Source organism: Onychostoma macrolepis, chromosome 25 (genome assembly GCF_012432095.1).
Source record: "Onychostoma macrolepis isolate SWU-2019 chromosome 25, ASM1243209v1, whole genome shotgun sequence".
In the NCBI taxonomy this organism is placed as follows: domain Eukaryota; kingdom Metazoa; phylum Chordata; class Actinopteri; order Cypriniformes; family Cyprinidae; genus Onychostoma; species Onychostoma macrolepis.
The window spans coordinates 22372934-22586119 of NC_081179.1; the positions used below are offsets into that span (position 1 = coordinate 22372934).

The 213186-nt window shown below is 37.3% G+C and overlaps 9 protein-coding genes and 2 long non-coding RNA genes across 20 annotated transcripts; 6 read left to right on the top strand and 5 right to left on the bottom strand.

Moving 5' to 3' along the window:
• Positions 1-4868: 4868 nt before the first annotated feature.
• LOC131534291 (NACHT, LRR and PYD domains-containing protein 12-like) lies at positions 4869-22242 on the bottom strand. 4 transcript variants are annotated; one of them, XM_058767099.1, is made up of 15 exons: positions 21228-21243; positions 20477-20571; positions 20250-20357; positions 20050-20166; positions 18925-19023; positions 18760-18831; positions 18388-18425; positions 16503-18294; positions 16212-16376; positions 15640-15813; positions 6915-7088; positions 6597-6770; positions 6299-6472; positions 5890-6063; positions 4869-5008 (listed from the first exon to the last, which is right to left on the bottom strand). In XM_058767099.1, exons 4-15 carry the CDS (start codon positions 20115-20117, stop codon positions 4882-4884), a joined length of 3231 nt encoding a protein of 1076 aa, XP_058623082.1. In that variant the 5' UTR covers positions 20118-20166; positions 20250-20357; positions 20477-20571; positions 21228-21243; the 3' UTR covers positions 4869-4881. The 4 variants fall into 4 exon arrangements, with proteins under 4 accessions (XP_058623082.1, XP_058623084.1, XP_058623085.1 ...); XM_058767101.1 differs by lacking the exons at positions 20050-20166; positions 20250-20357 and adding an exon at positions 22166-22242 and having other exon boundaries at positions 21228-21449; XM_058767102.1 differs by lacking the exon at positions 20050-20166.
• Positions 22243-40789: 18547 nt separating this feature from the next.
• Positions 40790-56704, top strand: lsm14aa (LSM14A mRNA processing body assembly factor a). Its single transcript, XM_058767142.1, has 9 exons — positions 40790-41050; positions 42558-42721; positions 44600-44741; positions 47796-47975; positions 50433-50612; positions 52068-52230; positions 52324-52356; positions 52453-52684; positions 54431-56704. The coding sequence occupies exons 1-9, from the start codon at positions 40930-40932 to the stop codon at positions 54452-54454; spliced, it is 1239 nt and encodes a 412-aa protein (XP_058623125.1). The 5' UTR covers positions 40790-40929; the 3' UTR covers positions 54455-56704.
• Positions 56705-58171: 1467 nt separating this feature from the next.
• gpia (glucose-6-phosphate isomerase a) lies at positions 58172-72525 on the top strand. The gene is made up of 18 exons (XM_058767134.1): positions 58172-58397; positions 62207-62297; positions 63208-63276; positions 63653-63772; positions 64889-64972; positions 65237-65383; positions 65524-65595; positions 65700-65744; positions 65844-65897; positions 66088-66148; positions 67872-67915; positions 68035-68187; positions 70283-70412; positions 70515-70591; positions 70719-70847; positions 71697-71772; positions 71868-71934; positions 72111-72525. Exons 1-18 carry the CDS (start codon positions 58279-58281, stop codon positions 72232-72234), a joined length of 1662 nt encoding a protein of 553 aa, XP_058623117.1. The 5' UTR covers positions 58172-58278; the 3' UTR covers positions 72235-72525.
• Positions 72526-73864: 1339 nt separating this feature from the next.
• hsd17b2 (hydroxysteroid (17-beta) dehydrogenase 2) lies at positions 73865-83942 on the top strand. Of its 2 annotated transcripts, XM_058767144.1 has the most exons (5): positions 73865-74209; positions 75211-75414; positions 77619-77804; positions 78365-78502; positions 83500-83942. In XM_058767144.1, the coding sequence occupies exons 1-5, from the start codon at positions 73945-73947 to the stop codon at positions 83838-83840; spliced, it is 1134 nt and encodes a 377-aa protein (XP_058623127.1). In that variant the 5' UTR covers positions 73865-73944; the 3' UTR covers positions 83841-83942. The 2 variants fall into 2 exon arrangements, with proteins under 2 accessions (XP_058623127.1, XP_058623128.1); XM_058767145.1 differs by lacking the exon at positions 75211-75414.
• Positions 83943-84095: 153 nt separating this feature from the next.
• On the bottom strand, positions 84096-86426 carry mphosph6 (M-phase phosphoprotein 6). Its single transcript, XM_058767167.1, has 5 exons — positions 86223-86426; positions 85899-86011; positions 85017-85107; positions 84599-84705; positions 84096-84519 (listed from the first exon to the last, which is right to left on the bottom strand). The coding sequence occupies exons 1-5, from the start codon at positions 86271-86273 to the stop codon at positions 84378-84380; spliced, it is 504 nt and encodes a 167-aa protein (XP_058623150.1). The 5' UTR covers positions 86274-86426; the 3' UTR covers positions 84096-84377.
• A 3651-nt stretch (positions 86427-90077) lies between these two features.
• snx20 (sorting nexin 20) lies at positions 90078-94034 on the bottom strand. 2 transcript variants are annotated; one of them, XM_058767151.1, is made up of 4 exons: positions 93820-94034; positions 92983-93115; positions 92717-92871; positions 90078-90897 (listed from the first exon to the last, which is right to left on the bottom strand). In XM_058767151.1, the coding sequence occupies exons 2-4, from the start codon at positions 93089-93091 to the stop codon at positions 90229-90231; spliced, it is 933 nt and encodes a 310-aa protein (XP_058623134.1). In that variant the 5' UTR covers positions 93092-93115; positions 93820-94034; the 3' UTR covers positions 90078-90228. The 2 variants fall into 2 exon arrangements, with proteins under 2 accessions (XP_058623134.1, XP_058623133.1); XM_058767150.1 differs by having other exon boundaries at positions 92983-93197; positions 93820-94033.
• A 22023-nt stretch (positions 94035-116057) lies between these two features.
• Positions 116058-120658, top strand: LOC131534388 (uncharacterized). The gene is made up of 3 exons (XR_009269343.1): positions 116058-116309; positions 116446-117427; positions 120150-120658. It is a non-coding gene; the product is annotated as an uncharacterized LOC131534388 (long non-coding RNA).
• Positions 120659-120850: 192 nt separating this feature from the next.
• Positions 120851-127723, bottom strand: sall1b (spalt-like transcription factor 1b). 2 transcript variants are annotated; one of them, XM_058767095.1, is made up of 4 exons: positions 127353-127723; positions 127077-127263; positions 122477-125799; positions 120851-122354 (listed from the first exon to the last, which is right to left on the bottom strand). In XM_058767095.1, exons 2-4 carry the CDS (start codon positions 127117-127119, stop codon positions 121965-121967), a joined length of 3756 nt encoding a protein of 1251 aa, XP_058623078.1. In that variant the 5' UTR covers positions 127120-127263; positions 127353-127723; the 3' UTR covers positions 120851-121964. The 2 variants fall into 2 exon arrangements, with proteins under 2 accessions (XP_058623078.1, XP_058623077.1); XM_058767094.1 differs by having other exon boundaries at positions 127077-127723.
• Positions 127724-127743: 20 nt separating this feature from the next.
• Positions 127744-142445, top strand: LOC131534389 (uncharacterized). Its single transcript, XR_009269344.1, has 3 exons — positions 127744-128525; positions 131871-131976; positions 142125-142445. It is a non-coding gene; the product is annotated as an uncharacterized LOC131534389 (long non-coding RNA).
• On the bottom strand, positions 137419-160393 carry rbl2 (retinoblastoma-like 2 (p130)). Of its 3 annotated transcripts, XM_058767096.1 has the most exons (22): positions 160056-160393; positions 158305-158435; positions 156530-156730; positions 156239-156303; positions 150941-151069; positions 150669-150829; positions 147937-148001; positions 147668-147839; positions 147417-147580; positions 145531-145643; positions 145314-145417; positions 144476-144613; positions 144227-144391; positions 143979-144075; positions 143632-143862; positions 142900-143156; positions 142455-142631; positions 142142-142213; positions 141961-142063; positions 140919-141133; positions 140495-140659; positions 137419-139815 (listed from the first exon to the last, which is right to left on the bottom strand). In XM_058767096.1, the coding sequence occupies exons 1-22, from the start codon at positions 160191-160193 to the stop codon at positions 139642-139644; spliced, it is 3237 nt and encodes a 1078-aa protein (XP_058623079.1). In that variant the 5' UTR covers positions 160194-160393; the 3' UTR covers positions 137419-139641. The 3 variants fall into 3 exon arrangements, with proteins under 3 accessions (XP_058623079.1, XP_058623081.1, XP_058623080.1); XM_058767098.1 differs by lacking the exons at positions 156239-156303; positions 156530-156730; positions 158305-158435; positions 160056-160393 and adding an exon at positions 153164-153419; XM_058767097.1 differs by lacking the exons at positions 156239-156303; positions 156530-156730; positions 158305-158435; positions 160056-160393 and adding an exon at positions 151209-151238.
• Positions 160394-160544: 151 nt separating this feature from the next.
• rpgrip1l (RPGRIP1 like) lies at positions 160545-180379 on the top strand. Of its 2 annotated transcripts, XM_058767092.1 has the most exons (26): positions 160549-160990; positions 161449-161541; positions 161635-161779; positions 161900-162186; positions 163505-163610; positions 163695-163838; positions 163959-164064; positions 164887-165033; positions 165418-165491; positions 165937-166076; positions 166153-166259; positions 166390-166440; positions 166969-167148; positions 167771-167888; positions 167974-168426; positions 170746-170885; positions 170972-171338; positions 171651-171886; positions 172004-172093; positions 172253-172315; positions 172410-172560; positions 173918-173988; positions 175770-175956; positions 177418-177502; positions 177636-177772; positions 178846-180379. In XM_058767092.1, exons 2-26 carry the CDS (start codon positions 161454-161456, stop codon positions 178968-178970), a joined length of 3798 nt encoding a protein of 1265 aa, XP_058623075.1. In that variant the 5' UTR covers positions 160549-160990; positions 161449-161453; the 3' UTR covers positions 178971-180379. The 2 variants fall into 2 exon arrangements, with proteins under 2 accessions (XP_058623076.1, XP_058623075.1); XM_058767093.1 differs by lacking the exons at positions 175770-175956; positions 177418-177502; positions 177636-177772; positions 178846-180379 and adding an exon at positions 175401-175763 and having other exon boundaries at positions 160545-160990.
• The last annotated feature ends 32807 nt before the right edge of the window (positions 180380-213186 follow it).

The following is a 213186-nucleotide window of genomic DNA, read 5'->3' on the forward strand; positions in this document are numbered from 1 at the left end:
TTACTCTCCGTTAAAGGAACAGTTCACCCAAAATGAAAACCTCAAGAAATTCCAAACACGTCTGATTCATATTTTTAAGCTGTTATTATTACATGTTTTGACAGTAATCTTAAAATCTAAATTTGATTAAGTGCTATATTACACAAATGTCAGTCATTGAGAAATTCCCCTAAATTAAGTTTATGATTATGAAAAGAGAAACATTTAACAGACTTTATACTTCTAAAATAAAAAGAAGCATTAGAGAATGCTCAGAATAACCATTAGGGAATGTTCTGTATAAATTGGTTTTATTAAAAAACTCTCTGCAATGCTGTGGGAACATTATGTTATGTATAAAAAAAAAAGAAAGTGAGGAAGGAGATTAAAAATGTTTGAGAACATTTTGTGTTAGTTTTGTTAGATTGGCACAAAAATTCTCTGGATGTTCTAGAACTATGTTTACTGTTATTAAATATAAACCTATGCTCTTAGAATATTAGGAATGATTTGCCAAATAAGGGAATTCATACACTAACATTAGGGGATATGATAGACATACATTGTGTCTTTTCCTCTCACAAAGTTCAGAAGATTGTGATTAAACTTGAGTACATTTATGGTGTTTCTTTGTAATTTTTGTAGCTTGGCAACTACAGTCCCCATTCACTTTCCTTGTATGGAAAAGAGCAGCATGAACCTTTTGATAAATAAATACCTTTTTTTCCACTGAAAAAAGAACAAATGGGTTTGGCATGATATGAGAATTTTCATTTTTTAGGTGAACTGTTCCTGTAATGACAGAACTGTAGCTGCTCTCAGTATCTATATCCAAGCACAGAAATGCAAGCACAGCCTCATACAGAAATAGCATTTGCGTTCAAGCATGCACCACACAAATGGCGTGTTTTGTTTGCGTTTGTAATCATTAGTCTTAATTGCATGCAGTTTTGAGGCATGTTCTTTGGGGAGATTTGTTCTTTGGGTCATTCTACAATTGTTTTTCGCCAACCAAGTCAAACTGCAATATACACTATTATTTAGAAAGCCATTTTTTGAAAATTATAGAAAATGTATAGAGCTAATAGAAACTGTAACTCGTGTATAAATGATATTGAAAAATCTGTTAGGCATCTTAAAAAACACATAAAATACAATTTTAACATGTCACATGGTATTACTCTGTTGTGCATTTTAGATATGTTTTTAATATTTATTTTGATATATTGATAATTAGCAATTAAATCAATGCTAGCATTTTTTTGTAATGCGTCTTGTAATTAATCCTGAACTTTGTAAGTGCCCTCAGGCCATCCAAGATGTAAATGAGTTTGTTTCTTCATCAGATTTGGAGAAATGTGTCATTCCATCACTTGTTCACCAACGGATGCTCTGCAATGAATGGGTGCCGTCAGAATGAGAATCCAAACAGCTGCTAAAAATATCCACAAGTAATCCACACCGCGCCTCCAGTCCATCAGTTAACATCTTGAGAAGAGAAAAGCTGTGGGTATGTAATAAACAAACTCATCATTAAGGAGACATTTTAATTTTAAACTGTTGCTTCTGGCCATTATCCATAATAACGCTTCCTCCAGTGAAAAGTCCTTCTCCTGTTGTCTCTCACATTAAAATCCACCCACATATTTGTTTAGAGCTGTTTTGGACTGTTAACGGTTCTTGATCTGTGAATATTCAGGCGAGACCACTTTTTTCACGGTAGAAAGAAAGTATATAAACTCAAATTTAAGCCAGAAGCAGCAGTTTAAATTTAAAAACATCTTGATGATGGATTTGTTTCCTAGAAACGTGCATTGTTTTTGCTTCTCAAGATGTTAACTGATGGACTGGAGTGGTGTGAGTTACTTGTGGTGTTATTGTGATGTTTTTTATCAGCTGTTTGGACTCTAATTCTGACGGCACCCATTCACTGCAGAGAATGTAATGCTTAATTTCTCCAATTCTGTTCAGATAATGAAATACTCCTCAAACTCATCTGGCCTAAGGGTGAGAAAATTCTCAGCAAATTTTACATTTTGGGTGCACTATTATTTTGTAAAACCGTTGACAGAAGAGCAAGTCAGTCAATGGTAAAATTTTATTTTTTTATTATTAAAATAAAATAAATATTTAATATCACCCTGACATGACAAAGAAGACAAAATAAGATTGTGTGATATGTTTAATTTAGAACTTATGAGCTGGAAATAACATCACAATTGTAGACTGACCTATCAGATTCTCTTCAAAATAGCACATGGATCATCAAGAACAAAATCTATAAAAATGGTCAATTTTTCAATTCAATCCATCAGAAGTTCTCAAGCAAACAATGCTCAGTGACACCTGGTTAAACTGCCTTTAACAAAAATAAAAAGCTACCGACAGCACTTAACGTGTCTCTTGAGATCGCTCCAGTCAGTGTCAAGAGCTCAGATGTGCTCCTTCTGCTCCAAACCCTTCACATTTCAGCAAGAAAATACACGAGCGAGCCTTTACCCCAGCAACCCCGGGAAAAAATAACTCAAACACAGAGCACAGAGCTAAGACTTCATTTATTTAACATGACAGTGTGTCAACGTCGAGCTCACACCCACTCACACTGCATCTATGCTGTATTATCTCTATAAATCATGCAGAAAACATGCATCAAAATTTAACCGAGTATGGGATGGGGTTTTTTCATATGGATTCAGGCATTGTCACTGCAGTCTTCCTCATTTATGGTCACATTAAACTGAACCTCTTCTGTAGATTATTTGTACATTGACTTTAATAACTCATGAATGAGAAATCTGCAGCTAAGTAACTTAGAACTTCTTGATGGTTTTAAAACAAAGTACTTTGACTGCATGGCTAATTAATTGTTTACAAGTAACAGATATTGTGCATTTAATCTCAGGTGTGATGACCCTTATTTGTGAAAGTGGTGACAGGTGCCAGTTTGCTTAGTTAGGATCAGTTTACCTGCTCATTACACCTCAAAGGGTTAGAGGTCGTGTTAGTCGGCTGTAGGTTGTTTAATGTTATTTTTTTTTTCTTTAGTACAGCACTGGCTGACCGGCATGAATTTTAGTCCTGGGTCATTTTGGTGAGAATTTGTTTAAGATGAACTTAGGTGGGCTAATAGAAGTCCCGTCTCATATAAACACAGATATTGTTTACCTTTGTTAACTATGAATTCACAGCTTAATATTGCCTGCATCATGTTTGCATGAGCAGTATTTTAAATGAAATACTTATTTTGTAGATTGTTTGTTTTAGAAATGAAGTTTGCCTTAATTGAGCATTTATTTGTGTTATGCCAAATTTACTATATTCTATTGTTGCATTTTTTATTTATTTCTTTTACAAACACTTTCCTTGTGCAGTTACGCTAGTATAAAAAAGTTTTGTGAATGAGATGCATGCAGGAGCTGTTAAACCAGTGTAGTTTGGCATTAAATGCACTCACAAATAAAGTGTAGCACTTATCAATGCAAGAACGGATTTATTTAAAAATGTTGATTATTATCAAGATACCCCTCAAATTTGGGCCAAAGTCCAGTTTTATAATTATAGTTTCCATATTAGAAACTGTGTGGAGAACGGTTTGTTATGACCAACCAGAGAAAGACTTGATAAACTCTGAATATCAATACGATGTGAAGATATGCTGTAATAATTATAATATCTATTAATGATGCCCCATTCTTATTTTATAAATAAACATTCAAATGAAACACTTGATGATGCTGGGTCATTTTTCTGTGTATGGACTCCAATAAGTTACATTCTTCATTAGACAAATGTCAACATTAGGAAAAAAATTTAAAAATCTATGTGCGAGAAACAAAATCATGTACTGCCCTCTACTGTTCATACAGAGACTTACATCATTTTTATGAGTTTGATTATTTTGTAAACTTAATCAGTCTACAATTATCATTATTTTGATGAATACGTTGACAGTTATTGATACAACTACAAAAGGACTGTATATGAAGACAAACTTTGATGGTGACTTGACAAATCATTGCCTGATAACATTTTAGTGTTAGATTGGTTTAATATTAGATCGATATATGAACTCTTATATATTTTATGCAGCTCTAATACTTTTGTTGACTGATGAGTGACTGAATTTAACGTTTTAAAGACACATTTTTTAATAGTTTGAACATATATAGAGCTTACTTGGTGGTTATTAAGGTGTTTTGGGTCTTTGCAAGGAATTTAGACTTAACTTTGCTAGGCTGTTACTAGATGGTTTCTAGGGTATTGTGGCTGGTTTCTATGTGATTACTGGACAGAGATATGGAAAGATAGATGATAAATGTTCTCAGAAGAGGTAGTAGTTCACAGTAAATACTGTATAAATATTCACATTTTGCCAAGTCAACATTTAGCAGCTGTCAATACCAAAATATTGGAACTATAATAATATCAATTAAATCTACTATAAATTTGTCTATATACAACATATGTACAATAAGGTTTTAACAAAATGTTTTTAAAAAGCAGCAGATTTGGATCTATATTTACATTACACCTCTGCTAACTAACCCAGCAAACCTGCCATTCCTCATAGTTTCCTCTGAATATTTTTTTAAATACTGTTCCTGCTCAAGAACGAAACTATGTATGATTCATTCTGTACCCATGATGCCATGTCACGCACATGCTGCATATTCCATACAGATGTTCCAGGCCATTTTCCAAGTAGTAGTTTCCATGATGCCCTTTCTTTGTTGGTTTGAATAATTCAGATGATGAACAACACTGAGACCTGATGTCACACTTTGTCATGATGTCACATAGCTCTCTTTCAGGTCTGCTTGACTGGATTGGTGTAACACAGCTGGGAGCAAACTTTTCCGACTCAAGGCACTAAATGAACTAATAATGTGGTCACATATTTTCTTAAAAGCATACGCACATGTCTTTTGCATTTGTTTTTTTCGATTTTCTTTGATTTTCAGGTAGAGCATCCTGTTTGTGGGAATCATCCATAGGTGCCTGATTTCCAGATATTATTCCATCCATAAATCTGTGAAATGGACATTTACATTAGCCATTTGTACCGGGACAAATGTATTGTAATACAAACATTAAAGATCTCAAAAATCTCAAGAACGTGTTTGGATCAAATTTCAAGATGATAAAATCTATATTTAACTCTGGAGCACAAAACCAGTCATAAGAAGCACAGATATATTTGTAGCAATAGCCAACAATATACATGGTATGGGTCAAAATTATCGATTTTTCTTTTATGCCAAAAATCATTAGGATATTAAGTAAAGATCATGTTCCATGAAGATATTTTGTAAATTTCCTACCATAAATATATTAAAACTTAATTTTTGAGTAGTAATATGCATTGCTAAGAACTTTATTTGGACAATTTTAAAGGCGATTTTCTCAATATTTTGATTTTTTTTCACCCTCAGATTCCAGATTTTCAAATAGTTGTATCTCAGCCAAATATTGTCCTATCCTAATAAACCATACATCAATGGAAAGCCTATGTATTCAGCTTTCAGATGATTTATACATCAGCATTTCAAAACATTGACCCTTATGACTGGTTATGTGGACCTGGGTCACATATTAGGCTTTTTATTTCAGTATTTTGCATTGTGCAATTATTTCCATGACAATTAAGCACATTCTACCCATTTCCCATTACTATAATGCAATGATATTCAATTCTTAAATGTCTTTTTGTTTTGGGGTGAAATATGGCCCAAACATTTACTTAAGATTCACCTGAATTTTGTGGCAAACAGACAAAATATATACAATAATCCAATCCTGGCTTATTAAATAATAATACCTAATTTTAAAACAAGGTGTTAATTACCATATGATGTCTTATGGCATAGCACAAGGAGTATACTGTATGTATACTAAGTTTCAAACACTTACTCAAGTTCTTCTAATTTACTTTGTGGATCCTCCAGCAGATCTGAGAGCGGCTTCACTCCTGAATCCGTCAGTTTATTTCCTCTGATATCCAGTGCTTTTAGCTGTGTCTGGTTAGAGCTTAGAGCTGATGCCAGAACAGCACACCCATCTGCCGTAAGCCCACAGTATGTTACACTGCAAAGGGTTGTGCAATTATAACAAGATTACTTTAAATGACATATATTTTGTGCAAGTAAAAAGGTCAAGTGTTCTGTAGTGTACAGACTCATACCTTTCAATATGTAATTCAATTTTAAATGCAAGTTACAGTTCACAATAAAAAAAAAGTTTCTCACAATATAAATTCTCTCTTCATTTAGTTTGAATTGAAATGACTAATTACTGAACATATTTAGGAAATCTTTATTACCTCAGTGACTGCAGTCCTGACAGAAGATGGCATAGTGCCACTGAAAGCTGCTTCAAACCTGAATTCAGAATTGCATTAGCACTGAGGTTCAGCTCTCTCAGACCTGAGTGTTCTGATTCGTTTACATGACCCATCATACGACAGCTTTCTTGTGTGAGATTGCAATTATTCAGCCTGAGAAAAGCACAAAAACAATGAAAAAAAATGAAAAAAAAAATCTCCAAATGCCCATCCAGTCTCATTTGTTAATTGTGAGATGTACATTACATGATTAACAAACAAACTGGAGGCCTATTACCATAATCTCTCGAGATGCACACGTGGGTCTTCTAACACAGGGAACAGATGCTTCACTCCTGAGTCTGTGAGGTTATTAATGCTGAGGTCCAACTCTCTCATGTGTGATGGGTTTGACTTTATAGCAGGTGACAATGCAGAACATCCATTGGCTGTAATTTTACAGTCTGATAGACTGTAAATAGTAGAGTGGCAAATGATCATGAACTAGTGTCAATGTGATACACAACATGTGACATTATTTAATCAGATCAGTCATCTATCACCATCACGTTATTACCCTGCACATTAATACTGTCTACTTGTCTGATTGTAATACCTCAGTGTCTCAAGCTTGCAAGAAGGGCTCTTTAGACCAACGCAGAGCAGTTCCATTCCTGAATCCTGGAGGTCATTCAAACTTAAGTCTAAATGTTTCAGGCTTGTAGAAGTGGATTGAAGCGCTTGAGCCAGTGCAGCACAACTTTTCCTGGTAAGTTCACAGGCCATCAACCTAAAAAACAATACCCCTAATTTAAAATCGTTGATTGTTCATTTTTTGTGCAAAAAAACTTTCATATTTTCATATTTGTTACTGGACATGGTCGGCGCAAATCAATGTGAAATTCTACAACTGCGGTGACATTTGTTCAAAAATGAAACTCATTCCCACAGAAATTCATGAGGGATTATCACTGAATGTCCAAATGCAAACACTACCAAATATATATATATATATATATATATATATATATATATAATAACAGATTGTACAGTATATATTATCACATACAGTGGTGGCCAACATTATTAGAACACTAGTATTTTCAGCAGCTAAAAAAAGCTGCTGTAGTGTATCAATATTAATTTACATATCCAAACATTCATTTTGCCATTAATTGTAATAATCCAGTGAGAATTTTGTCTGGCAACAGCCAGTGCTTCACACAGAGATCTGATCTGATCATCATCCAGTCTGTCTGGAATGACATGAAGAAACAGAACAAACTGAGACAGACTAAATCCAAAAGAACTGTGGCAATGTCTCCAAGATGCTTCAAGAAACCTACCTGCAAAGCTACAGTACTGTTAAAAGTTTTAGGTACTTGTTTAAAATGCTGTAAAATGAGGATGCTGTCAAAAATAATGTCATAAATAGATTTTCATTATCAAGTGACTTCTATTAACTAAATTAAACCAACATTTGGTGTGAGCATCCTTTGTGTTTAAAGCAGCTTTGCCCTCTGTGCACTTGAGCAGAGTTTTTCAGGTAGCTTTGCAGGTAGGTCTCTTGAAGCATCTTGGAGATGTTGCCATAGAACAAACTGAGACAAACTAAATCCAGATGAACTGTTTCTTCGTGTCATTCCAGACAGATTGGATGATGATCAGATCAGATCTCTGTGTGGAGCACTGGCTGTTGTCAGACAAAAAGCTCACTGGATTATTACAATTAATGGCAAAATGAATGTTTGGAAATGTAAACTAATATTTCCTATTGACACACTACAGCAAAAGATAGAAATAACTGACTTCTAGTGTTCTACTAATTTTGGCCACCACTGTAAATTACTTGATGCTCATGCCAAATGCTCAAATAACTTCTATGATGACTTTTCTGACTTTTTCAGTCCAAGTTATGAGCGGTGAGGTACAAAGATGTGTGCACATACACATAAGGAGAGTGCGCGATTGTGTCTCTCACACACACACACACACACATACACACACACATACGGTCTCTCTCCGTATAACACTCAAACAGTGGCAAAGACACCTGAGCCAGCAGTTTGTTTCTTTTTTAAATGACGTGATTTTGAACAGATGTAAACAATGGCAGGAGGCTTAAAATTATAGACGTGATACCAGCTAAATTTATTGTACCAAATCGCAGAAACGTAGTACTTTAGTCTGCTATTTCCTGCTCTGTGAAGTAATGTGAGGGAGGAAACTAGTTGACATTAGCTAGTTAATTAGGTATGTTATCTGCCTCGGTAGCAAGCAAAATAGTATTTATTTCAACACTGAAACAACTGGCGAATGGGTCTCTGTCTTGATTGAGGGTGAAAAAGGGAGAAATGAAGACGACACAGATATATCATTTGTGTACGACCTGGAAGTATTTATTTAGCGTTTCGGTGTAGCGAACATCATTGTGTACGGAACATGATTGGTCTACGTTACCCGAGAAATTCCCATACAGCAGACTTCGCCTTTTTCGACGGGGAAAAAAGTTCCAGGGATTCACCTCATGCGGCCATCATCCTACACACAGGTTATTCTCACTGACCGCTATCCGGAGGAGGAGTCGTGTGACTTATTACGCTCTTCACTGCTCACAACTGAGGGAGTCCGGCACTTTCCGTCTTTGACGACACGTAAAAAAACTGTGCATACCGCAGGAACGGTATAACGGAAAATTTTAGTGGTTTTGAAACTGTGAATTTTCCAAACCGCGGTATACCTTGAAACCGGTTATCGTCCCATGCCTAATTGAGATGCACCTGTAGATATTGTACCTCAAAGTGATGATGTTACTGATCACTACCTTGTGTTGTGCATGCTGCGTAATACTGATATGATCTATATGGCCCGCGTTATCTTCCGGGTAGAACTTATGTTCCAACCACCAAAGATAGATTCACAGATAACCTGCCTGATTTGTCTCAAATGCTCTGAGTACCCATAAATACACATGAACTAGATGAAATGACAATACAATATGGGCACTATCTTCTTTAATACATTAGAAGCTGTTGCCCCCATTAAAATTAAAAAAGATTAGAGAAAAAAAATGTACTTGTGCCATGGAACAGTGATACCCATTCTCTCAAGAAAGAAACTTGTATCCTTGAACAGAAATGGAGAAAAACTAAATTGAAAGTTTGGTAACACTTTATTTTAGGGTCTCTTAACTAGTTGCTAATTAGCATGCATATTAATATAATATTAGCCATTTATTATTAGCAATTAAGCACATATTAATGCCTTATTCTACATGACCTTATTCTACATCCCTAATCCTACCCAATACCTAAACTTAACAACTACCTTACCAACTATTAATAAGCAGCAAATTAGGAGTTTATTGAGGGAAAAGTCGTATTTAATAGTTAATAAGTGTTCCCTATTCTAAAGTGTTACCGAAAGTTTTAAGAATTGCGTGGAAAAACAGTATGTACAGCTATAGACAGGCTCTAAAAGCTGCCAGGGCTGAGCATATCCGAAAACTACCAAAATAACCAAAATAATCCAAATTTTTTTTATTTAGCACAGTGGCTAGATTAACAAATTATCAGACGTCACCTGAACTAAATATTTCCTCACATTTTAGTAGTAATGACTTTATGCATTTCTTCTCTAATAAAATAGATAACATCAGAAATACAATAACAAATGTAGAATCGACAACGTCTTGTAATTCAGCTTCATTTATTGCACCCAAATAAAAACTGCAGTGCTTTACAACTATAGGACAGGAAGAGCTAAATAAACTTATAAAATAAAATTAGATCCTGTACACACTAAATTACTAAAAGAGTTGTTACCTGTAGCAGAAGAACCGCTTCTCAATATTATTAACTCATCGTTATCTTTAGGTCACATCCCAAAACCTTTCAAGCTAGCGGTTATTAAGCCTCTTATTAAGAAACCACAACTAGATCCTAGTAAACTGGCAAATTACAGACCAATTTCAAATCTTCGGTTTATCTCAAAAACGTTCTGTCTACTCAATTATGCTCTTTCCTGCAAAAAATGATATCAATGAAGAATTTAAGTTGGGTTTCAGGCCCCATCATAGCACAGAAACTACACTTGTTAAAATTACAAATGACTTGCTTCTTGCGTCAGAGCAAGGCTGCTTCTCATTGCTAGTTTTACTTGATCTTAGTGCTGCGTTCGACACTATAGATCATGACATACTCATAGATCGATTACAAAACTATACGGGTATTCAAGGGCAGGCTTTAAGATGGTTTATATCCTATCTGTCAGATCGCTACCTCTTTTTTTATTTAAACGGGGAGTCATCTCAATTATCAACTGTAAAGTATGCCGAGTGCTGCAAGGATCTGTCTTAGGCCCTCTGCTATTTTCAATGTACATGTTTCCCCTTGGTAATATTATTAGAGAATACGGGATTAGTTTCCATAGTTATGCTGATGATACTCAACTATATATTTCAACAAGACAAGATGAAACTTCTAAATTATCTAAGCTAACAGAGTGTGTTAAAAATGTAAAAGATTGGATGACCAATAATTTTCTCCTATCAAATTTGGATAAGACAGAGATATTACATATTGGACCAAAAAACAGTACACAGAATCTGTTAGATTACAATTTACATCTAAACAGATGTACTGCTATTTCCTCTATAGTCAAAAATTTGGGAGTTATATTAGACAGCAACTTGTTTTTTGAAAATCATGTTTCACGTGTTACAAAAGCAGCATTCTTCCATCTTAGAAGCATTGCTGAACTACGGAACATGTTACCTGTTTCCGATGCAGAAAAGCTAGTTCATGCATTCATGACCTCTAGACTGGTCTATTGTAAAGCACTGCTAGCTGGTTGTCCTGCATCTTCAATAAACAAGCTACAGGTAGTCCAAAATCCAGCTGTTAAGAGTTCTTACCAGATCAAGAAAATATGATCATATTATCCCAATTTTACAGTCTCTTCACTGGCTACCTATTAAGTTCCGTATCAATTACAAAATATTACTACTTACTTTTAAGGCCCTTAATGGTTTAGCTCCTGCGTACCTAATTAGTTTTCTACCACACTACAATCCAACCCGCTACCTAAGGTTGCAAAACTCTGGACTCTTGGTAGTACCTAGGATAGCAAAGTCCACTAAAGGAGGTAGAGCTTTTTCACATTTGGCTCCCAAACTCTGGAATAGCTTTCCTGATAACGTTTGGGGTTCAGACACACTCTCTCTGTTTAAATCTAGATTAAAGATTAAATCTCTTTAGCCAAGCATTCTTATAATGTACAGTGAGGAAAATAAGTATTTGAACACCCTGCTACTTTGCAAGTTCTCCCACTTAGAAATCATGGAGGGGTCTGAAATTGTCATCGTAGGTGCATGTCCACTGTGAGAGACATAATCTAAAAAAAAAAATCCAGAAATCACAATGTATGATTTTTTAACTATTTATTTGTATGATACAGCTGCAAATAAGTATTTGAACACCTGTCTATCAGCTAGAATTCTGACCCTCAAAGACCTGTTAGTCTGCCATTAAAATGTCCACCTCCACTCCATTTATTATCCTAAATTAGATGCACCTGTTTGAGGTCGTTAGCTGCATAAAGACACCTGTCCACCCCATACAATCAGTAAGAATCCAACTACTAACATGGCCAAGACCAAAGAGCTGTCCAAAGACACTAGAGACAAAATTGTACACCTCCACAAGGCTGGAAAGGGCTACGGGGAAATTGCCAAGCAGCTTGGTGAAAAAAGGTCCACCGTTGGAGCGATCATTAGAAAATGGAAGAAGCTAAACATGACTGTCAATCTCCCTCGGACTGGGGTTCCATGCAAGATCTCACCTCGTGGGGTCTCAATGATCCTAAGAAAGGTGAGAAATCAGCCCAGAACTACACGGGAGGAGCTGGTCAATGACCTGAAAAGAGCTGGGACCACCGTTTCCAAGGTTACTGTTGGTAATACACTAAGACGTCATGGTTTGAAATCATGCATGGCACGGAAGGTTCCCCTGCTTAAACCAGCACATGTCCAGGCCCGACTTAAGTTTGCCAATGACCATTTGGATGATCCAGAGGAGTCATGGGAGAAAGTCATGTGGTCAGATGAGACCAAAATAGAACTTTTGGTCATAATTCCACTAAACGTGTTTGGAGGAAGAAGAATGATGAGTACCATCCCAAGAACACCATCCCTACTGTGAAGCATGGGGTGGTAGCATCATGCTTTGGGGTGTTTTTCTGCACATGGGACAGGGCGACTGCAATGTATTAAGGAGAGGATGACCGGGGCCATGTATTGCGAGATTTTGGGGAACAACCTCCTTCCCTCAGTTAGAGCATTGAAGATGGGTCGAGGCTGGGTCTTCCAACATGACAATGACGCGAAGCACACAGCCAGGATAACCAAGGAGTGGCTCTGTAAGAAGCATATCAAGGTTCTGGCGTGGCCTAGCCAGTCTCCAGACCTAAACCCAATAGAGAATCTTTGGAGGGAGCTCAAACTCCGTGTTTCTCAGTGACAGGCCAGAAACCTGACTGATCTAGAGAAGATCTGTATGGAGGAGTGGGCCAAAATCCCTCCTGCAGTGTGTGCAAACCTGGTGAAAAACTACAGGAAACGTTTGACCTCTGTAATTGCAAACAAAGGCTACTGTACCAAATATTAACATTGATTTTCTCAGGTGTTCAAATACTTATTTGCAGCTGTATCATACAAATAAATAGTTAAAAAATCATACATTGTGATTTCTGGATTTTTTTTTTTAGATTATGTCTCTCACAGTGGACATGCACCTACGATGACAATTTCAGACCCCTCCATGATTTCTAAGTGGGAGAACTTGCAAATAGCAGGGTGTTCAAATACTTATTTTCCTCACTGTATCTCATAACCTTGTACTTCAGTTATATCTGATCAGATGCACATTATCATTCTTTTGCTTGGGTTGAACACATCATTTTTTGCTTGAACAGCAGCTACACTAATTTTTCTCTATTTGCTTCTCTGTTTCTGCCACGGAATTGGCATTCCAAGGTAATTACAGAAGCTTCAGTCTGGATCCAGCCCTTACAAAGATCTGAGATGACAGAACACCTGAGAAGAGATGATGCCAACCCCTCATAGGACCTCAGATGATGCCAACCCTGAACCAACATACAAAACAACCAAACGTATTATCATTGCTATTGATAGTGTTTACCATCCATTTGAATACAAACCCGATTCCAAAAAAGTTGGGACACTGTACAAATTGTGAATAAAAAAGGAATGCAATAATTTACAAATCTCATAAACTTATATTTTATTCACAATAGAATATAGATAACATATCAAATGTTGAAAGTGAGACATTTTGAAATGTCATGCCAAATATTGGCTCATTTTGGATTTCATGAGAGCTACACATTCCAAAAAAGTTGGGACAGGTAGCAATAAGAGGCCGGAAAAGTTAAATGTACATATAAGGAACAGCTGGAGGACCAATTTGCAACTTATTAGGTCAAATGGCAACATGATTGGGTATAAAAAGAGCCTCTCAGAGTGGCAGTGTCTCTCAGAAGTCAAGATGGGAAGAGAGGATCACCAATTCCCCCAATGCTGCAGCGAAAAATAGTGGAGCAATATCAGAAAGGAGTTTCTCAGAGAAAAATTGCAAAGAGTTTGAAGTTATCATCATCTACAGTGCATAATATCATCCAAAGATTCAGAGAATCTGGAACAATCTCTGCGCGTAAGGGTCAAGGCCGGAAAACCATACTGGATGCCCGTGATCTTCGGGCCCTTAGACGGCACTGCATCACATACAGGAATGCTACTGTAATGGAAATCACAACATGGGCTCAGGAATACTTCCAGAAAACATTGTCGGTGAACACAATCCACCGTGCCATTCGCCGTTGCCGGCTAAAACTCTATAGGTCAAAAAAGAAGCCATATCTAAACATGATCCAGAAGCGCAGGCGTTTTCTCTGGGCCAAGGCTCATTTAAAATGGACTGTGGCAAAGTGGAAAACTGTTCTGTGGTCAGACGAATCAAAATTTGAAGTTCTCTTTGGAAAACTGGGACGCCATGCCATCCGGACTAAAGAGGACAAGGACAACCCAAGTTGTTATCAGCGCTCAGTTCAGAAGCTTGCATCTCTGATGGTATGGGGTTGCATGAGTGCATGTGGCATGGGCAGCTTACACATCTGGAAAGGCACCATCAATGCTGAAAGGTATATCCAAGTTCTAGAACAACATATGCTCCCATCCAGACGTCGTCTCTTTCAGGGAAGACCTTGCATTTTCCAACATGACAATGCCAGACCACATACTGCATCAATTACAACATCATGGCTGCGTAGAAGAAGGATCCGGGTACTGAAATGGCCAGCCTGCAGTCCAGATCTTTCACCCATAGAAAACATTTGGCGCATCATAAAGAGGAAGATGCGACAAAGAAGACCTAAGACAGTTGAGCAACTAGAAGCCTGTATTAGACAAGAATGGGACAACATTCCTATTCCTAAACTTGAGCAACTTGTCTCCTCAGTCCCCAGACGTTTGCAGACTGTTATAAAAAGAAGAGGGGATGCCACTCAGTGGTAAACATGGCCTTGTCCCAACTTTTTTGAGATTTGTTGATGCCATGAAATTTAAAATCAACTTATTTTTCCCTTAAAATGATACATTTTCTCAGTTTAAACATTTGATATGTCATCTATGTTGTATTCTGAATAAAATATTGAAATTTGAAACTTCCACATCATTGCATTCTGTTTTTAATCACAATTTGTAAAGTGTCCCAACTTTTTTGGAATCGGGTTTGTACATATCATTAATTAACTGCATGATTTTACTGTTCATTTCTGCCATATGGACATCACCTTGACATAATCACCATAATCATAAAATAAGCTATTCCTAAATATAATGTAGAAACTTTAAATTTCTGTGAAGCTGCTTTGCAACGATTTGAATTGCAAAAAAAGCACTGTACAAATAAACGTTAACTGAATTGAATAAGTTATCAACACCAAATAAACAAAATTATTTTAAATAACTATTTGACATAAAAAGACATTGAGATGTCAATTAAATGCAAATATTATATTTTAATGGGGAGTTATTTTCTGGCATTGCTTCTTCGCATTATTAAATAATTGCATTAAATTCTTAATAAATTATAAATTCTTAATTGATCTGTAGTTACATTACATGATTAAGAACCTACTATTTGATTATCCACAAAAAACAGGACCCAAGCAGTTTTAAAATGTATAACAGCACTGTAGAATAAACCCAGTAGGAAGTGTAAGTTATATATTTTAGTGCTCACTAATTAAATATTAGAACCCACCTTAGTGTTTCCAGTTTACAGCTCTTATCTGTTAGCACATCAGAAAGCATTTTCACACCTGTATCATGCGGCATGTTGTGTGTCAAATCAAGCTCAATTAAGTGAGCTGGGTTTGACCTCAAAGCTGAGGCCAAAGAAGCACAGCCGTTTTCACCGATTCTGCAATTGAAAAGTCTACAACCACAAGAAAGAAAAGAAAAATCACAAATGAAATATTTGTGTTGTTTCTTCTAAACAGTTATTTGATTCATTGTAGAGCAAATGGGAACTCTGAGAAAAAGGAAAGAGTAATCTTAGAGTAAGTCTTCTAGTGGTCTCAAAAATGTCTCAAAAACTGTTCTACAGCCAATAGTCTATTTCAGCATATCTTGGGATAAACCACAATGGACAGGTAGCCAGTCTAAGGCCGAATTATCTGAGCTATTGTATTGTATAACTCTAAACTGTATGTCACAATTGTCCCATTTGTATTCATTTTTTATGTTTGTAATTTGGCAGTTAACAATAGCAATTGACAATTTTTGTAAGTCTTTTTGACATTACATACCAAGGAATCACAGTCTACTTCCTACCTCAGAGTCTTTAGTTTACACTGAGGATTCCCCAGTCCGGCAGCAAGTTGTTTTATTCCTGAATCCTGAAGATTGTTGGAATTCAAATCCAGTTCTCTCAGACTTGAACTAAGAACAGATGCCAGGCCTGAACAGCCTTTATCTGTCACATTACAACACCTCAAACTAAAAGGAAAAACAAAAGCTGGTTAGGTAAGTACTGTATTCTTGGAATATGCTGACTAAGCATTCGCATCAGCGTTTGCATACATGGGTAGAGTACATTCCTGGCATAACCAGTGAGATACCTACATAACTGATCGGGATGTTTTGATGACTGGCAGCAATCTCAACAGTCCCTCATTTGAGGTCATGCTCGGATGAATGAGCTTTGACAAGTCAAACACATCCAGTTCTTCAGCAGATGTCAGCAGTATGTAAGCCAAAGCAGAAAAGCGTGAAGGAGACAGCTTTCCACCACTAAAACCATGTGAATTTATGAAGTCCTGCACTTCCTCAACCAGAGAATTATCTTTCAGCTCACTTAGGCAATGGAAAAGACTTATTGCCTTCTCCGCTGAAGGGTGGTCCCTGATTTTTTCCTTGACATATTGAATTGTTTTCATGTTGTTTTCAGTATCACTTAACACCTCAGTCAGAAGTCCCTGAAGAGTCTGTTTGGACTCAAAGGACAGTCCCAACAAGAAGCGAAGGAAAAGGTCCAAATGTCCATTGTCGCTTGCTAAAGCATTATCCACAGCACACTTCAGAAATTCATGCATTGAGGTTTTTTTGAAAGTACTTATGATTTTAGCATTTGTCGTCTGACAGAGGACATTTCGTTTATGGTTGACAAACATAAGAAATGCATACAACGCAGCCAGAAACTCCTGTATACTTGCGTGTATGAAGCTGAAGACCCTCTTCTGAAGCAGTCCTGCCTCTTCTCGGAAGATTTGGGTACAAACTCCTGAATACACAGATGCAACGTTGAGGTCAATGCCACATTCCCTCAAATCTTCTTCATAGAACACTAAATTACCCATTTCAAGCTGTTGAAATGCCAGCTTTCCAAGCAACAATGTGGTCTGGTTATCCCACTTCAATCTGGCTTCGGAATTCTCATCGTATTTGTGACTCCCGTGCTTGATCTGGAACATCAGGAAGTGTGTGTACATTTGCGTGAGGGTCTTGGGAATTTCACCACTCTCGGAATCACGAAACATTCTTTCGAGAACTGTAGCTGATATCCAACAGAACACTGGGATGTGGCACATGATGTGAAGGACCTTCGAAGACTTCAAGTGTGAGATTATCCTGGAGGACAAGTCTGGATCACTTATTTTCTTCTTGAAGTATTCTTCCTTGTGGGAGTCACTGAAACCTCGTACCTCGGTCACGCGGTCAATGAGGTCAGGCGGTATTTGACCTGCTGCAGCTGGTCGTGAGGTTATCCAGACTAACGCAGAAGGAAGCAAGTTCTTGCAGATGAGGTTGGTCAGCAGGACACTGACTGAAACGGATTCTGTCACGCTGGAGCAACTCCTGTTGTTTTGGAAATCCAAAGAAAACCGACATTCATCAAGTCCATCGAAGATAAAGACTACTTTGTATTTATCTGAGTGTAACACTTCTGGATCTATTTTTAGATTGAAGAAGCACTCGAGAAAGTGTATCAGACTAATTTTCTTTTCTTTAATTCCATTCATTTCACGAAAAGGGAGTGGAAATACCATGCAGACGTCCTGGTTGGCTCTGTCCTGAACCCAGTCCAGTGTGAACTTTTGCACAGATACTGTTTTCCCAATCCCAGCGATTCCTTTGGTTAGCACAGTTCGGATTTGTTTAGCAGATTTGGGAGAAGCTTTAAAGATATCATTAGCCTTGATTGGTGTGTCCCATGTGGCTGGATGTTTAGATGCTGTCTCGATCTGTCTGATTTCATGTTCACTGGTGTGCTCAGTGCTTCCAACGTCAGTGATATAGAGCTCCGTATAGATGTTGTTAAGCAGAGAGGGGCCACTGTGCTCTTCATTCCCTTCAAATATACACTGACACCTGTTCCTCAACATCCTCCTACAACGACGTGTCCCGATTAGATCCTCTGTGTAGTTTGACATAGAATAAAAAGTTAGAATAAAAAATGAATGGAACTTGCGAAATATAAAAATTTATATGACACTATTGAAATTAATACCATTTAGAACATTTGACTTTGATTCCTTCTGCTGAATTCTGAAAAACAAAATACATATGTAAATACAAACTATGCATTTAATGTTTAATTTAATGTTGCAATATTAGGTTTTGTTGACGTTAAACAAATTTTTGTTAAAGGTAAAGTGTGTGTTATTTATATGTGCACAATGAACAAGCAGCAGAAAGAAAGAAAGAAGCCCTGTACATTAGATTTTTCTAATATGGGTGTGTATGACTTCTGAAGAATTTGCGAATTTTCTGAAGGCAGATTTAAATATGTAAATGCATTAAAAGCATTTGTATGTATCTCATGGTAGCAAACCTTTATGCATATAATTGCTTATAATTGTTTAACAAATTGCTAACATACTTCAGTTCTGTATGGACTGATTCTCTGCTGAAGTCGGCAGGGTAATCCATCGACTGCTTTAGCTCAACCAACCTGAAATAAAGAAATATCCCAAAATAAGTGAGTTTTTATAACATACTTGTTTGAGGCAGAATCGGTATGTTTATAAGAGGTCTGTGAGCTCACTTGTGTTCAGGGTTTTCTTCCTTAAAGGATAACGGGGAAGACATAGATGGATTCCCCAGAGACACATGACTTGGTCCTGGTAAAACTGGCTTGTTCAAGCTATAAATAAATAAATACATACATTCAAATGTTTCTGTCAAAGCAAATTGTGTTGTGGGCTGAATAAAGTGCATATGCAATCATGATTTAAACATAAATAAATAAAAACAGCCCAAACCTTATTCTTGCTTTTGGGAAATGCAAAAGTACCTTAAGCCTAAGTACACTGTAGAAACCAGTGGAACAAAGCCATTGGTCTCTACAGTCAGCTTAGGCTCAAGATGGTTTTGAGAAATGCTGTAAGCACACAGTAAGCGACACTTGAAAAAAAATGCAGAAATAACCTGGTTACCCCAATACACAAACCAGGGCTGCGCGATTTTCCATTTATGACAAGGTCAAAATAAGTAATATCTGCAGCGGCTCTGGGCACATGAGTCAATTTTTTTTGGTGGGTCAGTTTTCTTCTCAGTGCTTGAAATCCCTTGCCTCCTATCAACATTCTCATATTCGTAACTTCTTTTTTCAAATTGGTAGCAAAATTGTATGAGCTCATTCAAACATTTTTTTGTATGATCTGCTTACACCCCACTACTGAGTGTTAGGTTTATGAGTGGATCTTCATGTTTATTTTTATTTTATTTTTAAATAATACATATTTTTATGAATCAAGTTATACAGACTGATACAAAAAGACTTGCAGTTTAAACATTCTTCAGAATGTCTTCTTTGGTGTTCCACAGAATAAAATAAATAAATAAACATTCTACGGGTTTGGGACGACATAGCAAATATAATTTTAAAACATTATTCATATTTGCTGATAAGGTTAAACTCTATTGTTCGAAATCTTCATGAAACTAATTCATTTCTGTGCATCTCAAGCAATTTGTATGGTAGTCAGATGTGTATATGTTAGGCCAATAGGTTTCTTGTGATGCAAAACTCTTCCCCAACACATTTTGCTGAGCGAGTGAGCTAGACACATTTGTTTAAGGACTAAAATTAATATTTGAATGCATCAAATGCTGTTACATTCTTGATGTTAGCAGAAACAGACTGTTGCTGAACACACTGCCAACATACTTCAGTTCTTTAGGGATTGGTTCTCCGCTGATGTTGGGAAGAAAACTCATTGACTGATCACTTTTCATTGACAAACCGCTGGGCAGAGAGAAGTCAGAGTCCTCATGATTAATCAACCTAAAATGAAGAAATGTTTTAATGCGGACGAGATTTCATTGTTTGTGGAAATATCCACCAGTTTATCAGCCCTATGATCTCACCTGTGTTGACAGGTTTTCTCTTTCAGGGTTTACTGAGGACACATGGACTCATTCCCCAAAGACATGTAACTCTGACCCAGTGAAGCGGATTCATTTGGCTTGTTCAGGCTTTAAAATAATAATCATTTTAAAAATCTAATAGACAGCTGGCATAATGTATTTTATATTTATGCTGAGTTGAATCGAGTGCAAATACAATCAAAGGGATAATCAGGAAACGTACAAACCTTAAATCAGCCAGTTCTATAGCAGGGTGTCTGTCCACACTCATTTTAGTGTTTGAATGACTTGTCTACATTAGTTCAACCAAACATTGTTCAACCTGCAACAATAGATTTAAACTGCTGTAAATCACCACTGAAAGTAAAATGATCAGTGACATAATTCTTACACGAAGAGGCTTTTTTTGCATGACAACAAATGATATGAAGACTTTAAGAACTGATTGTTTTAACATGACGGATTCTAAGAGGTTCCATTCAGCAAATGGGTCATTACTTCAAATTAATTGTTTTGGACTTTGAAACATTTGTAAAATGGCACATTGCCTTGTAAATGCATTCAAAACTTATTATATACTGTAAGAAAAGTTACTTGTACAGGTCAAATTCAAGGACTTTCACAACATTTCTACTCTGACATTTAAGTGACATTTTAGTCAATGACTGATTGGACGATAAATGTATAATATATGAATCTACCTATTTTCTGAAAAAAAAGGGAAAAATCATACAAAATTATTCAACCCCTTTGACCTACAAGACATTATGTTACTGTTTAAGGCATGAGTAAATACAATGTTTAATAATACACAATTGAATGACAAAGTTGTTAAAAAATAAATCAAATTGGCTCTCAACATTCATGTGCAAAAGTATTCAAAAGTGACATTTTGTGGAGAGTTTTGAACTCCTTATAACCTCCAGTATTGTTGCTTACAAGTGTTCACACGCTTTCTACTGGAATCTTGGCACATACCTCTTGTGTAAAAGTTTCCAGATCACTGATAATCTAAACTGTTTCTCCACTCAAGAACATTGTATGGCTGATCCCCGAACCATGCCTCACTGATGTATACTGTATGGTAAAGTGCAATGATCATCAAGCGTCGGTCTGAGCATGGAAGGCATCACTATTTTGCATGATAACAGCCACTTCACACGTCCATGATGTCCTTCATACAGGCAGGATTTCCACTTCCTGCAACAGCAAAGCACCCCCATAACAAGACTGATCAACCTCGATGCTTGACCATGGCAATGGTGTTCATGACTCTTATAGACATGTTTTTTTCCTTCTTTCATCAAGTCTCACAATTCTTCAGCAGTATATCGAGTTTTTTTTTTTTTTTTCTTAGTCAAACATTTTAACGGTAATAATTTAGTAGCAATATTGTGCATTTTCTTCAACGCCCTTTAAAGTGTTTTTCTGGTGCAAAACATTTTAAACATGCAGGGCTGTTATTATTTCCTGTTCAACTTTAGCACATCATAGGCTAAATTAATGTATGTATGAATGTGTGTGAGCTAATTAAGTTTTGTTATAGACGTTTCAAAGGATTTCCAACTGTGTTTTAACACGATTTTGTGCCCTACCATAGAAATCAGTGACTTAAAAACAGCAATGTTGAGCAGAGGTTGAATAATTAAGACATAGCAGTATTTAAAAAAATCCTGTAACTCCAAAATATTACATTTTGACATTATCAATTTCAATATGCCACTAAGCTGTTATAAACGCAAAAAAAAAAAAAAAAAAAAAAAACACGGATAGAGAAAATATAATCAAATAATAAATATTCTCTGGAGGCTTGAATAATTTCACATTTATAACATAACTACAGTACATAACTAGTCTAGAGTATGTTACATAAATTGCATAAATGTTTCAAAAGTCAATCATATTTTATTACTTACCTCACAGTATAGATCTCTGCTTACTAATGAAAATAAAAACATTTTTGCTCCAGGTAGGTCAACATTTCTCTGCTTTCCAACTGTTTGTGAGTATTATTTTTCATTTCCCTTTCTTAAATAAAATGGAATGCGGCTCTGCCACATCAGGCAACATGAACCGTAAAGAACAACAGGTTCTTTTAAAGGAACAGCACACAATAAAAACAACGCATTCTCACTGACAGTGATGCTTGGTCAGGACCCTTTGGTGTCACTTTTCACTTTCTTTTTAATTCAAACCCTTTACAATTCCTCTTCTTCTTCTTCTTCTTCTTCTTTTAGGGTCCTACTCCATTGCTTTCAATACACAGACACAAGTGGCATGAAAATTTTACCAACATGATGATGGTGATGATGTGTGTGTAATTAAAAAAACAAATAGGCCTACTACAACGTGGCTTCCATCAATAATAATAATAATAATAACTCAATAACTATTAGAATATTTTCCCTTCTAAATTATAAACTCAGTCGGTCCAATGGCAATAATGATGGTAGAGAATTGAAATAATTTACCCATATTCAAGTCAATTCAATTTTATTTGTATAGCGCTTTTCACGATGCAAATCTTGAAATCTTGAGATTTGCTTTATACAATATTAGGAAGATCAGGCCTTTTCTTTAGGAACATGCTTCACAACTCCTTGTTCAAGCTCTTGTTCTGTCCAGGCTGGACTATTGCAATGCTCTCTTCCAGCCAGTTATATCAAACCTTTACAATTAATCCAGAACGCAGCTGCAAGATTAATCTTTAATGAGCTGAAAAAGAACGCACGTCACACCTCTGTTCATCAATTTGCAGTGGCTAATAGCTGCCCGTATAAAATTTAAAGCATTAATGTTTGCCTACAAAACCACCTCTGGCTCTGCACCCCTTTATGTGCCTCTAGAAGCTTGCATTCTGCAAGTGAACGACACATTATTGTTCATCCCAAAGAGGCACAAAATCACTTTCACAGACTTTTTCATTAACTGTTCCCTCCTGGTGGAATGACCTGCCCAACTCAATCCTTAGCCATCTTCAAGAAACGGCTAAAAAACACATCTCTTCCATCTTTATTTGACCCTCTAACTCTAGCACTCTCTATTCTAATTCTATTTCATTTATCTGTCTTCTTTTTATTAAAATAACAAAACAAAAAACACACACACTCGACCCTCTATCAATTGCATATTTATTCTCTAACTGCAAGCTTTTCTTGAAAAATTAACAATAGCTTTCTTTTTTCTATTCTATCTACTTGTTTTCTTTAAAAAACAAACAAAACAAAAAAAAACCTTGCTACGTGTACTGGGTTAGGCTAACTGAGATTAGTTTTGATTGTTTCTATTGTCCTCATTTGTAAGTCGCTTTGGATAAAAGCGTCTGCTAAATGACTAAATGTAATGTAAATGTAAATCGTTGCAAAGTAGCTTTACAGAAAATTAAAGTTTCTACATAATAATAATTATAACTTGTATTCATATTTTATTGCTTGTCTTATTCCTCATTTTGGATAAAAGCGTCTGCTAAATTTTGTTTAGACAGGGGCCACTTGTGCTTTTAGGGGGCACAATTTTAAAATTCATCCTAACCTACTTTAAATATTATTAATTCAGTCATTTTTCACCATGTCATGTATCATTGCAATCTCTAGAAGTAATCTATAACAATTTCAACTAAAATGAATATTTCGTCATGTTTCATTTATTTTGACAAATAATTTTGTATGTCAGGGGCATCATTTTGGAGGGGGCACGACTGGGGGCTCTCATGCTTGTCATATGACACACAGCAGCCACAATACCACTGTATAACTGATATAAGCTTATGTGTTATTATTTTTTATTCAAAATATTCCCAAAATATATCATGAAATATCTCGATTCTCAAATATGTGTCAGTAAATGCATTTTGCACCTTTATAGATTATGTTAGTTGATCTATAATGGGCGATGGGCAAAGTAGCCTAATAGTGTAATATTAACTTTGCATTTGCTTTTTACTTAAGTACCAGATGTCATACCATAAAATGAGTGTCATACCATAAACACATAATACCACTGACTTCGTATTTCATGTAGATTTAATAAAAACATTGTAAGTTACTAATTAGCCCATAACACTTTCATTGTACAAAAAGAGCAAAGAAAGTTTACATTATCAAAGAACATTTTCACTTCAGTCCAGCGGGTTCAAGCACTCTCAAAAACTCCCATAATAGTCTCTAAAGCTGTTTACACTGTGAAATTAATATCTTACTTACATTCGTACTTCTTCACTTTGTTATTTCTGAGGAGAGAATTCAGTCAGTGAGCGCGCACGGTGACGAAATAGCGGTGCTTCTGCGATGACTCATCTGAACGCTTCTGATTGGTCCTTGCATGCATAAACTCAAACAGAATATGTGATTGGTTTTAATTAGGGTTGGGTATCGTTTGGGTTTCTTTCGATACCGGTGCCAAATCGATACTTTTAAAACGGTACCGGTGCCTAAACGGTGCCTGAACCGATACTTAAAAATAATAAAAAATAAATAAAAATGACCAATTAATAATTGGATTGGCCATTAGCACTAAACACATTATGACTTTTTCATTCATACTGGATGCCAGAGGGCGCCCTCGCACAAAAAAATCCACATATTCACAGAAGTAGCGGAACTCATGAAGCTCTAGGAAATCCGCAATATGGACAAAGGCACTGCTATGGCTGTAACTGAGTAAACAAGATATAAACGTTTTGAATGATAAAACAAATACAATAAACACTCAACTACGACAATGTATAGTTTATCTGTGTTATTCAAGCCATCTCTGGTATTTTTATAATAATTAAGTATATTTATAATCCATTGCCAATCGATGTATTAGTAGCCTATGGAGCATATTTTCTGCCTCATTCTGTGACAAGAAGCTACGTCAGATCACAAAAGGAAGCATATAACTTGTGTTGTGGACTAAAAAGGTTATAATGTTTTCTTTTGTTGGACAACCGGTTTAAAAACATGAATACAAGAGAATTTAGCTTTAGGCATTTTGATATAAGAATGTTTAGGTTAGCTAGTTAATGGAGGGTTGCTGCCGTCAGAGCAAGTGTAATTACTGCATTCACGCGCTCCTCGGATGCTCTCATTTCCAGAGTGCTTTTAAGTCGGAATGTGAAAACAGCACGCTCGTGTTACTACAAAGATTTGTTGGACTTGTATTATTAGAGCTTTCCGACTTGAGTTCACGTGCATTTTCTTAGTCAGGAAATAATTTTTCACATGAGGTGCCGGTGATGCTTATGTTCGTTTTGGAGAAACAAAGGACAAATATTTCAATCGATCGCTCAGGCACGGCACCGAAATCTGCGTTCTGATTCGGTTCTAGTACATACCGGTTACATAGGTACCGGTGTTATGGATCAACTGGGGATCGTGTTAACTGGGGACGTGCGCGTGCACAAAACATGTTTACCTGAATTTCTGGCAAATGTTGAACGGCGACAGATCGTCACATGCCATATTCCACGCGGATCATAGTACAAAAAACACGTGTCACCAGTTGTGTACATTGCTATGCACAATAAAGCGCTTTGAACTCGAAGTGTCTGTTCCTGCATATTTGACTCAATTTCAAGAAAGTTTACGGTGTTGTCATGTCGTGCTCACAAAACACGCCCACATTAACATGGGACATTCGTTTCAATGAGCGATCAAACTTGTCAGCATGCTGAAGTAAATATGTAAGTATTTTCTTTTCAGCCTTAGGGCATCATATTGTTTCTGTAATAAACAACAGACCTATATAAAGTTAAAATTAGCAGTAGACTACCTAAAGAAGACATGAAGTGCAAAGTCCGATCCGTTTTAACGTCATATGGATTTATTTTAATTGTAGCCTGATTTATTGTGTGTGATCAAGTTATTTTCAATTGATGTCATAATAAAGAGAGAGAGAGAGAGAGAGAGAGGATACTTTGCCTTGAGTTTGTTCAAAGTGATTTACTCTGCTGATTTTAGATCTTGCTTTTACAACCAGCTCTGATGCATCCTCTTCCTTGGACATAACCCCTTGGACACAAAATGCCTATAGATTCATGAAGGTATCTAACACATGCACTGTTAACATCTGCAACTGACTTATCAAAAATCATTTATGGCACGTACTATGTGTAAAAGGATTATTCAATAATCTTGTCTTTCAACAAAGGTTTTTCTGGGCACTTGAAAAATCAACCTTGATGAGGCAAAATGCTTGTTCTTTTAATGTTGTGATTGCAGGGCTTGTTTATGCCAATGAACTCCAGGAATCTTCATCCTGGATTTATGTCTGATCTGAAATCTACACTTTGGCTTACAAATAATAACAGAAGATTATTTCATTTTTTCCCTAAATTATTTAAATGACAGAACTCAATGTTTAGAACAAATTTGATCTAATATTGCAGTTTGTTAGAATCATAATCAATTAAATTAACTGAATTTTCTGTTTGTTTATATATTAATAGTGTCTCTTTATTGTACATTATGCTCAGTTAGGTGCTTGAATTTGAATGTTGTGAATCAGATGTCTTTTATTGGACATGTAGAGAACATTTTGTCTTTTGTCTGAGTTCATGATTCCTGCTTTTTTCCCCCCATCCTACATTCTGGTCTCTCGCCAGAACACAGTAGAAAACACATATCCAACAGTGCCAAACACTTTGATATGTGTTATAAACCAGGAAGGTATTTTTTCAATTGTATGTCACATCTATGCCATGTTTACTTTTTGAAGATGACAAAATAAAGTGCTTAACAACTGTTTAACAATTAAAACTGAACCATGCTATGAGATATTTTTTTTACCGACTGGTTCTTTTTCCAGATTCCATTTTGTCTTGTATTGTATTTTGTAAGTCCTGTGACAACCACTAGTGGCAACCCCAACTTTTCATGACATAAGTAAAATATATGATATGATGATGATTTTATTATTTTTTTATTTTTTTCAAATATGGCTGATACTCTACAAGACATCACTAACCTCATAATCATTTACAATCATTTATCACATGAAAACCATGCTTCTCTACCAAACATCAATTAGAACAAGAAAAGCTTTATTATTTACTTATTTGCAGACTTGTTAAACTAAAAATATGACACAATAGTCTGTCAGATTTATAAATACAGTTTATTGAGTGGGGGTCTGTTTATATGAACTATAACTTTGGATTGTGTCAGTAATATCTTCTGAGTGGTATCATCAACCTAGTGGTAATAACATATTCTCTCTCCTAATTAATCACATCATGTGCTTTCAGTGTTCTCGTCTATTAATAATTAGGAACAGATGAAAAGGTCTATAAATACAGTGTCTTTATGTTAATTGGCACCATTGTTACTAGGCCATATACAGGCCAGACAAATGGAGCCAAGTAAGGTTCAAGAGATCAAAAGATTTTTGCAGGATAACCAGTATCCAGATAGTTGCTCAAGTAAGGAGCGCTATCATATAAATAGACGATGTGAAAATTTCACACTGAAGCGTAAGGGTGTTTTAAGTTGGTCTCACCCCATACAGGTAATATAACTGGTACTTTTATTCAATATTTTATTTAATATCAGATGGTGAGCTGCATTACATATGCAGAAGAAAAAAAGACAAGAGCCAACATTTGGCTAAAGTTGTGCTTTCACCCGAGGAGGCACACAACATCTTTGTGGAGTTCCATTCAGGCCCTCTTGGTGGTCATTGTGGGGTGGAGAAAACCCATAATGCCATAATCCTTAGATTTTACTGGCCTGGCATGGAGCAGGACATCCGCAAGTGGGTAAGTTATTTGTTAGAAATGACACATTAGATGTTGTCGATTACATTAAAGCAATATTACATTAAAATGGTTATGACCCACCTCTGTTTCAGATAGCTCAGTGTCCGCAGTGTCAGACCAGGAGAAAGTCAATAAAGGAGAAGGCGGCATACAATCCTATAGCTGTGAGTATGATACATTTAAGAAAGTAGCTTTTATTCTGAGTGTTTATAAAACTGATTTCCATTTCAGGTCACAGAAGCTCTGGAATTAGTTGGGATGGACCTTATTGGCAAATTGACTCCCACTGAATATGGCCACCGGTACATATGTGTTATGGTGGACTATTTTACCAAGTGGTCCGAAGACTATCCTCTCAAGACAAAAAAATGCAAAAGAGGTCACACAGTGCATTATTGATTTTATTTCAACCAAAAGCGAATTTTAACTGATCATGGGAGAGAGTTTGTAAACAAGGTTGGTTTAACACCAATCAATTCAAAATGTATTGATATGACCATAAACAATATATATAAAAGTATTATGATTGTTTTGTTTTTTTCAAAGCTCAATTTTAGCCTGTGTGACAAACTGGGCATTACCAGGAGTCTTTGTTCACCCTACCATCCCCAGACAAATGGCCTTGTTGAGAGACTGAATGGAACAATTCAAAGGTGTTTTAAAGATTAAAAGACAAGTTGAGTAATTTTTGAGCGTTTCATGATTTTCTTTTTAATTCTTCATGTTCAGAAGTCTGACAAAAATGGTTGGGGAAAATCCTTCAACTTGGCACATACACCTAAGTGCTACAGTGTTTGCACTAAGAACAAAAAAAACAAATCACAACAAAGTTTTCCCCATACTATTTAATGTTTGGGAGAGAGGCACGGTATCCATGTGAGGTACCGAAGGATTATGAGGTTAGTGATTTGTTTACTTTGTTTTTGTAACAAAACGATCTAGAAAGAAGTGAATAATTATTGTGAATGTTTACTTAGATCTGTCATGGAAAAGTGGAAGCCATGGTTGCCACTGAGCAACTTTCTGAGGGGTTGACTGATAGGAGGGAGACCATGGAAGCTGTAAAACTGAACATCTCAAAGAGCCAGGACAAAGTGCGGAAGAGGAAAATGGAAAGAGGGCAGGAGGACAACTTTGTGGTTGGAGACAAGGTATTGGTGAGGAATGTGCGACAAGAGAACAGAAAGGGTGGAAAAATGGACCCAGACATGCTTGGTCCATTTACTGAAAAAATCGTTGATGTAGTTTCAAAGAAAGGAAAAAAAAACAATGACATTTAATACAGATCACTTGATAAAGTATGTTGAGCCAGAGCCCCAAATTCCCAAAAAATGGATTCCATCAAACTCTGCCAGTCTTCCTAGTTCCACTAAAGGTCTGTCAGCCCCAAACAGCACCTCCACCAATCCACGTTTAAAGGTACTTTCCTCACCTCGGCATACCGCTACTCAGTTGATGGCTCCAATGCACAGACTCAAGTGAACCCATCAGGCCCATCAACCCACTCTTGCTCCCCAGACACCTTTCATGCATCAGCAAATTCAGAAGAAAATGGTAGATATTAAGTGGTTTGATATTTGACCGTGCCATAACTCAGTATTTTACTTTGTGATATCATGTTTCTTTTAGTGATAAATGATATATGGGAGGGCAAAAAACAGCAAGTGTTGTGGAGCAAAATGGGCCCTTACTAGTTGTTCACAAACAACATGATGGATCTGGCACCGGGCAAACAGTTAGAAAGTGAGGTAGGATTTAAGTATGCATTCTCAATTTTTGCATGGTTACCTCTGTTATGGTTCTTTGTGCTAGTAATCTAATCATTACTTTTCATTCTTTTTGTAAATAGGTTGTCAATGCTTATCATAGATTAAATATGTCAGGGGAGAAAAAGGCCTATTTAATAGATGCATACCAGATGACTGCAATCTGGAAAGGAAGCCTAAAAGGCTTGAAAAAGGTTTTTGCAGTTAAACATAAGCCCCAAAGTATTTCTGTATATTGACAGAATACATTTTAAACTGCTGTTGCGCTGTGTTTTTTTTTTTTTTTAGCTTGATTCATCCAGTTATGATGTGCTTTTTGGGGCTGTATGTGACACCAACCATTGGACGCTCATAGTAAGTGTCTGCAAGTTTCTTAATATACTGTGACGAGCGTCCCGATTACCCATCAGCGTCGTCCTGGAAACGGATCAGGATCACCTGCACTCCCTCGTTACCGGCCGCTCGGTCACAGCTGAGACTCATCAGCAGCCGCCACTTAAAGCCACGCCGAACCATGCCACAAGTGAGTTCACTCTCCATGAGCCAGGAGCTAATGCCTTTCTCTGGTTGTTCCCTCAGACAGCAGCGTGTGACCGAGCGGCACCCACTTGAGCACAGGATTTTGCACCGAGCACGAACCCACGAGCAAGGAAGAGGAAGAGAGTCGGCACGCACAGCACAGAGGCACCACCGCACTTGACACCCACCTGCTTGTTCACAATAAATCCACCCTCCGGGCATTTATTTTGCACTCCTTGTCGTGTGATTCTTCACCCGTGACAAGTGGTGGAGAATGCGGCAGAATAGTGAAGGATCACCGACAAGCGGACTCATTTGCCTGACTGCTCACCGAATTTTCTCTCTTTTTTTTCTCTCTCCACAGAGGTGCGCGCTCCCTCCCCGGCTCACACCCCAGACATGGATGAACTCCTAAAACACCTCACTGAGGTCAGCATCCGCCAACAACAAATCGCCGAACATCTCGCCACTCGGCAGGGCCAGACGGAGCAGGAGCTTGCGACCCTCCGAGCCGCCACCCACCGCGCCACCACCAGATGCCCGTGTGCAAGCTGTGAGGCTGCTTCCGAGTTGACTCCGCACGACGACATCGAAGCGTATCTCCAGACGTTCGAGACGACCGCGACTCTGGAAGGTTGGCCGCCCGCGGACTGGGCCCGGGCGCTGGCACCTCTTTTAACCGGAGAAGCTCAACGAGCCTATTTCAGCCTCCCCGCATCTACCGCCGACCAGTATGAAGAGGTCAGACGCGAAATCCTAGCGCTGTTGGGCCTTTCAGCCGCCTGTGCAGCGCAACGCTTTCCATGAGTGGGAATACAAAGCCCGACTGCCAGCCCGGGCCCAGGTCGCCGAACTGACACGACTAGCGCGCCACTGGCTGCTGGAAGAAGCCCCACAGCGACGCAGGTGATGCAGCGTCGTCATCGACCGGTTCCTCCGGGCCCTTCCTCGTTCACACCGACAGGCGGTCGGCATGAGGAACCCGACCTCAACTTTGGAGCTGGTCGAAGCAGTAGAGCTGGCGGATGCTGCCCAACAGCGAGAGGCCGGGGAGAGAGTGCCACTGTTCCCCGGAGGGTGGGCCAGGAACGACGCGCCGGAGGGCACCCGCGACACCCGAGTAGGCCGGCGGCCCCTCCGCCGAGACGAGCCCATGCCCACAGAGCCTCCCACACCCCGCCGGACCTGGCTGGCAGGCTGTATCGTACACCGGGACCTTCCGCTGGGGCACCCGAGGCCAAGGTGAAGGTGAATGGAAGGCCATTCCGGGCCCTACTAGACTCAGGGAGCGCCGTAAGTCTAGTCCAGACGCACGCCTTGGCTCCTCGCACCGAATGCAAAACGCGTCTCTGCCCATAACTTGCGTCCACGGCGACACCCGACAGGTCCCCACCCGCCGTGTGACCATCTCGACTGCTTTGGGCTCCTGGCCCGTTGAAGTGGGCATAATGAAGGATCTCCCATACCCGTCCTGATCGGCCGGGACTGGCCGGGATTTGACCGTCTCCTGTCGACCCTCACTCAGCCTGCCAGCCCGGGAGGGGCCGCCAAGGCAACCGGCCCCGAAAAGGCCACGACGACGACCCGTCCTTTTGACAACGGACAGCGGGAGAGATGGTGAGTCCCCTCTCAAAACCCTAATCTATTTTATGATATATTCCAACAGGTGACGGGAAGACGACCGCCTGAAGCACTGTTGGACCCAAGTCCGGGTGATGGACGGAAAAGAGCTTCAGCCGGGCCCCATCCTCTCCCGCACTTCGCCGAAAATGGCCTACTCTATTGTGTTGCACAGCGGAGGGGAGGAAAAAAACTACTGGTGGTACCCGCTCAAAAACAGAAACGGTCCTGACTCTGGCACACTCCCATCCTATGGCGGGGCACCTCGGGCCGGTCAACACGGCCCAGCGGATCAAAGACCGGTTCCATTGGCCAGGCTTAGACGCCGAGGTGAAACGGTTCTGTCAGGCCTGCCCCAACTGCCAGATAACAGCGCCCAGGAAGCCTCCCCCCAGTCCGCTGATTCCGCTCCCCATCATTGAGGTGCCCTTCGAGCGCATCGGGATGGATCTGGTAGGGCCGCTGCCGAGGTCTGCCCGGGGGCACGAGCACGTACTGGTGATTGTCAACTATGCCACCCGGTACCCAGAAGCGATTCCCCTGCGGAAGGCCACAGCCAAGACGATCGCCCAGGAGCTCTTCCTTCTGTTCAGCCGAGTCGGCATCCCAGTAGAGATCCTGACCGATCAGGGGACCCCATTCATGTCCCGGCTAATGGCTGACCTCTGCCGGCTGCTGAGGGTGAAGCAGTTGAGGACCACAGTCTACCACCCCCAGACAGATGGACTCGTCGAACGCTTTAACAACACCCTGAAACAAATGCTGAGAAGAGTGGCGGCAGAGGACAAGCGCGACTGGGACCTCATGGTTTCATATGTCCTATTCGGCATCCGCGAGGTTCCCCAGGCCTCAACTGGCTTCACCCCCTTTGAGCTCCTCTTCGGACGCCAACCCCGAGGTCTCCTAGATGTGGCGAAGGAGGCCTGGGAGCAGCAGCCGCCCCCAACGCTCAGTCATCGAACACGTTAACGAGATGAGGGAGAGGATTGACCGGGTGATGCCGTTAGTCCGGGAACACTTGAGCCACGCGCAGCAGGCCCAACAACGCCACTATAACCGGGCGGCCCAACCACGGGAATTCCAACCCGGAGATCGGGTAATGGTCCTCGCCCCACCGCCGCCTGCAAGTTTCGCCACGTGGCAGGGCCCGTACACAGTACTGGAAAAGATTGGGCGGTGACCTATCGCCTCCGGCAACCCGCCGCCGAAAAACGGAACAATTGTACCACATCAATCTGTTGAAGAAGTGGGTGGGGACGAGGGACCAACTCGCAGCCCTCGCCACCGGAGCCCGTGGTTGTAGACATCAACCCCACCTGTCGGCCGCCCAGAAAACGGAGCTGCAGCACCTGATCGGTCAGTTCTCGGATGTGTTCTCCCCTCCTGGGCGGACTAATGTCATCCAGCATGACATCCGAACCCCTCCTGGAGTCATCGTCCGCAGCGACCTTATCGGGTCCCTGAGGCTCGCCGGCAGGCTATTGAGGCAGAGATCCAACAAATGTTGAAGTTAGGGGTGATCGAACCATCCCGCAGCCCATGGTCCAGCCCCATCGTCTTGGTCCCGAAACCGGACGGCACCCTCCGTTTCTGTAACGACTACCGCCGCCTGAACGAGGTTTCGCAGTTCGATGGGTATCCCATGCCCAGAGTAGACGAGTTGCTGGATCGGCTGGGGAGGGCCCGGTACATCTCCACCCTAGATCTCACCAAGGGCTATTGGCAGGTGCCGCTGTCAGAGGACGCCAAACAGAAAACCGCTTTTTCCACCCCTAGCGGCCACTGGCAGTACCGGACCCTTCCCTTCGGCCTTCACGGGGCACCCGCAACCTTCCAAAGGATGATGGATATCATCTTGCGGCCCCACCAGTTATACGCCGCCGCCTATTTGGACGACGTCGTAATCCACTCTGAAAACTGGGAAGACCATGTAGAACGGCTACGGAGGGTGCTGTCAGAGCTCCGGAGGGCTGGACTTACCGCCAACCCCCGCAAATGTCATCTGGCACTTTCGGAAGTGAAGTACCTGGGATTCCAAGTCGGGCGGGGTCTGATTCGGCCACAGGAGAAGAAGGTCGAGGCCGTACGCTCCGCACCCAGGCCGAAGACCAAGACCCAGGTACGAGCCTTTTTGGGGTTGGCAGGTTATTATCGCTGCTTCATCCCTAACTTCTCCTCTTTAGCCGCCCCTCTGACAGACCTGACCAGGAAGGGGCAGCCGGAGAAAGTACAGTGGACATCAGCAGCCGAAGAAGCTTTCCGGGCCGTTAAAGTGGCCCTGACCTCCGAGCCCATCCTTCGAGCCCCGGACTTTAGCTGCCCCTTCCTGCTACAGACGGATGCCTCTGATACAGGACTCGGGGCCGTCCTGTCACAGGTTCAAGCAGGTGAAGAGCATCCGATCTTGTATATCAGCCAGCTGTCCCCGCCGAGAAAAACTACGCCGCAGTGGAAAAGGAGGCCCTGGCGTCAAGTGGGCAGTCCTGGAGCTGCGGTATTATCTCCTGGGCCGAAAATTCACCCTCGTCACCGACCACGCGCCTACAGTGGATGGCACGTGCCAAGGACACCAATGCCAGGGTAACTCGCTGGTTCCTCGCGCCCAGGACTTCCACTTGACGTGCGTCATCGGGCGGGCGCGAATGCCAGCGCCGATGGGCTCTCCCGGATGTGGACAGCTTTCTCAGGTCTGTCAGGGGTCACTCCCACCCACCCCTATTTCTCCCTACTAACTCAGATCTTTGACAGGACCAGGTCGACGCTTAGGGGGTGTGACGAGCGTCGATTACCCATCAGCGTCGTCCTGGAAACGGATCAGGATCACCTGCACTCCCTCGTTACCGGCCGCTCGGTCACAGCTGAGACTCATCAGCAGCCGCCACTTAAAGCCACGCCGAACCATGCCACAAGTGAGTTCACTCTCCATGAGCCAGGAGCTAATGCCTTTCTCTGGTTGTTCCCTCAGACAGCAGCGTGTGACCGAGCGGCACCCACTTGAGCACAGGATTTTGCACCGAGCACAAACCCACGAGCAAGGAAGAGGAAGAGAGTCGGCACGCACAGCACAGAGGCACCACCGCACTTGACACCCACCTGCTTGTTCACAAATAAATCCACCCTCCGGGGCATTTATTTTGCACTCCCTTGTCGTGTGATTCTTCACCCCGTGACAATACACAGAAGTAGACGCATTAATAAATTACAATGAAAAGTTGAAGCAATTATCTAATGACAGTTGGTGTTTGTTTTAGGCAATGTTCCCAAAACTATCAAAGTCTATATACAGTATATAGACCCTTTCGGTGCTAAACAAGTAGCAATTATTAAATGCAAGGATGTGTCAAGGCAATTAAGTAGACAACGTTTCTTAAAATGAGAGGAAAGTAGCCTATCTGTTATACTGTATATAATTTTTGCCTGTTAATGAGTACACTTTCTATTGAATAGATCTTTCATGAGGATGAGAGGTCTTAACATTTCGAGGTGGCGTTCTGATAGGTTCTTTATTATTACGCTGTAACATGCACTCCTCTCACTGAACGTCTCACTGACGTCTTGAATTTAAGACGCAGATGAGGCGTAGACGTCACGTAGACGTCACGCAGATGTCACGCAGATGTCACGTAAATCACGTGTAGCAGTGAAGTGTCGAGCCAGTCTGTCTTTTCCCTGGCTAACTTGTACAATATACATTAATCGTGTGCATATTAAATATAAATATATTAATATAATAATAATAATAATTTAGACATATTTTTAGACATTTATTTTTATTACACTATTTGTAAAAGTATAAAGTGCAAGTGATCTATTCTGTAAGGCAAGAGTACAGTACAGTCATTCCCTGCATTAATGAGAAATTTGATGTATAAATTTGTCGGCTGGATGACTCGCATAATATTATAATGTTGTTGTCAATCTAGGCTTACCAATGTGCGATATCAGTCCTCTATGAGGACGTATTGGTATAACTGTCTTTTTTAATGTGTATTGTTTTGGGTTGTGTGTTTCTTGCTAATGGACCTTGAGTCTGGAAATAAAGTTGAAATAAATATAAAGGTAACATAAAACGTCTATAACGTATAAATAACAAATGTCTCCGAAAGGAATCCTTTAGTGAAGTTTGTGTTGCTTATAGGTATATTCATGTCGTTTTTTTCGTTTTTATGAAATCCTTTTTGATTTTTTTTTTTTTTTTTTTTACATTTGGGATTTATTGTGTTTTATCTTTTACATTTTTAATGTAGCCAACAGCACATCAGTGATTGATCGCAATCATCTGTTAGATCTGAGACTGTTGCTGTGAAATAATAATAAAATAATAGACAAATACATAGAAGAATACATTATACCTGATTAATGTTCAATTTTTAAAGCGCCTCTCTTCTATGCTTTATTTTACGTTTAAGATTCTTTGAAGAATAAAAGGACAGCACTTATTAATTTTCCTTTCGTTTTGAATAATAATAAAAAAAAGCCTACTTTTATTTAGCAATAATGTTAAATTGATACAATTTTTAATAATAATCTGCCAGGATTTTGTCAATCAATCCAGTAAAAATATCACAGAAAAACTTTAAGCAGCATAATTGTTTCCGTTGACAGTATACATTGAAGGATCATGTGACACAGAAGACTGCAGTAATGATGCTGAAAATTCATATTTGCATCACATAAATAAGTATATTAAAATAGAAAACCATTATTTTAAATTGTAATGATATTTCACAATATAACCAGCCTCTTCAATTAATAAATAGCCTAAATAAATACAATTTTATTTAAATATGATTCACCTATTTTTTTGTCCTGTCCTCATTGTCGTTGAGAAAACCTATTTCTAAGATAAAAGCTTATTTTACGATGATAAGTGAATTATGTGTACCAAACAAGCAAAGAAGAATTAAATATAGGGGTGTGCGATATAGACAAAAATGATATCTCGGATTTTATCCATAACGATAATCAAACTATATTTTTCTGAGTGCGTTGCCCTGCAGGGCTGCCGTTGACAGCTGACTCCAAAAGTTTTTGATATTATTCTTCATGTTCTGCGTGGTCAGTTCACAGCAGTGATCAAAATGAAAATTTTCCAACAAAAGTTATTTTTACCCTTTATGGGCATTTTTACTTTTATAAAGCATTTTTCTAGAAGTGTGCATTATCTTTTGCGTCAAATTCTTATATTTAATCAATTAATTGAATTAGAATAATAAGACATTTGGGGCTGTTACCAAACCAATAAAATCTTTATAAACAAAATTCAAATCCTTTACATTTTAAGGTATTCAGGACAGCTCAACATAAAAATCAGAAAATATAAGCAGCTATAGTAGGACAAAGTTGTACATAGGCTATGCCATTATTTTTGTGTTTTATTCTTTAATTGTACACAATTAGCCTATAAAATGTAAATTATAATCAGGCCTGTTTTAGGCTTTACCTTATTTTTATATCGTATTTTAGACTGTGATGAAAAATGACTAGCCATCTCCTCATTAGATGGGCCTTTAGAGAGAAATGCATCTTTTAGGATTACTAATGAAAGAGGTTTTGCTTTCGATTTTAATTATTTCGTTTAAAAATAGTAATTCAAAGCTTTCTGTGAGTCAATTCGCTGAGTTTTGGTTCATCGTTGTGAAGTGCTCCAGCAGAAAGCACATCCTCTGTTTTCCTATTTATTTTATAAAAGCAAAAGGTTTTGTTGATATTGTGAATGCATACAAATAAAAGTAGACAGTTCCGAATTATGTATTACTCTTACCTTTACGAGCAAAAAGTATGGCATATTTTAAGCTGTTTCTACTGTTAGAAAAAAAATGCAAGTGATCCTGCTGGCGCCTCCATGTCCTGCAGAGCGCGCTTCAGCTTCCACTCTCAGTGCAAACTGTCAGATTGCGTCTAACAGCGCACATTTATATAGGTTAAACAAGTAACATTGTGATATGCTTGAACTGTTTTATAGATTTTATTTTAGGCTAGTTGTGGTGATTTGAGAAGGCTAAATTTATCAAACATAGGCTTTTATCATCTTACTGTCTGCCGCTGGCGTTTTCTAAACATAATTATTTTTTCATTAAAACAGTTCTGTTTTGTAAGTAATAACAGCTGTATAAGCTGTGTTGGGAGAAGGGGAAATACAGAGGCTAATATAGATCTCTTCGATAGTAAGTGTGTATTAACAAATTAATTTATAAAGAATTTAAACGTATGGAGATTATCAGTGCTATTTTCTGAGAGATGTTGAACCCTCAGTAAGAGATAAATCTTTTACCTTTTATCTTACAGTTGCTCCAAAGGTTAAGGAGACACATTACATAATTATGTTTAGGATTTACCCTGTTAGTGATTTTATACAGAAAATATTTACATTTTAAGTGGACCCATGTGTTTATTTTTTATTTTTATTTTTTTAATTCTTTTCCTGAAACACTTGATCATCTATTCTTTTACTGAGATGTTACTTCTAAATTCTGGTTTGATATTCATAGTTGGTTATCAGTAAAAATGTAAACAATTCTGCCATTTGTTTTGCAGGATATATTTTCTGTAATGTGATTTAAATTCTCTTTTTTAAATGTTGTCAACTTTGTTTTATTTTTGGATAAAATATCATATTCATACATGCAAATGGTTAAAAAAAAAAAAGTATGCCGTCCTTTGTTTCAGAGCTTTAAGTACTTAAAAATAAATAAATAAATAAACAGAAAGTCTGAAACTCTTTGCCACTTTGCAACTCTTTAATGTATTTTTATTTGATGTCTTTTTGTACAATGGCATACAGAAATTTTAATATCATTTGTACAAATTAGTATTTACAATTTGGAATAAGCTATAGAATACATAAGAAAGGTAAATAGCACTTAATAGCTACACTGTAAAATCTGTTTTGTACCTTTAACATACTGACAACCACCATAATAAAAAGAGGTGATAAAAGAGAAAGCCACATGAAGAATTAGGTAGCTTCGCCACAAGCAGAAGTATATACTAATATATAGAAGGTGCACAGAGTCATTCATGCAAACACAAAACACCATCACGGTAACACACATGATACTTAAATAATGCAATAAACTTTCATTAAACAACAGAAGATGTAACATAAAGCCCAAATGTACATAACTGATAACAAAAACTATTAAAAAAAACATAATTATTTAAACAAAATACTTTCAAATGTGGAGTGTCACGCAGGGAATTCTGGGAATATCAGTTTACAATTTTTGACTGTAAATTATACATTGATTTGTTATTTTTACTTCTAAAAACTGTACAATTAACATCATTTTACTGTAAAATTGCATGCAATGTCTGGTTAGATATTTTACAGTTTTTCCCTGTATATAGTACAGGAACTCACTGTTAACATATTAACAGTTTTTTTTTCAGTAGCGTTTTTACAAAATTTTACAGTTAAAAATACATTTATTTTTTACAGTGTAACTATACAAAATTGAGGAGGAGTAAAACAATAAAAGAGAATGAATATAAATAATAAAGCATGAATAAGTGTATGGAAAGTGCTGGAAACCCTTGGAGCAGACGCAGACATCACTTTCAGGCGGAGTAATTTTGATGTGGCAGACGCAGACGTCACGTTCAGTGAGAGGAGTGCATGTAATATTAATGGGATATTAATGGACCCGGCCGTACGCCATATAGTTATAATGCGCAGTGCTTTAAAAACGTGTGTCAAACGCTGATTTGAATTTAACAGCTGTTTTTTGGACAAACGACCCAAATGGCCAGAGGTGTCGTTTCCTGACACTTTTTGTTACCTGAATAAGTCTCCAGGCAAGAGACAGCTTACTACAAACCTATAGCCTAAGGCTTGTGAAAGTAAACATTTGTCGTTTTGTTTTGCTTCATTTTAATAAAGTGATAAAGACTAGAGTAAAAGCCTGTCATACTTTTTGAAATGCACAGCATTATGTGGTGTGTGCTAAACGTATAGCCTAATCATTTTCACAAATACACGCCGTAAAATAAAAAGATATAAAATAACATGAAAATATCCCTTACGAAAATTAACCGTGGTTACAACCAAAAAAAAAAAAAAAAAAAAAACATTGTTACTATAGGTAAACCATGGTAAAAACAGATGAAACATGTTTTGCTAAACTAACCATGGTTTAACCATGGTATTTGAAGTAAAAATGTGGCTACAACTGGTAATAAAAACGCCCAAAAAACACGGTTAGCCAGCTACATTTACTATATTAATACCATTGTTAATTTTCGTAAGGGATTGTGTAGCCTATAATAATATGAAATAAATGTTTTAATAGATTACGACATTTAACCTTTAACCTGACATTTATTTGATGTGAAGGAGGGTTGCTGTAAAGCCCATCAGAACTGGACTAATGACAGGTCACTGAAGGGTAAGTCTAGCCTATCTGGAGTGCATATAAATATGAATATTAAGCTTGTTATGTTCCATACGTTGTATATCAATAACTGCTGTCGGAGTTCTGATGTTGTGTGCTAGGTTACCTCCGTCTGTTTATTCGGCAGTATATAAATCTTCAGATCGGTTAAAAAAAACTAAAAAAAATACTTATTAGAGGTACAGAACGCCACACAGCAACTTTTCGGCACTGCACCAAGCAAAAATCAATCGAAATCATAACAAAAAGTAAAGATCAATCGTCTAACAAGGTCTCCGCGCATTAATTCGAATGGTTTGTTTTCCCCCACGGCACTAACGGATATGACGTTTTTGTGAGCAATGCCGACAATTAATCTTTAAAAATAACAAAGTATAGCTTCAGTTTTCGAAGCGAAGAATGTAGATAGATCAAACCAAAATTATTTTATTCGTTTTCAAAAAATAAAAAAAGGAAAAAGTTGGGAAACCCTGATACTGACGAAACGAAGGCGGTCAAACGTCACTTCCGCCTGATGGCCTGAAATGCAGGCGGCCATATTACATTAGCAAACACTCTCACGCGCAGCAGCGGTTTGTTGATCCTGTGAAGTGCAGCTGTATTTTTACGCAAGCTTTCTCGGTTTAGCGCAGGTTCGTGAGACGATGAGCGGCGGCACGCCGTATATCGGGAGTAAGATCAGTCTGATCAGTAAAGCGGAGATCCGGTATGAAGGCATTCTCTACACCATCGACACGGAGAACTCCACCGTCGCGCTCGCCAAAGGTCAGAAACACTCCTCAGACACAACACGCACTCCTCGCGGGCTTCGCTTCGTGTTAAGAGTTAGTATTTCGCGTTATACCCGTTAGTGTTTAGCAACGAGGCTCTGTCTCAAATGTAGTGAGCTGCCCTACATAGACAGCAGTGTCGAGCGCTGTAGCCTCGCGGCAGGTTTGTGCTTCGTGCGCGTATGTTTCGATCCTGTTGACCTGCGAGATTATCGCGTCTGTCATGTCTCTAGGATTTCAGCACGTTAGTGTGTTTAATGTAGGATTTGCTCCCTTTGTTCAGCTGGTAGTTGTTGTCTAAGGGCGACGCGTACTATTGAAAACCATGTTAACCAGAGTTTCTGACAAAATATCACTGTTATTGTTACTGCTGTAAAATCATAGTATACATGTGGGATACCTTTGAAACGGTGTAAGCACACTATTGTTTTTTTGTTTTATATATATATATATATATATATAATATGTATATGTGTATATATGTATATAAATCTTCAGATCGTTTTAAAGAAATAAATGTGGTAATGCAAAGTTTCCACAGTTTTATTGTATTAGTAGTAACTATGATAGTTTGATTGAAACTGTGGTCACTGTTAAATCTCTGGACTAATTGAGCAATTTTATTCATTTAATTTGTATTTATTTGAGTATAATAAGCAGTACACTGAACTTTTTGTTGCTTTAAATAATTAAATTAAATTTCCTTGATATATATATATATATATATATATCAAGGAAATTTAATTTATTTAGCAACAACTGTGAAAAATATTTTATATATATATATATATATATATATATATATATATATATATATATATATATATATATATATATATATATATATATATATAAATAAATAATATTTTTCACAGTAAAATGGAAATAAAACAATTAAATAAAATTATTTAAAGCATTTTTTTCTAGAGAGAGATTTTTATATTTTAGAATTTCTAGAGAGATAAATCAAATTAATACAATTCTGTATGGGGAAAATAGTGATGAAACACTGTGACTTAGCTTAAAACTTACTATCAACTAAATGGTAACTAAACTGTTAGTGATGTTTCATTTGAGAATACCGTCTCAACTGCTTTTTATGAGCACTATTCATTTATAGCAAACAATAAAGATTAAATATTATATAAAGATTATATTATAAATTCAGTGTACTCCAGACTCACAGTGTCCCAGACACACGTTTAATTGATTCATAAAGAGAAATCACTGTCTGTCCTCCTGAGATTTTGGTATCTGTTATAAACGTTAGGAACTTGACTTTCGGTTGCATTACGGTGCACTGTGAGGATATATTAGCACTGTTTGTTGCTTGGAAGTGGAGGTCAGACTTAACAACTGGATTACTTACTGTGCAAAAGCTGTCTGATTTTAAGAAGATTAGAGTCAATTACCTTTATTACATTTAAATCTCAGAGGAAGACGAATTACTTGTATGTAAGCTCATTTAAAACTCATGATTTGCTCTTTAATTCTTGTTTCAGTGCGCTCTTTTGGCACCGAGGACCGCCCCACGGACCGCCCCATCGCACCCAGGGATGAAATATTTGAGTATATTATATTCAGAGGAAGTGACATCAAAGACCTGACGGTGTGTGAACCTCCCAAACCGACATGCTCTCTGCCTCAGGACCCCGCCATTGTTCAGGTATACACAAGGACACACTCAGGGCTAATGAGTGGCCTGTACAAACAAAAACATGAAGATTTATAATAAGTTAAACTTATTACAACTAAGTAGTGTATTTTAAGCACATGTAGGCCAAAGTCTGGTGAGCTGCCTATTGTTAGATCCTTTCAACACATCAGGAAAGCCAAGAATTTGGATCCACTCTGTTTTACCAGATCCTTACAGAAGTCTGGATATGTATTTTTTTCTGGTATCCAAAACTGTTATTAACGGTCTTCTATTAGACAAAGAAGCAGACGGAGGCAGTATAAAAGAGTGGGAAGCAGGAGACTTCTGTAAAACATGAGCAGTGTTTATTGAATAATCGTACACAATCTTAGTTGTGTCTGTTTTAGTGCTTAGTCTGGCTTTGTTGTTGGAAAATTAATGCTTCACTGCATCAACCAGTGACGTTAAAAACCTTGAAACGGAGACGTTATCGTGAAGAAAAATATCTCATGGAACCACGTAGTCATGAGATTAAACAAAAACAAGCACAGGAAGAGTGAAGAAGATGGATGTTTAAGTCTAAATGCTTAATGCTAAATATATATTTTTTAACTATATCATGTACTGATTCAGGCAAGATTGGGGTTTCTGTAATATCTGCTAAACCTGTTCTCTGGATTTGGCCAGAGATTAAAATATTTCAACCGCATACATTAATTTGTTGCAATAATTACTAGGGCTGTCAGTCAATTAACATTTTTAATCTAATTAATTACAGAGTGCTGCGATTACTTAATCGCAAACTAAATTTGGCTGTGAAAATACCCCCAAAAGATAATTTAAAGCTAATATTGTGTTAAATGTAAAACGTAAAAATTAAATTCTCAGTATCTTGTTTTCTGTTTGAAATAAGATTATTTTGCTTGTTTCACACAAAAACTCACTTAATTTAAATTCACTTTAAAAAAAAAAAGACAATTTTTACTTGTCTAGAAAATCTTTCTTGATTTAAAGGGATAGTTCACCCAAAAATGAAAATTTGATGTTTATCTGCTTACCCCCAGGGCTTCCAAGATGGAGGTGACTTTTCTTCAGTAGAACACAAACGAAGATTTTTAACTCAATCCGTTGCAGTCTGTCAGTATATAATGGCAGTCAATGGGACTCGCGGATTTGAGAGACAAAAAAACATACACAGACAAAACCAAATTAAACCCTGCAGCTTGTGACGATACATTGAGGTCTTAAGACATGAAACAATCGGTCTGTGCAAGACACTGAACAGTATTTATATCATTTTTTTACCTCTGATCCACCACACGGTCCAACTGTCCTGAGCGCGTTCACAACATCTGGCATGTGACGCATCAACGTGCTCTTGCATAGTAGACGCATGCGCGGAAGCGATCTAAACAGTTGGGACAGTTGGACATTGCAGTGGATTTGGTTTTGTCTGTGTATGTTTTTTTTTTTGACTCTCAAAGCCGTTGAGCCCATTTACTGCAGTTATGATTGACAGACTGCAATGGTTTGAGTTAAAAATCTTTGTTTGTGTTCTACTGAAGAAACAAAGTCACCTACATCTTGGATGCCCTGGGGGTAAGCAGATAAATATGAAATTTTCATTTTTGGGTGAACTATCCCTTTAAGAATTTTTAGATGTTTTGGCTGGAAACAAGACCAAAAAAAATCTAAGAAAAGCATTTTTTGCAGTGTAGTTCCCTCAGAAAAGAACTTGTACTAAAAATGCAGTCTAGGTAGGCAGCTCATTGGCTTTCAAATAATGAAATTAGCAAAAATCTGTACTAAGAAATTAAATCTTGTTTGATAGTTCTTAGATTGCATGGTGTTGGCTTTCAGTCTGTCATTGTTCTTGAGCAGTGACCTCATGCTTTATTCGTCTGTTAGTCCTCTTTGGGATCTTCCTCTGCCCCTCCATCCTTCCAGTCTGGGAACTCCTACGGGCTGTTCAACCGTCCACAAGCCACGCCATACACCCAGTTCAACCCCACCCCACTGGTCTCACCGCAGTTTGGCACTGTTGGAGTCGGTAAGTCCCCTTCACAGCTTTATAATGGAGAAGATGAGGAACATTTTATTATAACACACAGCTGCGAAATACTGCAACACCTCTGTTGATTTGTTACAATGTTCTGAGCAGAAGTGACACAACAGGATATTTAAGTCCGCATTTGATGATCCTGTGGCACCTCTGATGTGTGTGCTTGCTCTTCCTTTCCTCGCAGGAAGGACAGTGGGATTGTTTGGTAGTGACACTGGCATAACTGCAGCACTGTCTCAGATAGGGTTGTTTCCGATTCCGATACTAGTATCGGAAATTCCACCGATACCACAAAAAATTCTGGCATCGGTATCGGCGAGTACTTGAACCCATGTACCGATCCGATACCATTTTTAAACAAGACCTATAGTTATGCGCGCTAGCTTTGCTTAACGCTGCAAATCGGAAATCAATTCTTCTTCGCTGCTCAGAATGCAAAGACAGGAAGTTGTGCTGTGTTGCCACACAAGCAACCACTATTTAGAGCAGAGAAGAAGAAATACAAACGTGCTAGCACATTGCCAGTAAGTTAAATCACTCGCATACGCCGACTAAATCTTCACCCTGGGCGACTATATGATGTCTAATATTAGCCACTGGCTAATAAATGATCAGATTTTACTGGTAGGCTATGTATAAGTTTAGCACAGATATATTGTCACCGCTGAACACTCTGAGCGCTTCAGAGTTTCTCTCTCCGTCAAGCGATATATTTTTCAGTTCATCTGAATGAATGCGCAGCGCAGCTGTATTTGACGCATCGTAAGCTCTAGTGTGAAGCGCACGACTCGCCGTCGCTTTGCTTTTTCCTCACACGCAGAGAGAGAGAGGAGAGGGAGCGAGGGAGTCTTACATGTAGCCTGTCAATTCTGCATGGTATGTAAACGTTATTCTTTGTTGTATTTTTCTGTCAAAATAACGGAGTTCCTTTGGAATTCTTCAGCTTAACTGCCGGGTTCTCCGGGAGTAGGCGGAGCTAATGCGCAAACGACAATCTCATTGGCTGGCTCACCTATTATCGTCCCTGTTTTGATTTCAGCAAATCCGTTCGAGCCAATGCAGACAACGTGATTAATATTCATGAATCCAGCAGCTCGTTAATCCTTAGTGCGTTTATATTGTTCTTAGTAGAATTCATAGTATGATTATTATTTTATCAGTATTATTGACAGTTTTTCCCCATTTTTACAGAAACATTGAATGACCAAAAAAGCACCACCACCGGTCTTAAATTCAGTTAAAATTACTCGCCAGACTATCTATCTATCTATCTATCTATCTATCTAATCTATCTATGGTGAAGCACACCCTAAAATAATTGTATCAATTCATACAGGGCTAGTAGTACATACAACTGTATAACCAGATACACACCCGGGTATCGGATCAGTACTCGGTATCGGCCGATACCCTGAGCCTAGGTATCGGAATCGGTATCGGGAAGGGAAAAAGGGTATCGGAACATCTCTAGTCTCAGAGCAGTACTGTTGCCTCTGCTTTCAACAGTGACACTTTGAGTGCATTTGTTGCAGAAGGTAAACCTCTCCCTGGGGGCCAAAATCAAACTATTCATAAGCCAAATGATTTGGGGCTCAACTAACTGCCAAATCAAAGTTTTACTTTCAGTTTATCAGTGTGAAATTTAGTATTCAGCAAGATCCTAACAGTTTGGTGGTCTCAGTTGTCTCTTGAAAGTTTCATGCGTAACAGTTTCACTTCTCACTATCGGGGGAAGTTTTAAGGCACCTGCATGTAGAGGAAAAATGAGGGGATTTAATAGCTTTCTGATAACCTAAATATCTTGCAGGCCACATACACACTGCAGACATTTGGGAATAATCGCATTAAATGGGATATACAGGAGTTGACAATGTAACTGGGAAAATGGATACGATCTGTTTAACCCATTTACTTGACCAGACTAACTTTAATGAACAGAGACGTTATTGTCCGACAATAAACATTAATTCTCATCTTTTTGAACTTCTCAATGGACTCAAGAAATTTCATCATTCTTGTCACGAGTCAATATCACAAAAAAACTAATACTTGCCCAAATTAAAAACAAAACAAAAAAAGCTCAGCAAAGACAAGTAAACAGTCGGCGATAAAGTAATCAAATGTATAAAAACAATACACATTCTTCACTCATATATATTATATACATACATACATACATACATCACACACACACACACACACACACACACACACACACATACACACATATATATATATATATATAAATGAGGAAAGGAGGCTGCATTAACATTTTAATAATTCATTGATAAACTAGTGCTTTGTTTTCGGTTTAAGAGATGAAGTCGGCGACACGGACTCGTCATCTCCGCAGTGGTGGATGCGCCTGTGCGTGTTTCATACGGATAACATAATTGCAGAATTTTTTTCCATTTGAATTGGTTTATTTGAAAGTTGACATTTTGCTCTCAATAGATGTATTTTTCATTTCTGTAAGACAAATGTACACAGTTTTGCAGTTTCGCGCTCAAGTTCAGAGAGACTGAGATGCCAGAAAGCGCATCCTGATTGCTTTCATTATTTTACAAAAGCGCGTTTTGTTTGTTATTGTGAGTGCACACAAATAAACGTAGAGTCTTTACAGATTTGACAGCTGTATTATGAGCAAAAAATGAGGAAGTATTTTAAGAACCGCGCCTCCATCTGTCCTGCAGTGAGCTACTGTTCAGCTTCCACGCTCCGCACACATGAACAGCGCTCATTTTTCCACGTTAACATCCACGTCACATTTTTTGTGATTTAAGCAATTAATAAAAATTTGTTGACCAAACCTCTTCTGGTCGACTAACTATTAGGGGGCAGCCCTAGTTGAGTGTGTGTCTGGATTGTGGTGACCTCTGTTTAATCAATAAATGACTTCATTAAGGGAATTCACCAGATTTCGTCTTCTAACCAGCACTGATATCCTCACATCAGGGTGGCTGCAGTTCTTAACCTTTTAACGAACCTCTAAATGATAGATTAAGTCAGAGTCTTTTAACTTTCACCATTGTTTTTATACAGATCACGCCAATCTGGCTCTGGACCCTCTGAGAAAGAGCCCCTCAGCGGAACATGCGGCCTCATCAGCACCTAAGGTCACCGCCGCTGCTCCCACCGCTGTGGCTCGCAAGAGCCCCGTGGAAACTCGTGCAGCCTCCACCAATACACAGACATCTGCGGACCTCACAGAACAGACTAGGGGTGAGAATAAATCCAGATGCCACGAACTTGCTGCTCAAGACCAAAGCGTTGCAGTTCAGTGTCACCACTTTTCCAAATGATGCTTAAAGGGATAGTTCACCCTTAAATGAAAATTGTCTTTAATTACTCGCCCTCATGTCATTCCAAACCCATAAGATCTTCGGAACACAAATTAAGATATTTTTGATGAAATCCGAGAGCTCTCTAACCCTGCATAGAGAGTACCACGATGCATGTGTGTGCTTTCTCCAGAACGGAATCAGCGCTGTTTATGCCAAGGAGAAAACGCGCACATGCTGAACATAAACAACGCTGATTATGTTCTGGGGAAAGCACACACATGCGTCGTGGTAAAATTGGTGGAAGATGGTAACTCGGGGAGAAGAATTGTTGAATAAATTAGTTTTGCTTCCTTTTGTTTTTCACAAAAAGTATTCTTGTAGCTTCGCAAAATTGAAGTTGAGCCACCGATGCCACATGGACTGTTTTACTGATGTCTTTGCTACGTTTCTGCACCTGGGATCATTGCAGTTGCGTTGCTGTCTATGCAGTGTTCGAGAGCTCTCGGATTTCATAAATATCTTAATATGTGTTCCGAAGATGAACAAAGGTCTTACGTGTTTGGAACGACATGAGAGCGAGTAATTACAGAATTTTCATTTTGGGGTGAACTATCCCTTTAAGGGGCCAGGCCGTTCACACAGAAAGCGTCTTAGTGTCTTGGCGTCTAAAAATGTGAGACAGCACTTAAGTATGCTAAAAAAAGAAAAAAAAGAAAAGCGCAGCACAGAATGGGAGACGTGATGCAATAACGAAACATAATCGTTTGAAGAAATGTTATATCATTGTTATATATAGCGTATTATACATATATGTGTATATATATAACATATGTATATATATGTGTGTTAAATATTATATAATATAATCATGTGCGAGATGCTGCAAAAGGTGCGAGCACAATGGTCATACACATCCAACTAGCATTTGTTCACGTAGAAAAACAAAGGAAAAACGGGCTCTGTGTGAACGGCCCCTAACAGGATTTGCTCTTGTTGGCTTGTGAACTGCCCCCAGAATTTGAACTCCGTCTCTTCATGCGACCATGATGTGTGATGACGAACACAATGGGAAGTCAGTTTGGGTATTCCCATGTCTGACTTCACCTGAAATGTGGCAATAGTGAATCACGTATTTTTAAGAGTCTTACTCATAGCTTTTGGAGAACGTGTTTTAACATCCATGGCCATTTAATTTGTCATTCTAGTTGTTTTAAAAGCTGAATGAGAACGTTAGTCCTTCAGTAGTACTACAGTAATGTTTGGACCTCTCATGGCCAAGTTTGCTCTCCAGGTAGGTAGTTATTAGATGCAGCCTATGACTCGGACTATGGGTCACTTGACAAATGTAATGGATTCTGTGTAGTCTTTAAGGAATTACAGATCTTTTATTGGGGCTTCTCAGAAAAGGGCCAATATTAAGAATAGAGAAACATGACACCGTATGAACAACACTATTGTTAAAACAGGTTCTGCTACAAGGATTTGGTACAGCTTAATGTGTCTTAAAGAGTTATACTCTCCCAGGCACAGATGTCCCGAAACCAAGCGTACCAGAGTCCAGTCAGTCCAGAGGAGGACACGGGGACACTTCTAAACGGCTTGCAGGTTATAACACGTCTGCTGAAAAGCCTTTCACCGCAGTCATGTTGTGCTGTTGGATGCTAAAACTGCATGATTCTTATAAGAGCTTTATCCATCTGTATTTCTCACGCATCCACACCGTGGCTTTTAGCAAGCTCCTTTCTTATAGAGGAACATCTGAATGGTGAATCTCATGCAACCTGATGAGTGTTTCACCCTACGATTCAAAAGAACAAATGCATTTAAGAAACCTGTTTTTTTTGGACCAGTAGGCTTCACGTGTGACATTAATTTCACTAAAGAAAGTTTTATTTAAAAGGTCTCATTGTAATTGAAATAGTTGTACTTGTACTTTACCAGTCTGCTGATGTTATTAATTAAAGCTGTAACGGGGGCACCTAATTGTCTTGAAAATGTGCACATGTCTGCATATTGTTTTTTATTTTGGTGGAATGGTGAGCTGAGTATGTTTTCATGAGATTCACTCAGTATGCTGAATTTGCTCATATCTCCTCTGTGTGAAAAGGCCTGTGTGTTTTTATGATTCTTGCGTGACTTCAAGTTATAGCCTACCTTTATTTTAATTTAGCTTGATTACTTCTCAATAGACAATGACTTTTTTTCTGCACACCATCAACTAAACCTAACTAAAGTCTGTGAGAATGGACTTTTTACATTTATTTTATTAGCAACTGAATGTCAGCATGCTTATTAATTTTATTTATTTTTTATTGTAATGTTTATAAAAAGGTATATTTTATCTATGACAGTGTATTTGTATATAGAGCTATAATCGTGTGTTTGTTCTGCTCAGTTGGTGGTCCTCCTGCTGCCCGCCGTGGTCGCGCCGGAGGTCATCGCGGTAGAGGACGGTTCCCTGTGCGAAGGGAAGGACCCATGAAGTTTGAGAAAGACTTTGACTTTGAGAGCGCCAACGCTCAGTTCAACAAAGATGAGATTGACAAAGAGTTCCAGAGCAAACTCAAACTGAAAGGTACAAACAGGTTACCAAACTTTTAAAAAGAGTACTTGTAATGAAAATAGGGATGAAATGGTAATAAAATTTCTTATCACGATTATAGTGACCAAAATGATCACGGTTATCAGTATTATCACGGTACTGTTAAAATGTGCTGGAGATGTAGCACTGACACATAAATCACTTCAAGTTTTGTGTTTAAAAATCAACAAATAAAATGATTTTTGTTTGCATAATCACTAAAACAATAACGTTACCAATGATGTTCGGATTTTAAATGACAATTTGACTGACAACAATTTAATAGCATGTTCAAATATCTAATGTAAATGTTAAAAATAATTTCATTAAAAGGTAAACCTCACATTTCAGCCTTTAAATAAAGAAAAGGGTTAAGTCAAAATGATAATTGATTAATAAATAGTTGTGTATTTTATCTGCTCCATAAATAATTCTAGATAACGTATCTGAATTTTTTTTTAAATGTGTAGAATCCACATAAGCTTGTTTTTCATCAACCGGTCAAAATTTACAGCAGGGCATAGAAATTCAGTCCTTTTTGTCCAGACAGAAACTGCACGCAGGCTGAATGTGAATATAAGTCTCTGTAAATCCACTCTCTGACACTAGGTGGCGCTTATGGAAAAGCTGAATTACAGCTGGTTTACCGTAAAGTCCATGGACAAAGCAGTATTGCGACTTAAGAACAGTTCCTTTAGGTATTACATGGAGCGAAGATGAAAACAAAATGCCATCGAATCGTTTCTGAAGACAGTCAGAACCTTCAGAGATGCATTCATATAATTAATTCATTCATATATTCATTTGTATAATTCCCTCAGCACTCTTTTAAAACCTCCCAGCTTTTCCGCCCTATTTTCACTCCAAACGAAACTAAGTTACTCTGCTGCTGTGCGCACGTGAGACTGTTACTGAAAACTGTGCTTAATGCTGGACAGTAGTGCTGTCAAAAGTACCGACCGCGATACGATTCGGTACTGAAACTTTAAATTTGAACAGCGCTCAAATCTTAGAGGGAAATGGACGTTTTTAAAATTTCAATACCGAATGGCATCACGGTCGGTACTTTTGACAACATTACTGGACAGTATTTATTTATCGTGAGTTGTTCAAATCGCTGTAATAGAATACGCTTTTAATGATAATTAAAATATGAAACGGTAATACTAACCGTGGGGAATTTTATCTCAATTTATCGTCAAACCGGTAATCATTACATCCCTAAATGAAAATAATATACGGTAACACTTTATTTTAAGGTGTTCTTGTGTTATTTCATATTAGATTTACAGTTAATAGCAACAAGTTAAAATTGTAAAAAAAGTGTACTCTTTATTATTATCTTTTCTGCAAGTGCAGGTACAGTACACGCATTCAGTATAGAGCTCACTTTGACAATGTGCAAAATGCAGGTGTATTTCTGTGTATTAACTGTATATGTTTGTTCAGATGAGAAGTTGGACAAGGCTTTGAATGGCGAGGATAAGGGTGATTCAGGGGTCGACACTCAGAACAGTGAAGGAAATGCTGAGGAGGAAGATCCTCTCGTACCAAAGTGCTACTACGATAAATCCAAATCCTTTTTTGACAACATCTCCTGTGACGACATGAGGTTACATCACATCCAGCACACCTTTAATATGAGCCTAAACCTTTGATATGAACAAATTTGTAAATCTTGTCATTGTACCTGACTTTTCAACAGGAAGGAGAGGTCTGCAGTGTCTGGTTTCCCCCGGTGAGTACTTCAGAAATAGCCTCGGTTTGTGTAGAAATGTGCAACAAAAGATTTGTAAAATGTATTTGAACTTGTTTTCATCATGTCATTGTTAAGAGAGAGGAGGCAGACCTGGGCGGAGGAGCGTAGGATGAACGCAGAGACGTTTGGCATCCCGTTACGGCGGGGCCGCGGAGGATTCAGAGGTCGTGGTGGCATGGGCTTCAGAGGGGGCCGGGGCCGTGGAGCCGGACGGGGGTCGTTTGGATCTTACCCTGGTGGAAGTGGCTTCAGAGGAGCATTCAGAGGAAGTCAAGGAGGAAGAGAGTTCTCTGATTTTGAATACAGGGTAATGAACGAGTCAAAAATTATTCTTCGGATATACATCCACATTTTATATAAATGTGCTTTATAATATAATTTTATGACGCTTTCCTCTAATAGGGTACAAATTGTTGACCTGTTGTTATTTTTATCTAACACAAGATGGCAGGAATGCGCTAAAAATGATTTTAATTAAACGTTTTATTTATATAGTGTTTTTCCAGTGCTCAAGGACACTTTACAGTAAAGATACAATTAATATCTTTATAATAAGCAGGAATGACATTAGTACAAGTGGGGAAAAAAACAATGAAACGCAATGAGAAAATGGGACACAATAAGAATGATGACATTCATTAAATAAATAGATGTAGGACATTTAAAAATGATAACATTAAGAGAACAGATGAGTTTTAAGAAGTGATATAAATTCTGTAATGTTGAAGCAAGTGAGACCGAGGGATGCTGAGAAGACCAGCATCAGAGAAGCGTAATGAGTGAGTTGGGTTGTTCAGGAGGAGCAGTTTACAGAGATACCGGGGGGCCAGGTTGTAGGGCTGCAACAATTAGTCGACATTATCGACAACAAAAAAATTGTCGACACTTTTGTTGTGGAGTAGTCATTTGATCTCATATGACCTAATGTAAGAGCCTGCAATACTGCGGTTTGACCAGTATGGCGCTGTAGCGCCAGACTGTAGTTCAGCTGTCCGTTTATAACCCTGAATAAAAAAATAACATGTCTGTTCCGCACGTAACCCTTGTTCCCTGATGTAACGATGATACCTGTGTGCACAGGGAGTGGCTCAGCATGCAAAATCCACTAGCCAAATTTCATTGGCGTTTTCTCTTAATCAGAGAGGATTCGGGCTCCCAAGTAAGACCCCATAATGTTGAGTCATGACATAATTCGTAATGACCGACAGATTGGGAACACCTATATTTGTAACAGTACAAGATGGTCTAATAAGAGTACCAGCTATCTTACAAGAAGAGTCATTAGGAATGCTTCTAGTGAGTGACTGGGTTCCAGCAATAACAATGTTTAATTAAAAAAAAAAAACTGTTAAAGTAGAGGTTAGCCAATTTTTGGCAGAGATTTTGTCAATTTGAGTGGATAAGAGCGGGTTTACGGAGTATATTTGAATGTCATTAGCATGTAAATGTAATAAAAGCCATGTCAGTACAAGATTTGATGCAAGGGTAGTATGTAAATTAATAATAGTGGGCCAAGAACAGATCCCTGGGGGACACCATCCTTCAAATGGGCAGTAGGGGATTGAAAATTGAGTTTGGATTTTTGGTAACTTGAGCACCTCGAGTGTATCCAACTAATAAAACCATACAACAATGTAATTTTTCCCACAATTAACTGAATTTACATTCCACAGATTAACTCGCTCTTAAAAGTGTGCAACCCTGTTATCGCTTGATTCTCCCACTGTTTAACAATGGGGCGTTTCTTTAAATTGATATCAAAGATGTGAAATTGTTTAGTCACTTTCTGCAGAGTGGTGCACAGAAAAAAAAAATATATATATTTTTTTTTTTTACCCATTGTTGGGATGATAGCATTTATGTAACACAGCCATTCAACCCTGTGACCAAATTTATAAGAAAATGTTCTAGTACAATAGCTATAAACCAAACAATCAGCCGTTAAAATAGTTTTTTTTTTAATCTTTGGAAAAAACAAATTATACACTATCAATTACTTGTTTTTTTTGTTTTTTTAGCTATTCACTTTTTCTCTCTTCATTTGTTTCTCTAGAAGGATAACAAAATCTCTGCATAGTGATGAGAGGAAGTGGATCCAGAAGACTTGATTTCTGTGGGAATTTCGGGTCACATGTTTTGCTGAGAACGAGGAGATTAACGTACGTGTTGTAAATCTGTCACCAGCACTGGGGTTCGACTGCTTGAAACCTGGATATTAATGAAACGCCTACTCCATTTCTTCCTGAGGAGTGGAACATATACTATTTTTTTGAATTGTTAATTTGAGAATATCATCTCCAGATGGTTTCAAATATATTATGATTTCAGAGGGACTTTTCCTTAGTTTGTTGACCTTCAATGCTCAACCTGAATTTGATATATTGCTGCTTACAGCTAACAGATTATTATAATCTAGAACAATGTATCGTGATGATTTTGATCACTGAACGAGCTTTATTTTTGACTTGTTTGCTATAAAGTATCTTACAGTGTATTTAGCACCAAAATAGACTGCCTGGAACTCAGTTATACATTGTCATATTTTTCTACCGTAATTTCATTCTTCAACCCCCAACATCACTCTTCCTGTAGTAAGTAGAATTTTTTTTTTTTTTTAAATGTATATAAACTAGTACGTTGAACTTAGATTTCTTTGGATGTAAGAGGTCTGTAGTTTCTAGAGAGGTTCCTCATCAGGGCAAGCGCTTCAAGACGTGTCAGTATTGATAGAGTTTCACTTAAAGACATTTTAGATATAATGGAGAAAATCACAGAAATGCTGTCTTTAGGGGAACGATTCCTTACGAATATGAAATGGCACAACTTTAAATGACACAATATGGTCAACCAGTGCAAAGCGACCTCAGTTATGTTTATATATTCTGTGGGTTTGATTTATTTTTGATGAGGTCCACTTTGCAGTGTGTAGCACTCTGTAGCAGACATTTACTGATAAGTGAACGTCCATCTTTACTAAGGAAATAATGCTACTCTGTGAGTCTACAGAAACCTATGCTGCAGTTACTTTGACGATGCATTCTTGCCACTTTTGAGCTTCTACCACTAACAATTATATGCCTTTCATTCAACATATGTTCTTCACCTCGTAAAACATCGGGTGACGCTGAGCCTAGAGCTGGCTGGAGATTTGAGTACTTATGATTATTTGAGATTATTCAATAGCACTGCTTCCCAGTGGATGGTTTCTTCTGCTTTCTGTCTTTAATGTGAGCGAAAGCTGGACCGTTGAAAAGCCAGAATGTGTTGTGTACTGTAATGCAGACGCTGTTTCTTTTCCCGTCTCTCCTCGTTCAGCTGCTGTGTTGTATAGTCACTGACTGCACTAGCATGATGTCATAAGGTCATGTGACCTCGTGCACATTGTGATGTCATAGCCACACCTACGCGTTGCTCAAGATTCAGCCGCATTTTGATTGGATACAGTTCATTTTGTAACCAAATTTACGATTAGAATAAAGTTTTTTTTTTTTTTTAATTTATGACTTTAGTTGAAGGTTTGATATTTTAACTGGCCAGTTTTTCGAGACTCTGTTCACTTCAGATTTGATTGTGTAGCGTATGGCTGTGACTTCACAATGTTTTTTTGTTTTGTTTTTTCTTTCCGTTTTGTTAAATGTTTGTTTAAACTGTTGGGTTAGTTGATAATGAAATAAACTCTTTTCAGATTATAGCGTATATTAAAGTCCAAGTCTGTAAGACGTAAAACATTTTGGATCTTGTGTGAATATCCTTTTGCACTTTTCAAGCTCTTAAATTCAGAGATGTTTTGTTCCAATAATACACGTTCATTTGAATCTGACTAAAGTGAATCTTCATCTAAAGCACATGGACATGATTTTATTAGGGCTTCATAATGGAGCCATTTATAGTTAACTGGTCAATATGAAAAAAAAACGAGATATTTCCTTTACCCAGGAATAATAAACATCCATGTCCTAAATTATCACTTTTTTTATATACACGTATGATTATTAGGAATGTTACGGTATTATTAGTCTGTTGACTTAATTCCAGAGTTTTCTTTAGAGACGGTGTATTACAGAGTAAATTCCAGCTGTGTGTTTGTTCAATGTTGGAACAGAGATGCTCGCGTATAAACGGGACGTTGCTGCATGCAGGTCTAGTCTCAAACCATCGATCTTGGAGATGTTTGTGAGGCAAATACTGTTCTGGAAATGTCTTGTGATGAACACCATATCTTTCCATCAAGGTCGACATGCTTTCCTTGTGAACCCCGGCATGGTATCTCTTCACAACTACATGTAAAGAGGTTTTTACTAGATGCAAGAATAAACTGTTTACTATCTGTTGTGTGATTTGTTAAATTTTTTGGGTTGAGTGTTTATGCTCCATCCATTAGTGTGAACGGAGGTTTTTTTTTTTTTTTTTTTTTTCCCAGACATGAAAATGTAGTTTACATTAAATGCAATTAGTTGAACGTAAGAGGACTTAAGGAAACGTAAGAATTTTTATTTTATTTTTTTTACTCCATCAAATTGTTCCAAACCTTCTTTCATCTTTTAGGAACTTAAAGGAAGAGGTCACTATGTAATATTTTTCAAAGTATCGTCTTTTGTGTACAAAATTATGACATTTTCATTTCTGGGTTGATTATCCCTTTAAGTGCATATTTACACGTAATATTGTAATTGCTTATTTATTTTTATTTATGTAGTGAATGTGTACTTCTGAATGTACTGACAAGGATTTATAAGTATTTCTTCTAATTACATATTTGTAATGATAAAGTTGAAATTTAGTATATTTAAAATCTAACTTTAACCCCCAGTTTCACAGACAAGGCTTAAGCCTAGTCCTAGACTAAAATCTAAGTCTGAGCTGTTTTAACTGAAAGAAGCTTGCACTGACTGATCTTAAAACATATCAGTGCCTTTGTTTTGTCTCAAGATGCACACCAGTAATGTTTTTTTTTTTTTTTTCTAAGCACATTCATAAAAATTGCTTAAATGTCCTAATTGAACTTTGATCTAATCCTGGCTTAGTCTAAGCCCTGTCTGTGAAACTGGGCTTGTATGTAATATTGAATTGAAGTAAATTATAAAAAAAAGTATTTTACAAGTGCCTGTAAAAGTGTATTTAAAATGTTAAGAAATGGTCATTAAAGTTTGTACTCTAAAATGTACTTAAGTGAACTTTTATGTCAGTAATATAATTTCTGCAAGTGCATTTTTATAAGTATATGAAGTATACTAAAAGTGCACGTGCAATACAATTAAGTGCACTGTTTTTTTTTGTTTTTTTCTCAAAATGGCTAGTCTTCTAAAGTTATTCTAAAATCTAAAAATTGTAATTAATGAATTAATACGCCATTTTAAGTAAACTCCAATTACACTCTCAGGAAATAAATAAAAAGGTACAAAAGTTGCATATTTGTTCCTAAATGGTAATATCATCACCTATCACCCCCCTGAAAGTGTACAAAAATATTTTTGTGATTGTTTGGTTCCATCTAGTGGTGACATCAAATCCCTAAACCAGAAACATCCATTCATAATAGAAAGAAAAAGGGTAAATAATAAAGAAGCACGCCATATTACGTTTAAAATAAGTCAAGTGATCAATATCAACCGTCACATAAAGTATCAAAAATGTCTAATGTATTTCAAACAATCAAAATAATTAATTTTATAATTAAAAACATGTCAGCCTTCTGGCCACCTCAGTGCCTTGTCACGGTGGGCGGGGCTACGCAGGTTTCGCTGCCGTCATTGTGGGCGTGTCGCAGTCGTGACGGGCGTGGCTAAAAGGATTTTGACATTGGACTTCCGCCTCACGCTTCTGTGTGCTCTGAATGAGTGCTGAACACTTGTAATTCACATCAGCAGCTTTGGGCCGAAGAACAGCGAGGTTTATATCATCATGGCACTCACCAACGATCCGAACTACCGCAAACTGGAGCAATGGTACAAATCCAGCGCCGGAAACCTCAACATGAGGCAGATGTTCGACGCAGATCAGGACAGATTCAACAAGTTCAGGTGAAACACGCATCAGACGCGCTTCCGCTGAGCGTGTGAGCTGTTACACAATTACACTGCCGCCAGCATCACATTTACCGCGCATCAGCTGTTTCTAGGACTTGTATCTTGGTCATAAGGCCTATATGAGCTAATCTCTTGTGTATGACACAATTTATGCATTGTTTTTGTAAGATAGCATCTTCATTTAATATCCGGTCACATCTGAGTGTATGTGCATGTCGTTACACTTAGCGTTACATGTCAGCCTTGATTTCCACGTTGATGTTGCAAGGTTATTGCCACATCAGGCCAATAGTCTCGAGCTCCCGGTTCCGCCCTCTGCGCTTTTGCAACTACTTTATATCTTCATTTAAACTCATATAAACACACTGATAGTATGTTTAACTGTTCAGCTTTGCTTTAAAACAGTAAATACTACCATATTAGCAGCTAGGCACATAACAAGGTCATCGATCATCGATCATGTGTGTTTGAGCTCTGCATGCACTTTAACACTGCTCTTATGTGGCAGCATACTAATATGAGTTTCTTTTATGACAGTTTCATTAAATGCACGTTATCAGGCATTTCTCAAGTGCGCTCACTGCTTATGTAATCTCTTAAGGGTGTATCACATCCTCTACTGCGATTCTTGTGTATTTATAAGTTGCATATTTACAATAGTCTATTCGTATGAGAGTGCATTAGCTGTTGTGGGTTACATTCTGATGTAGTGCGTGTTCATAAAAGTCTAGAATGCGTTTATTCTCAGCGTAGTGTTGGCCAACAGAGGGCGCTATAGCAGCATGTTCTACGTGCACTTTTGCACACACGCGCTCTCTCTCTCTCTCTCTCTCTCACACACCCACCGCAGAGCTGAATAAGTGCGTGAATTATATTAACACATTTTATATTCATTCACGATATTTGTGTAATATATTTCAGATTAATTTGATTTAAACGTTGGGGACACTTAATTTCTATCAATTATCGTCGATTTGGTTGCATAGTTACTGTTTAAACTAAACTGAGCTAGACAATGACATCTCTGAATTCAATAATGAAATGCCTTTAACTGAAAATTGAGTGTTTAATCTTATCATTATACATTACTGACACTATCCTCCAATTTGATACTGTTAAGTGCTTTGACAATCTGTATTGTTAAAAGCGCTATATAAATAAAGGTGACTTGACTTAAGTTTTTATAATGTCTGTAATAGATTCAACTCAAATGTAATTGTAATATATAATTGTACCGAAAACAAAACCTCATTGGAATGAGCACGTGTTTGAAGACGTCTGGGCATCGAGGTTATGAGTTTTGGTGTTGGAATTCGGTCCCATTCTTGCCTGATATAGGTTTCCAGCTGCTGAAGAGTTTGTGGTCATCTTTGATGTATTTTTCGTTTAATGATGCGCCAAATGTTCTCTATAGGTGAAAGATCTGGACTGCAGGCAGGTCAATTCAGCACCTGGACTCTTCTACTACGAAGCCATGCTGTTGTAATAGCTGCAGTATGTGGTTTTGCATTGTCCTGCTGAAATACACGTTGTCTGGAGGGGAGCATATGTTGCTCTAAAATCTTTATATACCTTTCAGCATTCATGGTGCCTTCAAAACATGCAAGCTGCCCTTATCGTATGCACTTATGCACCCCCATACCATCAGAGATGCTGGCTTTTGAACTGAACGCTGATAACATGCTGGAAGGTCTCCCTCCTCTTTAGCCCGGAGGACATGGCATCCGTGATTTCCAACAAGAATGTCAAATTTGGACTCGTCTGACCAGAGAACACTTTTCCACTTTAAAACACTCCATTTTAAATGAGCCTTGGCCCACAGGACACAACGGTGCTTCTGGACCATGTTCACATATGGCTTCCTTTTTGTATGATCGAGCTTTAGTTGTCATCTGCAGATGGCACGGCAGATTGTGTTTACTGACAGTGGTTTCTGGAAGTATTCTTGGGCCCATTTAGTAATGTCAATGACAGAATCATGTCGATGAGTGATGCAGTGCCGTCTGATGGCCTGAAGACCACGGGCATCCAACAAAGGTCTTCTGCCTTGTCCCTTACACAGAGATTTATCCAGTTTCTCTGAATCTTTTGATGTTATGCACTGTAGGTGGTGAGATTTGCATTAGAAATTTGACATTGAGGAACGTTGTTTTTAAAGTATTCCACAATCTTTTTATGCACTTTCACATATTTGAGAGCCTCTGCCCATCTTTACTTCTGAGAGACTCTGCCTCTCTAATGCCGAGTTCACACTGCACGATTTTAGCCCGATTTTTCACTCGCCGACAGGTTTTGATAAATCGCCGACAAATGCCCGACATCGGAGGCAAATCGGAGCTCGTTCACGCGAGTGACAATCGCGCAGTGAATTACCAAAGACGCGATCTGAGAGAATCGCAGAGGTCACAATCACGCTGTGTACAATGATTTCTGAACTACATCACGATGACCTTCAGCCAATGAGAGACAAAGATACAGGGCAGAGGGAAGTTCGGTGAGGAGTTATAGACCATATCAGTATTTTAATATGTAGGCTACAATTATATCATACAGAAACAAGCACAAACGCTTGACCAGCCGCAACATCAGCATAACAGTTACTGCAAATTATTATTTACCAGAACACAATCCCTGCATCTCCCTCCTGCATAATCTGTTTTTGTTTTTGTAGCTGGAAATCAGCGCACAGACCATTTGCAGGCTATATTTTTTAATACTTCCAGTCTCGCTCAAGAACAACGGGCTGACGCACGCAGGTTCTCGCGTTATTTCCTTATCACTTCTCGCGTGTGTTTTGTTGTGAAACGTAGTTTGCGGATCAGACAGAGTTGTCGGCGACTCTTCCTATTGTGAAATCGTGCAATGTGAAAGCCCCTGTCGCCGATCCATCGTGCAATGTGAACACAGCAGCGACTGAATGCTACCCCAGATAGTCACGCAGTGTGAAAACAACAGCGATCCGACGAGTTTGAAAATCGTGCAGTGTGAACTCGACATAAGACATCCCTTTTATAGCTAATCATGTTACAGATCTGATGTCAATTAACTTAATTAGTTGCTAGATGTTCTCCCAGCTGAATTTTTTTTAAATGTCTTTTTCAGCCCTTTGTTGCCCCCGTGCCAACTTTTTTGAGACCTGTAGCATGCATCAAATTTGAAATGAGCTCATTTAGTGGATAAAAGTGTAAAACTTCTGTTTAAACATTTGTTCTCTGCTCTATTGTGAATAAAATATTGGCTCATGTGATTTGAAAGTGTCTTAGTTTTCATTTTATTCAAATAAAAAAAAAATGTCCCAACATTTCCGGAATTCGGGTTGTATTATGGTCTCTAATAAGTTATTCCGTTAACTTGGTATTAGTAATATTTAGCTACGTTAAAATACAATAACAAAGGTTTTGAAAGCTTCTGTGGAAAGTAACTAGTATTTTGGATGAAAGCTTTTTTGCCATTACATTTTTGTAAGGGATAGATCAGGAATTTGAATTGTGGGGGTAATTTAATAATATTTGAAAAGTGTAATTCAGTTTTGAGAGTAATGTGGCATTGCTGCAATCTGAGCGTCACTGCTTAATATAACAGTGCTGTGATGGGCCTAATATATTTTCTCAAATGGCTCATTTAGCTTTCCTCATCTGTTTAATTCATTTTTCCAGTCTAAACATCATTAACGTCCTTTCACTTGTGTATATACTAGGCTTGAATGATGTTCCTGGATTATCCATGTTGTACATGAAGCAAAATTAAACACATCCAGCTTTTGCATATCCTAATGATGTGTGCGGTTTTTGTCTTCTGAGCAGTTTACAGCTGACGACAGATGATGGAGACGTTCTGCTGGATTACTCGAAGAATCTCATTAATGAAGAAGTCCTGAGCATGCTCTTCGACATGGTACGGTCCACCATCTTCAGATCAGAATTATTTCTTCATAAAGTCAGAGTAGAGAGTTTTATTGGGCAGGAGCGGAGCTGTTACTGTTATCTCTCAGCTAAGCATCTTTAAACCCCTCGTCAGAAGCACATGTGCATGTGTCCATCTCCAGATGTTAATTGGCTTAATGTTTGTGTCCTTAAAGCTGCTACTGCTGAGAATAGAATGCTTGTATCAGGTTAACCGTATCACTGGGACACACGAGGCCTGTGTGTGGTTGAATGTTTAATTGGTTTGAGCTTAAGTTCAAAGTATACTTCAGTTTTGATGCAATTTCTAGCACTTGTCTGCTGCAAATAGTATAATTATATACATAATTTTGACAGTGCAAACATAGGAGCATGGAATAAAAATAAAGGTAATTGCAACACTTTATCTCATAATTTGGATTCAGTTTATCGCAGTTCTGAGAAAAATGTTAGAATTGCAGTTCATGGCAAAATTCTCAATTTATCTCAATTCTGAATTCTTTCTCAGAATTCTGACTTTGCATCTCGCAATTCCAACTTTACGTTGCACAATTTTGACTTTCCGTCTCATAATTTTAACTTTACATCTTGTAGTTCCAACATTACGTCTCGCAATTCCAACTCGAATACATCTTTTTTGCAGAATTGCAAGTTAATTCTGTATTGAGCTCTAGTTGTCATTACAGCTCATATTTAACCTGACTTCACTTCAGTACTCTCTTTAGCCAATCAAAGTAGAGATTGTGAAACTGTATCACTCTGATGCAGCACATTTCTTACAGTAATCACAGCAGCACACAAAACGCAATTGGTGTTTGCATAGTTCTTTATGTATGTTTACACAAGTTCTGAGTCACGTTAACCTTTTTTTTTTTTTTTTTTCTTCGTCTCATCATGATTAGGCACGATCGGTGGGTGTTGAAGCTGCCAGAGAGAAGATGTTTGGTGGAGAAAAGATCAACTTCACTGAGGTAATGATATCTCAGTAAAACATTTTACTGGGAATTAACTTGAGCTTGAGTTTAGGTTGAAATTGTAAGACCTGTTGTAATGCACTTCTAGAATTTTGTAAGTTCCACTTCCATCTTCTCTAAATTTCTATTGGCACATTGCAGAAATTTCTGTTAAAACCCTCAGTTTCCTCTAACTCACTGGCTGTCCTGAAACTACAGCATGTTACATCTCTTTTGTGGCTCATGGTGAATAATATTTTAACACCCCAGGAAGGCATAAGTTGCATGAAATGGTTACAAATTAAACATGTCGATTAAAAAAAAGAGAACATAGTTGCTATTATGTCTCTTTAGTGTAGAGCTGAGCTGTGTGTATGTGTGTGTTGGTTTGTAGGGTCGTGCTGTTCTCCACACCGCCCTGAGGAACCGCTCTAACGCCCCCATCATGGTGGAGGGTAAAGATGTGATGCCGGATGTGAACAGAGTCCTGGAGCAGATGAAGGGTTTTTGCCATGTGAGTGAGCATGCGTGTAACGACCCTCTTGTTTATAGAAGACTTGGTCCCACTTTATATTAAGTGGCCTTAACTACTATGTACTTGCATTTAAATTAATCATTTGGTACAATGCACTTATTGTGTACATGTTTACATTGTAATTATTAAAAAAATACTTGCATGTAATTGCGTTTACAATTACGCTGTTGACACGTCCCTTACACCCACCCATACCACCAAACCTGTCCCCACGTTACCCGTATCCCACCTCAATAGCAGCAGAAGTGTTTTGCAATACAATACAAACACAATAAGTGGATTTATTTTTTTTATGCAAGTTCATTGTAGTTAAGTTGACTAATATAAAGTGGAATCAAACTTTTTTTTTTTTTTTTTTTTTTTTAAATGGAGGTTCACTTATTAACTAAAATGTAAATATAAAATGAGTCTGTAATAATTTAACAGTCTCCCCGTGTCATTCCAATTCCCAATCGCCAATCATAAAGCTAGGAGAGCATGCAAATCTCACTGTAACTGACTTCTGTAGTGGTATGATATACACTGTACTCAAAGTACAACTCAAAGTCAAAAGTAATACCCACACAATAGGGTTTTATTGTGGAGAATTTCGGTTATGGAACAATCTGCCGCTTGAGAGTAGTGGCACCTTCCCTATCCATTTTCAAGTCACTTTTAAAAACGCACTTGTTCGATCTGGCCTACTAATATCCCATTCTTATTACGTTGTATTATGGTCTTGATTGTTACTCTGTCTTCAGAATGTTTATCTGACATTCCTTTTGGTTTTTAAATTCATATGTTTTATTATTTCTGTTTTGTGTTTATGGTTTGATTTTAATGTACAGCACTTTGTTCAGTCTTGTGGCTGTTTTTAAATTTGCTTTATAAATAAATGAACTATTTTCTCATGTAAATCCAAATTAAATATTAAAATATGGTTGAATGAGCATTTATTACATGGAAAATACCAGTACTCATTCTTAAGTATGTTTTTATGTTTACGTGAGCTAAGTGCACTTGGTACTTCTCTACTTGTGTTTTAAAGTAATATAATTTATGACTAATTGATTGTTAATTTCAGTGACGGCTGACATTATGTGTGTTATTTTGCAGAGAGTGCGCAGTGGCGAGTGGAAAGGCTTCAGTGGTAAAGCCATCACTGATGTTGTGAACATTGGCATTGGTGGTTCTGACTTGGTGAGATTACCATGAGTTTCCTGAGATCCACGTCATAATCGACCAATAAAAGAGATTTGGCTATTGCTTGGGCTGATCCAAGAGTAACTGAAGTGGGATAAATAGTTATCTGATTCTGTACTGAAGTGTCAGTCACTTCTGTTTGATCTCTCTTTTGTGTAAAATTTTATTTTTTTATCCTGACGGCTAGGACTTGTCAAGTCTAGTAATCATTAACAATACTTGTGTAATGTTTGGAAAAGCATTCATTGTTTTGTTCTTCAGGGTCCTCTGATGGTGACTGAAGCTCTGAAGCCATACTCTAAAGGAGGACCCAACGTCTGGTTTGTCTCTAATATTGATGGCACGCACATGGCCAAGACCCTCGCTAAGCTCAATGCTGAGACCACCCTCTTCATCATCGCATCCAAGGTAAAGAACAGTATTTACAGAAAACAGGCTTGTACAGTACCGTAGTGTTCACTTATACTTATATTAAACACAAACTGGCAATACAAAGTGAACAAGTTACTGTAAATACTTCATTTCTTAATGTATTTTGTTTTTTTTAGACCTTCACCACCCAAGAGACCATCACTAATGCTGAAACAGCCAAAGAATGGTTCCTCCAGACCGCTAAAGATGTTAGTAACTTTACTGCTTTAACTGTCTTAAAAAAAGATTAAATTGTGCGCTACATTATAGATGGTTGCCTGTTAGTCTCATTCAGCATTTTGTGTATTTTCAGAAATCTGCTGTGGCCAAACATTTTGTGGCTCTTTCCACAAATGCAGTAAGTACAGGGTTATGTCAGCTGTATGATATTTTGTTGATGTTTTAAGTAAATTGTATCTTTAAAAAAAGTAACATGAGTTTCCTGTCTCCTCACCAGCCAAAAGTCAAGGACTTCGGTATTGACACCAACAACATGTTTGAGTTTTGGGATGTAAGTATTCCTTACATTTAAAATCCATTATTGCATGAGAATGGAAATCTTAATTTTGATTGGCTGAAAGTGTAAATGACTGAATGCATGGTTGCCAGTAATATTTGACTACTCTGCCATGTTACTGAATTAGCATATAGCTTCTCAAAGCCCAGACTGTTTTTTCTGATCCTGAATGCTCATGTTTTAGTGGGTCGGCGGGCGCTACTCGCTGTGGTCGGCTATCGGTTTGTCCATTGCACTGCACATAGGTACGTCTGCTGTATGAACCATCCCATAAGGCCTGAAACATGCTGTATGTGAACGCAAATGCTTCTAGCTATGCAACTTTGATTGGGTGTGTTTTGGTTGTTGTACATAAAATCAGAATGCAGTTCAAGTATGTTTTGCATTCTCAGCATTGCCAGAGGGGGCGCTATAACAGGTATTAGCTAGGGGTGTGCGATTTTATATATCGTCTGTGATAATATCGTAATTGTTGTTTTAACACGTGATTTGACATTGGTGTTTTGAATGGTTTTTGCAAAATGCTCAGTGCATGCATTACGTGAAATCTAGACTATTGCGCGTATTTAGAGTGCGTTCTTTCAATACATGATTCAGTCTATTACTGTACATTTAGAATGATCACAAATTCAAGACATGGTTATAGTTTATCAATTTCACATGAGACTTTTTTTTTTTTTTTCCTCCAAAGCTTACCATGAACGCAAATATGATATTTAATTTTTTACAACAGTTCAATAAACAAGTTAATTAAAAGACTTACGTTTTAGACACCATATTTCCTGTTTTACTCGACAACAAAATTAATTCCAAACATGGCCATAGCACTGTTTTGCATCTCTGAGCAACATGACGGTGTTTTGTTCGTGAATGATTCGGTTAAATCGCAATGACTCCCTTATTAACAGTGACTTGCTGCCACCTACTGGTGGGTTTAATTTGACATTTAATGTATCTATTTAAATCATTTCAAATAAGTATTCAACGATTTGTTTAATATATCAAAATATTTATGCATTTGTAACTTCAGGTTAATGCGTGCGTGTCCTGCATTAAACGGTGTAATGCATCTAAATGCAGCTTCTGTTTCCTCTGCATTGCAAAGATGAATTTTGTTAATATAGATTTAATTTGCTTGGTAACAGCCCAAATGTCTTATTCTAATTCACTATTAGTCAAATTTTTTACATAATGTAAAAATCTATTTAAACTTAATGAAAGATTAATTTCTATCAGTGTGAACTGATCACCACGCAGAATATGAAGAATATAAAAAACTTTAGGAGTCAGGTGTCCACGGCAGTCCTTAAAATATCGGCACAATAACACGCACAGAAAAATATTGTCTATCCTTATTGATAAAATCCCTGAAAATGTTGATTTGGTCAATATCGCACACCCCTAGTAATAGCATAACCAGGGGGCTATTTCACAAACAAGTTTACCAAATAAGCCAGGTTTATTTCAGTTGATCTGACTTGATGTCATTTGATTTGTTTCAAAATGAGCTAGACTAACTGAAATAAGCCTGGCTTATTTGGTAAATTTGTTTTATGAAACAGCCCCAAGATTTTCAATTTGTTCTTCCAGCTCAACTAGTATCATTAGGAACCACAGAGAGAACTGGAGTTAACTAGTTAAATTGGTTTAAATTCAACATTAAATCATGATGGTCTTTGTTCTTAATCTATGTTCCTGGTCCTACTTTGAATGATTTATCAATGTTATTCCCAAAAATATGGTTTGTTTTGGTAATTAGGTTCTGATTTAAGTTTATTTGGTAATCAAGCTCTACATAAGTAAATAAATGCGACTGTTTGGCCAGAGTATGTTTCTGGCCTAAATTCTGCCTGAACCAAATTTGAAAGACCGCTAATGCATCATCTTAGACTATTAGCACTGTTAGACTGTTTACACACTTTTTGTCTGTAAATGTTCCAGTAACTTTATTCATTGTCGTCTTTATAGGTTTCGACAATTTCGAGCAGCTGTTAGCTGGTGCTCACTGGATGGTAAGCACAACTGTAGTATACCTGTATACAAGATAAGCATTACTGTACATTGCACACTCCAAACTCAGGAGCGTCTGAGAGTTTGTGTTTCTGGGAGTAACTACTCTGTACTCTATCAGGATAACCACTTCCGCTCGGCCCCTCTGGAGCAGAATGCTCCGGTCATCCTGGCCCTGCTCGGCATCTGGTACGTCAACTTCTTCCAGGCTGAGACGCATGCCCTGCTGCCCTACGACCAGTACATGCACCGCTTCGCTGCGTACTTCCAACAGGTCGGTCTGATGAGGTTTCAGGAAAGGACCTCATAAACTTCATTAGCTGCATTTCCATTACCCTTCAAATTGTGCAAATTGTGACTTGAAAATAGGCCTAATGGAAAGCGTCAATTTTGCAAAAAGCCCAAATATCACAAAAATGCTTTTACACTTGCACAAGGTGTTTTTTTTCAGGCAATTTGAAAAAGGAATATTTGGCAAAACCTCAATGGGAAATTTTTTTTTTTTTTTTTTTTTTTGGCATTTACAGGTCACATGGCATATGTAAAGTCATATGATCATTCTACAACACACTATTTATTTATTTTTTCGCACCCATGTTAACACATTAGAGCATTCTCACTGCATGCGGTTGCAGTCCGGCAGTGCGTTCCAGGACCGGCGCGTCTGCAGCAGTCATTCAGTGATCGTTTCCGCACCAAGGCCCAGTTTTACTAACCACTTGCGCCAGCGCAAACCGTCTTTTTGCATGTTGGTACTGTCGGGTTTTTACTAAAGACACGCAGTGATGAATTAGCGCTGAGAAGACATGGACAGTTATTTTTGCACCTGACCTTATTGAACATGCATTTCTAGGAGTTTCCCGTTCGGACGCAATATTTATGGGAGGAGAGTATTCAAATGAATCACGCAACAAGATTTACTAACGTTTGCACTCGTCAAATTACTGGCATTCGTGCCATTATTTAATGCCCAAATAAAGCATGTCTTAAACTGTTGCACTTGAAATGGCTGCAATTATTGTTGCTAGGAGAGGCGCCGCAGAGAACAGAGAGAAGGGTAGAAGGGGGCGAGTTTTTCCACACGTATTTATTTATTTGGAATGGGCACGTTATCCGAACATATCATTTGCCAAGCCATGTTAATTTTAATTTGCTCCACGAAATAAAAGACGACTTGGAACCCTCAACTAGGAGTCACACAATACCAGCTCTATCAAAACTTCTAGCAAACCTTCATTTTTGGCCCCCGGTTCTTTTCAACATACTGTGGCTTATTTATTTCTTTATTCTTTATTTGCAACTGCTCTAATTTGCGCTACACTTGATATATTGCATTGGTCGATATGTATATGATCTGTTGTGTCTGTGTTCTTTAATTTGCGTGTTGTTCGTAAATCACCTGCAGAGAGTTCCACGGCCATCAGCGCTCTTTTGGAATTACGCTCTTGCGCTAATTTGCCCTGTTTAGTAAAACTGGCCCCAAGTTGGCTTTTGCTGTGCTGCACGCACTGAATTAAAGTGACAGCGCATTGTTCGTGGTAAAAATGAAAACGCAGTTCTTTAAGACCTGCTGGATTGCTTGTTATAAAGATTTAAATGCAAAAGAAAAGGCACGAGAGCGAACTGTTTCCGTCCAAGTTTGAATTTAAAATATTTTGGATAGCCTACATTTAACGTAAGAAAAGTAGGCTATATGCTGTTTAAATGTGTTGCCACTTGCTTGAGCAACTTAATATACAAATCTAGAAGTCAAATGCCTTGAATTAATGCAGATTCACGTTTAAACTTAAATTTAAATATCTATAAAATATTGTATTACTGTACTGTGATTTAAAAGAGGATCACAATGCTGAAAAAGCATTTTCAGGAACAACGTTTGGATTTGAAATCAAAATAATGGATAAATGTTGTGTTTGTGGTAAACCGCTACAGATCAGCAGCGAACTGCAAACGCATCCTTTATGAAAGCAAAAAGAGCTGTGCTGCTTCTGCACCGCATCCGTAACGGACATGGACTGCATGCGCACTGCATATGGAATATGTCAGACATGGCCACCAGAGTTGATCGTGGCTACTCTAGTCAATGCTTGTTTATACCAGCCTCGCCACGGCACGTTTCAGAAGCGGCCCAGAAGTGGCTCTCCGTGCTACTTCTTTAAAGGATGCACACCTACGCCTCCTTTGATTAAATATAATGGCTAGTGCAGTGGCTGCAAAATATCTAATCCTATCAAAATCTTTTGCCATGACTCAATACCTTTTCATTGACATTTGTAAAATATCACTACAGTTTTGCACAAATCTGTAATGGAGACGCAGCTATTGTTTCTGATAGTAGGACACTTGTTGAGTTGTTGATGATCTTTCAGGGAGACATGGAGTCCAACGGGAAGTATATCACCACGTCTGGCGCTCGTGTGAATTACCACACTGGACCCATCGTATGGGGGGAACCGGGAACCAACGGACAGCATGCCTTCTACCAGCTCATTCACCAGGGTCTGTAAACCTAACCCTCCACTGTGGACTAGTTCCTAGTGTAATTGACAAGTTAATGCCCATTTGTGATGTGTTTATCACAACAGATCATCTTCTCCACAGGCACTCGCTTGATTCCGTCTGACTTCCTCATTCCTGCTCAGAGTCAGCATCCTATCAGAGATAATCTGCATCATAAGGTTCGCTGAGGGTCTACGTTCTTCAGGACACGTCTTTGTTTTCTGGTTCTCTTGGGCATCTGATGCCCCAGATGTTATTTGAGCCATGTTTGTCTAAGCGTTACGTCTCATTTCATAAATCCGGTAGATCCTGATGGCGAACTTCCTGGCGCAGACGGAGGCTCTTATGAGGGGAAAGACCTCTGAAGAGGCCAAGAAGGAGCTCCAGGGTGCTGGGATGTCTGGAGATGCACTGGAGAAACTCTTGCCCCATAAAGTGAGTGGTTCATTACTTGAAAACCAAGTGTCAAAACCCAATCCTTTGTATCTAAATTGGAACAGTACTTCCATCTGTGTGTTATGGTCATGCAGGGATTTTTATTTGAATATACAAAAGCATTGCCAAGATTGCCTAAAGCAGGGGGTAGCCAACCCTGCTCCTGGAGAGCAGCCATCCTGCAGAGTTTTTGGAAATTACAGGCAGGTGTGTTGAAGCAGGCTTGGGATTGCAGGAAAGTAGCTTTCTTCAGGAGCAGCGTTTTCTACCCCTGACAAAAGTGTTTCCCAACCCTGTTCCTGGTGGCACTCCAAACCGTGCATATTTTCAAACTCACCAAAATCACATGCTCCCATAGTAGGTGCTTCTTTTGAATAAGTGTTTTATTTGCCACCATTACGCAAGCATGTTTTATTTAGTATGAGTGTGCATGGGATGAATGCAATCTGAGCATAACAAACCCTTTGTGAGGGTTCAGTTGCTCCCTGGGTGCCGAGGACAAATTCTGTATGGGTTACCATACCTGGCCTTTGACGTCACTTGACGCGAGTTGCGTGGCTTATCTACTATTTGCTAATCTTCTTCCACGGCCTAATAGGATGGTATTGTGTCCATTGGATGCATGCTTTAGAATCCCACTGGAAGTAGTAGGTCATCCGGGTACTTCTCACCTACTGTTTTGTGATGCTATCAATTTGGACAGTACTGCAGTATAGTCGGGAAGTTGGAATATTTAAACAGTTTGAATCGTTTACTTCATGTGGCATGTTCCTCTGGTGTGTAATATTTGTACTTTTTTTTTTTTTTTTGGTAATGTATAATGACACTATTTTTACTTATTTTTTGTAGGTTTTTGAAGGTAACAAGCCAAGCAACTCTATCATCTTCAAGAAACTTACCCCGTTCATGCTTGGTGCACTTGTTGGTGAGTATCAAACATGTTTTACCGCTACTTCCTTTTGTAGATGTGCATTGGTTTTGTTGACCCCCCACACTCATGGACAATACGATGTATTTCAGCCATGTATGAACACAAGATCTTTGTGCAAGGTGTGATGTGGGATATCAACAGCTATGACCAATGGGGGTGAGTCCAGATCAGTCTCTTCAGCTTTGAATGGGTCCAGTTCAAAAGTTGCTATGAAACTGAAGTAGCAACATTTTTTCCTCCATATTGTGACCTTGTGAGAAATTGTTTGCTTTGAGAAATCTGAAGTTTCAGGCATGCGTACATTTACAGAGGATTTTTATCTGTCCCATCAGTGTGGAGCTTGGTAAGCAGCTGGCCAAGAAGATCGAACCCGAGCTGCAGGACGACGCAGACATTGATTCTCACGACTCCTCCACCAATGGACTCATCAGCTTCTTCAAGAAGAACCGTTCTTAAATGTTTCCTCCCCCTTAACCCTACCTCTGCTGGCCCCCTCATCCAATGAGATTAGTGAATTATGTATTAATGCTTGGCATAGTTCAGACGGTAAGCCTAGACAAGGAGGATGAGCACTTTGTCTGTCATCATCTATAAGCCATGAGATTGTGTGTTGTGTAAGACTTGACTCTATCATGTATCTGTGGACCTGTATGGATGACTGTATCTGTTTGCACTGCACCTTCTAGATAGATTTCATGTTCTCCTTTGGACCAAGGAACCACAATAAATGTTTTATTTGTCACCTTCCTTGCCTGGCTGCATATTCTTTTTGTCCAGCAAAATTTCCTCAAAGATGATGAATTAAGTGTCCATTAATGACCAGCACATGTTCCAGATCCATAATTGGTTGCACAAGCTGTTTTAATGGATTCCCCCTTTTACCACTTCCTTTCTCTTCAATTGCAAGATATTCATGCTATGCCCTGTACGTTTCTGGTACATTTAATGAAAATCAGGTTGCTCACTACCATAGGAGAGGATGTGACGGGTGGCGAATTTACTCTGCATTTAATGTACACGTACAGACAAGTAGTTCTTCCCGGGGAGCAGTTGGGGGTTCGTTTCTTGCTCAAGGGTCTCACCTCAGTCACGGTATTGAGGGTGGAGAGAACGCTGGACATTCCTGCCGGACCTGAGACAGGTTACCTGGTTTGTCTCTCACAACCTTCAGGTTACAAGACCGACTCTCTAACCATTATGCTACGACTGCCCCATTTGGCAATTTTATGCCCACACAATGAATAAAACGCTTGTCATTTTTTAAAATAAATGTTCCATAACCTGGCCTGATTCGACACCACTTCTGGGACCTCATCTATATCAAACATATTACTTGGGCTCAATATTTTGAGTGAATTGGCAAACGTACTTACTGTACAACTATTGTATGCAAACCATGTGTTGTCAAGTAGGACGTTTTCCTTGTTCAACAACCTTTTTAGTAATGGAATGACATTACTATCAACATTAGGGTTTAGGACTGGAATGTGTGATTGAACAATGTTAACATTATATTGGCATAACTTTATATTAAGTTATTGATTAGGCTAAGTATTATGGATATGGTTAGGGCTGTATTTGTTTGACATGAATGTTGTTCCAGGCAAAAGATACTGATCTAGAAACAAAGTCACAGTTATCTGAAATGAATGTATTACCAAATCATGCCCAAATCAGCTTGCCTGGAAAATTGAGTTTTATTTCTGCCCAAAATTCATCTAGAATTGCATGAACTTGATATTAAATTAAATTGATATTAACTTGATATGGTTATGAAAGTAGATACAAATGTTTCTTTTAAATGCTGTCCGGCTAGAAGACGATACATTTTATTATCCGTATCGTATTATTGTATAGTTTCCGTTTGTTTCAATTAAGATGAAACATGAATTAGACTTTTGTATAAAATTATATAGTTCACCTTCAGCCCAATTTTTCTACAGCCATAGGCACGTTTACACATGCCTAAACATACAACATATGATATGCACTGGTTGAGGGCGGGATTAATTTCTGTGTGCAGTGTGAAGCATAAAACCTGAAAGATTTACAAGATTCACACACTCATCAAACCAGCTGAGCACAATAGACAGGTTGTAATCTCACAGGCGCCTTTTTAGATCTCCTGATAGCATTGGCTGCTTCATTCCTGTGCGTGGTGTAAAAATGGAGGGGATTGTAGAAGGCTGTCTGGGGTTTCTATACGATCTGCTGGTGGTAGTGTGTGTTGGGCTGCTGCTTCTGCGGGTTGCTGAGGGCCGGTCGGTGAGGTGGTTGGTGCTGCTCGTGGTTTCTGGAGTGACTTTGACCTGTTTGGTCCATTCAAGCGCTCTTAAAGCTGGCCTTGTGAGTGTGCTGTGTAGTGTTATCCACTATGTAGGGCGAGAAGGGGTCATGTTGCCTACCCAAAACAAGGCTGTACTGATCACAGGTAAGACACTGTCCTGTTTGCTCTCGCCAGACTCTCGCATAATTGGCTAAATTCAGTTTGTGCATTTGTGTATATTCTGAATTTTGGCATATATATTAATTGTCTTTCACTGATTTTATTTATTCACAGCATGTTGTAGTAGGGTAGGGTGAATCTTAATAAACCTCTAAAGAACAAGGTCATATTTCACCACTAAATCAACAGTTAGAAATAAGAAATTGCCACTTGTATTAAGGAATTAAGCCTATTTTCTAGAACATCGTGACATTGTTTTTATGACATTTGAGCATATTTCCTCTTGAATTCCCAGAACCGTAATAAATAAATCTCATTCTCATGATGTATTTAGATGTTTTACTTTTTTGATGATTTTTTATTATTATTATCATTATCATTATTCATTATGGTGATTCAGATTTATGATTTGTTAATAGCAATATATGTATATATATATATATATATATATATATATATATGTGTGTGTATGCATGCATGTATATACTGTATACTCACATACACAAAGATTATAAAAATAAATAAAGCGAATAATATAGCAAAGGTATATTACAATAGTAAGAATATGATTTTTGCATTGCAGTAATGAGAATTTGGGCTAAATGTTCTTAATAGTCATTCAAATAATGTTACTGTACATACAATATTAATGGTCCTAAAATTCTCTTTATGCAATGAAATGTGACCTTGTTTGACCCAGTAAATCAATATTTCTCTGCCACGCAATTAAACTTTGAACTTTGAACTTTTCTCAGTAAGGTTAACTGCACTGTTTCCATAAGACCATAAATCACTGCTGCATTCTTGTGATGACACTTGACACAGACTGGCTTCTGTACAGATTAAAATGAGAAACAAATATGAACTGCTGCATTATTATATAGATGCTATCAATAACGTTAGACTGCAACTGCTACCCAGTACTACCCATAATGCATTGGAATTGTGGAATATGTGGCGGAACTGAACTTGTGTTTGTCTCACAGGTTGTGATTCGGGTTTTGGTCATGATCTGGCCAAGTTTTTAGACAGCGCAGGGATGAGGGTGTTTGCAGGGGTTCTGGATGAACACAGTCCTGGAGCTCTGGAGCTTAAGAAAGCTGCATCTCCAAACCTTACCGTCCTACAGTTAGACATTACCAACAGCAGCCAGATCACACAGGCACACCAGTACATCCAGAGCCAAACAGGTGAGAAAACCTCACTGACTTAAACTGAAGAAGAGATCTGAACCATATCTAGAGACTACAATCTCATAAAGATTTGAGTCTTTTGATTTAAAATGAATGAATGAATACCATTAAAACCACCAATGGTGCCTTAGCAACTGCACAGCAATTACCCAGGGCCAGAACACCCACTTAGCAATGTCCTAGCAACTATAGACCTTTTTCTGAACGCGGAAGTCTCCCCCGATTAGAACGGTGCTTTATATTTCCGGTTTCTAGTCACATTTACATATTTTCAGAGCCAATAATATAATGTGAAACCTATGAAAGTCATTTAAAAAAATCATGTGGCGCCATTGTTTCATCACTTTACAGTGTCACAATGACCGTCTTTTTGCAATAAAGGACCAGTCATAGTTCAGTGAGTGGGAAGATGACATGAAGTAACGTGAGGTTAAGCTGCATTGAAAACAGATGAGTGCACATACAGCTCCCGATCGGGGTGAAGTTCATGGGATTTTGTACACAATGATAAGAGCAATTATTTTAACCTATATTATTATTTCACACTCAGTATTTTAACTTAAGCACTGCAAGCCATGTATACAGTGCCTGACAAGACTGATACGCAAAACAAGTACTTTAAAGGAATTCCTTAGCTTACTGCCGTCACTGTGGCAGCCAACAACAGCACAGCAGCAACCCTCCGCACATTTTTATATGTAGTTATATTGAAAAAGTTTCAATTCAGTCTATCTTTTTTACCCTGTCTTAATGGATTTCTATGGAGACTGGAACACGAGAGCACCCAAACGGAAGTTAGAATCCATCATGGCACCGCTCATCGGTTATTCAGGAAAAAGGTCTACAGAACACTTAAGCAACAGCATAGCATCTACTTAGAAAGCCCTAGCAACCAAACAAAATACTTTAGTTACCACTTAGCAACATCTTAGAAATAATACAGAACATTCTAGCAACCACATAGCAACTTCCCAGAACACCCACTTAGTAATATCCTAGCAATCACCCAGAATACCCTAGTTGCCACTTAACAGCAACACCTTAAATGGGTCATGATCTGAGAAATCAAAATTCACTTGATCTTTTGACATTATAAGAGGTCAGTGTACTATAAAAACATTATGTAAGTTTCAGGACTCAAAACTTTCTCATTAGTCTATAAACAGCTTATATTTAAGCCAGTCTGTCAAAAAAAAAAAAAAACAGCTTGTGGAATGTTCTACTCTATGATGTAATAGTATGGAAGCACTGCCTCCACAGAAGATGATCAATGCCTGCTTCTACATCACTGCCTGTTTGGCCCCGCCCACCGATTTTACATCACTGCCTGTTTAGCTCTGCCTACCGATTCTACATCACTGTCTGTTTAGCCCCGCCCACTGATTTTACATCACTGTCTGTTTAACTCCGCCTACTGATTCTACATCACTGTTTGTTTAGCCCTGCCCACCGATTCGCGCATGTAGTGTAAATAACAAGAGAGCTGAACACAGGTCTACGCAGAAACCAAATGATGAAGGTGCTCCAAAGACAAGACAACGCTTAGAATCTACATAGCAATCACATGGAAATGCTAAAAAACCACCAAGAACACCCTAACGACTGCATAGCAACCCCCAGAACACTCAAACAGCCTAGCAACATCCTAGCAGTTACACAGAACACCACCTTAGCAAATAACCACTTAAACACTTTACTACACCCCAGTAACTTTTCTGAACACCCTAGAAACCTAGAAAAAACTAGCAATAACCTTAAGAACACTTGTAACCATTTCACAATGACCCAATAACACCTAGACACCCTAATAACTGCACATAACAATCACACCCTAAAAACCCTAGTGAATGCATAGCGAGCACAAAGAGCACCCTAGTGATTGCAAAGCAACACCCCAGAGCACTCAAGCGACCTTTTAGAAACACATTCTAGAAACTATCCAGAAAACACCTTAGCAACCGCATAGTAGATCAGAATGCTAAAGAAACTGCATAACCCAAAATATCCCAGCAAGGCCTTATAACAACCCAGGACAGCAAAGAAACCGCTTAGCAACAGGCTACAAACCACTCAGAACACTGTAGCAACCACATAGCAATGCCCTGGCAACCTCTCACATAGTGGCAATAAGCTTTACCAACAATCATGAGGAAATGTTACTGTTGAATTCATGTCATTTTTCATGTCTTGTCTCTGGGCAGGGCTCTGGGCACTAGTGAACAATGCTGGAGTGCTGGGCTACATGTGCGATGGAGAAATTCTGCCAATTAAAATGTATAAAAAATGCTTAGATGTGAATTTTATTGGTAGTGTGGAGATTACACAAGTCTTTCTGCCTCTGATACGGCAATCAAAAGGACGGCTCATCAGTATATCAAGTATGGCAGGTAAACTTTTTTGTTTTGTAGACCTCAGGTACTGAATAGTCTCTTACAAAGCATATGTGAGCCTGGACCACAAAACCAGTCTTAAGTCGCTGTGGTATATTTGTAGCAATAGCCAAAAATACATTGTAAGGGGCAAAATTAAAAAAAATTATTTTATGTCAAATATCATTAGGATATTAAGTAAAGATCATGTTCCATGAAGATATTTTGTAAATTTCTTACTGTGAATGTATAAAAACTTTTATACATTCATTTATACATTTTATTAACTATTTGGACAACTTTAAAGGCAATTTTCTCAATATTTTGATTTTTTTGCACCCTCAGATTCCAGATTTTCAAATAGTTGTATCTCAGCCAAATATTGTCCGATCCAACAAACCATACATCAATGGAAAGATTATTTGTTCAGCTTTCAGATGATGTATAAATCTCAATTTCCAAAAAATTGACACTTAAGACTGGTTTTGTGGTCCAATGTGTATATCCTAATTCCATCAAGGAGTATAAAATACCAATATGCACTAACAGCTTTGAAATCAATCATTGGTTTCCTTCAGGAGAAGTTCCACTTCCTGGATTCGCAGGATATGGGGCATCTAAAGCAGCGCTGATCTCATTCAGTGGAGCGATTAGACAGGAACTCTCACGCTGGGGTGTCAAAGTCATCATCATTCTACCTGGAGCTTTCAAAACAAGTGAGAATAAAGACCCTTTCACACCAATAACTATAATGATAACTATATCAGCACCAACACCAACAGACATTATGTAGTTTACTGTAAGCATGCTGTAGTTAATAATTGCTCAAACTCCTAAAACCAGGTTCTGATTGGCCATCAATGTTTTTATCATTCAATGGCTGGAAAAAAATCATTCTGAAAGTTATTCCAACAATATCGTTCACAGGTCATTATTGCTATAGCTGTCATTAGACTTCCCGATTCACGCAGAATTACAACGATTATTAAAACTTTGTGGTTATTGTTATATGATATCAATATGATGTCAAAAGCCCATAAGAAAGCAAGCCAATGAACAAGAAAACATTTTTTTTAACAAAATTATTTTTTTGTGTGAAGTGCAACCCTATTTCTGAAAAAGTTGGGACAGTATGGAACATGCAAAAAACAAACAAAAAGATTCATCTGAAAATTCAGTTCATCCTGTACTTGAAAACACATTATTAACACAATAGTTGATGTTTACTTCGTGAATGTCATGTCAAGTCAAGTCACTTTTATTTATGTAGCGCTTTATAGAGTATTGATTGTGTCAAAACAGCTTTACAGTGTCAACAGAAAAATAGTTTCAATAATGCAAGAGGACAATAACAGTCATTTTCCAGCTGAAGTCAGTTCACTGATGATTAAGTGAAGTCATCATCCAATTCAGCTCTCTTCCTGTAGTGTCCAATAGTGCAATCAGTCAAGCGTCCACAACTAAGCAAGCCAAATGCGACAGCGGCAAGGAACCAAAACTCCATCGGTGACAGAAATGGAGAGAAAACCTTGGGAGAAACAAAGCTCAGTCGGGGGGCCAGTTCTTCTCTGGCCAGATGAAACCAGCATAGCGTGGCTGGCTGCAACACAGGTCACTTGTAGCCAAGTATGATGACCCATACTCAGAATGTGTGCTCTGCATTTAACTCATCCAAGTGCACACACACAGTAGTGAACACACAGCCAGAGCAGAGGGCCATATTGGGCCATATTGCTGCGGCGCCCAGGGAGCAGTTGGGGATTCGGGCCTTGAGCCTTGCTCAAGGGTCTCACTACAGCCATGGTATTGAGGGTGGAAGAGAGTGCTGGTTATACACTCCCCCCACCGACAATTCCTGCTGGTACCGAGGGCTCATCTATTTGTCCTGGTCTCCGCTGACATTCAGGGCTTTCGAGGTCGTCTCTAGGTGCTGATCGACCATCTGAAACGGATACGTACTGGATCCGGGTGACTGCCGTGACCATCTGATCTGGATACAGGCTGGATCTGGTGGCTACGGTGACCTCGGAATAAGAAAGAAACAGACTAATATTAGCGTAGATGCCATTTCTCTTACGATGTAGCGATTGCATTGGGTATTTTGGGAAGTGTTCCCGGTTCTGGTTGACCTAATTAATGCAGCCTAACAATACTTTAACGGATTTGAATTATATAAATGTGACAGTGTATTATGTGTAAGCCAGGTTAAAGAGATGGGTCTTTAATCTAGGCTTGATAAGTAATTAGCAAGATTTTCAAATGTATTTTATGTTCAATAGGAGGTCAGTGCAGAGCTGACAGAACCATGTTTATTAAGCATGCAGAGCAACCACCCAATAAAGCATTACAATAATCTAACCCTGAAGTCATGAATGCATTAATTAATGTTTCTGCATTTGAGATTGAGAGCGTAGGTCGTAATTTACATATATTTTTAAGATGGAAAAATGTGGTTTTACAAATGCTAGAAACATGGTTTTCAAAGGAAAATTTGCTATCAAACAGCACACCTAGGTTCCTAACCGATGACGAGGAATTAACAGAGCAGTCATCAAGTGTTAGACAGTGTTTTAGGTTATTACATATGGAGGTTTTTGGTCCAGTAAGTAAAACTTGAATTTTTTCTGAATTTAGCAGTCGTAAATTGCTAGTCATGCAATTTTTTTATATGAACTATGCATTCTGTTAGTTTTGCGAATTGGTATGTTTCATCGGGCAGTGAAGAAATATTGAGCTATATTGAGTATCATCAGCATAACAGTGAAAGCTAACACCGTGTTTCCTGATGATATCTCCCAAGGGTAACATGTAAAGCGTGAAAAGCAATGGTCCTAGTACTGTAGAACTAGCCTTGTGGTACTCCATATTATACTTGTGAACGATATGATACTTCTTTATTCACAGCTACGAACTGATGACGATCAGATAGGTAAGATTTGAACCATGCCAATGCAGTTCCACAAATGCCAACATAATTTTCTAGTCTATTCAAAAGAATGTTGTGGTTTATAGTGTCAAATGCAGCGCTGAGATCCAGTAGCATTAACAGAGAGATACCACCACGATCAGATGATAAGAGTAGGTCATTTGTAACTCTAATGAGAGCAGTCTCAGTACTATGATACTGTCTAAATCCTGACAGATATCATTTCTCTCTAACAAGGAACATAGCTGAGAGAATATTGCCTTTTCTAGTATTTTTGACAGAATAGTGAGATTTGAGATAGGTCTGTAATTAACTAATCCTTTAGGATCACGTTGTGTTTTTTAATAAGAGGCTTAATAATAGCCAATTTGAAGGTTTTGGGGACATACCCTAATGTCATTGACACATTAATAATATGCAGAAGAGGATCTGTGAATGCAATGTATTTTTGAAAATATACACTCATTTCAAATCTGATGACTGCAACACTTTCCAAAAAAGAAGTTTGGGACAGGGGCAATTTAAGACTAATAGGGATGTGACGAGTTGAAATAAGGTGATGTGGAACAGGTGAGGCAATCATGTAATAATAGTCAGTGCTGGGAAGGTTACTTTGGAAATGTAATAGATTACAGTAATACTCAACATTGATTACTGTCAGAATTCCATCACTTGAATTATGACTATAATAATTTAATATTAAAGCACAACCACCATAAAATCATTGCCAAACCACATTCTGCCCAAATTTGCCCAGAACAGAGCATGGTTGAGTAAGCAGAGAGTGCAAGGCCTCTTACACAAGGAATGTGTGGCGCATTATGAAGTGCAAAATAAGGCTTTTGAAGGCCCCATTGCACAGCTGAAGCCATGCATAATGGATGAACGGGGCAAAATTTCCCTTGTTAAACTTAACCAACTTGTGTCTTCAATGCTCAGATGCTTAATAAGTGAAATGACATAAATCAGATCAATTCTTTTAAAAAGTAAAAGTCTTAGCAATAAATCCGGACTGTCTACAAATGAAACCCGAAAAAAATAGTATGAACTTGTGTACTATGAATGCAATTTGGATGTACTACATTCGCCATGTTGCCATTGTCATGTGATTTACCATGCCTCATGGGATAGTAAAGTGTCCATTGGATGCCCAGTTTAGAACCTTGCCAGAAGTAGTAGGTCATCCGGGTATTTTTGCCACTACTATTTTCATGTATTGTTTTTTGCCTGTTATAAGGATGTAAAAAAAAAAAAAAAAAAAGCAATTTGCACATTGTTACTTAGGAATTTCTCTGTCATCACATCTTTCCATCTTGCTGTACCAGTGTCTATACTCTTGACTTCTTTGGAAAAGGTGAAGACCTTTTCTTTTCCATAAAGATAACGATTTTCCAGTCGTCTCAGCTGGAAAAGAAGTGTGATTATAATAATAAGCAGTGCTGTGTAGATACAAATTGTAGTCTGTTACTGATTTACAAATTACATGATGAAAATTGTAGTCTGTAATGTTACCTAGATTACCCATTTTAGGTAATGTATTCCGACTATTTTTGGATTACTTTTGGCCTAACTTGTTTATAGATTTAAATGGGATTATTGTTATAAAAAAAGAAAAGTAAAAACATAATGAAATGCATTAAACTTTGCATTGCTCTGAGGTAAATGAAAGAACTGCAGGGCGTTTAGAAGTTGATGAAAAGCATAATCATAACAATGTAGGCTATAATAATAATAATTAAAAAGTTGTCAAGTCACCTTTATTTATATAGTGCTTTTAACAATACAGATCGTGTCAAAGCAACTTTCCAGTATCAAAATAGGAAAATAGTGTCTCAGTAATGACCAGATTAAACACTCAATTTTCAGTTAAAGGTATTTCATTATTGAATTCAGTGATTTCATCATCCAGCTCAGTAAACTATTTTAAAATAAAAACTAAATAAAATATTTAACATTTGGGTGTTCAAGTGTTTTATTTAACGTTTGACCACTAACTGACATCAGAGAACATGTAAATATGTTGTTAAATTATTAAAATACTAACTTTAAATCACAGGGGATTTCAAGTAAATATTTTATTTCAAAGGAGTTTGACTGACAAAATGTAATTGTAATGAATTGATCTGACATTTACATGGCCATTCTATATTGTGAAGACTCGCCGTTTTCAATATGGCACAGCAGAATTATGTAGAAAGGAAAATTTTAAAGACAAAAAAGAAGAATTAGGGAGAGTCAATAAATTATGAGTAATTTACTGCCATTGTGTGAATAATTTGTAACCATGTAATCCATAAATAAGTAACTGCAGTCTGATTAGTCAAGTCACTATTATTTGTATAGTGCTTTTAACAATGCAAATTGTGTCAAAGCAGCTTAACATCAGCTTGATATAAAGCTGGGTGGCTTTATTTCAGCTTTACAGTATTTAGAGGGGAATGGAGCATTTTAAAGTGTAATATAGTCTAAAGTCCCAGCACTGATAATAAGTGTGTTCTGTTGTCTAATTTTCAGTTGCGCTACTAATAATGTATCTACAGAGGTAGCAACCAACAAGCGTAAAGATTCTTCTCGGCGCTTACCGAAATGTTTAATTTCAGCATAGAAAATTAAATTGCCGGGGGTGACCCGCACCATACATATTTTTCAAATAGAAAACCATAAATACAGTCTTAATCTCAGGTTAAGAGAGAAAAGATTTTCTTTTAATCTTCACGTGAAATATGACCCAAATATTTTGACAGGTTTGGTATGCAGTTTTATTAACGGTCGTAATCCATGTTCCAGATATTCTGGGCAGCAGAGAGCAGTGGGATAGCGCTCAGGAGGACGTCCTCAGCGGTTTGTCTCCGGAAGCGATGGCGTCTTATGGAGAAGAGTACATCCGCTCAATGCAGCAGCGGCTGGCCCACATGTCCTCAGTATCCAGCTCAGACACAGGACCGTTTCTGGAGGCTTTAAAGCACGCCATACTGTCCCCGAGCCCAAAACCCTTCTATTACCCAGGGGCCTCAGCGTGGGCTCTTCCATTCCTCTACAGACACTGTCCCACCTCGCTGTCAGACACAATCCTCTCACAAATCTTCACGAGCAGCGATGCCCAACCTGCAGAAGTCTTGAATTCCTGATTTGAGCTTCTGTTTGGTGATGCTAACGGTGCAGGAATCACACACTTCACATTTGCATACCTCACTTGACTGTCTGTGAACAATTCAAGCAAGCAAATACCACAGCATCAGTGGTCTACAGGTTTACAGTCTAGCATGGAAGTATGTTCACAGTTAACACCGTTTTCCAAATTTGGTTTGAACATTGCTATATTATTGACAACGGATCTTTTTCGCCTGCAAAATATCACCAGATTTCCACTAATATGGCTGCTCTCTAATGATCATAAAGCCTTCATTGGGTTCTCAGGCATTTTTAAAGCACTGGTCATTCACATCCAGGTCAATGTTTTACTTTTGTTTTCTAGGTTGGTACATTTAATTGTGAAAAAGTATACATAAGGATGTTCAAATAAATCCATACACTTGTACCTTTTCCATAATGATGCATGTTGTTGTCTTTAAACATAAAAATAAGAGAAAAAAAAAATCTAAAAAATGTCCAATGCATAAAAATAAACATCTATATATAAATCGCAGATGCGTGATTAAAATGTCTCAGTCCTGAGGTTTCAGGAACACCTTTTTGGGTTGATTATCAGCATCATTGCAGTTGACGTCCGCTTCACTCTTAGTAATTGTGGAGCGATTTCTTTTCTTGGCAAACTTTTTTCTCATGCTCTCAACCAAGCTTTCATATCTGAGGGAAAAAGCAAATAACAATCAATGTCTTTGGTTCCTGTACAATGCCATCACTTCGAGATCACTTCCTCTCTCACCTTCTAGCCATCTCTTCATCTGTAATATCAGTTTCCATTCTGCTCACATTGTCGTCCTCTTCTTCGTCCTCTTCCTCTTTGTGCGTGTTCATTAGCAACATTAATTTCTACAAGCGATATAGTTTGGTGTTAAATAAAATGTTCAGTGCTCAAGGAAACAGAAATCATGACATTAATTATCACATAAAATTAGCAAATACTTCAGATTCCAGGTCGCAAATCAAACGCGTACAAATCTGTGATGCTGACTGGCTGAAAATGAACAAAACTCCATTCACGAGCAAGTAGACTATATAAATAAAATTAGTGTTCAAAACTATTCTGGCTTAACTCCAATTCACATTTTTGCTTAATTTAGAAAAATGCAAAATGCAAGCAAACTTATGGTCTCACATTTCATAAAAGTATACAAAAGTACCTCAACTTCAGGATTGAAGCCTCTGAATGACATTCTGCCATAAACCAAATCCTCACAGGGAACGTAACTTCTCTCCTCAATGATGTAGTTTCTAATAAAATTAAAAATACATACATATATATATATATATATATATATATAATGCATAACAAGATGTTAATAACACATCAAAAATGTAGGATTATAGGGTATTTGGTTACTTAGAAGTCACATATAATGATGTCTAAATGTCTCTGCATTACAAAAAATAAGAGTCCTCTACAAAAAGTTTCTCAGAGCTACGTTTTTCTTCAAGCCAGTTATTTTTAATTAGTTTGGTCATTTTTAGTGGATATAACCCAAAAAAAAAAAAAAAAAATTACAAATTATTAAAGAATTATACCTTTATTTTGAACAGAAAAATGCAGTCTTAATATTTATGGAAGCAGATTTCCACCACATAAGAAAAAAATAAATAAATAAAAAAAATCATGCAACGGTAAATCAAAGTTATGGCATAGAAAGTGCAAATTATGAGATACTAATTTACAATTATGAGATAAAAATTCTGACATGTCTCATCATAATATTGTCAGTTATAACTATAAAAATATGAGTTGTCGTCAGTTTTGACTTTTCACATCATAATTTTAAATTTAATTTTGACTTATTGAGCATATATTCATAAATTTAACCTCATGTCCTAATTTTGACCTCTAATATCATAAAATAGATTTTTTTTTGTGAAAATTATAATTTACCAAAGCATTTTTTCCTTATCTGGCAGAAATGGGCTTCTGTAGATATTTGTTCAGTCACACAATGACTTTAAGACATTAGACATTGACTTAAGTGTCCTTATACGGAGGACACTGTATCAGGGAAAGGTCAGTCAGGTCTCACTCTTTGGCCTTGAGCTCAGGCAGATCCAGGAACCAGTGCTCATCACTGATGATCCTCTTCTCCTCCTCATCCAGCTGTTTCTTCGCCTCTGCATCCAGGCCTCTCTGCATGAACTACAGACACAGCTGTCATCAGAGAAATAACTCGCTATTCACTGAATCATCTACAACACTCAAAACAAAACATGACAACTTCAAACTTTTTTTTATTTTTATTTTTTTTTTATCGATTTTAATCAAAGGTTCCCCACTGAATGACTTCCTCTTCGGAGGTCCAGAACTATCAGAGCTGTTTCTGAAGTCTGCCAGAGTCGGAGCTTCTTACCTTCATCCGCAGGAGATTTTTGGACAGTTTCGCGGCACCATCCTTCGCCATTTTATACAAGAGCGAAACTAGGCGTTTTAATGTGAACGGACTGATATAAAGAGCTTTTCCTTTAGTTATATGGTGCACATGGGCAGCATGACAGCATGTGTGTAGCACAAGAAGCTAAAATAAATACCGGTCCACATGAAGTCTGCGCAAGCGCTGTCGCAACACGTGCAAGGCTCGACTAGTCGCACAACACAGATCGACCGAAACTGCAGTTTCATCATTAATATTACAAAAGTAGTAGTGTAATACTGTATTTATGCATTATTAGTTTAATACTTTATAACGTATTATACTTTAATATGGTAATATTTAATACCAAGGCTTTTTGTTTTTTTTCGTTTCTTGATTACTCATGTCTGGTGAGCTACATTAACCCTTTATTCTCCAGCGATGCCGTATGGCAACGAAGTGCATCACTAAACATATTTAGTAAGGATTTATTTCTGTTTATGTATTTTGGTAAGTTAAATAGATGTTGATGTGCACGAATCTCCTTAAGACTTATGGCGGCTCGAAAACAAGGGAACTGTAGCCTAATGCATTCTCTTATTGTGGATTTTCATAGATAGTGGGACATGAGTTATATCATTTTAGCAGTCTTGGGCAAGCTACTTGGAAAATGTAGTGAGCTAAGCTAACAGTTTCTCTTCTTTAAATGAAGCTTAACTACACTAAAGCTACAGCCCTGGGAAATGTAAGCTAAGCTACAGCAACATGGCAAAAGTAGTTTACTACATCCAAGCTAAAAAATTAAAACAGTTCTATTGAACCAACATCATACCAAGTCATGCTCTCTCAGTGATCAATAAAACTGTCAGTCAAGCAGATAGACAGGCATATTCAGTTTAATTGTTTATTCAACAGCTGTTCCAAACCAATTTGGCAACATAAATACAGGGCCGGAAACCTCCTATTGTTGGTATTGTGGCTTTATTGTATACAGATACATTTATATAAATGGTAACACTTCACAATAAGGTTCAGTAGTTAGTGTAGTTAACATGAACTAAGAATGAACAATACTTTTGTAGCATTTATCTTAATGTTAATTTCAACATTTACTAACGCATTATTAAAATCAAAAGTTGTTTGTTAACATTTGTTAATGCACTGAACTAACATTAACTACTAACGAACGACTGTATTTTCATTAACTAACATTAACAAAGATTAATAAATACTGTAACAAATGTATTTTAATGAAATCGTATTGTATTGTGTTACCATATAGATGCCTACAGATAGGCTACGTTTATTTGCATCGTTGCATGTGTCATAGATATTAATATAAACATTTCACCAAAATCAAGTTCAAATACGAAGCTTTTGACAGCGAATGTTTTTTTTTTCTTTTTTTTTCTTACTTGTGTCCCGTTTTCCCAAGTTTTCTGTCATTATGTGGGCGTTCAGTTTTTTTCTGTTATTTGGCCAAAGTATCATATTATGAAAGATTCAGCGCTTTGCACGAGCTATTTGGCTGTGACTTGACAACAAATGCTAGACTAAAACTAGAAACTCTTCTCCTCTCCTCTCCTCAAAAAAAAAAAAAAAAAAAGCATTAGCCTTTATAAATAGTGTTTTTTGAGTACAGAAACCGTTGTACTTATTCAATCAACAGTTCTTTATTTACCTTCAGACTGCAAACAAGCTGAAATGCTCCAAAACGTGCGCCGCACTTTATTGACGAGAGAGGCGGGAGGATAATGAGGTTTGACTGACAGCTTGAGGAGCCAATGGCGTTACGAGCTTTAGTGTCTGTGGCATCACTTAACTGATCCAGGATCAGTGATCCGTAGCTGTTATATTTCTGATTTGAGCTTGAGTTTCAGAATGCTTTCTTTGGAAAATGTAACGTTAGCTTTTAAAACAAAAATTAAAACAATTACTATTATTAAAACAAAACAAAAAATATTTAAAGTACTTTGAAGTACAATGTAAACAGTGTTGGGTGCAATGCATTACCAATAGTTAATTACAGTAATTAAATTCCCTTGAAAAAGTAAATTAAGATATTACTCTTAATTTTTCTGTAATTTAATTACATCTGCTTCTATAGAACAATTCTATAGTGGATTTAACATCAAAATGTAAAATCCAGGTACAAATTTATGTTTTTAATGTAACCTTCTCCCTTTAAATACTTTGGTCAGTTATAATAATTGAAGAATAATATTTGCAACTTATTATTTATTTGAAAGAATTAAAAGAACAGTTTTATGTCTATCCTTGTATTGTTCAACTGGTTGAGGTAGATATGGGATTTAGAAAGTAATTTTTAGAAAGAGTAATTATCTGATTACACTGCTGAATATGTAATTAGTACCTAGAAATTAATTAGGCTACTTTTTTAAAGTAGCTTACCCAAAACTGAATGTAAAAGCCTTTTATATTATATTGAATATATCCAAGCTCCATAAATATTCCATTATTTAAAGGAAACGTCCCTCACAAAGTGACAGCAGGCCTGGAGGAGACGAGGAAAAGGGGGCCAGCGGGCCCCGGTGTGTCTGATGAGGTGCGCTTGGACAGAATGGACCACTGGCCTGTCATGGAGAAGAAAGGGAGGTGCAAGTATCCTGGCTGTAAAGGGATCGTCCGAATCAAGTGCAGCAAGTGTGACGTACACCTGTGCATCACTTCAGAAAGAAACTGCTTCCTGGAGTTTCATAAGATGACGTGAGTGGGACAGACACACATGGATAAATGTCTGTTGTTCTTGCACAGTATGTAGTATTTCTTAACTGATTAAACTGTAATACTAATTTCATCACAAATGTTTGCACACCTGTATTTTTGTTTTAAGTTTTGTTTGAACTCCTTTTACAATTGTTTGACAATTACTGTATGTATGTACAGTGCCATACAGCAGCAGATAAGGCAGTTATTGGGCACAATCATAGTATGTCATTTAATGAAAGACTCTGTTTTGGAGATTTAAGACAAATAAATAAAAAAACATATTGATACAAAAACATATTCATACAGTATATTGATATTGATGGACATATAATTATTTGGGGGCTCGTCCGGGATTTGAACCCATGAATCAATACCCCTAGTAATTTACTTAGTGTGAGTTTTCTAGGATGCTGTGTTTTGCAAAAGTATAAATATATTAATTACACAAACAAATTCATTTTTTTAGAAGAGCATCAGAGAAGTCTGCTTGAAACAGTGTTATTTATTATTATACTATTTATTGATATTATTATTGTGGTAATAATATAATAATAATAATAATAATAATATAATTTTTATATTTTTAGTTTTCTTTTTAATTTTAGTCTAAGTTGGTGTAAGTTTTGGTTTGTTTTTGTCTTTTTCATTAGTGTATTTTTTAAATATTTCTATTTAGCTTTTCATGTAATATTTATATTTTATTTGAATTCAGCCTTCATCATATTTCAAACTTAAAATATTTCAGTTAACAAAAACTAATTTTAATGGTTTTTGTTTCAGTTAACAATAACAACACTCACTGGCTTAAAAGTACTCACAATCTGAGAAAAGCCATCCAGAATAACTTGCAAGAGTGATATTTAATTTCACTGTTGCACAATTATCCAAGATGAATGTAAAATATTTGCAGAGAAAAAAACAGAAATGAAAACATAAATACAGTTGAACAAGTCATCACATTCCCTCAAGTCAAAGGAGGCTGTCCTCATGTCTACAGGGTTCAGGCACTGATGTGTGGATGTGGCATGTTGCTATGTGTTTTTTCAGGGTGATTGGATGGTTTCTTTCTGGTCCACGTCAAGAGAGTTCACGCTAAGTCTCTATGAAATTCAGGCCTCTACAATGTAAATCTGTGGGAATTTTTATTTGTTGTATTTTCTGTCAGGTGAGATGAGAATCATTATTCTGATAACTCTCTGAAGCTGAATATTTTGGATTAGGGAATTAATCAAATAATGATTATAGTAAACACAACTACAATTGCAGGTGTTACTGATTATACAAACTCTTGCACCACCAGTTCTTTAAGGGACATCTCTGACACTTGCCCATTTGGAGAGTCTTGCACTCTGGTCAGCTCATCCTGTAACTGGGCCACAGGCAGCCCAAGACTGTAGCCCAAATCAACAAGAGCCTCCAGCAGGGGCCCTTGATACTGCTGGAGCGCGTAGCGTCTCACCATGGGCAGAGCTCTTCTGCCAGTTTGAAATGCTGCATCAAAGTCTTCTAGATCCCTTTGGCACACCAGTACAGCACACAAGGTTGGTACCACTAAAATAGGGTTGTGAGAAGATAGTTTTTCCTGAATTACCAACACTTTCTGGAGGCCCTCAAGGGCCCGGGAAAAGCGCCCCCCACGCAGGAGGTCATATGAAGTTTTTAATTCCTTATGGGTGAAGAACGCTAGAAACGCCTGTGATTTTCGGACACAACGGAGGGAGTAGAGCTGAGTAAGATAGTCTCTGAGGGCCACGCGCCGCTCGGCGATGTTCTCCTCTGAGAAGTTGCCCGTCATTTTCTTCCTGGGCATCACAATGTCCTCCATTTCCTCGCTGAAGTCCAGCAGGAGCTCCTGATGAAGGTGGAGGAAGTCTGAGTAGCGTCGCTCAATACGTACTCTCTCACAGTCGTAACTACCGGAGCGGATCACCACAACCTGGTACACCTGAAGAACAGGAATAAGCTGTGAACTTAATGTGGAGGGAACAAGACGCATTGCAGGTTGTGTTAAGTCTGGGGTAAAGGCATGTACAGTTTTTGATTCCCAGAACATTGCCAGAATGGACATCCTAAAGCAGGGGTGCCCAATCCTGTTCTTGGAGATCTACCTTCCTGCTAAGTTCAGCTCCAATCCTGATCAAATACACCTGAACCAGCTAATTAAACTCTTTAGGAGCGAATACAGACAGGTGTGTTGGATCAGGGTTGAAGCTGAACTCTGCAGGTATGTAGATCTCCAGGATTGGGCACCCCTGTTCTAAAGAAAAGATGTGATACTCAAAAGCAGACTTGAGTCTGAGTCCAGAACCAGGATTTGCATGGTTTTGGTCTTGTTATGGAGCATTTGGCTTCTGCCTTTGACGTGAGTGCTACAACACTATCCCCAGTTTCACAGACAAGGCTTAAGCCTAGTCCCAGACTAAAATGTAAATCTGAGCTGTTTCAACCGAAATAAATTTGCACTGACTGATCTTAAAATATATCAGTGCGTTTGTTTTGTCTCAAGTTGGACACCAGTAATGTTTTTTCTAAGGCATGTTTATAAAAATTACTTGAATGTCCTAATTGAACTATGGTTTAATCCTGGTTTAGCCTAAGCCCCTTCTGTGAAACCCAGTCTATGGGTGTGTTTTGTTGTCTGTGCAGCACTGGACAAGAGCACAGATTCATGTGACATTAAAGCAAAACCAGGCTTTAAATAGAGCATATTTACATTCGTTTAGACCCTTTTCTGGTCTCAGTATTGACTCAGACTCAACCTACTCAGGTCTTGGCCTGGACTCAAATGAAATGTGGTTGGTTGCATAAAACACTTGGACTAGTCTTACAAGTTAGTCACCTAATTTCTTTAAGGCTGATCTTAACTTTTTAAGTCAGTTACATAAAAATGTGGACTGATCTATTTCAAGGGTGTCCAATCCTGCTCCTGGAGTGCCACAGTCCTGCAGAGTTTAGGTCCAACCCCAATTAAACACCTGAAGGAGCTAATCAAGCTCTTATTTTGCATACTGACTTCCAGGCCGGTATGTTGAGGCAAGTTGGAGCTAAACTCTGCATTGGCCTTCCAGGACTGAGTTTGGATACCTCTGGTCTGTTCTGAATCCCCAAAATAAAGACCGATTACCCCTTGGCTAACAGATAGTAGGTCAGACTAGATTTTAAGACACAGTCTCAACATAAAGGCTAAGGTTAGGCAACTGGGGCTAGTTACATACACTGCAGTTAACCAAGTGGTCTTTTCAGATTCAAATTATACCAATATACCATTTTATAGAACTGAATTCAAAAAAGTTATGACCGGTCTTGAAGAAAATAATTGGATGACTAACTTATAAGACTAGTCTAAGTAGTTTATGCACCACTGCTGGTCTCTGGTCTCAACTACAACACTAAGTTAGCCAGTAAAGTTTTCAGTAATGGAAATTGAACCTCCCCTTGAGGTTAGGAGAACATTTTAATTGATATGTTTATGAAGAACAAAACTTTCCTAGAACGTTAGTAATTAGTTCTCCAAAATAATAATGAAATAAGAACCATATCCTATTAGCTGACTGGCCATCCTTTATCCAAAACAAGTGAACTTCAGTGTTACATTCTTTGATAATAAAGTGAAAAGTGGGAAAAGGCAAGCAGTTAAAAAAAAAAAAAAATCGTGGCCTTTGTGACGTCATACAAAAGGAACGTTGTTTAAAAGGCAGAGCAACTTATTACATTTTGATGAAAGATAATAATGAAATAATGCATCTTTTGGAACAAGAACTTACCACATATTTGGAGATTTTCTGATTGATGATTCGCGTGACGGGGATGTCAAACAGAAGTTTAACGCTTCTGAACTCCTGCTTAACGGCTCTCCAGTGCTGCTGCAGCTCTGCTGTGGTCAGACAGGAGGCGCTAAAACCCACATCTGCCTCTTCAGCTGCGAGGAGACATGAAGCGAACACAGCGACCACACAATTCCACAAACACACAACCATCAGATTCTGCTCTCATAATGTCAGTTGCAACTTAAGAATTGACGTAAACTGACCATTACTGGATGATTTCTCCTGCTGAGGAGAGGAAGCTTCAGGAGCTGAAGACACTTCTTCTTTAGCATCCACTGCCTTGGTGTCATGTGGTTCTAGTTCTTCCTCCATAACAAAGCTCTCTAATTTAGCTTTCTGTAAATGAATTTCGCCACAATTCACCTAGAGTCAGCATCTCAGATAACATTTTGGTACAGAACTATGGAAGATAAGGCAGCTGTACAAAAGAAAAAAAAAGGAAGAAGAAGATATATACATGTTTTTTTTTTCTTGTTTTTTTTTACTTTATGGCTCCCTCAATCACAGTCAGTCGTGGCTGTACATGGCCCATACATGTAATGATTAGCTATACAATTACATACTACTAAACTTATGCATGTTTCTGTAAATATATGGGGTGGTTCAAATTACCCCAATGGCATCTTGAGACCAAATAAAATATTTTTGAGACCAAAAAACAAAACAATGCTGATTATGGAACTGAGCATTTCCTTAAACATGTTACTTCTCCTTCAGCACTAGCAGACAACTCTAAGCAGAGGATAATAACAAATGCTTGAAGCTTCTACAACAGTTCTTTCTAATGAAAATAACATTAAAAATGTTAGAAGATCCTAACATTTCACAACATCAGTCCCATTCAGTGAAAGGTAAAAGGACACACTTCCCCAGGAAGTACAACTATAATTAAACCTCTAAAGGAAATTACTCACAAACATGGCAAGAAGAATTTGATGTTGTGCAGATAACAGAAGATATCACGCATGAAAATCTGAGCTCGCTCAAGTCAGGTGGTAATTACAGCACAGCACATTGAATATAAGAAAATACTGACCCACCTGTGCAAATAGAAATCCAATAATCAGCTTCAACTGAATGTGATGCTATGAAAACTTTAGCTTTGTTGGATTTCTAGAAGCGATCACTTTCATGTTTTCTGTTTCTGTTTTTCATGTAGACTTAACTGAACTTTGTTCATGAGGAAGTGAAACTTGAAAGAGGGAGTGTCTTTTTTTTCTCACATTGCATATTCTGCTCCATTATCATTGGTTTTTATGCAGTTCATCTACACTCTATAGTGAAACACTGACAGCCTGCATCTTCTGCCCCCAGAACAAGCTGAAGTCTTTGAATTATTTGTGGCTGGAAACCTTCTGGAGATGCTGGTCCATGATAGCAGGTATGGCTCTAATGTACACCACCAGCACCTATATGCAGCTGCTTGAGTGTGTCTGATGGTAAGTGTTTGTAGTATTTGTCCAATAGATGGTGCTGTACAGTTAAATTACATAATCTATATTTTACTCATAGTATGCATATAAATTAGCAACTGAAAGATAACATTATAGATTTGTTATTTGTTTGTTAATTAATTAATTAATTCATGTATATCTATCTATCTATATCTATATATATATATATATATATATAACATTTGTTAATTATTTGTTCATTGAAATAAATCTGAAAATAAATAAAAATAAATACAATAAAAATAAATCTGAAATACAATATAAATATTACATGAAAAAGGTAAAATAGAAATATCTCCTTGGCAACTTACTAAATTCAAATAAGGTGAAGTTGAACTAAAGTAGAAATAAATTAAAACTAAACAGAAATATAAAAAAGTAAAAAAAAAATAATATCACTAAAGCTTAAACAAAAAAAAAAGGTCATTTTAAATATTATAAAATAATATAATATTATAATTATATAAATAATAAAATAAACTATCAAATTAACACATACACGCATTAAGTGGGTTTGACACTCATTCTTTCAGTCCAATAAGCAGATTTAGGTATGGCTAATGTTTATATCTATGTTGTGCATTGATAGGTAAAAAAAAAACTTCTTTATTAGCAGCAGACATTTTGTATGTGCTCAAAAATATCTTCATAAAATAAACACGTTAGTTAAGTTGAGACTATGAATTCCACAAAAATCACCAAACACAAACACAGTCCCAGCAGTCTTGCCAATCCAGTCTCACAAATAGCTGTTTAACAAATATGCACTTTTATATGAATTTGTGCTCTGGAATTCATGCAATGTTTTGATTTGTATGAAAATTAAGTGGGTTGAGAGCAACAAAAAAACCAAAAAAAAAAAACTTATGAATGAGGCTGTACACATTTATATGAATTTTTGACAAATCAAAATATTTTTGAATTGTTGTGAGATGGTTACTTTCAAAAACAAACACATTTTACCTTATAAAACCCATATAACAGTAAGAATAAGCAAAACATTATCATCAGTTGGTGTGGACGCTGATATGTAGCATCACTGTTATAGTTATCATTCTTGGCGTAAATGTCGTTGAAAAAATCTATACTTTTAAAATGTTATTGTAACATCATGTCTAAATCAGATGTGAGTGGCATGATGAGACAAAAGCAAAAAGCGCCCATTATAATCAGTGATATTGTTTATAATGGATGTAGTGCAATGCCATGCGTCACTGACATACATAGTAAACCAATGCCCTGACTTGTTTCTGACGTACTTCACACATTTGTGCTACTTCAGACAACAGGACAAATTCCGCGTTGTTGCGTTCAGTGTAGACAGACTCACTCGACACACACGACACGACAACAGTCTCAACGGGTGTAGACACAATGTTATAGCGATCATTCTAGGTGTGTAGAAATGAAACTTCATAGGCCTAACTAAATATGTCTCCAAACACTAAAGCTATAAACATGCTCTAGTAGGATTTAAGCACAAGTGACACTTGGTTTGATATTTGTTTGCTCTATGAAACAACATCTAATGATTTTTATTGCATCCAAATACCTTTTGGGAGTCACCATTGCATTTTTGGTTTGCTTGATGGGTGTTTGTGAAAGTTCTCTTAGCTATCAGATCTCGATGAGGGTAGGCGATACAGGGCAGATTGTGAGGCTGAATGAGCGTCTGAAAGGCTCATCACTGTATGGGACAAGGACAGCTCTGTGATCTCCGGCCCATCTCATTCATACAGACATAAACACATAAACCCCACTCTGCTCAGAGAACAATGACATCAAGCCAGTTATTTTAATACACCCCATTGTGTCTGACGTGCCAGCCTGAGCCCTGGTATCTATTTATTAGTTTTGATACATACATATTCTATTGTTCGCAGCATAAGTCCTGTTTTGTTCGTCCGGGGTGGTCTGGGGTCAGTGCGGTCTGAGCAGACCAGCTGCGAGATCTTAGACTGCCTCATTGTGGAGCTCAGAGCTTCACTGGAGATGTTAATAAGATGTGTCATCTGAAATGTACATTATTCATACAAGTATTGAGACATTTATTTGTTTGTTTGTGCAAATATTTATTTACCCACTTTTGTGCTATTTTAGTATCACTGATATACTATTATATATTTTTTAATATTTTGAATTTTATTTTATATTTATTATTAATTTTATTTTAATTAAAGATTTAGTATTTTTTAAGCTTTTTTTTTTTTTTAATAAGTCTAGTTTTATAATGTAATAATGCAGTTTAAAGTTTTAGTTTTAGTTATTTTACTACTTCAACCATACTCTGAGTTTTAGAGTTTGGTTTACAAGTCTTTCTTCAAAATTAAATAAAAAAAAATAAATGCTGTGTTACTTGCTGTTTCTTTGTGATTTTTTTTTTTTTTTTTTTAATTTACTAGTTTCTGAGTGTTTATTTTTATATAAATTTAATTTAATAATTTCATGTTCATAATCACTCTGGAGTGCTCAAAATTGTGAATATGAATGGGAATATACTTCAGAGATATTTTACTCATAAGAATTTAAGGGGTGCCGTTAATTGTGGCCAATGTGTATTAGAGAAAAACATTTATTTCATAATGATATTTCCCCCCATTTTAAATTCTTATTATCCAATGAAAGGTTAGATTTTTAACAATGCAGATTAATTTTCACAGCCTTCTTTGATCATATTTACCAAGGGTGCCGATATTTTTGGCCATGACTGTATATATATATTATGATTATTTTATTTCAAGTATTATAAAAAATGGTTTTGGTATTTTTAGTTAATGATAATATCAGGCGTGTATCCTGAGTTCATGGGCAGCTAAAAGCACTCAAAAGTCTCTTCAAGGTGAAATGACTGTGAAACAACAGCTAATTTATGATCCCCTGAGCTGATATACATGACTATATGCCAGTGTGTCGCGGTGATAAGATTTCCTTAGCGGCATTAATGAATTTTGATGCTTTGTTGCATTTACATGTGCTGTCTGCTCCTGGCATGGACATATATGTCCCTGAAAATAAATGGCTGTATGTGTACATCTCGCCGACTTATGCAGTTTGCACAAAATATCACAGCTGGGCCGTTTTGGGTCACATGATTTATTGATTAATATTTAGCTTCAAAAAATGACAAGAGGATGATGTATAGCTTTATCTGGCCATCAAAACACTATAAAGAGATGAATAGCCCTGTGACAAAATTGTAAAGGTAAAGGGAGATAAATTAACATATCTATGTTACCAGCAGACACTGATGGGAAGTGTATCAGCTGTAGATGTATGCTAAGCATTTCTCATGCTGAGGCTTTATGACTCTACAGCATGATCATAAAATAAGTGTCATAACATTCCAGGGCTGCTCAGCCATTCAAACATCTAACTAATGCCAAAAATAGACTTTTACTCCCTCTCTAACTCTTATACAATTTAACAGGCTTTTTTGGTACTGTACCATTAAGACTTATATATTTAAATGTGTATATTTAAATGTTATTGGATAATCTCTCTATGCAGGTTTCCTGTCAATAACATGTACACTTCTAGTTGTTCCTTTGTTCTTTCTTCACAAGGATGTGTTCTTGGATTGTTCCCAGCCCTGTGTTTCTAACTTGTCCTTCCTGGAATAGCAAATATGCACATTTTGAAATAGCTGAGCTACTTTTGCCACTGAAAAAAAGTATCTAAGTTAAGCATTACTATTTTTGAACACAGACTGAAAAATGTCCCAATATACCTACATTTTAGGAAAAGTAGAAAAAAAAGTATTTAGGAAAAGTATTTGTAAAATTTACAAATTTAAATACAGTTCACTGCAGTTTCCAGCTGAAATGAACATTAGAGGCAAATTTAATTCCTTTTCACACACATTATGATAACACAGGCATATTATTGACTTATTTTCATGCGGTTACTATGTCATGACCTTAATACACTTTCACCATAGTGCATGATTTGTAAACAAATGAATTTTGACGATAGCATTTCCATATGTATGACTTTTCTGATGTTGTAAACTTGCTCAGTAGCGCACCTGGTACACTCGAGACGCAGAGTGACGGGGTATGAGCCCTGTAATACACCAGTCACAACACAAAGAGTTCAAAGCCTCATAGAACCAAACTAAAGCAGTATGGTTTCTTCAGCAAATGTGTTATTAGGGGTGCAACAGTTCAACTTACGGTTCGGTTTGTATCGCGGTTTTAGACTCACAGTTTTGATGCGGTTCCGTATGTGCTATGTTTAGTGGAAAAACTATATTGTCAAATAAAAAATAAAGAAAATAAGAACAAATAATATAACTACAAGCAACAGCACAAATAAATACAATAGAGCAAAGATACAAATAAAATAAACAGTGCATTTCAAGTTTTGTAGGTAGGTCTAACATTACTTTTTAGGTACAGAAATTCAGTAATCAAGTGTAAAACAACTTTGCATATTTGTCTGTATAAATTAAATATTAATCTTTATTGAAGTTACAAAAGCTATTCAATCAAGAGCAGTGAATGATTTCCTTGTTTTTGCTGTTTGATTAACATTAAAAAAGTGCTGTCACTTTAAGGGAATGCATGGATCCAGTGCACTGATACTGTACTTTCAACTGACTATGGGCCATATTTACTAGCAGCTTATGCAACCGTCTTTTGGTGTTAAAATAGTACTCTCAGGATTTACTGAAGACACGCAGTGAACAATTAGCGCTGAAAAGGCGTGGACACAGTTATTTTTGTGCCCGACCTTATGCATTTGTAGGAGTTTCCATTTCAGACGCACAATTTATGGGAGGAAAGTATTAAAATTAATCATGCAGTGTGATTTACTAACGTTTGTGCAAATTAAATTACTGGCATTTGCGCCATTATTTAACACCCCCAATGTGCGCATTGTCAGTAAATCACCCACAGAATTGTCCCCTCCCATCTGCGCTTTGATGGAATTGGGCTAATTTGCCCTGTTTAGTAATCTGGCCCTTTGTCTTCTAGGAGACTTACCAAGATAGGCATTTTGACATAATTTTTTGAGTGAATTTGTCCAAGAGAATATTTGCGCACTTTCTGAGACATGGATTTGCACGCTTCAAATGAGCGCGCACACAAATCTTCTCACTGCGCGCGAGTTCTCATTCATGTCTTCTGGCTCTTGAATGTTTAAAACTGGCAAGGCTTAAACGAGTTTAGTTTAAACACAAATAGCAACGTGTGCTGTTGATGTCTCACCTGCGCATGTGTGCTGGTCATATTCCAGCATACGGCACTCGCATTGAACAATGAGTGACTGTTTTTGTTTTTCATCGCAGTAAATGTATGTAATGTATTTGGAAGCAAGAATGTGAATCCATCTAAACATATGTATATTAGCCAAACTTTTAGTATGGTTTAGTATGGGTGGTATGCTATTTTCAATCAGATTAGAGATTTAAACTTTTAGCACCACTCAAGGCACATTTCCAAACTTCTGCAATGCATAACCACCAATGTAATAAAACATTGCCAGATTCGTGTTCATCTGTTTTGGATAAAATTGAATGCGCTTTTAGCACCACTTACTGAACATTGTCTTTGAAAGTGTCATGAAAAGAGCAAGAAGCAACATAATGTCATTTTGCTAAATGTCGCCATAGGCACTTTTTTTTTTCAATGGGCCCGGTGTTACAACTTTGATCGCAACACTCTTCATTTTGACAGTTCATTTAAGCTGTAGCCGTTTATATTCAGACAGATGACGGAATTAAAATCAAGAGTGGTTGACTATTTGCCAAGCATTCACAACCCATTCACATTCTTTACTGCACTTTACCTCAAAAGACAGGAACTAATTAGTCTACACTGTGTTATCTGTTCAGTACAGTAGTTCACTGTGAGAAGTGTCCTGCTCTAGTGCGCTGAGCCGTCACGTTTCCTTCCACAGCATTATTAGTTGTTTGGGTTTTCTGGGATAAAACAGAGAGCAGTGTGGGATAATGAAAACCTACCGCTTCATGTTCAAGGCCTGCCTTCTCTTAGAGGAAAACCAACAGCTGAGTCACCACAGAGATGTTGTGTATATCGGAGTAGATGATTCTTTAGCAGATGAAGGAGTGTGTGTGATCTTTATGTGTGTGTGTGTGTGTGTTTGCACGTGTGTTTTAGGGATTAAAATGTCATGTCTCATGACATTTTGTAACAATATTTTATATTTTGTATGTTTAGGCATATTGCTTACATACTATGGATGCCTGTTTCCGCCACTGAATAAAAAAAAATCTAAAAAGGTAATTGCAACTTTTTATCTAACAATTCTGACTTTATTTCTCAGAATTGCAACTTTATTTCTCAGAATTGCAAGTTTATATTATGCAATTAAAAAAAAGTTAGAATTTTGAGCTAAAAAGTTGCAGTTACCTTTTTAAATTTTTATTAAGTGGAGCAAATCAGCTTCCATAAAATTTGTATGGATTTGTAGGTTTGCAGATGTGCTTTCTTTCTTTCTTTTAATAAATCAGTCATTTTATTTGAGTTTGTACAAAATTGCTGCTTCAATATATATATATATATATATATATATATACAGTGGTTTGAAAAAGTGTTGGCCAGATCATCAAACAAATTTAAATATTAATCAAAGATAACACAAGTAAACACAACATGCAGTTTTTAAATTAAGTTTTTTATTATGAAGGGAAAACAAAATCCAAACCCACATGGCCCTGTGTGAAAAGGTGCTTGCCCCCTAAACCTAATAATTGGTTGGGCCACCCTTAGCAGCAACAACTGCAATCAAGTGTTTGCAATACCTTTCAATGAGTCTGTTACAGCGTTGTGGAGGAATTTTGTCCCACTCATCTTTGCAGAATTGTTTTAATTCTAGGGTTTTCGAGCATGAATGGACTGTTTAAGGTCATGCCACAGCATTTCAACTGGATTTAAGTCCAGACTTTGATTTGGCCACTCCAAAACCTTAATTTTGTTTTTCTTGAGACATTCAGAGGTGGACTTGCTGCTGTGTTTGGAATCATTGTCCTGCTGCATAACTCAAGTGCACTTGAGCTTGAGGTCACAAACTGATGGCCGGACATTTCCCTTCAGGATTTTCTGATAGAGAGCAGAATTCATGGTTCCATCAATTATGGCAAGTCGTCCAGGTTCTGATGCTGCAAAGCAGCCTCAGACCATCACACTACCACCACCATGTTTGACTGTTGGTATGATATTCTTTTTATGAAATGCTGTGTTGGTTTTACGCCAGATGTAACGGGACACACACCTTCCAAAAAGTTCAATTTTTGTCGCATCAGTCCACAGAATATTTGCCCAAAAGTCTTGGGGATAATCAAGATATTTTTTTGGCAAATGTGAGACGAGCCTTTGTGTTCTTTTTGGTCAGCAATGGCTTTTGCCTTGGAACTCTCCCATGGATGCTGTTTTTGCCCAGTCTCTTTCTTATTGTTGAATCATGAACACTGACCTTAATTGAGGCAAGCGAGGCCTGCAGTTCTTTAGATGTTGTTCTGGGTTTTTTTATGACCTCCTGGATGAGTCATCTTTGTGCTCTTGGAGTAATTTTGGTAGGCCGGCCACTCCTGGGAAGGTTCACCACTGTTCCAAGTTTTCTCCATTTGTGGATAATGGCTCTGACCATGGTTTTCTGGAGTCCCAAAGCCTTAGAAATGGCTTTATAACCCTTTCCAGACTGATACATGTAAACTATTTTGTTTCTCATCTGTTTATGAATTTCTTAAGATCGGAATGATGTGTTGCTCTTTAAACATGCTTCACTTTGTCAGACAGGTTATATTAAAGTGATTTCTTGATTCAACAGGTCTGGCAGTAATCAGGCCTGGGTTTGGCTAGTGAAATTTAACTCAGCTTTCTAAAATAATGTGGTTTAATCACAGTTCTTTCAAGATTTAATAGGAGGGGGCAAGCAAATGAGAGTGGATGGATGCCAGGTGAATATACTATGGATGTCACGATATTAGAATCTCTTAGCTGATAGTGACTGACGGTTGTCTCTTGCAGGTTATCCAAAGGAGCGGTGGAGCATTGGAACGTCAAATGGTAAGGAACTGTAGGTAAGTAGCAGGTAAGGACTCAGGTAACAATAGCAGTGCTAACTGTAGACTGGACTCTGTGGAGGTGCAGAATGTGCAGGGATATAAGGATATATGCGGTGATGACAGCAGTGACTGAAGATCCCTGACATTACCCCTTCCTCCGGGGGTGGCTCCTGACACCATATTGCGGCGACGGGGCCGGCCATGGCCTCTGGGTGCGGGGCACTCAGGGTGGTCTTGATGGAAGTCGTCAAGCAGTGAGGGGCCACCCAGGACATTTCCTCCGGCCCATATCCTTCCCAGTCGACGAGGTACTCTAGCCTGCCGCCCTGTCGCCATGAATTCAATGTTTCCTTGACTTGGTAGATGGAGGGTAGGAGGAGGCAAGTCCGGGTGCAGTAGGAGAGAAGGGTTTTAGCAGTGAGACGTGGAGTGCGGGATGAATACGATACCGTCCAGGGTGCTCGAGTAGGTAGGTAACCTTGTTGATCTGCCTCTGTATTGTGAAGGGTCCGATGTAGGGGGGACTCAGCTTTCTGCAGGGCAGGCGGAGACGCAGATCCCAGGTGGACAACCAAACCTTATCTCCGGGTTGAAAGGCTGGTGGGGTGGAACGACGGCCATCTGCACAGGCCTTATGTCTCTGCACTGCCCACTGGAGGTGAACGTGAGCTGAGTCCTATACCCTCTGGCTCGCTCGGAACCAGTAGTCCACATCTGGAACCTCTGACGGGTCCTCCATCCAGTTGAAGATCTGGGGCTGGAAACTGAGTATGCATTGGAATGGGGTCAGTCCGGTGGTGTTCTGCTTCAGGGAGTTCTGAGCATACTCAGTCCACGGGAGGAAGTGGCTCCAGCTGTGTTGATCTTCCTGGCAGTATGACCGGAGGTACCGTCTGAGCTCTTGTATCTTTTGCTCAGTCTGGCCGTTTGTCTGAGGATGATACCCGGATGACAAGCTGACCATGACTCCCAGGAGTTTGAAGAATGCCTTCCAGATGTGGGAGATAAACTGCGGAGCCCTGTCCGAGACAATCTCCTCTGGGAGGCTGAAGTTTCAGAAGACATGGTGGAAGAGACATTCTGCGATCTCTAAGGCCGTCGGGAGGCCCTTCAGGGTGATGAGCTTACATGCTTTAGAGAACCGATCTATGGCTACGAGTATACAGGTGTTACCATCTGAACTGGGGAGATCGATGACAAAGTCTACCCCGAGATGGGACCAGGGCCTTTGCAGAACGGGCAATGGGACCAGCTTGCCGGCGGGGAGATGACCAGGAGTCTTGGACATGGCACAGACTGAGCAGCTGCGGACATACCGGATGACATCCCAGGTCATACTGGGCCACCAGTACCGAGCTCGGAGGAGTGAGAAGATTCGCTGGCTGCCTGGATGTCCAGTAAATCATGAACTGAGCCCACAAGGGATTGATGTTGTGATGTTGGGACATAAATCTTCCCTTCTGGGCCTCCCAGTGGAGCTGGGTTGGTGCATGTGGCGGTACGGATGCGTTCAGTGATGTCCCACTGAATAGGGCTGACAATCATGGCTGGAGGGAGGATGGGCTCGCGTCCACTTTTACCACAAATGGACTTTCGGGTCAGGATGACGAAGGATGGGGGCCGTGCTGAAGGCTTGGGCTTACCGCGGAGCATGGAGGTGAGGGGGACTGTAAAGATGCTGCAGTTGTGGAAGAAACGCCAGTAGAAGTTTGAGAATCCCAGTTTTACTACTACTAACACTCGTTTTATGCGCGTTTGGCACCACCTATTGTTGTGGGTGTATTGTTATTGACATGTCAAAGTCTAGACCCTGAATATAAGACGACCGCATTTTTTCAGATGTATTTCCAAGAAAAAAAACATTGTCTTACATTCAGGTCAATATGGTATATATATATATATATATATATATATATATATTAGGGGTGTAACGGTACACAAATATGAAGGTTCGGTATGTACCTCGGTTTTAACATCACGGTTCAGTATGATTATGGTACAGCAGGGGGAAAAACTAAATCTTTTTTTTTTTTTTTTTAAATAAACAGTGGTTTACTGAACAAGTTGCTCTTTCTTTAAATACATTCAGTTATAGTTCAAATTTTCTTAGTGATAAAAATCTACCTCAGCTTATGCTTAAAACTATAGAGAGCCCGTTTACATTATAAGGTTACAATTAGGCCTAACAACTTAACCCAAACTTAAATTTAATTACTATTTATTTATAAATAAATTATCAACACAAAACTTTAAAAAAAAAAAAAGTAAATTGCACATAATGCAGTTTTTAAATTAACTTTCTAGGCTATTTGTTAAAATATATTCAATTACACACTGGCTGTCATTGTCAGGTGCGGGTGAAGGGATGAGCGAGGACTCGCAGGAAGAAAAGGGCTTTATTAGCACAAAATTATAAACAAAAAACAAACAAAAAGTACCCCGTAGGGGAAAACAGACAGACAAGGCTGGACAAGGCTGGGCAGGACACCAGGCACGCACGCACAACATTCGATGACGAACTCGCACGGGACTGCAAACACAAGGAGATTATGTCCTAATGAGGACACCAAAAACAAGACAGGAACATAACACAAGACTAGCACAAACATGAGAACATAAGACAGACAGGGGTCAACACACAGAGACAAGGAAGGGTGGGAGGGAGGGAGGGAAGCCAAGCCAGAGCCAGTAAATAAGCCCAGGAAGTCTTTAGGATGGTCCAGGGTGGGATGGGAGGGTTGAGCCAGGGAGGCTCCAGCAGTTCTGGAGTCCTGGCAGATGGCCAGGGCGGTGCCAGAGGGACAGACCAGGCAGGCTCTAGCGCATCAGGGGTCCCGGCAGGAGACCAGGGTGGGGCCAACAGCTTGGCAAGCAGCAAGGGCGGCCCTGGCAGGACAGGAAGCCATCAGAGCAAGGAGCCATCAGAGCAAGGAGCTTGAGCTTGGGCGGAGCCATCAGAGCAAGGAGCTTGAGCTTGGGCGGAGCCTGCAGGGCAAGGAGCTTGAGCTTGGGCGGAGCCTGCAGGGCAAGGAGCTTGAGTGGAGCTAGCAGGGCAAGGACCTTGAGCTTGGGTGGAGCCAGCAGGGCAAGGACCTTGAGCTTGGGCGGAGCCGGCAGGGCAAGGACCTTGAGCTTGGGCGGAGCCGGCAGGGCAAGGACCTTGAGCTTGGGCGGAGCCGGCAGGGCAAGGACCTTGAGCTTGGGCGGAGCCGGCAGGGCAAGGAACCTGGGTGGAGCCGGCAGAGCAAGGAGCTTGGGCGGCGCTGGCATCAAGGCAAGGAGCATGGGCGGAGCCGGCAGGGCAAGGAGCTTGGGCGGCTCTGGGACGGCCTCCTGGTCAGCAGAGGGCTCTGGAACAGCCTCCAGGCCTTGAAGGGTGGAAGAAGCCTTCTTTCTCCTCCTCCGTCTCCGAGAGCGGGACGCTGCAGCATCATCGGCCACCACTGGGGGCACAGTAGCTTCATCAACCACCACCTGAGGCACACCAGCCTCCTTAGATTAGATTAGATTCAACTTTATTGTCATTACACAAGTACAGGTACAGGGCAACGAAATGCAGTTTAGGTCTAACCAGAAGTGCAATAGTAGCAAGTGCAGTATATACAATGGTTGAATAAGTGCAGGACAAGGATATGTACTGAGTATATGTATAAATATATATAGAAAGATGGTTATTAATATAAACATAATTTACAGGTGAATATGTATAGTGAATAAATATACAGAAATTACAAGTGAATATGTATAGTGAATAAATGTACAGAATTTACAGGTGAATATGTATAGTGAATAAATATACAGAATTTACAGGTGAATGTGTATAGTGAATAAATATACAGATGGCTATTACTATAGGCAGAATTTACAGGTGATATGTACTATCAATATAATATATATACAGATGACTGTTACTATAAACAAGGTGTAAAAGTGCAGTGGAAGTGATTAACTGTACAAAATATTAATGTAAGCATTGATAATGTAACAACAGTCGGCAGTGCAAATGAGCATAGTCCAATTTAGGTATGGTAGTGCAAGATACAAAAGTAAACAGTTGTTACTGTAATAAAATTTACATTCAGTAGTGCAAATAAGGCAGATGTGAGGTAGGAGAGAAGAGTTAATAATATATGAGGAAGTGGATCAACGGGGTAGAGTTCAGTAAAGAGACAGCTCTGGGGAAGAAACTGTTCTTTAGTCTGCTGGTCCTGGTCCGGAGGCACCTGAAACGCCTGCCGGAGGGCAGGAGAGAAAACAGTCTGTGGGCTGGGTGAGAGGAGTCCTTAAGGATGCTGCGAGCTCGATGCAGACAGCGTTTCCTCTGGATGTGTTCGATGGCAGGTAGTGGAGTCCCTGTGATGCGCTGGGCAGTTTTCACCACCCGTTGCAGTGCCTTGCGCTCCGCAACAGAGCAGCTCCCATACCATACTGTGACACAGTTGGTCAGGATGCTTTCTATTGCGCAGCGATAGAAGTTCACCAGGATAGCTGAGGAGAGCTGATTCTTCCTCAGTGTCCTCAGAAAGAAGAGGCGCTGGTGAGCCTTCTTGACCAGGCTGGAGGTGTTGGTTTTCCACAACATGTCCGCCGAGATGTGGATCCCCAGGAACTTGAAACTGGAGACACGCTCAACAGCCATTCCATTGATGTGGATGGTGTCGTGTGCCTCTTGACTCCTTCCTGAAGTCCACGATGAGCTCCTTCGTTTTGGTGGTGTTGAGGAGCAGGTTATTTTCAGTGCACCATGTGGCCAGGTGCTGGATCTCCTCCCTATAGGCAGTCTCATCGTTGTTACTGATGAGGCCAATCACCGTGGTGTCGTCTGCAAACTTGACGATGGAATTAGATCCATACACAGGCTTGCAGTCGGAGGTGAAGAGGGAGTAGAGAAACGGGCTTAGCACACAGCCCTGTGGTACACCAGTGTTAAGTGTGATGGATGTGGAGCAGGTGAATCCTGATCGAACATTCTGGGGTCTGTTGGTCAGGAAGTCCAAAATCCAGTTACACATTGAGGTATTGATGCCCAGGTCTCCAAGTTTGGCTATTAACTTGGTTGGGATGACAGTGTTGAATGCTGAGCTGAAGTCAACAAACAGCATACGTGCATAAGTGTTCTTATTGTCCAGGTGAGTGAGCACAGAGTGCAGTGCCATGGAAACTGCGTCCTCTGTGCTCCTATTGCTACGGTAGGCAAACTGGTGTGAGTCCAATGTGGATGGTAGAGAGTCTTTTAGGTGTTCCAGGACCAGCCGCTCAAAGCACTTCATGACGATGGGTGTGAGTGCTACAGGGCGGTAGTCATTAGGGCACCTCGGACTAGAGTGTTTTGGCACTGGCACAATGGAAGTGCATTTAAAGCATGTTGGTACGGCTGCTTGGGCAAGAGACAGGTTGAAAATGTCTGTAAAACCCCAGCGAGCTGCTCCGCACATGCCCTGAGAACACGACCAGGGATGTTGTCTGGTCCAGCAGCCTTGTGCGCGCTGATCCGGTTCAGTTCCTTGCAGACATCTGTGGAGGAGAGTATGATTGGTGGGTGGTCATCTGAGGGATTGAGCTTGGTGGCAGTTTCTCTGTTGTCTCTTTCAAAGCGAGCATAAAAGTAATTTAGCTCGTTCAGGAAGTTGACATCAGTGGCTGCGGGGTGGAGTGGGTGGGTTTGTAGTCACTGATGGCCTGAATGCCCTGCCACATGCGCCGAGGGTCAGAGTTGGAAAAGTGTCCCTCTATCTTTAGCTTGTAGCAGTGCTTGGCCTTTTGATGCCCCTCTTCAGGTTTGCTCTGGATGTGCTGTAGGCTTGTGCATCTCCTGATCTGAAGGCAGTGTTGCGTGACTTCAACAGGAGTCGCACTTCCTTGTTCATCCAAGGCTTCTGATTTGGATATGTGGTGATCTGTTTCTGGGTTGTAACACTGTCAATGGTGATATTGATATGATCCAATACAGAGGAGGTGTAAGAGTCAATGTCTGTGTGAGCGCCACTGGTGGCTTGAGAAGCAAACATACTCCAGTCTGTGTGTAGAAACCTTTCCTGGAGTGTGGAATCTGCCCCGCAGGCCACACTTTGATGGTCTTCACTGATGGCTTCACACGGTTGATGAGGGGTGCATATTTGGGGTGAGGAACAAAGAAAGGTGATCTGACTGTCCCAGGTGGGGAGGGGTGTCGCAACGTAAGCTCCAGCCATGTTTGTGTAAACATGGTCTAAGGTTTTGTTTCCTCTGGTGTGACAGGAAACATGCTGGTGAAACTTGGGTAGCACTGACTTTAAGTTTGAGTGATTAAAGTCACCTGCAACAATAAAAGCCGCTTCGGGTGATCAGTCTGTTGTTTACTGATGGCTGCGTGAAGTTCTTTCATAGCAAGCTTGGCATCAGCATCCGGGGAATATAGGCTGCAGTTATAATGGTGGAAGTGAACTCCGCGGTAGATAAACGGTCTACATTTAACCATGAGAAACTCAAGGTTAGCTGAACAATGACTCCCAACAATAGCAGAGTTTGTGCACCAAGCTTTGTTAATGTAAATGCACAATCCACCACCTCTGGTCTTACCGGAGCCATCTAATGTTCTATCCGCCCGAGTGTGTGGCGTCCCGCTAGCTCAATAGCGGTGTCCGGTATTCCGCTGTTTAACCAGGTTTCCGTGAAGATTAGGACGTTACAGTTCAAAAGTTTCTTGCTGTGTGTGATGCTGAGTCGAATCTCCTCCATTTTGTTCACTAGCGACCGTACATTGGCAAGGAAAATGCTGGGTAAAGAGAGCCGGTGTGGTGTTAGCCTTAGCTTAGCTCTTAGTCCTCCGCGCTTCCCCCGCCTTTGTTTACGATCTCGACGCCGCCTGCGAGCACTTCCGCCCGGCCGGGTAGGGTGCATAGCCTCGGGTGTCCTAGCGATCTCAGGAAGGAGTCAAGATTGTCCATAAAAGTGTCGGAAATTGCAAACCGATATCCAAAAGCTCACAACGGTGTACGATGTAAAGGCACAACTGTTCTGCACGAACAGGCCCGAGATGAGTAAGAAAAATACCGCAAAATTGCAAAATCTGGAGAGACCCAGAGCCTCGCGATGTACTCGCGCCGCCATCTTGGGTAAAAAAAAAAAAAAAAAAAAGTCTTAGTTAGCTTGGGAACGTGTCAGGAACTCAACAAATTCCCCAAACGTCAGGTGGTCCAGCCCCCTCATCCTCCACCAGTTGAGGGGCTCATCAAGGGCACTATTAAAGAGGTCCTTGAGGGCAGCATCATTAAACCCCAGCCCCTCTGTTGCGTCGCTGAATTCTAGTGCAAATCTCCTCACGTCAGTGCCCTGCTGATGGAGGGAGCTCAGGGCCTTAAACTGGAGAATGCGCTGGTAGAGGGGGCTGGAGAGAGTGGAGGCTGGTGGGCGGCGCAAGCCCTTCCTCCGCTGAGTCCTCATCCTGGCGAGTTCGTTCTGTCAGGTGCGGGTGAAGGGATGAGAGCGAGGACTCACAGGAAGAAAAGGGCTTTATTAGCACAAAATTATAAACAAAAAACAAACAAAAACTACCCCATAGGGGGACAAGGCCGGACAACATTCAATGATGAACTTACACGGGACTGCAAACACAAGGAGATTATAAAGGGAGCAAATGAGGAGGGTGACGAGGTAACACAGGTGGGGCAAATTAACCAATAATCAGGTAACAAGGTGGGTGGGCTCAAGACAAATAGACATGAGAGCACATGGCAGACAGAAAACTAAGACAAAAGCCATGTGCTCACACAAAACAAAAACATAAGCACATAGCCAGCAATACAAATCATCAGCCATGTGCTAAACAGGACGCGAACACGCAGCTAATGAGAATACTCATAAGCCGCGTGTTCACACAAAACATGACAACATGAAAGCACGCAGCCGATGAAAAACAAGCTGCGCGCCAAACAGAACAAGGCAAAACAAGAGAAAGCACGCGGCCGAACCCGAACCGTGTGCCGGACAAAACACAACGCATACGGACAGAGGAGCGCACGTCCCGAGCAAACTCGAAACCGCACGCTCCCACAGCAAAACAGACCTGGAACATGAGTGTCATGTGAACATTAATTTAAGCATACATGAAATAATTAAGACTAACAGTCTACTGAAAAGGCGTACTGAACCGAAAGACCCGTACCGAAACAGTTCGGTACACCCCTAATATATATATATATATATACATATATATGCGTATGTATGTATGTATGCATGTATTTATTTATTTATTCTTTTTTTTTTCTTTTTTCTTTTTTTTTTTTTTGGGTGCACCAGCCAATGGCATGTGCAACTAAGAAAAAATAAGTACAGTCCATAATAATTGTTGGTCCATGAGCTCAGATTATTGTGTTTTATTTACTCACCAAAACAATTTTGTTAATTTTTTGATGCTGTACAAAATAGGTCCTTCAAGTACTTCTGCTTGTAAATTTTTACTTAAAAGCAAAATTGTAATCATGACTGCTTAAGTGAATTTAGTCAGAATAAATTAAACTACTGTAGTTTTAGTCATTAAACAATTTTGCATTTCAATTGAATTGTTTTTTTGTTTTTTTTTGCTTACTGACCACAACATTATATTTTAAGTGTTAATACAATTTAATTTAAATAATAAAATAAAATGGCAATTAGCTGTGTAATTGATGTTTTATCTGCGCATCTCAGAAAATCATGGGAATGTAGATTGGCGAACACATCACCTCAAAAAGCTAAATGAAAGGTATTTTTATGGCAAGTTTTATCGCAGTAATAAACAAAAAGCAAACTAAATTTTATTGTCAACAATCACAACCTAAATTAATACCAATTAGTTTACGTCAAGTTTTATTTATTTATTTTTTATTTTTGGACACGGTGAATCCTGGCATGTTGCTGTTGCATGCAAATATAGACCAAAACAAGTATGGATGTGGACGACTTTCCTGTGTGAAAGGTAGCAAACTTACTGGCAAATGCAAATGACGTACTCAAACTGTCTCATCCATTTTTTTTTTTCATTTATTGCAAATCAATGAAAAACAATGTTTGTTGACATGTTGTCAAGAGTTTTAACATGTATTGATGAACAATATACAATAAGACTAGAAACATCTATTGGAAAAGCAAAGGGAGATGTAAAATAGAACATATGGAAATTTTGACTTGAAATCCTCATGATCATAATAACTTTTTTTGGGGAGAAATTCGAGATTCATACGGTAGCTAAGTGAAACTGAAAGGCAGTCACACCAGCTTAGTGTGAACCAGTATAAAAACGTAAGGATTTCTCAAACATTGACTTGCCGCACACATGCCGGGGCAGCGGTAGCCACAGGCACTTTAAAATGCTTTATTAACATGTATAGAGGCAAATATCGTCTCTGTGAAGTCGAGGAGATCAGGTGTGCTGCGTATGATATGAGGCCGCAATGACAAGGCTTGATATTTATTCAGACAGGCAGGAGTCCCATCAGCCCCTGCAGCCAGGATCATCCGCACATATATTACTGTCAATGCCAGGTACACCCTGAAAACTACAAGCACCTTTTGTCATAGAGACTTGAAGACCTGGACTGTCCCTCCTGGGCATGCTGATATGAGAATTAGTTCTTAATGATAAAACATGCATAATTTTTGGAGGTTTTCTTGAACATATCTGGTAAAAATCGTGGTTTTTGTATTGTAGAATGCTCATGGCCTAAAACAATGGGTGCTGTTGACTAAGGCAACACAAAATATGCATTTTCACGAGTTGGGATGTCGCGTTAAAATTGCCTGCCAAATTTTATTATCAGGAGATATGTGGTCATAATTCTGAGATATGTCTGGAGGAAGCATAGAGACACATTGTCTTTATCCTTGACCCCAGACTAAGGCAAAAATGTAACAAAAGACCGTAGACAGCATATTTAATTTGATGTGAACAAGTCTGTGAGTGACAGACGTACAGTCCATTCAGTATGTTATGCTGCTGTGAAACATTGTTCAAAAAATATTTAATGGATCCTTTCAAACAAACAAACAAAAACACTTGGTTGTGAAAATTTGATGCAAAAATAAAAAGTAAAAAAAAGAAAGAAATTAAAGTGGAACTGGGGTGCACATAAAATGCATAGAATAATCTCTCTCTCTCTCTCTCTCTCTCTCTGTGTCTTTCTATCTATCTATCTATCTACCTATCTATCTATCTTCTGTCTATCTATCTATCTATCTATCTATCTATCTATCTATCTATCTATCTATCTGTCTGTCTGTCTGTCTGTCTGTCTGTCATCTATCTATCTATCTATCTATCTATCTATCTTCTGTCTGTCTATCTATCTATCTATCTATCTTCTGTCTGTCTGTCTGTCTGTCTGTCTATCTATCTTCTATCTATCTATCTATCTATCTATCTATCTATCTATCTATCTATCTATCTTCTGTCTGTCTGTCTGTCTGTCTATCTATCGTCTGTCTATCTATCTATCTATCTATCTATCTATCTATCTATCTTCTGTCTGTCTGTCTATCTATCTATCTATCTATCTATCTTCTGTCTGTCTGTCTGTCTGTCTGTCTGTCTGTCTGTCTATCTATCTATCTATCTATCTATCTATCTATCTATCTACCTACCTACCTACCTACCTGACTGTCTGTCTGTCTGTCTATCTATCTTCTATCTATCTATCTATCTATCTATCTATCTATCTATCTATCTATCTATCTTCTGTCTGTCTGTCTATCTATCTATCGTCTGTCTATCTATCTATCTATCTATCTATCTTCTATCTATCTATCTATCTATCTTCTGTCTGTCTGTCTGTCTGTCTATCTATCTATCTATCTATCTATCTATCTATCTTCTGTCTGTCTGTCTGTCTGTCTGTCTGTCTGTCTGTCTATCTATCTATCTATCTATCTATCTATCTATCTATCTACCTACCTACCTACCTACCTACCTCACTGTCTGTCTGTCTGTCTGTCTGTCTATCTATCTTCTATCTATCTATCTATCTATCTATCTATCTATCTATCTATCTATCTATCTTCTGTCTGTCTGTCTGTCTGTCTGTCTGTCTGTCTATCTATCTATCTATCTATCTATCTATCTTCTGTCTGTCTGTCTGTCTGTCTGTCTGTCTGTCTATCTATCTATCTATCTATCTATCTATCTATCTATCTATCTATCTATCTATCTATCTATCTATCTACCTACCTACCTACCTGACTGTCTGTCTGTCTGTCTATCTATCCCATCAAATGGGCAATAGAGCACGTGTATCAACATCTCACTGCTTAAATCTTTTCCTCCTCCATGTCATGCCTGTCAAGAAGCGCTCAAACATCATCATTTCATTGACAGATCTGCCCCGGCGCAATTTGCCCCTCCCAGGCTTCATGTCACCTCGTGTGCTGCGATTGTTTGGTGTTTTGTGATTCTAATGTGGCCTGTGCTGGAGAGGCACTGACCTGAGGTGATTATGACGCTGATGTGTGTGGATATAGACGCACACCGGAGAGAAGAGTTCTGACAGATTCATGTCCATTTCAGCTGTCCACACCGCTCACATATGAATGCACACAGGAGCTCTTAATATAAACGCTTTACATGATTCACGAGGCTCCTCTCAACGCAAGTGCCGTGCAGCACTTTGACCTTCTTGATGTGAAAAGTGTTGCAGAAAGCATCGCAGAATAGTTATTTTCCACGCCAAAGAAATATTTAAGGCCCATTCACACAAAGAACAATAACTATATTAGCATCCACACCAACGCACAATAATGTTCTGTTTATTCTAAGCTCCTGCTGTTTTAAATGCTCAAACTCTTTAAATCTGAGTGGATTCTGATTGACTGTCAATGTTTTATCATTCATTACCTGAAAAAATAAAGGAAGATTCTAAAAGTGATATTGTTATCGTTACAGTTGTGGTGTTTACCTTATCCTCAAAGAATTAGAAAGAACTACTATTAAAACTTTATAGTTATAGTTGTCATCTTTAGCTTAAGCAGGGCTAAGTATTTCATAATTATTTGTGCTTTGTTTTCCAGTAAAAGTATTCAATTAAAATTAGAGGGAGGAAAAAAAAACACAAAAAAAACTTGCCAGTGGGGTATGAAAAATAAACAATTCAAGATTAAAAATTTTAAAAATAGGTTGTACTGTCTTAAACATTTTTTTCTTGAAATGGAATATTAATACAACAACCTAATAAAAAGTGACTGAAAAGCTGTATGTTGGCTATTTTACTGATTCAGATCAGGGCTATTACTTAATATTGTTAAATAAACTAAATGTTAAATTAAATAATATAAAATTAAATACAAAAGAACTTTATTATTTCAGCTAGTTTCTCAAAGCAACATTTCTCATTTCCATTTAGTTTAACTTACTAAAATACTGTATACGTCAAAACATACTAAAATACTAAAACCATTGTTATTAGATTAACTTACTCATTAAATAATTTATTTATTAAAACAACTAAAACTAAAACTGAAATAAAATTAATAAAAAACATTATGTTTAAACAACAACAAAACATAAAACATAAAAATGAAATTAAAACCAAATTAAAGTAGTAAGTAGCTCTGCCTACAGCAAAATTTCATTGATCCAAAGTTTCATTTTGCATACCAATATTTATAACATCAAATATAATTTAATAACAAACCTTTTACTGTACTTCTGTCCCATCATTCTGCATTTTTGCTTTCATGTGAGGACAAATGTTCTGAAAATATCTGCATCACGCCTGGTTATGGTAATGGTAACATTTTAAATTTGCAATGCTGCTTCTTAAGCAGTGTAAATGAAGTGTTAATAACTTATTGAAATGTAAACACACATGACTTGTTTTACTTTGACGGACCAAATAGCATAACTACACTGAATCCGACCAGCTATGAGAGCACCTAAATGACCTCATAGCAATGACACTTGGATGAAGGCAGCTAATTACAGGAATACAGACACAAAGAGGCATGAGGCCATTCATCACCGCAATACATCCTCTCTCTCTGCATCGCAACGCTGCTCATATCACACTTTATTAGGCCACAGATGCACTGGCATTTACAAATGACTGCTGTCTATGGAAAACAGCACATTTGCCTATATTTCCGCATACATTTCTGGGGTTTGATTCAGTGTCAAGGAGAGCTGCTCTCCATAGCTGTCGTATTCGCAGAGATTAGTCAGATAAGCACTGTTTTATTCAGTTCACTGCTCTTTGACACACAGCTATAAACACACACCATAGATCTTGAAGGAGCTGGAGAATGAAAACATATTTAGACTATGTTTGAAATATCTTTAACAAATCGTTCAAGGTTAATAGGGCAGTTCCGATAAAGAAGATAATTTGAAAACTGTCCAAAACTGTTTTGGACCCCATTGAATTACATTGTACAGACACAAATGTCCATTTTTTGGGTGGACTATCCCTTTAACATCATATTTTGAGTTTAGTCTGAGATGTAATTTATGGCAAAAGTTTCCTAATTTATCTGATGTATTAATAAATCAATTCAATTTCCATAAATAAAATCATATTTCATAATTATAAGAATATTAATCCTTCTTATACTTTTTATATTTCCTAGATTAAACATTTGTGGCACAGATGTGAATAAGATCTCATCATAATATAGAGTTGGGGTAACAACCTATAAAAATAGCACAAGTAAACCACGTCACTCCAGTCCATCAGTTAATGTCTTGTCAAGCCAAAATCTGTGTTGTAAGAAACAAATCCATCATTAAGACATTTCAATTTTTAACTCAAACTGTTGCAGTCTGTCAGTCATATAATTGCAGTCAATGGGGCTCACGGATTTGAGAGAGAGAGAAAAAAAAAAACATACACAGACAAAACCAAATTAAACTCTATCTCTCAAATGGACCATTGACACTCTGTCTACAATCTCAATTGGGAGTGTCAATGTTCCATTTGAGAGATAGGTGGCGGTAATGCACTTATAAGTCTGCGATCCGCCATAAAGCAAGAAGAAGAAGAAGACGTGTCACGCTCCGGATGTTGTGCACGCGCTCAGGACAGTTGGACCGTGTGGTGGATCAGAGGTAAAAAATGATAAAAATACTGTTCAGTTTCTTGCACAGACCGATCGTTTCATGTCTTTAGACCTCAATGTATCATCACGAGCCACAGGGTTTAATTTGGTTTTGTCTGTGTATGTTTTTTTTTTCTCTCTCAAAGCCGTGGAGCCCATTGACTGCAGTTATATGACTGACAACAGTTTGAGTTAAAAATCTTCGTTTGTGTTCTACTGAAGAAACAAAGTCACCTACATCTTGGATGCCCTGGGGGTAAGCAGATAAACATCAAATTTTCATTTTTGGGTGAACTATCCCTTTAAATCATTGTTTTCACAAGTGAAAAAGTCATTCACTCCAGCATCCACTTGATGCAACGGCAGCCACAGGACAACGGCTCCAGTGCACTCACCACACACCAGCTACAGGTGGAGAGGAGAGAGAGTCATAGAGCCAATCAAGTGGATGGGGATTATTAGGAGGCCATGATCGACAAGGGCCACTGGAGGGAATATGGCCAGGACACCAGGGTTACACCCACACTCTTTAAGTGCCATGGGATTTTTAATGACCACAGAGAGTCAGGACCTTGGTTTAACGTCTCATCCGAAAGACGGTGCTTTTTTTTTTTTTTTACAGTATAGTGTCCCCATCATAATACTGGGGTATTAGGACCCACACAGACCACAGGGTGAGCACCCCCTGCTGGTCTCACTAACACCTCTTCCAACAGCTACCTAGTTTTCCCAGGAGGTCTCCCATCCGGGTACTGACCAGCTCAACCCTGCTTAGCTTCAGTGGGCAACCGGTCTTGGGCTGCAGGGTGATATGGCTGTATGTACATCGTTTTCATTTGTCATACGTCTTCTAGCAACAATGCACATGTTTCTGTGTGAGTTATGTTTAGAAGTCTGGTAGTGTGTGATCCTGCTTTAGTGTATGATGCCCAATTTTTCCCATGTAATGCTTTACAAAATCGGCAAGTTTATGATGCCTAGTGTTTTAAAATCTGTTGTGATTCTAAAAGTTCTGTAGTGTATTGCAGCATTTAGAGACATTCAACGTCCAAGAGATCAACAAGAACAACTCAGCAACCACTCAACATTGTGCTGCCAAGATTTACAAAGGTCACTCATGAACACTAGGTAAAAGTCTACTGTAGTTAATATTTAAATTTCATATTTGACCCTAAAAGTTTCGGCCACAGTTTAGAATAGGGACCAATTCTCACTATTAAGTTGCTTATTAGCATGCATATTATTAACATTTTGGCTGTTTATTAGTATAATATAGCACATATTCTGCTGACCATATTCTACATCCATAATCCCCAATACCTAAACTTAACAATGACCTTGCTGACTATTAATAAGCAGTGAATTAGAAGTTTATTAAATGGTTTGTTAATAGTGAGAACTGGATCTTAAAATACACTGTGACCAATGTTTTTAAAAGACTAAAGTTGAACTGGGAAATATCAAACTGCATAAAGGGTAACACTTTAGAATACTGTTCCGTCGTTAATGAATAATTACACAGGAACAAATGACTAATGCACTATTAACATTGTAGTAACTATTATTAACTAACAATAAATTCTGATTAACGATTTATTAAGTAATAGCGCTAAGCTGAAACTGGTAGTTCACTATTAGCTAACCAATAACTACAATTTTTTTCATATATCCTGAGAACTCCTAAGAGCTACTTTATACAGGTTCATAATTAATGTGAATTATGCATAATGAATAATTAATTCTAAAATGAAGACCGTGGTAACCCACTAATGACTCAAGTATTACCAAATCCTTCTAAATTAAGTACTAATTACTTGGATCAGTATTCTAAAGTGAAAATCATCATAACTTCCTAATATTGACTGATGTCATTGTGAGCTTTTGAGATATATGTAAGGTTTTGGATAGTAATGACTCAAGTGTTACTACATCCTTCTGAAGAAACTACTAATTATTTGGATCAGTATTCTAAAGTGAAGATCACGGTAACCCACTAGTAATGATTTAAGTGTTACCAAATCTAGCTAAATTAATTACTAACCAGGACCTTACAAAAACCTTAAAAGGTTACAATGACTTCCGTCATTACTAGAGAGTTATCACGATCTTCATTTTAGAAAGAATTATACATTATGTATTATTCATATTAATTAACAACCTGTATACAGTAGTTCTTAGTAGTTATTGGGGAGGTATGAAATAATAATAGTTACTGATTAACTAATAGTGAACTACCACATTCGACTAAGCACTATTACTTACTAATTCATTAATCAGAGTTGCTTGTTAGTTACTAGTAGTTACTAGAGTGATAATATTGCATTACTCATGTGTTCTTGTGTAGTTATTCATTAATAATGGAACAGTGTTCTAAAGTGTTACTGCATAAAGTAATAATAAAAGCACTTTAACTACTGAATAATTCACTCCAACTAAATGTCATTAACATAAAATAATTTAATGAAAATTAAATAAGAGTTTTTGAAAAGAGCTAAATGATGATTAATATCAATCAAAGGGTCAGCAAAGCTACTCTACTATAGTACCACCACCATATTTGGGATACAGTCCCCTCTGTGTGTCACAATCAAAAAATGGCAACCTCAGCTGTCCCGTGCATGTTATTCTGATTAACAGGAGCACTACTGATCCCATGGTCATCAAAGAGTCCACACAGCGTTTATGATCAGATATGATCTGAGCCGTACGGATGCCTCGCACAATGCCATAATCACACTGTTATCAATAGTCGGGTTTGGGCTGGATACGTTTAAGCCCTGCTGGAGATTTGGCCGTTGCTCTGTTATTGAATATTTCCATTGTCAGGTCAACAAAAGTGTGATGATCGCAGGCAAAATGCTTACACAGGAAATTCTTTCTTTGCATTGTAAACAGTGGCTGATGTCAGCAGTTTTGAACAGAAATATGTGATGATTGGAAAAGCACTGTTTTGTTCCTCTGTGATGAGTTCTTAGAAAAAGCTGTCCGGCCTGTGGACAGTTCGACGGCTCTTGTGTCATTCTCTGTTTTTCATGTCACTGTCCCTCCTTTAAAACATGAGAAAGGGTTACACATATTTTGCAACCTAATTCAGCTAAATAAGTTATAATATAGCAAGATTCAATTACATAAGAATGATGTTGTTCATTTTTTTTTCTTAATCTAATGTCTGTCTGAAATTCTTGTAATATTGCTAACACAACACAATGCAGTCTCTTTGACGTTAAGTAAAAACATATTTAAATATAAAATAAATGTAAATGAGTGTAGTGCTACTTATATTTCTTGCATGCTGCACTTCTTTTCAAAATGAAAAGAAATAAGAAATTATAGTTTGCATAAGGAAAACATAACCATTACAAGATTTTTTGTAATATTTTCAAATCACATTTAACCCTAAATTGTCTCTACTTCAACATATTGTTAATTTTGAATTATAATGTTTTCGTAATTCTTATTAAATGATTTTCTTTCTTTTGATTTTCATTATTGTTATACAGAACTATATTACAAATTAAAGGCAGTACAACAAATACTGCTCTCATGTATAAATACATATTACTTAAAAGATGTATCATTATTATATTGCATTACAATATGAGAATGACTTTATGTATAGTAATTTGTATTTTCTTTAAAATAACACACCACAGAAAAATAAAGGTCCTATTTTCTTTATGCAACCTATAATGCCTTATACTTTCTTTTGATATTGGGGTAAAATATGACCCAGAAATGCATGCAGATGACAGGTTTTGTGAGTTTCTACTTACTGATGATATGAACTATTTAGCCAAGAAATGGTTTATATGTTATGTGAAATAATTCCATATTGTCATTTTCATTTTAGGAAGAAGTCAAGCCACCATTTTGGCAGCATCCATGTATCTGGGAGATCTGGGGATGTAAAACATCAGTTGAACCCTAGTCACCCATCAGGTCTTTATCCGCCTGCTTACACCTCCAGTGCCTCCCATCTGTTTGAATCAGATATGTATCTGGAGAGCTCTGGACTCCCTTGAGCTTCATTCTAGCTGATTGCTCATTTTATAATGCTAATGGTGGCAGGCGGGATGGTGTTGGGTTCCCGTCAGCTGGTTTCTGCGCTGGGAAGAGTGTCTAATAGACTTTGACAGTTAAGAGGGCAGATCTTATTCACCGAGGGATTTGGTCTGTTGTATTATTGTGGACATTCAGTGGACATATTACTCAACGGATCTCAATGATGTTTTTGGTTATACAGGATGTGTCACTATGGAGGAATAGAACTTGCTGGGAGAGTCCAGCCGAACAGCTCTGCACACAATGGACCACAAGTTTATATGCCCTATTTAGTTTCTTGTTACAATTATTGGATAAAATGAGGAAGATATCTTTGGAGAGACCAAGACTCAATAGGGATCAGCTACCTCTGATCGGGAGCTATGGCAAATACAATTATAAAAGTAACCATATCATAGCACATTAGCTATATGAACAATGATCACAGTAATAAAGACCACGACATTCACAATTTGCTAATAGCACATTTTATCACCTATTAAACAGACTTCCATAGTCCAGACAACAGACGATAAACCATTGCTGACCATCTGTCCGTGTGGTTTACAGACATGAGGTAGAGCTGATGAGTCGTACCTGCTCAATGAATGGCCTCTATTATTCTATTTGGTTGTAGAAGTATCATCTTCCATTGGCAAAGATCATTGCGTATTAACACAATGTGTTATTATTGGTAAGTTTATTGAAATGTAAATGCAGAGGACAAGGTGACCTAGATTTTTATCAGTAGAGAAAGGGCATTAATTCTGCTTGTGTGGAAGTAGGGAAAGAATCATTTCTTTGTTAAAGGTAAATCACTGAAAGAGGAGACAGGTGCTTGAAGGTATACACACTCATATGGTACGACTTTAAGTAAAATTACAAACGCAAAGCACACTCCTTTTAATCGAACGGGAAATTAAATGATTCATGCTTTGTATAAGCCAAATGCAGAGACAGTTGAAATGGAAAATGGCTTTGAGAACTTATGCAGTTGCCATAATATACAAGACATGATGCCACAACATAAAATAACGTCATACATAAGAGTTCTTTCAATGTAACAATATACATTTACAGAGTGTTTTTTAAATGGTAAAAATAAATAGTTTTGGCATGGTTTAGTGTTTACATTTACAATCTAAATACTGTATGTATAAAAGAACACGCAATTCAAACACAAAATATATCAATGTGAAACACTGAGTGATAAGTAGTTTTTGATAAGAAATAGGGACTCATTTATCCATTAAATAATACAAGTGTACCTCATCACAAATCCTATAAAGAGTTTAGCAAATGTACTGGATGAATACCTTCAGTTATTAAAAAAAAAAAAAAAAAAACATAACTTAATTGTAAAATAAAAGATGGTAGCTGCATATTAACAATACTTAGAATGTTCTCAGCAAAACAACAAACAGCATCAAAATAATTTATAAAATACAATCAACACCACTTCAGTTGTGAAGATCTGTCCTAACTAGGGAACATTAACCAACAGCAGAATTTGTATTAATGTCACTACATAGGGTGCACTTGTACAAAAATCTTAAAGAAACAACACGCATATGAAATTGCATCACATTTAAATGTATGGGTTTGCACCCTTGAAAGATGAAATTCAATTCATCACTGTTGTTTTATTGTCTTCTACCAATTGCCGGAAATGAAAAGTTGCACCATTTTCGCTCAATCTCTCGAGCCAAGGTAAAGCTCTGTTGAGTTGCAATTTTTCTATGTTTTCCAGTTGCCCAGCAGAAATCGACAGGTGAGGTATGACACCGTTTTGAATTACAGGTATTTCATTTGTCCTTGCACCCAAACCACTAGTGAGAGAGGTATATTGGCTCCAGAGGCCTAAGGAATCTCCGTTACGCACTTTACCCACAACATCTTTTGGGGAAGAGTCCTGAAATTGCTCGGAATTGGATCTAAGGAATGGACCATCAACAGAAAGTCTGCGACCTCGTCTGGCTGGAGAACTGCTCCACATGTGAGTTCCCATATGAACCTAGATAGAAAACAAGATGCAAAATGCAAGTAAGTAATTGGTTACAAGGTATCTGGAATGCTACAACTGAATCTATACAAAATAAGTGACTGAACATCTTTAACAACTTTTAACTGGTGTACCTTCAAATTTCCTTTAGTGGTAAATGCACGTCCACATATGTTGCAGGCGAAAGGTTTCTCACCAGTGTGGGTTCTTTCATGAATTTGCAGTGCACTTGAAGAAGAGAAGGTCTTCCCACAAGTGTGGCAGAAGTGCTGTTTAGCTGTTCGCCGAAGTGGTGTTGCTGTTAATGTTGGTGTAGAAAGTACAGACAATGTGGAAGCTGTTGAGCTAACTATACCTGTGTGTGAATCTTTAGGATCTTTTTTGATGAGCCCATTGTGGTCAGTCCTTTTTGAGGGAATAATTGGTTCCATGGAGGGTGGAAACTGGTTTGGTGGAAAAATCAGGATCTGATTTGCTGGCTGAAACAACTGTGAAGGTAACTCTCGCATCTGGTGGGTAAGCATGTGCTGTTTAAGGTTACCTTTGGTTGAGAACCCTCTGTTGCACGAAGTGCAGATAAATGGTCGCTCTTTGGTGTGACTTCGATAATGAATATCCAGAGCACTTTGACAGGCAAATGTCTTGTTGCAGATATCACAAACATTGCTTTTTAGGGATCCCTGCTCATTAAATGGAAAAATCATGGTAAAGCTATCTTTTGGTTTATCTCCAGATGTTGCATCAAGTAATGTAGACACTGTAAGATTTGGCTGTAGGCTTGTGATTTTTGATTCAGCAGATTTCAGATTTCTGTCAGTTGTAATGTATCCTTGCCTTTCATAGGTAGAGCCATTGGGGGAGGATGGATTCCAGGAGGGTGTCATCATGGCCGAAATCCTTCTCCCTACACTCTCATGGTCACTATCTAGTGAAGATAATCTCAGGGTTGAGCAGTCTTTATCCACTGATCCATTCCCCAAAGTCAACGTGTCGACGTTTGACAAATTTTCCACATTTGAACCTACAATCTGACTCTCTGACCCAGTTGCTATGGCAAACTCAGAAGAAGCAGGTGAAGAACACAGACTGTCCGGTAAAGAGGCTGGGTATTTTGAATCGCATGCACCTTCCAAAACATCCATGTTCTCACTGGACAAGGTATCCTCTTCCAAGGTCCTACCATCTACAGAGTCAGCATCCTGATCCATGGGTTCTGCACAGCTATCATGCAGTGGGACATTAGGAATGTGACCACCCATATGCATGTGGATATGCTGCTGTAGAACCATTGCATTTGTAAACTTTTCTTGACATATGGGGCATGAATGCTGTATTCTAAGAGGTGTCATGGAACGATGAATGCTGTAGTGTGTCTTGAGATTGCCCTTGGTTGTAAACGCCCGTCCACAAACTCTGCATTTGAATGGCCTTTCTCCGGTATGGGTGCGGTAATGCATTTTAAGGGCACTTTGACAGCTAAGAACCCGGTGGCAGATTGCACACTCATTGGGGTCAGTAGACTTCTTGTCAATGTTCTCCACTAACTGCTCCAGCTTTGAAGTCTCAGATGCTCCAGGAGGATTTGGAAGACTTCCAAAAAGAAATCTGGTTTCAAGCTGCTCCGATTTTAGCTCTGTTATTAAGGTTGTATTGACCGAGGTATTAATAGCAATGTCATCTCTTGAACCCTCCCCTGAGGTGCTTAGTAAGGTAGCAACACTCAAGGGTTGTGTGACCTCTTGAAATTTCTCATTTAAAATTAGAGGAGGGCTACGACCAAATCCCTCTTGATGTCCATTACTTCTCTCACACACCTCACTGACAACAGGACTATGATGTTTAGTTATTGAGTCCCCTTCCTCCTCTTTTTTAATGATGGGTAGAAGACTTGGCAAAGATGATGGCAGCCTAAAGCCAAATGAGTTACCCACTAAAGGTTTACTGTCCAACCAGTTGAGAGTAGGCTTCTCAGGAGGCAGAGTCATGCCATATGGAATACCTGTGCTGGTTGGGACGTTATCTAAATGCTCTGGAACTGGATAAGGATTCATTAGTATGTTAGGATACCTCTCCTTGTGACGTTGGAAATGGACTTTGAGATTCCCACGGGTGGAAAACCGATTTCCACATATGTTACATTTGTAGGGTCGCTCTCCAGTGTGAGAACGCAGGTGTATTTGCAAAGCACTATCACTTCCAAACACTTTGGCACAGAACCTGCATTTGTGCTTGAATATACAATCTTCAGATGGTCTCTTGTGTTCACATACACTTACATTGAGGGGTTTGGCTTTCCTATGTTGGGCTAGGGCAGTCAAAGCATTCAGGTCCTCCACAATTGCCCCAATACTAGGCAAGGAGTTTGCAGACATATTAAAGCTGTTTGGTTTATGGGGCAATTGGAATTTGTTTAGAATCCCATTTGTAATTGAAGCAGGAGATTGTGCAGGATTTTTAAAATGAGCTGTGCCATCAGCTGTATCACTGACTGTGTTACCATTCAAAGACTGATTACTACACAGATCACTACCAACCTTTGATGGGTTGCTTCTGTTTTCATCAGTCATTTGGAAGTTTCCTTTATCACCCCTTAAGTCATCTTGGGTATTTTGTGAAATAACATGTTTAGACGGTTTAACATTAGCAGCTAGGTTTTCTACTAGCCCAGCAGCTGCTGTGAGTTGTTCAGAGAGGTGTGAGCTAAGTTTTATCAGTGAACTGGTTTGAGACAGACCATTGTAGGCATTTGTGGCCACAGGTGTATCAGAATTTTGGGTTGCTAATAGCATTATTTGGTGTCGAATTTCTTCAATTAGTTTTAACTGCTGCACCTGCTGTTCCTGCAGTGTTAACAGCTGCTCAATCAAACCAGAGACGGCCATTTTGCTGTCGCTAGCGTTTCTGCAACTTGCCTTTGGATTTAAACTTGTTTTGTGTGAGAACTGAGCAACAGCAACTTTGGTGTTTTCTAGGTTCTCAATGAAGACATTGCTATTAATGGTTGATAATTTACATAACTCAAGTAAGGTATTCTCTTGAGGTAGTACAGTTGAGAATGCTGAGCTAAAGCCATCGGCACAATCACTGTTTTCATTATCGTGATATAAATGAGACTTTTTTCCAATGTCATGACTGCTGTTTTCAAATTTGTGTTCGAATGTGGATTCGTCAACTTCCACTGATGTTCCATCATTAGAAAAGTCACAAAGTTCATCTGTATGGTCATTACTTGTCACTCCATCCAAATTATCCTCAGTGTTGAAGAATGGTGAACTAATTGTGAGGCCAGAATATGGAGAATCTAGGCTTTCGTTTTCACTTACTATTAGAACTAATTGATCTTTTGAACAGTCTTTCTGGTGTTGGTATAGGTCTGTTGTACTGGAAAATTGAGCACAGCATTGTTCACAGATATGGACATCGCAGTTTGGAGTGGGGTCATTCTCTGTTGTATGATCTGAATTTCAAGAAGAAAAAAAAGATATACATTTTTTATATAAGATCATATTAGATAGCAACACAATGTAAACTTAAAGCTTAGCAAAAGACAACACAGTAGCATGCATCTCAGATGTAACACAATTCATCATGACATAGAGGGAAAATAATTCTTATTAAAAAATTACTATATACTAGTATAACATCGTATGCATATTGATTATTTAGCAAAATCTGTTTATGTTTTACAATAACTTTATGACATTTTCATACTGATCTCAAATTATGTAAAAAGAACAGTTTTGTTTCAAGTGCATATCTAGGATATCCTTAACACTGTTAATAGATATGTGGATTGATTGACAGGTTTTGTTTTAGATTTAAATGATACAACTTTTTTCCCCATTATAAAGCAGATAATGTAACGTTTAACAACAGGAACTATCTATTAATAGGGTACAATAATAAGTAACAACAATGGATTTTTTTTTTAAAGAAAATTAATGGGCAACAGATTAAACTAGCCCCACTTAGTAGGAACTAGCTAGATTGTGACAAAATGTTAGTTTGTAGATGTTGAAACATTTTTATTTTCCATTAATTCAAGAAAAATAAGAGATTTTTTGAACATTTCTAAAAACTTTGGTAATAGAGTTAAATGATAGAGAGAAGTTTTTTTGTAAAAAAAAAAAAAAACAGGAAAAATTAGTAACATTTTACAAGCGTTTTGCCACCATGTAGGTACAATTATAAAGTATGTTACTTCCTGGGTGTCACAACTTTTATGGAATGTTAAATTTTTTGTATTATTGTGAAATTCATTTAATAACTGTTTCAAATGTGGGACACAACTAGATATTGACTTGTAGGTCTACTGACTACATTTAGAGGTATATATATATATATATATATATATATATATATATATATATATATATATATATATATATATATATATATATATATATATATATATATATATATATTACATTAAAGCTGTTACAATGCAAACAATATACAATAATTTGATTGGTTTCTCCCACTGTTTAACTTTTCCATACTAGTGTCATAACTTCCCTTGGTATTAGGGAGTTGTGGATTAAGTTGTTGTAACAATGATGCTCTTTGAATGCAACTCTCAGAATATATATATATATATATATATATAGACAGATAGATAGATAGAAGAGTTGTAGTTGTATTAAAATCCGTGGATAGAAATGTCAAACTAAAATATGCGCGTTTTGATCAAACTCCCTCAGCATGCTAGTAGTTCAGAAAGTGATAGAAACTTACCGATGAGAACATACTGTGGCTTAGCCTGTTTCCTCCGGGACATGCTGGAATAAAACCTGTTTTTCTCCCTGAAGAATCCACAAGTGTCCTTACATCAAAATGAATCAGTGTCCGACCAAAAGCATCCTTGTCAGTGAGCCACGGTCAGGGTGAACCTACCGCGGGACTGTTTACGCATTCATCATAACTGAGAAATAATAAGTTGGCAGAAATGAAGTTGCGATGATGTCAGCAAAGAAGAATTAAATAAGTGAAATAAGCGAAAGCCGTTCATACATCACCGCACTGTCGCTCACAATATCCGAATTACACACACTCCCACAACTCAAAACATGACAACTCCAACACCGCAAATCCATGAGGAAATTCTTTGACAGCGTTGAGAGAGTTCAGCCCCGCCCTTCAATATTTCTATTGGCCAACTCGGTTCGCGGCCACGCCCATCAGCGATCCTATTGGTCAGCGCGTTTCAGATAGGCGTAAACTGTGCTCATTAAAGCGTGTATGAGAGCATGAATCAGTGGCTGCTAATGTAAAGGATTATTGTTTCACCAGCAGCAACACAAAACCAGTGATGTAACCTAGTAACACTTTATAATATATCTTTCATTAATAAGTCATTTACAAACATCATCATGCTAAACATATAAATAGATAATGAACCTTTATATATATACAGCATCAAACTTTAATGCCATTAATGTATATTAACTAATCATCTGTTAAACATTAAGCATAGCTGAATAATGAAATTATGACCGTCATGGAATTTATTATAAAGTGTTAGGCTACCTATAGTTGTGCTGTAAAGAGTGTTTAATATAGAGTGGGAACAGATAAGAAATGCTACATTTCCAGGAAAATCCGTCTCTACTTTGAAATATAAAATTCAACTAAACTGTTAGTCAAAGTTTTTATTGGTTTATAATTACAGCATGTGATAAAATGCCCAACCCAGTCATCATCTACTCACCCTCATGTCATCCAAACCCCTATGATTTTCTTTCTGAAGATCTGAACATGTTTTCCACGCAATTCATTAATGAACAGGGAAGCTTCGAGCGTCCAAGAGGATGCAACATTACAATAAAGTGTCATTAATGTTGTCAACAAGACTTGCACTATATTATATATCTTCTGAAGACGTTTGACAACTTTGTGTGAGAGGTAGAAGGAAATGCAGGTCGTTGTTATTCATTAATAAGCCTATTCTTCCCTCCAGTGATCCATTAACCACTGCGAACCGACCAATGAGTCAGTGAGCTGAACTCGAGAATCGGTTCGTTTCGTGAATGAATCATTTTAAACTCGCCGTGTTAACCGAATCAACAGAATCGATTCTTTTAGTGAATAACAATTAACGTTTGTGTCTTCACACAAAGCTTCCCGTTCGTTATAACTGCAAAACAGTCTTTCACGGAACAAATCGAAGAAGATCTGAATAGCAGGGTGAGTAAATAATGACAGCTTACATTTTAACTAGTCCAACAAGACTGAAAATAGATATTAGAATAATTATAATAGCCTAATGATAAATCATCCATTTATTTGTTAAGCTTAATTATGCTACGTGCTTTATTTAAATTCACTTCAGGTTTCTGTTCTGTTTACAAACAAAGGGTGTTAGATGGAAATAGCCTTTTCTGTTAAAAAAAGTACAAATAAAATGGAAGCAAAATAACAAAAGAACAAGGGATATTATATCATTCATAATTCAGTGCTGCTTAGCCAGCCTGCATTACAAACTAAAATAATTTTTAGCATGTTGTGACTTCAGTTGACAACACAAACACACATTCATTATTTCCAGCCCACTTTTGATTAACTCATTCACCTCAAAAACCACACATACACACACACACCCTTAAAAGTTTACTGTGTGTTAGCACAGCATCCAGTCATTATAATCAAATGCATTAATAGACGATGAGCCATGCTGCCTCGGAGGGTCTAATGATATATTTTGCATGGTTGTCTGTTTAAAAAAAAAAAAAACATGATTTTATTAAATGCCAGTGTGATGTAAACAAGTTATTTTTACCTGTCGCTTCTTCTTGTGTTGCTGTGAACAATGAAGTGTTGACCGAAGCCGGTTACCTTATACATGAGGAATTTTTCTCTGCTCTTTGATGGTGCGTGAACATGACTATTACTGTCCACCTGATCTTTTGATTCATGGTTCTTCCGTGAGGTGCACAAATACATAAATACATATGTCATGTTGGTTTTGTGTGAACAGGAGCACACCAGGTGCTCATACTGCGCTCATATGAGTCATGTTTTACAGTCATTAGATATGAAGGGCTGTGCGGGAGCGCTATTATCCGTGGCCTAGGGTCCTTAGCAACAGACTTGATACGGACAAATGACACCTTCACTTCCTACAAAAACAAACACAGCATGCCAGCACTGTCTGACACCAATATTTTCACACTATACGTGCATAATTATCCACCTGGACTTCCTGCTCGGGAATATTTTGTTTTCCTCAAAGCCACGGCCGCTTTTACACACCATTTTCTGTTTTCTGGTTGAACTGTTATTGTGAAAACAATCTTTATGCTTCACGACTATTACAGTATTCCTTCATACTGCAACTTCTTCTGACTGGACAAGCTCATCTTGCACTTCATTTCTGTTTTCATCCTTTTAAGACATTCTACACTAACTCAATCAACTCATTTCCTTTTTTTTTTTTTTACTCTAACTCTCATTCGTTTAGCAATTTAGCTAATTTTCTGCTGTTAAAAGCTAAATTGCAATATGTAGGTCAAGAGAATCTAATGATGCACTTATTGTCAATATAGCTACTGATTTATATTCGTATCTCTTACTCACTCCAAACTCCTTTGTTTGGAAATGATATACTTGATACAATATTCTGAATGAGGTGTTTACGTGCAACATCATTTTAATTAATACACGCACACATTACTGTTTTAAAGTTTGGTATCAGTACAATTTTTGATGTTTTTGAAAGTCTCTTCTGCTCAGGAAGGCCGTATTTATTTGATGAAAAATACAGTAAAAACATCAATGTTGGGAAATATTATTACTGTTTGAAATAGCTGTTTTCTATGTGAATATATTGTAAAATGTATGCTGTGATCAAAGCTGAATTTTCAGCATCATTCCTCCAGTCTTCAGTGTCACATGATCCTTCAGAAATCATTCTGATATGCTGATTTGCTGCTCAATCAAATTATTATCAATGTTGAAAACAGTTGTGCTGCTGAATATTTTTATGGAATTTTTTCTGGATTATTTATGAATAGAATATAATTTATTTGAAATAGAAATTGTCTGCACTGTAAAAAGTGATAAGTTGACTTAACTTAAAAAAATTGAGGAAACCTGTTGCCTTAAAATTTTTAAGTAAATGATCATTAAATAAATAAGTTAAGTAAATTGTCAAGTTCACTTAACTTAAAAAAAAAAATTGTATTTACTTAAAAATATTAAGGCAAATTTTTTTAAGTTAAGTCAACTTATCACTTTTTACAGTGTGTCACCTTTGATAAATGTATTGTTCCCTGATTAAAATGTTTTAATTTTTTTTTCAATCAGTAAATCAGTAACAAAATTTTACTAACCTTTGAATAGTAGTATAAATATTTTTGTATTTAAAAAAAACAATTTTTTTTTAAGATTTCTAGAAAATGGAATATAAACTTTGGTTGATGGGCAATGTGTGTGTGTTTCCCTAATTCTGTCCCTCATTTTAAACTGTGCGATGAATCTCAATAAACTGGCATTATTTTTCATTATTTTTATTTAGCAATTATTCGTTTGTGGATTTAAGAGTTCTTTTTACTTTTCAACTCTCTATTCCCAGTTTTCTGCATGAGTTTGTGTGTGTGGATTGATGCCTGTCAGTGCTGTTTTGTCTGGGGTTTTGTTCTGGCTTTAAAACCTTTTTTTTTCGCTCTTCCTCAATATCCCGTGAAGATTGAGCTACTTAGACAGTCCACAAAAGCATCAGATGAAAGATGAAATAGTATGTTCATTTTCATAGTGTTAAATGACGAGAGAAATACATTCATTCCCTGCCACTCTTTTTAATAAACTTCCAAGTGATATTTCTAACCCACATAAGGTAGTTTTTATGCATTTTGTGCATTTTTGTACATTAAACGAATGTATTTAGTGAATAAAACCAGTTCATTTAGATTTTTACAATTTTTAGGTTACAGTGCATTTACTTTATTTTTGTGGTAACACTTTAGTTTAGGGACCGATTCTCACTACTAAGCTGCTTATTGCATATTACTAGCAAATTGCATGTTTATTAGTATTTATAAAGTGCATATTAATGCCTTATTCTGCACGATCATATTTTAGATCCCTTAATCCACCCCATACCTAAACTCAACAACTACCTTATTAACTATTAATAAGAAGCGAATTAGGAGTTTATTGAGGCAAAATCATAGTTAATAGTGAATATGTGTTCCCTAAAATATTACCTTTTGGTCTATATCTTGTTTTAGGATTTTCATGTCACCTGTAGCCTATTCCCAAGAGAAAATCACAAATGAAAATTCTATAGTATACTTTTTTTTTTTTTTGACCAAATGGAGACTTTTGCTTCAGTCTTTTGCTCCTCGGATTTTTCGGAAAAAACAAAAAACAAAAGAGATCAATTCTCACGTCTATATTCAGATCACAAATCGCAGATCTTCATATGAACTCAAACATTTCTCATCAGTTCTCTGATACGGTATTCACATTAATTTCAGCGCTCTATACTCTTACTGTATATCAACAAGTATCTCATTTGTGTCTATTTTACAGCTCTAAGATGAAAAACCTAACTGAGAAGACCTGAAAGATCAAGCTCTGAGCAATAACATCTTCCTCACTGGCTGTGTTTTTACTGCTCTCGATCGTTCACCAGCAGGTAAATGTTCCAGGTTTGATCAAGGGCAAATATCTCATGGAAATGTTCTTAAGGATGGCCTTGGAGATGAATTAAACTTGCGAGGTTTGCTCTGTTCATTTTTGTTTTTACGAGAGCACGCGGCCATTACTGACGGGTATTGTCTGACATCTGCATAAATGTAGCGCATATTTATGATGTGTCAGCTGTGTTTGTCAGGCCGGACCTCACGGCGCGCTAAATCCAGCCCCTAAAGCTGCCAGCGGTGAGGTGCGACTTCAGGATTGACAGGTCTGTGAGTGACAGAATGAATATTTCTTCAGGAATATCAGCTCAATGGATTACTTCAAAACAAGCCTGTGTTTTTACTGCCTCCATGTTTCCACTGCTGCTGTGATTGTAAAGAATGAGAGGATATATATATTTAAGAGAGAAAGAAAAAAACTGAATATGGGGGTGTGAATGCATTTTATGTTAGACTTTCTCTGGCCAAACTTTATTAAATGTTACTTTATCATTTACCCAGAGGCAAGAAAATGAACGGGATTGCTCATTTTTTTAGGAATTGAGAGTTAGTTTATACAGATTTCAGTTTTATTAAAAATATGAGATGTTTTACAGACCAGTTAATACCACAAAGCATCTCACAGTTCATCCAGTGTTTTGTTGATAGCCTACATTGTGTTGTTCTTCCACCTGAAATGATGTCATTTCCTAGATGGTGATGTCTTAATTGCTTTTGTTAAAGTGGCTAACTAACAAGAAGACTCCTACACTGCAAAAAAAAAAAAAAAATTGAGCCAACTTAAAATTTTAAGGCAACCAGCTTCAGCAGATTTTTGAGTTTTCGCAACTTGTCGTTTTAAGTTTATACAACAAAAATGTGAGAATCTCCCACAAAAATAAGTTGAGCAAACTCAAAAATCTGCTGAAGATGGTTGCCTTAAAATTTTAAGTTGGCTCAATTTTTTTTTTTTTTTTACAGTGTAGAAGAAAAGTAAAAAGAAAAGTAGATAGACTACTTTTATCTCCAAAAAGAAATGTTCTGTTTGAAACATTCTGAGAAATAAATAAATAATGCTATACATTACAATGAAAATATTCGTTATTATTTTTTTTTTTTAGGAATAAATACTTTATACCTTAATTTAGTTAAAATAACTTTAAAAAAAAAAAAAACAAAGAATCCTGAAATTTTTTTTTTTGGTTTTCTTAAAAATATTCACCAGCACAACTGTTTGCAGCATTAATAATAATCAGAAATGTTTGAATGTAATAATAATAATAATAGCATAATAATAGCATAAGATTTCTAAGTAAGTAAATAAATAAACAAATCAAGCCATTTAAAAAAAAAAAAAACGCATTTGGGCATTTCATATTATATTGCATATCTATCTTTAACAACTGTCCAAAAGTTTGGGATCAGTAAGAATTCTTGCTTGCAATGTAATATGAAATGCTCAAGTGTGTGTGTGTGTGTGTGACTGAACAGTTTAATCTGTGACTGAATATGCAAAAATAGCCTTTTAGACTGAATAAAAGGGAGTGTCAAATTAAGAGGAAGTGACCAAATGTTTTTGTTCTTTTTAACAGTTTAGCTTAAGTGTGTTAACTTAAATAAATGCCACTAGCTTTATATTTTAATCTAATCCAATCCAATGAGATTCAGACCCTTTCTGAGGCCTCCGAATGATCAAATGCAACATAATAACCATCGCGGGCTCTCAGTGATGCTGAGTGATCCGTATGAGAGCAGCATGTGGTCATATTTCAGACGCTGAGATCACACACTGACTCACGGCCTCAGCTATGGCCAGCTTTCATTCAGACTCAGGAGCAGAATGCTGAGACTCACACACAGTTCCCAGAAGCTCTGAATCACTTCCACAATGATGATGATGGAGGTCAAATCAACACAGGTGTCCCTCAGCCGTTCTATTCAGCCATTAGATAATGTCTTGATGTTTGATCGCTAATAATAGGAGACACCATAAATTATCCCTGCATGACTAAGAACAGATTTTTACAGCATAACTCCATGTACAGTAAGCATGACAACGAAGACAATAATTCCATATAAGAACAATATCAGATTGCAATCAGATGCCTACAGATATTCATCTCGCTTCTTTCCTAACGGAAATTTTTAGCTTTTGACCCTGGGTGATGTCTCACATATTAAATAAATAAGAAAGAAAGAAGCAGCAGATGGACATTTGCCATCTGTAGAGTGTAAGTATTATAACTGTTTATGATCGATTGCTCCTAAGTCACAGATACAGCAAGTTATTCAGCTACAGCCAATCAGAAGCCGCCCTTACGCGTTCCTCATTAAATATTCATTACATTTGTAAAATCGCAGAAACTTAAAGCGTTGCGTTTGCCAGAGGAAAACGGTTAAAGCCGGTACAGGCGTGAACTGAAGGGTTTAATTATTAGTTAATCGATTTACATTGCGACATTTTCATTGACGAGCAGTTAAAACGAAGCCTACTCGTGTAGCTACTCGCTTGGTGTGATTGTTCGATCCCTGATAGCACACGTACATCTCTGAGATGTCTAATTGACATCTGGATTTACATCTGCAAGACGTATTTTTTAGGGTGTTTGCTCATCTGCAATACTTCTATAGGACATCTCCTTTTAGATGTCAAATAGACGTCTATTAGATGTCTTTAAGATGTTTATGATTTAGAATGTATGTAAAACTGACATCTTACAGACGTCTGTCAGACGTTTATAGACAGCAGATGCTTTCCAGATCAAGATATCTTTAACAGACATCTTGCAGACGTACGTGTGCTAGTATGTTAACCCGAGTCTGAATTCTTGAAATTCACTATTCAGGATTACACATGATTACACCCAGATAGCACACGTACGTCTGCAAGATGTCTGTTAAAGATCTCTTGATCTGGAAAGCATCTGCTGTCTATAAACGTCTGACAGACGTCTGTAAGATGTCAGTTTTACATACATTCTGAATCATAAACATCTTAAAGACATCTAATAGACGTCTATTTGACATCTAAAAGGAGACGTCCTATAGACGTATTGCAGATGAGCAAACACCCTAAAAAATACGTCTTGCAGATGTAAATGCAGACATCAAATAGACGTCTCCGAGATGTACGTGTGCTATCAGGGCAGTTTCTCAGACATTCATTCTGTATTTCCCATCAAACGTTCAACATGTAGCCTTTATTTATCCCCTGGCTGTGAGGGAGGTTTCGATATTAAATTCATACAGTGTGTTTATGAGTAATGCTGAATCATGACCTGAGTAAGATGAATCAGGTCGTCTGGCTCCAGCTCACTGCTGCTTATTGTGTGATTTGTATTATCATAGTGTGCTCTAGAAATTATAACCCACGATATTTGAGCCCAGAGGCAGGACAAACTCTTTGTGTCTGCTTCTCACGCTTTGAAGTTTGTTGATGACACATGTGGCATCGGTCCACACTTCTGCCCTGTTTGAGTAAAAATACAAGAGCTTATCCTGTCCTGGTCTGTTTTTATAGCAGCTTGGTGCTCTTTATATTGTATTGTATTTTAATGTAATACATTTTTAAAAGCAGCTAATTTTGTCTTTTCTGACAGTATTTTTGTCCCTTTTCAGTCTTTGAGAGGAGATGAGGAAGTTAATCTACTCTTGTGACCCTAGATTTGAGAAATAACTAGAATATTCATGAATTCTTAAGCATGTTTAATGCATCTATCTATAGAAACTAGCATTAATTACAGGGAAGCTTTATTACACTAGAAGCATCTGAACAAGTCACGTTTAAAGGCCTTAACAGGCCTGTGTGTGAATATATAATAATACAAATCCATAACTCTAGTGCTCCATCTGCTGGGAAAACAATGTATTATACAGAGACAACAAAGCACAACCTATTTATTTTATTCACACTTTCAAGTCCTCTATAACATAAATTGTTATTTGAAAGCCATAATGTTAAACATTTAATAAGCCTACACTGCAAATCATCAATTTTCAGTATTTTTTTTTTTCTTAATTATTTTCACTGGAAAAGTAATATGAACTAACTGGTCTTTTTAATGATGCTCACTTGTTTGTTGAACTACTTTATAAAAGCACTAAATTATTACAAAAAAAAATAAATAAATAAATAAATCAGTGTAAATCAAATATAAATATTAGATGAAACAACTAAACTTTACAAATATTAGAAATGTTGCTGTGACAAATAGGACAAACTGGAATAAATAAGTCTAACCTTAAGTACTATATTGCTACATATTGCTATATAATATATATACATACATACACTGCCGCTCAAAAGTTTGAGATCAGTAAGATTTTTATGTTTTTAAGGGAGTCTCTTCTGCTCATCAAGGCTGTATTTATTCGATCAAAAATACAGAAAAAAACAGTAATATTGTGAAATGTTATTGCAATTTCTAATATTGGTTTTCTATTTTAATAGAATTTAAAATAGAATTTATTTCTGTGATGCAGTGCTGAATTTTCAGCATCATTACTCCAGTCTTCAGTGTCACACGATCCTTCAGAAATCATTCTGATATGATTTCTGAAAAGTGCTGCTTCATATTGTTTTTTGGAGCATGTGATACTTTTTTCTTTGATTCTTTGATGAATACAAAGTTAAAAAGAGCAGCATTTGTTCAAAATAAAATCTTTTCTAACAATATAAATCTTTACTATGACTTTTTATTCATTTAACACATCCCTCCTGAATAAAAGTATACATTTCTTTAAAAAAAAAGAAAGAAAAAATGTACTGACCCCAAACTTTTGAATAGCATTGTATATTATAACACAAAATGTCTTTTTTGAAATAAATGCTGTTCTTTTTTAACATTTTATTAATCAGAGAATCCTAAAAAATTATCACAGGTCCCAAAAAAAAAAAAAAAAAGCAGCACAATTAAGCAGCACAACGGTTTCCAACATTGATTATAAATCAGTATATTAGAGTGATTTTGAAGAATAATGTGACACTGAAGACTGGAGTAATGATGCTGAAAATTCAGCTTTGATCACATAAATAAATATTAAATTAAAATATTAAAATAGGAAACTGTTATTTTAAATTGCAATAATATTTCACAAAATAACAGTTATTTTCTGTATTTTTGATCGAATAGATACAGCCTTGATGAGCAGAAGAACTTCTTTAAAAAACATTAAATATCTTACTGATCCTAAACTTTTTAACGGCAGTGTATATACATACACACACACTACAAAAATATTAAAATTGAATGAAAGCTAAAAATATAATATATATTTGAAGTTTGTTGTGTGTGTATATATATACAGTATATATTGTATACAGTACTAAAATAACACTGCATTAGCAATCATTCCATGATTGTTGGAAAACAGTCTGAGATAATAAAGTATTTTAGTCAATATTTAAGGCTAGCCTGGTTAAAAACAGCATAGACTAGACTTGGTGTAGAGTACAATAGCACAACTTGAGATCATTTTTCTTAGAAACAATTTATTAACGTTGGATGATAATTTAATGCTGGGCTGCTGTGTTAGACTCAGTAAAGCAGAGAGATTATCAGGAAAGGCAAAAGGTTCAGGAGAAAAGGCACTTACAACAAACACGTCATTTTTCAGAAATGAGGGAAGGAAACATGATCTTATGTTAACAAGCAGACACTATTGAATAAATTCCTTTCAGAACTGAAGAGGAAATAAGATTCTAACACATCTAATACATGCAGAGAACAACATGGCAAATAAATACATCAAAAGAGCACTCACCTCTACTAATAACATGATTGTTACCTGATGTTTTTCGTCTAACGAACTACAGTTAGAAAAATAGCATAAATATATAAACCAGCCTTTCACACATATAAGACAGCAAATCCACGGACACATCGAGTTCACATACATCTCTATACATTATAAAACTCTTTATGAAAAATAACTCTTTATAAAACACACACGGTAAACTCAGAGCAAGATCTGCAAAGAAATCCGTCGTTAAGTGCTTCAAATCTCCTTCAGTCTTATGACACATCCGAGCATTTCAAGCAAACACTAGGCTATGCCTACAAAATACTCTTTTAGCTTCAAAAATATCTGAGCTGAGATCACTGGTTGATCGTGGCTGATCAGCTTGATTAGATGGTGATCTTTTTGTAGCCCGTCTGTTTGTTAAAAATGGCTTTAAAGCAATGTTTCTCCCCAAAATGAAATGATCATGTCGTTCAAATCCCATACTTTCTTTTTGTTTAACACAAATCTTCACGCAGCTCTTTTCCAAAGGAGCTCCACACACGACATGCACAACAAGAAACGCAACAAGATATTATGAATTTAAAGGGGTCATATGACGATGCTAAAAATGTAATGCAATGTTTTTACGTGGTTTAAGGTTCAAAAAACACATTATTTTCCACATTCCGTACATTATTGTCACTCCTCTCTGCCCCGCCTTTCTGAAACGTGTTGATTTTTACAAAGCTCATCGTTATGAAAAGCGCGGTGTGCTCTGATTGGCCAGCTATTTAGTGCATTGGGATTGGCCGAATACCTCAAGCATGTGACGGAAATGTTATGCCCCTTACCATATTTGGAAACACACAGCGTCTCCATGACAACAATACTACAGCGAGAATAAAAGTTACGCTTTCTTTCTTTGCGTAAACATTTGGGCGGAGTTATGCAAATCTTCCCACACAGTGACATAGATTTGTGGAGGCTTGAGGCGTTTTAGGAAGAAGTGGAACGAGTCTTAACTTTTATAAAGAATATCTCTTTGGGTTTGACACTTTAGTCTTTGCAACTTTACGGATCTTATATGAGCACAAACAGCTTATGACACTCCAAAGACAAAGGAAAACTTGAAATCACGTCATATGACCCCTTTAAGAATTATATCCTACGACTTATTCATTCACTCCCTCGTTTTAGATAAATTGCCGCCACATTGAACTAATTTGTTTCCTATGGAAGCCCGTTTCCGCACTGAATAAAATCATTGAAAAAAAGGTTATTGCGACTTTTTATCTCACAATTCTGACTTTTTTCCTCAGAATTGCATGATACAAACTCACAATTGCGAGTTAAAGTCCAATTTTGAGGGGGACTGATATGTTCTCAGAATTGCAAGTTTATATCTCACAATTCTGACTTTATAACTCGCAATTATGAGAAAAGATAAAAGTAGTCGCAATTACCTTTTTTATTTTTATTCAGTGGTGGAAACGGGCTTCCATAGTTTCCTCACTTTGTTTGAAGGGATAGTTCACCCAAAAATGAAAACTCTGTCATCATTTACTCACCCTCATTTTGTTTCAAACCTGTATGAGTTTCTTAGGGACTCCAATGTTAAACATGATTATATAAAACACAAGTTGAAATAATGCAAACTGATGGCTTTAACAAAAGCATATACCATCATTTAAAAACTTCTGAGCGTTCACTAGATTTCTCTTTAAAGGTTTATATGTTTCCCTATGGAGAACATGAATGGCATTTTTGCTTCTAGAACCTGACTGTTGTGCTCTCTAGAATACAGGCTTGACTGTAGTTGCACGCAATCAAACATGATTATTCGAGCATTTGAGCCTCTGTTTAAGCTGCTGTGTGGACAGGACATTTCGAGACTCATGTCTGTAAATAAATGATTTTGGGCGACTTATATCTTTACGAGTGTTGATGTTGTGGACTCATCAGTGGGAGGAGCTTCGGTCGTTGGCCACATCCTGTAGGCGTCTGAGCAGAGCCGTTTGATTCTCCTGGCAGAGCCTTTTGGCGGGAGACTGCTGCTCTTCTTCCAGGGCGATACTTCGCTTCTTCGTGGGCGTCTCGCCCGTTCGGATCATGCTGTTAATCTCTCGCAGCCGCTGTGGGATGAAGTGAAAAATAGTTTAAAGTGTCCCTATTATGGATTTTTGAAAATGACCTTTCATGCGGTGTGTAACACAGCTCTAAGTGAATGAAAACATCCTGCAAAGTTTTAAATCTGAAAGTGCACCGTGTATAAAGTTACTGTCTCTCAAAAGAAAGAGTCGACTCTGAATCATTGAAACGAGTCGTTTTTAAAACGAATCCCAAGCTGTTTCATGTTAATGTCAACATGAAACACTAGCATATTCCCGCCCACTTGTTGCGCGCAGACCTGAGAAAAACTAGATTTTCGTGTTGGTCTGAATGAAAATGCAAATTCATTCTTTGCCACTAGGTGACGCTTTTGGAGCGTTAAAAGCTCACAAACACTGCTTTAAATGAAATCGACCAATGGGACCAATCACCGCAGATTAGCATCAGGCAAAGGGGGGGTTTGGAAAAATGAATTGTTAAACGAGTCATTTGGGAGCCGTTGAGTAAATAAGGTAAAAATAAATGCATATTATAAGAAAATGAACGTGTTTTTTGACCTTGCATGCATGTCAACCTGTTGTTGGGGACTCACAAAACCAAAATATGAACCTTTCATAACCCATAATAGGGGCACTTTAAGAACTATGTTTTGATGAATCTGAAGAGTGAATCTGAACAGGAAATAATGTTTTGTTCTTTTACGTTGGATGGGCTGGAGCTGACGTAGTAGAAGATCTTGTCTCGAGGAGAAATTGGGCTGCCAGTCTTGTGTGGAGAGATGTAGATGGAGTGATTGTGGGATAGGAGGACCCGGCGTGGAGAGCCAATGCGGAGTGACGGATAAGGACAGAGGGGAGGAGCTTCAGCCTGAAAACACACACACACACACACACACACACAATTACAGATATAAATCTGAATTTGAATCAACACTGAATTGACTGGAGTGGAATAATGACACTTGTCTTTTAAGAGTTGCTTCATAGTAAAATGTGAATGAATCTCATATTTAAAGATGTTTACACCAGCGATTCTGTTATTTTCCTGTTTATTACTGTGAAGCTGCTTTGAAAATGTGTATTTTATAAAGTGCTATAGAAATAAGGGTGACCACAGCAATAGTTACCCCGTTTTTTGGCGAGTTGCTGGAGTAACGCAGAGCGAACGGTTTGATCTGTTTAATGTAGACGTGGTTGTAGAAACGAATGAGGTCTCCTCTCTCCTCCTCCTGCTCTTGGGGGCCTCCAGGGGCCCGGGTTGGGGTGGATGGGGCACTGCTGGGCTGGGGAATAGGCAGAGTGCTGCTGGAGCGCATAGACACAGGACTGCTTTCACCGCTGGCTGCAAAACAGAAAAACAGGAAGTCATTGTAATGAATTCACAACCTGCAAATGATTTATGCATTCACGGGGGCCTATAAAAGAGTCGTAGCAAAAATATTTTTCAAATAAAACCATGCTGTATCTTCTCATTAATGAGTAAATGTGCAAAAAAAATCAATGTTTTGAATGTTATTACGCTGTTATTACTACATTCACCCATTTTTAGTTCTTAGAATAATTGAGAAATTATTTTCCATTTCTCATTTTACATGAACTACAACTACAGAAATACAACTACTACAACTACCACTAGGATGCAAGAAACCCAATGTATTAAATATGAAAAAAAAAAAAAAAAACGTCCAAATTTATGAAACCAACATGTATATTATCCAACAAAACAACATCAGTATTACTCTGAGTGTTTTCAAAATAAATATGTAATGTAATAAGGTGTAACAATCAATCAATCAATAAAAATAAATATAAATAAATAAAATATGGTTATTGAAAGAGTCTTGGCTTATTTGCAGTGTTTAGACATTTAATTCCTGTAGTAAATCTATGTGTTTTTATATATATACACATATACATATATATATATATATATATATATAAATTTATATCTCTTCTGGGTCAAATCAGACCAGAATGCATCATAAGGGTTCAAGGGCACAAAAACAGATTGACAATGAATTGCACTTGCTGACGTTGGTGTTTATTTGCACTATGGCTGCATTGTTTTAACACCGGATTCAAGTGGGCGCATCATGCGATTATGTGGGCATATCAATTACAGAAATAGCAGACTGTCCAGTGTCAAAAGCTCTATATAATGTGTGTTACCTTGCTCTTGTCCTCCCTCTGTGGGTGAGCACTGTCTGTGGGTGTTTTCACTGTTTCCTGAGTGGCGTCTCTTTCTTCCAGAGATCAGCACACTCCTGTACACCTGAGATACAATCTTTATTAATACCTTCATCACGTTAACTTCTTTCTTACTGTTTTTACAGATTGAAGATACACTCACGCTGCTGCTGGCCTGAGGTTGAGATCTGTAGCACTTCATGATGTTCTGAAAGGACTTATCTTCTTTCGTCACCTGAACAATGGATAAAACAGTTAAAACAGCCATTTTTGTTACTGTTTTGAAAGAAAAAAAGTTACGTGTGACATACTGTAACATGCAACGTTCATTTCACACAACATTGCATTGCAATTTTGACAAACATTGACTCAACAAAAACTGCTACAAAAGACTAGAATATGACCAATTACATATATATACACCTATGAATAAATACCTATAAATAACTGGTGTTTGATAAATAATGTTTAAATACCTTAGTCATGACGTAGATGGCACACATGAGGAGCTGGTCCAGATGTCGGTCCATCATGAGATCGGTGCAGTGCACTAGCGAATACTCAAAACATGTCCAGATTTTCCTGCGCAGATCTGCGCTGATGTCCAGTTTAGCACACAAGTCTCTGAGACGCACACTAGCAAGGTGATACACCTGATGGGGGAAAGGGGCATAATTTAGGAATGATTGACATCTATTGATATTTCAATCATGACAACTCTCTGAACAGTTTAAGCATGTTGATGGATATGACAATGTTAATGCATTTGGCTTTTGGCGGACTAGATCAGCTACACACTCTGATGCTGCTGGACTTGCTACTGTGAGCATGTTAGATACACTGCCGCTGCATAAACAGGCAGATGTAGACAGGTGGTGCTGGGGGAGGTGGAGGGTTTCAGAAGAACAGATCTTATTCTACCTTGCGGAAGAACAGGCAGAGGGAGCCGGTCTTCTGCGCTCGTTTGGTGGGTGTTCCCTGCTGAGGGCTCTTCCTGTCCTGTTTGGCAGGGCTGGGGCTGTTATGGACTGTGCCTGTGTGTGTTGCTGTCAGCTGCTGGGTGGTCAGGGTGCCCGTCAGAGCCTGGGCACTGAGCGTTGGCAGAGCCCCCCCACTCTGACCCGTCATGCTCACCTGCACCGGGATGAATGTGATGCCACCGCTCTCATTTGCTATTCCTGCAAACAGTGTAAACAAAGATGTGAAAAATCTAAATTGTAATTGAAATAAAATGTTTGTAAAATATATTCTGTATTTTTACTGTTATAAATGAAAATTAAAACATAAATGTTTCTATATTTTCACAGATCAATAATTGTTGTCATATTGGTTATTTTATTTGATCAATTCCTACATGGCCTCTGCTCCTTCTGCCAATGAGATTGCTTTGTCAACATTTAAATAGTCTGGCTCAGTGTTTGCTCTAAGCTCGTCGTTATTCTGAAACCCTCCACCTCCCCCAGCACCACCTGCTAAGAGATTTATCTACTATATGCCTATTCATGAAGCAGCAGCATATCTTACATGCTCATTGTTTTTTTTTTTTGAAGAAGAAGAAGAATCAATGTTTTTTTTCCCGTGGCATCACCTACTGAATAACAGATTCATAAAGGTACTGATGATAAACTGATGATTTTGTAGATAGTTTTGCACCTTGAACAGGTATGGTGACCGTCTGGCCATTGTTTGCTGTGACAGTAGCTGTTGCCATGGTGACCACAGTCTGTCCAGCTGGGATGGGGCTGACCAGAGACGGCTGGGCCACTTTGACAGGTTGAGGAGGCTCAGAGGTTGAATCTCCATCGACAAAGAGGCGGCGACAGGCTGTGCCAGTAGGGGGCGAGCTGTAGCGGTCATGGAGAGATGTAGGGGACGGAGAAACTCCTGCGGGAGCAAAATAAACAACATATTAAAGTATGAACATTCATTTTTTGTTCAATAAATGTATAGAAATCATCTTGCATTTAGTCACAGTGCTTGTTTCATTCAAAGTAAGTCACCTTTTCCTGCTCCTGCGATATTTCTGCTGAACTCACTCTTGTTGGGAGTGTGTGTGCTGCTTCCTGAACTGTCCTCCAGGTGTTGAGGAGGCATTACCTGTAATTCATTTCACACTTAAGAATATTCTTTTCAATTATATTATTTATGTACTGTTTTAAAGTATCCTAAAATGTATTTCTTTTTCAAGAGGGATAGCAAACATCACTGATCATGTTTATGTGGTTATAAGCAGTTATATTGTTCTGACCTCCTGGCAGGCAGGAACGCAGTTCTTGGCCTCTCGGATGCTCTCCCACAGTGGGGAGTTTCCTTTCCATGCCAAAGATTCCAATACCTGCTCCTCAACATGGTTCAGATGTTTGACTACCTCCCGGAAAAGACCCTCCTCCGCCCGTACCAACACCTCAATCACCTATGAGCAAGATAGAGAGGCTTTGACTTTTATGAATGAATGCATACAATTTTATGGCTATTTTCTATCTCTAAAGTCGTTTACCTTGTAAAAGTGATAAGCAGGGAGGTCAAAGATTTGCAGGACTCTGGGAAACTCTCCCGGTGGTCGATACGAGAAGATGACGATCTCCAGGCAGCAGACGATCAGTGACCGGTGAAATATATCTTGCTCTAGAATGCCCTGAGACACATGATATAACATTCAGCAGACAGAATTACCTAAAGTGTGCTGTAATATTCAATCGTTTTACATTCCTCATGGCTTTGTTAAAGGGTTACTCCACCCCAAAATGAAAATGTTGTCATTAATCACTTACCCCAAACCTGTAAAAGCTTGGTTCGTCTTCGGAACACAATTTAAGATATTTTAGATGAAAACCGGGAGGCTTGTGACTGTCCCATTGACTGCCAAACAATTAACACTGTCAAGGCCCAGAAAAGTATAAAAAACATCGTCAGAATAGTCCATCTGCCATCAGTGGTTCAACCGTAACCTTATGAAGCGACGAGAATACTTTTTGTACGCAAAGAAATTCAGTGGATACTCTCCAAAACGGCGCTACGCTGACGCAGAGGAGATGAATTATTGAATAAAGTGGGTTTTTTTTCTTTGCGTACAAAAAGTATTCTCGTTGCTTCATAACATTACAGTTGAACCACTGATGGCAGATGGACTATTCTGACGATGTTTTTTATACTTTTCTGTGCCTTGACAGTGTTAATTGTTTGGCAGTCAATGGGACAGTCAAAAATATCCAAAATATCTTAAATTGTATTCCGAAGACAAACCAAGCTTTTACGGGTTTGGAACGACATGGGGGTAAGTGATTAATGACACAATTTTATTTTGGGGTGGAGTAACCCTTTACGATGAAACCTACAGATAGGTCCATGTCTCCAAGTCGTTTCTTCTCCTGGTTGATGATCACTTCCAGTGATTTGTAATAAAGTGCCTCAGCCAAGCAAAAATACTTCACTGCAACATCTGTGAAAAAAGGATCCGCCAATTTTTTTCTGAATTGTGGGAAAAGACATTAGCTACAAATTAAAAAAAAAAAAAAAGTATAATATGACAAAAGGAAGTATGAACATGCACACCTCTCGCCAGAGTCTTGTTATCGTCTCCTGTTCCCTCAGAATTCTGAAGAAAAATCTCTGACATCTCCTTCAGTCTGGCTGCTATGGACTCACTGGGGTCTCTTACACATGATCTGTTACACACAAACAGAAAATATCAATGATTCCAGTGCACAGCAAATTTCACTGCGACTTTAACAGGTCACTGGAATCACTGCAATCACAATCACTAGAATCCCAGTTCACAGCAAACTTTATAGTATCACATTTTACTGGAATCCCTGTAATCAGAATATACTGGAATCACTTAAAGGGCACCTATTATGCCCCTTTTTACAAGACCTAATATTGGCCTTGCGTGTCCCCAGAATGTGCCTGTGAAGTTTCAGCTCAAAATACCCCACAGATCATTTATTATAACAGCTAGAAAGTGTCATTTTTTGGGGTGTGTCTAAAACAAGAGCTGTTTTGCTGTGTATCACTTTAAATGCAAATGAGCTGCATACTCCCGCCCCATCTCCAGAAGAGGGTGTCGCTTATACGACTCTCTGCATTGCATACCTACAGCAATAAACAGCCAGTAAAAGTAACATGATTGAGAGCGAGAGCACCAGTGTTCAGCCGTACATATGGGAAGCCAAATGCACTGAAAGTGGGAGGAACAACGCAATGTTACAGAGCTCGCGCCGCTGACCTGTCATCAGCGCAACTCAAAGGACTGAGCCACACGACCATGCTACCGAACGAACAGAGTGGCCTAATCTCACAGGCTCAGTGCTGATCAATTAAAATACTTTGATAACATATGCACACAAATAAGGTTAAAACACTAAGCACTATAATGACATGACATTCATAAAGGAGTCTGGAGTGAAATGATTTGCACAGACATAAACGTATTTAGGTAGATTTTGAGGCACATTACCATTACTGCATCCTCAGTGTCTCAGATGTTGGGAGAAAATGAAGACTCTTTTGTTCAGTCTTATATCCAAACACAGAGCACCGGGATTGCTTACGAGTCATTGTTGACGTTACAGCAACTCGAGCGCAGAGAAAATGGATGACAGTGTAGAACCGCTGAGAGTGGAAACTATAGCAATGCAGAGCTGTCAATCAACCCCTGTGACCCGGCCCTATGCAATGTGCATAGAGAATCAAAACGGCAGGCTTAGTGAGACTGATTTGATATAATGGGGATTAAAAAATGAGGAGAGGATGGATTTTTATTATTGTAGGGTGGTTGTGTTCACACACTGCCAACACACATTAATGTCCAAACACCATATAAAAGTGGATTTTGCATAATAGGTGCCCTTTAATCACAGTTCACTGGAATCACTTGTGTCATATTTTACTGGAAACAGTGGTATCACACTTTACTGTGATCATGATTCAGTTGAACAAATGTTTTTACTGGCAGCACAATTCATTGGAATCGCTGGCATCAGTTTCCTTGAATATCTGGACTCACATTTGACTGGCATCAAAGGTGGAATAATGGAATACACAAATGACTAATCACTGGCAACTAGGGGTGTAACGGTACACGTATTCGTATTTCGGTACAAGTCTTTCGGTATACAGCTTACGAATACAGAATTTATTTCCTCTGTACTACTAGTTTTAACGTGAATAAACATGACTGAACATCTCATGCCTTATGTAATTGCTCAATCAGTGTTTCAACCGAGGAAAGACATCACTCTCAGGAATCACAGTTTTACTGAAATATCTGGAACTAAAGCTTGTTGGAATCACAGGACAGTGGAATCAGTAAAAGAACATTGTATCTGATTTCAGTGAACTGTGATTGCAGTAAACCGACAGGAAATACACATACTTTGCTTCTTATATTTGGATGTATGCAGCAGATTGTGAGTAACACAGAAGCTAACTCGGCTCACCTGAATATGTCTCTGAGTCTTATGCTGGGTCTGTATTTGAATCCTGTCAGCAGAGTGTGCAGACGGCCCACGCTCTGCATCGCCGTGGAAACGGGGGTACCAGCACTGCTCTCCGGCACGTACCTCCTTCCTGTCAAAGGCGTGGACACTTTCAGAGCAGATGCCTGTGAAACAAACACACGTTTATTGATAAGTATCACGTCGTTGTTCATTATAGGGAATTATTTTTTCTGTTTGTTGGACACACATACTGTCATTGAGTTCTGGAGGGGGTTGGTCAGTCGTTCCTGGTTCTCTATCCCTTCACACAAACAAGGTCCTGGGGTGCCAATGTCTTCTCTGGCTGCTTCTCCCAGAAATATCCTCTCATCTAGAGAACCGGATGACAACACGTGTTCCTCATACACACGGTTCAGAGAAGCACTAAAGAAACAGAGAGAGCAAGGAGATTGTAAACTACAGGGGAAATGTTTCAGCAGCTTCACGTAGAGTAAGTGTTTAACTGAAAAGAGACACTCACAGACTGTCACCAAAATTCACCGGCTCCAAAAACCCAGTCAGTGTGTCTTCTTTCCCCTTCAAAACCTGTGAGAGAGAAAACAAACAATTAATAATGATAAAGCAAAGCAAATCATAATACTATTTAAAGCCAGTTTAAAAGACGTGAAATATGATTTGCAACACATTTAACACGACATATTCTGAATGTGTACACTTTGAACTTTTGACTAACGGTCAAAGGTTTGGAATAATTTAAATTTTGTGATGTTTTTGAAAGAGGTCTCTTATGCGCACTAAGGCTGAAACAGAGATACTGTGAAATGTTATTGCCATTAAAAGTTTTTAGTTTATATATATATATATATATATATATATATATATATATATATATATATATATATATATATATATATATATATATACATATATATATACACATATATATATACATATATACACAGTGAGGAAAATAAGTATTTGAACACCCTGCTATTTTGCAAGTTCTCCCACTTAGAAATCATGGAGGGCTGAAATTGTCATCGTAGGTGCATGTCCACTGTGAGAGACATAATCTAAAAAAAAATCCAGAAATCACAATGTATGATTTTTAACTATTTATTTGTATGATACAGCTGCAAATAAGTATTTGAACACCTGAGAAAATCAATGTTAATATTTGGTACAGTAGCCTTTGTTTGCAATTACAGAGGTCAAACGTTTCCTGTAGTTTTTCACCAGGTTTGCACACACTGCAGGAGGGATTTTGGCCCACCTCCACACAGATCTTCTCTAGATCAGTCAGGTTTCTGGCCTGTCGCTGAGAAACACGGAGTTTGAGCTCCTCCAAAGATTCTCTATTGGGTTTAGGTCTGAGACTGGCTAGGCCACGCCAGAACCTTGATATGCTTCTTACAGAGCCACTCCTTGGTTATCCTGGCTGTGTGCTTTGGGTCATTGTCATGTTGGAAGACCCAGCCTCGACCCATCTTCAATGCTCTAACTGAGGGAAGGAGGTTGTTCCCCAAAATCTCGCAATACATGGCCCCGGTCATCCTCTCCTTAATACAGTGCAGTCGCCTGTCCCATGTGCAGAAAAACACCCCAAAGATGATGCTACCACCCCATGCTTCACAGTAGGGATGGTGTTCTTGGATGGTACTCATCATTCTTCTTCCTCCAAACACGTTTAGTGGAATTATGACCAAAAGTTCTATTTTGGTCTCATCTGACCACATGACTTTCTCCCATGACTCCTCTGGATCATCCAAATGGTCATTGGCAAACTTAAGTCGGCCTGGACATGTGCTGGTTTAAGCAGGGGAACCTTCCGTGCCATGCATGATTTCAAACCATGACGCCTTAGTGTATTACCAACAGTAACCTTGGAAACGGTGGTCCCAGCTCTTTTCAGGTCATTGACCAGCTCCTCCCGTGTAGTTCTGGGCTGATTTCTCACCTTTCTTAGGATCATTGAGACCCCACGAGGTGAGATCTTGCATGGAGCCCCAGTCCGAGGGAGATTGACAGTCATGTTTAGCTTCTTCCATTTTCTAATGATTGCTCCAACAGTGGACCTTTTTTCACCAAGCTGCTTGTCAATTTCCCCGTAGCCCTTTCCAGCCTTGTGGAGGTGTACAATTTTGTCTCTAGTGTCTTTGGACAGCTCTTTGGTCTTGGCCATGTTAGTAGTTGGATTCTTACTGATTGTATGGGGTGGACAGGTGTCTTTATGCAGCTAACGACCTCAAACAGGTGCATCTAATTTAGGATAATAAATGGAGTGGAGGTGGACATTTTAAAGGCAGACTAACAGGTCTTTGAGGGTCAGAATTCTAGCTGATAGACAGGTGTTCAAATACTTATTTGCAGCTGTATCATACAAATAAATAGTTAAAAAATCATACATTGTGATTTCTGGATTTTTTTTTCTAGATTATGTCTCTCACAGTGGACATGCACCTACGATGACAATTTCAGACCCCTCCATGATTTCTAAGTGGGAGAACTTGCAAAATAGCAGGGTGTTCAGATACTTATTTTCCTCACTGTATATTAAAATGTAATTTATTCTTGTAATGGTAAAGCTGAACTCTTTTAGCAGTCGTCTTCATGTCACATGATCCTTCAGAAATCATTCTAATATACTGATTTGGTGCCAGTTATTATGAATTTTTATTTGTGCTCAATTATTAAAAATGGTTCTTATTATTATCCATGTTGAAAACATTTTTTGCTCTTTTGTTCCACTTTTGTGGAAACTATGATGATACTTTTATTTTTAGGATTTTTTGGTGAACAGAATGTTCAAAACAAAAGCATGTATTTGAAATTGAAATCTATTGTAACATTATAAATGTGTTTACTGTCACTTTTGATAAATTACTCCAAACTTTTAAATGTTAGTGTATGCACAGTACCCACAAAAATATGAAGCAGCAGAACTGCTTTCAACATTGATAATAATCAGAAATGTTTTTCGAGCAGAATATCAGCATATTAGAATCATGTGACACTGAAGACTGAAGACAGGAAAAACTTACATTTTAAAGATATATATATATATATATATATTAAAACATTTGTTGAAATGTCATTAGTATTTCATATTTCTTATTATTTTGTTTAATATTTTGTTGTTTTATTGTAATTTTGATCAGTTTGATCAAATGCAGCCAAGGTGAGCATGAAAGACTTTCGTAAGAAAACATTTTGACGGTAGCCTACATCATATGTCTGGTGTATTTCCAGTACCTTGCGCTCAAAGAGTTTCCTAATGAAGGGTTTCCAGAAATGCTCTTTTGCTCCTTTGGCCTCCAGCACCAGCCCATCGTGAAGCTCACACAGCTTCTCTATGAAACATAATGAACCCGGGCCGGGCTTATAATCTTTACTGTTGAAGTCCTCGGGCAGCCCTGCGCACAAAACAAGCACAAACCAATGTTTGATTGACCTTCTGTGATCTCCTACTGTCTGGACACCTGATCTCAAAACAAATGCTTCAGCGCTGTGTGTGTGTGTGGGACCTTTAAAAGTCGGGTTGAGCAGATCTTTACGACTAGAGCACAGGAGAGCGTTGCAGTAAACCAGATCCAGAGCGCACAGGAGCAGATGATACGAGTTCACCAGATCATCACTGATCATTGGGAAGTTTCCTACAGGACAGAGGAGAACATTTTTTTGATACAAATATAAATAATAATAATAATAATAATAATAATATACGAATGGTTCTGCAAGGATATCTAATGACATTTGACTGTAAACAACTTTTTGGTTCTAGTTGGAACCTACTTTGGTATGAACATGTTTCCTCTACTGAAGTGAAACATTCTGTCAAACGTATTACTGTAAAGAGCTGAGCACAATAGTGTTGAGCAGGAACACACTGCTGATCACACAAACATATATCAAGCAGACAGGTGGCCAACTTTACTGCAACAACAGGAAAAGTCTGCAAAAAAATCTACATGTGCTGTTAGGCCACAATGCCTGGATTTATCATTTCCTGTTTAATTAATTGCAAGAGTTACAGTACCAGCCTGTGCAATGCAAAGAATGCATCGAGCCTGTGAAGCCATGTATATATATATATATATATATATATATATATGTACACTAATAGCAAATCTCAAGTGTTTGATTGCTTCCCAGGTAGCAAATTTAGATGCTTTATGAAAACGTTGTTTTGATATGTTGAAATGTTCATGGTTATAACATTGTTTAAAGGTCACAAGAACATTTCTTACAGCATTATTCTAACTTTATAATGTTATTTGAGTTTTTATTTTTAATATTCTCAGACTCAATTCTCAGGTCAATTTTATTTTATTTTTTTATTTGAATGTTATTTAAAGGTTACAAAAATGTTTCTTAGAATGTTCATAAAGTACAAATAACATCTTAAGGACATTACGAAAATGTTGTTCTACGAACATTTTCTCTCTTAAGTTTTAAGAACGTTCATCAAGTAAAAATAATGGTAAATTCTCACTATTAACCAGTTGCTCATTAGCATGCATATTACATTATATTGGCTGTTTATTAGTATTTATAAAGCACATATTATAAAGCCTTATTCTGCATGACCATATTTTAGATCCCTTAATCCACCCGATACCTAAATTTAACAAGTACCTTATTAACTATTAATAAGCAGCAAATTAGGAGCCTTACGAGAATGCTCTTCTAATATATTCTCTCAACGTTAACAGAATGTATATCGAATATTAATGAAGCAATAAGAACGTTCCAAATGCTATGTTTTGTCCTGACATTTATATAATATATATATATATATATAATAAAAAATGTTGTTAAAAAAAAGTAGTTAAAACATTCCCTGTTAGCTTGGTGGTATCATCACAAAATTATATTTTTGTATATAAATATATATAAATTATATACATAATATATAAATTATATTTTTGTCCAGGTCTAACCTAATAATCATGATTTCCTGTAAAGTTAAAATGACGTGCATTTTAAAATCACTATTCAAATAAATTAGACTTGACTTGTTGTTACAGTACTATCAAAAACGCTTTCTTAAAAACAGATACACTTTTTACAGTCTTTCTCTTCTGACAAAATGGGACAAAGCTCATGACTTTTTAAAAACTTCTATTCAATATTGACATATTCTCAGAATGCCCTGTTACAGAAATGTAAGACATGGCATAATAATGGCACAATTCAGAAAAAATTGCAAATAAATTGTTCATACTGGTTTGCAAACGGACTCAAATGATTCACTGAAAGAACTCAAATGATTTATTAATCTTGTATGGCGTATAAATCACCACTCTTACTATTTTGCAGTATGTACTGCAAAGAGTGTACATTTTCTATATGCATATATTCTATATGACCTACTACTTTTCTATAATGTGCAAAATACAACCAGTGCACACTGCATACTGCATCCCACAATGCAATGCATTCAATTCAATACCTTCCATTCCCAGTCTGACGAATGAAGGTAAAAATCAACTGTGAATTAGAACTTAACTGTAGTCTCCTTACTGCTTTGATTGAACTGCTAAAAGCCAAGACAGTTTTACAAACAAGCACACGAACAAGCAAATATGCCAGCCTAACTGTCACTCACTTGCATGCATGCTGCTGTACCTGCAGGCCAGAAAACATGAACTATGCACCTTTCACATCTATACATTTCAGATTGCCAGTGCACAATAAAACACAATGTCAAGCTAAGCTGAATTAAGTTTGCTGCACTTGGTACTTACATGCATTTTCTTATTTCATTCCCCAGATAACTTGACTTTGCATCTTTGACCAGCAGCAGGCTGTTTTCCCTGCATTGAGTTCAGCAGAATGAGGGATTTTGCTCCAGGACGGGATATAGAGGGACACAGATCGGCCCCAGTGGCCTGCTGAGCTTTACTCAAACACAGACAAGTCCTGACTTGTCATCTGGGCTGGTTGCTATGTTAAGTGACGCACGCAGCACATGAGGAAATAATGCACTCAGCCGGCGTCCTCTTGCTCTGCCGCTCTATGCTTTTAAGGCTTGACTTTAAATATTTGTGATATTTTCTCAGAATACACCCGTATAAAAAAAGAATATGAGCTGAATTTAGGTTTGAGCTTCATGTATTGCTTACTGCATGACATGCAGCATTGTATAGCATTAATAATGAGACAATTCAGAAGTACTATTAATTAATCATTCATGACTTGCTCAAAAGATTACTTTTGAGCAAAAAAAAAAAAAAAAAAAAATATATATATATATATATATAAATAAAGTGGATATTATGGAAATGTTTAAGACCATATCCAGGGCATATTTAAATTTAATTAATTTAAACAATTAAAAGACAACAACAATAATAATAATAATAATAATAATAGGACCAGTAAGATAATTTGCATTATGCAAATTATGCATATTTTCTAACAAATTCTCTTTACTGGAATTATTTTAAGTGCAAAATATTAATTTTATGCTGAATTACATCTATAAAACAAGCAAACAATCAAAAACATTTTAAATATAGCATTAAATAAAAATAATGCAATAATAAATATATAATAAATGCATATATTTGGGGTGTACATTTCCAGTGCAGGTCTTTCAGTTCAATATGCATGTGTGGACTGTAATTCGAAACTCCTAGTTTTGTATTTTTTCATTTTAACAAATTTATATCGATTCTTAAATCCCAAGATCAGACTTTTAGCTTATGCTGTTTCAGTTGAAAATGTCACTAGTAATGAAACAGCGCAACTTGCAAAACATAATTTGTCTTTTGATTTTCACCGTTTTCATGATTCACTCATTTCTACTTGATTACTTTCCACCTCTGATGAGATCTTATTGCAGCATGTCTGATCATGCAGCTCAACACAAACTGCTAAAATATCCCCGTTCAACAAGCCAAATTCACCAGCAGCATTACACCAGTGACTCTGCAGATGAGATGAGGGCTTGTGTTGATGTGTGTGTGAGGAAATGCTCTGTCCCTGCTGGCCTCTGACCGAATCAAACATGCCTGCACAAGCCCACATAATGAGCACAGGTCACATGATCAAGCTCTCTGCGCTCTCAGCCAATGATGGCCTGTCCTTCTGTCCGACACTCTGCAAAGCTCATGACCCTCTTAAGGGACACTAGAGGAGGAACAATCCCATGAAACACCGCACCTCCTCCCTCCTCATTACAGCAGGAGCTTTCCTCTGCTCCTGCTAATCTCTTCAGCACTCGTTCCTCTCTAATGTCTCCTTCTGTCCAGCCTTTCTACCCTCAGTCCACTGTTATTTAGCAGTGACTCATTAAAGCATAAAAGTCTTGCTCTTATGAAATCAATATTTGATGCACTATGCAGACATGATGTGACTTTCACAAATCAGAGCTCCATCTCCAATCCATCCAAACTAGTTCTGAAACAAAACAAAACAAAACAAAACAAAACAAAACAAAACAAAAAGCAAAGCAAAACAAAATAAAGCAAAGCAAAACAAGCAAAGCAAAGCAAAACACAACACAACACAACACAACGAAACGAAGCAAAGCAAAGCAAAGCAAAGCAAAGCAAAGCAAAGCAAAAACAAAAAGCAAAACAAAACAAAACAAAATGAAGCAAAACAAAGCAAAGCAAAACACAACACAACACAACACAACACAACACAACACAACGAAACGAAACGAAACGAAACGAAACGAAACAAAACAAAACAAAACAAAACAAAACAAAACAAAACAAAACAAAACAAAACAAAACAAAACAAAACAAAAAGCAAAGCAAAACAAAATAAAGCAAAGCAAAACAAGCAAAGCAAAGCAAAGCAAAGCAAAAACAAAAAGCAAAACAAAACAAAATGAAGCAAAACAAAACAAAGCAAAGCAAAGCAAAACACAACACAACACAACACAACACAACACAACACAACGAAACGAAACGAAACGAAGCAAAACAAAGCAAAAACAAAACGAAACAAAACAAAACAAAACAAAACAAAACAAAACAAAACAAAACAAAACAAAACAAAACAAAACAAAATTAAACTAAACTAAACTAAACTAAACAAGACAAAACAAGCACCTGTTTGAAATGCTTTATGATTATATTACTACAAGCTCATTAACATATGACCATTTACATCTCAACATTCTGTGTCAGTGGAGGCTACCAATCACTGGAGGTCATTTGCATAAATAATTCTTAAAGGTACAGTAGCAATAAAGTCAGAAATAATAGAAAATCTGCTGCTATTTTATGGTTTGGGACCAGTATATATATATATATATATATATATATATATAGACTTATAAAGTTACAGACATGTTACTTCTCTCTCTCTCTCTAAATATAACACAAGTTATATTAAATATATTGTGCAGCAAAACTGTTTTCAACATTGGTAATAATCAGAAATGTTTCTTGAGCAGCAAATCAGTATATCAGAATGATTTCTGAAGGATCATGTGACACTGAAGACTGGAGTAATGATGCTGAAAATACAGCTTTGCCATCACAGCAATAAATTACATTTGACAATATTTTACAATACAAAGCAATTATTTTAAATAGTAATAATATTTCACAATTTTTTATGTTTTTACTCTATTTTTGATCAAATAAACGCAGCCTTGGTCTTATCGACCCCAGACTTTTCAGCATCACAACAAGCAAGCGAGAGATGTTGAAGCTATCATTAAATTCCAATATATAAAGGCGTGAATGTTTTCACTAGTCTGAAACTTGTAATTAACGTTATAGTGTAAGTGGACTTCAGGGGAAAAAAGAACATGTAGAATATGGCCCTGTAAATCAATGGTATGTTAAAGAACTCTTTACCTTTAGCATGTATGAACAGGATCCAGCAGAAGTTGAAGACCTCAGTGACGGTGCAGGGATGTCGTCTGAGGACACAGGAAAGATCAGTCAGCACAAGCCTCTCACGAACACTCAATATAGGCTAGAGCTGTTTGTTTCCATTATCCAAGAGCTTTTATGTAATCCAAATCAGATCCATATGCATAAATAACTGATTGTTTGCACACTACTGCGATAATCTGTGAACTCCAGTGACCTGTCCTGAGATTATGTGTCATGAGATCATGTGCTTCTCAGGTCAGGCTGAAGTACCTCTGTTTCCTGCCTCTGTGCGTTCTGGGTAATTCATCTGTGGGCGCCTTGAAGATGTCTTTGAATAAGGGCACGTATTTCTTGAAGATGACGGACGTGACGGTGAAGTTCCTCTCTAGTTTCTCTGTGCTCTGCTGGAACTCCTTGGGCAGGTTGGCCATGTCCTGCCACTTCTTCATTTTATTGAAAAACTCAATCAGGCTGAAATATAAAATGACGTTATTTAAACCTCAGTATAGCAAGTGTTGCATTAATAAACAAAGTTTCCTTGTTACACATGAGTCATTCTAAAATTTAGTCAAGTCAATCATCTTTATTTAAATAGAGCTTGTAATAATACAGATTGTGTCAAAGCTGCTTTTTTCTAAGATTTAGGGTAAATTTCATGTCCAACTCCCTAAAAAATAAGTTGTTTTAAAATTGAGGTTACGTTTAATTTTCTTTGAATTAAGATGATTTTATTTTTCTATATGTCTGCAAAACTTATTTCAACTATATTACTAACCAAACAACCACTGCAATAAATAAATAAAACACCATCACATGCTATTGTCTTCTGTAGTGGAGTACATTACGGTAAAAAGTCTTTTTTCAGCATTTTATCTACAATAACCGGTTCTCAATGAGTATTTCAGTGAGTGACTTCAGTTTAAATATTTAATATAGGATCAAGAAAATAATGTGGTCGGCTAGAAAAAGCCAGCCATTGAAATCAATGCCCATGCTGACAATACTAAATGGATATCTGGACCGACTAACTAACTAAATAAATAACTAAATAAATACTACAAGTCTTTAAAAATGAATCACTGTATGGCAGATGAACGGAGTTTAATGATTAACCTTTGGCAACTAGCAGATGTGTTACACTGATCCAATACATAAACTGAAACCAGCAGTCATTTTACTAATAGTAGTAATTAGTCATAACAGAAAATAATGCATAATTGCAAACAATTAACACAAAACCAAAACCTAACCCTGATGTTAAATAATTTGACTCAGGGTGTATTTGTGTAATTACACTGTACCAAGGACTCATCGAAAATAAAGTGTGACTAAATAATATTTTGCACAAACATGATGAAATCTCCTTTTAGGAAGATTTCATTAAGAATTTATACAATGTTACATTATTTTCATGGCAAGTTCACATTTCACCCCAAATCCTGTAATTACTATAAACCTCTGAGTTTTATGCAATTTTCACTATCTGCAATCTGCTCATTATTGTAAAACAATATGTTTAAATCTACATGAATTAAAGCCTTGAAACAGATTTGACTGATATTTCATTACAGGCCGGGGGACGTCCATGCTTCATTTCACTGAAGCAAAATATCATATTTTTTTTTTATTCTTCTGATTTGGGGTTGAAATTAGGGCTGTGAATGTTTTTGACATACAGTACCATATACTTTTGGTATTTGGGCATTTACCCATTTACTGTATATGGTTTTTATTATTAAGACTATAATATAAAAATACCCAATATTACAATTTTTATTTTGTTATGATTATTTAACAGTAACATTACACAATTCTCTGTGGCTTATGAGCTGTAAGAAGATACAAGCTCATGGCAAGAAGAAATGCAGCTCTATAAATCCCCAGCTGATCTTTAAGTTGTCCTGGGAACATCACAACATGTCTGTCTGTGTGTGTGTGTGTGTGTGTGTGTGTGTGTGTGTGTGCAACAATCCCTGAACTGTTCAGCTGTATCTTTTGTATCTCTATCTATATTATCGTCAGAAGAAGTCGATCCGTTCACTGACCTCTGCTGTGAAGAGCGCAGGATCCTGGTCAGAGACACATAGTTGCCCTCCGCTGTGCCTTTCCCTATAGTTGGCACCGATGAGCGGCACGCCACATACAGAGCACACGCCAACCAGTGCAGTTCACTGCCCTGACACACACACACACAGAGGATAAAACACATAGGCTTTAGCTAAACTTAGCCTGAAATATATATTCACACTAGCAAAACAGTATTACTCTGATATTACCATGTTAAAACAGCTACCTAGTTAACACAGAAGGGTCCTCTAACAATAGTATTTCTCATTTGGTTATAAGAGCGTTCTTTTATGGTCCAACCATAAAATAATATTCTCAGAATGTTGCATGAAGTTTTTTGATATACCTAAAATATCTTTCTTGGTTGACCATATCGGTAATGCACCATGAAAATAACATTGTATCCTTATTAGCAGCGTCGGGAAGGTTACTTTGGAAATGTAACTGGTTACAGATTACAAGTTACCCTATTTAAAACGTAATGAGTAATGTAACTATTTCAATTACTTTATTAAAGTAATATAACTGATTACATTTGATTTTGGATTACTTTTCTAAATTTCTAATGTTTTTAATCATTTTGAAACATTTAAAGCAGGCAGGTTTAACTTTACAGTAGAACTCGACACTGATTACTGTCAGACTTTCAAAATCGCAAAAACGCGAAACCACTACAAAATCAGACTTTAGCACTTCTTTTTACTCTAAGATCATTCTGAGATTAATACAGGTTTAAAATCTACAGTCTTAACAAGAAATAATTTAATTCATAACACGGGTTTAATAGCTATAATACTGTTTTTGAAATCGAATCTTTGCATGACAGGAAACACTGACATCTAACAATAAAATCTTTAAAAAATAAAGCAGATACATGAACCTAAATAGGAAATAAAACAGTTATCGAATAATTGTGCCATAAACTCCTGAAACATTGGTGTCTCGTATTTTAGAGCAGTCAATGCAATTTATGAAAAAATAAATAAATCAATCAATTAAATCTATATGTGGGTGTTTGTGTGAAGAAAAATAAATAAATAAATAAAAAAATCAGATATAACTCTCTTTGTAATCATTAACATTTTCATAAGTAACTGTAATTTAATTACACTTTTTTTTCTCTCAGTAACTATAACTGATTAAAATTACATTTACATTTTGTAATTAAATTGCGTAGCCTAATTTCGTTACATGTAACTAGTGACTTCCCAACACTGCTTATTAGTGCTACCACATATGGTTTATGTATACAATAATAATTTTGTAACATGGCATTTGACAGAAAATCGTGCTTTTATCATTTACTGTAACTGCAGCGTACAGTACCAATGCTGAAATGTTTTTTTTTTTTTTCAGCACAAGCACAATAAGGTGACATACTGTGGTGCGGATGCATTTTTCCTGTATTTATTTGTACATATAGACTAAAAACAAGCTAAAAGCACAGCTGGCTCTTACTGTGCATTACTATAATCGTTTGGCTGTAAAGCTGTTCATTCAGATAAAGCCGCTGATGATGATGTCACGCGCATTCTGCACTCTTGTCAAATACGTAATATGCGCATACACATATTTGAACATTTTTAACACGTTCAAGCACGCACTTTATTCATTAAAACATAAAAATAACATGTTAGCGCGTCAATTCGCATGAATATTATTGAATGCACGCATAGCTACGTTAATAAATGCGTGCACCGGGCCTGTGTGTTATGATCTCTCACTTTACCTCCAGAGTGTAATTTTTGCTGATATTTTCATAACTCCTCCATGCCCCGTTACTCGACTCCTCATCCATATTCAGAGCTCGACACAGATCTTCAAATGCATGTCTAGTTTTCACCAACGTATCTTCTTCCTCGCTCATTTCTGCGGCTTTTGGTGCGTAGATGTATAAATATACGAGTGATTTGTATCTTTGTTTGCAATTCGAGAAACGCAGAAAAGCAAACCGCAGTGAAATGAACGGCGGTGAAATAAGAATGAAGTTATTTCATGACAGCGCGAGAGACTGTACAGTTCTGCACGGTGTAGCCATTTAAATGTCCTTTGACTGACAGCTCGCTTCTGCCGTATTTGAGTTACGCTGAGCGCGTGCCGACGCGGACGCAATGAGAACGTACGACGCGTTTCTGACGCAAGTGTGAACGTGAATGCGGATCTGTGCGTAGAGCCTGTCACACGGAAGTGGAGGTCCCGCCCACTTTCTGACTTCAATATGCCGTTTCCCCTTGACTTAACTCATAAATTACTGTTTTACGAGTCTAAACCTGCCTGCCTGCCAATGCAAAAGCTTTTGGATAACATTTTAATACAGGTCAAAGAGTGAATCAGACTTTTGCTGTGTTAAGTTTTGTTCAATACTTTGTTTTCTTTATGTATGGCTATTCCCTGCTAGATTTGTTCTGGCATTCAGACATTTATTTTTTTGAATATGTGATATATTGTCGTGCAGAGAACGACTGGTTACTTTATAGCTGCATTTCAATGGAAATTCAACAGATGTTTTTGAGCGCAGTTCATTCTAGGCACGCGAAGACGTCACGCCGTAAAAACTACATTTCCCACAAGCCACCCGCCGGAAGTGGAGCCCGTTGGAGCGGAAGTGGATGAGTTGTTTGTTAGCAACTGTCGCTGTGGTCTGTTTGTGATGCTTTTGAATCGGTGAGATTATGTTTGGATTAAAATATTTTTGTCTTGTGAAGGTTTAAAGTACGCGGTGTGCTTATAAGTTCGTCTGCTGTAACATTGTTTTTCTGTGTTTTAGTGGAAACTTGAATTTGTATTTCCGAAATACTGCATTTACGGTACAAATGACTTAACATGTTAGAAAACATGTATCAGATTGCAATTCAAGTGTCAGTATCGATGCAAGTATCAAGTATCAAGTACACAAGTATCAGATGGTAATGCCCCGCCACTTTGATATATAATATGGTACTAAATGTTTACCATATTCATATGTGGTAATATTTACTTATGATATTAATACCATAATGCGTGTCCAAAGTAAACATGGTGATACTGTTGTATTACTTTGTGTGCAAAGTCAAATTTTAATGAAATAATTGAATTATTTTATTATCTACAATCTGTTGTATTATCTATATATTTGATTTCAGTCTGAATGATGTTTGCTCGGGCTGATGAGACAGCTGGAGATATTCCTGTAAAAGACATCACTGTCAACCCAAATGGACCAGCCACATTGCCTGGTCAGTATTAAAACAAAAGTATTATTATAATTGACAATAATTGCTTTAGTTAATGGCAGGTAAATGAGTAATCCTGTTTGAAACTGCTTTTAGAGGCCCTGCTGTCCCAGAATGTCAGAGAGAGGCAGAATGTGTCCAAGTTCAGCAGAGAGGAGCTGGAGGACAAATTTCTACGGCTGCACGAAGAAAACCTCACACTTAAACAACATACATGCAAACAAGAAGACAAGATCCGCAGGTTTGATCAGTCGTTAGATTCTAAACATGCAGATTATCTGGTTTATTTGTATTCTTCTCAAAAAAATGGATCAGTAACAAGAACAATGCAGTAAGTTTAGAAATGTCTTTGGTGTTTCAGGATGGCCACCAAGTTGATTCGTCTGGTGAAGGACCGTAAGCAGAGCGAGGGCGGGCGAGATGTTGAGATGGAGGAGATGATGGAGGAGCTGCAGGAGAAGGTTCAGGAGCTGGAGAAACAGAATGAAGGGCTCAAACGGCGGCTGTTAGCAACCAAACAGCAGCTGCAGGTGCAGAACCGCCGGCACACTCCCTACAGCCACATCCAACCGCGCATCAACTCCGGCCTCCGCAGACTCAGAGACGACATGCCCCTGACAGCATCACGACCTCACACTCCCAAAGCAGGTACACCTATTCTATTCTATTCTATTCTGTTCTGTTCTGTTCTGTTCTGTTCTGTAATCTACTGTATATTCTATTCGGAATGTGTCCTATTCCTCATTTTGCTCTGTTATTGTGTTGTTACATTCTATTCCATTCTATAAAATGATTTATTATATTTTATTGTGATTTGCAATTCTATTCTATTCCTCACTATATCGAAATTTAAAATCTGTAGTTTGTTCTATCTGTTTATGATTTTATTCTATTCTATTCTACTCTGTTCTGTAATTTATATTGTTATGCTCTGTTCTATTATTTTCACTGTTAAATTCTACTCTGTTCTATTTGTATTCTGTTTTGTTGTTTTTTTGTTCTGTATTCTATTCAGTTCTATTCTATTCTAGAATCTAAATTATATGTTCTATTTTATCTGTACTCTATTCTTGTCTGTAATCTATCTGTTTTGTTCTGTTTTATTTTCTGTTCTGCCAACTATGCTGTGTTCTGTTGTAATTCTACTCTTATCTTCCATTTATATTATATTATGTTCTGTCCATTCTATTGTGCTCTATTCTATTCTGTTATTTAAATTGCATTATGTTGTTATGTTTTGTTCACTGTTAAATTCTGCTCTGTTCTATTTGTATTCTGTTTTGTTTTTGTTCTCTATTCTATTCTATTCTACTCTACTCTACTCTACTCTATTCCATTCTATTCTAGAATCTAAATTGTTCTATTTTATTTGTACTCTATTCTTGTCTGTAATCCATCTGTTTCTTGTTTTCTTTTCTATTCTGCAAACTATTCTGTGTTCTTTTGTTATTCTACTCTATTATCTTCAATTTATATTATATTATGTTCGTCCCCTCTGTTGTGTTGTGTTCTATTCTATTCTGTAATTGAAATTGCATTATGCTGTTATATTCTGTTCACTGTCTGCTCTGTTCTATGTATTCTGTTTTGTTGTATTTGTTCTCTATTCTATTCAATTCTGTTCTGTTCTATTCTGTTCTATTCTATTCTCATCTGTAATCTTTCTGTTATGCTCTGTTTTCTATTCTGCCAACTATGCTGTGTTCTATTGTAATTCTACTCTGTGGTCCTCTGCAATTTCTATTCTATTCTATTCTATTCTATTCTATTCTATTCTATTCTATTCTATTCTATTCTGTAATCGAAATGATATTATGTTATCAATCCATTCTAGTCAAATTTAGTAATCGCTTTGTTGGGGGTGAGAGTGTTTTCATAACTTCTAAATATATTCTCAAATGATCTATTTAGTGTTTTCTAGGATGTGTAAAAACAATTTATGGTGGCGTTTTTTTTTTACTCAAAGGTATCAGGCAAGTTGAAGGGGACATGAGTGCAAAACCATCCCAGGGTTTGTTGCCCCGCTATGGACACAGTCTGCTGGATGAGGCCCGTGCTGAAATCCGCAACCTGTGAGTGCTGACAGAAACACAACACTCGTGGAATGGATGACATTACATATGTTCACATGTTTTGCCTGTTTTATCTGATGACAGAGAGAATGTGATTGAGAGCCAGCAAGCTCAGCTGGAGGAGATGGAGAGATCAGCAGAGATGCTGAGAGATCAGCTGAAGAGGAAAGAGAGAGAGTTTGAGGAATCTCTCCTCCAGATGAGAGAGCATCAGGCCAGCGGACAGAGGTGCTGCTTGCTCGTTTTAAACACTGCATTATTAAACTCATATTAAATTGCTGTAATAGAATATTGATATGATTACAGCAGAGTTTGAACTCTTGTTCTAATGAGATATGTGTTTTGCAGGTTAACTATAAAGGATAATGTGGAGATGATCAAACTACAGAAGCTGCTGTCTGAGAAAGCAAACACGCTCACAGTGCTGGAGGGCAGATTTCTACAGCAACAGGAGGTACGACTGACCGTCAGGGACTCCAGTGACAAAAAGATTATAGTATAGCTAATTATAGTTTCTCCATTATTATAACTGTGGAGTATGTTCTCTGCTCTTTCCTGGATTTGCACCTCTATACTGTCTGACACATGTTGCATGTGTGAGAATATGTGTATGCACACAAATGTTCAAAAGTTTAAGGTCAGTAAGTATTTTTTGATAGAAATTATTGCTTTTATTCATCAAGGATGCATTTAATTGTTCAAAAGTGATAGTAAATACATTTATAATGTTACAAATCATCTCAAATAAATGCTATTCTCTTGAACTTTCTATTTATCAATGAAACATGAACATGTGTCATGGTTTCCTCAAAAAGTATTAAGCAGCAGAAAATTATTAAACAGAAATGTCTCTTGAGCAGCAAATCAGAATATTACAAATGATCCTTCAGAAATCAGTGACACTGAAGACTGGAGTAATGATGCTGAAAATTCAGCTTTGATCACAGGAATTTTAAAATATATTAAAATGCAAAAATGTTTTTGCATTTTTGATCAAATATGTTTTTTTGTTAGTAAATGTTTGTTTTTTGTAGTAAATAAATCTGTAATCAAATTACAATTGAACCATTAATCAAACCATTAATTGGACCGTAATATTTTTTGCTTTATCAATATTGTAAATCTGTTTTAGGACCAAGGTACTTCGTAATTTTTACAGCTCTACCTTTAAATGCACTTCATTGGCATCAATATCAGCATCTCATTTGTTGTGCCCTCTGCTGGTGGTCATGTCAATAGCAACTGCAGTGTTTGGAGAGTGTGTGTGTTTTTGTAGAGTATGAAGACTCTGAAGGCCAGTCATGATGCAGCGCTGGTGAAGGTGGATGAAGTGAGCCGACAGCTGAAGGAGGAGAGACTGAAGAGTTTACAGCTGGAGACACAGATTCAGACCAGAGCTCTGGACCAGAGACACACACAAGAGGTACAGCTGCCGTCCTACACACATGATACTTTATACAGTATGATACTGAGACTCAACTTTATTGTCCTGTAGGGAAACTAAGATTGCAGCAAAGTGCCAATACACTAACCATTTCCATGCACACATAACCATTACCCCATAAAAGTATACAATGTATGTACACATACAATATACATGATACATGCTTTTGAAAGTGCAAAGGTATCACAGCCAGTGTTGTTAATGTTAACTAAAACTGCTAAAAACTGTTTTTCGGCAATTGAAATAAAGCTGAAATAAAATGTAAATGTAAATTGAAGTACTAAAATGACTACTTAAAGCTATAGAAATATAGCTATCTATCACAGTTTACTCAAATTATTTTTTATTTTTGTCTGTTTTCAGTTACAAGAAAGAATCCAAGATTTGGAGAAGGAGAGAGACTTGCTTAAGGAAAACTGTGATAAATTAGTGAAAAGGTGAGAAGATAAAAGCTTGAATGAACTACATTAAATAGTAATAATAAGAAGGATAGATATTACACACAGTTCGGAAAAACTAAACAAGTATAGTATACTACTTACAGTAACACTTTATTTTAAGCTGTCCTTGTTACAAGTTACATGTACTTACTATTATAAATACAAATAATTATGCATAATTACATGCAAGTAACCCTAAGACAAACCCTAATCCTGACCCTAACCATATAGTAAGTACATGTAGTTAATTAATATTACTCAGTACTTAAATGTATAATTACACTGTAACAAGAACACCTTAAAATAAAGTGTAACCCTACTTTGCTAACTACTATTGTTATTGCTCATACTTAGTATTAAGGATTTCTACAAATCCCTAGCATTGTGGGGGTGCGTTTTGCTCTGAGCACATCACTGAATTTCTGTTTTTCTGTTGCAATAGTGCATTTGATGTGAGTCAGGAGCACAAATGGAAGACAAGAGAACAGCAGCTCAAACTACAGGTGGCCCAGCTGGAGATGGCATTAAAATCCGACCTCACTGATAAAAACCAGATCCTGGATAAGATCAAGGCAGAGAGAGGTAACCACATACATGACCATAGGTGCTTTAACACTGCTGGTGTGTTAGACTCACTGCTATTTTATTTTCACGGAAGATTCATATGAAAAACTGATGCAAGAAAACAAGGAACTTCAGCTGCGTTACCTCGAGCAGAAACAACAACTGGATGAAATTAAAGAGCGCATGAAGTTCTTTACCAAGGTAAAGTGCAATATTTGTAGCAGTAGAGAATAAATAGTCATTTGAAGGAGTGGTTCACCCAAAAAGAAAATTAATATAAAATTATTATTTTTTTCACATTGATGCCTGAATCTGATGCTGTTCTCTTAAGGAAAGTGAAATAGATGCAGCTGAACTCAGCGAAGCCCTGATGCTTATAAAGGTAAATCCAAACTACCGAACTATGTACAAATGACTTAAAATTAATGTATAAATTAACAACTTGCTACCACTCAAACGTTTGGGGTCAGTAAGATTACCAAAATGCTAATATTATAAGTAAAGATGCATGACATTTATGATGTAACAAAAGATTTGTATTTCAAATAAATGTTGTTCTTTTGAACTTTCGAGTCATCACAGAATCCTGAAAAAAATGTATCACAGTTTCCACAAAAATATGGAGCAGTTTTCAACTGTTTTCAACATTGATAATAATAAGAAATGTTTCCTGAGCAGCAAATCAGCATGTTAGAATGATTTCTGAAGGATCATGTGACACTGAAGACATCTATTTTACTAATAATATTTCACAATAATACTGTTTTTACTGTAGTTTTGATCAAATAAATGCAGCCATGGTGATCAGAAGAGATTAAAAAGAAAAAGTCAAACCTTTGAACGGTAGTGGATACCATATATCTCAAATGTTTCTTCTGTCTTGTTTTTGTTTGTTTTTTATGACGTTTAGGTTCGTCGGAGTGAGAAGAGTGGAGAGCTTGGATTTCTGGAGAAGGTGGAGGAAGATATAAAAGTGGATGTGGAGCGATCTTTAAGGGAACTTCAGGCCACTCATGCTGAGACCATCCAAGAGCTGGAGAAGACCAGGAACATGCTCATCATCCAACACAAGATCAATAAAGACTATCAGGTTTGATCAGTCCTCGTACTGATAGACTAACAGACCTCAGATAATCATCACTATCCATTATCCAGAAGTTAACATGAAATCAAAATGAATAATAATAATAGTTTAATAATAATAGTATTATACCTCACTGGTTCTCACGAGACTAGCATATTCTCACTGGAGCTTACGCTACGTCTTACGTCAACCGCCGGAAGGGCATCCCATTGTGAGCACGCTTACAACGGTTAGCGGAAGTTAGAGATTAGTGTTTATAAAGTTTTTAATATGGATATTTTTCTTACAAAAATAAATAAAACACACTTTTCACAATTAAATTGCTTCCCAATTGATTAAATCTAATTATTCTGTACATTTTTATTGCGTAATGGTCATGGACTCATACTTCACCCTATTCAGGTCTCTATTTTCATTCCAACTTCACCCTCCTCTAGTCTGTCTTAACTCGGACTCAATTTACTTTATTCAGTCTGGACTCCAGCTCGAATTAGTAGGTCTCGACTACAATGTAATAGAAGTAAAATGAGTTATGAACTTAATTTCATGTTACAGTAGCTTCAAGGGTTTGCTGTTCTCCACATATAGACGTTGGTCACGTATGGCTCATGTCTTTGTGTTTTTGTAGGCTGAGGTTGAATGTGTCACTCGTGTGATGGACGATCTGAAACTTGAACATGAATTGAAGTCAGAGAAGCTGGCTCAGCTTCTGGACACGAGAGCTGCCAAGATAAAGAAACTTGAAGGTTTAGCTGCACCCACCACATGATCTTCAGATCTCCGATGCTGCAGTCCTGCTTAGTAAAACTAATTGTTCCTGTGTCTTTCCAGCCCAGCTGAAGGACATTGCATATGGAACCAAGACTCATGTGTTCAGACCTGATGTGACCAGCGATGATGTTACAGATGAGTTTGATGAAACCCTCCGCTTGGCTCGAGGCGAGAACCTTCTGGAAATTCACTTGGGTAGAGCGCAGTTCACTTCTGAAGCTATAGAAGGTCTAAAAGACAAAGATCCATCCACGTTCTGCACGTACGCCTTCTATGACTTTGAGCTGCAGTCCACGGCTGTGGTTCGAGGTGCCCATCCAGCGTATAGCCTCACGTCTCAGTATCTCGTGAGGGTGGATGACCTCTTCTTGAACTATCTCCACACCAGCTCAGTTACGGTGGAGGTTCAGCTCGCTGAGGGCTTGAGTTTCCGCACGGTGGCTGCTGGTCAGCTCAGGTTAAATCAATTGCTGGAACGAGATGGGAAGGTGTTTGGCACCGTTCGGTTAGTTGGTGAGTCTTTAGACCGTCTTCTGACATTGGTGTAAAGGATGTTTTCCTGTAGATTTTGACCAGTATTGGTTTTTAGTTGATATTAAAGGAATTGTTGAAATTAGGCCATGTTCACACTTGGCGTCTTTTTTGAAGCTGCCAGCGTCTGTTTTACATTATAATCCTATGTAGTAAACTGTGTTTTCAAAAAAGTCCTGAGCGCTTTTTAAAACGCCACCGTTGGTGTCTTTTTCTGCAGCTCAGAGCATCTTTTCAAGTTGAAAAAAGTTCAACTTTTCAGAAAACGGGGGGGGGGAATATGCCCTACGTCAAGTGCCTTTTTGATAGCTGACCAATAACAAACGAGTGGCGAGTTGTTTCCATAACAACAAAAACAACAATGGAGACGACAGCCGGTAGATAGATTGTACTAATTTCGGAGCACAAGGAGTTGTGTGATATGAGCACAAAACTCTATCTAGTCTAAAATATGCCGCAAACAGTGCATCATCCACCCGAAGCTCCTGGACTAAAGCACCATACTGTTTCCTTCCCCGTATAATGTCACGCACCCACAAACTTTGTGAACCGACTTTACCCTCCCCGTTAACTTCAAAAGCCAATGCAAGAGTCAACTTTTTACTCTTTCTCGACATTTCTGCAGCACACAGCGCTAGGCTACTGTTGCAGCTGTTGTTATAGCAACAAAAGACGCCCTCAGCTGCTATTTGTAACCAAAACTCCGCCACCTTTTTTATTTTACTAAAAAAGCGCTCTTGTCAACTTTTTCTTGACAAAAAAGACACCAAGTGTGAACTTAAATAAAAGCTCACTGTTTTTGTAGATACAAATTTATATTACTTTCTTTTATTTGAAGAACGCAAAAAGGAGAAGTTTAGCAGAGAAGAGAAGTTTACCACACTCTTAAAGGGGTCATGAACTGAAAAGTCAAAATTCCCTTGATCTTTTGATATATAAGAGGTCATTGTAGCCTACTATAAAAACATCCTGTGTTTCAGAACTCAAAACTATCTCTTTAGTCTAAAAACAGCTTATATTGAAGGCAGTCTGTCAAAACGTCAGCTTGTACTCTATGATGTAATAGTGTGGATAAGCACCGCCTCCACAGAAGAAGATCAACGCCTGCTTCAACATCACTGCCTGTTTAGCCCCGCCCACCGATACTACATCACTACCTGTTTAGCCCCACCCACCGATTATACATCACTGCCTGCTAAGCCCCGCCTACCGATTCTACATCACTGCATGACTAGCCCCGCCCATCAATTCTACATCACAGCCTGATTAGCCCTGCCCAGCGTTTTGTGCACTTAGTAGGTAAATGGCAAAAGCGGCAAATGCAGGTCTACGTAGAAACCCAACGATAAACTTAATTTGATTAAATTTATTTTTTAATGAAGTGCCAGACCATGTCAGTAAGAACTCTTCATTTTACCGCAGATTTATTTACAAACAAGGCACAATTCGACGCAGGATTTTCAGAAAGATTGAAACTAAAAGACGATGCTGTGCTGACTATATTGGATTCGAAAGTAATGTCGCAACACACAAGTGCGAGTAACTTTTTATTACGAGATCACTATTGCTTTGTCTGTTATTATATGTGATTTATGCACTATGTATTTATGTGTGTTTAACCTAAACCACAGCAGCATCCATCTGTGAGGAATGTATGCTGTCAAACATACACCACTATTAGCCAATTATAGCAGTGAGTGTTTACTTCCATGTCTACAATCCACCAGGCCTATTTAAACAGAGCGTTCTGATGAGGGGGGTTAAAACAGAACAGAAAATAGCTTATTACTTTTAAATTATGATGTTTTTTGATGTAAAAATCTTGATAAGGCAAGGCAAGTTTACATAGCACATTTCATACACAATGGTAATTTAAAGTGCTTTACATAAAAGGAAGTAAAATAATCATAAAAAAATAATCACAACAATAAAACAGGGAACTTAAAAACTTTTATAATGACATTATAAGTGAACCTCAGAAACAGTACAAAATAAAAAACGAAGGCAGTTCATGACCCCTTTAAAAATAAAGGCTTTTTATTGGCATTTGTGTTTCCTTAACATACTTAGAAATGTTTCAATGCACAAAAGGTTCATTATAGTGGAAAAAGGTTCTTCTGATTATTAAAATGTCCTTAACACTAAGAAAAAAATAGTTCTTCTGGAACCCAAAATGGTTCCTCTGGCTTTGCTGTGAAAATAACCTTTTGAAACTTTTATTTTTTTAAGAGTTAATGAACGTGGAAAATAATTTAAATGAACCATACAGCTTTCATAAAAGTGTTTTCCATCTGTTTGCAGGTGTAACAGATGAGATCCAGGTGTTTGGTACTCTAGAGTACTGGATCAAACTCAGGGTTCCTATGGAACAAGCCATTCGCCTTTATAAGGAGAGAGTCAAAGCACTTGGCTACCTCAACACAAGCATGAGGGACAGCCAGGTACTGTTTACAACTCCATCTAGGGCACCATTTCTTGCTTTGAAACATGCTAAAATTACAAAAAAATATTTTTCTTTACTATTCAGACATCATCAGTTCCGGTCCCCAGTTCTTCATCATTGATGGACGGTGACCTAAATGAACTGAACGTCACCATACACACCTGCTGTGATCTCAGATCCAGAGGTCCTCACACCCAACCCAGCCCCTACATCATCTACAAACTCTACAACTTCCCTGACCATGATACTCCAATCTTATCCTCCACCAATGAGCCACAGTTTGAAGATCACATGGTCTTCTCGGTGGCCATGAACACTGACCTCGATGTGTTCCTGAAGTCAGAGGCTCTGGTGTTGTATGTGTTTGATGATTTGGATGTTGAGAGCCAGCTGTATCTGGGGAAGGCCCGAGTACCGCTCATCTCGCTGGCTCACGATAAAACCATCACTGGTGAGGACAAACACTGTGTCTTCTAGTGTGTTCTAGGAACATTGGAAAGAAAATTGTGTTTATTTATTTATTGAATTTGAGTTTACGATTATTATTATTATTATTATTTGTTTGGTTGTTGGCTTAGAGACACCTTTTAATATTGGTATTTTTATTATTATTTTATTATTTTTATTTATTTATTATTATTAGTTTCATTTATTATTATTATTATTATTATTATGTAATTATTTATTTGTTTGTTTGGGGATTTTTGGCTTAGAGACACCTTTTACTATTGGTATTTTTCTTGTGATTTGTATTTTTTTTAAGGTATGTTTGAGCTCACAGACCCTGAGGGACTTCCAAGTGGCCAAATCAGTGTGACACTGAAATGGACGTTCACGTACCTCCCTCCAGCATCCTCGGCTTTCACCACACAACAGATCAAGATCACCGGCAGAACCACACCGGAGAGACCGACGTCTCAAGACAAGGAGAAAACACAGACAGAGACACAACCGATGACCAAAGACCCTCCACTAATACCTCAGCCCACTTTTTCTGAGGTAATGGCATCCCCAAAACACCTCAGCATCCAGGACCATACAGTACATAAATCAGTCCTGAATGCTTTTTGTTGTTTCATCACTGTAGAATATATTTTCTTGTTCTTTGTACTATAGACTCCAATGCCCAAACCCAGACAGCGAACTCTACCAAAATCAACTACTAAAAGAGTTTCTTTTGTGGATGTCACAGAGCTTGAAAAACAGGTAAAAGTCTGCTCTTATTTAATTAGTGATGCTTGCTAAGTCAATTTCAGCTCAATTTAAGGCATTAATTAACCCTGAGTATTATCCTGTACCATTTGTGCACTTCTGTATGTGGTGTTTTGATTGTGTATTTTGTGTGTTTGTATCAATAATCACAAGATGGAGCAGACTACAGCCTCTGATATTGAAGAGCCGTCATCATCTGTGACCCCTGCACCAAAGGTACACTATGTGAAATTTACTGTTTAAATAAGAAATACAATAGTCTTATAAAAAAAGGTCAGGAATAAACAGTATGTGATGCTGTGCTCCTCAGACCGTCATAGTGATGGAAGCAGGAGAGGCCACTGCAGTCAGTGAGGAAGAGGATGAGGAAGAGTCTCATTTCTCTGAGGGTCAGGTGATCACCGCCAGCTCTCAGTCTGATGAGTCTGAGATTTCTGAGGAGCTGCAAGAGCCACTAACAGGTGTGTGTGTGTGTGTGTGTGTGTGTGTGTGTGTTTGGAGTTATGGAAATGAATGTCCTTTAAAACATAAAACATTTTTTAACATAGATAATGTTACACATTTGAAACAAAAATATTCAGCCAGAAATAATGTTTTCATTTTATTTATTGGTATTTGATTTGTCTATGCTTGCCAAGCTATGATATTTTTGTTGAATTTGTATTGTTTTCCCTGCCCTGATTGATTGTTGAGTGACTTATTTTATTTTTTATTTGATTTTTTAATGTGATGACTAATGTGATGAATTGAGTGTAAATATGACTAGCATTTTGCAATAACAGGATTTTGGTGGTTTTTAGCATTTGAATTAATTATTTAATCTATTACTAAAACAAGTGCTAAAATAATGCTAAAATATTTTATTTTATTTTATTTTATTTTATCACCCTCATATCATTCCAAACCCACACACAAAAGTACAAAAGTACAATAATCATGCTGCTCTTTTTCATAAAAAATGAACATGAATGCAGATGGACCAAACAAACATTTATGTTAGCTATTTGCTAAAAATCTTGCAGTCTTTCATTATTAAAGCTAATTTGCATTTGCATATTATATAATTTTTTAAGCTTTCCAGCATTTTGTCCCCAATTCAGATTCATTGTTTGGAAAAGAGCAGCTTGAACATAATTCAAAACATCTCATTTTGTGTTTCACGGATGAAAGGAAGTCATATATGTTCAGAAAGACATGAAGGTGACTAAATATTGACTTTGTTTTTATGAAGGTTAAGTTCAGTGTTCAAGTTACACTCTATTTAGATTCAATATGACCACAAACTTAAGGTACTTCTAGTATTAAAAAAAAAAAAAAAATGTTTGTGTTTTTGTTTGTGTTATTGTGGGCAGGAAGGCCCCTGTGCTTTGGCCCTGAGTGGAACTTGTATTCAGTAGAGCCACGTATGAATTTTTTGGCAAACCAATACTTAGTGCTGAGCATTAGTATTCAGTTTTATATGAGGAAGCAGCTGTGCTATTGTTTTTCGAATGAGATGAGAATCATTAATATTTCATTCCCTGCTGCCAATAATCTGATGTGTTTCCTGTTGACAACCAACAACATAAATGTTAATGTGTGTTGACCTTGGCCAAGAGGCTGTCTTTAAAGTGTTGATGTCTAACATCTCTCTCTTACCTGCTGCGGGCCACTTGAGACCAAAGTGAGAGATGGACGACAAGAAAATAAACAACCCAAACTGTTCACGAACAACTTCCATATTAAATGAGACTAGGAATGATCCATCTAACGATCTTCTAGTGCTTTACTTTCTGTATTATCAACTGACATAATACAGATGCTCTGCTTTCTGTGCAGATGTTCAGGGTGAGGATGATGATAGCGATGACTGCATCGTTCCTGCTCAGAGCTCACAGCAGAAAAAACAGGTGTGTTGTCTGTGCATGTTTAACAAATGAACCGTGCTTGACCTATATATTAAATATATTTTCTAATGCTTGTAATGTGTGTTTTAACACTACAGAAAATTTCATTTTAGCTATTCTTTTCTTTGACATGTCCACTGATAAAAAAAAAATAGTGCTGTCAAACGATTAATCGCGATTAATCGCATCCAAAATAAAAGTTTTTGTTTACATAATATATGTGTGTGTACTGTTTATTTATTATGTATATATAAATACACACACATGCATGTATATATTTAAGAAAAATGTTACGCTTATATATTAAATATATTTATATATAATATAATTTATATGAATATAAATATATACACGTAGATACATTTAAATATTTTCAAAATATATGCTGTATGTGTGTGTCTTTATATATACATAATAAATATACACACATATATTATGTAAACAAAAACTTTTATTTTGGATGTAATTAATCATTTGACAGCACTGAAAATATATTTTATGAAATTTTTTTGTCATAAAATAAAAAAAATAAATGAGACAAATGTTTGATCAAATAAATGTAGTCTTAGTGAGCATAAGAGACTTTCTATAAAAAAATTATATACATGCATGTAAACATTAATATTTTATATACATTTATGAAATGAAAACATACAATGAAAAAATAATATGCATGTATTTTTCATTTTATATACATTTTATTAATTTAATATAACCATTGTAATATACATCAGTATACACAGTCAAACGTTTGGGGTCAGTAAAGGAAATTATTACTTTTATTCATCAAGGTGATAGTAAAGACTTATAATGTTACAAAAGATTTCTATTTTGAATAAATTTGTAAATTAAAAACGAAACCTGTTATTTTAAATTGTAATAATATGTCACAATATTACTTTTTCTGTATTTTTGATCAAATAAATGCAGCCATGATGAGCATAAGAAACATCTTTAAAAAACATTAAACATATTACTGATCCCAAACTTTATTTAATACGTGCGTTTTTATCTGCACATACAGTAAGTGTCAACTTCCACTAACATGGAAACTAACTTTGCAGATATGATGAGAGATGTTTATAAGAAACTATTTTAATACATCTAATGTTATTTTTATTTATCTTATTTTCTGTATTCAACTATGCTTAAAAACCACAGAGAGGAAATTCTTATGACCAAATACCTAAATATTTGGTATCTCTGACCAAACTATGGTGTATATAGTCTCAGAGAAAATGGACATTCTCAACAAAGGACAAAAATGAATCGCAGAGTCTCAGGAGGATATTGCATTTTTTTTCCCCCTTACTGATAAAAGGTCATTTTAAATATTTTTTGTGATTAATTTAGCCTACAGCTACAAGTGATGTACATTCAGAGATTTAAATGTTCAGCTAAGTGTTCTGTCCTAGGAGGAGGATTGTAGAAAGCAACAGAGATCTAACAACTGCTGTCAGCAAAAACTTAATGGCCTAAACACTCCAACAATGTGGACGGCATGTTTGACAGATTGAATCAAATGATACACGGACAGACAAAGCATCTCCAACCCCCATCATTATCAGAGAACTATGCCCTGTAGGTTACACGTCTACATCAGGAAAGAGATATAGTTTTCCCGGTGTCCATCATTTCAAACGGTGGAATATTCTTCATGGATGTCCTGTCAGATGTAGAGAGTGATTGGAGTCCCTGAAGATTCACAGCGAGTCTCACCATGTCAGTTGGTGTGAGGTTGTATGTCAGTTGTGATAAGGTCATGTGATGCCTTGCTCCACCAGCCGTCCGAGTGCATTCGTGTGGAGATCGTTTCTCTGAGTCTGAAGCCAGGCTCAAGAGTGGCGGAAGACAGCGGAATCGTCCGATTGTTTGTGGAGTACTGTTTCCTGGGCCTGCCGTCAGTTGAGACCCCGCTGTCCCTGAAGAAACCTCTGCCTGGACACAGCGTCTCCTACAACTTCAGCAATGGTGAACAACAACATTCATACTAATCTCCATGCAATACTAGCCATTGTAATCGTTCAGATTTTTCTGCTTTAGTATCTATGGCAGCATATTGAATCTTGTTTTAGAAAGTTGTGAAAATTGGTGCATTGATTAGGAAGTCTCTGAACTTTCTTCTGACCAGTTTTAGGGTCTGCACCTTCTAAAACCACCATAGACTAAAAAATTACACTTTTCTGCTTTGGAACAGTGGTTCCTGGTCCTGGAGAACCCCCAGCACTGCATGTGTTTGATGTCTCACTTATCTGACACACATTTGAGGTCTTGGAGTCGTTTCTAACGAGCTGATGAGATGTGTTTGATTAGGGAAGCATCTAAAATGTGCAGTGTGGGGGGTTCTCCAGGACCAGGATTGGGATCCTCTGGACTACAACAGGGGTGTCCAGTCCTTCTCCTGGAGGGCCACTATCCTGCAAAGTTTAGCTCCAATCCCAATCAAACACACCTGAAACAGCTAATCAAGGTCTTCTAGAAGCTTCCAGCTCTGCTGGATATTGGCCCTCCAGGAACAGGTTTTCCTTTGGGTTTAATGCCAAGCTCAAGAAACGTAGTGGTTTACATTTTTGACCAAGTAGAAAACATGGGCGATTTGATCTAAAGCAGGCATCTCCAATCCTGCTTCTAGAGAGCTACTGTCCTGCAGACTTCAGTTCCACCTCTGCTCCAATACACTTGCCTAAATTGATCAAGTAGCCCTGAACAGCTTAATTAGCTGGTTCAGGTGTGCTTGATTGAGATTGGAGCTGAGATTTGCAGGACTGTAGCTATCCAGAGCAGGACTGGAGACCCTTTATTTAAATTCATGACTCCATTTAGATTCATTGGGTAATCCAATGTTTTCCAGCCCTGTTCCTGGAGGTACCCCAACACTAAACTATTTTTAATCTCTTCCTAATCAAACACATCTGAATCAACTCATCAGATCATCAGTAGAGTCTCTAAGACAGTGGTCTCAAACTCAATTCCTGGAGGGCCACAGCTCTGCAGAGTTTAGCTCCAGCCAACTCCAACTCACACCTGCTTGGAAGTTTCTAGTGTTCCTGAAGAGCTTGATTAGCTGGATCAGGTGCATTTGACTAGGGTTGGAGCTAAACTGTGCAGAGCTGTGGCCCTCCAGGAATTGAGTTTGAGTTCAATGCTCTAAGACCTGGAATTGATGGGACAGATAAGGGAGACATCCAAAACGAGTAGTGTTGGGGGCCTGAAGGAACAGGGTTGAGATACACTGGGGAAAATCCAGAGTACATTTATCAGCCACGTTGACTGCCCACTGTTTTGAATTGTATACTCTTTAATACCTTGTTTGGCCACATAATTGGTTCTTGTTGCTGTATTATTTTACTAAACAATGGCAGATAAACATTCTTTATCAGTAATTCATCAAATTAAAGAAAGAGACCTAAACAACATACAATGTTCTGACAGTGATCCATGTGGATAAAGAGAGTAACCAACCCAGACGGCAAACTCTGAGGGCAGTGCTGGAGGGCCGGAACAAACAACTACAGCAGTGAGACACTTTCTGATCTACAATCAGTTTCTCTGTGGCTCATGCTTTCGTCATAGTGTAGTATATGCTACATCTATACTTTATGTGTTATATAACTCAAATAAGCAGCTGACACTTTCATTGGCTGTGACAGTATAAAGTTCACGGTGGTGAGCGACCCTCCTGAAGAGGAGGAGCAGGATGAGGAGTGCGAGGATGTGGGTGTGGCCTACCTGCGTATCTTCGACATCATGGAGAAACGCACAGACATGAAGGACGTCAGTCTCAACAGTAAGTGTGGTTTAATTCCTATCACAAAATTATAGTCACAGCAAAAGTTTTCAGATTAGTGTGAATATTAGAGTGGTGCTTATTTATGTTATCTTACATACTGGATTACTTGGCCATTTCCACAAATAGGATATTAAATAGGACCTGGAACACTGTTTTCAACAAGTTATCAAAGTTGACTGTCCATCTCAGAAGGTCAAACTGTATACATTACATAATTTGGTTTATTTTAAAATAATTTTGTATGGGATTTGCCTTTTTTCTTCAACCCCGTTACCAAATTTTGAGACAGTTTAAACCAGGTTTTTATTTTTATTTTATTATTATTATTTTTTTTTTACAGCTATGAACATTAGATAAACATGAAAAAGTTAAGCAAATGTATAAGAAAGATGCCATAACATTGTTGGTTCACAAGTAACAGGGTTGCAAATATTGCTCAGCAGGCTCTAATTTGTTTGGGAAGAAAGTTTGTAAAACATTGATTGAATTGAAATTTTATTTAAATGAAACTTTTTATAGTTTCATAATGTTTCATAAATTGAAGAACAATATTTATAATAAAAATATTTTCATTTATAAAGTAACAGAGTTGAATGGTTGAGTTTAATGAATACAATTTGTGTAAAAATTGAGAGAATATAATGCTCTGCACCACTACAGAAAGGATCTAAATTATGTCACTTCCAGGGTGTCACAATTTAATGAAATGTTACTTTTTTTCCGTAACAGGGTGGCATGCAGATTTTTGCAAACACCTACATTTTGAATTTTTTTGTAATTGGCTTTTAATTTTAATTAAATATGGATTAAACAGATTATCAATAGCCTATTATTACTGTGTGATATTATTTTTTGCAAATAGTCAAGAAAGTCAAGACCACTGAGGTTTGATGTGTTTTTTTTAATGTTATATATTAGTTTATCTAACATATGTAGTAGTTCTTTCTCCAAAGAACATGATATTAATGCTTTTTTATATAATGAGAAAACAATTTGTACCCTATTCATGGAAAATGCCATCTGCTCACCATAAAAACATTGTGTGTTTTTTTTCCTGTCCTTCACTGTAGTTGTGGACGTTCAGGACAGCAGTGAAGTTATTGGCCATCTAGTTGTGACCGTCGAAGCTCTGGAGGCTCTAACATCCATCATGAAAGATCCAGAGCGTGATCGTCCACTAACTACACTTGCTTAATTTACCAAAACCAATGATTTACTTTTTCCAGTCAGCAATATTAATTGTCCCCTAAATCATTTTTGTTTTTAATTAGAATCACCAAAACAAAGTTAAATGTAATGCACAGGGCGGTCGGTTTGGTTTTAAATGCTACAGACGGTGACAACATATGAGAACAAAACAGACCTTTATGTAAACGCCATGACACGGCTTTGATCCCTTACGGTGTGAAATCATATCCTAATGTTTCTCTTTATGGCCTCCAGTGTTGCGTTTGATGGAGCACTGATGTTTAGACCTTTAATAACTTTGCTTAATGAAAAGGCTGTTAAGCCTCATTAGGCAGCGCTGTGGCAGGCGGCAATATTTTATTGAAGGTGCGAAATGAAATCTAACTGGATTTAATGGGATTAAATCAAGCTCTTTAAAATGCTAATGCAGATTTTCACGCGTGTCGAGCTGTGGCGCTCGCGCAGACACTCCTTCTGTTTTGGTGTGTGCGATTGAGTGTGAAATGTTACTGTTATCTGCACTGCAGATCATTTGATATTTCTGTATTGGTCTGCATAAGAGAGTACAATTCAGATTTAGTATCTTTTGTCGAGATATAGATGCTTTATTTTGAACGCACTGCAAACCTTTGTAGACAGCTTTATAAACTGATATTTGTAAATGTTTTATATTTATGAACATTTCAAAGTAATGTATTAAAGAGTTTTAGTGTTACTTAATTTTGTTTTCTGATTTTCTTAAAACCTCAGTTTTTTATAGTGACTGACTTTCTTCTGCTGAACACAAAAGATGAAGAACTTTGGACCCTATTGACTTTTATTGTATGGACCAACAAAACATTTTTCAAAATATCTTTTTTTGGTGTGTGAGTGTTTCACACAGTCATAGAGGTTTAGAACCACACGTGGAGGAGTAAATGTTGACAAAATTGTCATTTTTGAGAGTTTGCTAAAACCAACCAAAGTCGATAATAAGTGCAGATACTTTGTAGCCGTTAGCATTTATCTCAATGGTAGTTGCTTGGCTGACACATAGTTCCAGGAGTACGTAATTACCATTATTTTGAGCCAATCACCTGAGTGTGGTACTAACAACAAGAAACAGTCAAACTTTGATCCCTAATAGAATGCAACAGTCGGGTTCTGGAAGTAAAAACGCCATTCATGTTCTCCATAGCGAAAATTATTTAACTTATAAACCTTCAAAGACAGAACTACTGTGAGCTCAGAGGCTGTCTCTTCACAATCACAAAACACTTAAATATTTGAATATATTTAATATGCATATTTTGCAATAAACTTGAATATATTGTTTCTATCACCATCTTTACATGGATGCTTTTATATTTCTCCATTGTTTTAATTTGATTATGTCATTTGCGATGGTCCATGGGATTGTAGTTCTTTCCCTCATTAAAGCCGTTAAGTACAGTCTTGTACCTTTGTCTTTTTGTCTGATTTTCAAATGCTTCCCATAAACGTGTGTACTGTTGTGATTCTCCTCGTATCTGGTTGGTTTGGTTCATGGCTTACAATGCTTTAATGAAAACTTGGGGAAAATCCCAGTTCAAAAAATGAATGGAAAATATACTTCCAGCACTGCAGAAAAAGTTGCATTATTAAGTAGTCTAGCAATGGACGAGCTGATATCAGCCAAAAAGAAAAATTGTTTCAGCGGTGGAACAAGTCATCATGTTTTGATGAACGAAAACAACTTTTTTTAATAATGTTGCTGCTCTGATCAATCATGTACAATAAGAAGGAACATGTAGTAAAATAGTCAATAAAGTCCATAGCTAACAAACCAACTCCGAACCAGCTAAGAACGAAACATAATTTGTATCTTTCTCCAGACACATATGTAAGGGATAATCAACGGCTAGCTGTGCATTAAACGATTTGAATGCACGATGTGGAGGCGAAGAACCACCCGACGCGCAGCAGAGGGTGGTTGCCTCCGCGAAGTGCATTCAAATCATTTAATGCACAGCTAGCCATTGATTATCCCGTTTATGCCATGGTCATTTGCCAGCATTCACATATTAAAGATGTTAATAATATTTGCGCTGCAATATTTGACCGGAACGATAAAAATTACGGTTATTTTCGTCTGTATTACTATTAAACTGTCACAGTATGTTACTATGGTTACCAATGTTTATAGGAAGCGCATTAATATAGAACGTGATTAAATTGACCTGGAACTACCTGTGCAGTTAAACAAATTTAATCAACACCTGCCAGCCAATCAGAATCGAGTATTCAGACAGACCATGGCATAATGGCAGATGTTTTAGTGAGTTTGACAGAGCTTTCAGTAAGGCTGAGCCGCTGTACATCAGTATTGGATCTTGGATGGCTAATGATCTCTCTAACGGGGTTCATGTGTTCAGCCAAGCAGCATCATTAGCCGAGCACATGACTTGATCAATATCATCAGTCGATACCGAGCCCTGCCGCCCAGTTCTGTCAGCTTTCTCTCTCTTTTGCGCGTTCTCTCTCGCCGCTATCATGCAAATGACCCTTCCACCTGAAAAGAGGACAAGAAAAGATGTCCCACGGGGTCTCATTAGCCATTCAAAGTTAAGATGTGGGGCGGGTCGTGTTGTCATGTGAAGATGATTGGAGCACAGCCCTTTGACAGCTGTGACAGGCGGGTGGGTGGCCCCCAGCCCCCCCCCTTTCCACTCTTGGCCCATCTGTCAAATCACCGCTGAGCACTCTGGGAAATGATACAGGGCCGCACCTCAATTAGACGTGTTAGGACAAGAGGGAAGTGTCATTTTGGTGACATGGATAACCTGAGCCCACAAAGGCCACTTACCGCCGGCAGATACTAAATGAATCTAGAGTGGAGCGAGTCGCAGAAATATCAATTTAACTGTCTCTCGGGGGGCACCTTGCACTTACATTTTGTTAAACCTGAAGCTTTATAAGTGATGTCACATGACAAAAGCTCTAACGTTGTGATTAGGAACAGTGTTGAAGACTTAAACTTTAGCGCTTAACTAAAGGAAAATACAGATTGAATCACAATTTAAAGTAGTTGCAAGTAGCAATGTTTTTAGCTAACTAAACAGATCATCCCCATTATGTTAGTATTTGGTTTCCATTTGGTTATTTTTGGGAACCGCATAAAAGTTCTAGTAACATTCTTAAGTTTGCGCTAGGCTAGTTAGGCTTATTGATAGGTTTTACTTTTTACAACCATAACACAAAAAGAAATCCCGCGCACTACCAAACTATGCAAAAAGTATCAAAAACGTCTATTAATGACGTTTCAGTCGCATGACCTTCATCAGGTATTTTCAAACAGGTAATTGCAAAGTAAACCACATTTAAAAAGAAATTGTGACCAATCTTTTTACAACCATGAAATAATGTTCGAAGAATGTTGCAAGGAGGTTTTTTGAGGGAACAAAAAAAAAAAAAAAACCTTTGCTGGTTGACCAATAACAGTCCTTAAAGATTTATGTTCTGGGAATGTTCTAGAGACCAAAAATTGTTAGAAATTTCAAATTTCAGGCCATTAAATTTTATTCTACACAAGTACTTGAAAACATGCTAAAACAAACCAAACTTTCATGTGCTGTATAGAAAGGACAGTTTCAGAGAGCCCTTGAATTAAGTCAGTTTGCATTTGACGGAAATGAACAGTGTAGTGTTTGCCAGTAAAATTGTAAGAGTCTATTTTTAAATATTTGCAGATAGCTAGTATAATAATAATGAAATAAAAGGCCACTTAATTGTACTTAACTTTCATGACTGTTTCTTAACACACTTAAATATTCTTTAAAAAGTGCATTTTGCCATAATGTCAAATTTGTAACAATGTCTGAAGTTTTATTTTAAATTATATTTTAAATCACCTTTTTTTCAGTCAAAAAACACAAACTTCAGCTAATTGCATTTAATATAAATTTAAACTATAATATAGTTTATTTAATTGCAATTATGTGTCTTAAAACATTAAATTTAGTTTTGCCATTAAGTATAGTCTTTTAATGTATATAATTTCTACTCATTTTAAAAGTATGCTAAAGTACTTATTTTTCACAAGGGCACAGAAAGTGATTTGCAACCAAAACTTGCTAACTGTTAGCTGCTTATTCATCAAATGTATAGCCTACTTTTCTTTTAAGTGTAAATAAAGTTGTACTTCTTATGTTTCTATAGTTTCAAAGCAGTTAATGTCATTTTTAAAACTTTTCAAAATTCACATTTGAGGTAATTACAGTCCATAATTGTGACTATTACTCATAAATTTGAAAACTTGAAACTGTATTTCATTCATTTTCAAGTAAGTTTTGACTGTCTGTGATTGTTACAATTTTCCTGACATTGATGAAAGTCAATTTACTTGTCGCTGGTGTTTCGCTGCAGATGCATATATAATACTCTGGTGGTTTGACTGGCAGTTGCTTTTCCTGTCAGGTCTTTTCTTAAACCTTTCATGAATTGCTAATGGCTCAAACACAAGTGTCCAAACGGCCAGCGCTTTGCATGTCCGAGTCAGACGGACCCACTCCAGTCACTGAGGCGTGATGCTTGCCCTCACCGCTGTCTCTCCAGCTCCTCACCTTTGACTCTGCTTTGTATTTAGCGGAAGTGCTCTGGTACGGGACGGCTGTATCGCCGGACTTGTCTAAATATGACTGGCCTGTCGGCGGGTTTCATTACACTCACTCAAGCTCCTGCCCAGCAGGCCGTTCCAGCGCCGCAGGCCTGTCAACCGCATGATCAGGGGTGCATGAAGACAGGAGCCTCTATCACACTTCCTCTTTTTTTAATATAGGCAGATTTCTCTTGCTGTAGTGGAAGTGTATTTAGATGAGCAAGAGGAGAGAGTTATAGAGAAAGAGGATGTTGTTTGGACCAGTTCCTAACTGGTTTTTAATGGGCAGTGCTGGTCTGTTACTGGCACAAGCTGGTTAGTGTTGCAGGCTGACCAGTGTGCCATGCTGAATGACCAGCCAAAACCAGCATGAGAGGGACCAAAACACACCTCATCGTACTGGTCATCATGATTGACTTCTTACTGGTAATTTATAGCTTCAATTCCAGTTAAAACTAGGTTCTAGGATTGGTTCGTCAGGTTTGGTGGAAACAGGAATACATCTATTATCTATTATACATCTAGAACAATGTAGAGCAATTAAAAAGTACCATGGCACAGTGATGGTAATAACACAGTAATATCAATTTTTTTTTTCTATGGTACATGCCCAAAATTATATGGAATTACTCTTTCGTGTCCAAAAACAATTAAAAAGGGTAATACTGTGGTCCAGTGATGGTCTTAAATGGTAACAACATGATAATAACACAACTATTACCAGTTTTTGGCATAACTATGGTATATGCCTAAAATTACATGTAATTATTATCTTGCATGTTGAAAAAAAAAGTGTTGCTGTGGTATACCCCCAAAATCTATTATTTAAGTATAAATTTATTAAAATATGGTATCCAAATATTGTAATACTCAAATATGGTGTTACAAAAATGTCCCAGAAATATGGTACATGCCCCATAAATATTACCATGGTAATTAACAAAAGGGTATTTCCATAATACACAGTTAAAATATGGTATTGCATTAGTACATAAATAAAACATACATGGTATGCCATGTCATGGTGCATGCCCCAAAATTGAATATGAAAAAAAGCCCCAAAAAGCATTGTATTGCCATGGCACTACATGTAAAAAAATCAAATAAAATGGTATTGCTATCAAAGATGCCCAACATTTTGGACTTGCCCCTTAAGTATTACCTATAATAAGCCTTCAAAAACACATGGTATTTCATAATACATTCCTATTATTACCATCTGGTGTGTCTAAAAACTAGCATTACGTCAGTATGTGCTCTAGACTGTAACTGAAGAGGGTAAGATTCATGGAAGGTGCAGAAACCACCACTAGGTGGCGATATGGCACTATTCTTTCCTCATTCATTAGAGATCCTGTCCTCCTCTCAGTCTTCTACACTGAATGCTTTTTAATGGCATTTTTGTCACAAGACACATTGTAATGTCGGCACCTCTTGCCCAGTGAACTCTCCCCAAAACCTGTTCCCTGCCCTGGTTTACCGTAATAATTAGCTGCACGAGGAGCACCACTTTGGTCAAGCCTTACGTGAGGACTGTGACATTCCTCCGGTTAAGAGACGCACTCTCAGGTCATGTGTTCCTGACCTTGTGTTTTCATTGGCTGTCTGTTAACAACGCTTTAATGTATGCGTGGCATGTCACCTCCGAAATTACATTTTCAAATCAGCCCTGTCATGCTCCGTCTTACTGTTAATCGTTCACAGCGTTTAAGCTACTGTACCGCTCTCAGCAATAACTCACTCTTCTGCTTGTATAATATTTGTGTTGAGACCACGTGATCCATACTTTAACCCACACACACACACAACACAACAAAACCCTTCACCGGCCTGTATTTAAGCTTATTGATTTAAACACAGACATAAAAAGACTCTTATCAAGAGCACTGTAAAAGCATTAGCATGTTATTGACTGCACTTGCACTGTCAAAGCCATTAAACTCATTGGACTGTGTTCCTAATCTGTTTTTCACTCAATGCTTTTCTCACATAGAAGTCATACAGTTAACGCCACAGACTGTGATACTGTTCAAGGCAGATTATTCACTTAAGAGCCTGAAAAGAAAGTAGTCCTTAGAGACCATTGGCAAAGAAAGTCTGAATCGATATATAAGCAGTGCTTTGTAAATGAAATTTTTGTATCCATTGCCTTTGCATAAAAAAAAGAAAGAAATCAGTATTTGCTTCGATGCTATACTATCATTAACACCTCAGCACACCAATATGCTGAATTGAAAACAAAATTAAAAAATAAATGAGCTTTTCATTTTTTTCATTTTTAATTTATTCAGCTCTGTTACTAAAATTTGGAACCTCAATACTCTGATCTGTGTGATTTCATTATTTTATAGTACTAAGCATTAAATAATCCTAAAACATTAAATGGGCACTTTAGGGTACAAAGTAAGCCAATAAACTCAGTTTAATGTGTGTGTGCTTTCTTTAATTGTGTTTTTGGAAAATGTAGATCATCTAGTTTAAACTACATTTAAACTTCTTCTACTAAATCACAAACTAAATTAAACATTAAGCAAGCTTTTCACTTTCTATGTTGATTTTATTTTAGATTTGCAAAATTTCAACCTTGTTACCCAATTTTGGCATATGAATGCCCTGATCTGTATGATATCATATTATTTTCTAATGCTAAACATTAAATTAAAATAAAACATTGAATGAATAACATTTATAAGATTAAGAGTGAGTAACAGGGTTGTAGATTTAATATAAATGAAGTGATCACTTTTATTGGGGCTAATTAGCTATTTTTTAACCAAATGTTGGTTTATAGCTAATAGGGGCTGTAACTTAATAACACATATGTATTTTGTAATTTTTCTTACGATAACAGGTTAAACAATGAATTCAGTCTGCATTACAATTTGAGTAAAAATGACAAAATGGAATTTAAATTTAAATTCCTTGTATAATATAAACTAAATATAAACTAAACATTCAATTCGATTTTTAATTTCTATATTTTCTATATTAATTTCTATATATTCTTCAACCCTGTTACTAAAATAAACATAAATACACTGATTGCTGTGATTTAATTATTTTCTAGTGTTAAACATTAAATAATCATAAAACATCAAATCATTAATGTATGCATTAAAAGAAAAAAGTACAAAATTAAGAATGGGTAACATAGTTGTGGGTAACAGGGTTGTGGATTTAACATGAATTAAGCTCTCACACATTATAGGCTAGCTAATTTGGAACCAAATGTTGGTTTCTAGTTAATAAACTTTAACAAATATTTGTTTCAAAATTTTTCTTACAGTAACAGAGTTGAATGGTTAAATTTGATAAATATAATCATCACTACAAATTGTGAAAAACTGAAAAAATGCAAAGTGATTATCAACAAACTCTCATTAGTGTAAGTAGACTGTCTGATTAATATCTGTTAACTCTTTGTTGTGGTGGTCTCTCAACAGACATTCTACTGACTACAAGTAACTTTTCAAGTAAATGTCAATTTATTCTAACCCTAACCCTACCAGTCTACTAATACTCTACTAACACTCTAAATGAGAGTTAGTAGACATGTAGGTACAACATTACTTATAGTCAATAGAATGATCAAAAGGGACCATCAAAATAAAGTGAAAACAATGTTCCATTTTTAATAGGGAAAACACATGCAGTAACAGGGTTGAACAGAAAATGTGGTACAGCTAAAATTACTTTTTGTGGTGATTAAAATAGAACTAATATCAGAATGATAATATTATGGAATGGTTTTAATACAGCTGAAAATGTCAAGACCACTGAGACGGGTCCACAGCCATATTTTACAATCAGAATATTTCAGAAATCAGAGGTACAGATAGTGCTGTTTTACTCACACATGCAAATCTACATGCACGTGCATGATTCTCTGGCATCCGTGTTGAGAAAGCATGTTTGAGTGATGCATTCATCAGTGATCAAGAGCCTTGGATCTATACAGCTTTCATCGGGCTGAAGGTTACAGCTGTGTTAAAGCTCCTGGAGTCCCCACAGGTACAACGCACACACACACACACACACACACACACACAGATGGACAGACAGATCAATCTTTATATTAATGATCTCTACAGAGACAGATGAACTCTGCCCCCATCCACATTTAAATTACCTGTCCATTGTCTGCTGGCCGCTGCCGCCGCTGGCAATCATTTCTCAAACGCCACCTGGGTTGGTTTAACCTGAGATTAACACTTCAAGTGGCTTTGTGTGTGTGTGTGTGTGTGTTAGTGTGTGTGTGTGTGATATATGAACTGGAGATTTTGCTACAAAATATGTTTATGAATGTGAAAAGGTGAATATATAAAATATTACAGAGGAAACCAGGGCTAGTTTTCACACTTTTTACTGCAGTGAATATTTGTATTTTTTTTGGGTAGGTTTATTTTTTTAAACTCCATTTTTACACGCATAACTAAAAACAAACAAAAAAAAAACCTTGCCTACAAATAAATTAATACAATAATAATACAAAAATAAAAATACAAATATAATAATAATAATAAATATCAATGTATGCATTGATAGTTATTTATTATGAACTGGATTCATCCCCAAAATTATGACTTTACGTGAAAACCCACAGTTTGAATTGAGCAACATACCTTCACTCCAGTGGTTAATTGTTAATTCATGCAACAGGAAGTGACACTAATGTTATTCTCATTTCACAATCAAAACAAATCATAGTTGTTTACACTGAATAATTTGATCATAACATTCAAAAGGTGTTCTTGCGCCGAAGGGCCAAAATGCTTCTCAACTATATCACTAGCTCTGTGAATGAATGACCAATAGTTAGCGTTGTTATAGCGCTCGTGACGGTTACGTGCGTGAATAAGTATGCCTTTTCACACCTTAAGAGAATAAGCAGAATAAATTAAGGAGTCTATTGCCTTTTGGGTTAGACATTAGACATCTTTGCTTTGGACAAGAGGGTGTGAAATGTTAGTGATTAATTTCAACTGAATGTGGACATGAATGTGTATGGCTTGCTTTGTTTAATGGTCCATCCATCTAACCTAGAACCTTCTCCAGGATACAAGACCTTGAGAAGTTACAGCTGAATACAGTAGAGCTTTGCTGTATTTGAAAACATGGTTTAGCGTAATACTTTTTATAGATATTTTTAGAGACTTTGTGTATGGATTACTATTAAACTTTCAAGAAATCATATGTTTCCACCTCAGGACCATTGATAGTCAACAAATATAGAGTTTAAATAACTTAAATTACTATAACTATTGCGAATCACTTATAATTTTCTTTGATTAAGTGTTGCATTATTTCAATTCTGTTACAGTAAAACTGCATGCTGGAAGTATCATTCAGCTACTTTGTGCTTTTTAATAAATCACACATTATAATTGGGGAAAAAGATTACCAACAAGCAAACAGGCAAGCAATCAAACAAACAAATTAATACATAAACGACATCTCTTTTAAAACATGTTTCATTTGGTATTCAGAAACAACCAGTAACAGTCTTAGCTAGCAGAAATTATTACAGTGTTCTTGATTTTTGTCAAGAACAATGCTATCTACAATGTTTCCTATAACAGAGCTGAACTATTGAGCTTCACAGCATTGATGTAAGTCAGCTAATTTGGAACTAAATGTTAGCTTATAGTTGATAAACAAAAAATGAACAACAGACGTGTTTTACGCATCATCTTCAAATAGCAAGGTTGAAAAGTTTAACTCGATGAACATAGTCAACACTACAATTTGTGTAAAATTAACAACATTTTTTTTATTTTATTTTTTTTAACTATTAGTTCCACTTCCTGCCAATGAGAGAGTCCAACTATCACTTTATGGGTGTCACAATTATATGTAATGTTAGTAGGGAGAAATCATGCAATTATAGTGTTACAGACAAAATGTAAAATTCTATTTTGAAATAGTGTTTTGTTTGTTTGTTGGTATGGAATGTTTTGTGGTTGAATATCAGTGTAAATACAACTAGTAACAACCTTATCTGGTTTTTGTCATGAACAATATTTTACAAACATGTTTTCCCCATAACGGAGCTGAACTACTGAGATGCACAGGGTTGACATCAGTGAATTCTAAAGGAAATGATGAAATGCCAGTAAAGACTGTAAGAGAAAGTTACCTCTTTTTGAAGCATGCAGCCAGAAAGACTTTGATAAATTCAAATTACAAAAAATGTAAAATGGGGAAAGCTACAGCATAACGGTGTTGAACAAAGACAAATCATGCATATCATTCCAACACACCACATTATTATTATTTTTAATCATTACTATTACAGTCAGCATTGTTGTGCAATTTATTGCCATTTGTTTAAAATAAATAAATAAAGATGAAACAATATTCTTAGGAGGAAATGTTACAGCATAACAGGGCTGAAAAGAAAAAGGAAAATGGCATAGAAAGTAACAGTATGACATTTCTCTTTCAGAAAAAAAAGAAGTTGTCTTTTTGTCTATATATCCCATTACAATGTAAAGAGTATTTAAACAAAAAAACATAATTAAAAATATATATATATTTTAGAGGTTATTTTGCATTAAACAGAGTTAGTTATCAAATGTTACAAAGTATTCCATACTATTAATTATATCAGTCAAATGCCACAATTTCCTGATAATTACCCATGTAATATTAAATATCAGCACTGTCATCTGACTGACACCTTGCACAGTCTAACATTGTCTGCTGACCTCTGACCCCCGAGACCCCAGAGAGCATCTGTGTGTGTATTTGAGTTCTCAGCACATTCCAGGAGTCCAGTAGCACCAACCTTCCATTTCTAGCGACTAGGAGGCAAATGAGCTTCAGGTTTGATGGAGGTGCTGTAGGTTCAGCCTTCAGTTTGTCACTGTGTTTGTCTGCGCTGACAGCTTTATGTGATCAGGGCGATTCTGGGACGGGTGTCAGGTAGGTAGTGTATATGACAGCTTAACTGAGTAAATACAGTGATCTGTCTGCCAGCTGCCAAACACACTCGAAATCTACTGCCATCCACTGCGCCGGGTGATGGAGGATTGAACGGCAATGCTGAAATATTTCTCAGAACAGTCTGTATGCTTGTCCGGACAGAAACTCGCTCTATAACAAACCGTTTGAATGTGTTTGTCGTGTCTTACAGGTTCTGTTTCCTTCCCGTTTGTACAGAAGTAGCTACATGTGAAGTATGCTAGCAGACTTGTGTTATTCAATTCAGCTTTGTGTGCGATGACATTTGTGTTTGGAACAGGGTCACTTTACACTTGAAATCAACTAGTTACATCTATGTTACCCTGTAAACTAGCTGTTCTGTCCAGCTGGTAAATGTTTAATTACATTTCATGTGTGAATATGCTGAATTGTGAATTAAATCTTTATGCACTGAGAAGAGATCCAGCCAGACAAAGTCTTTCCGTAAAAGTGTAGTTTATTAAAAATAAGTGATTACAGATGATTAAATATCAATTTAAAATATGGAATTTAAAAGAAAAGATTAAAAATGGATACAATATCCAAACTGAATATATTCTGCTAAAACTAAGATAAAAGTCTAACAATCTGAGTAATCTAATCCGAGTATAGCAATATTCAAGAGCCGAGAGATGAAGATCTTCAGAGCAAGCAAAGAGGAGAAAAAGAAGAAGAAGTAAGGAAGCCAATTTGGGGAGAAATATACAAGTGTTTGTGTCTGAGTCTGATCGACAAATGTCAAACTGGTTTTATCCATTATATCATTATCTGCATGTTGTCAAATATTTCCCCTACCTAAGGTGAATTTAGTTAAGGACTAGGTCACGTTGACATGACCTATGAAATTCAGTAGGTATAGAAGTAAGATTAATATAGAGACATGGGTTGTGGTTTTGCATCCTTCTAGTGGAGACAACAGAGTTAAGCAATCTTCTTGCAAATACCAGCTCTTGTAAAAAAACATCTAGTATCATGAAAATAGAAGACATATTGAGCAAACATCCTTGCATACAAAATATTTTTGCAGAGAATAAGTTTCCAATATCCTGTCCAAACATCGCTTAAGCATAACATAATGTACCTTTTATATATCAAATGAAGGAAATATACTACGTCAATGGAATATGAGTACAACTGGAATTATGAATATAAATACTTGAGTAACTGAGTATATGAGTAATATGGATATGATGTAATAAAACCATAAAATAATAATTCATAATGAATATACTGTATGAATGAATATGAAAAATAAGAAAACATAACCACATTGTAAATGGGCCTACACAAAATCTCTTCCAGCTTTCACACACACACACACATCTCTCTCTCTCTCTCTCTCTCTATATATATACAGCGTTGGGAAGGTTACTTTGGAAATGTAATAGGTTACAGATTACAAGTTACCCTACTTAAAATGTAATAAGTAGTGTAACTTTTCAATTACTTTATTAAAGTAACTTATTACATTTGATTACTTTTCTAAATTTGTAATGTTTTCAACTGTTAATCATTTTCAAACATGTAAACCAGGCAGGGTTAACCTTACAGTAGTACTTAACACTGATTACTGTCAAACTTCGAAATCCTTCATCACTTGAATTAAGATTAATATTTTAATTTTAAAGGAGACATTGGATGCAAAATATCTTCATTTGCATATAAATATGTCTTAGCAGTGTGTGGACACAACCACCCTACAATGATAAAAATGTACTCCTTTTTTTTTTAATCCCCAAAAACCTAAACAGTCTCAATTATCAAGCCATTTTGATTTTGGAGTAAATACCAGCACTCTCTTCCACCTTCAATACCATGACTGAGGTCACAGCAATATGGCTGCCCACTGCTCCGGGTGTGTGTTTACGGTGTGTGTGTGTGTGTATGTTCACTGCTTTGTGTGTGCACTTGAATGGGTTAAATGCAGAGCACAAATTCCGAGTATGGGTCACCATACTTGGCCACACTTCACTTCACGTCACTTTCACTAAATTAGTTTATGTCTGGCTGCGCAAATCATGCTTTCTGAATGAGGGACAATTCAAGGCAGGTTTTGTTAAAAAGTTAAAACTCAAGGATGGATCAGCACCCATTGTTCATGATCCAGCAACTCCTCCAGAAGAAGTAAGTCTCACTTTTTATTTTTTATGATTATTTGTGAATCGCGTTTGCTCTTCCACAGAAGAGAGGGGCGGGGTGAGCAGAGCTCATTAGCATGAAAAGAGATATGCACTGAAACGAGACGCTGTGAACAGAGCTGTTTTTGACAAGGTAAAAAGGGTGTTGTTTTACACGACCACTGAGACCATTTCAAGAATACCCTAAAGAATCATACCAACTTGTGGAAAATGGGCATCCCATGTCCCCTTTGTAGCACAGCCACCACACAATCAGACTTACTTTGAGATCATTCTGAGGTTAACTACAGATTTAAAATCATAACAAGAAATAGTTTAATAGCTATGATACTGTTTTTGAAATCAAATCTTTGCATAGCTATGACAGGAAAACTACAATCAAACAATGCCTTAGAAAAAAACAGTTGATCTTAGAAAAATAAAGCATATACATAAACCCTATAGGAAATATAAAAGTTATCGGATAAGCATGTTATAAACTTCTGAAACATGAAAGAACTCAATTAAATCTGTATGTGGGAGTGTGTGTGTGAAAACATCAGATGTAACCCCTTTGTAATCATTAACATTTTCATAAGTAACTGTAATTTAATTACACATTTTTTTTCTAAGTAACTGTAACTGATTAGAATTACTTTAAATTATTAAATAATTAAATTAGGTAATTCTGTTACATGTAACTAGTTACTCCCCAACACTGTGTATATATATATATATATATATATATATATATATACACTCTCAGAAATAAAGGTACAAAAGCTGTCACTGGGGCGGTACCTTTTCAAAAGGTACACTTTTGTACATATTAGGTTCAAATATGTACACTTAAATGGACCCTTTAGGTACAAACATGTACCTTTTGAAAAGGTACCGCCCAGTGACAGCTTTTGTACCTTTATTCTGAGAGTGTACATATATATATATATATATATATGTGTGTGTGTGTGTGTGTGTATGTATATATATATATATATATATATATATATGTGTATATATATATATATGTGTGTATATATATATATATATATATATATATATGTATATATATATATATATATATATATATATATATATATATATATATATATAAATCACATCTTGCAATAATCCCCAGTTATAATCATGGTAATCAAACATTTGTTTACATTATGATAATGAAAATAAGGGAAAATGTGGTTGATACTGCAAAAATATCTTGATCAAAATATCTTGAGAAACCACTTAAAAAAAAAAAATTTAGAAACGGCAAATGTCTTTCCTATAGCACTTATATCATGATAATAATTTTACACATTGCTTGTCTGTGCAGTTCATGCTAATGAAATGTTAATGAGACTCTATAAGAATGTATTTATTTGTTTATTTTTTAAAGTTGTTGTAATATAAAAATATAGTACACTCATACGGTATGGATTTATAAATCATGAAGCAGTGTTTGCAAGAATGTTTTAATGAAATGTAGCACTTAACCTCCTAATGAAAATTAATAACAAAGCAAAATGTATTTTTCTTTCTTTATTTAATAAATCTACAGGTCTCATTAGATGTATAGCAGATAATATTGTGCTGTAGATAAGTGTTTGTTTTGGTTAGCCACGGCAGCTAAGGTAGATCGGCAGACTATATCCTTGGCTGGAATGATTGATTGAACCTTTTGTTTCCATTTACCCTTGAGGGCAGAGAGTCAGTATATCCATTATTTATGGCTGTCTTAGTGTGGTGGGCCGCCCGCTTGGCCCTTGTGTTCTTCCTGCCTTTATGACATAAACCTCTACTGAGAGAATGTTACAACAGAGAGAAAATATAGCAACAGAATCAATCAAACGTAACCTGGTCAGAGGTTGACTCCACACCTCACCTTTAGAACTATGGGAATTCGCTTTTTTTATTTTTAAATTAACACTCTAAAGAGATTGTAATTATTGAAATTAATGATGGCAAATGACTGCGATGTAGAACAGAACCATTTCTCTGTTTTTACTGTTACTTTTTAAAGCAATCATAGTGTATATAATCTTAGACATAGGACTGGAATATTACTGTTATGTTGCTTCTTGAAAATTTTGCAACACTTAAATGATATGTCCAGTGAGTTGTGCTAAAAACGCATTCAGTTTTATTCTAAACAAATGAACATGAATCTAGCAATGTTTTATTACTTTAGTTGTTGTATATATTGCGGCAGTTCAAAAAGAAATTACATGTCTGGTGAGCGGAGCTATTTATCGCATTTAAAAATAAACTAAACCAATAGGTGTCAACATTAAATAAAAATGCATTTGAAAGCATCCACACCATTTCAGATTGCTTCTACAAGTCTTCAAGGTTTTTTATTGTGTTTCACAGACTCATACCAAAAGTGCAAAACTGTACCAGGTACGCCACCGAGCAAGTTTACTACATCAGAAAAGCCATACATACAGTATAAAACTGATTATGCAATGCAAATGTTGACATGTATTAGTTTACTAATCATACACTATGAAAAAAATGTTTTGAGGTCATAGCATAGTATTGTGCAGGGGAAACTTGTGAAAATACGTCTTTGTTAATCAATAATTTGCCCCTGTAATCATAATTTTACGCAGAGAATTGTATGTGTAGGTACATTTTTTCAGGTACATTTCTTTCAATGAAACTATTGTTTTTTCATCACAGTGTAGAAAACTTAATTTAAAGTTTGTGTGTAAGCACAAATGTATTCTCACTCTTCAGACCAGATCTGTTTTGAGCTCCATTTGTGTGCAAAGTCAGGTTTGCTGGTTGTTGCTCATTTGTTTTAGGCACTTGTCTGACAGACACATGTGTTAATTGAGAGTGAGTGTTTGTTTGAGTCATCAGATGAACTCGGTCTCTCATGCGCAGGAAGTGCACGTGGCAGGGATTGATGTGGCGCTATGCGCATGTCTGCTGCGTGAAGCTGTCTCGTCATTCTGACAGTTTTGACAGTTCTCCTGCCGAGATGTTGATGCCAGGAACGTCAAACTAATATTGCGACATGATTGGCACTCCACAAATACAAACAAGCTCATGTGATGATATTCTCTGTAATTGATGTGTGCAGAGAAACAAGGATAAGCAATTTGAGTTGTCAGCCGTAATAAGGCTGTTTATAAAGAACTGTTGCCTCTTCAGAGAGAGAGAGAAATTAGATGAATTACAATACAATAAAACTATGAAGTTTATTTGCAAGCCTTTCTGTGGAATATGAAACATTATGAAACAACCCTGTAAAATTACCATGGAGAGGGGCACTGTTTACTTCAATTTTGATGTGAAAACTTAGTTTCACTTTACCTTTCAAAGTATACTCCATATAATGGAGTCAATGCATGCACACTTTGACCAATCTTTGACCAATGTTTGCGTCATTTCTATGACCGACAAAATGACTGAACTAGTGTTGCTGTTTTAGGCTAGTTGGGACTATTGATAGCACCACAGAGTTAGTTAACTTAGTTCAAATAAAATATAACACTGAAAATATAACAAAATTACAATGAAAGTTTGGACAGTTTAACCAAAAATGAAAATTCGGTCATTAATTACTCACCCTCATGTCGTTCCAAATCCGTAAGATCTTCGTCTATCTTCTGAACACAAATTAAGACATTTTTGATGAAATCCAAGAGCTTTCTGACCCTGCATATAAAGCAAGTGAACCACCATGGTCAAGGCACAGAAATGTAGTAAGGACATTGTTAAAATAGTCACATCAGTGGTCCAACAGTTATTTTATGAAGCTTCTAGAATATTTTTTGTGCGCAAAGAAAACAAAAACAATGACTTTATTCAACAATTTCTTCTCTTCCGTGTCAGTCGACACGCATTCACGAGAGTATCACAACATATGCGTGTGGTGCATCTGATGCAGGTGCTGGAGTTCTGACATCTTTGCGCACATCTTTGCGTATTTCTCTGATGTCTTTGTGCACTACCATAGCACAATGCATTGTTGGAGAAATGAGCTAGCTAGTTAGCGAAAGTTTTCTGAAACCGTTCTAGCATTTCACACCTTCACACTAAGTTGGTTCAGCAATACAGGACTGAAGGTCATTAATGATCTCACACGCAGGTGTTGGAGTAATAACTCCAGCTAATTAATTGATTCAAGATAGCAATTAATGTCAGTTTATTGTAATTTAAACAAAACAACAGAAAGCTGCTAATTGTTTTTCATGTTTACATGTAGTAGGTGATTGATGTACACTTAACTCCCATATATGCGGTTCATTGAGCCAGCAGCTTAAATAAATTCTCTGAAATGCTGAGGATTACTTCACTAGTTTTTATCTCTGCATTTTTTGGATGTTTGATTCATTGCATAAACTCTTACGTTAAACTCTGGGGTTTCTTTACACTTTTAAGCACATTTGCACTCTTCAAAAACGGTGCTGATTGTTGACATGCTAAAAATTTAAATGGAAATTTAAATTGAAATAGATCGTACTACATGTTAGCCCAATAGCATTATCTACTGTATGTAATTGTTATACTAACAAAAACCTATGCTTCTAACCACAGATCAAGAGCTTTAGTTCCAACCACAACTATACTAACAACAGAACTTGCAAACACGGTTGGCTAACAATGTTTTTGGGAAATCACGGGATCATTAATGACATAAATCTGTGTGTTACTTTAATTCATCAGACCACTGATACTTATTAATCTTTGTTGTGGAATAACAGCCTTTGAGTTGCATGCACATGTATTTTTATTTTAGAGTACAAAAGCAAACAATTCTGAATTTATCGTGACCATTAAAAAACACATTTAACATTTCAAACATATCGAATATTTAAAATTGTACAGAAATTAGCATAAAATGTCTTTTCAAAATAGAAAAGTCTTTTACAGAGTGAGTTTGTAAATGTTTGAACGACACTGATCAGACCCACACTGATGAGTTGCGAAGCGTCTTAAAGCGCACTGAACACGGGCCTGTCCGGTCCTCATCCTCATGACATGTGAATGAAGCAGCAGGAGGGCCGAGTGATATTCAGCTCTCCTGACCTCTGTGTCTGTCGGATGACCTCTGCCATGACACTCTCAAACACAATACATCTGCACTGTCCGCTCATGACAGCCCAACACTGACGACTCCTCAGGACCGCTGGAGATGCCAGCGCGCTCGGAAACAGGCTTTTGTCGCTGATGGAGATGGATACTCTGTGACTCGCTTGTTTTGTTGGCCAGCCTGATGGTTTCTTGAATAGCAGTCTACGTGTCATTTGTATTGTGGGGAGTTCAGTTCAAGCATCGCAGTGATTTTACCACGGTTAAGGACTGTCCTTAGGCATAGCTGCTTATTTATCCAGTCAGACATTATTATACTGCCAAATGTATAATAAACCAAAGTAACATTTCCAGAGTTCGCACTAACATATAATATGATTGAGCAATTAGTAAGCATATTTGGGGTGCTGTCCAGAGGGAGGTCTCCGAGCTCGGGATAAAGCCTGAACCCAGAGAACTCCCCCCTCATCCCAAGAATGGGATGAAATTAGATTGAGAGTGAGGAGTTGAAGTGGAGGCGGGATGCTGGAAAACTGTCATGGAACAGAGGTAAGTTGGCTGAGTATATATACACGCATTGTGCTTGTTAAGGTGATTAGCTGATGAGCTCCACCTGGGCCAGACTGATTGATTATCTGATCGAGCTCCTCCCGAACCTTGTTAATAAAACATTGTATATTAAAGATGCATAAGTTATTATTGCATATTTATTAAAAAAAAGAAAAAGAAAAAAAAAATCAGTGTATTGTTTATTTTATTAATAATAATGAAAGACTTCAATAAGTAATTAATAACAATAGGCTTATGTTTTAAAATATAATTAATAAGTCTATTCATTCAATCAAGATATAGGAAAATCCTGAAAGTACGGAATTTAGTTGAACTGTATTAATATTATGTTACAATTATGGGTCACACTTTATATTAGGTTGCCTTAACTACTATGTACTTACATCAAAAAATAAGTACAATGTACTTATCGTGTTCATACTGTATTGCAAAACACTTCTGCTGTTATTGAGGTGTGATACGGGTAAGGTTAGGGACAGGTTTGGTGGTATGGGTAGGTTTAAGGGTGGGTTAAGGTGTAAGGGATGGGTCAACAGTGTAATCATAATTGTAATTACAGAAATTAATTACAGATGTAACTACATAAAGGTATTTTTAAAAATATAAGTACACTGTAAAAACATGTATGTACACAATAAGTGCATTGTACCAAATGATTAATTCAAATGTAAGTACATAGTAGTTAAGGCCACCTAATATAAAGTGGGACCCAATTATGTATTATAATTCTAACTTAATCACATAATAATCAATCAATTATGCTTAAACACACCACATTAACGCATGAAAAAATAATCCACAGGTGCATGTCTATCAGCATTTCAAAATGTATTTTTGGATGCAGCACATCCCAGTCAGAACTAGCCATGTGTTTTATAAATTTATATTTGTTATTGATAGTTCCTATTTACTATATTTACAAATCTTCAAAAGTAAAAGAGCAATATGTCGTACATATAAAATATTTTTATAATTCTAATTTAATTACATCATAATCAATACATTTAGAATTATTTTATGTGTAAACAATCACACTACAGTGCTACATTAAACAATCATAGGTTTGAGTTTATTGGCATTTTTAAAAAAAAATTTTTGGATGCGGCTCATTTCAGGTCAGAATGTATTATATACATTTATATTTGTTATTGATAGTCCATATTTAATCACTATCAATGGCTACTATTGGTTTCCATGGCAGTATCTAATGACAACAAACTTTCAGAATCTCACATTGTCCTTCTTTGTGATTCTCCAGAAAAGGCTCTATAAACTTCATTCACTCAACATCACTAACGCTTGTTGGACTGAAACCTGAACAGATTTTCTTTCCTAAGCACCAAAAGAGAAGAAGAGAGCTCTTCTATAGGCAGCATATGGCAAAGCGTGAGGCCAACAGTTGGTTCAGTGAAGATCTACAGAAGCGGACAAAGAGAAGTCCACTGCTCACTGGCATTTTAAACAGGGGGCAGGAACAAGATGTTTTACTGCGCCAGTCTGTTGATGATCGACCACTGAGAGCCACTTTTGTCTGCGCCTCCTTCAGCATTCAGAGGCATGTTTCTAAATGTTTTACACCTCATATAATGCTTTGAATGTGTCTGGCACACTTGATGGAGCGTTGCTGAGTTTAGAGCGTTTGCTGTTGGTGGAGATTCTTGTTATGCTATACTATTAAAGTCAACACAAAACAATGTAACACATAAAAACATTTTGATGTATTTCTGAATGAAATAAGAAATTCAATGAGACAAAATGTAGAATGATTTTGATGAAAAGTTAATGGAGGTAGGTGGCTGAAATTTGTGAAAAGGCAGAGACGGGTGAAGCAAACCATTTGAATTACACTTTTTTTATATACAGTATATATATACTTTGGAATAACTTGCACTTGCATATTTTGCGTATAATACAAATTTATTATTATTTTTTTTTTAAACAAATATGTTTTGTTGATTAGGCCTATTATTATTTTTTTTTTAGTTTAGTCATTTTATAGGTAGGTTAAAATTTGTTAACAGTAGTCAATGTGAACTAAGGTTTTTTTTGTTTTTTTTTAAACAGCATTTTTAAATCTTGGTTAATATATTATAGTGAATATATTATAGTTCATTGTTATTTCATGATCACCTATGTGAAATGTGCACTTGTAATGTACTTCAAATCTTAAAAAGCATATTTTTATGTACTTGCGATATATTGTTTCTTAACAATTTTCTTAACTTGAAAAGTGCAAATCAGATTTTTTTTCACCTGTAAAGTACATTTTTGATCATCGTGTTAATAATCTTTTGTCATGCTTTAAAGAAGTACACTTATTTTGATGTGTTGACTAACATACTAAAGCACATGTAAAGTGTTTGAATATATACAAATTGCACCTTCATCATTAACATGTAATTACATATTTAAATACACACAAACACACGCGTTTCAATAAATGGCATTGAAATATATTTTAGTTAAATGTTTTTAGTACATTTGACAGTATAGTTTAACCATATTCAAAGACAATGGATGCAAATTATGAAATTAAATATAAAGGGAGTTAAAAAAGCACTCTAAATTTCTGCTAATTGCATTTAATATAAATTCAAACTATAACAGATTTTCATTTAATTGCAATAGACATGAAAGTAAGTGTCCAGAAACATTCAGTTCTTTTACAGTGTATTCTGCAATAAATGCTCTTTTAAAAAAATGCTAAAGTGTACTTGTTTGTCAAATGGGCATTCATATTACATTAACTACTTTAAAGCCCTTTATATAGACATTAGCTCGATTAAACCTATACAAAGTTTCTGTTGTTTTGATGTTTGGCACCAGAGTGACATTTTGGTTGTACACACATAAACGCAAGGGTCCCAAACTAACACTCACCAAACGAGAAATACAAGTGGAAATGGGATTTTGCAAATACATACATTGTGGATTTATATTCACAAATATCCAAGGTAAAAAGGTGTTGCTATAAAGACTTGGTTTATTTGAATGGCCCTTCTCTGAACCCTAACCTGGAGTCACAAAGTTGCATTTTTGTCTACACTTGAAGACAGGTATTGTCATCTGTCCATAAACACAATGTCTAAAGAGACCGGTGATGACAGAGGACATCTTAAGACCAATCCAGCCTCTGTTTTGTGTGAGTATGAGCAAGCGTTACTCAAAGCCTGTCAATGGCCTTATTGCGATGGTTCAAACATGTTTGGATGGGACGTGTGGTTCAAAGAAGGGTCACATACTACAAAACGTTAAGAGCTGAGGTTAAAATGCTGAGGTTTAAAACATCTGTTGACAAATCCTCCATTGAACAGGTTTAGCAAGTCTAAAATTAAATTTCTTTCCCCCCTTAGTTTGCAATAATTAATTGTATCTTATCAAATTATATTTTCTTATTGTATGAGATGTAAAGAACTTCTCTTATTTTAAGTGTGCAATTATGAGTTAAAATTGCCTGAATTCTGATCTTACTATCAAACTCCAATCTGATCTCATGGTAATTTGTACATATTTTCCGAGATGTCTAATTCATTTATAATTTTTGCTAAATTGTACATAATTTACAAGTTCCCCAATTCGTATGAATTCATTTGAATGATCTACCCCTTAACCTACCCATCACTGGGGTCTAGACAATTCGTACAAAATTGAGAGGTCGTACAAATTATTACGAATTAGCCACTTTGTAAAATACGTACAAATTGGTAACACTGGTAGGCTATTCGATTTATGTCTACATATGAAAGTGGCGGAATTGAAATCCGAGAAACAGATCTCTACCCTTGCGACAGACCTTTGACTTTCTGTCTTTGTTTGGTCTAGTGACAGCACCTTTCACTATGGCCCACTTGCACCATGAAGTCTTGTGTGTGTGACCTTTGACCCCTGACCCTGGTTGACATTTCCACACCCACCCAGGAAATGACCTTAGACTGACCCGCTAACATAAAGCTCTGAATTACCCGAGTTAAGGATGGTCGTCATCAGCGCAGGCGAGCGATCTGGAGGATCAGCGGTGGGGGGCTATGTGGGCTTATTTAAGATAGGCTATTACATGATAATGGGCATTTCAACTAAACGATGAGGGGCTTTAGGGCAGGCAGGGGGCAGGAGATGAGAGCTGAGGCAGAGAAGCACTGGTGGGCCACATTTGATAAATGAAGGGGGAATCAACACCCATCTGCTCCACCTTCTCTAGTGCATCACGCTAGCACATTTGCTTTTTATATTTCCTGCACCATCCCTCTCTTTTATCACTTTTGCTGTGTCCATCACAAACTACACATTTTCTTTGACTTAAAAAGATGCATTTTATTATTGTTAAAATACTTTTTCTTTACCAGTACATGCAGAGCAACAGTGACTCATGTCATTACCAATGGCGTAAGTTTGGGGCAGGGTGGTCTGTTTGACTGACCAATGGGAGACAAGAGGAGTGGTGAGGAAACTGTTTGTAAACAACAATTTTTTTACAATTCTTTTCGGTGACGCTAATAGTGAAGAAAAGTCAACACTACATCCTAAACGGTCTTTGAGCTTGTTTTATTAATGAACAAATTAGAGAACACTGTTGTGCGGTATCCAGGTAGCATGCTAATATCATGCGATCCAAACCTAAAAAATATGACTACTGTACTGTACTGTACTGTACAGTGCTGCCTACTGGACAGGAGATGGATATTTTTGCTTGTAACTTCTGACAAATCTGACCGAATTTTGGATGATGAAGGTCATATTGAATTTTATCGTAAAAATGTTACACAATGTTGCAATTTGCTGAGTTAGGTTATTATACAGTATTAACACTAGAGTCGCAAAATACTATATTTAAATAAAAGTGTTGCCACAGTGTATTTTACAACAGTAATACTGACAATTATATATAACCATTGTTTGTCATAGCTTGGTTGCGAAATAAAGATGAGTGCAGGATCTAAACGCAGCAAATTTGTGTTTATTAAATAAGAAGAACTCAAGAAGAGAACAACCAACTCACACATGATGAGAACTGACGATGAACAGAAAAAAACACAGGGCGTAAATACACTGACACAAACCAATCAAACAGGTGCAGACACTAATCAAATCAATGAGTAACTGAGGTAACAAATTAGTGGCGGGAAAATAGGAACAAAGGAAACTAGGTCAAACAAGGAAAACTACAACAAAACCAAAACAGAACGGAACATACATGTGACATTGTTCTGCTAAACACAATTTATCAGTAAAATCTTTAGAGTAGCTGATTGGTTCTTCTAAGCCAGCAACACGACCAGCCAATCTCTCTTTTCTGTCTCTTGTCTTATTTACATCCACCTGACCTGGGGTACGTTTCCCAAAAGCAAGTATGGTCACAAGTTCCGTCATTATCAATAGAGTTCAATGGAATTTACTACCATAGTTAGCAAATTATGCTTTTGGGAAACACACCCCTGGTCCAGCTCATTACTGTACACTCCCCAGCACCACCTGTCTTGATCTGAGAGTTTTTGAGAGTCGACATGATTAAAAAGTACTAATACAACCAAACCATTTATATAATTTAAGCCACATGAAATCTTAAAGTGAACAGTAAATCTGTGCAAGTGAATCTACTGAAGAAAAGTTTGTAATCTTTAACCAAAATCTTAACATTTGCTTCCGCTCTGGAATGGCATTCCTTTCTTAGATGACGTAAGTTTGTTGGCTTGGCCTGAGTTTCCTTAACCACGCCCATAGTTTGCCATGAGCGAGAAATGAGAGGAGGAGCGCTAAAATAAAACCCCACCCTCTATTCCATATTACGTTTCAGTTGGAAATATATTGCTTGACTTGAACTCCGGTATCTCGCATGAGTGCCACAGCTATTTAGAGCACATGCTAACCGCTAAGCTACAGCTCCAACAAACCTGACTTACGAATACATTTCATAGTAATAGCTTGGGAGAAGACGAATAAATAATCTAAATATGTTTAAACAGCAAAAATATGACCCACTCACGATCTACGCTTTACAGAGCGGCGTCCCGCACAGTTTGCGTTCTGCCAATCGCACAACCCACGTGCAACATCTGTGAGCCACATCAGCGAGCTGCATGTCACGGCCAGGCACACTATGTCATGGGACTGCAGATGGAATTTTATCGGTTTCGGCGAGCACGGTTTGACTTTAACCAAAGTGGACATGTGTGTGGAAACAATAATGTTAGGAGCTCTTAATTTCCCTGGAAACGCCATCAATTATTCATGCTGATGCAGTTGCTGCTACGGCTGGCGTCTTCGCTCCGTGAACCGCTGTTAATTACAACCTACAAGACTGTTACAGTTAATTTCAAGGCAAGCATATTGTCTCTTGGAGGCTGGTGAGCGGGTCATAAATTATCCTGAAGGTGAAGGAGAACTCGAGGGAAACAGTTATGAAAATTTCATCAATCTCGGCCGCACACCACAGCTGGTCCTGTCAGCGGCCGCATTGTGGAGGAGCAGCGCTGGGTGGAGGGTCAAAGCTGGGGAGCGGCGAGGGCCGAGGGGGGCCTGTCACATCCTGCTACTGCTCTCTGTCACAGAGCAAACACACACACTGGCTATTATTGTAGCGCTGGGCAGAGAGCCACACAGGCAATCTTCAGCCTGTCCTACTCTATTAATTTACTTAAAGCGTGCTCTGTGGTCGAGACCTCTTCCTTTCATCAGCTTGAGTGAAGGAGTGCATGTGTGTGTGTGTGTGTGTGTGTGTGTGTGTGTGTGGGAGATCATTACCAGCTTTAGTACTCACTTTGTGCCCTATCATACTTCAGCACAAAGCTTCTGTGTGAGATTATAAATGTCTGTTTGTGGCAGTAAAAAAGGTTTTGAAGGTCATGTCAAAGCGACCAGCGGTGAGAGAGAGAGTCTAATGGAGATCTTTATATCGCCTGTCAGCTCTGAGATCAGCCTACAAACTGAGACAGGCTGGACATCATATTACTTTTTTGACACTTTTGTAATGATGCTAACAGTGGAGAGAAAAAGAAAACATTGGGATCAAGGAATGTTGCAAGCCAGACTCAAACCTGCATTGCCCATATGAACACCACACTAACACATCAGACCACAGTTCTAGCAACGTTACATAGAAGTACACACCATTTTCTTTCATTTATTTGTTTGTTTGTACTTTCCTTTGATCGATTTTTTATTCATTCTTATTTTGTTTTTGTTTTTCATTCTTTTGTTCATTTTTACGTTTTTTAGTTCCCTTTTTGTAGTTTTCTTTTCTTTTTTTTTACATTTTCATCTTTTCTGCATTTGTTTGCTCTTACAGACTTTTTCTTTCTTTCTTTCTTTCTTTCAATCTATCTTTTATTCATTCTTGTAATTTTATTGGTTCTATCATTATTTCTTCTGTTGTTCATTCTTAGTTTTTTCTTTTGTTAATTTCTTCTATCTTTTGTTGTTTATTTTGTTTGCTCTGAAAGGTATTGTTCTTTTGTTAATTCATATTTTCTTATATTCATTCTGTCAGTATATTGTTAATTCTTACATTAATTATGTAGTTAGTTCGTCCTGTTGTTTTATTCTTTTGTGTTTCATTTGTTTTAGATTGTTTCCTTCATTCATTTTTTCCTTTATTCTTCTGTTCCTTTTCTTTATTCTTACGTTCGTTATTACATTTGTTAACATTAGTTAACGTGAACTAACAATGAAAAATACCTTTAAAGCATTTCTTAATCCTTTTTTTTTTATTATTAATCTTAATTTTAATTTCAACATTTGCAATATATTGTATCTATTAATGTTACTTAATAAACTTGAGAGAACATAAACTTATCAATTTACTATCATTAACAATGATTAATAAGTACTGTAAACATTATTTTATTTTAATAAATACTGTAACTCAGTTATAATGTTAGATAATGCATTAAATGACATTAACCTTTTTGTAAAGTGTTACCATTATTTCTTTTATAATTTGTTTGTTCATTCATTTGTCTGTATTTTTGTTCACATTACATTTGTCATTTCTTTCTTCTTTTGTTTGTTTTTACATTTTCTTTTCTTTCATTTGTTCTTTTATTCATTCTTTCTTTGATTCTTTTGTTTATTCAATCATTCTCACTATCTTTGGTTCGTTCATACACTCCTCCTTTTATGTGTAAGTTTTCTTTCTTTCTTTCTTTCTTTCGCCCCCCCACCCCCTGCACCACCCCTCCCTGCCGACAGCTGTGGCACCCATCCGCAGTCATACATCAGCGCTCGTGCTCGTCCTCTCGCTGCAGCCACAGACGGACACTGAGGTGTGCGAGCGGCTCGTCTCGTCAGGTGTGAACACCGTCTTCCATCCCTCAATCTGTCAATTAGTGCGGCTGCAGATCAGAGGAGAGGGAGTGTGGGCCTTTGATAGTAGGCAGAACGGCCCGTCACACAAGAGAACGGGGTGGAACAGAGCTGACAAGGCTATTTTTTACTCTTTTGTGAGGGATCTTTTGAACGTTTTAGAATAAGACTGTGGGTAGTGAATATCTTTGAGTTTATTTGAATATTTAAGCTAACCCGATGGCCTAATTACAGTGCGTAACCTGTTCTGCTTGTTTCAGACTTCCTGTTTGTCCCGTCATAGTCTAACATGGTGAAGTGTCTCTCAGTAAAAGCTGTCTATAAGGTACCCATGTGTGATGTGTGATTTGGCGAATGACCTTCTGTGTTCAGGGCTCCGTCTGGGTCTTAGCGAAAGCCGTCTCCTCCATAAGACTGGCACGTTTTGGCACCTCGGACAGACGCATAAACAGATGCAGTCTCTGTTAGTAATGACAGGTGATTATATGTGGCAGCAGTGCCAAGGCAATTAAACGGCGGGCTGACGGCACCATTTGGCGCGCTGTTATCCCAGCGTTAAGGCTAATTGTGGCAGCACTTTCACTCCTGCCAGGACACTGCTTCGAACATCGTTAATTTTACACCAATACATGTCGTCTGGAGATGAATGCTGGCTCTCTGAGGGCTCTTCAATTCAGGGTGGGATCAGACACGGTGAAGTAATTACCCAGCGTTTCATGATTATAATCAGTCAAACTGTTCTCTGTGGCGATGTTCCTCTTCGCGTTTCGCTTCTATCTGAGGCCGCTGCTCAAATTCGCAATGCAGCTTGAAAATATTAGAAAACAATTGAGTTTTGAGGCATCAATCATGTATGGTGAAAGTGAAAAGTCAGGGTTAAGTCCAAAATTATTTCAAACACTGTCTCAATAATGACTAATTGTCAGGACGCCGTTATATATTGGTAAATGAAGACCTTCAACCTTCATTTGGGCAGACAGTCGCACTGAAACACCATGTGTCACATGTGATGTCCTTCAGATTTTTGAGCCAATTGGATCTACAACTACCAAAAAAAAAAAAAAAATATATATATATATATATATATATATATATAATTAAACAATATTTTTTATTATGTGTATTGCGTTGACTAACATACTAAAGCACATGAAAAGTACTTTTGACATTAGCATGTTATTCAATATTACATTTAAAGTTAATATATTTTAAATGTGCTAAATTGCAACTAGTCATTATAAACGTGTAATTACAAATATATAATACATGACATACACGTTTCAATAGACATTACATTAAAGTAAATTCCAGTTTTGCTATAAATCATGATTTTTTTTGTCCTGCATTAGGCAGCACACTTTAATCGTTTAAGATGTACTTAAGTGGGTCACAAAAACACTATAAACTGAAGCTAATTGCAGTTAATATGCATTTTATCTATAATATAGTTTAATTTAATTGTAATTAACATGCAACTAAGTGTATGGAAACATTACATTCAGTTCACACTTAAGTATATTCTTCCGTATATACTTAAATACGTATAAGTAAATACTTCTGTAAAGTGTGCTAAAGTGAACTGTTTTTTTTTTCAAAAGCTAGCTACAGTTGGCTGTAAGAATGTCAATGCATTAGAGAAAATATTAAACCAAGTGGTATTCATTTATACACATTTTTTATGCAAAGGATACATTTTAAATCATAAAATGATAGCTATGTTGTTCAAAATGAAGTATTTAAAAACTGTACAAGAAAGTGCAAAACTGTGCAACTGCAGCATGCAAATAGTTCATGTGTTGAACTTCATCTATGGCTATTCTGCCAGAACACCTGTATGAATTTGATACTTCATACATCCATTTTTTTTTTAAATGTTAGAAATTTGACAATCATTGACAATCATACAATTTTTAGGAGTGACTTAAGTGTCCAAAAATTTGTACATCCCAGACTGAATAGTCAGCTGTTGAAATGCAATCATGCAGGCCTAAATATACATGACAGAACTGATTTATTTAAAAGGACTTAAGCTGGCGTTGTAGTAGTCATCTTCGGTCCGCTTTGCCAGATTACAGTAAAGCACCTCCGCCGGTGTAATGAGCTCTTGAGCCCATCAGCACCAAATGTTTAAATGGCTCTTGCTCGGGCCGCTGACCTGCCCAACACGTGATCTCATTGGCCGTCACAGAATGCAGCACGCTGTTATTCTTTAATTACTGAGGCCTTAGCTGTGAACAGCCTCCGCTAACGACTTTTAATCAACCAGGATTTGACACAGAATGATGGTCCAGTGTGGAATTTCACAGCCGTGTACTCGCAACCCCTCTCAGGCAGATTTTATCCAGAGCTTTAGACTACATGTGTCGGCGGAATTCAATTTGGATCGGAAACAATAATGCGATTAGGAAGCTATGTGACCCAGGGTGTTTAACTATGGGTACTTTTGGCACTGTGGACGTAGAAACTCCTTTGAAACACACTCTCACTTGTTTTGTTTGTCTGCCAGCCGTGTATATAAATGTATCACAGGAGAATCCTGTCATTTTAGTCTTTTTTCTGGCCTTACCAACCTTGCGTGTCGATGTGTCAAAGTGGAAATGACATGAATGAAACAAAATGGCCGCCTCCTTGGTCTTGCTAATGCTAATTTCCTTGCTAGCATTATAAATATCTTTTATTGATTAATCAAAGTTTTTCACCAACAAAAAGCTTTGAGTTATTCTCTATAGAGTAAGTGTCATATAAATGTGAATGAATTGTGTTTAGTGCAGTACAGCGCTGGTTGTGTTTGCATTGGCAGAGGAGAAGGGTGTCAGATGGACTGTAATTAGGAGTCAGTGAACAGACTGTCCTCTCGCTGGGCTCGGTGCGTTTGATGCTGTCGGGACACAGTGCTGTCAGTTTGGCCAAATCCAACAAATTTTAAATATTGGGTCAAAGACACTTCCTGTGAGCTTCCTTAATCTGCCTGCACATGCATGCCAAAGTCATTAACACACACTTTAACAGTTCCAAATGAGCATATGATTTTAGGGAAATATGGCATGTTTGCGTAGCATGAATATCTGATGTTTTGAGGCACAGTTTGGGGGCGATTATAACATGCTACATTTCTTCAATCACAATTGATGACACCTATTCATACACACTCAGTGGAGTGTTATTAATTTTTCAACAAAAATGGTTTTGGTATATATTCCTATTCATGTCTTATATATCCTGCTCTTAATTTTTGATGGCTTTGAAACTTGTTTTTATTTGATCTCAGCTAAGGTTGTTGGTTAACCAAGATTTAACCAATATTGTATGATGATTGTGTGATAGTAAAAACTATTCAGTAATATCAATAGTACTGTGGGTTAATATAATGGTACATTTGATTTTTTGAGTTATAAATGAAAATATTCAAATATTTCAGCACAGCCCAGAATTAATTTTTGGATCCTAATTGTTGTAAATAAAATTTTAATTTTAATTAAATTCAAGTACAATATAGCACTACAATTATAGTAAAAATTGCCATGGCTGTTCTATTTGTAATGAACATAACAAACTCACAATACACCATTAAGGCATTTACAGTACTTCCGTAATAGAGTTGGCTTAGAGTCAAAAGCAATTCAAAGCAGCTGAACAATTGTGTTGTATTGGGTAATCATTTTGCGGTTAAAAATATCATTTACAGGGCTGTAAGTTCTTCCACCATTGACAATCACATTTGTTTTTATACATCCAATGTTAAAGGTCTCATGTCTTCAAAATATTTATGTCTCATGCAAACAGATGAAAAATGAATTCACCATATTTAATCTAGCAGAAAATAAACCATAAAATAATTCTCTGCAGTTTATCTTTTTGTTTCATTTATTTATTTTTAATTTAAAGGTGTTTCATGAAAATATTTTGTCAAATGCACTTGGTAAATAAAATGACATAAAATTACATTATGCCACAATTCTTTCAAACTTTACAGTCATTAAAACTGAAAATCACTGCACTAAAAATAGATCTGACTGTACTGTCATACAAAGTCGATTTCTTAAATCAGTCTAGACAGATTTCATTCTTCATGTGAGTCTTTCACGTCACAGAAGCCAACTGATCACCATTTACATTTCTCTACGTCCCACGTTTGATATGAAACACTCAAACTGATGTGCCTGAACTGCTGTCATACATCTGCCCCATCTTCATGTATAAAGATAATATGACAGCTGTTTCAGAGGATAAAATGAAGGCAGCTATTAAAGGGTGTTAAACAGTGAGAGATTTCATGATGGAGGCATTTAAACTTCCTGAATCCTCTTATATCGGAGACACTCAAAGAAAAAGAGGGGCTGTCAAAGAAATCAAGATACATTGTTGCTGTTGAATGCTCCATAAAAAAAATAAAAAATAAAAAAACACTGTGATTTTGACCTTTTTCAGCTTCTTTGTAGTTGATTTGTTAGAACAGTTCATCAACAATTTAAAATTTTGTCATTATTTAGTCACCCTCATATAGTTCCAAACCTGTTCTTTGGAACACAAAAGCTTCATTTGGAGAAATCTTTACACCAGTCTTACAACAGTATTTTAGTATGTTCCTTTATATTAATTGTATGGCTTCTGAAGACTTGGAATATAGTTCATATGAGCTAACTTTTTTTTTTTTCCCCTTCGAGAGCAATTGACATCCAACACCTTTGTGAAATAACACTCCTGAGGAGAGATTTTTGAGCTTATTGGAATAAAATTGGAATAAAAGAAACAAAGATATGACAAGCGACTTTTCATATGCTGGTTAATGTGTTAATACAGAAGTGCAGCAGGGGCTGTAAACACTGTAATTATAGTGAAGTTAGTAAGTTAATTAGCAAACGTTAAGGAGCCCCACTGGAGAAGGATGTAATAGAGTAATAAAATGGCTCCCCATTACCTTACCTGATGATTATGAGCCTTTATACACATCTGCACAGTGTAATTAAATATAGATCCAACAGCACAATACGCATAATGTAAAATCTGAATACTGCTATAAAAGTTCAACAAGGACAACAACTAATGAAATATTTTTATGAAATGAAACTCAACCCAAGAAACTCTAAAATCTGATTGGATGACCTGTGTTTGAAATGTCCTATACCAACAGGACTAACAAAGAGCAAAGTCATTTCAATCACATAATGGGTAAATTATTATGGCTTAGTGTGTCAGAGCATTAACCACTACGCCAAAACACTGACTACTTATTTGCTTTGGTTTACTTGACATAGCATTCAAGGTTTTTTCGAGGGGAAAGGTGCCTCAGACATCAACTAATCACCAGCATCCCTCTGGGTTCGGTGCTTGGCCCTTTTCTATTCTCAATACACACAACTTCACTGGGCCTAAACATAAACGGAAATGGTTTCTCCTATTCGTGAAGATCATAATCACCTCTGCCTGTCATTCCAGCACGATAACAATGGTTGATGTGACATTAGTTTTTCAGACTCATAGGTTTTCATATTTTTCAAATAACCCATGAACCAAACCAACCAGCCCAGAGATGAATCACATCATGAGATATTATGAAAGACATATTATTATAAAAATGACACTGACACATATGGCTTCTACAGAAGCATATATCATCACTTACACAATCTTAGGTTTATACTTCATAGCTAAAAATCAATTTCTCCATGGAGAAACTGAATGAAATTTTTACTTCCGTAACCCTACTGGTGCGCTCTGTTACTGTCAGAGTTCTCTATATTCTGCTTTCGCAGGATAACCTTTTAGACCTTTTGATATTACACATGTCTGGAGTTTGCAAAACATAAGCCTTTACTCTTTTATTGAAATGATGGCTATTACATCCATTCAACTGAGGTCAGACACTCACCATTATTGAATGAGGTTTGATTCTTCCCCAATGAGAATCCAATGGCATTGATCACTCTGTAATATGAGCTCATTAGCACACTGACTCAGGATCACTGTGTTTGGGAAACGAAGAAGCTGCTCATCTTGACCTTAGCTAACGTCTCCAATCGATTAACTCAGACTGGGAAAATAAGCCGCGGAGAGGTGAACACTGCTTTGCCTGAAACATGATTACAGTACTTTGGCCTCTTGGTTTTTAGCATTAGAGTAGAGTAACTTAATTAGTGCTTACTGATAGTATTAATAATGACTTGGGGCGACTGATTTACATTGATTCTTGTTGCGCGTTTCAAGAGCCGTATGGCACCACACACTTGATGTGTTTAAATTATATGAAAGTGCATGCTAAATTACTGTACTTGGAGAAGATGGGAGGTAATATTGTTAATGACTTGGGTAAAAGATTTGATTAGATTCTTTAGGCATTTCAATTGAGTGTTATAGACCCTAGTCAAGTATGTCTATTGCTGAATCTAGAGTAGGTAAATCAAAATATAGCAGCTTTTTTTTCTGAAGGTAAATGGTTTAGTAAACATTAAGGTGATCATTAGCGTTAGCTTAGTTGTCACAACTCACGTGTCTTGTTACGGTCCTTGGCTTCAGTTTGAATTGTGAAATCGGGGAGAGGGGTAGGGTAAGTTGTGCCAGTGGGTAAGCTGTGTCACTCCATAAATCTAACAAACTGTGCACAATGATTGCAACACGAC

Excerpts from the sequence above, each read along its gene's own strand:
- LOC131534291 (XM_058767099.1), bottom strand. The coding sequence starts at position 20,117 with ATGAAAAGTGATCAGTCAATGAGTTTTCTTCCCAACATCAGCGGAGAA. Across the intron at positions 16,377-16,502 it reads AAAACATCCCGATCAGTTAT|TTTGAGGTGTTGTAATGTGA; the intron begins GTAGGTATCTCA and ends TTTTCCTTTTAG. Across the intron at positions 6,473-6,596 it reads GTGCATCTCGAGAGATTATG|GCTGAATAATTGCAATCTCA; the intron begins GTAATAGGCCTC and ends TGCTTTTCTCAG.
- rpgrip1l (XM_058767092.1), top strand. The coding sequence starts at position 161,454 with ATGATGTTTGCTCGGGCTGATGAGACAGCTGGAGATATTCCTGTAAAA. Across the intron at positions 166,077-166,152 it reads TAAGATCAAGGCAGAGAGAG|ATTCATATGAAAAACTGATG; the intron begins GTAACCACATAC and ends TTTTCACGGAAG. Across the intron at positions 177,773-178,845 it reads GAAGGACGTCAGTCTCAACA|TTGTGGACGTTCAGGACAGC; the intron begins GTAAGTGTGGTT and ends CCTTCACTGTAG.
- gpia (XM_058767134.1), top strand. The coding sequence starts at position 58,279 with ATGGCACTCACCAACGATCCGAACTACCGCAAACTGGAGCAATGGTAC. Across the intron at positions 65,898-66,087 it reads ACATGTTTGAGTTTTGGGAT|TGGGTCGGCGGGCGCTACTC; the intron begins GTAAGTATTCCT and ends CTCATGTTTTAG. Across the intron at positions 71,773-71,867 it reads CATGCTTGGTGCACTTGTTG|CCATGTATGAACACAAGATC; the intron begins GTGAGTATCAAA and ends GATGTATTTCAG.
- lsm14aa (XM_058767142.1), top strand. The coding sequence starts at position 40,930 with ATGAGCGGCGGCACGCCGTATATCGGGAGTAAGATCAGTCTGATCAGT. Across the intron at positions 52,231-52,323 it reads ATCTCCTGTGACGACATGAG|GAAGGAGAGGTCTGCAGTGT; the intron begins GTTACATCACAT and ends ACTTTTCAACAG. Across the intron at positions 52,685-54,430 it reads TCTCTGATTTTGAATACAGG|AAGGATAACAAAATCTCTGC; the intron begins GTAATGAACGAG and ends TTGTTTCTCTAG.
- mphosph6 (XM_058767167.1), bottom strand. The coding sequence starts at position 86,273 with ATGGCGAAGGATGGTGCCGCGAAACTGTCCAAAAATCTCCTGCGGATG. Across the intron at positions 86,012-86,222 it reads AAAATCTCCTGCGGATGAAG|TTCATGCAGAGAGGCCTGGA; the intron begins GTAAGAAGCTCC and ends CTGTGTCTGTAG. Across the intron at positions 85,108-85,898 it reads CCTGAGCTCAAGGCCAAAGA|AAACTACATCATTGAGGAGA; the intron begins GTGAGACCTGAC and ends TAATTTTATTAG.
- hsd17b2 (XM_058767144.1), top strand. The coding sequence starts at position 73,945 with ATGGAGGGGATTGTAGAAGGCTGTCTGGGGTTTCTATACGATCTGCTG. Across the intron at positions 75,415-77,618 it reads GTACATCCAGAGCCAAACAG|GGCTCTGGGCACTAGTGAAC; the intron begins GTGAGAAAACCT and ends GTCTCTGGGCAG. Across the intron at positions 78,503-83,499 it reads ACCTGGAGCTTTCAAAACAA|ATATTCTGGGCAGCAGAGAG; the intron begins GTGAGAATAAAG and ends TCCATGTTCCAG.
- sall1b (XM_058767095.1), bottom strand. The coding sequence starts at position 127,119 with ATGTCCCGGAGGAAACAGGCTAAGCCACAGTATGTTCTCATCG. Across the intron at positions 125,800-127,076 it reads GCCACAGTATGTTCTCATCG|ATCATACAACAGAGAATGAC; the intron begins GTAAGTTTCTAT and ends CTTGAAATTCAG. Across the intron at positions 122,355-122,476 it reads CCACTAAAGGAAATTTGAAG|GTTCATATGGGAACTCACAT; the intron begins GTACACCAGTTA and ends TTTTCTATCTAG.
- snx20 (XM_058767151.1), bottom strand. The coding sequence starts at position 93,091 with ATGGAGGAAGAACTAGAACCACATGACACCAAGGCAGTGGATGCTAAA. Across the intron at positions 92,872-92,982 it reads GGAGAAATCATCCAGTAATG|CTGAAGAGGCAGATGTGGGT; the intron begins GTCAGTTTACGT and ends GTCTCCTCGCAG. Across the intron at positions 90,898-92,716 it reads AGAAAATCTCCAAATATGTG|GTGTACCAGGTTGTGGTGAT; the intron begins GTAAGTTCTTGT and ends CCTGTTCTTCAG.
- rbl2 (XM_058767096.1), bottom strand. The coding sequence starts at position 160,193 with ATGAGCGAGGAAGAAGATACGTTGGTGAAAACTAGACATGCATTTGAA. Across the intron at positions 156,304-156,529 it reads CACAGAGGCAGGAAACAGAG|ACGACATCCCTGCACCGTCA; the intron begins GTACTTCAGCCT and ends CTGTGTCCTCAG. Across the intron at positions 142,632-142,899 it reads TCTGCCTGTTCTTCCGCAAG|GTGTATCACCTTGCTAGTGT; the intron begins GTAGAATAAGAT and ends TTCCCCCATCAG.